This window comes from Pinus tabuliformis, chromosome 6, assembly GCF_031772625.1.
Source record: "Pinus tabuliformis cultivar Carrire ecotype Pingquan chromosome 6, CPIR1, whole genome shotgun sequence".
Taxonomy (NCBI): Eukaryota; Viridiplantae; Streptophyta; class Pinopsida; order Pinales; family Pinaceae; genus Pinus; species Pinus tabuliformis.
The window spans coordinates 817,316,706-817,605,063 of NC_142292.1; the positions used below are offsets into that span (position 1 = coordinate 817,316,706).

A 288,358-nucleotide genomic window follows, 5' to 3' on the forward strand; every position below is an offset into this window, starting at 1 on the left:
TTTTTCTCAATAATTGGAAGGCTTGTAGAGGTATGTCAATGGTCGGAATTTGGATTAGGGGCAAAATTTTTCTCAAAAATAAAAGTGTTCAAAATCCATCAAAACCTGAACAATTGCATCCATCTCAGTGATACAATCCCAACGCAACTCATTTCACTCAACATGGAGTTTGTATGAGGAAATTAGATCCCGCTAACCGTTTCACCAAAAAAAATGCAGGTACTACCCAGTCAGCAGTCTGTACTTCTGACGTGGCATGTGATTGGGTAGGTGACTGTACAACGGTCAACATCGGGCAATGCCCAATGAGGGATTGCCAAGTTTCATGATTTGATTGGCTAACGGGTTGGTCATGTAGCGCATTTTTAGTGGTTAATGGGGGACCAATGAGAGAATGCCACGTGGCAAGCCCGGAGGCCGCCACATGGCACCTCCCAAAGGTCAAATGTCTAATGTGTGTTTGATCAAAATTTTGTGGAGGCACTGGGGTTCAACCCTGCGACCTCCCCTCCACTAACCACATGCATTACCAACTGCATTATCCATTAATTCTTATCATATGGTGGAATGCGCATGTTTTAAAGGTTAAGTGTCGAAGGTTTAGGGGTTAACCACTAGCGGTTGCCACTAACAATTTAATACACATGTGACCACTACAGCACTTAACCACTAGCGTTTTACCATAAAGGTGATTAGCACTAATTAACTGCACTTAAGCACTAATTAAACATGCTTTATAGTTGGCGGAGATTTTGGTGGATACCGACAAATCTAGAACCGCCCCCAATTTTAGCGGGATTAACTGAAGTTTTCCAGATTTGGACAAGATTCCTAGGGAAAAATCTAAAAGACCATAACTTGATGGTATTTCGACTAATTTTGAAAAAGGAATAGTAAATTTTTGATGATTTGCAGGTTATGAAGATAATAGAATAGGTTTCAAACGCATTAGAAGACTTTTACAGGTGATTTTGCCACAGAGAAGTTCAGGGGAAGCCTAGGGCCACCGAAGAAAGAGGTCATGCCCAGATCAGCCAGAGTCAGTTTTCAGAGATCTAATAGTCATTTTTGGGGTTTTTGGGTCCTTTGAACCCAATGGTATAGTTTTCAAATCCATTGGAGTTGAGAAGAAGCTTGTAATCAGTAATTTGACCAAATAATTCCAAGAGGGCTTAGCCATTGAAGGAGGTCCTAAGAGATGTAGCCCAGTACTAGAGGGTGAAATCCTTGATCAGATTTGTCTTATGGTTGTGTATATTTCCCTGCATTTCATTTGTTTTCCATGTTATTTAAGCAGCTAATTAACTCATAATTTTCTCACACATGACACATAAAAGACATATAACTTGACACATAAACCTCTTACATAACTGGGTAAATGAGATGATCCTAAACATAATTTTAACTGATGAGGGAGCTTGCATAGCATTAACAATTTTTCCCATGATTTCAGATTAGGTTGGTATCAGAGCACTTGTTAGCTCATTTGAACCCTGAGATGGTTTGCTAAGGTTAGCTATAGAAATAGCTATTGGTTTTGAAATTGTGCAAGAATCATTTAACTGTGTGCAAGTTTGTGTGTACAAGCTGAAGCAAGGAGAAGCTCAAGATTGAGAGTTTGGTTCTCAAATCATAGTAAAGAAGTTGGTCAATATTTGTGAATTGTTGTGAAGCTCTTTAATTCATTACACTTGTGATGGAAGCTTCAACAAGTGATGTTTCTAATCCATCTTCCTTAGCAAGACTCTTTGATGAAGAGATGTTGTAGGAGTTTATCATCATGAGAGATATGGTGCAAGAGATGTATGAAGATATGAAGGAGAACATTATACTTCAAGAGAATTTCATGGCCATGAAGGAGGAGAAGCAAGAGCTTCTTGAAAAGATGCATGAGATGGAGATTTTACTCCATAATGCCAAGGACACCCTAACCAAGTATATGCATGAACATGAGGTATGTAATTCAAGTCTATCTTCAATTTCCTCTCAAAATGAATGTTTTGGTCATTTTGAAAGGCACACTAGAGGAATAGGGTCCAAATTAATAATTAAAATGGGCTATGAAGGTAAAGGGTTAGGCAAACATGCACAAGGCATAATTGAGCCAATTGTTGTTGGGGAAAGGCCTAGGTATTTGGGTCTTGGTTATGGACAACATGATGGATAATGATCCAAAGCCAAGGAGGCACATGAAGGTGTTCCAAGAGGGAATTTTATTACATGTTCATACCCTCAAGCTTGTGAAGTTTGTGTTCATGAGGAATGCAAAATTTTTATACCCACTTTGCAAGAAGATGCTCATAAGCATACAACTAGTGGAAATGGAAACCAAGAGGATGATGAAAGCTCTAAGGTCATTGAAACCATTGTTGGTATTCCAAAGAGAACTACTACCTCTTCAAATTCACCTCCTCAAGAAGGCGACAAAGGTGAATTTTCAAGGTATAAATCTTCCTTTAATCAAGTTTCTTTTGATTATGTTAAACAAGGTAAATATTCATGTAAGAATTGGAGAAAAATTTCATGTTCCTTTTGTGGTTTGAATAACCATAATGTTTCAAGATATTGGAATAAAATGGCCACATACAAGAAAATTTCAAAGCAAAAGAGAGAGAAAACCATAGGTCCATTGAACAATGGAAACCATGTTACAAAGAAGATGCAATTATTTTGCACTCATTTCCAAAAGCAAGGTCATCTCATAGAAAAATGTTGGACTTTGTATCCAACAACTCATCCATGACATTTGAAGAATATGGAGAGAGACTTTGGCCAGAATGGAAAAGAAGATTCCATAATTGATGTGGATAAGGATGATACACATGATGAAGTGCAATTGCAAGAATTTCCATTGAAATGGTTTGGTAAGAGGTGGATTGATTTCTTATCCAAATAAGGATTGCATTTATTTCGTTGATAGATGCAATTCTTTGCCTTAGAAATGCATTTATTTGCCTTATGAATGCATTACTTTTCTATTGAAAATATGCTACAACTTGTATGATGCAAGATGTTGAAAGTGGAGTTTTGTTAGACTCACTTCAATGCATAAAAGATGGCAACTTGTGGTTACAAGTTTGTATGTGAATGCATTTATTTTGAAAGCATTGTTGTTGTTGCATAATTTCACCATGAAGGTGTGTGAAAGTTGGGTATGTTACTCACTTCATTTTCAGCAAATTTGTCCATTCTTGATGTTGCATAATTTTACCAAGAAGGTGTGTGAAAGTTGGGTATGTTACTCACTTCATTTGCAGAAAATTTGTCAATTCAACTCTTATGTACCAATATATGTTTTTGGGCTTATTGTACTTGTGTTTGTACTTGTGAGAGAGTTGAAGAATTGTACACATACATGAGAGTTTGTGTGTGTGTGAACAATGAAACTAGAAACATGCATGAGTGATTGACTTGTATTGGTCAATTGCTTTGTTAACATGTATGATTGACAACTTGAGAATTTTCATTGTGCTTGAACATGCATGAGTGATTGACATGTGTTGGTCGATTGATTTATTACATGTATGTTGTCAACTTGAGAATTTTGATCATTTTCACATGCATGAGTGTCAACTTGTGTCGATTGTTGTCACGTGTATGTCATATCGACTTGGAAGAGTTGATTTTGTCTTCAAAGGTGAAAGGGAGATGTGCAAATTGTTTCATGAAAATATGGAATTCTTGTTGTTTATGCAAAGAATCATCAAGTTGTTGTACATGCATTTGCTCGACTTGAAAGTCAGTTGTTTGAAGAAGCATGTCGTGTCGACTTATGTTTGGTCGATGATGTTTTGTTGACTTATGTTTGGTCGATGATGTTTTGTCGACTTGTGTTAGTCGATGGTTTGTACACCAATATGCAAGAGTACATGGTGATGGTACATGATGTGACAATTGTTGCTTTGAAGGAGCAAAAGAAGAGGTCATCGATTTTCATTTCTTGCATAATGTGTTTTTCCATTTAATGGTTGTATTTGTGACAAGATGTCGTGGGATTTTGGAAGGTCTATTCTTGAGCAAGATGCTCATGATTATTCTTCATTCTCAACTCATGACATGAGTAGCATGTTGAAATGGAGGATGATAGAGGCAAAAAGTGAAAGTGGACGAGATGCCAAAAATTTGTAGCCATTGTAGACCATTTGTATGCGTTGACGCCAAGTTTCTCAGTGGGAAGGCTATCATATTGTATCAGTTTTCCAAGCATTGAGGGATCGATGTGGTACCGCAAAGGTATTTTGTAGCCAGAAAGTGTCCAGCAAGTATTGGATTGGGTCAGCAGCAGGGACATAGCCATTTGCAATGTAAGGCATGTCAGTGTACCCAAGTGGTTTTCATGTAGAATTTTCAAGTATAATCAGATGATAGGACTTGGGAAGGAGAAGAGTATTCAACTTTCATCAGATAACTAGCTTTTGTGGGTCCAAAATCCTGTCAATGGGAAGGAGTGATCGAAATCTAGATTAGGGGCAAAAATTTGCTCTAAACTCAAAGTGTTCAAAATCGATCAAAACCTTAAAAATCGTGTCCATCTCGGTGATACGATCCCAACGCAACTCATTTCACTCAAAACAGAGTTCATATGAGGAAGTTAGAGCCCACTGACCGTTTCACTAAACAATAAAAAAAAATTGCAGGTATTGCCCAGTTAGTAGTTCGTACTGCTAACGTGGCAGGGGACTGGGCAGGTGACTGTGCAAGGATCAACATTGGTCAACACCCAACGAGGTCTTTCCAAGTGTCAAGATTTGATTGGCTAACAGGTTGGTGACATGGCACGTTTTTCGTGGTTAATGGGGGACCAATGAGAGAATGTCGTGTGGCAAGCCCAGAGGTTTCCACATGGCACCTCCCAAAGGTCAAATTTCCAATGTGTGTTTGATTAAAATTTTGTGGAGGCATTAGGGTTCAACCCCGCGACCTCCCCTACACTAACCATATGCATTACCAACTGTGTTATCCATTAGTTCTTGTCATATGGTGGAATGTGCATATTGTTAAAGGTTAAGCGCCGAAGGTTTAGGGGTTAACCACTAGCAGTTACCACTAACAGTTTAATGCGCATGTGACCACTACAACACCTAACCACTAGTGGTTTACCATAAATGGTGATTAGTGCTAATTAACTGCACTTAAGCACTAATTAAACGTGCTTTACAGTTGGCATATATTTTGGCAGATTCCGCCAAATCCGGAATCGCCCCCAATTTTAGCGAGATTAATTGAAGTTTTCTAGATTTGGAGGAGATTCTTAGGGAAAATTTGAAAATACCATAACTTGATGGGATTTCGACCAATTTTGAAAACTAAATAGTCAATTTTGGATGATTTCTAGATTCTGAAGCTAATATAACAGGTTGCAAAGGCATTAGAAGACTTCTACAGGTGATTTTTCCACAGGGAAGTTCAGGGAAGCCTAGGGCCACCAGGGAAGGAGGTCATGCCCAGATCTACTAGAGTCAGTTTTTAGAGATCTAATAGTCATTTTTGGGGTTTTTGGCTACTCTGAACCCAATGGTATAGTTTTAAAAGCCATTGGAGTTGAGAAAAATCTTGTAATCAGACATTTGAATAAATAATTCGAAGAGGACCTAGCCATTAAAGGAGGAGCGTGAAATCCTTGATCAGATTAGTCTTATGATTTTGTTGTGTATATTTCTCTGCATTTCATTTGTTGTCCATGTTATTTAAGTAGCTAATTAACTCATAATTTTCTCACACATGACACATAGAAGACATATAACTTGACATATAAACCTCTTGCATAACTGGGTAAATGAGACAATCCTAAACATAATTTTAACTAATGAGGGAGCTTGCATAACATTAACAAGTTTTCCCAAGATTTCAGATCAGTCAAAGTGTTGGGTCTCCTTTTTAATACCTATAATGCCCTTAATTTTCCACTATTTTTTACCTATTTTTCCTCGAATCCAGTTACTATTTTCCTATCTTCTTTAAGCATATACCTTTTAGCCTTCTTATGTCTATATGAGGTAAACTATATTTCAAAACACAATTTCTATGTTTTCTTGTAGTATAAATATAACATTATTTGATCTTTTGTACTCTTTAATTCCTCCGATTGGCTCACATATATGTTTAAACTTGCACTCCTACTTATCTGGTACCAGCTCAACAATCTAATACTCGTGTAGCTCAAAAATTTGGTACTCGTATTCACTGCTTATTTGGAACCAGTGCAGTATTCTAGTACTCATGTTCCTATTTATCCGGCCCCAATACTCATCATCTGGTATTCGGGTCCTCATATGACACTCGTGCACCCATCCACACCAATAGCGGCATTATGTGATTCTAGTACCCGCCCTCCAACACTATGTGATTCTAGTAATAGTATTCCACTGTGTGATTCCGGTACCAGATTTCATTTCCAGAATTGGTGATTCAACGAACGGTCTTCGATGAGACCGAGGTAATTGTTGAAGGCATCTTCTTTACATAGAAAACCGAGAATTTTCTTCCTCCTCATGCACTTCGTGTCATGAGGATGAAGCTGAATATGAAGTTTAAGTTCCACTGTAAAGATTTGGTGTTATCTCATGCTACTTTGATTATAACGACCATTTTCTATATAAGAGAAAGACTTGTAGATGAAAATTAGTTAGATTAGAGTTGGAGAGAGTCATAGAAAGAAAAAAAACAGAGCAATAGAGACATAGAAATCTGAGATCTACATAGTATTGTGATGTTGTTGGACCTTTAAGTTTGTAATATTCCTTTTTAATTAATGATATGAGTAGTGAGTGTTAATTTTAGTGCGTTAATTCATTTCTTAGTTATGTGAGTTTTCAAGCTTTCCTTGGTAACTCGGAAAGGGCCCACCGAAGCCATCAAGGCAAGTTCTTCTTTTAAGTTATTATATAGTTTCAGTATTTTTAGTTTTATTTTATGAGTGACCATTTCTTAGTTTATGTGGATGCAAATTGTATTTCATAAGTTACAGATTCAATTATTGATTTCTATCTTGAAGCACAGGAAGGCCAAGATATGAGATCTCACCATTCACCTACATGCACTAATAGTGAAGACTTTTATCACATATTTCTTTTACTGATTTTGGTTGCCTTGGTTAACAATTGAATGCAGTGAAGTGGTTTGGTTAAGATTAGTAGTTACAGGAAACAGAGTTGAATTCATCTTTCCATTTCATGAGCCTATAAATGAAGAAACTCGTTACCTGATTAAAATATTAAGTTCATAGTATTTGAAGTCTTCTCTTTTAGTTGTGTGATGAAATGAAATTAAAATTTGTAGAATGAAGTGTTAGTTTAAATACTCCATATCTAGACTCTAATCAACAGACATAAGAAATTATCTATTGTCATCAAGTATAGTGCATCAACTCTACTGATTACGATTCCCTGATTGATAATTAAGTATTGTGGCAAAATCTATATATATTATTCATATAATTTCCCCAACATTTTTGGCGCCGTTGTTGGGGAGCTATAAACGGTAATAGATTTGTTTGATGGTTTGTGAGTAATATTTAGGATGACCTATTGGCAGGGAGAATATGGTAAGATGAGAGATAAGAACCTGCACATCCACTTTGGTGGGGTCGCTCCAAAGTTAAGTTGTCCTCTCTTTTGGTAAGTAGTTAAAGTTTGATGTTTTGTTTTTATGAAAATAATTAGAGATAGGAAGGGTAGGTTTATTTCATCTAAAATCTCAGAAAATATATATGGTCCTAAAATTGTGACCCCGACTAATTCTACTAATTGCTATGCAAGGAAAACACTAAAGGAGGAAATTCTGGTGACAATAGCAAAGGAAAAATCAATAGAAATCAAGACAGTGGTAGAGGAAGTGTAGACTATAGTGAGGATAGTACCTTGGAATATTACAGATAACCCAGTGTCTGAACCATCATCTTCTACAAGTGAGACATCTCCAGCTACCACAAACTTTAAAGTGTGGGAAGGAACAATGGAAGGAGAAGGTGGAAGAGTTGACAACCCAGAAAACAATGAACCAGAAACATCTGGATTTCCAATCCTTGACATTACCAAGAATTTCACTATGAAGAACATTCCTTTCTCATCACTACCTCATTTCAACGATATGACGTCTGAAAATCTTGATTCATTTTTATTTGAATTTGATATATTTTGTAGAAGTTATAATTATACGGATAATACTCAAAAATTGAAACTTTTCCCATCTACCTTGAAAAACTCTACATTAAGATGGTTCATGAGTCTATGGGAACACACTATTACATCTTGGGATGATATGAAATCAACCTTTCTACAGAAATACCAAGACTACTATAGACCTGAGGGTGCCTAGAATGGCATCTTTAGAATGCAGCAAGTTGAAGATGAAAGCCTAGAAGACTACTTAGAGAGGTTCCTTTACAATTACCATAAATCCAAACAAGTTTCTCTCGACCTAGCCACAGTTAAGACCATTTTTCTAAAAGGAGTACGGGATGGCTACATAAAAGTACTTAACCTTATGAGTTCAGGTGGTGTTTATCAAAAATCATTTGTTGATATTGCCGAATACTGCAAAATGTACTCCCGCAATCAAGCCAAAGCTGGAAAAAGTCCTAGAGAGCTTACAAGCTGAGTTGTAAAACCTACCACAAGTGGGGTAAATAGGATAGAATTGAGGAATATGTTGGACATTTTAAAATTGATATCCTTAGTACCATTAGTAACTATATAGATACCCTCAATAGTAAGAGAAAGCAAGAACAGGAAAACATTGCTTTAGCTATCTTCTGCCCTCGTTGTAGGAAGAAACATATTGAAAAGGAATGTCCTTCATTACCAAGACTGCAAGCTATATACAAAGGGGTAATAGAACCACAAGATTCATCTTATCCCCCTAGGAGACTATGGAGGCAACAAAACCCTTCCATGTCCCAAGATCCTTATGCGCAGTTCACTCAACAGTAATGGGCTCCTCAAATTCCTTACTCTCAATGGGGGGCCCAACCAGCACAAGGAAATTCTTGGAAACAAGGTTGGAGGGGGACTATCGATGGAAACATACAACCTTACCTAACACCTTCTTATCCAACCTACACACAATATCCTTCAAATATCTCTCACTTATTTCCAGGGTTTAATCCACCCCTCCTACCTTCCTTCCCACAACAACAACTACCCATGAATCCAATTACACGACAACCTTCTCTGCCCATGAATCCATTTCCTCAACAACAACTTCCTATGAACCTAAACCCACAACAACTTGCTCTTCCCATGAATCTGGTTCAATAGCAAGTACCATTGAATCCAAACCCCCTCGACCTACTCAATTTCCTACACAACCCATACCAAACACTAATAAAAAACCATCTCAACCTATGCAGAATGTGGAGTTGCAAATCTTCCCTACTTATACCATCAATTCAGTTCCAATTAATGAGATTCGATTAAGGTCCGAGAAGGTCTTAAATAAAACAGGACATGTAGTTATCATTCAAGAAGAATAGCTAACAAACCCACCTCTTGAAATGAAGAGGAAGATTTTCCTCTTGGTAAAGAAGAAAACCCTCCCAAAGTATTAATCAATTATACTACACAATCTGAGCCATCTCAGAGTGTTACTCAGCCACCTTATCCAGAAAGATTACTTGTCAAAAATCCTGAGGTCCCACCAAAATATGACTTAGAGGCCGAACTATGAAATATTTTTGTAAGGATACCCTTGTTGCAAGCCATCAAAGACATTCCCATTTATGCCAAGATTGTAAGGGACCTTTGCATTAAAAATCTAGGAAGAAAAAGGAAGAATCCCCCTATTATCAAAGTAGTTGGCCAATTATCAGAAACCATGTTAGGGATGCCTTCTAAGTACACTGATCTTGGGAATCCAGTAGTGACCATACAGATCAATGGTATCTCTTTACCAAACACTCTTGTTGATATAGGTGCAGCAATAAATGTCATGACTTTGGATATTATGCAAAAGCTACAGCTAGAAGGCTTAAGGCCAACTCAAACTCTATTGGAATTAGCATACAAATCTATCCTTAAACCTGCAGGAAGCCTGGATGACATAATAGTTGTACTAGCTTCCTGGGAATATCCTGTAGATTTCTTTGTAATCCATCCAAAGTCCTCCAAACCTAGACATCCAGTGGTACTAGGCCGACCTTGGCTAGCCACTATTGATGCCTTCATTGGATGCAAGTCTGGAGAGATGACAATTTCCAATGGATGTCAAAGCCAAAATATTGTTTTATTTCCTCCTGCCCAACCTGCTACAGAAGTTCCTTTATCGATAGACAACACATATGGAGAGGATGAATGTACTCAACCATTGTTGACAATTGAACAGTCTAAGGGTCTTCAAGAACAAACCAAAGATCAAGTTTTGAACTTGTTCTTAGCCACAATGAGATGTATTGATTTCCCACAATCATTTCAAGAATATGAGCATATTTTCAGTTTTGAATTTCAGGAAACATGTCATCCTTCTACCTCCACATTTTTTTCTACAACATTAACAAATAAAAGAAAGGAGTCATTTGCCCATGTTGTTGAAATTTACCCTGCGAAGTCTCTATATATTAATTATGGTCTAGGGTTAGAACAATTGGTCCAAATGATTAAAAGGTAATGTGGTGATTTTGGATGGTACTACTCTTACATAGAAGGGATTCACCCAGACACCTGCATGCATCATATCTATACAAATGATGAAATTATACCCGTAAGGCAACCTCAAAGGAGGATGAACCCAGCCCTAAAAGATATAGTAAAAGAAGAGCTTCAAAAGCTCTTAAATTCTAACTTCATTTATCCTATTTCTAATAATAAGTAGGTGTTGCCACTAGTCACCATACCTAATAAAAATGGTAAGTGGAGGATTTGTGTGGATTTTAGGGAACTAAATAAGGCCACCTTTAGAAATTATTTCCCATTGCCTTTCATTGATTAGGTATTGGATACCTTGACTAGGAAGAAATATTTTTCCTTTTTGGATGGATTTAGTGGTTATAACCAAATCCAAATTGCACTTGAAGACCAAGAAAAGACTACCTTCACTTGTCCATGGGGTACTTATGCCTATAGGGTTCTTCCTTTCGGGTATGTAATGCCCTTGCCACCTTTCAAAGGGTTGCCCTTGCTATTTTCTCAGATAAAACCCAAGACTGTGTCGAAGTCTATATGGATGACTTCACAGTATATGGGAAAGATTTCCAAAAAGCTTTAGACAACCTAGAGAAAGTTTTAATCAGATTTCAAGAGACTAACCTTTCCCTTAGCAATGAAAAATCTAGAATGATGCTTAATGAGGTTATTGTGCTAGGCCATCATATTTTAGAAACCGGGTTAAGAGTGGATGCTGCTAATATTGAAATAATTGCTCAAATCAAAACTCTCAGCTCTCAAAAATAAGTTAGAAGCTTTCTAAGGCATGTCGGATACTATAAAATATTTATTCAAAATTTTACCACAATAGCTTCTCCTATGTTCAAACTTTTAACTAAAGATGCAGATTTTCAGTGGGATTCTTAGTGCCAAATTGCCTTTGAAACTCTTAAACAAAAATTGTCAACTACTCCAGTTCTCAGAGGACCAAATTGGAGCCTCCCTTTTTACATTTGTACCAATGCCTCAAACACATATTTGGGGTTTTTTTGGGCCAAAGAGAGAATAAAATCCCCTATGCTATTTACTTTGTCAACAAAAATATCTCCCCTACAGAACTAAACTACAAAGTCACAGAAAAGGAATTCTTATCAGTAGTTCATGCCATTAATAAGTTTAGACATTATATAATCGGGTATGAAGTTTTTGTACATATAGATCATTTAGCTATTAGATTCTTAATGAATAAAACTATCACTAACGTCCGAGTTACTAGATGGTTGTTACTACTACAAGAATTTAATATTACTATTGTTGATAGACCGGGAAGAGATAATCTTGTTGTTGATTTCTTATCTATACTTGTTCATACAGGTGATAGTGCACCAGTTGCTGATGATTTCCCCGATGAAAACTTATTTTCCATTTCCACTTATACTCCTTGGTATGCAGATGTAGCTAACTACTTAGTTACAGGGAAGTTGCCACAGAATTAATCCTCAAGAGAAAAAACAAAGAATCATACAACTCAGTACTAACTATATGTGGCATGATGATTGTTTATATTGTACTGGATCAAATCTGGTAATTAGAGGATGTGTACGAGAGGATGAAATGGAGGAATTATAAAATCTTTCCATAATGAGCCATGTGGTGGACATTGCACCGACAAAAGAAATGCATATAAAGTGTTTAGTCCAGATATTATTGGCCCACCATTTTTAAAGATGCAAAGAAGTATGTGGCTAGTTGTGATGGTTATCAAAGGATGGGGAAACCTACCCCAGCAAATGAAATTCCTCTTCAAGCACAGGTAGTTATTGAACCTTTTGATAAATGGGCATTAGACTTGGCCTAATTTCTCCTATGTCTAAAAAAGAAAAAATATATGTTGGTATGTATGGATTATGTAACCAAATGGGTGGAAGTGAAATTATTATACTATTTTAATGAACAATTTGTTGTGGATTTCTTATTTGAAGATATATTTACTCATTTTGGTGTACCAAGGGAAATAGTAACTGATCAAGGCACCCAATTTACCTCTAAACTGGTCAAAACCATTACTGAGAAATATCAACTCAGGCACTAGAAATCTACACCTTACGATCCACAAGGAAAATGAGCAGGTGGAATCCACTAATAAAGTTATTGAAGTTATTCTCACCAAGACAATACAATTGCATCATAAAGACTAGGGCGATAGGTTACATGAAGCTTTGTGGGCCTATAGGAAAACCTGGAGAACCACAATGGGACACTCACCTTATGAGTTGGTTTACGTAAAACAAGTACTCCTTCCTATAGAGTTCCAGGTTAAAACCTTCAGAACAGCCATGCAACTAGGAATGGATTTGGACGAGGCACAAAAGTAAAGATTGATGGATCTAAATGCATTGGATGAAATTAGACAAGATGCACTTCAAAGAACAATGCTTGTCCAAGATCAAAGAACCAAATGGCATGACAAGTTCCTCAAAAAGAAACTCTTTCACCCAGGTGACTGGACGTTTTTATACGTCATCAGGTTTAAGAATTTCAAGGGGTAGTTGTCGACAAGATGGTTGGGACCTTATGAGGTGGTGACAGTGTATGACAATGGCTCGGTCAAGATCATGACTATTGATGTGGAGCAAACTTATTTTGTTGTAACTGGACATCTACTGAAATTTTATCATATTCCACTGTCAAAATAAGCTTTTACGAAACATTTTCTTCAGAATTGTGAAATGCAATTGGTCAGAAAGGGGGACTCTCCTCTTGCTGATCCACCATTGTAAGTTTTGTTGCATAGTTAATTTCATTTTTGTACATATATGTATATAGGTTTGTTGATGTATATACTTATTTTCGAGTTACTAACAAAAGAAAAAGTTGAATGTGTTCTCATGTAGATAAGTAATAACGATGACATCTGCCAGGTGTAAGTTTATTCCTTTATCCAGCCCTGGTTAGATTATTTATGGAAAAGGGGTCTCATGGAGTTTTCTTTATGTTTTTCAAACTCCTAAAAATTGAAAACACTAATGAGCATGTACTATCTCAGGTTCGAGAAAAATCCAACAGGAGAGTGAATGGAGTTTTCTTTAAGTTTTTCAAACTCCTAAAAATTGAAAACATCGGCGAGCATTTACTACATCGGGCTAGAGAAAAATACACGGGAGAGTGAATGGAGTTTTTTTTAAGTTTTTCAGACTCCTAAAAATTTAAAACACCAGTGAGCATATACTAGCTCAAGCTCGAGAAAAATCCACAAGAGAGTAATTGGAGTTTTCTTTAAGTTTTTTAGACTCCTAAAAATTGAAAACACTGGTGAGCATTAACTGATCTGGGCTCGAGAAAAATCCACAGAAAAATAGTAGTTAGGTCATTTCCCCATAAAATGGAAGTGGCAACAGAAACAAAGTTTAGCATGATTCCAAGAAAGAGGAGGATATCCAACTACAAAATGCCTTTTGGTTGTAGAACCTTGGTACCTTATCAATGAGTTATTTTGCCTCAGTTTCTAACATTTCCACTATAATTTCTTAATTCTTGTACCAGTGTGTGTTGTTTATTATTTTTATTAAAATAATTCCACATTCAACATCAGTAATCATTATCATCTACTCTAGCTAGGCCTTTAGAATATGTTAAGTTACAAGAGGAAGCCTACAAAATCTCAATTGAAGACTTTTCACTTGGGTACTTTACTAAAGCATCATCCAGTACCAAAGAAAATTTCGTTTTGTTCATCCTGTAATGAAGAAGTTCTTTGTGTTCATCCAATAATGAAGGAAATATTTTTATGTGAGACCCGGTAATGGAGGTATGAGATCAATATTTTACTTTCTAATATCAAGATTCATATTAATTATGTGATGACATATAATTATCCTCATAGATTTTTAGTACCATCAATTGCTATCCCTATCCTAATCCTAAATCACTTACCTTCATTTTCAAGAAAAAATACTTTGTATGATTGAGTGAGATGGCTCTGGGCATGATTGGACGAATCTTGATCCTAATATAAGCAACCATACTATATGATTGAATATCTTACGATAGAATCTCCACCTCCATGGGTTGTTTAACAATGATGATGCTACCATTTCATCACCATAAAGATGAATGATGGAGATGAGTGATTACCGGAACTTTGATGTGAATTGTCATGTACTCTTGTACCCAACCACATTCTATGTATCATGTTTAATATTCATTTCCTTAGATTCGATGTCAGTGATGGGAATGACTCTTGATATGATGTATCGCGATCATTCTACACAACTCACTTCTCAATTATGCAAGCAATGTAACTGTTATCGTTCCCTTCCGAATTATAAATGTTCCTTTGGATGGCTTCGCCATCCAGATGAGAATTATTTCTCTCTTGTTTTGCCTTCAACACTCCATTAGTTGTTTCCAATACTCTGTGTCGACCAATTCCAGTACCCTGTATGATCCAGATCTTGGGGGAGACCCCCAAGATCTAAAAGATTGAAATGGATTTTGGGGGAGAGGCCCCCAAGATCTAAAAATCGAAATTTCAGAAGAAAAAGAGGAGAATGCCATTAAACAAAACCACAAAGAATTTTTTTCTTAAAACGAAGAATAATTGTAAAAGCTACATTGTGGCGAACAAACTGTCCTTTTACAAAATGTGACTTGTTACTTATAGCCTTTTTCGGTTACAATACCACTGGTAAATTCCATGGGTGAATGAATACCATGGGTGGATGTCACAATACCATGGGTGGATGCCACTTACAATACCAAGGGTAAATTCCATGGGTGGATGAATACAATGGGTTGATGCCATTTTCTATTCGAATCATTCCTCCCTCCTTAAGAAGCAATGGTCCCCATTGCGTGAAGTTCCCTCTTGCGAAGCCTTTTTTGAATATGAAAAGCTACTGAAGAGAAGGGTTTTATGTGGTTAACCCATAACCATGATGAACGAAGATCTGAGGATAGAGATACCTTGTAATTCTTGTGACTAATTGTTATACTTCTATTTTGTGGCCTAGCAAATGGACTTTGATGAAGTGTGGGTTTGTGGATGGCCCATAACCATGACGAACGAATATATGAGGATAGAGATACCCTGTAATGCTTATGTCTAACTGTGATACTAACAGTGTGCAGCCTAGAAAATGGACTTCGATGAGGTGTGGGTTTGTGGATGACCCATAACCATGACAAACGAAGATCCGAAGATAGAGATACCCTGTAATGCTTGTGACCAACTGTGATACTAACAATGTGCGACCTAGCAAATGGACTTCGATGACAAGGATTTTGTCCGGTTGACACATAACCGTGATGTTGGTTGTTGATGAACTACCAGGTGCCTACATAGTCTTGGGTGGGAGGGCACGTCTCCAAAAAAACCAAGCCAAATGTTGCTATGCTAAAACTGATGAATGGGAAGCAAGTGCCTACTAAAGTGGGGTGGGAAGGCACGTCTCCAAAAGGAAACTGCTCCAAATGCTGCTCCAGAATTAAAATGGACACAACTCTGTCAATATAACTTAGAATATTTATTATAACCTATTTTTGGAAACAGAAAGACCATTTTTCATCTTCCCATGTGTTGGAAATACTTATCTAGACACTCTAGAATGTCAGATTCACGCTGCAACTTTTCGTCATCACAAAAGTTTTGAAAAAAATAGTTGATTTTAAATCAGCGATATCTCCGACATCTGAACTCCGATTAGACCCATTTTTTTTAAATTGAGTGATATTTAGAGAGAATCTCATATCTACAATCACTTTTCTAAAATTCTGCACCAAAATGGCAAAAAAATATAGGAGAGATGTCATCCATGAATTGTCGTTAGAAACATTTCTCCAACATAGTTGATTTTAAATCGGCGATATCTCCCTCATCCGGACTCCGATTCGGCTGATTTTTTTTTAATTTGGGTATTTTTTCGCAAGGAATCGATATTTGTTATTTTTTTTTATAAATTTTTCACAAAAAAATTCAGATCTGATCTACAAACTCACCGCCCAAAAACATTCCTGCAAAAAAATGAAAAAATAAAAAGTATTCCCACTTTGCCTAAGAAAATGCTCTATGGAGGACATATCACATGCTTGAAGTTTTTTGAATATGGCTGAAAATTTTGAAACTGAAATATGCATCAAACCCTCATTCCCATGGAATCATAACCCGCTCTGAACCACTGATCTAGATCTTAGGGGAAGGCCCCCAAGATCTGAAAAATTGAAATGGATCTTGGGGGGGAGGCCCCCAAGATCTGAAATATTGCAATGCCAGGAAGAAAATGAGAGAACACACAATAAATAAAACCACAAAGAATTTTTTTATTAAAACAACGAATAATTGTAAAAGCTATATTGTGGTGGACAAACTGCCCTTTTACAAAATGCGACTTCTTACTTATATCCTTTTTTGGTTACAATACCACGGGTAAATTCCATGGGTGAATGAATACCATGGGTGGATAAATACCATGGGTATATGCCACTTACAATACCATGGGTGGATGAATAACATGGCTTGATGAATACCATGGGTTGATGACATTTTTTATTCAGATCATTGTATCCCTATTTCTAGAACTTGTGTCAATCATTTCCAATACTTTGTGTCGAATTCATCTGGTACTCCGCAAAACACTTCCGATACCCTGTGTTAACCATTTCTGGTACTAAACACTTCTCAAGCCTAAGATCTGCTCTTACATCCAGCATGGGGGTATATAGGCATGAGCCATAATTTCAGTCCTACATAGTAACCGAGGAATATCTGTCATGTAAGGATAAGTTCAAGCAAGTCTGTTGGATTTCATTCCTTAAAAGTTTCAAAGGGTACCTGTTGTAGAGGCTACAACCACCCTCCAAAATTTTTCCTTAGCCTCGTTTTGGAGCCTCCCTTCCAACCTTCACAACAACTTTCCTTGTTTTGTAAAGTTCACAAGATTTAGTGTCTTTCTTGCACAAAGGCAGCCTGTCGGTCACAGCTTGATTCATTTCCCTCACAAGCTGCTCACCCGAACTTGGACCAGCTGCAGGTTGAGCAACTCCCCCTTGAAAATTATGCATTTCTTGGGGGCAACCAGTCTTCCCTCCAGAAATTGTGCAATCCTCTCTGGCAGCCTGCTAGGCTCCAGGATTGCGCAATCCTACCTGCCAATACTCCTAGCAGGATTTACCCAAATTTCCCTAGCAAGGTTGCTCAGCCCAAAATTTTCACAAATCTGGGCAGCAGTTAGCTACTCTACCCAGAAATTGCGCAAATCTCCTGGCCAGCCAACCCAAACCCCATCTAGAAATGCGGATTTTTTTCTCCAACAGTCGAGCAATCTCTTGCATGTGCAGCTGAGTTGACCGGTTCCCTCCGAGACTGAGAAACACAGCCTTTCATGCATGGGTTGCTTCTCCCAAGGCACCATGCAAAGGAATCCCTTGTTTCATGGATCTATGTTTAGCAGTTTGAGGTTACATGTAAGGAGAAATTATGAAACCTTCCACTAAGTGTCGCTTCCCCTAGATTCATGGCATGCACATCACAACCTCGATGTTATCAAAACTCATAAACTGGATGTTGCAGAGCTCATTCCTTACATCAACCTTGAAGCTCTAACATTCCACATCACATCTAGAAGCAATCAACACATTCAGCTCAGTTGTTTTTGGGTAAGCTCGTTGCCCATGCCTTGTGTTGCATTTCTATTTTTTTTGTGTTTTCACATGTGGGAGTATTGTTTGCTTGATTTATTTGAACTCTTATTGTCATTTACATATATACTAGCTCTTCCTAGCTTTGTTTCAGTTTTCGTTGCTATCTCATTGTTGTTGCATGCATGAAACTATTTTGCACGGACATTCGCTCAACCGGCAAACTGTCTCACCCACATGCATGTTGATCTATTTGTTGAATCTTTTGTTCATCTTTTGCATGCATTGCTAATCGCTTCTGCTATCACTTAGTGTTGCCATGCATTTACCGTCTTAGTTGCCTTCAGTTGTCCGTCGGCAAGTCGGGCCAACCTTGGCCCAAGCTCTGCCTTCACCAAGGCTGCATAGCATAATCCGGGGAAGGAAGGATCACCTTCCTCTCCATATTTGTGCATTCCTACCCATCACTAGCCTCCAGGACTATTTTGCACATTTCTGGAGGACAGTGGCTATTTGGCCCAAGAAATTGCGCAAATATGTCCCTAGGACAACAGTCCTTCCCAGCTGGAATTGCGCACTGCACAATCCTAGTAGTCAGCAGCCAGACTGGATTGTGCATTGCATAGTTTGAGCAGTCAGCCAGTCTCCCAACAGCCCAGATTGTGCCTTGTGTAGTCTTGGCAGTCGATCTCCCCATCTCCCGGACAAAATTGCGCAACCTTCATGATCATACACCCAGGTATGTTACAAGTCAGTTCTCATGTTTATTTTGGTGTTCGACTGACAGATTTCTTGCCATGAGTGTTGCCATGTCTTAAGGTATCCCAGGTGTTCATCTGCCTCTCAGCATTACAGGTACAATGGTTTCCAGGAGAGCAGAGACGAAGACATCATTCAGAGCACACTTGGGGATGCAATCAATCAAGTGTCCATGGACTTGCCAACCCACAAAGACATCAATTTGTTCGTAGATAAGTACATCAAAATATGATAGCAGTAGAATCATGAACAGCAGTTGAAGACAACATACCAAATGAAACGAATGAAAGAGAAGGGTTGTTGACAACACGGAGGTGGAACAAGGTTGTAAGCTTAAGTAGGTCTGTTGATGATGAAAGCAACTTTGGAGACTCTGGCTATGAAGTGACAACACGACATGAAGATCGCGCGAACGCAGAAGATGGAACAAAGAAGGAGTTGCATGTGCTGAAGCAGCAACTCATGAAGAACATGAAGTTGCACAGACAGACGAATGATTTGCAACAGGAACATGAATAGCAGTGGGTGCAACATGCATTCACGAATGAAACTGCACCCGTACAAGTTAAGGATCCATCCTAGCAGCTGACACAGAGCAGACATGATGATCATTGTTGTTGATCGCATGCAAGGGATTCAACATCATGCATGTCGTTGAGCACACGCATGCAATCCAACCCATTCAACGCACTCACCAAGGCAAAGACAAGAAGAAAGTCGAACTGGGGTTAAACATGTACTTCGGCAAATTGATGTGCATGACCACTAGCACAAACTTGAAGATCAGCATAGACACTATGCATCAGTGTGTTGTCGGTTCAATCGTTCCCCACAAGACCATGCGCGTGTTAGCAGATGAGTTGGATGAAGGGGTCGAACCATTGCACCTGTTGTAACAGAGGCAAGAGTTCGCTTTAGCAAGATTTCACCATGAGGCGCATGTACACCATCATGGATGACAAAGCTTGGCATCATCTCACCACCTTCAATATCATAAGAATGTCAAAGAGTTGGTCTCATCACAGCAAACCGAGTGTCAGTGATGTCTTGTAAGGCTTGCTCAATCCATGTTGTCTCATATGAGTACATGTGCATTGTAATGTTGGGTCATGGCAAGTGTAACTCAAGTGTCAATAGTTGGATGTAACAGTCATAGAGTAGGCAAAGAGTCATGAGGGTAGTTGAACACTCACAAAGGGGAATGTCAAGGGTCACCCCACCCTTTGCTATAAATAATCCCTCATAATTCATTGTAGAGGCTTTTGGTCAACCAAGCTTCTACTAAGACTATCTTAAAGAAGGCTTGGACAGTATTGTAACGTGCCTTGGCTTATCTGCTACACAGAGCTAGTTCATCTCTTTGGAGGAGCAGGCGGATGTGGCTGTAACATTCCACTATTGGGGCTAGCAGGTTTACGTGGTGTATTGTATGATTGTGACTTACACTTCTTTATATAATAAGATCCAACACATTTTCATGCATATGTTGTTATTGTAGTTGGACTGCTTTAGTTTCCTTAATGATATATGTTATTTAACTTATTTATTTGTGTATGAATTGATTTGTATGCAATTATATGAATCTTGTTGTTAATGTGTTGCATATGTTGTTAATGTTGTCACCGTTTGTGTCGACTACTCTGTCGGACATCAGATAGACCTTTCACATGAACCTTGTTGTAACAACCGTTTCACTCATCTCGGATTGATCCATGAGTGTTGTACGTGTTATCTTACCTTGTATGATGTGATTGTCGCATCTGAGTGGACTACTCTGCCAGAGGTTGTGCATGTCCTTTTGTGTTGTGTGTTCCTAGCCGAGTTGGGACTGATCCCTTTCAACCTAGAACTCACCTTCACCTTATTCTCCCATCGAAGGGTTAGAATCTCTCATACACCTTCCTTGACTCACTACATCAATCACACCCTTGCTACTGACAGAGTTATCTTACTTCCCTCTATGCGACATCATGGTCAAGGCATTACCTTATGACCCACTACTGGGACTCCTACACCAAACGGTCTACGGGTCTAATTGGGACTTCTTACCAAGGAGATCCCCTTGACATGTTGGCGGGTCCAACACTGTCAACAGTACCATGAGGGTGTCTCACGCACCTTCACTCAAAATTCTGGTGTCGAGAATGTACAGTTAGGGGGTCTGTAGTTTAGAGTCACAGAGGCCACCATAGCTAAAGCCACGGGATTACCGGTCACACGGGAAAAATACTTCAAAGTTGCAAGCATCAAAAAATAACTTTGTCAAAAATTCTTGACTCCTAAACATCTAAATCTAGATTAGACTAAAGGTATTCCAATAAATTTGGTCAAATAAGAATACATATTGATGCTCAACGGTTTGCAAAGGCTCGTGACTTGTGAAGGAAGGTATGCAGTCACCTTTCTTTACCATTTGAGACTCTTGTTACATTTTGAGGGAGGACCTGAAATGAAATTTCCATATTTCCTTTGGATGAGTCTAAATAAGATGGAAAGAGGGATTAAATCATCCTCTAAAAAGGTCGAAACTAGAATCTACCATCATGGGTTGATAAAATTGTTAGTTGTTCATGAAATAAAGAAGCAGGGTAGTAATTGGAAGACATTCCTGTCACAACATTTTTCTCAAGAAGAAGATTCCCAACACATGGAAGAAAGCTTGCCAGAGGAGAGCACTAAGGACCTCAATAGCAAACAAGAAAGTAGTAAGAAGCAACAAAAGAAATCAACTTTTGAGGGTATTCATAGCCCTACTCCATCAAGGTTTGTTAATAAGTCAGATAAGGGTGAAACAGTAGAGGAGAAGGAAACTCCTGCACCAACAGTTAAGCCATCAAAGGGTAAGAGACCCCCTCTCGATTCACCCACTCCAAGTAAAATTTTGACAAGTGAGAAGAAGAAGAAAAATCTAGCTGACAGTGACAAAGGAGAATTCACAGGTGCTACTTTAGAGGTAGTTGTTGAGCTATCTTAGGAAGGGACTCTTACACCAAGTGTTAAAAAAGAAAAGAAGCCTAAAACTAGTGGAAAGAGTGACAAGGCTAGGGCTTCTGAGAAGAAGGAGCGACATGCAAAGAAATAGGAAGTCAAAGGGTCCCTGATGTCAACAAAAGGGAAGAAGAGAAGATTGTTTCATGATAGTGAGCCATTGGTACCTTTGCGTCGAACAACTAGAAGCATGGAAAAGTGGGTAATGACAACTTGTACTGTTATGAAACCAGCTCAAGAAAAGATAGAAAAGATAGATCAACGCCTTAGAATTCAGCCTCTTCGAGGGGGCAACCTCCTTTACATTACATAAATGAACAATTATTGGATGATTCAAATGACAAAACCTCCTTTCTATATATAAGAGTCTAAGGCGTCACAATATAATCTAGCCGACCTAACAATAATAATATAAAGCCACAAAAATAACAATAGAGGGATTCCATGGGGCACAGAAATAACAACATGGGGGTAATAGGGGCACAACAATATAAATAAGGGGTATAACTACAATAGTAATGGGGTAATCATTAGTATTATAGGGACCAACATGCCCCTCTCCTTCAAAAAAGTGTTGTCCTCAACGCTTGAGTAGTTCTAGATACTTCTGCATAAAATTCTCATCCTCCCATGTGGAATCTTCAGCGGATAAGTTCTTCCACTTGATAAGATACTCTGAAATTGATCGATTTCGTAGTTATCGAGTTCTTGTTTCTGTGACTGCTTCCAGTTCCAATATAATTTTTCCTTCCTCGTCAAGTTCTGGCAATATTGTTTGAACTGGGAGCTTGTTGCCTATAACCTTCTTTAAACACGAAACATGGAAAACTGGGTGCAATCGAGAAGCTGCAGGAAGCTCCAATTTGTATGCCATAGTACCAATAATACTTTGGTGATAATTTATTATCCTTCTTAGCTTGCTTTAGGGACATTTGCTTGTATGGTTGTAGCCGTAGGAATACCCAATCACCTAAATCAAAACTTCTTTCACTGCGATGTTGATCTGCCTGTTGTTTCATTCTATTTTGTGCCAACACGAGGTTATCCTTTAAGAGTTGGAGGACTTGTTGTTGATGTTCGATGTGATGTTCCACTGCCTGAACCTTAGAATTTTCTCTTAAATATGATGTGATGGATGGTGGTTGATACCCATAAAGTGCCATAAATGGGGTCATTTTTGTTGCTGTATGGAAGGAAGTGTTATACCACCATTCAGCCAGAGGAAACCATTTGACCCATTGTGTCTGTTTATCAGATACAAAGCAACGAAGATATCCTTCCAAACATTTGTTTACTATCTCAATTTGCCCATCAGATTGAGGACGATAAGATGAGCTATGAGCTAACTGAGTACCAAGACAAGAAAATAATTATGTCCAAAAATTTCCAGTGAAAATGGGATCTCTGTCACTTACAATAATCTTTGGGTTTCCATGTAGCTTTTGAATTGTTTCCATAAATGCAGTAGAAACTGTACTGGCTTTAAATGGATGTGATAATGCACAAAAGTGTGCATACTTGGTAAGTCTGTCAACTACCACCATGATTACACTCTTTCCCTCAGACTTGGGTAAACCTGTGATAAAATCCATTGAAACCTCCTCCCAACACTGGCTTGGAATGGATAAAGGTTGTAATAGACCCGGTGTCTTAATTGTTTCGACTTTATTTTGTTGGCAAACCAAACATTCCGCCACAAACTTTTGAATATCTGATTTAAGGCCATCCCAAAAAAATTCCTTCTTAACGCTGTGGTAAGTTTTTAAAAATCCTGAGTGCCCTCCTAAGGGAGAAGTGTGCAATTCCATAAGAATCTTTTGTTTTAGCTCGGAATTCTTACAGAGGTATAAGCGATCTTTGTACCATAATGAATCATTTTTCTAGCCAAATGTATCAGACGTACTGGAATCATGTTGTAGCTTTCGATAAGTGCCCACACTTCTTCATCATTCTTCCATTCCTCCCTTGCTTCGTTTATCCAATCTGGTTGGATAATAGAAATGGCGCACAACAATGCTTCCACATCCTCATCCTTCCTTGAGAGTGCATTTGCCACCACATTTTGCTTCCCTTTTTTGTAGATGATATCAAAGTCATAAACCAACATCTTTGTGACCCACTTTTGTTGCTCTTCAGAGGATAATCTTCGTTCTAAAAAGTATTTAAGGCTATCATGATCCATTTTTACCTTGAAGTGTCTTCCCATTAGGTAGGGTCACCATTTCTTAAGTGCATGGAGTATTGCCAACATTTCCTTCTCATAAATAGCTTTGCTTAAAAACTTTCCCTTGATTGGACGACTTTCAAAAGCAATGGGTCTTTCATCTTGCATTAGAACAGCACCAATTCCATTTCTTGAAGCATCGCATTCCACAATAAAGGTTTTGTGAAGTCCGGTGTAGCTAAGACTGGTGCTTGGCACATTGCCTCTTTAAGATGTTCAAAGGCCTTTGTTGCTTCCGGAGTCCATGAAAATGCATCTTTCTTCAATAATGTTGTTAGAGGTGCTGCTATTCTCCCATAATTCTTAACAAATTTACGATAATACCCTGTCAACCCAATAAATCCTCATAGATGCTTTATGGATGTGGGGATTTTCCATTCCTTAATGGCTTTAATTTTGCTAGGGTCTACCTTAACTCCTTCATGAGATACAATATGACCCAAATATTCCACCTCTTGTACTCCAAAGAAACATTTGGATCTTTTTGCATATAATTGTTTCTCCTCCAATAGTTGTAGCACCTTGTCAACATGTTCAACATGATCCTTCGAAGACTTGTTGTAGATTAGTATATCATCAAAAAATCCTAACACAAATTTTCTAAGGAATGGTTTGAAAATTGAATTCATCAAACCTTGAAATGTTGAAGGTGCATTGGTAAGGCCAAAAGGCATGACCAAAAATTCATAATGACCCTCATGAGTTCTAAATGCCGTTTTCGGAATGTCTTCAATCTTCATTCTGATTTGATGATATCCCGAACGAAGATCCAACTTGGTGAAGTAAATTGATCCATGCAATTCATCCAGTAATTCATCAATGACAGGAATGGGGAACTTATCTTAAATAGTGAGCTTGTTGAGCTCCCTATAATCCGGACACATGCGCCATGATCCATCCTTCTTGTGCACCAATACTACTGAAGCAGAGAAAGAACTTTGACTTGGTTGAATTATACCAGCCTCTAACATTTTTGCAACCATACGTTCAATTTCACTTTTTTGGACATAGGGATATCTGTACGGCCTAATGTTTGGAGGAACACTTCCTGGAATCAGATGGATAGCATGATCATGATCATGCATAGGTGGGAGACCTTTGGGAGTTTCAAATACCTTGGAATGATTGTCTAGGACTTTTTGGAGATCTGGAGAAATAGATGATTTCGATGTGGAAACATCTAGCGAACATAATTGTGCAATTACACCTCTTTGCTCCTTTTTAGAAGCTTTGTCATACCATTAGAGCTAATTATCTTTCCTGGTTTCCCTGCAATACCCCTTAATTCAACTTCCTTTCCTTCCGTAGAAAATTTGATGAAAAGTTCTTGAAAATTAAAAGCTATTGTACCCAAGGATTGTAGCCATTGGACTCCTAGTACAACATCAGCACCTCCATATAGGAAGCAATTCAATTCTTTTGCTACCCTACAATGAATAAAATTGTGGGTGCTTCCTGAATCAATCAACACTATTACATTTTTCTTCTTGACTTGTCCTTCTATCTTGATGGTTTGAGGAGTGGTAATTCCCTCCAATGCATTACAAGATATGGTCGGATTTATTTGTTCTTCATCTAGGCTTTGTTCCTGGAGTATATCTTCTTCTTTTGACCTTTCTTGCTCCTTTTCTTCTTGCTCTTCACAATCTATGTAGAATAATTTCTTCTCAGCACACTTATGACCTTTAGTGTATTTGCTATCACAACTGTAACAAAGCCATTTTGCTCTTTTTTCTTCCAATTGTTGTGGTGTCAACCTTATAGGTTGTGGAAGACTAGGGGCAAAAACACTTCTGTCTTTATAGTTGTGAGTGGTATGCTTCCTCCGTTTGCAATCATCACTTGACACTCTGGTGCTGGATATAGGAAGTAATTCAATTCTTTTGCTACCTTACAATGAATAAAATTGTGGGTGCTTCCTGAATCAATCAACACTATTACATTTTTCTTCTTGATTTGTCCTTCTATATTGATGGTTTGAGGAGTGGTAATTCCCGCCAATGCATTACAAGATATGGTTGGATTTATTTTTTCTTCATCTAGGCTTTGTTCCTGGACTATATCCTCTTCTTTTGACCTTTCTTGCTCATTTTCTTCTTCCTCTTCACAATCTATGTAGAATAATTTCTTCTCAGCACACTTATGACCTTTAGTGTATTTTCTATCACAACTGTAACAAAGCCCTTTTGCTCTTTTTTCTTCCAATTTTTGTGGTGTCAACCTTATAGGTTGTGGAAGACTAGGGGAAAAAACACTTCTGTCTTTATAGTTGTGAGTGGTATGCTTCCTGGTTGCCATAATTTTGCTTTCCATTTTTCTTGCTAACCTGAATGCCTTCTCTAATGAATCAGGTTCCCAAAGGCGAACATCATATTGGATATTATCCTTTAAAGACCCTATGAACACATCAATCCTATGCTCCTCTTGAATATCTTTTACCCTTATGTTCAATTTTTGGAACTCCTCAATGTGCTCCATTACTGAACCCTTTTGTTTGAGACTTATCAATTAGCTAAAAAAAGTGTTGCTTTTTGTATCTTCATAATGTGCTATCAATTCTTCTGTAAAAATTGCCCAAGTGATAAACTGTTTACGAGAGAAAAGCCATTGATACCATACAAACTGATTTGGTTCCAAATATACAGTTTCCATACGTACCTTTTGTGTGTTTTGCACATTATTGAGATCGAAGAACTGCTCCATCTGTAATATCCATGTGGCGGGATCCTTGCCATCAAACTTCCTCATATCGATTTTTGGAATATGGTGAGTCTTCAATCCAACATTAGCGTCTATGGAATCATGATTAACATTTCTTTTGTTCTCATCATGAGTTTCCTTTAGTACCCTTTCACCCTTAGGGACCATTTCTTGTAGCAACCTATTCATATTTATCTTCAATTCGTCCATGTCTGTCTTCAAATCTATCTTCAAATCATCCATCTTAGCTTCCATGTCAATCATCTTAGCTTCTACGCCTTTCTTTAAACAGTCCATCTTAGCTTCTACACCTTTCTTTAAACCATCCATCTTAGCTTCTACATCTTTCTTTAAACCATCCATCTTATATTCTATTCCTTTTTGTGCAAAGGACAGTTGTTGCACTTGGTCTTGTAATTTTGATATATCATGTTGCATTTCTTCCTCTTCTTCATGAGTCATGCTAGAGCTTTCAGGTTCCTTACTAGTTGTTTTCATTTTCTTTCCTCGGGGCATCAGTTATCGATAATAATTCTCTACTATGCCCTTTGAATTCCCTCAAAATAAATTTTCAAACCAAGCGTAAGCAAAAATTTAATAAAATCTACACACCTTCTTTCACTTTGTAGGAGCTCGATATTTCCTCTGATGTATCTCCGTACTTTCCAATCATATACTTCTAAATTTGTGAGGTATAGTATCCCTTTGTGTCCTCTTTCCAATGCCACAAGTCTGACCCAAATTGGATTCTCCAAGGAAGAGTTATGTGAAATCTCCCACAGTGACTTTCTTATAGACTAGTTCAGTAGAGCGAACTTGTACGATGTGCCACGAGTCACTGTTGCAACCTTTGGATCTAAAACATGCATACAAGAAACTAAAGTCTGTCCTCTTTCTGTACCTTCTTACGAAATTTCAATCCGATCTCTAGAGAGAAAGTTATGATGATTTTCCCCAGGTCACCTGTTTTGAATGTAATTCAGGAGTCTGCAAAAAGACCAACTTCCTCAGATCATATCTCCGCAACTATCACGCGAAAAGCTCTGAAATTCGCACCCAAGGTTCAGCGTGATTTTGTCTCAAATGGGATTTTCTTGAGACTTCTGAAACGTCATAGAAAAAAAGTTATAGCGAAAATGCCACGATGACCTGTTTGGAGCAGCGAAACCCTAGAATCCAAAGCTCTGATACCAAATGTTATAAAACCAGCTCAAGAAAAGATAGAAAAGATAGATCAACGCCTTAGAATTCAGCCTCTTCGAGGGGGCAACCTCCTTTACATTACATAAATGAACAATTCTTGGATGATTCAAATGACAAAACCTCCTTTCTATATATAGGAGTCTAAGGAGTCACAATATAATCCAGCCGACCTAACAATAATAATATAAAGCCACAAAAATAACAATAGAGGGATTCCATGGGGCACAGAAATAACAACATGGGGGTATGTTATAGACATTTTTGGGCCCTACAACCCCAAGCATGAAATGTCCATAAATCAAGGGCTCGTAAGTCCCTAAAAGTGTTGTTCTATCCCCTAAAGGAACAAGGTCAACAGATTACAACTTCTCCCAGAAGTTCTCCATGAGAAACTGCTCAGAATTGGTCAAAACAGGATCATTTCAGCTGCTCCACTGGCTAGGTGTGTTGCATTGCACATAAATACACTGTGAGGGTGCGTTGCATTTCAAAAGTCCCTTCTGTGGGGTGCGATGGGCGAGAAATGACAAATGGCAGTGTCATTCTGCGAGGTGGAGAGACAATGGAAGCTTCCAGAATCTTCTCCTGTGACACTTGCCTCACTGAATTCGACCAAGGATGAGTAAGAGGCCTTCAGTCTCCAAGTGGAAGCAAGAACTGACAGAGAGAAGACACTAATCAAATCACAAGCTGACTCATCCTCCTTACAGATATCTATATATGGATCCCTCATCCCATAGATCCAGAGGCTGGAATTTTGCATATTGTAAGGAATTGTTGTTGGTTTCTAGAGACAAACATCAGATTGTTGGGTGATTTATGCTTTGTTTGAGGTGAAGAGGGGCTTCTTTGCTGGGAGGTTGATGCTAGGTCAGAACCACTGGTTGTAACTCCTCCTGGATCTTTTCTTGTTTATCAATAAAAACTATTTGAGTTTTCCTCCATGCTTTTGTATCATTGATGCTTGTTACATTTTGTATGGTTAACTTAAATCTGATCCTAAGTTGTTTATGAATATAGATCCATGTCTTTGTATAGTGCTCTTCTTCTGTAATCTTACAAGTACTTTGTGAAGCTTGGCAAGCAAGGGAGCAGGTAGCTGGAGACTATCAAAGAAGAGAGGGATTGGATTAAAGGATTAGCGCAAGACACAGGTTGGTTCTTTCTATTCCTCTCTATCTATAATTCATAAAGGAAATACAAAAGTAGTTTTTCTCTATTTGTTTCTAAGGCAGCTATCACACCTTAGTGGGATAGAGCAGTTCTAAATAGACACTTTTCCCTGTAACAAAATGGCGACTCCACTGGGGAATGTCTAATTAGTTTGTTTGTGTATCTCTTTGTTGTTTGTTTCATAAACTTATAAGTAGCTTTCGAACTGCATTTGCCATAACAAATGCAAAATAGATAATTACTGCTTCAATCCATTCACTGGATCTGTTTATGATTTAAACAGCTGATTCGCAAACTATCTGATTGCCCTTGTGATAGCTCTTAGATCCTCCTTAGATCTACCCCTGATTGTTGCATTACTGATTGCTTTTTACTTGGCCAAAAACCAAGGACTGAACTGCAAACTGTGACGCAGAACCCGGACAGCGTCTCGTTTCTGGCCCAACGCAGGTACTGTTCAGAGATCCTGAATTTCAGCGCACTTCCCGAAAGGGCAACTTGCGCTGCATTTCAGATTCTCTGTGTTACAGGTGCACTGATCAGACTGACTTTGTGCAGTTGTGGTTCTTGTGCTTCATTCTTTCCAGTTCTATCCCTGAATTTTGCTGCCTGTGATCAGTATATGTCTGTTTGAAACCTCTTTTCCTTGCTGTTATTCCGCCTCCTTTGTACAAAAGAACTGTAGATGTTTTTGTGTGTTTGTTGAGTCATTTACAATTCTCCTTAGCAAAAGTAGCATAATCGTACTGTCGTCCTTTGATTTGAATCTGTCGTAAGTGTCGATTTCAATCTTAGGAAAGAGTTTGATTGTTGTTGATGGTTGATTATCCTGTTACTATTGCTTTTGGTCTGAATTTGTGATTTTCTAGTGTCAAAAACGAGTATTCATTTCAAAATCGTAAGGTGTCGTAATCATCTCTAGTTTTGATTTCAAAAAGAAGCTTGTTTATGTTTGTCGCTTGAAAAGAAATTCAAATTTGTGCATCAACTTTACTTTTAGCATCCATATACTACGAAAGTCGAAAACAAATACATGCATGTGCATTTTCATATAGACAGTCTGTTTGGCTTGATTTAGGAAAGTGCATTTACAGTGTGCTCTTTGCTCTTTGTGAAAAGATTTTGTCTTTCTTTTCCCCTAGTAGCTAAGATTTTCATTGCACAAAAGAGATAAAAGTTTGCTTATCATCTTTAGATTGCATTTTAGGAATTACATCTACATCTCGTGGTGAACCCAAAAGGAAAACTTCATAAGCAAGATCAACTTAAAATAAATTCAATGAATCTAACAACGCTTTGGAACTTAACGCACAACATTTAGAGGTCTAGGATAGAGACGTATTTCGGCGTCGTAAAGCCTGGTAACTGTTGTCCTCACTGATGGTTGGGTGATTCCTCCACTTTGAGACGATAAGTGCCAGTACGGACTTGTGCTCCCACGTACCGTCGAGTATATTTTGGGATACCCCTATAGGCTTAAATCCTTTATCCATAGGAAGTCGTGTCTGCCGCCCTATCGATCGCAATGCACTGAACACAGCATTCGGGAAGATTTATTGTCGTACCGTAAAAAGCATTCTGCAATTTTGCGATTGGTTTGGTACTCCCTCTACCTAGATCTCCATAGTAGTCCCTTTCGTTCCTTTTCAGACTCCTTAACGGAAAAGGTCCATCTAAGCACGTGTCACTTCAGGCTCATTAAAAATCGAAGGAGACTAGAGTCATCTTTTGTTTTTTCTCGACTCTTAAAAACTGAAAAAACAAGTTGTGTCAAAGCGTCTAAAATTCATTTATTTCAGAAACATACTTCCCCCTTTATTTTAGTTGATCGAGTAATCCGCAATCGTGGAAGAAAGTCAATTGAAACCCCGTCGTTCGCGGAGGCTTACGAGTCAACCGACTTTGTCTCCGGAATCGAAGCCAGTACGGACAAAGCAAACTCGTTTAACCGGTTCCAAATCTCCTATTAAAGTTAGAAAAAGTGTTCCAGCGACATAAGAGACTCCGATTACTCCAAACATTTCTGGAATCCCTGCCTCTACAGAAGAAGTTCAACAGCCACAGAGGGACAGTGATACTGATCCTAGTCTGAGAGTAAACACTTGTGTTACCGAACCAGTTCCATCTACAACCGGTTCGGAGAGTCTTACTCTTCAAACATCTGTCGCTGCCGATTCCATACCTTCTTCGGCACCAGAAATATTCTACAGACCTGACGGTCTTCCCCTTCCACCTGGTCTGATTGCCATAGAAGAAATTGTAGAAGATCCTCCAACAACTACTCCAACGCAATTTGGAGTCGGGATCACTCTATATCCTTCTTCATCAGAAGTTAGTCTACCACCAGCGGAAGCTCCTGTAGAATCGCTAGGTAATCTTTTGGATAGACTACAAATGTCTGAACAATCGTCAACATCTAGGACTGTGTCGTCTGACACAGCGACGGCAGAACTCCCTGCTATCACTCCGACAATGTTCGCCGGTATACCATCTGTCCCGACTAGCTCTCAACCGCTAGAAGGAGCCCACTCAGGGGCTACTTCGACAGTATGGTCTGTTCCTGTTTGTTCATCCGGAATAATATCCGGAAACTCTTATGTTGAGTCTCAACAAATTGATCCATTTGGAGGTCAATTTGGGCAGTCCGGCCCCCAAGGGAAAACCATTCCCTTGAGTTCTGGATTACCACCGTATGGGGGGCAGTATACCCTTTCATTATCCCCTCCGGGAGGATATCCATACGGGAGTTCACAACAACATTTAGGTTATACTAGAATTACCTCAAGCGGTTGGGTACCAATACTACCTCAACAACCAAGAGTTGTATACTCGATGCAACAATGCTTACCTATGTCAAACATACCGACTACGCCAGCTATTGTGACGGTGTCGCAAGTTCAAGCGCTACCTGTTGTATGCCAACCTCAGGTTTCTCAGGTTGTAATGCAACAGCCCCTTGACCCTGCGACTCAACCACAATCGCCGACTGGTGGAATGACACAGGTTCAGACGGGTACAATTACCCCTCATCTTGGTCAAACTATTAGTATCGGTCAACAGCACATGGCTTCACAACCATGGCTAGTACAATACCAACAACCGCAATTCCAACAAGTATACCAAGGTTCTGAGCAACAAATCTTTGCTAATAGTGGGCAGCCGTACATTCAAAACGATCAAAATCAACCATTTTACAATGGTCATGTCCACCAACCTTACCAAACATACCAGCATCAGATGCATTATGTCGGTATGCAAAGACCAACTGCTCAGGCAATCCCATCTTATCCTAGGTATGCTTCACCTAACCTGAATCAGCAGTTACCCTTTGTGGCAACTTTAGAGTTACCTGATTTAAATCGGTTAACAAACGATCCAATCGCTTACGCCCCTTGGTGGCCAGCGATTCCGCATAAACTTCCATCAGATATTCCTAAATTTAATGGAAATCCGGGTGAAGATCCATCGAATCACGTGATGACCTTTCATCTATGGTGTTCATCAAACACCTTAAATGATGATTCGATAAGACTTCGCCTCTTTCAGAGGACGTTAATGGGTCCGGCGGCAAAATGGTACATCGAATTGCCTAGAGCTTCGTTCGACAACTTCAGTACCTTAGCCACAACCTTTTTAACCCATTTTCAGTTACCAATAAGGTATGAAACGGGAACAGAACTTCTTACCAACTTCAAACAGACAACGGCCACTCACATATCTGATCATATACATGAGTGGCGACGTCGTCGTAGGATGGTAAAAACGTACGTCCCCGATCAGCTCTTAGCTGAATGGTTTATCAAGTCATTACTGACTTCCATCACAGAAGATGTGGCAAAGGGGGGAGTCGTAACAGAAGAGCAAGTTATCGCTCGTGCGCAATATCTGGACTTGATTTACACTCAGTCTGGCACGCTCTACGATAAAATACCTGATGCCCCTAGACCGGAATTCTCAATTCCTCCTCCTCCTAAATCGAACAATGACTCTCATGTCGGCGATGGCGTGATTGGCACAACAAACACGAAATCGACAAAGGCTACATCCAAAAAGGCCCGTAAGATTTCAAGTCAAAATGCAAAGGATGAGCTTCTTGCTTCGAAAGTAAATGTCGTATCGACAGATAAAGGCAAAGAAACCAAACAACCAGGGAGCAAGAAGAAAGGCAAAGGGAAGAAGGAGAAACAGGAGGAATCATCACCTGAAAAATCTTCTTCAAACCCTCCTAGAGATAGGAAACCAAAAAATCCATGTCTCATATGCGATGAGGATCATTGGACCGCAAGTTGTCCACACAGAGTTGAGGTTAAAAAATTCTTCAAGAATTCGAAAACCTCCGCAGTGTTAACCGATCCGTTTCCAAATCCAGGAACAAATCTAGTTGAAAGTGAAAATGCTTCCCTGTCTCAAGTGCTAATGTTGTCGGTTTCAAAACAGCAAAACGATGCTTTGATATCGACAAGGAACAAAGATTATGGGAATCCACAGCTGTCGAACAACAAGGATAAAGATCAACCTAGTAGTTCGACAACAACTTCCACGGAAGTTACGCCACCCATCATTCTTGAATTGACAATAAAACCGCCAAAGGGAGTAGTACACAAGTCGACATTTAATCCCCGCGCTAGAGCGGCACAACATTATAATATAGTGGAAGATTTGGCACAATCACCATCCGCTATGTCGACTCTTGAAGTACTACAGAATTGCCCATCCCAAAGGCAGGCTTTATTATCAGCCATTGGTGGGATAGACCCAAAGGATTCCAATCTTGTATCCTTCGATCATAAAGGATACGATCCTCAATCACCAGCTCAACTTGCTTTCCTTGTTCAAGTGAAAGCCCTCAACAAAACTGTTCATCGAACAATTATTGATGAGGGAGCATCTACATGCATTATGTCGATGAGTTGCTGGAAAACTTTAGGATCTCCAACCTTGTCGCGATCTTCGACAACATTAAAAGCATTCGACAGAAGGACATATACCCCATATGGTATTCTAAGTAACTTGAAAGTTGAACTAGGAGGGAAAACGGTAGAAATAGATGTTGAAGTAATCGATGGCAATCTTGATTACAACATCCTACTAGGAAGGCCACGGATATATGCTATGGCGACTGTTGTGTCGACCTATTTCAGGAAGATTGCATTTCCCTTTCAAGGAGGGATTACAATCGTCGATCAACAAAACTTCCTCCCCAATGGTTCTCAAGTTACAGGAAGCATTCCCATGATCCATGGAAGCCCTCATTCACTTCAAAATATCGGAGTAGGCCTATTAAAAGATCCTATACTAATGGGAACTTTCACCCTTCCACCTCTAATCAATGTGGCGGAAGTAGCATCGATAGGAACCTGCAACATGATATCTTCTACAAAGATCTCAGAAAACGATATCGACATGGATCATGCATTGGTTTTGCCCCCAAGCCCAACGGAAATATTGTAGCAATCAATGTTCCTAGCATGGGAGGCTAACCCAAATCAACGCTCATCAAGCGTTTGGATAGATAGGTCTAGAGAATATGGTACCCCTTCAGATCCTTGGTCGCAAGTGCATGTCACCAACGAAGGAATTGTCCAATCAATGGTAATTGAAGGAGCACCATGGAATGATTCCCACCATCGTTCCCTTCAACCGGATTGTGGAGAAGATACTCAAGATGACCTTTACCATCCTTCAGTCTTTGATTTCCTATCAAATACTGTAAACACGGTGGATTCCGAGCGAAACTTGTCCAACATTAAAGAGGCTATAGCCATAAATATATCGACCAAAACAGATGTTGTAGAGAATATTTATGTTGGCAAATGTTGTTCTCCTTCAGAACTGGAAATATATAACGCTCTTTTTCGCGAATTCAGAGATGTCTTTGCTTGGTCATATAGTGAAATGTCGGGCATTGACTCGAGTATCATTGAACACGAAATTAAGATGTATCCAGATGTCAAACTAGTACGACAACGGCTAAGGCAGGTGCACCCCAAGAAAGTCGCTGCCATTAAGGCAGAAGTTGAAAAACTTCTCCATGCTGGTTTCATCTACCCGGTTCCTCTAACCGATTGGGTATCAAATATCGTCCCTGTTATGAAAAAAACAAGGAACAATTAGAGTGTGCGTCGATTATAGGGATGTAAATCAAGCTTGTCCAAAAGACAACTACCCTACACCCTTCATTGACCAGATAATTGATGAATGTGCCGGATGCGAAATCTTTTCATTCATGGATGGATTCTCCGGGTATAATCAAATAAATATCCGCCCACAGGACCAGTCAAAGACTGCATTTATTTGTCCGTGGGGCACATTCGCATATTGAAAACTACCCTTTGGTTTAAAGAACGCAGGGGCGACGTTTCAGAGGGCAATGAATTATGCCTTCCATGACATCAAAAACATCGTTCAACCGTACCTCGACGACCTTCCGGCTCATTCGCGAAAGTGGACTGATCATCCGCAGCATTTAAGAGCGATATTTCTACGTTGCCGACACTACAAGATACGACTCAATCCACACAAATGTGTATTTTGCGTCAGTTCTGGTCGTTTACTTGGCTTTGTAGTCTCCAAGGATGGGATTTGTCTCGACCCATGTAAGGTCCAGGCAATCATAAATTTGCCTCCACCTTCGAATTTGCTTCAGATTCAGAAACTCCAAGGGAAAGCAAACTTTCTGAGGAAGTTCATTCCAAATTACGCTGAACTTGCTAAAGGTTATACACGTCTTTTGAAAAAGGAAGTATCCTTTGTCTAGGATCAGGTTGCACAAGCTTCCTTTGATGCTTTAAAAGAATCTCTAATGAAAGCATCATTAATGTACACTCCTGATTATCAAAAAGACTTTAACCTGTATCTGGCTGCAGCAGATACGACCATCGCAATGGTTTTAGTTCAAGAATTCGATGGAAGTGAACATCCTATATATTATTTGAGTAAAAACTTAAATGATACAGAAAGCAAATATTCTTACGTTGAAAAGCTAGCACTTGTAGCTGTTCAAGCGATACAGAGATTTCGACACTATGTCCTCTTTCGGAAAACTACCATTCTGTCAGACTGCAACCCCATGACTTATATATTGTCGCGACAGTTGCTGGGGGGCAAATACTCAAAATGGATAGAAATCCTACAAGAGTTTGATCTGGAATTTGTAAAATCCAAATCAAAGAAAGCTCTAGTTTTCGCAGAATTATTGTGCGATCTCCCATCGTCGTCCAACTATGACACATCCGAAGAAACAATCGTGGACGAAAATTTGTTTCTGATATCTACAAGCAATGAGTGGTATGGGGATATAATCATTTATCTCCAAACCCAGAAATATAGGCCAAACACCTCCCACTCTGAACAAAAACGTATTCGATACCAAGCAAAAGACTACATGATCGTCGGTGATACACTTTACCGTCGTGGTATCGATACAGTTCTGAGAAGGTGCCTCACCCATGAGGAGGCCGAAAAAGTCCTGAATGATTGTCGTTCAGGCGCGTGTGGGCGGCATCAATCTGGATATGCTACAGCGCAAAAAATCTTACGAGCATGATACTTATGGCCAACAATGTTCAAAGATTGCATAACCGCAGTCAGAAGTTTCCATGCTTGTCAAATTTTTGATAGCAAAACCAGAAGACCACCCGCACCTTTACAGCCAATAATTGTTGTCGGGCCATTCGCCAAATGGGGCATCGATTTCATGACATGTAACCACACCTCGACCGGGGGGCATGGGTATATCATAGTTGCAGTTGACTATTTTACCAAATGGGCCGAGGCGATGCCTACATTAGATAATACTGGTGAAACAGCTGCCCTCTTCTTTTTCAATCATGTAGTTGCCAGATTCGGCGTACCACAGGCTATAGTCACAGATCATGGATCGCATTTTCACAATCACATGATGGTCGAATTAGCTGCCAAACTAGGGTTGTCTCACGACAGCTCTACTCCATATTATCCGCAAGCCAATGGACAAGTTGAAGCAATCAACAAGGTCCTGAAACGCATGCTGCAAAGGATGATTGGAGTTCACAAAAGAAGATGGCACCTAATCCTGTACTCATCTTTGTGGGCTTACCGAACATCGGTAAGGAATGCAACCGGGTTCACACCTTTCCAACTGGTATATGGCCTGGAAGCAGTCTTACCAATCCAGTGTGAAATCTCATCCCTCAAACTCGCAATTGATCTCCTCCCCGGAACTTCAGAAGAAGAGGCTCGTTTCTTGGAATTAATCCAATTGGATGAAACCCATTGTGATGCCGCTTTGGCTAATGAAGCCCATAAGAAACGAGTCAAGGCGCAGTTCGACAAAAATGTCAAACCCCGTGTCTTCTCAGAAGGTGACTTAGTCTTGCTTTATGACCAAGAATCCGATAAATTGGGAGCAGGTAAATTTAAGTCTCTATGGATGGGCCCCTATATTGTTAAACGAGTGTTAGCAAAAGGAGCCTACGAGTTAATGGACTATGACGGAATTCCGCTGGCACAACCTCGTAATGGGTTGTACCTCAAGCGTTACTATGCGTAATGGTAACCTGTGTGCTTTTGTTATATTTTTGTTTTCGCTAAAGTGTTTATTTTGGTCAAGTAATCCACTTTTTACATTTGTTGTAGATGTCAAACCTATTGGAGTCATGTGTTGGATATGCCGACGAAGCGAGCCGTAGTTCGCGGAACCTATCCTCCGCAGCCTGGGCCATTTTTTATCCAAGCGGCGAGTTAGTAAGTTTCAGAGGTGTATGTATTGGTCGATCAACGAATAACATCGTTGAATATATCGCGTTGATAGAACTTCTCTCTGATGCCATCACACATGGTATACGCCGACTAATTGTCAGGCTAGACTCACAACTCGTAATACTACAACTCAATGGTATATATTCCGTCCGAAACCCAGCTATTTATCGCATGTTCCTAAGGGTTAAGATTTTGGAAAGACAATTTGATCTTATTCAATATCAACATATTTCCAGAAACTTAAACACATTAACTAACTCATTAGCAAACTATGTGTTAGATAGACATTTGCAACATTTATAAAAAGAAACACATCATCGATGTTTTGCATGTGGATCATGTAGCTCAACCAAAATAAAACTCCGAAAATCAAAAATATATATAACTGTTTATGGTTTACACATAATGTTCTGTAACCAAGACAAAAACGGTCAAATGACCCAAAAACTCAAAATGTAGGGGGCACCCTAGTCTAATGATGCTCGTGATAGCAAGTCACAGCCTGTGCGATCATGCGTAAGAGACGAGTCCATCGTCTGGGCACACCAGTAGTATGTCGTTGTAACCGCAAAGGTAGCTCGTCGGTCCTCACATCTGGAATACCGAGAGTGAGGCCCTCAACCTGCTCCTGTAATGCTGTGAGAGTCTCGGCCACATCGAGGTCACGAAGAATAGCCCTTCCGGCGGCCTCTCCTGCTGGGGCAGCAGCTGGCACTCTCAGGCGAACTACTGGATGAACAGGACCAACATCTGCATGTACACATGAGTTTGATTAAAGTCTTGATAGAATAAAGCACAAGGACATTATAAACAAAAAATGATAAACAGGATAATGGTCAAAGATTTTACCAATGGCGCCCCACTGCTTGAGATCCGGCAATACTAAATCGGGATCACCCCGGAAGTCCATGCCAGCGTATGGATACTCAGAATAAACCATCTCCTGACGATCAAACCACCTGAAGAAGGTATCAAAAAATGAAATCTGAGACTAGCCAGCATGCCTAGACATATGGTCAACCCATCTCTGCATACGTGGTTCAGTAGGAGAAGGTAAATCGAGTGCAATGTACTGCGGCTGCATCAGTGGTATCTTCTCCAAGGCAAAGGCGGTCAAAATAGAACCATACCCAAAGTTCTTCAACCTCCCGCTCTTTATCTTGGTCAACTATTCTTTCATCACAGGAAGTACTGCGTCGCACCAGTTGAACACCTTCGGTTGGAGGCATTCCAAGGCATGCTGCATGTAAGATCGGTTGGCTACATGAAGAGCCGCACCACCGGCCATCCTACCAAAAGTAAACAGAATAGTCCTGAGGGACCTGTCAGTGACATCGCGGATAATGATCTTGCCGTCTTTACTCGGCTAAGATCCTTCTCTGCAGTACCGACGGACATAATCTCTCACAGAATCGCCTCCTCAAGTCGAACCTGACAAAGAGATGGGGGCACCCCGCCTCGACAAGCCAGTCAAGAAATAGATGTCTACTACAGTCAAGGGGATAGATTTTCCCCTGATCTGGAAAACCTGATTGGTAGGATCCCAAGCATTGAGCAAATACTGCAGTAAGTTGATCTGCTGTCTCATGCTAGAAATGCGGAAGAACTTCAGCAAGCCACAGTTCCGCAGCGCGTTCACTGTAACTGGATCATGTAGGGCAAGCATGTCCTCTTCTTCATGCTCACGTTCTCACCATGTAATGGTCATCTTACTCCAAAGATCTCTGAAAAACAAACAAGAGAAGAGTTAGATCCTGATTTTGGCAAGAAACAGGCAAAATTTCCATCAAAAATTGTGCACAGAATTCCTTCTCTGTGCCCATCGCACCTGCAGCAGTACTCTGGGTGCATGGCATGTCAAATGGCCTTCACAATGGCCAACATTCAATGCACCTTTCGATACACAGAGGGTGCGCTGAAGGCAGAACAAGTTTTTCAAACCCCAGGGGCTCAGAAAAACTAGGAATCAAGCTCAGAATGCAAAATGGAAACCACGAAATGAAAGAGCTCAGGTTTATCTCCTACCTGGTCCAGATTTCACCAATAATCGTCCACAGAATCTCCCGAAATCAGCCGATGAAAATCAAGGGGGAAAAGCACCTCCGAAGCTCCAACAAACCAAAGTTCAAATGAAATGGTAAAATGAGAGGTAAAAACACTTTTTCATTACTTTTTACGTAGTTCAAAGTAAAATATTAGTGTTCTAACTCGTTTTCAAGCATATATTGTTCATTTCTGACTAGTTTGATAAAGCAGTTGAAAATACAGTACAATCTTTGAAAGAACTAAGCTATTTATGGTAAAATCAAAAAGGGACCATTCAATCGAGCAGTTTTAGCACATAGTTCAAGCTCGTTAAAAAATAAACATAAGACATGAGCGAACGTTTCCACCCACGTTTAAGCTCGTTAAAAAATGAACTATTCCCCGGTAAATAACCATCGTGAATGTAGTACTTCAGCCATTAAAGCCTTGGTCGTGTTTGCACCGTCACCTCCACTTTTTCATTGGCCGATCATTCACCTCCATTTGATTGTTTACCCATTTTGAGGAACAGCTGCGAAGAGTGATTTCACTAGCCATCCTTGTGACACTGCCGTGATTGGAAAATTCCAAACCTTACCTGGAATCAGCTGCTACCCGTTTTATCACTCGTTCCTCAAAAGACGAGTCTCCTTTAAGCTCTTTTCAACTGACTCGTAAAATATGAAAATATTGCCGAGTCCTTGGCCTTTCCAGCTCGTTAAAGGGACAGGAAGTGCTATCCCTCCTCTAGATTTTAATCTTTTTTGGACCTGAGGGATTATTACACAAAAAGATCGAGCGCTTGTTTTATTTGGCTCGTTAAAAGTATCGAAAATTCATCCCTTCCGTATTGTTTTATACTTTTTCGGACTTAAGGGATTAGATGACGAAAAAGGAATTTTGGAGTTTCCTTTACGTTCCTTTTCAGACTCTCTAAAATTGAAAAGGACCGAGTTATCCTTGTCGTTAAACTCGTTAAAAAGATTAATAGCGACAAACTTGTCTATAGACGAGAACGAGTTTCACTATCGCTAGGCTCGTTAAAACATAGTGATGGGTTTGCCCGAAGGGCAAATTATAGAACAAGCATATGTTATCCTCCTCAAGCTTGACAAAACTAAAGAGGTATTGGTCAGCAATGTCTGGGGAAAATTGGGAAGAAAACTCAAAGAAACTTTGTTGGTAGCAAGTCGCTCTTGAACATGACACTTCCACTCCGTTTCCGAGTTGGGTTGGGTTGTTTCATTCACCGGTCACATCACCATGGTCACGCCATACCATCCACATTTGGGGTTAATGCTACCAATCCATCACATCAGTGTCACCGATATGTTCAAGAGAATTCATCCAGAGAAGTCACCTATGTCTCACCCACTACCATACATTATACTCCATTCTTTCATGGCCGCCACCCTGAACCTTATATCACCAGATCGTTTTCACCTCCATTAAAATCATTTGCTCCGTTCCGTGTCATTGATGTGGGATTCATTAAGGCCCTCCTGTGACGGATCACTTCTTGTCGACATCAGCTCATTGTCCAAGAAGTTGATCTAGGAACACCCCATTCAATACTTTGAAGCTTGCATGCCTCAATCGCAAGTTTCTCACTTCCGGTGACAGGTTTACATAAATGGCCTTCGACCGAAAGATTTTGCATGGTGTTCGACGCCAAGTCCTTTATTCACACCACGTGAATTGTACTGCAGTACCTTGAGGATCATTATCATTATCGGTGATTCCTCTTGCGCTTGTTAACATTTACATCATTGACTGGTAATCAAGCGATGTCTTTCCATGTTCAACTTCAGAACATTTCTCACATGGATCGACTTGTACTTCGAGTGAAGATCGGACGAGATTGAAGACCCCAGATCTAGTTTCATCCATCCAGGTTGCGATATATATTCAGGGAAATAAAGACATTAAATGTACATCGTTGTTGCACAGATAATCATCCACTCAAAAGGATGATGGCTCTACCAGAATCATCAGTCTACACTCAGACGATTGTCTGTCCTATGTACATGAAAATGAATTTATAAAGCTGAGCATGGGAATGCCCGCCTCAGCTAGATCATGAAAATAGTATGAAGATAATGTATTGTATTGTATCTTATTACAGGTCTCCTCCCAGCATTGAAAGAACTTCGGATCCTCATAATAAAGCATTTCACCCGACACCAAAAGGTTAACGGCCTCATACTTTAGGGGGCAACTGTTATAGACATTTTTTGGCCCTACAACCCCAAGCATGAAATGTCCATAAATCAAGGGCTCCTAAGTTCCTAAAAGTGTTGTTCTAGCCCCTAAAGGAACAAGGTCAACAGATTACAGCTTCTCCCAGAAGTTCTCCATGAGAAATTGCTCAGAATTGGTCAAAACAGGATCGTTTCAGCTGCTCCACTGGCTAGGTGCGTTGCATTTCACCTAAATACATTGTGAGCGTGCGTTGCATTTCAAAAGTCCCTTCTGTGGGGTGCGATGGGCGAGAAATGACAAATGGCAGTGTCATTCCGCGAGGTGGAGAGACAATGGAAGCTTCCAGAATCTTCTCCTGTGACACTTGCCTCACTGAATTCGACCAAGGATGAGTAAGAGGCCTTCAGTCTCCAAGTGGAAGCAAGAACTGACAGAGAGAAGACACTAATCAAATCACAAGCTGACTCATCCTCCTTACAGATATCTATATATGGATCCCTCATCCCAGAGATCCAGAGGTTGGAATTTTTCATATTGTAAGGAATTGTTGTTGGTTTCTAGAGACAAACATCAGATTGTTGGGTGATTTATGCTTTGTTTGAGGTGAAGAGGGGCTTCTTTGCTGGGAGGTTGATGCTGGGTCGGAACCACTGGTTGTAACTCCTCCTGGATCTTTTCTTGTTTATCAATAAAAACTATTTGAGTTTTCCTCCATGCTTTTGTATCATTGATGCTTGTTACATTTTGTATGGTTAACTTAAATCTGATCCTAAGTTGTTTATGAATATAGATCCATGTCTTTGTATAGTGCTCTTCTTTTGTAATCTTACAGGTACTTTGTGAAGCTGGGCAAGCAAGGGAGCAGGTAGCTAGAGACTATCAAAGAAGAGAGGGATTGGATAAAAGGATTAGCGCAAGACACAGGTTGGTTCTTTCTATTCCTCTCTATCTATAATTCATAAAGGAAATACAAAAGTAGTTTTTCTCTGTTTGTTTCTAAGGCAGGTGTCACACCTTAGTGGGATAAAGCAGTTCTAAATAGACACTTTTCCCTGTAACAGGGTAATAGGGGCACAACAATATAAATAAGGGGTATAACTACAGTAGTAATGGGGTAATCACTAGTATTATAGGGACCCAACATGTACTCCTTCTCTTCTATAAGATTTGATTGATGTTTCTGCCTCCCCTGAAAAAGAACATGTAAAAGAAGAGACACTTAATGACACAAAGGAGCTTGCCATAGAAACCTTGCAAGAATTGAGAAGAGAAGTTGAAGTCAAGAGGAAATTGGCCAAATAGGAAATAGTTGAACTTGCTAGTTTCTTAACTAGGCAACAAATGATGGCCAAAGTTGAGAAACTTTAGAAGAAAAATGAGAAATTAAAGGCATAGGTGGAAGAATATAAGATGTTGGATGAGTATCTCAAAAAAGAAAACGTGCATCTAAAGGAGAACGGCCAGAGGTTGCAAGAGGAGCGTGATGAAGCCTCCACTACATTGAAGAAGGTTCTTCGTCTCGTACACTATACCAAGATCATTAGGAAGGAACTCAAAGAAGAGACCTCATGATCGAATGTCTTAGAGCCAAGAATTTGATATCCAGGTAGGGAAGGCTTCTTTTTTGGAAATTTTGAGGAATGATCCAACACTTTTTGCATGAGGACAAGTAACAAATTGAGCATGGGGGAATGTTGGGTCTCCATTTTGATACCTATAATGCCCTTATATGTCCACTATTTTTGCCTATTTTTCCTCAAATCCATTTACTATTTTCCTATCTTCTTTAAGAATATGCCTTTTAGCCTTCTTATGGTTATATGAGGTAAACTGTACTTCAAAACACAATTTCTATGTTTTCTTGTAGTATAAATAACATTATTTGATCTTTTGTACTCTCTAATTCCTCAAATTGGCTCACATAGATGTTTAGACTTGCACTCCTACTTATCTGGTACCATCTCAACAATCTAGTACTCGTGCAACTTGTTAGTGTTAGTCTTTGAAACCTTCCTCCAGTGATTAAACATGCTCTTACAAAGTGATTTTAAGGTGTCAAGGTCAAATTTCATCATTTCAGTGAGTCTTCAAGTAAAATTTGGTCACTAGATATTAGGTCTAGGGTTTGTTTTCACTCCTTTCAAAGTTGTCCAAATGTCGGTCCATGTCACCATTTTTGAGTGTACCATCATTCAGAGAGTTTTCATCATCATGTCAGGTTCCAATGGGACATTTTACTCCTTATTCATGCTTCAGTTGTGCCTAGGTAAGGTTCATTTCCCTCTCCTAGGGTTTTGAAGGTAATTTCTCTTGGATGGTCAAATCATCAGAAAAACTTGTATCCTGATGTTCATACACCTTCCCCTATCCTTAATGTACCTTATTAAACACTTCCTATCATTTATATCCCTCAAATTCCTCAGTTTCGCGCAAACCCTAGTTTTTTGCTACAATTTGACAATTTTCTAGGCTAGGCATGTGTTTTGCCCTTTTGGACCCCTTCCCCTTACTCAATCTTTGAAATTCCACTTTCCGCTACTTCCTAACATCCCTCCCTACTTCCCAAAATTTTCTCAAGAATTTAGAAGCCCCTTATCCCCTTCATTTCACTTCATTTCAACAAATCCCCTGTTCCACACATCGGGATAGGGTTTACTCCAATGATGTTTTTGAGCACGAAAATATGAATTTGGGAAAATTGAGAGAGGTTTTTGTCCAAAATAGGCCAATGAAGAAAAACCTCATTCATTTTTTACACAAGTTTCATGGATTTAGAGAAATGTCAAAAATACAGTTTCCTCAGGAGAATTGATGCACCTCTGAAGTGACCTTGGGAATATCAATATTTCTCCTAGCTTGGTTGGCCAAATGACTTGCTTGATGAGTCAAATGATAACTAGACACAAAGATCTTTCCACTTAGCTATCATGAGCTCAATTTGGGGTTGATGAAGACCTTAAAAAGTTGACTGCAACAGCACTCTGCCTTTAGGCAGCCTCATTTTGCACATTTTGACCAGTCTTGGGAGATTTGACTTTTGACAGGGCAAATGAACTCCAAATTGAAAAATTCCAGTTGTTTTGGAAAGTAGACTCAATAATATTTCCAAAAATCTATCCCAAGCCCAATTTGGAAACCGGGAAGGCCTCCAAAAGTATCCTACAAAAATCACTACGCACCTGTCAGTTGGCGCGACGCACTTGTTGAGCGCGGCGCACCTGGTGCAGGTTTTACACTGCAATTTGAACAGGTGCGGTGCACCTGTCCTCCAAGCCTAAATTTCACCAAATCGATCCTCCCAAGCTCTAAATTCTTGCAAGCTTCATTCCTCAAGTAAGTTAAGCATCCTAAAGTGCTTTTGCATGAGATTTGATCAGCTTTAATGGTGTTCTAATAGGCGAAAATACAAACCCTAGTTTGTTGCACAGTCACATTCAAAAAACTATCTAGGTTTTAAAAAAATTCATTGTTGTTGTTTGCTTCCCTTGCATCAGTTACATTCCCCTTCACTACACTCCCCTCACTTCATTTCCCTTACACCTCTCTCACCTATAATCATCCTACCTCCCTATCCCCAAAACTAAAAACCCTAATACCTAATCCCACTACTCCCAAACCCTAATTGGCATCTCTAAACCCTAATACCTAATTCCTACTATCGCCAAACCCTACAAGCCCTACTCACATCACCAAACCCTACACACTTATCCTACTCACTCCCTAAACCCTACACACTTATCCTACTCACTCCCTAAACCCTACTCACATCCCTAAACCTTGTTCATACATATATTTCCACACTCCCGTCCCCATATACTCTGCCCATTCCATTCCTCCATCCTATTCCATACTATTATCCATAAACCATTCATATATAATCACATTTTTCAAAAGCAAGGGAAAACAATGGAAAGAGACAATGGATATGACTATGATAAGCAGCAAAGCAAAGGAAAAGAGAAGATGCACGAGGATAATATAGATGATGAACAAGAAAGAGAACAAACAGTTGGAGGATAATAAAAGCCTAATGGAGCTAGAAATGTTGAAACTGAAGAAGCAAAATAACGAAGAGGACCATGTCACTTTGACTTCCATTGAACAAGAGATAGAGAATGAAAAGGAGCCTTGGTTGGAGAAGATGAACATGCACTTGGAGAGGCTGTTGGACAAGGCTAACAAAGAGAAAAATATGTTGAGGCACATGGCCTATCACTATTTGGCAAGAAACAAAGCTTGCAAAGCGAGAATTAGGACTTTGAAGGCCAAGTTGAGGAAAGCTTTGAGGAAGAGGAAAGAGCAAGACAAGCTCAATATTTTGGTTGAGGCTTCCTTAGCCCAACACAGCACTTGATGCAAGACACTCAGCCCAAATTTCAAGAAATTTGGAATACTTTTTGTCAATTTTGAATTTTTGGAGCAAAACACAGGTTTTTCTGCCTGGTGCGTCGCGCCACCTGGCGCGTGCTTTTGCTAGGGACCTCCTTTGGAGGAAAACTCAACATTTTTGGATTCCTCATGCAAAAATATGAATGCCCACAAATGGCCAAGAAATTTTGTCAAGTTTTGAGCTTCCAAAAGGGTCAAAAACACCTCAAAAATGCCCTTTCTGCCCCTTTTTGGCCACACAGGAAGCAGTGTTGGGAGAACTCACTTTTGGAGGGGCAAATGGACACCAAATTCAGAAATTCCACCTGTTTTGGAAAGTAGATAGACAGACCTTTCCAACAAGCCCACTTGGAGAAAATTTGGTGCACGGGAAGGCCTCCAAAATCAGCTGCAAAAAGGCATGGTGCATAAGGACAGAGGCACAGCACAGGATGGAAAATTGACTTTTTTGCCAAAAAACTCTGTTTTTTCGCCTAGTTTTTTCTCAGTTTGACTTTTCTCTCTCTCATAGTCAAACTCATGATGTAATTTGATGTAACTTGATGGAATTTGATGTAAATATGCTAAAATTTCACTCATGGAGGTAGATACATCATGAAAAGGTAGTTTGAAACTGAATGAATCAATTTCCTAGGTTTTAGAGGCAAGTTGTTCCACTGCCTACTTTTCAGTTCTTAGTTTAGATCTTGTTGAAACAGCTCCTAAACTCATGAATTCGACCCCTAAAGCTTAGCATGAGTTGTTTTTTGCATATATCTAGTAGTTTTTCAGTCATTAGTAAATATTGGACTCTTGTAAATTCTTTGAGCATCATTGTACATTCATCTCTACAGTTTGGCAAAGGAATAGACTAGGGTTTGCAGCACTTTGTGGGATTGTTGTGGCAACTTTATTTGGTATTGTTTTTCCTTTTGTAATGCAAGTTTACATGTGTTTATGTATGCCATAATATCTTTCTATTCAGCTTAACTAAATGAATCAAGGATAAAGGTAGAATTCATTGATGTTGCAATGCTCTACCTAGGGTTTGTTTAGTTATTTATGTTTTCAACTATTTGAAGAGGATCCCTGAGACTTTCATGCCCTCTCCAACTCCTCATCAATCTTAAGACTCTCCATCTCACTTATTTCAAAGTACTAAACAATTTTCCTACCTCGCCCCATAGAACTCTCTGCAACACTGTGTCCATTCCCCGGACCCAAATCTGCCTTTCACATTTGAGCCAGCAAACCAAAATTAAATTCAATCAAATTCCTCTGAGCATATACCTAGCCTAAAATTAGTCTTTAAATTAGTCATCTCAAGCCTCATTGAGCATATTTTCCTGAGATTGACAAGGAGAGAGCCCTCTCCCGACCTGGTAGGGCTAGCTACCAGGGTAAGCATGGTTTGATGTTACCCTAGATCCTGCCTTTCTCAACCTGAGATAGATTTAGGCCATAACACAACTCATCAATATGATACTTGTGTATCTCATCAATCTGGTACTCATACTTCCTGCTTATTTGGAACCAATGCAGCGTTCTGGTACTCATGTTCCTATTTGTCTGGCTCCAATACTCGTAATTGAGTACTCAAGTCAACCTCCGAAACTTGTGCACCCATCCAACACCTGATCAGTGGCCCGTGTTTTTGGCTACCGCGTTCACCACACTCGTGCACCCATCCAACACCAACAACGGCACTGTGTGATTCAGGTACCCGCCCTCCAACACTGTGTGATTCCGGTAACAATGTTCCACTATATGATTCCGGTACCAAATTTAATTTCGAGAATTGGTGATTCAACAAACAATCTTCAATGAGACCAAGATAATTGTTGAAGGCATCTTATTTACATAGAAAATCGAGAATTTTCTTCCTCCTCATGCACTTCGTGTCATGAGAATGAAGCCGAATATGTAATTTAAGTTCAACTGTAAATATTTGGTGTTATCTCATGTAACTTTGATTGTAACGACCATTTTCTCGATAAGAGAAAGACCTATAAATGAAAATTAGTTAGATTTGATGCAGGAGCATCTAGCTCAACATTATCATTGTATTCTAGTAGACATGGGGGGTCTTTTGTTTCAAGGAAGTTGGCTTCCTAAGTATTGAATTTATGTAATTATTTAATGTTTTGAGTGATTTTAATGAGAATAGGAATTAATTGAATATTGTGAGGCTTTATTATAAATGTTCTTGAATGTAGGAGAACATGAGAGATTAGGATAGTTGAGTGATGAGAGGATTGAGAATTGATTGTAAATCCTAGATTAGGAGTCAGCATGATTTTGTGGGTTTGAGAGAATCCTTAGGGATGAGAAAGATATTTTAAGAATGAGGTTGAGGAGATCATGGATCTAAACTAGAAATTGATTTAGAATCCCTTTGTATAAATGTAAGCCTAAAAGGCATGAAAAGAGGCTAGATATTTTAGAGAGGTTGAATACGAAATAGATAGCATATTAGAGTGTTGTAAGCCTATGGGCACACTAGGAAAGAGAGGCCACTGATGATAGAAGATTAGGCGTGTTTGAGAGACTGAGAGGCTCAAATGTAATAAATTGTTCATATCAAATTACAGATATTCATATTGGAATTGTATAGATGTGTGAATGGATAATGAGTGATTGAATTAAGTTATGAATTCATAGATTCAGTAACAGATTGTAGGCAGAGTTATGAAGGGACACGCAGAGGCATAAAATGATTCAGAGGAATCATAAAAGGGGTCTTTGAATCCAATTGAGGAAGTGAAGAGAAGCTCAGCAGCCATTAGATCTCATAGATCAACGGCTAAGATCTAATTGCATTGGTGGGAGTCCTTTTAAGTCATCGGAACGAGCATTGAGTTATAGCGATTACAATTATGCGATGGATCCTAGACCGTCGAATCGAGAGTTAAGATCGACGGTCAAGATCTAAAGCGCTAATCACATATCAGAGTAGTCGCAGAGGCCAAGTGCAGAGGCAATGGAACGCCAATAGGCCGATCAACGATGTGCCAATAGTCATTGGATCGGCGATTGAAATGGACAGCGGAGATTAAATATCGGCAATCGGAGGTGTTAGTAGTTACAGGTCAGGGAAGCAGAGATCGGAGAAGTAGTGTAAAGGGAAGGCGGACCCAATGATATTCGTGAACACAAATATATAAAAATTGAGATCCGGCTATGTGTGTCGGAGCAGATTTTTCCTGTTATCCCTTTGTAGTTATGTTAAAGTGATGCGGGTCAATCCTAAAGGGAAATTACATATCAGAAAGTGATGAGTTATATATGTATGACCGGTGAATAAGCCGATAGCCAATTATGATTGAGGTATAGCCTCGAGAAACGTGACCAGGTTGTACGGAAGGCGGAAAAAGGGTATGTTGGCATACATTTCCCTTTGTAAAAGGTTTTGTAAGGAATAGCGCCTGCGAAGGGTTTTATGTATAAATATATATATTAACCAAGGTTTAAGAGGGGGGTTGATATATATATATATATATATATATATATATATATATATATAGGCTTATGGGTTCAATACGTTATATGAAGGGTCTGAAGAATAAATGAATCCCGATGAAAAGGAGGAAGGACTATAAAGAGTATAAAACTTTGATAGAGGGTTTTAAAGCGGGGTGATTGAATTCCAATCCAAAGGAATTGTAGGTAAGAGGGCCTTAACCATTCATGTTTATAGATTTGACTCTATAGAGAGTTAAATTCCTGGGACAAGGTAATTATGCAAATTTATGCATACTGTGGGTATGCGCAAGGGAAACCCTGCATCAACTTTGGTATCGGAGCTGAATTATAAATGAACCATTTGGTATAAGGCAGAACAAAGTAATTATGTATGAAAGTTTCTTTGAAAGAGTTCATAACAGAGATATTTGTAAAGATCTGTATGCAGGAAAGGGAGATCAGATTATAATCTGACAGCAAAGCAACCAGAGTACCGTTGGGAGAATGGAGAAGAACAGTTAAGTTCTTAGAGACAGGGGAGCAAGAATTAAAAAGTGATTGTAGAGACAGAAATAATCCACAGCGATGTTTGGAGAATGGAGATTCACTCGGATGTGAAGAGTGAATGGAGAAATCAGGTAGGTATTGTGTTTATTTAATTCTGATTTGAGTTTTGCTGACAAAGAAATAGATTGAGGATTGATGGTTGCAGAAATAAAGTATCTCAGCAAAGAAGATCAAACCTTAAGGGACAGTAATGAAAGAAATTGTTAATGATTTCTGAGTGGAAGAAAACTCGGCAAAGGAGAAATTGTTTCTGATAGTTAAGCTTTTCCAAGATAAAGGTGGAGGATTGGAAGAGAGAATTAGATCCTAAATCTAATTGACAAAAGCATAATATCGAAGATTTGTACAGTGGAAGCATAAAGATCCGCTAAAACAAATTTGCAGGAGTGGTGAGATTCTAAAGGTAGTTGAAGGTATGCAATTTTGTCTAATGAGTAGCAGATATGAATGAATGAAATTTTAAGAGCAGGATTACAGTAGTTAAATTGTAAGAGGGATGTTTGTAAGTTTTGAAGTAACAGATTTTGAAGATACAGCTGAAATCTAGTGAAAAGGACAGTCCATTCAAAAGTGCAGATGAATGGGAGAACAAGATCAGGCAAAGATCTTGAAGGTAAGATGATATGGTTTTATTTGGATTGAAGATTGAAAGTTGTAGTCTTTGTATTGATGCAGAAGTATTGTGACAACTCCCAAAAGCAATTCCACAGAGGATGTAGTAGAATTGCTAAGAGATAAAGGAAGTTGGTGAAAGTTTCTAAGTGAAAGCAGAAAGGTGGCAGAACCTTGAGGAATTCCAACAGAGATTGGATAAATAGGACAATTGTATTCTTGGAAAATGCAGATGAGTTGAAGCCCAAAAGGAGCAAAGAGAAGTGCTTAAGAGAGGTTCCAAAGATAGAGAACCAATTGCTTACCAAAAGACTGAGTGAGGAGAGCTTGGTGAGGTAAGTGGCAGTAGGGCAGACTTGCTAGTGTAGAGGCTTTCGTGCAACTCATATTGAAGTGAGTAAGGAACACATAGAGATGAAGAGGATGATGACTAGTGATAGTCATAGTATAGTATCTGAAAGAGATCACAGCAAAGGACAAAAGGAGAAGGATGCCAAGGCAAATGGCATACAAAGATGGTTAAGCAAAGAAGAATATGAGAGGGAGAAGGTTGAGATAGCAATTCAGCTTGAAGTGTTAATGGAGATGTTGCAAAGAAATGAAGCAGACCAGAAACATGGTTATGTCATGAGAAAGAAAGTGAAGTGGCAGAGGCTACAAGAGAAGAGGAATCAGCAAGTGAATATGCAGTTAATAAAGGAGATAGGGGAACTTGAACATATTGTAGAGAAGCTCGAAAGAGTTGAGCTACAGCAAAAGGGAGATGTTGAAGAAGATGTTGAAGTTTCGATATGTGAACCAGAAAGTGGACCATTACTTTTTGAAAGTGATGAAGAGCTAGAGGAGTTGAATCATATGATTGATTCGAAGCAGCCAGAATACTTGATGACTGAAGCATCAAGTGAGACCAGAAGGTCTTGTATTTTTAAAACTAATGATTTGTGTATGATTGTAGGTTTGGACGAATATAGACAGTCTTTTGAAACTGTCAAAAACATGAAAGGATACCAACAAGAGGAGGAAAGTTTTGAAGTAGAATATGACAAGGAGACTGGAAAAGAATCAGTTCATTACCATGGACAAGTACAGAGAAACATCATTGAGATAGATGATGAGGAGGAGAGACTAGCTAACAGTCTCAAGAGTTCTTTGAGTTTGAATCAGCATACTGATATGCTGACAGAAGAAGAAAGAGCAGAGAAATGTCCTAAAAGGTTACCAGAAGAAAAGGTACAGAGACCTTATATTTTTTATTATAATGATTTTCTTATAATTGAAGGCGTTGTTGGAGAGACTAGAAAATATTTAGCAGAGGTGGACAGCCAAATGGAAGAAGAAGAGGAAGAAAATCTACTGAAGGATGTCCAGAAAGTCTTAGCAGAGGAAGAAGGACCATGTGATGATGGATCAATAGCAAATGAAGAAATGGGAGATTGTGTAAAATTTCCAAAGTTCACTCCAAGTAAAATCATTGAGATATATAGGGAATTAGACTTTCAAAGAAGAAATTTGGAAGAGCAAAGGATGAATGTCTAGGATAGATTGCTGAAGAAGGATGACAAAGAAGTTGTCATCAATAATAATCAAGAAGAAGTTGACAGATGCAGAAACCAGAAGTAGGAAATTGTTCTAAAAGACAATGTGGCAGCAGCAGGAAAGGTGCAAAACAGCAGTAAAGAAGAGAGTAAGGGTGAAAAGGAAGCGATCAGGATGAGTGAAGAACAAGCAAGAATAAGAGTTCAACAATCAAGAGATGAAAATAGTCAGCAGACAGAGGATATACTGGACAAGGAGATTGAACTAATAAGAAGATTAATGATGAAAGTGTCTCAGAGAAAGGCAGCAGCAAGAAAGGAGAGGAGTGACAATAAGAGGAAAACAATAGTAGACTACGAAATCAAGGCAAGTGGAGCATTACAGCATAAGGTATGGAGACCTGGAGAACAGCAGCAGACAACAACAGCAATAGAATGGTTGACAAGCAAGGACAGATTACAAAATAAAGTCTGGGATCCAGGACGAAACAATTATCCAGACTTATAACCAGGTGGTCATAAATTTTCTTACATGGGGAGTCTGATGTAGGAGCATCTAACTCAACATTATCATTGTATTCTAGTATACATAGGGGGTCTTGTGTGTCAAGGAAGTCAGTTTCCTAAGTATTGGATTTATGTAATTATTTAATGTTTTGAGTGATTTTAATGAGAATAGTAATTAATTGAATATTGTGAGGCTTTATTGTAAATGTTCTTGAATGTAGGAGAACATGAGAGATTTAGGATAGTTGAGTGATGGGAGGATTGAGAATTGATTGTAAATCCTAGATTAAGAGTCAGTTCATGATTTTGTGGATTTGAGAGAATCCTTAGGGATGAGAAAGAGATTTTAGGAATGAAGATGAGGAGTTCATGGATCTAAACCAGAAATTGGTTTAGAATCCCTTTGTATAAATGTAAGCCTAAAATGCATGAACAGAGGTTAGATATTTTAGAGAGGTTGAATAGGAAATAGATAGCAGATTGGAGTGTTGTAAGCCTACGGGTAGACTAGGAAATAGAGGCCACTGATGATTGAATATTAGGCCTGTTGAATATTAGGCCTGTGTGAGAGACCGAGAGTCTCAAATGTAATAAATTGTTCATATCAAATTATAGAGATTCATATTGGCACTGTATAGATGTGTGAATGGATAATGAGTGATTGAATTAAGTTATGAATTCGTAGATTCAATGACGGATTGTAAGCAGAGTTCTGAAGGGACACACAAAGGCGTAAAATGATTAAGAGGAACCATAAAAGGGGTCTTTGAATCCAATTGAGGAAGTGAAGTGAAGCTCAGCAGCCGTTAGATTTCATAGATCAACGACTGAGATCTAATCGCATCGGCGGAAGTCCTTTTAAGTCATCAGAACGGGCATTGATTTATAGCGATTGCGATTATGTGATGGATCCTGGACCGTCAGATCGAGAGTTAAGATCGACGGTCCAGATCTAAAGCGCTAATCGCATATCGGACTAGTCACAGAGGCCAAGCGCAGAGGCAGTGTAACGCCAATAGGTCGATCAACGATGCGCCGATAGTCGTTGGATCAGTGATTGAAATAGGCGGCGGAAGCAAAGATTGGAGGAGTAGTGTAAAGGGAAGGTGGACCCAGCGATATTCGTGAACGCGAATATATAAAAATTGAGATCTGGCTATGTGTGTTGGAGCATATTTTTCCCGTTATCACTTTGTAGTTATGTTAAAGTGATGCGGTGTGATCCTAAAGGGAAATCGCATATCGGAAAGCGATGAGTTATATATGTATGACCGGCGAATAAGTCGATAGTCGATTGCAATTAAGGTATAGCCTTGGGAAACATGACCAAGCTGTACGGAAGGCGAAAAAATGGTATGTTGGCATACATTGCCCTTTATAAAAGGTTTTGTAAGGAATAGCACCTGCGAAGGGTTTTATGTATAAATATTTATATTAACCAAGGTTTAAGAGGGGGGTTGATATATATACGGGCTTATGGGTTCAATACGTTATATAAAGGGTCTGAAGAATAAATGAATCCCGATAAAAAGGAGGAAGGACTATAAAGAGTATAAAACTCCGATAGAGGGTTTTAAAGCAGGGTGATTGAGTTCTGATCCAAAGGAACTATAGGTAAGAGGGCCTTAACCAATCATGTTTATAGATTTGACTCTATAGAGAGTTAAATTCCTGGGACAAGGTAATTATGCAAATTTATGCATATTGTGGGTATGCGCAGGGGCAACCTTGCGTCAAGATTAGAGTTGGAGAGAGTCAAAGAGTTAGAGAAAGCAAGTTAATAGAAACAGAACAATAGAGACATGGCAATTTGATATCTACACAGTATTGTGTTGTTGTTGGACTTTTAAGTTTGTAATATTCCTTTTTAATTAATGATATGAGCAACGAGTGTTAAGTTCAGTGTGTTAATTCATTTCTTAGTTCTGTGAGTTTTCAATCTTTCCTTGGTAGCTCGGCAAGGGCCCGCTGAAGCCATCAAGACAAGTTCTTATTTTAAGTTATTATATAGTTTTAGTATTTTCAGTTTTATTTTATGAGTGACAATTGTGGATGCAAATTGTATTTCTTAAGTTATAGATTCAATTATTGATTTATATCTTGAAGCACAGGAAGTCCAAAATCTAAGATCTCATCATTCACCTACATGCACCAATAGTGAAGACTCTTATCACATATTTCATGTACTAATTCTGGTTGCCTTGGTTAACAATTGAATGCAGCGAATTGGTTTGGTTAAGATTAGTAGTTACAGGAAACAGAGTTGAATTCATCTTTCCATTTCATGAGCATGTAAATGAAGAAACATGTTACCTGATTAAAATATTAATTTCATATTATTTGAAGTCTTCTCTTTTAGTTGTGTGATGAAATGAACTTAAAATTTGTAGAATGAAGTGTTAGTTTAAATACTTCCTATCTAGACTATACTCAACAGACATAGGAACTTGTCTATTGTCGGCACATATAGTGCATCAGCTCTACTGATTACGATTCCCTGGTTGATAATTAAGTATTGTGGCAAAATCTATATATATTATTCATATAATTGCCCCAATACAAAGGTTCTCTTATTCTTCTCATTTTCTCTTTAAAATCATTGTTTTTTCCTAGCAATTAAGAATTCCTAGAATTTTATTTGTATATTTGTATTTATTGGTGTAAAATTATCATAGCCACTAAAAACAAGAGGGGTCTAGCATGGACTCAATTCCATTTGGATGAATAGGGGGAAAATATATACAACTATGGTGGAAAGAGGGTTAATTATAGGGGTATCCATAGGATTAAAGAACACTTAGCACATGAAAGAAAACAAGTAAAACCTTGTTCCAAAGTCTCTTATGATCTAGAAAAAAAAAGATGAAAATTTTGCTTGAAGCCTATCAAGAAAACAAGGGAAAAACCAAGAAGATTAAAATAAACATAGAAAAAATCAAGACAATGATACTCTATAATGACAACAAACTTAAAAAGCATATACCCAATTTTGAATAATCCTTCGGTTTCCCTATTAAGACTTAAACATAGACATGAACATATTTTTGACCCTAGTTCATCTAATTTGAAGAGGACATGTGGAGGACTCGATTATTTCTTTATACGCCACACCACACCCTAATGCTCAACCCACCCTTGATGTGAAATGGAAGAAAATAGAGAAAGAAGTAGCTTCATAATCCATTGTTAGCGTTGTGCCAGCTTAATCATTGTTTAATTTGACTCAACCTCAAGCATTTAATTGTCAACCAGGGTAAGTCTGTTTATTTCAGGTGTTTGCACTATCTATGTCGATACATAACAGTGAGGGAAAGAAATGAAAGAAAATGTCGTTGAACCCAATTGCAGAACTTAAAGCACTCATGTAGAAATGAAAAATACATTCTATAGGAACGAAATTCACTCATCACACTTCATGTTTTTCTCAAGAACAGATGCACCACACATCATTAATAAAACTGCATCAGCTGATTAAATATTATAGTTCTAACCAATCATGTGTAACAACATGTAATGAATTTGAAAACAAAAGTGCAGCAGTACTACAATTCATACAACAATATTAATGAATCCACACTTAAAAGAAAGACAAACCAAGCATCTAATCTACTACTACTGCAATTCCTACTAAAGAGGAGGTCCCTTCCTCCCTAGCAAAGCACAGGGATGAAATGGAAACTAGTTAAAAACTCAACATAATATCTGTATGAACATCACCATAAGTGTTTTGTATTCAAAATGACTAGAAATTACAAGATCAAAATGTCGATGTTGTTCCTGTGTTGTCGTTCCCTTTTCATGGAACCAAACCTTTTTATAAAGTTTACAAGCCCCAAAAATTAGGGAACATATCAGTCATGAGAATCTCACAACTCTCATGTTGATCAATATTAAGAGAAAAATATAAAGTGTTACAAACAGTTTCCCAATAAAAGACCAATTCAAGTTACACCATCTCCACAATCATAACCGCTGAGATCCTTTGACCATCCATAGATAATTCATGATTCTTGACAACTATCTTTGAAGACAGCAACCATGGTCTTTGGCAGTTGCAGTGTAACAACGGCTCGAGGTGTAATGGAAAAACTTCGAACTATAACAACAAAACTTCATACTATAACAACAAATCCTCGAAGTGTAATAGCAAGAAACAGCATCAATTTCTCATCCTTAATCCTTAGTTGTAGGCAACACCTGAAAGAAAAAATAACCAAAAACCTTCTTCCACAATTACCTTGGTTAGCCATCTCAAAAAGACATCACTTCATTCGATATTTAACGAAAGATAGAAAAATAATATGTTGAGAAAGGGTTGCTCTTATAGCCAAGGAAAATGGTAATTGGGACATAAATTTCATAGGTTTAGAGAGAGATAATGATCAAAAATGGGGAAAGAGGTGTCTAAGATATGCTTGAAAATTGCACCCAACATCACTCCCCAACTGAAGCAACTGCATGTCCTCGTGCAAAATCTTTAGGTACCGTTGTTGTATCATTGTTGTAAATCTGTCAAGTTATAAGCACCAGCAGTATCTTCGTCAACTGGTATGTAGCCCTAAGTAGCCATCAGCTGATGTGGCCATGATTCCTCTTCATAATCACACAATTGGTAATGGGGCTGATATTCTTTAACCAAAATCCAAATCAAGGGATAATTAAATCTAAGCCCTATCCAGAAGGCTCCCATTGAATTCACAATCCAGGCATATTCTGAAACTCGTGTAACAGCAACCACAAAATTAGGAAACCCAAAAGGATCGCACTCTTGCAGACTTGCACTACCAGCCTCTATACGTTTAAGGCATCCAGTCAATGCTTAGCTCTTTAGTTGTGCAAAGAGGTTGAGGCAAAATCCGACAATCCTCCTCCTGTAGATGGTTGATTGTTCCCTTATATCAGGGGTACTCAAAAACTTCCTAAATTCATGCCTCAATTCAATAGCCATGCCTAGTTCTTCTCTTATCCACAAGGTTTCCTTCTCTTCGTTGGTGTCAGATGACTTCATGGTCAGATGCCATTCTACTTGATTTCTCATTAAGGAGATTAAGGTGCACAACTACAAGTCCCCCATGTAGGAGAAAATGCATACAATCGTATGCAAGCTAGCGTATTCAAAAATCATATTATGGAGAAAAAACTCACAAATTAAGCTTTGCTCATCAAAATAACATGCACGAAAAACATCTAAAGAATTCCAGGTAGAATTACCCAGATAAGGTTTAATCTCATAGACATATTTTAACTGAAACAAATAATATATTTCCCAAAGAAAGATTGGATAGGATGGGGAAGGCCTTCTACACCCCAACAGGTTCAGGGCGAGGTCGTACAGCTTATTTTTATCATCTGTTAACTTCCTGAACTTTCTGTTGTAATGGTTGCACTCGTTCCTCCTTTTCGTTCTCAGTTTTCTTCATTTCCCATCTTGTCCACTCTTCTGTCAACTTCCTCTAAGCCCACGAGAGTATTTACAACTTTTTGATGCTCCTCCAGCAAGATCACTCCCTTTTGCAAAGAGAGTGTCAGTTGCTTCCATTTCTGTAATTCTGATATCAACAAAAGTTTTTCTGAACACCATCTTGCTTCAATATGTCGTGTTTTCTCACATGCAACATCAATAGGGGTGTAACAGCATCTTGAGATTTGATTTGTTCTACTTTGGTTGCTGGTTTTTGTGTAACAGTAGCTTCATCAGCAAGTTCTTGTGAATCATCTCTTACCTCTTCTTCCCAAGGGACCTCTACCTCAAATGTTGGTTCTTGTATAACAGCAATATCGTCGACAGGTTCTTGTGTTTCAGCTTCTAGGACGATCACCGTGAGATGCTCTGTTTCAGCTGTTGGTTTTTGTTTAACAATAGTGTCGTTAATGGGTTCTTGTGTAACAGCTTCTCGGGGTTCATTTTGGGTTTCTATCGAGATGGTACTTGTAGCACAAACTTTATACCCAGTTGTTGTTAAATTCTTAGCACATGTTGTACATACAGAAATTGGTGTAGTTTTTGTTCTCATATTATCAACAGCCTCTACCAAAGTATCCAAACCCAGGACCCTTGTTTTTGATTTACTATCCTCTAATTGTTGCCTTAATTCTTTATTTTATTTTTCTAATTCTTCAATTTACGCAGCAGAGTTTAGTTCTCGTCCTTACCTGGTAAAGGAACCTCTTTAGGATGGGTCTGTTCTTCTTCTTTTTTCTCCCCTACGTCCTTATGCTTTCTTGACATATTTCTAGATGGAGGCGGGGGCTCTGGTTGGGTGTTGACTCTGACCCTCCTTTTTGGTGTCCTGCCACCTATTGGTTTTTCCAGTGATCTTTTCTTGGTTCTTCTTCCATAGGATTTCACTTGCTCTTCAATCACCCTAGCTTCCTTTGGGGCGTTAGTGGGGGTTTCAGCTTCCTTCTGGTGTAAGTCCTCGTCTCTCTTCTCATAAACTCTTCCCAGCTCTAGCCTTGGCATTCCAAGGTGTCCATTACGATTAATTTTTTAAGGTTGTGATTGGTGACACAAGTTTCCGAATGTGAAGCAACCTTCACCGCAACGGACATATGCTTCAGGTTCTCCAACAGGAAATATGGAAGGTTAGCCAATTTTTTGTGTCGAAGATGGTTTAACAACGGGAAATGATAATTAGACACTATTGTCGCTCATCCTTCACAAGAAATTTATTTGATAATGTATAAGGAAACATCTCCCCATGGCTGAGGAAGCGACAATCGGTCAATTCCCCTGCCCTTCTTCTCCAATTGTTCCTCCCCTTGCAGAAATTCCGCCTTGAGGGAAGGATCGTTGATTTTCCAGCTAAACCATCTTTTCCTTCATATTGTAATGTTGATACTCTAGAAATTACTTGTTCAATGACTTCTAACTTCAACCCCTTGACCTCCGTTTGATTCTTGTTCAAATTCTTGGCAAACTCCAGGGCAACAGTTTCTTCCGACCCTTTGAGTCGTTCGAAGAATTCGAACCATCTTGCCTCTTTAAAAATTTGGCATGCCTCCGAGCAATTCTCCAATGCTTCTGTGGAATTGAGCTTGTGCCTGGAAGATGCTCCTCCAATCTTTGCTTCAGACAATACCCTCTGTGCTCTGTCTACTTTCTCTTTTGAGAATTTTGTGAAATGAAGATGCAGTGCTTCGTTGGGATAAATATTGGGGCAGTAAAAGTAGTGATGTTGGATCAGGGAATCGTATGATATGTGTTATGGTCTCATTATTGATCTAGGGTCGTGGATATCTGTCTTAAATGTAATTTAAACCTATAGCACGTTTGACATAAAAATATGATAATGATTGCAGGATTTGCGAATGATTACTAAGTCTATCACTTTAAGTCTCATTTAAATTACAGATTACGAAATGATTCACCCTCACCCCACGTTTTAATGTGACGGTCCTTCTCGGCCGTCAGATGGAACATCATATTAATTTCCATAATTGTTAAATAAAGAAAAGAAATATACCTTTCGAATGACTCACTGGCGGTGATGTGGCAGAAAATCACAGGTGACATCACTAATTCTGGCATCAACATGTTGATTAGGTCATTTATTCCAGTGACAATATCCTGGTGATATCATTTATTAAGGCATATGATTGTGCCTAATTCGTTGATGTAGATTGTTAGTTGTTACAGGGGTAACAGCAGATGTAATCGCTAATGCTACTCTTTATAATTAAACTCTTATTTACAATACCTTGGAAAATTCTTAAAGAAATAAGGAAAAGACTTAAGCATGTAATAGTATAAGATAACATGTATGAAATAGATGATGTTGTTACAGGGGAAAAACGTGTAACAACCGCCACATAGTGGTTTTCAATTGTTACCATTATCTGTCTGTGCCCCTATATGAAGTTTTCACAGACAGACTTTTATTTATATATTACTATTTTATTTTTCTTTTTATTAATTTTTCTCTCTTTTTTTTTATTTTTATTTTCTTCTTTTCTATTTTAAATTTTGGTGTATCAGGCACCAACAGAGTGTGTTTTCAGTTGTTACACTGATTGAGGATTAAAAATTTGGCAACGTAGGAGAACTTTCCCCTACTCCTATAATTTGAAGATCAAATTCCAAGACAATGTTGACAAACGAATTCTTTGAAGTTGGTTTGTGATATAACCGAAGATAATGCCCATTAGCAACTAATGGTGTCCTAGCATTGTCGATAGTGACTAAACTCACAGTCCCATTGTCAAAACCATATCAACTTCATAAGGACCTAGTCGTTTGGTGCAGAGCTTCCCCTTGATATCCTTGAATCGTGAATCATATAGTAGAGCCCAGTCTCCTTTCTGAAACACCTTATTTTTGATGAATTAGTCATGCCACTTAGCCTCTGTTGTTGGATGATATCTGTTTGTTGAATGGAAGCCAGCCTCTTCTCATCAAGTTCAATTAGTTTATTTAACTGTTGTTTATATGTTGTAGCAAAATCTAGATTCACTTGTAGTGTTGTTCTTAGTGTCTTTATTTCGAACTCTATGGGAAATAAAGGATTTTTACCATACACTAATTCATATGGTGAGAATCTTGTAGTGTTCCTCCACGTAATCATGTATGCCCACATTGCTTTTGGTAGTTTATCAGCCCAATTCCTCCGGTAGTTGGCCACGATCTTGGTAAGAATTCCCTCAATAACATTATTGGTGCTTTCCACTTGGCCATTTGCATGTGGATGATTAAGTGAAGTAATCCTATGAAAAGGAAATCTCAACTAGCTTTTGGATCAAATGAGATGTGAATTGCGGCCCTCCGTCTGTCACTATTTCCCAAGGAACCCCAAAGAGAACAAAAATGTCTTCAAAGAAGAAGTTTGAAACAACCTATTATGTGGCTCTGGTGAGTGCCTTTGCTTCAACCCACTTTGTGACATAATCTGTGCAGACAGGGATGTAGGACTTTTGTTGAGATGGAGGATTAACTGGCCCTACAAAATCCAAGTCCCACTTCTCAAATGGCTCTAAAATTATCTGAGGGTGTAATGACATCTCATCTTATTGGAGCAGTTCACCCATTCTCTCACAGCTGTCACATCCTTTCACAAATTTATTTTCGCCCTGAAATATAGTAGGCCAATAGTACCCTGTTGAAAGCACCTTATATCCTGTCTTTTTATCTGCAAAGTGCCCCCCACAAGGTTCTTCATGACAAGCTTTAAGGATATCAAAGATTTCATCCTCCCTCACACAATGCCTGATCTGATGATCTGACCTAGTGTGATAGAGGTTTCCTTCGATCCAAGAGTATCTTTCACTTTGTTGAACAACTATTTTCTTCTCATGTGAGGATAGGTGTTGTGGGAGTCTTCCTACAATAAGATAATTAGCTATGTCTGTGTTGATTTTAGGTAGCATAGGATGTGATCTAGCCATGAAATTTGGTGTAGAGGCTAAGGTACATGAGATCTCCAAGACCCAGAAATCGTTTGGAGAAATTCCACACAGAACAAGAGATATTAAAATAATTAATATTTTTAATGGGTCCCTAAATCTAAACTTGGGAAAATAAAAATATTGATGTGTATTAATATAAAATGGGTAAGAAAGTTCTAAGGGACGAGAATCAAGCCAGATCTAATCTTAGTCATTGATTAGGGACTTAATCCTGGTTGTTGAATCGTCAATAGGAAAGTATAAGAGGAGGCTTGAGGGTCAGTTGGAAATACACCCAGAGAGATCAAGAATTCAATTTTTTGGGGTTGGGTTTGCAGAGGAAATCAAGTTAGAGATCAGTTGCAGTGAGGGGCAGTTTAGCAAGGGATTTTAATCCAAGGCTGAAGAATACATAGTAGAGAGGCAGTGAAGTACCGAAAGAGTCAGCTTAGGCCCAAGAAGGGCTTACATAGAGGCTGAAAGAGCCAATGTAGAGGACATAGAGGGCCATAGATGCTAATGCAGAGGCCATATAGACTGACACAAAGGACGCAGAGGGCTTCAGAGGCAGCGCTGGGAGATTCTATGGGGCACACTAGGAGCTGATCTGCACATCCTGAGCCGGGAGAGGGTGACGCAGTTCCAGAGTAGTGTTTGGAGCAGCTTTCGCTGTCTAGCACAAGGAATAGTCAAAGTCACTATGGGGTTGATCATCCGGTTGTTGATTTGCCGGAATATCTGTCTCTGGAGAGAGGTACTACTACTAAGGATATTCTTTGAAGGGTGAGCCATTTATGGAACCCTAGTTGTATTCACGAATCTGCTTAATAATACAAACCCTCTATATGTTGCATCGGTTTTCTCGCATTGGGTTTTTTCTAGGAGGATTGTCCAAAAATAATGGTGTCCCTTGTGTGATTGTCTCAGTTTATTTCAGTGCATGATCTGTATATTTGTGAAGGTTGCATTTGTGTTTACTTTGATGTTTATGCAATTAAATAACTTGTTAATGTAAAGAACAAGTAGGAGATAGTAAACCAGAAATTGCAGTAGGGGTTTCTGATGTGTTAGATTCATGAATTTTCACATGGTATCAGAGCAATTCCAGATCATAGGCGACTGAAGGCACCAACCAAGAAATCTGAGAGTTTGCAGCAGAGAAGCAGTTGTCTTGAGAGACAGCATTGTTCCAGAGCCAGAGACTCAGAAGGAGGAGTGATGCAGTGTAGAGAAGGTGACACAGAGGCCCACACAGTGCCTACGTCAGCATTCTAAGCCAGGGGAGGAAGACCCAGTAGCTTGGAGGAGCCCACGCAATAGTTGTGTCAGCTGTCCAGGCCAACGCGGAGGTAGAGGGAGGGTAGATCAAGCCTATGTAGTTCCAAGTCATCTTTCTCATCCAGGAAGGATTGACGTTGTGGCCAGGAGGTGTTGATCCAGCTCTCATTGTGATTGGCACAGAAGGGCTCAGATGCTTCGAGTTGTTGGGGCTAAGGGAGTTGTGTAAATTGTTATTGGAGGTGCTGGTGGGACATTATTTATGTCAGTGCAGAACAATGTCTAAGGAGACTGAAACAATGTAGAAGGAAGCACTACCTCGACATATTTCTAGCCAAGAAACCTAGATCCGGGTTGCAACAACAAAGGAGGATTGGAGAGGATTGATTCGACAATTTGATGGAGGATTTCCGAGAGGGAAATCAGGACTCCGAGGGAGTCTAGAGAAGAGGAGGAGAGATGGATGTAAACGGATTGAGGGATCAGGACAGATTAGATGGGGCTTCCAATTTTGTCATCTAGAAGGCCAAGATCCTAGCAATCCTGGATAAACATTGCATCAAGGACTATGCCTTGAGAACCATAGTTGTCCCAATTCACCATGATGCAAATGAGAAGTATGAGGAGGCTCAGGCGAAGGAAAAATCCATTATCATAGACGAGGTCAAGGATCATGTAATACCACATATTGCTAAGAAGAACATAGCAAGGGAGATGTGGCAGACCCTAACCCACCTTATACCAGGGCTCTTCTGTGCAACGAAAGATGTTATTAAAGAATCAGTTGAGGTCATATCAAATGCAGAAAGGAGAGGAGATAGATCCATTCATTCTCGGGTTATAAGGAATTCGAGACCATATTACTTCTATGGGGTCTACACTGGCTCCAGTGTTCATGGTCACGACTGCCCTGAATGCAGTCTCCGAGGAATCGGAGACATTTGTCCAAAGCATTTTGGGCAGAGCGACTCTCCCCAGTTGGGAGGAGATGTGGGCAGCTCTTCGACAAGAAGATCATAGGAGAATGACCAAGGTGGGGAGTAGCGGTAAGGGAGTTCGAATCAAGAAGAAGGAGGAGGAGGATGCAGCGCTCACATCAGCAGGATAGCAGGGGGTTCAGAATAAGAAGAAGAAAGATATCTCCAAGGTCAATTGCTTCAACTGTGGGGATCTGGGACGTATGCCTCTCAGTGCCCTAAGAAGAAAGGCAAGGGAGAAGCTTCCGACTCAAAGGTTTCTCCAGCAAATGCGGAGAAGGATGTTGAGCCTGATGACGATTGTGTCATGAGTGCTCATGCGCCTCTAGAGAAGAGGTGGGGAGACATAGAGTTGTAGTTGAGAAGACTACATGCAGGGGCAGGGTCCTTGAGGTACCCAAACTCTTGGATCACATCCGGCTAAGGGAGCCCTTAACGATAGTAGCATGATGATAGGTGTCGGGTGGAGCAAGGTGTGATGGAGCAGTAAGGCAGTGCTAGAGTGCAGAAATCTAAGGCATCGCAGTGGAGGTAGCAGCAGTGCGAGAGGCACAGAGGTGTTTGTAGCAGCGCAGTGGCAGCAGAGGTAGCACAGGATCGCAGAAGAGGTAGCTTCAGCATCATGAGGCTTCTAGACTGACCAAGATGTCAGTATTTGGGTGAATTCAGTTACTTACTTCTCGGTAACTAAGTTGTAGTGCAGCAGTTAGTAGTGGCAATGCTATGAGAAGCATGAGGCGACATTTTGAGAGGGAGCTACAGTACAGATGTAGTAGTGGCAGTGACAATGTAATGGGTAGCAGTACAGGAACCAGCAGTGCAGCGGATGTGGGGCAGTAGGCCAAGCATCAGCACAGACGACCGATGCAGAGGATCAATGTGATGCTTCTATGGTGAGGCATTACTAGAACACATTCCTCGCTAAGAGGGAGTGTTGATTTTGGGTAGCATCGGATGTGCCCTAGCCATGAAATTTGGTGGAGAGGCTAAGGCACATGAGATCTCCAAGACCCATAAATCATTTGGAGAAATTCCACCTGAATGAAGAGATATTAAAATACTTAATATTTTTTATGGGTCCCTAAGTCTAAACTTAGGAAAATAAAAATATTAATTTGTATTAATAGAAAATGAGTGAGAAATTTCTAAGTGATGAGGATCAAGTCAGATCTAATATTAGCCGTTGATTAGGGACTTAATATCGACCGTTGAATCATCAACAAGAAAAGTATAAGAGGAGGTTTGGGAGTCAGTTGGAGATACACTAAAAGAGATCAAGAATTCGATTTTCTAGCGCTGGGTTTGCTGAGGAAATCGAGTTAGAGATCAGTTGCAGAGAGGGGAAGTTCAGCAAGGGATTTCGATCTAAGGCTGAAGAATACATAGCAAAGAGGCAGTGAAGTACCGGAAGTGTCAGCGCAGGCCCAAGAAAGGCTAACGGAGAGGCCAAATGAGCCAACGCAGAGGACACAAAGGGCCATAGAGGCTGACGCAGAAGCTGTAGAGACTGACGCAAAGGATGCAAAGGGCTTCAAAGGCAGTGCTGGGAGATTCTGTGGGCAGACTGGGATCTGATCAACAGATCCTGAGCCGAGAGAGGGTGGCGTAGTTTCAGAGAGGGTGACGCAGTTCTACAGCAGCGTTTGGAGCATATTTTGCTATCGAGCACAAGGAACAGTCAGTCATTATGGGGTTGATCATTTGGTTGTTGATTTGCCAAAATATCTGTCTCTGGAGGGAGGTACTACTGCCAAGGATATTCTCTAAAGGGTGATCCATTCCTGGAACCCTAGTTGTATTCACGAATCTGCTTAATAATACAACCCTCTATATGCTGCATCAATTTTCCTGCATTGGGTTTTTCCGGGGACGATTGTCCAAAAATAATAGTGTCCCTTGTGTGATTGTCTCAGTTTATTTCAGTGCATGATTTCTGGTATAAAACCTTCACAGATATATTCCATGCAAATGCCTTTTTATACTTCTATAACAACTAGAACATCATTTTGTTTTGTTTGGGAGTCAAGTTCGGGTTAACATTGAGATGTTTACCTGGTTATATTTCAACTGGGTTGCTCTTGATGTTCGGAGTGGTCTTCATATGTTCAAAGCTCAAATCCTCCACAGTATCTTCCTCCCCCGAGTCCTTAATAGAAGTAACAGAAATAGTGTTACTAATAAAACCATTTATAGTATCATCTTCTATCTCATCCTTAAAGTACTGGGCTTTACCGAGGGTAAGAAGTGGTTGAGAGTTATCTGGTTCGGGTTTGAACTCATCCCACGAGGGGTTTACCAACTCCCTACTTGGCTTCACAGGGGGATAAAGGCTAAGGTTTTTCGTAGCCTGACCATCTGAAATTGTCATATATCCTGACCTACAACCTATAAATGCATCCACAGTGGCCAACTAGGGTCTTCCCAAGATCAAGGGATGCCCCCCTAAATTTGATTTGGGTTTTAAGATAAGAAAATTTGTTGGATATCTCTAGGAATCCGTAATAACTACATTTTCTAATACCCCTTCTGGTTTAACATGGGGCTTGTCTGCTAATTCAAGTAGGTTAGGTGTTTGTCTCAGCCCGTGCAAGCCTAGGATGGTAAAGACTTCTTTAGTCATTACATTAAATGATGCCCCTAAATCAATGTGTATTTGGGATGGGCGTCTCGTCAATGTAAACGGTAACTGTAGGATTCACTGGATCATTATATTTAGTCAATGGAGACTGACTAGTCATTAACTCTGATAATTTTCCCATCACATGGATAGTGGCATGGTATTTAGGCGTTCTTCCAGGTTTTTTAACACAGTTCCCTTACTTTTTTCGCATAGATGGGAACGTCCTTGATAGCTTGCAACAGGGGAATCTTGATGTGTAGATTTTTTAACTCTCTGAGAAAATCGAAGTCAGACTATGAATTCATCCTAGTTTTTAATAATTTTTGCAGATCTGGAGGGTCCTTAGTTACTGTAACAGTTGGGTCAGCGGATATAGATGTACCAACATTATTTGGGTTAGTTTTTATAGGTGTAACAGCATCACCTTGACCTGTTGTAGTAGTCTCGTGAGAGTCCGCAGGACCATCCTTAGGAGATTCACATTCTTCCTCAGTGATGACAGGAGAGGTTTTTACTACTTTTCCTGATCGTAGATGGATTTCATTACATTCAACGGGAGTGATGTAGTAAGTTTGGAAGGAAGTGGGAGCTTCTAAAGCTTAGGTTGCCTTATTATTTGGGTTAGGATTAGGTTGTACAGGTAATTGGGGTCGTATGGGAGGTGTAGCAGCAGGTGTTGAGAGAGGTGGCAACTGCAATTGTTGTTGTATTGGTAATGTAGAAGGGGTTGGACCTAAAGAATTTCCTCTCTAATTTTGGGGCCAAGAATATGGCTGAGATGGAGGGTATTGAAAAGGTGGAGAGGGAGACCATTGGTTCCATGGTGAGGAAAACTAAGTTGGAGGAGGAGAGGAATATTTCCATGGAAATTGTTGTGCATTATATACATTATTCCATGGATTAAAAGAAAAATCTTGAGACATACTTGGCAATCATGGTTCCAAGGCTTCCTGGACCCAATGAAGTAGGAGGATTGGACTTCCTCACTTGATTCCTTGAGCATTGCTTTCAGTCTAGGAAGCTCTGGACAATAGCCTGTAGAATGCTCCAAATCACAAATGTTGCACAAGTTGATGTTGTCGACTTTACAATCCCTCAAGGAATGTTTATCCTTACATTTCGGGCAGAATATAGCCAAATCTTTCTCGACTTCATCCTGTGCTTTTTTTACTTGTGCATTTGTCAGTTGGGCAGATAAAGTACTGAGGAGGTCAGTCTTAATATTCTCAAACAGGTTCCCGATGTCGACTTTTGTCACACCTCCATTTGCAGATTTTTGTATTCGAACGAAGGCATCCCATGTCATGCTTCTTCCTCATGATGATCCTCTCGAGCATCTTAAGTAGAGTTTTATTATCTCCTCAAATGATTCTTGAGATATATCTCCCTTCCCCAGTAGATTCAATGTATCCAGGCAGTCATCTCTCATTCCCCGTATGAATATAGTTTTCAGGATCTCCGGATCCAAATCACTATGTTTAGATCTCTGTAGATTATAGTGGAATCACTCCACATAATCCTCCAAGCTTTCTTCTTCCTTTTGTGTCATCCTAAATATTTCTTCCCTCAAGTCCTTGGTCCGACAATAGTCCTGATATTTTGACAGAAAGGTAGTTTTCATATCTCCCCATGTCTGAATAGTAGCAGAGCCCAGTCCCATGAACCATCTTAATGTTGCTCCCTTTAGAGTAGCAGGGAACAATTTCATATTTTAAGCATCCGAAGTATAATCATAGCTCCTACACAGGACATCAAATTCAAACAAGAATGTATCAGGATCTTCTACAGTCATTCCTTGAAAAGATGGAAGAGTTGATAAGGGAATGTTTTTCATGGGAGCTTCGCCCCTTATATCACCTATTGGGAATTCAAAGGTGGTAACAGTGGCATCAGTCCTAGTATTGTTATTGTTATTGTTGTTATTGTCTTCCATTGTAGATTCCCATGTTTCTTGTTTTGATGAGTCCTCTCCCAAAGATCGTTTAGGTGAGTGTCCTGTGGATGAAGATTCTTGTGATGATTGTACAGGTTGCTCTGGGGCTGGTTGTTTCACGACACTGCCTGAATCTGGGTATTGATAAGTAAAAGAATGTTTTTCCAATTCTGGCTCTTGGTGCCCCCGACTGGTTTCCCTTGGCCTTCAAATCCAAAGTTCCTACCAGTGGTTTCTCCCTGCGGTTCTCCAATTGAATCTATAGTTTCGAGAGTATGTATACTAGTTTGAGGGTAATGAGGTCCTAAGATGGAGGAACCAGATGCTTCTAACCTTAATATGGGAGTAACAGCTTTATGTGGTCCTATTTTTCTTGTATCCCTCTGCGAATTTGATTGTTCTCTCTCTGCTTTTGAAATTAATTCCTGAATGAGTTTTTCCTCCCTAAATATGTGCTTTTCTTGTTCCTTTTATGACCCATTTTTCCTGTAGGTTTATTAGAGTTATTATGTTTCGTGTCTCTTCTATTCATACACTCTACACATGGACCCTATGTGTAATTATTTCACACTCCAAGTGCCTCAGTTGTTACAGTGGTGAGCCCACTCAAGTATGTTAGAGCGATGCACAAGTTCTTACCTCTCATCTTAATGCCCAGCGTCTATAAAACTGGGGACACTTCTAAAAGAAGAAATTCAAGAGTTAACACACCCTAAGTGTTCTAGTGATCACAGTGGTGAAGCCGCTTAGGTATGTTAGAGCGATGCGCAGGTTATTACCTCTCGTATTACCACCCAGCACCTGTGCACTAGAAACACTATACTAACAAAACACATTAGTTGATTGTATCGTCAACTGCCTTCCTCGGCAATGGCGCCAAAATGTTGTGCCAGTTTAATCACTATTTAATTTGACAGAACTGCAAGCATTTAATTGTCATCCAGGGTAAGTTTGTTTATTTCAATAGTGTCTGCACTATTTGTGCTGATACATAACATCCAGAGAAAGAAATGAAAGAAAATGTCGTTGAACCCAATTGCATAACTTAAAGCACTCATGTAGAAATTAAAAATACATTCTACAGGAATGAAATTCACTCATCACACTTCATGTTTTTCTCAAGAACAGGTGCACCACACATCATTAATAAAAATGCATCAATTGATTAAATATTATAGTTCTAACCAATGTTGCGTAACATCGTATACTGAATCTGAAAACAGAAGTGCATCAGTACTAAAATTCATACAACAACATTAACGAATCCACACTTAAAAGAAAGACAAACCAAGCATCTAATCTACTACTACTGCAATCCCTACTAAAGAGGAGGGCCCTTCCTCCCTAGCAGGGCGCGGGGATGAAATGGAAACTAGTTAAAAACTCAACACGAGATCTATATGAACATCATTAGAAGTGTTTTGTATTCAAAATGACTGGAAATTACAAGATCAAAATGTTAATGATGTTCCTGTGTTGTCGTTCCCTTTTCATGGAACCAAACCTTTTTATAAAGTTTACAAGCCTCAAAAATTAGGGAACAGATCAGTCATGAGAATCTCATGATTCTCATGTTGATCAATATTAAGAGAAAAATAGAAAGTGTTACAAACAATTTCCCAATAAAAGACCAATTCAAGTTACACCATCTCCACAATCATAACCGCTAAGATCCTTTGACTGTCTATAGATAATTCACGATTCTTGACAATTGTCTTTGAAGACAGCAACCACAGTCTTTGGCAGTTGAAGTGTAGCAGTAACTCGAGGTGTAACAGCAAAACTTCATATTGTAACAGCAAAAATTCACACTATAATAGCAAATCCTTAAAGTGCAACAACGAGGAACAACAACAGCTTCTCATCCTTAGTCCTTAGTTCTAGGCAACACCTGAAAGAAAAATAACCAGAAAACTTCTTCCACAATTACCTTGGTTAGCCATCTCAAAAAGAAATCACTTCATTTGATATTTAATGAAAGATGGAAAAATAATATGTTGAAAAATGATTGCTCTTATAACCAGGGAAAATGGTAATTGGAACATAAAGTTCATAGGTTTAGAAAGAGAGAATGATAAAAAATGGGGAAAGAGGTGTCTAAGATATGCTTAAAAAATGCACCCAATAATTAGATGGTAGTACAACATAGATATATATTTGAATTCCACTAATTATGCATACTATCAACATACGATAAATGTTATAGCTTATGCGGTCTAAACTTCAAAGGCCCTAGTTTTCTTGATATCATGGGGCCACTTTTACAATGAGGTCCAAAGAAGAGATGAAGAGCTCATAAAGTTTAAGGGACTAAAACAAGGTGCACAATTGTCTCTGATGGATGGATTGATAGAGGATTCCACACCATTCTCAATTTATTAATTACTTGCCCAAAAGGAACCATGTTTAGTAAATTTGTGGATACGTCTGATCAAGGGAAGGGTGCACATTTATTATTTTATATTTTGGGTGACATGGTTCAGGAAGTGGCAGTAAAAAATGTTGTACAGGTGATCACAGACAATCCCTCCAATTATGTTGCAACTAGAAGGATGTTAGAGGGAAAATTGTTAATTTATGGTATGTTCTACGCTTAGCGCAGTTTACTTCAATTTCGTCTTATTAGCCATTGATTAGCAATCACATAAACATAAACTAAAATGTTGATAGAACATTAATAGATCAACAGAAAACAAGCCAAGACAAGAGACACCGGATGTGGCAGCTAGCCAGGGACAAACCCTAATTCGGGGAAACCCTTTGATCAATTCTTCTTTAGTCTTCAATAATTCAACAGAGAGAAATAGTACAAATACATAAATCTGTAATTTTATGAGAGCAGCAACAAACCCTAACCAGCGAAGTCAAATATGGTCAAACAAGATGAAATTGACCTTCAATATGCTTGGTCAATTTCCCGGTCATCTAGTCCTCCAACAGCAAGAAGAAGCAACTCACAAATAGCCCCAAAAACACAGTCAAACTGCAATCAACTAAAGTCAACATGTTGCCCCAAACTAGGGCAGTCAACGCTAGTCAAACCAGAGGTCAGATTACCTCAATTTGCATGCCAAAAATTGTGGCCTGCCTAGGAGAGGCTGCCACACCAAAACCGCACTCCTGAAAAGTCAATGCTTGGTCAACGCTATCTAAAACGTCTTGGTGCAGCTTCTGCGTCCTCCTTCCTTGCCCTTCTGTGTCCTCCTTCTTCCCACGTGTGAGCTTCTCTTCCTTGTGTGTAAACCCAATCAGCGAAGGAGAGAAGAATGTGTGAGAGATGAGATGAGTGAATAATGAATCAATCTCACTTGTATTTATACGATGTGTTGGGCATGTGTGCCACACATTTAGCTGTTGGCTGACCTTAACAATTTGTCGAGTAAATACAAATAAATTCATATCTCCATAAATACTTGTCGAAATCGGGTGATCGTTAGATCAATCTTACGCCTCTAAATGAGAGGAATCAAGGAAAAATATCAGCTGCCATAAATAAGATGACCCACATGGAGTTTGGCCCTAGTTGCCAATTTTAACACTCTCTCTCAACTAGGGAGAACTCCATCTGCTAATTCGTCTAACTGTCGGTCTATCTCTGCCATCAAATGCACTGCCCCGCACTGCTCGGCTCAGCTCTACTCTGATGAACTGTGAAGAAGAAGAAATGATCGAGGATGTATCATACCATCCTCCACTGACCTAAAGTCAATCCCAGAGAGTGTGTCATACCACTCTCACTGATCCCAAATCAATGGAGGTCATCCTAGCATAGGCAGTACGGTAGATACAACGATGTGTCTATCGATAGTACTACTATGGTCCCTAACCCCATTTCCCTACTCATTGATCAGATGAGAGGTACTTCCCATGAGTCCAAGACTGCATGGGTAGGATGCCTCAACGGGAGAACTAATCATCCTGTCCCTAAGTTGCCACGGGGTATCACAAGGGAAGGTTGAACCTTTCACCCTGTACATAGCGCACCACTAAGGGAGGGTGAGTCGCCCTATGGTTGCATGTCGCTCCAAGAAGTACCCCAAGCCCCTCGGAGCTCCCAGAGCTCAATGTATGCATCATACACGACCCTCATAAGAGGGTCTCTCAACGACACCAAGTCATTCTCAACAAGTCAAGAATTTGACCTTTCCCAGGGGCTTCGTCAAAATGTCGGCGACCTGCTCATCTGTATCGATATGTTGGAGCCTTATTGCTCCCCGCTGCACCATATCCCGGATATAGTGATACCTGATATCAATATGTTTGGAGCGATCATGAAATACAGGATTCTTTGATAAACGAATCCCGCTCTGGTTGTCACACAGGGTCACGTTAGTATCTAATGTAAATCCAAACAGCTCGCTGAAGAGCTTCCGCAACCAAACCACCTCACAAGAGGTCATACTCGCAGCAATGTACTCTGCCTCAATAATGCTCAAAGCCACCAACTTCTGCTTCTTGCTCATCCAAGATATTGAGGCAGATCCCAAAGAGAAATAGCACCCAGAAGTGCTCTTTCAGTCCACCACACCGCCTGCCCAATCAACATCGGTATATCCATGTAGTCTCACATCTCCGACTGTGTATCTCAACCCATGAGTGATTGTGCCATGAAGGTATCTCAACAGATTCTTGGCACCAATCCAATGTGTGTGGTGAGGCTCAACCATATGTTGACTCAACGTGTTGACTGCAAAACATATATCCAGATGGGAGTTCACCAAGAACATCAATGCTCTGATGAGTTGATGATACTCAGTAGCATTTTTCAAAACAGGTTTGCAGCACTACCGCTTAACTTCTTGAAGTCAAGCTCCATCGAGGTAGTCACGAGCTTGCAGTTCACCATATTGAATCTCTCCAATATCTTCACCACATATTTTCCTTAAGATAGGAAAATCTCCCCTAGCTTCTGCCAGACTTCTAGTCTTAGGAAATAGTGCATCAGTCCCAGGTCCTTCATCTCAAACTCAGAAACCAACTCCCTCTTACATTTGTGAATGAGAGGGTCTGCACCTGTCAGAAAGAGGTCATCAATGTACAGCACCAATATGAGAGATTTGTCATCTTCAACCTTAAAGTAAAGGTTAGGGTCGGCTTCACACCTAGTGAATCCCAGCTTCATCAAGTAGCTATCGATCCTCTCATACCACGCTTAGGGTGCTTGCTTCAGCCCATAGAGAGCTTTCTTCAACCTGCACACATGAGATTCTCGATCATGAATGTCAAATCCTTCAGGTTTTTCCACATAGACTTCCTCTTTGATCGAACCATGCAAGAATGTGGTCTTGACACCCATATGATGTACGTTCCATCCTTGCGAAGCAGTAAGGGCTATGATCGAGCGGATGGTGGTATATCAGGCAACGGGTGCAAATATCTCGTCATAGTCTATACCTTCCTTATAATAGAAGCCACAAGCGACAAAACGAGCCTTATATTTTTCAGCACTTCCATCAGCTCCTTGTAAAGCCATTTCGAAGTGACAATTGTTTTGTCCTAAGGTTTGGGGACCACATCCCAGACATCATTCTTCATGATGGACCCATATTCCTCAGTCATAGCATCCTTCCATACTTGATGCTTGACAGCTTCGATGAATGATGAAGGCTCATTTTGAATGATCGTGCTCATGAGAGTCAAGTATCCCTGATACCTGGTCGGCTTCTTACTTTCTCAAAAGGTCCCTCTGGGTGCAATGTGTCCTTCAGCATCATCAAGTGTCCCCCTAAGCCATGAAGGCCTCTTCCTAGAAGAGGAAGGCTCTTGCAGAGGGGGGATCAATACGATCCATAGGTTCTTCTACATCAACCATCGTCTCATCTTCCTTTTCCTCTGGTTTCCTAGTGTCAGCTTCTCCCAATTTCCTTAGTATAGGAAGATTGTCAACTTTGCTCAGAGCCATATCTTCGTCAAAGGTGACATCATGGCTAATCTCGACATCCCTTTGACGAATCACATAGATTCTATAGCCCTTAATATTTTCGCTATAGCCCACAAAGATTCCTTTCTTTCCAGATGCACCCAATTTATTCATTTTCTCTTTTGGCACATGAAAATATACAGGACTTCCAAAATTTCTAAAATGAGATACGCCAAGTTTCTTACCAATGAACATTTCTTCGGGAGCCTTGGAACCCAATGCTTGATGAGAGCATTGGTTTTGAAGGTATACGACGGTATTCGCAACTTCGACCCATAGAAACATCGAAAGCCTTTGATCATGGAGCATAGCACGAACAGCGTCCACAATTGTATGATTCTTCTTTTCCACCACACCATTCTGTTCATGAGTATATGGTGTTGTAGTCTCCCTCTTAATGCCAGCCTCTTTGCAAAAGTCATGGAACTCATTGGATTCATACACAATCCTATTATCAGTCCTTAAGATCTTGATCTTCTTTTCGATTTGATTCTCGATCAAGGCTTTGAAGTGACGAAACCAGGAGAACACTTCATTTTTTCTTTTTCAAGAAGTATATCCAAGTTTTGCGAGAATAATCATCTGTAAAAGTGAAGTAATATAAATATCCTCCCAAGGAATTCACAAGCATCATACCAGATATGTCGGAGTGAACCAACTACAATATATCAGAGGTCTTGCTATGGCTTGAGGGGAATGGTCCCCTTTTGAGCTTTCCTTCGGCACATCCAGGACATACAACTTCTTGCTCTAATTTGAACTCGGACATCCTAGTCACCATTTGTCTCACATCGGGTAGAGCTTTTTAATGAAGGTGGGCAAACCTCCGGTGCCATAGTTCAGACTAAAGAGATGTGTCACAAGTCATGACACCCAACGGACTTCCTCTGACGTGATATAAACAGTCAACCCGAAACCCAAGGGTGAAAGCATCTTTGAAATTCTTTTTCCATACATGTACCTTGCCATCAATGAAGGCTACCTTGTAGCCTTTGTCTTCCATTGTTGAAAGGGACACCAGGTTCTTTTTTAGATCAAGTACATATAGGACTTCTTACAAATGAATTATATTACCCTGATTCAATTGTAGAGAGACATTCCCTACGCCTTTCACGGGATATTTGGAGTTGTCCCCAAGAACAATGTCCAGGTTGGTTTCCTCCTCTATCAAATTAAAGAGAGCTTCTTTGTAACCAGTGAAGTGCCTTGAGGCACCACTATCAATAAGCCAATTTCCCAGCGAGTCTGAGGGAGCAGTAGTAGAGAGGGCCGTTGGTAGATAATATTCATCTTGCTTATTGTTAACAACATTAGATTCATACCTAAAGTTTCTTGCCTTCTTGGAAGGTTGACCATTTCCTTAATTTTCGTCATTCCTCTTTCCATTTCCATTGAACCTGCCCTTCCTTTCATTGTTGTTGGAATTGCCTCGGGAGTGATTTTGATCATCATCATGAGATGTGTCCTTTCTATCAGGGCACTCCCTTGCATAGTGGCAAATTTTGTTACAAATATAACATCTACCTTTCCTTCCACCTTTCGGTCTGGCCTTTCCCTTAGATTTTGCCCCAAAATTATTGCTCCTTCTAGCATGAGAGGAGAATGCAGCGGAATTGCCTCTAAGTGCAAGCAAATCCTGCTCTTCCATCCTTGTTTCTTCGTGAATGCATCTCGCCATCAGTTCCTCAAATCCTAGGATTACATTATTGTTGAGAAGAGTGGTTCTGAATATATATCATTCAGATGGGAGCCCCCCGAAAGTTGTGATGGTCAGTTCCCTATCAGGAACGACTTCCCAATCGATAGGAGATCATTCTTGATCTCGGTGATCCTTAAGAAGTAGGATTGCATACTCTCATATTTGCCCTTTTTAATTTCCTCCAGCTTATTTCTAAGGAACAAAACTTGATTTGCATCACTAACTTTAAATAGGCTTACCAGTGACCAGTCTATCATAGATTTCCTTGGAGGTGGTCAGTTTGGAAATGTAGGCCACCAGGCGCTTATCGATAGAGTCTCGATGATCTTCTTTGCTTTGACTTCTCCCCTGGTCCACTTGTTCCTAGCAGCAACGGATGCATTTGATGGAGGCTCAACGATTATGCCTCTCACATGATCCAACACTTCCTGCTCTTCCAATGTTAGATCGAGAGACATCTTCCATCCGTGATAGTCATACTTCTCACAGAGCTTGTCTTCAGCGGGGAAGTGTGATAAGGACCCCATGAAGTCTTTAAGATTGCTTCAACAGCCTTCAGTGATTGCCCTTGCTCTTGCTCGAGCATTGTCTTCACCTCAGCGCTGATACCATGTTAATTTATGGTATGTTCTATGCTTAGTGCAGTTTACTTCAATTTCGTCTTATTAGCCATTGATTAGCAATCACATAAACATAAAGTAAAATACTGATAGAACATTAATAGATCGACAAAAAACAAGCCAAGACAAGAGACACCAGATGTGGCGGCTAGCCAGGGACAAACCCCAATGTGGGGAAACCCTTTGATCAATTCTTCTTTAATCTTCAATAGTTCAGCAGAGAGAAATAGTACAAATACATAAATCTGTAATTTTATGACAGCAACAGCAACAACAAACCCTAACCAGCAAAGTCAAATATGGTCAAACAAGATGAAATTGACCTTCAATATGCTTGGCCAATTTCCCAATGATCTAGTCCTCCAACAGCAAGAAGAAGCAACCCATAAACAGCCCCAAAAACACAATCAAATTGCAGTCAACTAAAGTCAACATACTTCCCAAACTAGGGCAGTGAACATTGATCAAACCAGAGGTCAGATTGCCTTGGTTTGCATGCCAAAAATTGCAGCCTACCTAGGAGAGGCTGCCACACCAAAACCGTACTCCTGAAAAGTCAACGCTATCCGAAACATCTTGTTGCAACTTTTGCGTCCTCCTTCTTCCCACGTGTGAGCTTCTCTTCCTTATGTGTATACCCAATCAACAAAGGAGAGAAGAATGTGTGAGAGATGAGATGAGTGAATAATGACTCAACCTCACTTGTATTTATATAATGTGTTGGGCATGTGTGCCACACATTTAGTCGCTGGCCGACCTTGACAATTTGTCAAGTAAATACAAATAAATTCATATCTCCATAAACACTTGTTGGAATCAGATGATCGTTAGATCAATCCTACAACTCTCGACGAGAAGAATCGAAAAATATCAACTGTCATAAATAAGATGACCCACATGGAGTTTGGCACTAGTTGCAAATTTTAACAAAAACACTCCACCATTTGGTGGACACCATTGCAACCCATTGTATGGACCTCATGCTTGAGGATATTAGAAAAATTGAGTGGTTATATCTACAGCCACATATAGGTTTTGAACCTTATCAAGGAAAACATTGGGAGTAGAGAGTTTGTTTTGTTATCCATTACAAGATTTACAACAAACTTTTATTTCGTTGTGATAACTTGTTCAACAAAAATCAAACTTGTCGAACTTATTTTTTGTGATGAATGGAAGCATCTTAGTAGAGAAAAAAGGCTAAAGATAAAGAGGTGGTTGACAAAGTGTTTGGAAAAAGATAATTGGGAAAAGATAGAAGAGAGCATATTATTGATTGAGTCTCTTGTGAGAGTGTTGCTAATGGCGAATGATGTTAAACCCGCCACGAGTTTTATTTATAAAGGTCGTGGATCAAGGAAAAGAGGCAATGAAGGCAACATATGGGGATAACAGATAGAAATATCTTCTTCTATGAAGAATCATTGATGAAAGATTGAACAAATCATTCCAAAAACTTTTACATGCAGTTGGATATTACTTAAAACCAAGGTATGTAATTTCAAAGTTTCTAATTTTTGCTATACATTACAAAAGATTAGTCAAACATTCAATTTCAATTAATGAGGTTTTTGGCCTTATGAAATTTGAAGGTACCATTACACAAAAGATAAAGCAGAGGGGATGGTTAAAAAGGGATTGTATAGATGCATTGAGCACATGGTTCCCGATCCCAAGACTCAAGATGATATACATGGCAAGTTTTTGCATTTCAATGATTATTGGTACCTTTGGCATGTTTATGGCTATAAGAAACAAAAGAAAATAGCCATCTATTAAGAAATTTCAAAGTTTTCAAATTATATTATTCATTGCAAGAGTTGGAGTCTAAGTTTCAAAGTCATTAGATAAAAAATATTTGCCTTCAACTCTTAATGCAACCAATTAGTGGCAACAATTTGATGGCGAAAAAAAATTGCAAAACATTGCAAATCAAATATTAAGCAAAACATGCAATGCTTTAGGGTGTGAATAGATTTTAAGTGTTTTTTAGCATATACACACCAAGAAGCTAAACCCATTTGAAGCAAAAACAATTCAATAGCATGGTTTATGTTCAATACAGCTTTAGGTTGAATCATAACCAAATGTTTAACAAATCTCCTAAATCAAATAACACATCTTGGGTGACATTAATCCCTCATCAAATTTGATAGAGACCACCTTTCCTGGATGGACTTGGACCCTTTTCCACAATCAGAGATACCACTTCCTTAAGGACTAGGGGAATCAAGCCAAAATTCCACTATAGAGTCTATTCATTCTAAGCAGTGTTGTGAAAATCGCAATAAGAATAAAAAAATCATGAGTTTTTCAAAATGACGATATTATCGTCTGATTGCTACGAAGTTTTTTTTCCAAAAAATTAGTGAAAAAATCGTGCTAACTTCAAAAAATCCTGCTAATTTCAAAGTTATCGCGATTCGATGGGAAGTTATCGTGGGGGTGGCAGACAATGCGTTTTTAGAAGGGAAAGAGAAAGGGAAGGGGTTACCCCTAATTATACTTAAAAAAATAATTTGTAGATTGCATATGGGTTAGTTCCCACTAAGTCATTTGGGTAGGCAATCATGACTCTTGATGGTTATTTAGAAGAGTAACCTCTATACAAGTCATAATCAGATTTTTGGTACAATAACAATGTTTTGTCTGATGCCTTTTAAGCGTTTCCTGTTGCAACCCAAGTGTTTTGCCTCATCTCTGTTAAACCAATGCCATTGTTGTGCAACAACACAAAACAGAGAGGACAACACAAAAGGGAGGACAACCCAACAAATAAATTTCATATTTACCGTGGGTCCTATGCCCACAATTAGGTTAGGCCACATGGATCAACAAATGCCGAGTCATCACATTTCTCCATAAACATCTTTCACTTGTTTGTTGCACGTAGGTGGCTTATAAAGAATCATGTAATCACATCTTTCTCTTATGGGGAAACAATAAAAAAAATTGTGACCTCTTTTATGAAGGTATATGGAGTGTCTAACATGATTATGCAAGTTAAAAAGTAAAACATTGTTGGCCTTATGCTGGAATGGCTAGTTCACTGTTAAAAAATTAATACACAAAAACATGTGAGATGTGGAATGGGGTTGTTGCATACAATTTGCATTTTCTACATCTAGAGGGAAAGGGAAAGCTATTGCATTTTCTCACAAGAGGGGCAGAGGAAATCAGTGGTATTAGACTTTAGTTATTTGGTTCATTTCATTATATATGACATTATGACTCATGATATGAGATACAATATTATATTTTTTGTTGATATTTTGAGGCTGCGCTGGGACTCGAGAGTCAAAACTTACTATTCAGGACATGATTCATTGTTATGTGTGATGTAGCACTAGAAATGATAATACACATCTTATATATTAGTTCTTTTAACATATTTATGTGTCAATGTATTTATTTTATGTTGTAGATACTTTAGATATTAAAAAATTTGAAAAAAAAGAAAGAAAATTTTTGTATTTTACGATTAGTTCCCAATTTTTAGGATTTTTCCCAATTATTTTCCTCGCCGATATTATCCCGATAACGATTTTCACAATATTGATTCTAAGCCCTAAGCCTAAGTATGAAAAAGACGAATATTCTTGATAATTCTACCTAGTAGTAGTTATTAGTCATCAGTAGTACCATGCTTAAATTTGGACTCTAGAGGCCATTTAGAGATTATTTTTTGATGTATTTTGATTTAGAGATGCATTGCACTAAGTGTTATTTTGGTTATATGCGCTCTTACTATATAAATGAAAAACTTTGCATATTTGCAAATAAATTGTTTGAATTCATATGGATGCACATGAATATATATATATATTGTTTTTTTTTTTGTCTACTGGTTTTTTGTTCCAATTTTGTCGGTTCTAATTTGGTTCACATTTTTTAGATTAGCTATTTCGATGATGGGTCTAGTTTTGATAACATTGACTGTGACTCACTTCTGAACATTGGTGGATGCCTCATGGTATTGTGCTCCAAGAGGGCAGCTCCAAAATGTTGGAGCTAATGGAGATCATAGTCAACACGTTAATAGATTCTGAGCATCATTTCTCTCTAGGACTCCTTGCCACAATCATATATTTCACCTGACCTTTTCCACATCAATTGCGTGTGATATAGATTAAAACAACTTTAATGAGCTTCTCTAGACAATCCACGTACTCATTCCCCTCGATATGAGCTTTTTGGACTTGTTGGACACTTGTACCCTGTTATAATTAGATGGTCATATTTGAGGTCTAATGGCCTGTCTCTCTTTTGTACATAATCTATCATTGCTTTTTCATCCTTACGGTAGTAAAATGCTAAATCTTCTTGTTTTTTCCTTGGGGAGTATTTCTTAAAGAATCCCTCTATCAAATCTTCCTGTCCTTGTTCCTCAAAGAATCAAAATGGTTTTGTAATTATAATTGTAATGGTTTCGTCTGTCTAAATGTTATATCAGATTCTAACCTGTCACATGAATGTGGACACAAAGAAAATGAGCTTGATGGTACAGAGTATCAAGGAAAATATATAAATCATGTAATACCTTGTATCAGACCTAGATTTAGTATGCACTCGTGAATCAACTGATGCTCAATCTGAATAAGGAAAGGATGTATCATTTTGTATGTCTGTTGCCTATTTTGAATCAACACATTTTTTCATTATAACAGGAAAATGTGCAACCAACAGCCTTTGCCTAGAACTTAGTAGTTCTAAAATCCTGCTGAATGTGCATTTTCATAAACAATACAAATACAAGTGCTAAAAATATCAGTACGACACTTTTTGTGCTTAGCATAATTATCTGGAAGCAGTGCATTTTAATATTGTTAGACCTCTTGATTTTGTCTACAATGCAATCACATCTGAAAACTGGGTTTAAGTGGTGACTGAACATTTCCTTGGTGATATGGTGCAAAACTGTTTTAAAACCAAATTATTTTGTTCAAGGAGTTGAATTATAAAACAGAATAATCCTAGAGTTGCAGTACAGAACCAAAGTGAGTTCACGATGTGATGAGGATGTGTATCAGTTCTAATTCTGACAATAAGAATAAACCATAGGACATTGCCTAGAAATCTATAATTTTATGATCATGTGGTATATACGGTGATGTACATTAAACTAGTCTTTGTAGCTTTTGAAACCATGCTACTATTTGTGTATAGATGCTAACATACATGGGGAAATTGTCTGGGAGAGAGAGAGAGAACTAATCAGTTATATGGGATAATAAACCTAAAACATAAGCATAAGATATGCTTAACAATTTCACCTCCCTTAATATGCCGTTTGTTGTTCCTTGCTGGATGCATGTATCTGTTGTACCCATCTTGTAGTATTTCATGCATAACAGTTGTCCTTTTTTCAAATGTGTCATAATCTTTTTACTCTTGCTTTCCAAAGAGCTGACATCACTTTAAGGCATTACTGAATTTAATTCACTTATTGGAACAAGAGCAAAAAAGCAAAAAAAACAAAAAAAAAAAAACAAAACAAGATTAAGAGAAAGAAGATAAAAAAATAAAAAGGCTTTGTTAAGTCAAGTTGTCATGCTGTTTATTACTACCCAAGCCATCAGAAGTTCAGTAATTGCAGGAAGTTTACCAGGTTCACGGATGCTGGACAAAATTGATCATAATATGCACTGTAAACATGATTAGACAGGAAAATATCATGTATAAAAGTAAGTTATACTTTGAACCAAATCAAAATGACAAAGTCTCAATGCCTCAGGATAGTGTCTTCCAAGCACACCATAAATTGTTTCTATCACTGCGAACAACTGTGTAGGGTTGACCTCCTGGAGCTCCTTGTTGAGTACATTTTCTACAAACTGTGCCGCATAGCCCCATTATGCTGATATTTTGTTATTTTCCAAATTTCAACCAGAAATATTCGTGGCTGCAATGTGACTCTCTGTTTATTAGACACCCAGGTTTTCACCTTGGCTCAGGAGATCTGCATAGAGAAAGAATCCCTTCAAGTGCCATCCTATATATTACGAATCAATCAATCCTCAAGCCAATCCAGATGGAAGTGTTCTTCTGCAACTTCCACGCGGAGGCTAGGAATGGTAGAGACCTTGATCGATGACCACTGATGCCGAATCTTCTCATCACAGATGACATGAACCAGAGACCTTAAGTCACTAGCTGATTTAGGAAGTTGCTTCACACGAGAGCACTCCCTCATATCAAGTTCTTTTAAACTAGATAATTGGCCCAATTGATCTGGGAGTTGTTTTAGGTGTCCACAAAGTGAAATATCAAGGAATTGTAGTTGTCTTAGCTTGCAAACTGAATATGGTAGTTCTTTTAAACTTGGGCATGCATACAATTTGAGCATCTGCAGTGAGCTGAGATTACCTATATCTTCTGATAACTTCTGAAGATCGTGGCAATTTGTGACAGACAACCGTTTAAGGGTAGTCAAACTACAAATACTCGTAGGAAGTTCCCTTAGATCACTACAGTGATCGATAGCTAACTCAAGAAGACGGGGGAAATTTAAATAAGCCCCCATATGTAATCCTGTTGTATTCCCACAACCCTCACATAGAACCAAGGATAACTTCTCTAGTTTTTGCCAGGACTGGCAGTATTCTTGGAGGGGAGGAACAATTACTCTCTCTAACCGAATAACTTTCAGCCGAGTTAATGAAGAGAGGACTGATATACCTTTGAGAGTAGCCCGCTTAGAATTGTGATTTACAATTATGAGAACCTTTAATTTATCCATTGATTGCATGAAAGGTGGAAGAAAGTATTCACTTGCAGAAAAGTTTAAGATAAGAGCCTTGGCATTAGGAAAGTTCATCTGACACCAATCCTTCTCCTCCATCGAACCTTGACATACAAGTATGCAACAGCAATACGTTTAGAAACAAATTATGTGCACGTTGAATGGGAGTCGGTATGCTTTTGAGACAGTTCAACATCTAAAAATAATCAAACAAAGGAGAGTAGAGAAAAAAGAATGCACAAAACCTGTGTGGAAGGAAACAATCTCAGCATTGAAATCACGCCCTGCATGCTTCTTCCACATTTTGCGAATACAATCAGCTTTCTGAGGCATGATAAACCTCTTGCGGCTTTCGATTATAGGCTCCTGCTCGGTCCAATAGATAGACAAGTCTCGCAATACATCATGCTGAATTAAGGAAAGCTCACCGCTACAGCCATAAGGATTCCCCAGAGTACCTCTGAACCAATGTCATAACGTCAGCTGAAAAATTAATTTATTCAATTCTCAACAAAAGATCCACTTTTGTCTCATATGACAGGCAGGCAGTGACCAGATTTGTGATATATCTATTTCATATTCTGCTTGAAACCAATTTTGTCAGGATATGTAGCAATCTCAATCTTACTGTGCAGGTAACGGCTTCCCAAGTGATGTTGCTATAATTAATACATGCTTGCCATTTAAAAGTGAGAAATCTTATTCCTAAATATAGTGCATGGACTGCGACAAGTTAGAAGCAATGTTACATTTATCGTTATCAGCAATTTATCAGTGAGGGTCCAAAAATTAAATTATCAGCAATATCAAGGAGGGTATTGGAAATTATTGAATTCAAAAAAAAATCGTTTTTTTTTGGTTTTAAACTTCTAAAGCAACATCAACATCAAACAAGCACATTGTCACATAAATATGAAAATAAAACTGCAATACAAAATGCATAAGATGTCAGGTGATACATCAATAATTGGTAATGAAATAGGATGTCACAAGTCCTGACAAGATAATACAAAATCACATCAAAACAAAAATAAATGTATCTATGATAATCATGAGGTAAATCTAGATACTATAAGTATAATCTGATAACCATAATGCACTAAGAAGTTGTGGCCGAGGATTAGGTTTCCCTCACCCTTGAGAAGCTTGGGTTCCCATGTAGTTCCCAATTCTTCCCTTTGATCTCTCTTCCTAGCAATATCAAGAATTGAGTTCTTTGCAATAAGGACAACATATAGGCTAGCTATAGGGCAAATATCCACTTCATGCCTTGGGATTTTGGCAAAGTGGCATTTCAAGCGAGTGATCCCACCAAACATTTCCATTCCACATTGCTTGTAACTTAGTTTTGTTATATTATCACCGTCACATGGTTCACCATACTCCTACATTAGGTCCAATGGCTCTGTCATTTTGTAGAGCACTGATTAAATTTTTAAACTTAAACCTACGACACAAAACAACTGGGGAAATTCAGAATCCAAATCCACAAAAAGCACACAGGATGTTGCAACTAAAATACATAGCTACATCAGGATTAAATATCCCATTAAAAAAGGGCATGAAGAGGAATATCCAATTGAAATTGCAAAACCTATGCTAAATCTTGAAAAACAAAGAATATAATGGCATTTTTTTTTACATACTTGGAAATATGGATATGGTAGATTGGAGTAGATCCCCACTCTACAAATGCTTAGTTGATGGCAACGAAATCTATAGATTTCCCCTTCTTTGCTTGATGGGAAATGGTCAGCCTTAGAACTCAGTCCCCCTTAGGAAAATTTGCAAAATGAGGTAGAAAACCCTGAGCCGATGTCTTAAACCATAACTTTAAGCAGCAGGGCAATAATTTGGTTCGTATTGTGATAATTACAGAATTTATCACCAATAATTTAAATTACCATGATAATTTATGACGATACTATCACTGAGTTTGGATTTGTCAATATTAGCATGATAATTATTAATTACAATATATCGGCAATAAGTGCCACACTAGTCAAAAGTCATTTCAAGATTTTATTGGACATGTATTCCCTCATTTGGAAGGTATTGTATAAAAATGAATCAGTGTCATTCCTTAAAATGGTGGAAATACTAAAATCTATGGACAGTTAATATGCTCTATTTCCTACAGCATATTTTAATTTTCTTATATCCTTCTGTTGACAAGTAGAAATGTGCTACTGCAACAAGGGATAGTCACCCGATCAAGGCCCCAATTAGGCTTTTATTCATTTGGTATGGTGATGTCCACCGGTATGTGGGCCCAGTTTCCACTGAGTGGATTGTTCCTCAAAATGAGACTTTCATTGAAGGCCTAATTAGGGCCTTGATTGAGTGTCAATCCCCTGTTGCAGGTAGGACATTGTTGCCTGTCAATACCTTCCCATGCATTCAATGAAATAGTGATTAATCTATTTCTACAAGTTCACACCCTCACTATCTCTTTATATTTCTTAACATTGGTATGTGCTTTGAAATTAACATTTGGTATTAGAGACAGGTTAAGCAACCATGAAGGTTGATTCAATTTTTCTATTGGATTGGAGTGAGAGAGATATCTTCATCCTTGAGAACAAAGATCAAAAAATCAATCACCAAAACTTCAACTTGCATAAGTTGAAGACGGAGGATGCATTGGTGGAAAAAACTCAATCGGTTTGCAATGGAAGGTGTAAAGACCTCAAGGGATGTGTTACAACAAATCTAGCGGCCCCATATCACAGAAACTCTCAAGCATCAAGGGGCTAGTCTAGTGCAGCTCGAGAAGGCTACCCACTATCACCACAATAGCACTTCCTCTCACTTTTGGTTGGCTCTTCTCCAACTCAAGTGGGCCTTCCCTAAAAGGTAGGATCGCTACAAGGTGATTTATTGGAGGGTTGGCCTAAGCAAAACAAGTGGTGGTAGTATAATGGACAAATGAATGGTGTGAGAAGATAAAGATAAAGATAAAGATAATTATATTTATGTCCAACTAATTACCACAAAGTAGGTCAAAGGGATTGTTGAGTACAATGATGTCCATAAAATGCGGGAGAACCAAACGGTCTCCTATAAAAAATACAATGCATGAATATAAAAGGTACAATGCAGGAACATAAAAGATACAATGTATGGAATGCCTTGACGAAGAGGATCAGACCCATCTCTCCTAACATCTGAGACTGACTGAAGAGCACTGAAAAAAAATTCCACAAAGTTTGCTAGCCTAATGAAGGGTTAGTGCGAGGTACGAACTGTCCACTAACTCGTTTTCTGGGGGAGTTTGTGCATTGCTGAGGTCTGAAGGACCTAGTCCGTCTCCCAGGGACGGATCTGAGACGGTTTAGTTGCTGGGGTCTCGTGTGGCGGGGTGAGGTCCCACAGATCCTCACTGGTCTAGAGTCTGGATATGAAATGGTATCAATCATTCTCTTTGTGCCCCTGTCTGAAGGTAGTACCCTAAAAAATGTCATGATCCTCTGTGTGGGATCTGGTATGATGAGAGGCTGAAGAATATGCACTCGGAACCTAAGAGCCTCCTGCATATATAGGGCCAAACATCTCTGATTGGGGTACCGAAAAACTCTGTGAGGGTCTGAGAGTCTCTGAACAAGCAATGGAACCTTCCTTTGATCTCGTAGTAGATAGGGCATCCAAAAATGAAGTGCACCTCAGTCTCTACTTCCTGTAAATGACATACCTGACAGATTCTGTCTGGCCTATCAATCTGGTGGTCTGTCTCTACCCGAAGTCTATGAGAACCTACTCTAAACTGGCCTAGAGGAATGCGAAGAGCATGCATCTAGTGGTGAAACGTATACTGGGGTCGAATAATGAGCCCGTCTCTCAACTCCAAGAAGTGCTCAGCATAGAAGGCCATCTTTGGGCACAACCCTCCCAAAGGATTGACCCAGGTGACCTGGACGAACTGCCTATAGATGTCCTCCCTGATGATCTTGTTCAACTCTTGTCTAGTAGGTAGAAGGTGACCAGGAGCATCCAAGGAATATCGGAAAGGAGGGAGATGATCCAACTGAATGCCCACCAACTCTAAGAGATCTGAAACTCCTGTAAATCAACATCTAGCCCGGTCTGAGGGAGTAGAACGAGCAATATTCTCAGAAGAGCAATATGCCAAGTAAGGGTAACGGTCCCTACTCTTTATCGAGTCTGCAAATCCCTGGACATGATGCAAGAATGAGACCAAACTAAAGACTGTCTCAAGCCAAAAGGGTTGAGCTCCAAACTCTGCAAGGATGATGTGCTGAGGTATTGTCTGTTTGCATCTAATGATGCGGCGGAGAAGAAGAGTCTGGACTCTCTCAACTGAAGCCCAATCCGACTCAAGTAAAGATGGTCCCCAAATCTCTGAGCCATATAGAACAGTGGGACGAATCAAGGTGTCCATGAGGCTCATCTTGGACGAGATGTCTTGGAAGTGATGTCGAAAGCACTGTCTCTCGAGAAGGGCTAAGGATCCATATCCTTTGTTGATCCGAGGCTGAAGAGTTGGTCGCAAACTGAAGCGGGGACCTGAGAATTGCACCCCCAAGTACGTATATGTGTTGGTGATCTCAACCTCCTCCCCTCTGAATAGGAAGTGAAGGTCTGAAGTTTTCTTCACCCCATTGAAGATCATAACCTTGGTTTTACCCAAGTTGACCGTCAACTATCGAAGATCGCAAAACAAAGCTAAGGCATCCAACTGCCTCTGTAATCCTTCTGGAGATGAGGAGAGGAGGACAACGTCGTCAGCAAAGAGTACAATAGATATCATGACCTGCAAACGAGACAACCTCCAATGAACGAAACCCTCCTACGCCATGAAAACCAAACTTGCAGGTTGCAGAGCACTTGAGGAAAGATGAAGGAAAACCCCAAGATCAAGTGCATAATCACATCTTGGGAAAACGAGTCAAGGAAGCATGGATGAAATAGGGAAATTCCATGACAATGTCAGGCAATAGGGGTTGTTATGCATGCGACAAATCAGCATTGGTTTGCTGAGTTTTATAGCAGAAAATTACCTTGGAAGGCTAGAGGTTCCATACTCAAGTTTTGTTATGAAAGTGTGCTTATGCCAATCTAGCGCAAATTGGGTTTATCAAATGGTAGGCTAACATAACAACAATAGAAAAAAAGGGATAACATTCTCAAATTACTCTATCCAAATGCAGCATAGTTCATTACAAGGCAATCATTATATGATACAAGGGTTTCATGATGCAAAAATAAGCATGTGGAAATAAGAGCAAAAAGAAAGCCTCACATAAAAATGGTATTATACCTCCAACCCTCCATTCAAATTCCAAGAACATGAAATACAAATGAAGTCCAAGGGGAGAGCTCCTCAATCCCCAAAGTTTCTACAACCATTACAATGGAGAGGGAGCTCCTCTTTATAGATAGTCTCTTCTCTCACGCAATAAACAAGTATCTTTCACTAATTCCAATTCAATTCAAATAAATATTATAAAATATTAGTTAGATCCTTCCTCTATCCATGGTTGACCATGTCACAACATGCAGTGACAATCCTCTCAATGAAAACTCACCTTCCTCCAAAAATAGAAAAGGGACAACCTTAAAAAGTCTCCTAAAGTGGGCATATAGCTTTAAAAAAGGCATGATAACTAGGTCAACATGCAAGATGTCCACATAAATTCGCCCTCCAAGAATGAAAGCATGAAAGATATTAAGAAATAATGTTAACCTCAAGGGTCCACCTCGAAAAGCTCATAAATTGCACCTTCCAAGGCACATGAGAGATATAACAATAAAAAATTCCTCCATTGTGTAATGTCTAGCCTCCAAAAGCTTCCCACTAGTATGCCTTCAACCAAATCCTCAAATCATGCAATGGAAGACCCATAAAGCTCCTTAAATGTGGACGTTCATAACAACTAGGTAAAAAAGTCCTCAAAATCATGAATAAATCTCCTCCAAAAGGGGGCAATCATTACAAATTAGTATCATAAGTCGTGTGAAACTTCAAGGTGTACCAATCCTCGTTAAATCCTCAATACAAGGATCCTAGGCTCGTTCCAATGTGGACACACAACTTTCAAAGTTTAAAAAGACTCCACAAGTAATTAATGTAGCCCTCTAGAGGGAATAGCCCCTCAAAAACAGTCATAGGATGCCAAATATGAAATCAACAAGGGGCAACCTTAGTTCTCAAAACATTCCAATCAATTTCTTAAGTCATGGGAAATGTATCCGCAAGTCAAAATGTACACACATATAACAAATGAAACCCCCATGTGGTCTCCAAGGTGGACATCAAGATGGTGGTCACAGGGCAATGACTCCTATATAGGCTAGCATATGTGACATGCTTCAAAATAAGCACACAAGATGAGAATTCCAAATTCTTGAATGTAGCATGGCATGAGAAGCCATGGCACGAGAAAAAAACTCAAAACTGATTTTACCACTACCTTGGGAAATGTGAATTGCCTCGAGACATGTGAAGACATGTGAATTGCCAAAAACTACAAAGATGCCCAAAAATCAAAATGAAGCAAAATTCTCAAGAAGTACCATGCCACATCATTTGTTCCATCCACATGTTATCAAACCCTCTAACTAAGCAGTGTCCATGAAAACAAGTGCATAAGCTATCCAAAGCTCAAAAATACAAGGGGAAATTAAAACATTCACTAGGGTTTCCATCTGACAAAACGAGGAGTAAAAGGGGGTCATATGACCAAGAACCTCACCTTGTGGATCACCAATTATCATAATGCCAAAAAGAAACATTACTTGGAGAATGTACATTAACTAGATTCTCTTAAAAAGATGATGCTTATAAATCAATACCCATTGCCTAGGCTCGATAACTTGTTGGACCAACTTCAGCATGCCAAATACTTTACCAAATTAAATCTCAAAGAAAGATACCACTAGGTGCAAGTCAAAGAAGAAGAAACCGGGAATACTACCTTCAAAAAAAGCAAGGTTTGTATAAGTGGTCGGTGATGCCATTTATTTTATGTAATACACCAATTATTTTTATGCATTTGATGAATGATGTGTTGCATCCTTACCTAGATTAATTTGTAAACATGTACTTGGACAATAATTTAATCTTTAGCTCTACTTAGGAAAAGCATGTCTCACACCTAACAATGGTTAAAGATATTAAGGGAACACAAGTCGTTGGTGACCATCTGGAAATGATGGTTTTCATGGAAATCTCAGCATACTTGGGATATAGGATTGTGGAGTAGAACCCAAGGTTGATCCTACAAAAATGGAAGCTATCATGAAATGGCTAACTCCTACCAATGTTACTAAAATGTGGAGCCTTGTGGGAATACCCCAATACCTATTGAAGTTTATAGCTTCCTTCTACATTGTTGTTGTACCACTTAATGCTATAATGGCCAATGGAAAGAGTTTCTAGTGAGGAAAGACTCAACAAAGGCCTTTTGAAGAACTCAAAAATAAAATCAATGTTGGGTGTGGAGCCTGATTATCCTGATTGTTCAGATGATTTTTGTTTCAGTCACGTTGGATCCCTGTTCCTAACGAGGTGGCAACACCACCCATTTAATCATTGTTAGGGGGTCCAAGGGGGGGTGAAATTGACTTTTATGAGCCCCCCCTTGGTGGGGGTTTGGGGGCAGCGCCCCCGAAGCTAAAAATAGATGAAATTTTTCCATGTAAAATATTGTAATTTCATAGTCAATCTAGGCCATTCACTAGGCGGATGATCTGACGATAGAAGTTATGTTAATTTAGGGTTTTTTCCCTAAAAGGAAACCCTTGTTTTATATGAGGGAATTGTATTGCAGTTGTGTATTATTATTCTGAGCGTGAGAGAGAGAGGAGGTTGTGTGAGAGCGAAGAGGAAATTACAATGACTCTGTTGTAGATTGTATCTCTTCATTTTGTTGGATAATATAAAAGGAAGCATTGGTTGTCTCCCGTCACCGTGGAAGTAGCCCAAATTGGGTGAACCACATATATGTGTGGCTCTCTTTTTTTATGTGTTTTTGTCTTTGTGTTTCCGCAATATTTTATGTATTTCATTACTTCGTTAATTAATTTCTAACAATCAGTCCACATCCAAGTTTGGCATTGCATAATTTAAAGAAGCCTTTCAAAATATATACCAATGCTAGTGATTATGCAATAGGATTAATGTTGATGCAAGGAGATAAGCCAAGTTGTTATTATAGCATGTTGTTTCGTGGCACAACCCTCAATTATCCCACCTATGATAAGGAGTTCAAGCCTTGGTGCAAATAATTTAGAAGAGGAAGCACTATTTGATGGACAAGGAGACCATCATCCACATTGACCACCACTCCTTCCAACGCATTCAAGCCCATAGTAAGTTACAATGAGCAAGACACTAAAAATGGATGGGATATTTGCAGCAATTTCAACTAATCATCAAGTTTAAGAAGAGCAATACTAACAAGTTGGTAGATATGTTATGGTGATTAAACCCCAAATACCTAATATTTCAACTTGTTGGAATATTCAACAATACTAAGAAGAGGTGGGGGGATGAATCAGTATTAATAATTTTTAACTTCAAAAATTTGTAACTACATACACGAATATAAAGCAAAGCACATAAATATACAGAACATGAAGATTTTTACGTGGAATCCAAAGCAGGAGAAAGCCACTTAATGCTTTTCTTAATATATAAAAAAAGTACATTCAAATTCATCAGCACCAAATGAAAGAAAGCACCAACTTCCTGGTTTATCAGCACCAACTGAAAGGAAGCACCAACTCCCTAGTTTATCAGCACCAACTCCCTAATTTATCAACATCAATTGAAAGGAAGCACCAACTCCCTTATTCATCAACACCAACTCCCTTGTTCATCAACAACAACTCCCTGATTTATCAGCACCAAAGCTTGTACAAGAGTCAATATTAGTCAAAGAAAGTCTGACTTCCTCGATGTTGCTCCTTTGTCCTTCACACAAGCACTTGGTTTCCCAAACATGACCTTCTTAGCAACAGAACTTCCCTCAACAAATGATCCTTGAAATCAACCTCCTTATCAACAAAACTCGACCTCAACAAGCCCCAAACCAAGACTGAAACCTTCAAAAAGTGTGCCAAAAATCCTTCCAAAATAAGCCAAAAACCCTTTAAAAATGTGCCAAAAATCTTCCCCACAAAGTCTCTCCAAATCAACTCCTCTTCACTTTTGGTTCATGAGGTATGAACCTTAGAATTCCTTCTTTTCTTCGCTTGTTTGAACAAATCCGAATTTGCTTGAGCGAATGACTTGAAATGCTCCTTCTTGCGCCTATTAATAGCGCATTCGAGGTCTCAAATGGGCTGACTTGTCCACTAGCTGGGTCGATTTATCCACTGGCTAGACTGGCTTGTGCAATTGGCAGAACGTATAGTGAATATTCGAAAAATCATTTCTCCTCAACTGTGAGGAGTTAGACAGAGTGGCATATACCATTGGAAAGGTATTGGAATCAGGGTTGCAGGAATCACGCCCCCCCCCCGGATCCTAACCCGGAACCGCGACCCGTGCGGAATCGTTCCGGAATCTCCAAAAGAAGCGCGATTCCGAATTTTAGGTGGCGCGATTCCTAGTTTTAAAAACGATTCTTGTCATATAGGTTGCGTTGCCCCCGGAATCGCGCTTCGGAAGGCGATTCGGGCAAGAGGTGGCGCCACGCAACCTGCCCGGAAGCGCACGCCACCCGCACGCCACCCGGGCGCAACCCGCGGGGCAGCAAAATAAACATAATTTTTTTTTAATTTCTTTTAAAATTTAACTTAACTAAGCATGAGGGGGTGGGTTAGGGTCAGTTTAGGGTGAGTTTAGAAAAGAATAAAGCCCCCATTCTCTTCTCATTTTCTCACTTTGAGTTTATGAGAGTTGGAGAAGAGAAGAGAGGAGAGGAGAAGAGAAGAGAGGAAAGGAGAGGAGAAGAGAGGAGAGCTTGGAGGAGTGAAGAAGGAGGAGCTAGGAGAAGGAGGAGGAGCTTGGAGCAAGAGCTTGGAGGACTTCATCTACAAGAGCTAAAGAGGTAAGTTCAAACCCCAAACTCCCTTGTTTTTTTGAAAAAAAAATTGTATTTTTCTCCTCCCTCTCCTACTCTTTCCCATTGTTTCTACTTGCTCCTTTATTTACAGGTTGTCCACCACCTATATCCATATTCCAAGATGGTGTTCTTTTGGCTTCTATGTATCATTCCACTCTTGGTTTTAATGATGGCAAGGGTGAAGAATAGAAGGGAAGAAACAGAAGAGGACATTGGTGATGGTCCTAATAGTAGTGACCCAATGTATGATGAGGAGGAAGGGTTTGAAGAGGAAGGGGATGAACTTGAAGGGGACACTGAAGCACAAGATGGGAAAGGTACATCAAATCCCTTGTGGAACTATGTGACCAAACTTGAAGGGGGAAAGGGTGGTGGATCTTACAAATTTTTGTGCCCTCATGGTTGTCATGGAGGAAAACCATATACGGGTTCATATACCCGTCTGAGGAGGCATCTTTGTGGGGTGCTGGACAGTGATGAAAAAAAGGGTTCTGTGGGGGTAACCATTTGCCCAAACATTTCAAGTGAACAAAGACAAAAATACATCCAAATAGAGATGGCTGCACAACAAAAAAACAAGAAACAAAAAACTCATTCTGAATCAAGTGCAACCTCTAAATTTGGTAGTTGCCCATCTCCTCATGGTACTTCTGCAACCTCTGGAGGTAGAAAAACAATAGGGGATTTCCTTAATGTTGCTGGGAGGGATGATGTGGATGGAAAGATAGTCCGTTTTCTTTGTGCTTGCGGTGTACCATTCAATGTGCTTCGCTCTCCCTATTGGCATGACATGGTAAAGGCCATCAATGAAGCCCCAAAAGGATACAAGGCCCCCAACTATGAGAAAGCTAGAACAGTGTTATTAGAAAGAGAAAAAGCTAAGGTTCAAAGAGCTTTGACACGTTTTACACATGAGTGGGTGGATTATGGGGTATCCATTGTATCATATGGGTGGACAAATATTAGAAACCAACATTTGATAAATGTTCTTGGTGTTTCTTCTAGTGGTGCAGTATTTATTGCATGTCATGACTCCTCCTCCATCAGTGCAACTGCACAAAACATTGCAGATCTCCTATTGAAATCAATCAAAGATGTTGGTCCGAATAATGTGGTTCAAGTGATCACAGATAATGCAGCAAATTGTAAGGCAGCAGGAAAAATTATTGAGCGTACTCATCCACACATCTTTTGGTCTGGGTGCCTGGTTCACACATTGAACCTTTTGATGCATGATATTGTGAAACACAAAGATTGTGGGTGGATTGCTGAGGTTTACAGGAAAGGGAAGCAGCTCATTAAATTCATCACAGGGCATACAAGGGTAAACTACTTCTATGGCACTTACTCCAAGTTGCAATTGCTTAAAATTGCAAAGACAAGATTTGCTAGTTATTACCTCACCTTTAGGCGGCTAGTGAGGGTGAGACAAGCTTTAACTAATCTGGTGTGTGCTGAAACATGGGATGAAATTAACACTGACACAGATGGTGCTAATGTAGTCAAGGACACTGTTCTTGACAATTACTTTTGGTCACAGGTTAAATATGTTTTGCAATTCACCAAACCAATTTATTACATGATCAAGTTTGCAGATTCAGATCGACCAGTAATTGGGGAGGTGTATGAGCAAATGGATAACATGTTGGGGCAGATTAAAGACATTGTTGAGCCTAGAGATACCACCTTGTACAATTATATTCGTGAAGAGGTGCAAAACCGATGGGAAATGCTAAATATTCCATTGCATGCATTAGCATATGTTTTGACACCTAAATACTATCATCCATCATGGCTTTCAACACCAGCACCTGGGGGGGAAGCAGGAAAAAACCACACCAAGATAAAGAGGTTCACGAAAAATATATGGCTGCATTGAGTAGATTAATCCCTGATGATGAGGAGGCTGCATTGGTACGGAGACAGGTGAGCAACTATACGCTCAACACTGGTCCATTTGGGAGCATGCATGCAATTCAAGATCGAGAGACTTTTTCTGCTCTTGAGTGGTGGAACATGCATGGAGGGGCTACTCCACTTCTACAGAGTTTGGCATTGCGGGTGCTATCACAGGTGGTAAACACTTCTTCTGCAGAGAGGTGTTGGAGCTCTTATTCTTTCATCCACAGTGTTAAAAGGAACAGGTTGAGTTTAGACCGGGCAGAGAGCTTGGTTTATGTTCATTACAACTTGCGATTGTTGTCCCATTACTGTGAAGATGCAAAGTCTAATAAAGAATTGTTGACTTGGGACAAGAATCCAGAGGAGCCCAATTTGGAGGATGGAGTGTTGCGACTAGAGCAATTAGAGGATGCTCTTATCCAGGTATGTCCATTGTGGTATGAATTTTCCAATTTTCCCTTATAAAGCATTTCTCTAATTCATGTTTTTAATTTTTTTGTTAACTAGTGTTTTTTTTTTTTTTGCATGAATTTTTTGAGCGATTCTAGGATGATGATGACCGTGTTGATATGCCACCACCCCCACCCCCATCTGGTCCCTTGGTTCCTAGGTTCCATGGTTCAACACCAACAGCAGGGGGTTCTTCTTCATCAGTTCCAGTGCCACGACTTACACAGGGACCATCTTCTTCATTGCCACCACGTGGAGGCCCGCCATCACGTTCTATTCGTGGTGGAAGGAGGAGAGATTAGTAGATATATTCACAATCTACTTCTTTTTGTCATAGATTACTCATTAGACTTGTAGACTTGTGAATTTGAATTTTGAACCTTTTTGGCTTAGCGGTGACCAAGTGACATATTTTGTAAACATTATTATTTGAATTTTGGACATGACAAATGTTGACAGTTGCTCACTTGCTAGATAAATCATAATATGCTCTATGTTTTATGTTTTATAATATGCTTAAATGTTTTATGTTTTATAATATGCTTAAAAATTTGATGTATGTTTGTAATAGCTAGAATATAGATGATTGTTGTACATACTAGTAACTACAATGGAATCATGGATGCCATATCTATCTTGATTTATGCAAAAATATGCATGTTTTCATGTCTTCTACAATTAATTTGGTATTTGGGATGTTTGTTTTGAGTATAAATGCAAAAAAATATAAAAAAATATATATATATAGCAGACGCTTCCGCGGACGCTTCGCTTCCTAGATTTTTGGAAAATGACGCTTCCGCGCTCCGCGCTTCCGCTTCGCTCCCGCTTCGTGCAACATTGATTGGAATACACTTTCTAACCATATATGTTATGCTTCCATTTGAACTAGGTAAATGGAGTAAAAATGCATTCAAAGATAGGGTATCTAAATGGGGCATCAAAAATCCAAAAACAATATTTCGAAATGTGTTATTTGAATATGTAACTTTCTCTTTCATTTGGATAGCCTTTGACATAAATAACAACTTCTTTCAACAATCCCCCCTTGTCATTGATGGAAACCATCATGCTCCCCCTGTCTTTGTGCTTCTTAATCTTTCTCTCACCCATTGACATCAGTGGAAAAGGGTAACTCCCCCTAACAATGTCTCTCCCCTAATCCTTCTTTGTTGAAGATTGTGCAAATCAATTTGGAGCAAAAATTACTCCCAAATTTTGTCTAAGATACTCAAATGTCTATCTGGGAAGTGGTTTGGTGAAGATGTCTACAATCTATTCCTTCATCCCAACATACTCTAGCTTGATATTCTTTTATGTGACTTGATGCCTTAGAAAGTGAGACTTTATAGGAATACGTTTTGCCTTGGAATGCACCACTGGATTCTTGGAAATGTTTATCACATTGGTGTTGTCACAAAGTATGGCTCATCATATGTTACTTGTATGTCTTGCAAGGTTTGCTTCATCCATAGGACCTGAGTACAACATGATGTTCTTGCAATATATTTTGCTTTTGTTGTAGACAAGGATACTGAAGATTGCTTCTTGCTCAACCAGGGTATTAAACAGTCTCCTAAGTGGAAGGTTGCTCCACTTGTACTTCTTTTGTCATCTATACTTCCTTCCCAATTTTCATTTGTGTAAGCTACCAGTGTCAATTCCTTTCCTTTTGAATATCATCGCCTAAAGTTTGTTGTTCCTTTGAGATATTTGAAAATCCTTTTCACTACTAGAACATGAGATTCCTTCGGTGCTACTAGAAATCTTACAACCTGTCCAACTGCTTGCATTACATAGGTTCTTGAAGCTACCACATAAAGTAGGCTAGCAATCATTGATCTATAGTCTTTGATCCACTTCTTCGGATTCATCTTCTTTGCTCAACTTGCATCCGGTAACCATAGGAGTGCTCATAGGTTTGTAGTCATTCATTTTGAACTTCTTCAACATTTCTTTGATGTACTTGGTTTGAGAGATGAAAATGTCTCCTGTTGACCACTGGAATGGCACCTAATGATTATATGAAGACTCCATGTCCAAGGATGATCCAAAGCACACTTGTACCATCAGATATCATCAGTCAACAAGAGTTTTTAAACTCTACTTCTATTTCTCATCATCTTTCTTGTACCCAGGTTCCACACCCTGCAGGGAATTGTAATAAGTGATACTAGTAATGATTAGTTTTGAGTCTGTAACAAGCCTAGGATGTTGGGACTTGATCAACAAATAAGAACACCTTGGAATGTTTTTTTTTATCTGGTTAATTATTCCTTCTTTTTTAGAAACGGATAATTTTCTAGGTTTTTTCACTCACTTTTTACCCCAAAGTCGGGGTAACGGTTTGAACGCTGAGCCCCTAACATATCTTAGTGTCTACAGTCGATATATATTACCATACTAGATCACACAAAAAAAATCATGGAATTTAGTTAGGTCTAGATAGTCATTTTTTTATTTTTTTTATTTTTCACGCTGCGGAAATTGCTAATAAAATTGTATTTGTAATGTAATAAATGATGTCTAGAGAAGTTGTATGGGGTATGAGTAATAAAATTTACACCTCTCACCTTCATCTTTCTACTATGACACACTTTGAAGGGTTAAAAGTGTGCTTTGAACCCTAAAAATCCACTTTTCCTAAGTTTAGTGGAAAATCTGACAATTAATTAAGCCAAAAATTAAATAAATGGAGAAAAATAAATATCCACACATGCTAAATGTTGTGGAAATGAGGTAGAAAATTATGGAAGAGTTAAAGCTAACTTGCAGGAAACGTTGGAGAAGGGTCCATTTCTAGCCGGAAACGAAATGGAAACGAGGAAACTCATACCGTACGGCTTGGAAACGCATTTCCGGCCGTACTGGTCCATTTCTCAAGGAGGAAATGTGGCCAGTACGGCCGGAAACGAGTTTCTAGGCCGTACGGCGGAGTTTCCTCTTCTAATTTGACTTTTTCATGTATTTTTTTTTATTTTTTCGCTTCTAATTTTTTATTGGGCAACTAAAATATCTTCAGGATGCTTCTAGATGCCTCTCATGTTATAAAAAAAAAATGATTTTTTTGAGTGGGGCAGCCTAATGTTCAAGCCTATGGCCCTAGTGCTGATATGTAGTTCATGGTAATGTTAAATTCTTAACATTACCATGAAATTTTTAACATTACCATGAAATGACTCAGGATGTTTGTGAGTGGTTTCGCCCTCATTGGATTTCATATGGAGAAAGTAGAATTTTAGATCTCACTCAAAATCCAGGAGACTTGTCTATTTTTCAGGATTTCAGGATTGGGGGGATTTCAATGTTTCCATTGGATTTTGTCATGTACTAGTGTATGGAACTTGTATTTAATCAAGAGAACCAAGCCCTCTATGTAGGGGAGACTCCAAATAATCAAGAGCACGTAAGGTACTATGGTATGGAACTTGTATTTAATCAAGAGCACTAAGGTTGTTCGACTATGTAGGAGGAGACTCCCAATCAAGCACGAGACAAGAAATTAGAAATTTCTCGTGGCTGATTTTGGATATTGCTATTTTCATTATGTGATTATTCATGAGTAAATGTGATGTAAATTTAAAGACTTATAGTTTATGCATTGACAATTGACAATTTAATCATAATGTAATAAATTATAATGTATCATATATGCGTTATGATTGCGCATATTTCTTAAACGTCCGAATATATATATATATATATATATGTGTTTCCCCATTTCCAAAATTTGGGGGGGTCATGTTTCGTACTCGTACCCGTTTCCCCATTTCATGCAACTTAGAGTTAAAGTGAAGTCCCAAGGTGATGTGGACTCTTAAAATCAAGGAAAGGGCATGTGCTCAAATAAAATCAAATTTCTGCATTAAATGAGAAAGTTGTTTACTTGTAAATTCGAATTTGTGAAGTTAATGACAATTTGGGAGGATTTGGAAGAATATTTAGTGGAGATTTTTGTGGAAAATCGTCTCCACATAGGTTACCACCCATCTACACTAGTCATTCCATCATAAAATTCGAATTTGGCACATAAGGGAAGAAGAAAATGATGTCCACTTGCCAGAATTCGATTTTTAATCACTTGTTTAATCACTCTACATTGGGATTTTCTCCCAACTCTCTATATAATAGAGCCATGGGCTCTCATATTGTATATTGTTATTAGCTATTGTGCTTGCAAAAGCGTTGCTGCCTTATACACTTTCAGAAATGTCAATAAAGACTTTGGAGTTTCATTCATGAGGTGTTCTTCCTTTTCGAGTGTGATGAATTGTTGATCATTGGTATAATTTATTTTACTCATACTTTGATCTAATTTGTTTTCATATGCTCTTGTAGATTTGTTAATGTAAAGTTATCTTGCATTGACATTTGATTTAGAAGTATGCCCTAGATATAAAATGCTCTAATTAGTTTCAAATAAATCTCTAGAGTTTCTTATTATTGTTTATTGTTAAACCTATATGGAACTAATTATTGATTGAAGTTTTGTAGAGGGAACATCTTGTTGGGATCAAAGAAGCAAATGTTGGGGGAAGTCTTTGGAGAGACCAACCCACTCATGATACATTTTCAAAAGAGCTCTCATTTGTTCTTTGAGCCTTCATAGTCTTATCTTACAAAGTGGTTTCGCAAGGGTTTTGAAACATAACTTGTAAGTTGTACACAAGCCGAGTACTTCTAAATTTAAATCTCTTTTAAAAAAACATTGTACTTCATTGCTTTCATTCGCTATCTAAGAGCTTGAATATGGCTAAACAAAGACAAGAGTTTACTCAAACTCTTTAGCTTAGCCCTTTGTAAATTATAATTGTACGTATATATTTTATCTTATTGATTTTTCCACTAATACTTAACTTATTTTGCATTCATTGTTTGGATTGTTTGTTAACTCTTGTTTGGCAGATTTTGAAGAGCAACCTCCCGCAACATCTAATAAGTGTTTGTAGGACCTTTGGCAAGTGTTGGGGGTTAGATTTCCAAGGATGTCATGAGCCCTTTTGAGGCTTATTTTGGCCAAGTCGAGTTCACTAGAGGGCTGCCCATTTTCCTCTCTAAGCCATGGGCCTTAAGAGAGACTTCTTTTCTCTTTCTCATGTTAATTCCTCTCCTTCTAAGTTGTTGAAACTTACATGTAAATTCAGATTTAAATCTGAGATTTGTTAGTTTTTCAAAAAAATGTTTTTTTAGGCCTCATTACTTGTGAGTTTTGATCAAGGTTCATAGTTGAAGCATCATATTGTAAAGTTTTCCTTGAGTCTTTTTCGAGGCCTAAAGAGAGGTTCTCATCTCTTATTTGTAACACCTAATAAAATTCCATTTTTCTTGTGGGAGCTTGGGGTTCTACCCATGGCATCCCTTCTCCTCATTTAGAGGAAGGACCTTTGCTGGGTGGATTTACTCTCTTTTGCTAGTTTTCTTTTAACTTGCATGCTTTTATTGGGAATTAACACAACCTCACTATCACATTTCATATTTTAAGTTAAAGTTTGTTACAATTTCATTTGAGCTTTGCATTCTCTATCTCATTGTTGTTTGGAGAGCTTACACTTTACTTTTGGCAAGTTATCATTTACATGCAAGCATTTTATATTCTTAACAAACTTTGATTCATTTTCATTTACCTTGGTATATTGTTTCATGAGCACTTGAATACATGCTTCATTTTTATGCTACATCGTTATCTTGAATATTGGAGCAATTTATTGTCATTGTCTATTTGAAACAAATTTTACTTTCAAGCAAATTACTTGTATCATTTAATTCATTTCCAATCAATTGATGAAACACATGCAACAACACTTGTAACATAATTTTATTCCTCCAATTGAAGTTATAATTGCAACTTATGTTGAACACTATTTCATTTCCATTACTTTGAAGCATTGCAAATCAATCTCTTTTGGGGAAAAACTTACATGCATTTCATCTAGGCATTTTAGTATAGGAAGGCCCCAAGCCTCATTAAAATTTTACCTCCAACATAAATTGGTTGAAATAGACATCAAGGGACCCTCTACTCCTCTATTGACTCCTCACTGTGAGATCCATATCTTTGGGTGAGGGTGAAGCCTAAGGATTGAAGAGTCAAATTGTAATCTTGTTGTAAAGATAATTAATGAAATTAACCAAGAGCATTTTCCATTACATTTACTTTACTTATCTCTTAATGGTTTGAGTTTTCATATGCAAAGTCTATTTCAAAAGCAAGTATTGTAATCTTTTCAAACAAGTGCTTTCTTTTCATGCTTCAAGTCTAATTGCGTATTGATGAGATCCATATCTTTGGGTGAAGGTGAGGTCTAAGGATTGAAGAGTCAAATTGTAATCTTGTTGTAGAGATAATTAATAAAATTAACCAAGAGTATTTTCCATTACATTTACTTTACTTGTCTCATAATGGTTTGCGTTTTCATATGCAAAGTCTATTTCAAAAGCAAGTATTATAATCTTTTCAAACAAGTGTTTTCTTTCATGCTTCAAGTCTAATTGCATATTGATGTCCCTATTTAGCACTTCCTTTCTTTTACATTTCCAAGTTAGTTACTAATTTTTGGGTTTTGGAAAAATATGTTTCACATGTTTTGATTCATTAAATTGATTATCACAAAAGCAATTTATATCTTGTGCTAACAATTTTTGTTTGCATTTCAGGGTTATTTTGCTTTCTCTTTTAATAGCATTGCATTTTACTTTGCGCAAATATATCTTTATAAGACACTGGTTTTATGGTTTTTCTCATGTTAATGATTGACATTGTTATCTCAAGTTGCTCACATCATATTTGCTCATAAATCCTTAAAAGTAATCCACTTTCACTTTAACATCTCTCCTAGAACCTCACATTTATTTTATCTTAGTTTTCCATATTAGGGACCATCCCCCCAACTAACCTAGGAGATAGCTTAAACGGAGAGAGGGGATTTAGTGTGACATCCCCTTCTCTTAGTTCCCTGCCACCAACCACACCTTGTGGGGTTGAAGGCTTTTCTCACTGACTTGTAGGTAGGTGTCGGCAACAGGGTCAACTAACTTGTAGGTAGGTGTAGGCAACAGGTTCAACACCTCCATCTAGCTGAGATATATGAAGTCCCAAAAAGAAAGTCAACTCTCCAAGCAAAAACATTTCAAATTCATTTTACATATATTTTGCAAAATTCAAACTTAATCTATCATCATCACTTCCAAAATGATGTCATCGACGTATACTTCAATGATGATCATATTGTCTTGACCTTCCTTTCTGTAGAGATTACAGTCTACATTTCCCTTTTTGAATCCTTGTTGATGCAAATACCTATCCAATCTTGTGTACCAAGCTCTAGGGGCTTACTTAAGTCCATACAGAGCTTTCTTCAATCTACAAACGTAGTCTTCATCTTTAGATAATATCAATCCTTCTAGTTGTTCTATGTAGAGTCTAGACTTCTTCTTCTAGCTCCCCATTAAGAAAGGTTTATTCTACATCCATTTGATACAAAATGTTTCTTTTGGAGCATGCATAGGCCAAGAGCATTACGATTGCTTCCATTCTAGCTACTAGAGCAAAAGTATCTTCTAAGTCTATCCCTTCAACTTGGGCATATCCTCTAGAGTCTACACACTAGCCTTGCTTTGTTTCCAGTCACCTTTCCATATTCATTTAGTTTGTTTCTGAAGACCCATTTTGTATTAATCACATTTTTGTCCTTAGGTCTTGGAACAAGTTCTCATGTCTCATTCTTCTCAATTTGATTTAGTTCTTCTTCCATGGCCTTGATCCAATGTTCATCATTCATAGCTTCCTCAAAGTTACTTGGTTCAATTGTGGACAATAGTGATAGATGCCCTTTCTCTGGTGTTTGTGCTTGTTTTCTTTTTCAAATTCCTACTCCCGCACTCTTCTCCCCAATGATTTGTTCCAGTGGATGATTCTTCTGATACCAGCGTTTGGGTGTCTTGAAAGCTGTTTGAAAATCTTGTTGATTATCTGCTTCTTCTTTTTTCGCCTCTAGCTAATTCTTTTCTTAGTGTTCCCTTCTTCCTTTTATTCCTCATGCTTTTGTTCTTCCTCTTCATGTTCTTCAAAGATGTGTAGATTTTTTCTTTCCTTCTTGGTCTTTAGCAAGTTTGTTTCATAAATTTTTACATTGATGCTTTCTACTATCTTGTTGAGTCTAAGATCGTAACACTTATATGATTTGTTTTTACATGAGTACCCAACAAGTATGCCTTCATCTATCCTGGAGTTAAACTTTCCTAACTTTTGGTCATCCCTCTTCATGTAATATTTGCCTCCAAATACCCTAAAATGCTCGACACTAGCTAGTCTTCCCTTCCACAATTCATAAGGAGTTTTGTCATTGTTGCTTCTAAGAAATACTCTATTCAAAATGTGAAAAAATTGTATGTAAGTTGTACCCAAAAGATATTACTTAGTTTGTGTTGACCACTACGTGTCAACGACCCATAGCAGTACACCCCCTTTTTTCACAAAAGGGATAGCACTTGATCGATATATCCGTGCCATCCATCTATCATCATCAGCCTGACTTCCAAGATGTTATGTAAACCCTTTCTGCATGTGTATAATGTAAATAATCTCAATAGATTCGTGTCATGTATGTAACGACCCAGGTAAACCTACTTTTCTAGTGACGATCTCCATTCTCGAAGGTTTTTTGTCTCACCGAGCCATTCTCAAATGGTCGGCAGAGTTTTCCTCCAGTGTTACCCCAAAGCTGGAATGGATTTTGTAGCTAGGATCTTAGGCGAATCCTAATGTTCTAGATCAAGTCTATGTAAAAGTAATTTGGTAATAGTCATAACTATTTGGTTAGGTTATTTTATTACAAATTGTTTGGTCTGTTGGATTATGTTTGTGTCGCAGAAATGGGTAGTCTGCGAGGGTCTATTACCAATGGGTTTTCCCCCTTATGATGTAAAAAACATGAAAATCATGATGTAAAGTGTTTTGAGGGTTGAAAAAATAATTCATCGCCTCATAGGTTAATTACTTAAATTTTCTGGCCAAAAAATAATTAAAATCCTAAGCCAAAAATTTAATTAATTCTAGGTTCTAGGTAATTTTAAATTCTCCAAACAAAAAATTTGTCGGTCCTTAAAAATTAAATTTTAAAATATCCCAGAACTAAGGTAAATTAATTATTTTGTCAAATTCTAAACCTTTGATCCCTAGGGGCTAAGTCAAAGTCAAATTTTTGTAGAAATTAACTCAAAAAAAATATTTTTGAGTTAATTAAAATGGATTTAATGAAAAATTTCGAATTTTCCCAAATATTTAAATATTTTGACAGATGAGATTAAAAGAAATGTTAATCTTCATCAACGGTTGAGATTGTTTTGCCGAGGATCACTCGAACTAGCCGTTGGAGGATTTATCTTTAAATAAGAAGTCATTTGTTAGTCGAGTCATCCGACCTTTCAATCATGTGCTTAGCGAAAAGCTTTGGTGTAATCTTTTTTTGGATTAATAAAGAAAGACTTTGGGGTTAATTTCTGCTGGAGTTACTCTTCATGAGAACGTTGTAAGATTTTTTTATTTTTTTTTCATGCTAACTTTTTTTCTAAAGCCATTGATGATAGCTTCTAAAGAGTGATTTGAGTACAAGTATCTTGTTCAGTTGTTGGGGTTTGAATAATAATTTAAATTTTGAACATAATAGCAAGTATCTCTATTTGTCGAAGTTTTATTATTATTTTCTCGCTCTATTTTTAATGGTTGGATCGAGTTTCGCAGGGAAATCTTGAGTTAGATCTTCAGGTGTTAGGGGAGGTTTTCAGTTGGACCAGCCAACTCCCGATCTGTGTTTTCTAAAGAGCCCAGCGAAATTAATCTCAGGCTTATCATAATATTTTTTTCTTTATTGATGCATGAGGGTTTCGAGTTAGCACCTTTAAAATTTAAAAATCTTTTAATTTATGTGTAGCATAATGATAGATCTCGCTGATTAGAGCATGCAGTTTGTAAATTTTGTAATTATTTTTTCTAACGTGGGTTTTTCTGGGTTTTAGTTTTTATCATTGTATATATCGTTTGGGTGTTTTTTTGTTGTCATGCAGCTACAGATCTGAGGGAAAAATTTGTGTAGAGTCCAGATTTAGGCCCTGGAGGGTAAGATTTGGATCTCTCGGGTTTATCAACATAATTTTCCAAGGATGTTATTCAAATTTTTTGCAGTCCAAGGGTTTAAAATTTCTTGGATCTGGAAATTTTCACAAAGGGTTTTGAGTTAGCACCTCCTTTCAAAATTTAAAAATTTAATTTTTTGTGTGGAAAATTGATAGATCTAATTATTGAGAGCCTTATATTATCAGAACTGGAAGCGGAGTTGGACTCATACTTCTCAAATCTAATATATCTACCATTTTTGTGCATAGATCTGTAATTTTTTTGGTTTTCTGACTTGGGTTTCTGGAGTTTTGTTTATTTTTGTATATCTGGGTAACTTGTTTTTATCTAGTTTATGGTTAATTGAATATAAGGCACTGGTCTAAAATCATTTTTATCTTGTGGTTGTGTCTTATTTTATCAGATCTATCCATCTCAGTTAACCAGGATTCATTTACATTCGTCAAGTTGTCCATCTTTAAGTCTCCTAGAGCCTGTGTTTCACAAGTTATCCTCATTCATTCACCCCAGGGACTACCCCCCTTGACTTGTCTAGGAGAGAATCTAAACGGAGTGAGTAAGGAATAGAGTAATAGCCCTTACTATGAGCATTGTCGCGGTGCCTAAACACTTTGTGCGACAACATTTTTTGTCATCGTTGTCTGGGATAGAGTTTTTTTGTCCTTGGTCCTCACGACATTTTTCTAATCATCTCATCTTTTTTGTCATTCATTAGCCTGTCAAGCGGCACGACATTTTTTGGCGCCCTTGTCGGGGATAGAGTTTTTATGTCCTTGGTCCTCATGACATTTTTCTAATCATCTCATATTTTCCACCATTCATTAGCCCGTCAAGCGGCATAACATTTTTGGCGTCGTTGCCAGGGATATTTTATTCTCGGCCTTTCAACAAAATTTCCTCGTCATTCTTCTCATTTCTCATCTCTCGTTGGAGCTGGCAAAGAGAACACTTCTTGGCATTGCCTCCAAGGACCAATTAATTGGACCTTGGCTTTACGGCATTTCATCTCATTTTTCTGGCGTAATTTCCTTTCATCATTTCTCACCATCCTAACTCTCGTCATCTCTCATCTAATCCTCTCATCTTCACTTTCTGCACCTGGACATTCCGGTTGGTTTCCTGTTTGGGTGGCAACTCCACTTATTCATTCATTTAATCCCAAACAAGGAGCCCTCCCTGAATATCCATCTACCTCCATCCACTAACTTTTCGATTTCGCCTTTGGAAACTTTGTGAGAGATTCATGCTCAAGTGGCGACTCCACTTCTTCCATTTCTTACAAGAATTTCTGCTAGAAGCTTGCTTCTTGTAGATGTTTTGATTTTCTTGAGCAGGGATCTCTCTCTCTGATATCCATTTGGCCCATCTTTTTCCCGTTAAACAAGTCATCATGGATTATGACTTGTTTGCTCCTTGTGATTTTACTAATATTCAGGGAGCTCTGCATGGTTATCCTTCTTTTTTTGGTGACGCCATCGATGAATTTCCTCATTTTCAAGGTAACAATGTTTTTACTACCGAAACTCACCTTTAGAATGTCAGCCTTTGTATAAGCAAGTGTCTCCCATATTCTAAATATGAAGATGTGAAGATGAAGATTTTCATTCTTACCTTATCTGGAGATGCTTTAGATTGGTTTGTTAATTTCCCTAATAACACTTTTGATTCTCTGCAATCAATCATTGATGCCTTTGAAGATAGATATGGAGATAAAGACAAAGTCAAAGCGAAAGTTGAAGTAAAGGAAACTATAGAAGTTGAAAATGAAATAAAGGAGTTAATTCAAATGGTTAAAGACATACAGTTAAATCGGGCTCAAGTAAGCAAAAATGCAGAAGTTAATCAAGCTCAACTTATTAAAGATATGGAACTTAATCAAGCAACATTAACAGTTGATCATGCCAGGGAAATTAATTCTATGCAAAGCAAGTTATTAGCCCTAGAGGAAAAGATGACGATCATGGAATTCAATCATTCAAATCAAGTCACTGCCATGGAAGCAAGTTATCAAGAAGAAATAAGTTCGATTCAAAACAAATTTTCAACTATGGATGAAGAAATGACCATCATGAAATTCGATTATAATAATCAGTTAGCTACCATGCAAGCAAATCGTAAGAAAGAGATAAACTATATGCAAAACTGCTTCATGGGCATGAAAGCAAAAGAATGATAAAATTATAGAGGACATGGAAGTTGATCAGATATCTCTTCAAAACAAATTGTTGGCCATAGAGAAAACGCAGGTACCATGTGTCATAAATACAAATGGAATACATATCATCGAAAATAGATTAAAAATAATGGAAGTTAATCATTATAATCAGATGTCCATTATTCAGAATCAAATAAAGGCTATGCAAGCTAATCATGTCACTCTGCAAGAAAGATTCGTGAAAACTAAACTCAATCAAGCGAAGTTAATAGTAAGACATGCCAGAGAAATGAGTTCATTACATAAAAGCCTGGAAGAGAGGAAATCACAGGTCTCGTCTTGTTGTGAATATCCCAAGAAAGAGGCTAACTCCATTAACGAAGATTTAACTAAGAATGACATGATCAAAGAAAAAATTAAAAAAGATCAAGTTATAACTCATGACAGTTGTGAAATTCATCCATCATTCTTGACAAAGCAGATGTAGAATGAAGAAAGACATGTCATGCATATCTTACATACTTCATCTGAGAATTTTCAAGCAGAATGTTCCACATCATCAGTGATGCAACCTGCCACAGAAAAAACGCAAGAAAAAGAGAATGAGAAAGCGGTTTGATGCATCTAATGGCTGCGAGCAGCTTGATTTTCGGATAGGAAAAAGTCCTACCGTGTGCAGGATTGGACATGGCACATCCGAGAAACAGCCAACAGATTTGCCTAAAAGCAAGGAAATGCTCAGTATGCAATATATTGAATACATCTGATGCCATGGGGCATCTTTGTATTATATTTCTAACCTTATACCTTGTTATTTCAGTATTTCATTTTGTAGTTAGATTTGTGTTTTCCATGTTATTAAGATGGTTAATAAATGAAGAGCTTATATCTTTTCTGTGCTTAATGCTATATGATGATTTTTGGATGGACGTTACTTATGTTATATAGTGTATTGCATGGATGCAGATTATGGATTCTCACATTCCTCCGGTGCAGCAACGTGTCTCCAAGTAGAGCCAGATGTTGACCACTACGTGTCAACGACCCATAGCAGTACACCCCCTTTTTTCGCAAAAGGGATAGCACTTGATCGATGTGTCTGTGCCATCTAGCTATCATCATCAGCCTGACTTCCAAGATGTTATGTAAACCCTTTCTGCATGTGTATAATGTAAATAATCTCAGCAAGTGTCATGTATGTAATGACCTAGGTAAACCTACTTTTCTAGTGACGATCTCCATTTTGGGAGGTTTTTTGTCTCACCAATCCATTCTCGGATGTTCGGCAGAGCTTTCCTCCAATCTTACCCCAAAGCTAGAATGGATTTTGTCACTAGGATCTTAGGCGAATCCTAGTATTCTAGATCGATTCTATGTAAAAGTAATTTGGGAATAGTCCTAACTATTTGGTTAGGTTATTTTATTACAAATTGTTTGGTCTACTGGATTATATTTGTGTCGCAGAAATGGGTAGTATGTGAGGGTCTATTACTAATGGGTTTTCCCCCTTATGATGTAAATAATCTCAGCCGATCTGTGTCATGTATGTAACAACCTAGGTAAACCTATTTTTCTAGTGACGATCTTCATTCTGGGAGGTTTTTTGTCTCACCAATCTATTCTCGAATGTTTGGCAGTTCGACAGAGCTTTCCTCCAATGTTACCCCAAAAGCTGGAATGGATTTTGTCGCTAGGATCTTAGGCGAATCCTAGTGTTCTAGATCGAATTTATATAAAGGTAATTTGGGAATAGTCCTAACTATTTGGTTAAGTTATTTTATTACAAATTGTTTGGTCTATTGGATTATGTTTGTGTCGCAGAAATGGGTAGTCTGTGAGGGTCTATTACCAATGGGTTTTCCCCCTTATGACAAGATGTAAAGTGTCTTGAGGGTTGGAAAAATAATTTATCTCTTAATAGGTAATTAATTAAGTTTTCTGGCCAAAAAATAATTAAAATCTTAAGCCAGAAATTTAATTAATTCTAGGTCCTATGTAAATTTAAATTCCCCAAAGAAAAAATTTGTCGGTCCTTAAAAATTAAATTTTACAAGATCTCGGGACTAAGGTAAATTAATTATTTTGCCAAATTTTAAAATGCATTTAATGAAAATTTTCGAATTTTCCCAAATATTTAAATATTTCGACGGATGAGATCAAAAAAAAAATTAATCTTCATCAACAGTCAAGATTACTTTGATGAAGATCACTCGAACTAGTCATTAGAGGATTTATCTTTAAATAGGAATTCATTTGTCAGTCGAATCATCCGACTTTTGAGTCGTGTGCTTACCGAAAATCTCTGGTGTAATCTTTTTCTAGATAAATAAAGAAAGACTTTGAGGTTAATTTCTGTCGGTGTTACTCCTCATGGGAATGATTTAAGATGAATTTTTTTTTTTTTTTTTGCTAAACATTTTTCTAAAGCCATTGATGATAGCTTCTAAAGAATGATTTGAGTACAGGTATCTTGCTCAGTTGTTGGGGTTTGAATAATAATTTAAATTTTGAATGTAATAGCAGGTATCTTAAGATTTATTATTACTTTCTCGCTCTATTTTTAGGGTTTGAATAATAGTTTAAATTTTGAACGCAATAGCAGGTATCTCTATTTGTCTAAGATTTACTATTATTTTCTCGCTCTATTTTTAATCGCTAGATCGACTTTTGCAAAGAAATCTTGAGTTAGATCCTTGGGCGTTAGGGGAAGTTTTTAGTTGGACTAGCCAACTCCCGATCCGTGTTTTCTAAAGAGCCCAACGAAATTAATCCCGAGCTTATCATAAGATTTTTTGCTTTATTGATGCATGAGGGTTTCGAGTTAGCACCTTTAAAATTTAAAAATCTTTTAATTTATGTGTAGCATAATGATAGATCTGGCTGATTAGAGCCTGCAATTTATAAATTTTGTAATTATTTTTTCTAATGTGGGTTTTTCTGGGTTTTAGTTTTTATCATTGTATATATCGTTTGGGTGTTTTCTTGTTATCATGCAGCTACAGATCTGAGAATGAAATTTGTGTAAAGTCCAAATGTAGGTCCTGGAGGGTAAGATCAGGATCTCTGGGGTTTATCAACATAATTTTCCAGGGATATTATTCAAATTTTTTGCAATCCAAGGGTTTAAAATTTCTTGGATCTGGAAATTTTCACAAAGGGTTTTGAGTTAGCACCTCCTTTCAAAATTTAAAAATCTAATTTTTTGTAAGGAAAATTAATAGATCTAGCTATTGAGAGCCTTAGATTATCAAATCTGGGAGTGGAGTTGGACTCATACTCCTCAGATCTGATAGATCTACCATTTTTGTGCATAGATCTGTAGTTTTTTTTTTGGTTTTCTGACTTGGGTTTCTGGAGTTTTATTTATTTTTGTATATATGGGTAACTTGTTTTTATCTAGTTTATGGTTAATTGAATATAAGGCACCGGTCAAGTTGTCCATCTTTAAGTCTTCTAGAGCTTGTGTTTCACAGGCTATCCTCATTCATTCACCCCAGGGACTACCCCCCATGACTTGTCTAGGAGAGAGTCTAAACAGAGTGAGTAAGGATTAGAGTGACAGCCCTTACTCTAAGCATTGTCGCGGTGCCTAGACACTTTGTGCAACAACAGCGTGGATTCGTGCAACGAAGTTCTAGCCATCTCTTCCACAATTATGGTATTTCTTTCAACCACTCCATTTTGTTGAAGAGTTCTAACTGTTGAGAAGTGTCTTCTTATTCCATGTTCTTCACAGTAGTCATTGAATTCATTTGAAGTAAATTCTCCTCCATTATTTGATCTCAAGCATTTGATTTTCAAATCGATTTCATTTTCAACAAGTTCCTTAAATATTATGAAATTTTCAAATGCTTTCGAGTTCTTTTTAAGAAAACAAACCTAGGTCATCCTTGTGTAGTCATCAACAAGCAACATGAAGTATTGTTCATCATTTACTCTTTTTGTTCTTATTGGCCCACATAAATTAGTATGTACATATTCCAATGGTTTTTTCGTAGAATGTTCCTTAGTTTTGAACTCAAATCTTGTTTGTTTTCCATGCTGACAATACTTGCACATAGTATTTGAAGGTTTTGTAATTTTAGACATATCCCTTACAGCGTCCGTCTTATTGATCTTGACAAGACTGTCAGAGTGTATATTCCCCAACCTCCTATGCCAAAGCCAACTTTCATCTTCCTTTCTCAAGCAGCATCTTTCATTTCCAATCCTATTTAGGATGCCTATGTTGTTTGGAGTTCTTATTGCTATTGCAATCAATTTCCCTGATCCTTCTTTTCCTTGTTTCAGATTCTTTTGAGTTGAATAGAAGTGTGTATCCTTGATCACACGTTTAGCCAACACTTAGCAAATTATGATTCATATCTTCAACAACTAAAACATTTTTTGCCACTACATCTTTGCTTACAAGGCTAATTGTGTCTTTACCTATAATTTTGGTAGAGTTATCATTCCCCAAACTGACAAATCCTTCTTTTTCTTTCTTCAATGTTACAAATTGTTTTTTGTCTCCAATCATATGCTCTGAGCATCAGTTATCAATATACCATTGAATTCTTCTACTTTGGACTTGTAGAGAAAGCTCACGTTCCTCAACCTTCAAATCATCCTGCTTCTTTTTCCAAGTTCTTGGTTGTTCCCCCATATGATGGATAGAAAATTGCCTTGTTTCCCCTTGAATGAACTATCAAATTGCATCTACAATTTCTAGCTATGTGTGCAAAATTGTTGCATTTGTAACTATCACTTTCATAACTAAGAACGCCAAAACTATTATAATTTTTGTTGAAAACCTCATGAGGTTTTTTACCATAACTGCCTTCATAGTAGTTCTTTGTTATTTCTTGTATTTCTACCCCTTGGATAGGCTCTATAGTTTATAGCCTTATGCCCAAAATTATTACAAGAATAACACATTCCAAGAAAAATATTTTGGTACCTAAGTGTAGGTGGTCTTCTTGATGGTGTTGTTCTTCTGAAGCGATGATCTTCTTCTTGAATCTTCTTCATTGTCGATTGTTGTATGTTCTCCTTTAGCAGCTTGTATTATTCCTTCTTGATAGGACCCTTGAGTGCATTTATGTAGCTTCCTTGCTTTTCTTCATTTCTTGTTGTCATAGAACTTGAACCTTTATCAATATTTTTTTGTTTATATCCTAGTACAAACCTATCATTGAATGGTTTATGGTTGTTGATGATTTCTATTGAAATTTCCGAGTCTAACACGTTAGAAATTCTTCTAGCATTATCTAGTTGATTTCACCACCTTGTTTATTCCTTAACAAGTTATTTAACGATATAAATACTGAAAATAAAGACAAATGCAGTCTCAACTCATATACAGAGCATCAACTGAAATAATAGACAAACACACAAGGGATGCCTTTATTTTTAGACAATCATCCCCGAAAAAACCCAACTTGGGAGAGGGTTTTATTATTAAGCAGCTTTCTTGAGTACAACTAGGGTGCCAAACTGGTTCACCCAACAGAGATTTCTATCTGGCAGTAATACCTCTCTTCGGAAGCAGATATTCAGCAAGTCTGCCCCACGAAAATCCTTCCAGCACTTCTCCAAGGCTCTGCGTCAGCCCTGCTAGCCTCTGCATAGCTCTGGAACCCCCTGTGTCAGCCCTCTGCCTCTCTGCATCAGCTCTCTAGCCCTCTGCATCACCCATATAGGCCCTGCTAGCCTCTGCGCAGTCTCTCTGGCCTTCTGTGTGGCTCTTGTTGGCTCTGCGTAGCCTCCTCAATCACTGCGCTGGCCCTCTGACACTATCTTTGCCTCTCTGTTATGCACTCACTGCCCCTCGCTGCAACTCAGATCACTTGTTCGAATTTTCTCAGCAAACCCCGCTCCAGAAAATCGAACTAACTGATCAATATTGGTGTATCTCCAACTGACCCTCAAGCCTCCTCTTATACTTTTCCTGTTGAGTCTTCAACGGCCAAGATTAAGTCTCTAATCAACGGCTAAGATTAGATTTGGCTTGATCCATGTCATTTAGAACCTTCTCACCCAATTTTATATTAATATCCATTAATATTTTAATTTTCCTAAGTTTAGACTTAGGAGCTCCATTAAAAATATTAATTATTTTAATATCTCTTTAACCAGGTGGAATTTCCCCAAACCATTTCTGGGCCTTGGAGATCTCATGTGTTTTAGCCTCTCCACCAATTTTCATGGCTAGAGCACATTCGATGCTACCCAAAATCAACAATTTCATCTAGTATTATGGTACTATTGTCAAAGTTCTGTCGGATATCCTTCTTTCATAGTTCCTCCCTCAAGGAGAATATCTTAGCTTCTAGATTCTCGATTATTATTTCCTTCTCTTCTAGTCGTCTCTTCACTGTTTCTTCAATCACTCTAGCTTCTTCTAATTGTATTTTTTGATTTATGATAGTCTGCTTGGTCTCTTTAGAGATCCTACAAGGACTTTGTAAACATCCTTTTAGTTTCTTTACCTCTTCCTTCAATATGAGATTTTTCTTCCTTGTTCTCCTAAGATCACTTAAGTCACTGATCAATTCTGCCTCAAGATCTACTTCTCCTTCCTCATGTTTGCCTTCAGAGTTTTCAGGAGTTTCATTCTGAATATCTAACACCATGAAGAGCATTCTATCAGATTCATGGTCACTAGCATCAGATGAACTACTATCTTCTCTTGAATAGAGACTTTTCTTGAAGAATTTTTCCTTGTTCTTTCCTTTGTTTCTTTTTTGATATTTCTTTTCTTTCTTATAACTTTGTTCTTCATTATTATCGAACCCCTTTGCCAAAGGACATTTAGAAGCATGATGACCAATTCTACCACATTCAAAACATTTTGAAGGAAGCTTACTTTTTTATCTGCCAATTCCTCTTTTCAACTTTCTCACAAAGTTGGCTTCTTCTTCATTGTCAAAATCATCACTACAGTTAGAGTTTGTTTTTGACCTTTGCTTATTCTTCCTTGTCTTCTTGGAGACCTTGAAAGTTTCTTCCCTTTTAGTTAGATTTTCCTGTTCTATCCTCATTCCATATGTTGTAAGAATTCCATGTAACTCATCCATACTCAATGTAGCTACATCTTGTCTTTCTTCTAAAGCTGAGATTTTATAATCAAATTTAAATGGGAGATATCTAAGTATTTTTTAAACAATGAATGTATATGTGATCTTCTTTCCCCGTCCTCTCATAGTATTCATACTATCATCAGCTCGAAGAAAGCAAGCTGCAATGTCTTCATCTTTCTTCATCTTCAGGTGTTCAAACTGTCCTCTATAAGTTTGAAGCTTGGCCCCTTTGACATTTTCATCTCCTTCATACACATTCTTGAGTTTGTCCCAGATTTCCTTTGCTGATTCACAATGCATAACCTTGACAAATTATGATCCTGTCAGCCCTCCTAGAATGACATACATAGCCTTTGAATTACTTTCATATAGTCTTCTTCCAACCGGATCTATTGGAGTAGAGGTTGGTACCTTGTATTCATTTAGAACAGCTTGTCAAACATCAACTCCTTGTGCTTGTAAGAATAATCTCATCCTTATGCTCCAAAAGGCATAATTTTTTCCATCAAACAATGGAAAACCATGTTTGGTGTATTCTGCTTGCTTGTCCATGAGTCTTACTGAGATCTACCTTCCAGTGGTCAAACTGTTTTTGAAGGAACCTGCTTTGATACCAATTCTTGGAATATTCAACAATCCTGAGAGGGGGAGTTAATCAGTAATAAAAAAATATAGCTTCAAAAACTTGTAAATGCATCCATAGATATAAGGCAAAGTACATAAATATACAGATCAAAGGAACTTAGCTCAAGTGGTATGGTTCACGATTTGTGTCCCAAGTAGCGTGGGTTCAAGTCTCCAAAGACATATTGGCCCTTATGGCATTTATGAAATATTGATTCTACCTGGTGGAATAGTGGCAGTCGTTTCCACGAAGTTACTAATTGTTCCTAGTGGAATCTATTCATTACTGTTAAAAAAAAGTACATAAATATATAGATCACAGAGATTTTTATATGGAAGGCCAAAGCGTGAGAAAACCACATAATACTTTTCTTAATATATATAAAGAGTACATTCAAATTTATCAACACCAAATGAAAGGAAACACCAACTGAAAAGAAGCACCAAATCCCTAGTTTATCAACACCAACTCCCTAATTTATCAGCTCCAACTCCCTAGTTTATCAACACCAAAGTTTGTACAAGAATCAATATTAATCAAAGAAAGTTTGCCCTCCTAGCAGCTACTCTTTTGTCCCCCACACAAGCAATTAGTTTCCCAAACATGATCTTCCTAGCAACAAAACTTCCCTCAACAAAATGATCCTTGAACTTGACCTCCTTATCAGCAGAACTCGACCTCAACAATACCCAAACTAGAACTGAAACCTTCAAAAAGTGTGCCAAAAAATCCTTCTAAAATAAGCCAAAGAACCTTCCCAAAATAAGCCAAAAATCCTTCAAAAATATGCCAAAAATTCTTCCCCGTAAATTCTCTCCAAATCGGCTCCTCTTCACTTTTGGTTCATGAGATATGAACCTTAGAATTTCTTCCTTTCTTCGCTTGTTTGAACAGATCCAAATTTGTTTGAGCGAATAACTTGAAATGTTCCTTCTCGCGCCTATTTATATTGTGCATTCAAGATGTAGAATGGGCCGTTGTCCATTGGTTGGACCGGCTTGTGCAACTGGCAGAATGTATAGTGAATATTCAAAAAATCATTTATCCTCAACTGTGAGGAGTTAGAGGGAGTACCATATACCACTAAGGCGGTCTCGGAATAAGCTTTCCAACCATATATGTTATGCTTCCATTTGAGCTAGGTAAATGGAGTAAAAATGCATTCAAAGATAGGGTGTCCAAATGGGGCATCAAATATCCAAAAAAATATTTCGAAATATGTTATTTGAATATGTAACTTTGACTTTCATTTGGACAGCCTTTGACATCAATGACAACTTCTCTCAACACAATTTTGGATATTCTTACGCACATGGAAGTTTGGAACCTTTCACCAATGATGAATACAAAGACAAATACACAAAAAAAGAAGACTTTATAAAGATACTTTAGCAACTAGAAGGCTAAATTCGTGAAGAAGAAGATGACAGCAATGTTAACTACCATCTCCAAAATGGATTGCTATACTCGATGGATAAGCTTTGTATGCCTAAAGGTGAAAGACCACAACTTATAAAAGAGATTTGCACCTCCAAAGTTGCAAGTTATTTTGGTGTTGGAAAAACAATGGCCAACTTGTGAAGGAATATGTATTAACCCAAAATGCAAGAAGATGCAACTCAATTCATTAGAGGATGTATACTTTGTTATCCCAGTGCACCTAACAATAGAAAGAAAGGTCTATCCCACCACTTGTACCTACTAGGCCACGTGAGAGCAACACCATGGACTTTGTGTGTAGTTTACCAAGAGCTAGGTAATGACATCACTATCTTTGTGGTAGTGGGCAAATTTAGTAAGAAATCCATCTTGATCCATTGTAAAAGGAACATTAGGGGTCAAGGTGCAGCAATCATGTTCTTTGAGAGGGTGTAAGTGGACTTTGGGATAGAAAAAAGCTTCAGTGTTCATAGAAACACAAGATTTCTTAGTGCCTTTTGCACCACACTTTGGGAGAAGATGGATACCAAGCTAAAGAGACCAACAAATTTCCATTTGCAAATGAATGTATAATCATAAGTGGTGAACAGAACATTGGTTTAACTTTTGAGGGCCTACAATCAGAGGCATCCAAGGATCTGGGATAAGAAATTGATCTACATTTGCCCCTCATAACAAAGGAGTCTATCCCTCCACGAGTAAGTCCCCTTTTGAAACTTATTTCTAATGTTTTCCAACTTCACCTCTAGATGTTATGTATGGACAACATGGAGGAGAGAAGGGAGACCCCATAGAAGAAGCAATGGATGCAAAAGGATTAATAGATGAGACTCCCAAATCCATTTGCAAATACTAGAGACACTAAAGAAATCCCAAAAAAAGGACAAGGCTAGACATGATCAACATAGGATTGAATAGACAATCAAGATAGAAGACCCATGAGTCTAGTTGCACTTGAACATGAAAACGTTGCAAGGGCTTGATAAGAAAATCAAGTCCTCGAGATATGGGCCTTTTGAAGTATTGAAACAAGCAAACCACAATGCTTACACATTCAATCTACCTCCACACGCGAGAATTTACTCCATAAGGAATGTGGAGAATTTCATAATATATGATCCATCAATGCTTGAAGAGGAATGAGGGCCACATCTTACCTTCCATAAAAGACGCCATCAAATACCCAACTAGAGTTGGCAAAAGATATGGTTTTGCTAAAAGAAGGAAGAAAAGAAATTGTATTGATATCCATTAATGGCCAAAGTAGGTAAATGGGCCTTGAGTATATATTGAGCAAAATAGACCAAATCTAAGGTAGGAAAAAAGCCCAAGGAATGAAAAGTAACTAAATGCTAAGATGCTAAAATATGTGAGAAAAGTAGATAATGTAAATATTATGAGAAAGGTGTTGAGTATGTTGGCAATTGTTGTCATTGATGTCAAGTTTAGGGGGGAACCTATTGATGTCTTGGCTGCTTATTGAGTATTGGAAGTCTAGTGTGATGTGTGTTGACTACCGGATGTGTAGCCTTGTAGCCTATTTTTCAAGGCATTTTGTCTATAGGAAATGTGTTCAAAAGTACATGAAAATGCTTACTTGGATAGCCCTCTCAAAGAGCTTTCTAGTGATATATGACACTTAGCCAAGAATGAAGAGAAACCTGAGTTGAAGTGATGGAGTCATGGTTTTGAATGGTCGTTAGTCGGATACCAGATTTACCGGCACCAAATTGGAGCTGGACTCCCGATGACATGGCAAGGTGACTTAGTAGACACAGGTGACAGATGATGACATGGCCCCCTGTGGTCATGGCAAGTGGTAGGTGGATTTGGTCATTTTAGGTGGCCAAGTGTCCCATTTCCAAATGACATGTGGCAATGACATGGCATAAGTGGTAGGTTGTGATGTGGCAATAACGTGGACATGACATGGTCTATCGTCCATAAGCCACCAATGCACAGCAGCAACAAGCAATGGACCCAATTAACTTTTGTGGCCCCATGTTGCACGACGCATATAACAAAAAAACTTTGAACCCTGACAGGTGGCAAATGATGACATCGTGCCTTGTGGTCATGACAAGTTGCAAGTGAATTTGCCCTTTTTAGGAGGCCAAGTGACCTGATTCCGAGTGACACATGGCAATGACATGGTGATGACGTGGCATGACAAGTGGTAGGATGTGATGTGGTAGTGACGTGGACATGGCATGGTCCATCATCCATAAACCATTGATGCATAGCGGCAGCAGCAAGCAGTGGACCCAATTAACCTCTATGGTGCCACATTGCATGGGCACACACGAGAAAAAAACTTTGGACACCCCTCTCCCGGTTAAAGTTCGGATATACGAGGGGGGCTCCAAAATGACATCTCCATCAGATTTGATCAGTGCACGAGATCACCCGACGTGCACCAAAAAGGTGGTGGGTATTTAAACTACATATACAACAAATTGTGGTCCCTCGTTTGTTAAAGTTTGGATAATCAAGGGGGGCCCGAAGTGACAGCTTTGTCGTCGATCTAATTGGGTCACTGGGCGTGCATTAGAAATTGGTGGACATTTAACAAATTTGGTGTTTGGTGTTTCAGACCCCAAATTCAGTTGGAGGCATTAAAGCCATGCTTCCTATCATTAGTCATGAGGAAATAAGGACATAGCATCTTTTACTGAGGGAAAAGGTATCCAAGCATCCGGGGGTTCACCAGTTAAACTCCCGATCATAGCATATGATCATGTGAAAGGCGACTGAAAGGCAAAGGAGCTGAAATGGATATCGCATCATTTATGAATATGAATGCCCTGTAAAACACAGAAATCAAAATAGCGGAAATCAATGCAGTCACAAGGCACGATCTTGTAGCATTGGAGGAGGAGGGGCTCAGAAAAGGTCAAAATGGTTGGATTGAAGGCAACAAAAGTTCAACAAATATGTATAGAACAAAAAGCATTGTATAACATTTGAACAAAATATGGGATGGTAAACTAGTCAAAAGGGTTGTGAGACCAAATCAAGTTGCAATACCATGGGTAAAACCATGTACCTATACCCATGGTAAAGGAAGGACCTAAACCATAAATACAGAAAAGAAATAACATTAGAGGTTGTTAAGGGTGTGTAGGGAGAAAAAGCTTTAATAGGAAAATTATCAGTTGGTGAGTGAGAGGCACAGTGTGAGTAATATAGACAATGCATTTTCAAAAATGGTTGTTGTTGGTATGAGTATAGAGAGAAGAAAAGAAAGAGTTGACCAATTGAACAACACTAATAAAGCATCAACATTCCCAGTAGGTGGGTGTCTACTAAACTTTGGGGGTAGGTGTCTCTAGTGGGTAGGAGCTTGCAAAATTAGAGAGGGGATAGTATCTCCTGCAAATGGGTGCTTGCAAACTTTGTAACTGTAGTATTCAACAATTGGTATCAGAGCCAAGTTCCTTCAGTAACATCCTAACCGTTGGAAGGTCTTGATTTTGGGTAGCATCAGATGTGCTCTAGCCATGAAAATTGGTGGAGAGGCTAAAGCACATGAAATCTCCAAGACCCAGAAATCGTTTTGGAAAATTCCATTCAGATGAGGAGTTATTAAAATAATTAATATTTTTAATGAGTTACTAAGTCTAAACTTAGGAAAATAAAAATATTAATGGGTATTAATAAAGATAAGGATGAGAAGCTTCTAAGAGATGAAGATCAAGTCTATTTTAATCTTAGCTGTTGATTAGGGACTTAATCTCGATCGTTGATTCATCAACAGGAAAAGTATAAGAGGAGGCTTGAGGATCAGTTGGAGACACACCAAGGGAGACCAGTCAGTTTGATTTATGGAGCAGGGTTTGCTAAGAAATTCAAACTAGTGGTCTAGATTGCAGTGAGAGGCAACGAGTACATAGCAGAGAGGCAGGGATAGTGCCTGAGGACCAGCACAGAGATCAGAAAGGTGGGCATAGAGCCAATTAGAAAGACACAGAGGCAGCTGGATTGCGCAATGACTAGAGGGTCTGCGTGGATGATGCAGAGAGGCCAAGCGCTGATGCAGTAAGGCAAAGTGCCGATGCAGAAGGTCTGGGAGCTGCGCAGAGGCTAGCTGGACTGGCGTTGAGCCTAGGGGAAGCGCAGAAGGACTTTTGTGGTATTATTGTCGTGTGGTTATCTCTGTTGGGTAAGCCAATTTGGCACCCTAGTTGTACTCAAGAAAGCTAATTAATAAAACCCTCCTCTGCTGCACCGGTTTTCACGCATTGGGTTTTTCCAGGGACAATTGTCCAAAAATAATTGTGTTGATGTGTTTGATTCTTGTGCATGTATTTGTTTCTGTATAATGGTGTGATATCTGCAGTAGAATTTATTTTAATATTTACTTAAGGGATTTCGTAAATAACTTATTGGAAAATAAGTAGGTAAAATAAATCAGTTGTTGCAGTAATAGAATTTTTGTTTAGAAATTTTCACATGGTATCAGAGAAAAGATTCAGAGACAGGAAGGGAATGGATCAAGATCATGATGCAGAGGCATCCACGTCATGAGACTCGTGCAGATTTTCAAAAAATTGCACAAGAGATAGAAATTTTGATTTCTCTATGTTGGCTTCCAGATTAGAAGAAGAAGTTGCTTGCGTAACAAGCTCTACATCATCAGATGTATGGTATATAGACAGTGGAGCCTCCTAGCATATGACAGGAATTTGGGAATGTTTCTCAGATTATTAGGAGGAAAGAATGAATTTTCAATCACCATGTGGAATAACTAATAAGGCAAGGTGTACTCCAATAGGGAAGGGTACCATAGTTTTTCAAACAGAAACAGGAGAGCGGTTCCAAGCTACCCATGTGTTGTTGCATGTGCTAGGAGTGGGGATGAACTTACTTTCCGTATCACAACTTCAAAGCAAGGGCTATGATGTTTTCTTCATTAAGGAGAAAGTATATGTCAAACACCCAAGTTGGAAAAAGAAAGTACAGATCGGAATCAGAAGTAACAGGTTGTACAGGTTGCAGCTAGAATCACCAATGGCACTGATAGGCAGTAATGGAGACAAGGATTTGAATGAACTATGGCACAGAAGGATGGGACATTTGCACCATGGGGCTCTGAGAATTCTCAGGAAAACTGTAACAGGAGTTCCAAATCTTAGTACAGAATGAGATGATGTATGCAGAGGATGTGCTCTGTGCAAGTATGTCAAAGCAGTGTTTCCTAGAAGTAAAAATAGGGCTAAGACTGTACTAGAATTGATACACTCAGATATCTGCAGACCGATGTCCACAAAAACTCTTAGTATTGTCGAATACTTCATCACCTTCATCGATGACCATTCCAAGAAAACTTGGATTTATTTTCTGAAAACCAAGGACGAGGTTTTCTGTCGATTCAAAGAGTTCAAGGCTCTAGTGGAGAATCTGACAAGAAAGAAAATAAAAGTATTGCGCTCAGACAATGGTGGAGAATATGTCGACAAGGACTTCACTGATTTTTGCGCTAGGGAGGGCATCAGAAGAGAGTGGACAGCTCCTTACAATCCAGAGCAGAATGGAGTAGTAGAAAGGAAGAACAAGACTATCGTGGAAGCAGCTAGGGCCATGATGTATGATCAGGATATGCCAAAATTCCTGTGGGCAGAAGCATGCAGCACGACAGTCTATGTCCAGAATAGAACTCCTCATAGGGCATTGGGCAAGATTACTCCAGAGAAAGTCTTCACCGGGAAGACACCTGAAGTTAGTCATTTCAGGATATTTGGGAGTTTAGCATATTGTCGTATACCCGAGGAGAAGAGGAAGAAGTTAGATCAAATTGCAAAGAAAGGATATCTAGTGGGATATAGCGAGAATGCTAAGGCATATAGAATCTATCTTCCAGGGAGCAGGAAGGTAGTAGTTCAACAAGATGTGAAGTTCATGGAAGATAGGGGCTTCAGAAAATCTCAAGAAATGCCTTTCAAGGAGCAGTCAAAAGATGAGTCGTTGGTCAAACCACTTCAACCAGTGGAAGCCAGTGCCAGGAATTCTCCTTCAGAACAGGAGGAATCACAGGAAGAGGAGGAGCTAACAGATGCACCTACTACCAAGGGAAGAACGATCCGGGAACTCTGACAGATTTTGCGAGATGCAAAAGATTTCATCGGTGCAACCAGGAATAATAAATGGGAGCGAAGACAGCCAGATAGATATCAGGCCTTAATAGCTCAGGATGGGGAACCTTCCAGTTTTCAGGAGGCTGCTCAACATCAAGTTTGGATGGATGCGATGGTAGAGGAATACAGCTCTATAATGGTGAATGATGTCTAGGTAGTGTCTAGGCCTCAGGACAGATCAGTGGTAGGTTCGAGATGGATCTACAAGATTAAATACACTGCAGACAACAGTGTGGAAAAATACAAAGCCAGGATTGTGGCTAAGGTGTATGCTCAGAAGGAAGGGATAGACTACGAAGAAACCTTCGCCCCCATAGCCAGGTATACATCTATTAGAACTGTGATATCTCTTGCAGCATAGATGGGATGGGAGATTCATCAAATGGATGTCAAAACGACATTCTTGAACGGGGTGATAGAAGAGGAAGTATACATCGAATAGCCAGAAGGCTTTGAGACACATGAGAAGAAGTCTCATGTATGCAGATCGAAGAAAGCCTTGTATGGGCTCAAATAGGCACCTAGAGCATGGTATGGTCGAATTGATGGCTACTTGCAGAAGATGGGGTTCGCCAAGAGTGATGCAGATCCCAATCTCTACTATTTGGTTGTAGAGAATGAGCCTCTAGTCCTAATATTACATGTTGATGATCTCTCCCTGACAGAATCATTCAGGCTCATCGAGGACTGCAAGAAGAATCTAGCCACAGAGTTTGACATGAAGGATTTGGGACAACTGTATTATTTCCTGGGGTTGGAAGTTTGGCAGCAAAAGGGTAGAATCTACCTTGGACAAGGGAGATATGCTACAGAGATCCTGAAGAGATTCAGGATGGAGGACTGTAGGCCAATGGCTACTCCAATGATCACCAACTGGAAGAAAATTGATGCATCAGAAGACAAAGATGTTATCCCACCTTATACAGGCAGCTCATAGGGTCCTTGATGTATCTGGTCAATACCAGACCAGACATTTCTTACGCTGTCAACTGATGCAAGAGCATGAGACTAGAGGCAAAATCTTCAAACTTATTCCAAAAATCCAAAAAAATCTACAGGCAAAGGAGTGGGGTCCTTTAGCCAACAATTTCCATGCTTTTCTAGTTTAAGATAAGGATAGAATTAAGAATAAATCATGCTGTAATAATCGCTTATGGATAAGTTGTAACAAGCTTTATGCATAATTGCTTTAAATCGATGTAAAAGGCATGCTTTTGTATAGATAAGGACCGAGAGGGCTTATCTATTATTTATAAAATGAAATAACGGGACGCTCTGAGTTAGAGAGTGCCCAGAAGCATTATCATCTGAAAAAAAACCTCTCTATGTGCATCTAATTGAATGGTTCTCTGTTGACTCGTAATTATATGTGTGTATCAGTTTGATGGCTTTCTTCTGAATCTAAATATCAATGAATTAACCTGATTTCCAATAAATATTTTGGTTGAAGCCTTTAGGTTGTGTTTTCCATTCATATCAGTGATCCTGGCTCTTTAATTGCTTTAGTTGAGTTCTGCGGGTAAAACTTTGTTTTACACAGAGAAATCGAGAAATACTTAGCCGGAACAGAGTTCTGGACTTGAAGTTTTATTGCACAGAGACTATACTCTCATCAGGTTTGAACCCTTTATCACATCACTGAGTGGGAGTGAGACAGAACGAACCATTGGAACGTTGAACTCTGATAGCACAACACTACCAGAGCCGAAACATTATAGAGAGGCGTTAATAACATATAGGTCCGCGATTATTATCGCATCGCAAGATCGGAGCGGAGGAGCCTTGTATTAGGAGCACTGAAATCGTCGATTGCGACCTCCGATAACACTACGTGTTATCGCGTCGATAGTAGGAGCTTGAAAGGGCCAATATAAAGTGTCGATAGTGTTATATGTGTTCAAACGCATAGTTTGAAATATAAAGAACCGATAGTTAATTCTTTAGAATTAACAATATAGTGATAATAAGGCCCGATAGTGTATTTCCGTTCCTTTGGAACGAAAGCCCTCCATGTAATAAACATTCACGCACAGTAACTAAAATCTGAAATACAGAAGCCTGAACATTAAATTGGTACTTACCTTAACTGCTGCTGATCCTGCTTCTGACTGGTGAATCTGCTGCTGGTGGTGCTGATCTTGCTTCTGACTGGTGAATCTGCTGCTGGTGATGTTGTGGTTAATTTGATCCAATCTCCGGGAGACCAATTCCTCCCAGCCAGACTGAGCAGATGGCTGCTCAACCCAGTAAGCTACTCGCAGAAGCTTACTGCCCCCGTGCCCAGAACCTCAGGCCGGTTAATGCTCTTCCACTGGTAATCCTTAGTCCTCTGGTCTGAACTCCTAATTTCAGTCCTGCCCTCCATTCTCCGTCTCTCCCCTGATCAGTTCAGATTCGTGATTTATAATGGAAGGCTTGGCGGTGGCCACCCTCCTGCTTACGGCCACCGCTCTTCTCCCTCTTGACACGCCTCTGCATGCAATTATCTCTCCGATATTTCCCGGCAAGGTGTGCTCTGTTATGAATTTTTAGCAGGTTGGACGCGCCCCTTTAATGAACTGTGGTATATATGTATTCTTTAGCACAGTTTAGGTTTACGTTTATAGAGTCCATTTATGTTTTTATAACATTTCCATTATATATGTTATATAGTTAAATGATATCTTTTATAACATTTCATTGTATATGTTATAAAGTTAAATGATATATATTTATAACATTCATATTATATATGTTATAAACTTTAATGATATATATTTATAACATTTCATTATATATGTTATAAAGTTCAACGTATATTTTATAAATTCATATTATATATGTTATAAAGTTCAGTTATGATATATTTATAAATTTATATTATAAAGTCTAATTATATATTTTATAAAATTTAATATATATATATATATATTATAAAGTTTAAAATTTTATTAATGGGTCAATTTAGATGGGTCGTTACATACATCCCCCCTTCTGAAAACTTCGTCCCGAAGTTAGAGCTTTAGGTTCAAGGTTTTAATGGACATGACCTTTTCTATCCAGGTCCCCAAGCTATTCAAACTCATCCTATCCTCCCTAATCTCTTCTGCTCCCATCCTATCCGTCCTCTACTAGAGTATGCCATGGCGTCAATTTTACTGACCTAACCATTCATAACACGAAGGTGACAGCGTCGGCTATACCGACCTGATTCCCAGTAGGCATCCGGCAGTCATCATCACACGTCTAGGGGAGCGTGACTCGCACAGTCCTCCCATGACTCCAGGGTTCGGAGGATAAACGGTGGGTAACACCTCCACCCCTCCCAGTAAAATTTGGGCTAATACTTTATCATAGAATCACTTTGAGCTTTAACTGATCTGAGGTTCTGTCATCACGTGGTCATCCCGGAAATTGGATCATTTATCTGCAATCATAGTTTACCTGCAAGTTTATCTGCAATCATACACTTACCCATGCATTTGTAAAATGTGCATCAAAATATTCAAAATAACTCATGTATTATTTACATATGATACTACAGCATAACATAATTTGTCATATTCTATGCATGTAGTTTGACTTTTATTTAGGATGTATTCACTTCCTGTCTTCCATTTCAGTTGCTCATCCTTAACATGCATAAATAAAACAGATTTATATTGTTTCAATTTCTGCTGGTACATGGATACCAAAATGATATATGTGGTTCGTTTTACTAAAATCTGAAATACAGAAGCCTAAAATCTGAAATACAGAAGCCTGAACATTAAATTGGTACTTACCTTAACTGCTGCTGATCCTGCTTCTGACTGGTGAATCTGCTGCTGGTGATGCTGGCTGACTGGTGAATCTGCTGCTGGTGATGCTGATCCTGCTTCTGACTAGTGAATCTGCTGCTGGTGATGCTGTGGTTAATTTGATCCAATCTCCGGGAGACCAATTCCTCCCAGCCAGACTGAGCAGATGGCTGCTCAACCCAGTAAGCTACTTGCAGAAGCTTACTGGCCCCGTGCCCAGAACCTCAGGCCGGTTAATGCTCTTCCACTGGTAATCCTTAGTCCTCTGGTCTGAACTCCTAATTTCAGCTCCTGCCCTCCATTCTCCGTCTCCCCCCCTGATCGGTTCAGATTCGTGATTTATAATGAAAGGCTTGGCGGTGGCCACCCTCCTGCTTACGGCCACCGCTCTTCTCCCTCTTGACACGCCTCTGCATGCAATTATCTCTCCGATATTTCCCGGCAAGGTGTGCTCTGTTATGAATTTTTAGCAGGTTGGACGCGCCCCTTTAATGAACTGTGGTATATATGTATTCTTTAGCACAGTTTAGGTTTACGTTTATAGAGTCCATTTATGTTTTTATAACATTTCCATTATATATGTTATATAGTTAAATGATATCTTTTATAACATTTCATTGTATATGTTATAAAGTTAAATGATATATATTTATAACATTCATATTATATATGTTATAAACTTTAATGATATATATTTATAACATTTTATTATATATGTTATAAAGTTCAACGATATATTTTATAAATTCATATTATAGATGTTATAAAGTTCAGTTATGATATATTTTATAAATTTATATTATAAAGTCTAATTATATATTTTATAATATATATATATATTATAAAGTTTAAAATTTTATTAATGGGTCAATTTAGATGGGTCGTTACACTCCACCTGTGTATATTGCATTTTAAACGCACTTTCACTTGTTTAAAAGCAACAATAGTTTATCTTTATAATTTCTATGGTATTATAATCCCGATAGAAGAAAATAGGCCTATGAGGTGATTTGTGCTCGATAACAAAGGTTGGGGTGATCAGAGAGAAATTTCATGAACCAGTCAATCTAACATTAGATGACTGATACACCTGTTGAAGCAGAAAGAGGAGTTCAGCCAGAAATTTAAGAAATTATATCAGGCTTTGGTTGTTTGTCCATATAGCCTGCACCCAGGCCACCATTAGTGGTATCAGAGCAACCAGCTGACATTGAATTGAATCTCAGAAGCAGGAGAAAGAAAGTTACTATGGCTTTCAGAGTTGGAAGAGGACAAGGATGTGGTGGAAGAGGATGGCCTGTTGCGAACGCTGAAGTAATGGAAGCTGTGCAACAGATGCAAGCTAGATTGGATGCAATAACAACAGGCAGAAATATAGATGATGGACATGTTAGTGAACCTGAGGTTGAAGCTGCAGAGGAAGAAGCTGTAGTAGTTACCCTTGAGATGAGATTCTTCCAGTAAGTGTTGAGATCCACAGCTAGGCCAAAGACCAAGGTTCCAATACATTAAGGAGGACTGAATCTAGTGGAATTGATAGACTAGATTAATGGCATGGAGAAATTCTTCGATTATGAAGAAACAGAAGATGAGAAGAAAGTAAAGTTTGTTGTTACCAAGCTAAAAGGCCATGCAACGCTTTGGCGGGATGGTGTGCAGGCAGAAAGAAAGAGACTTGGCAAGCAACCTATCAAGAATTGGAGCAGGATGGTAACAATGCTAAGAGGTAAGTTTCTACCAAGTAATTATCAGCAAACCTTGTTCAGACAGATGCAAAATCTTAGACAGAGGTCTTTGACAGTGAAAGAATACACAGAGGAATTCTAAAAGGTCAACATAAGAGCTGGAGAAGCCCAGGATAAAGATGAGAAGGTGGCTAAATATGTGAATGGCCTTAGGATGGACATTCAAGATGAGATAAGTCTACTGTCTCCTTAAACAATAGAGGAAGCTTATCAGATATCACTGGAAGCTGAAGAAAAACTCATGAGGAAGCAATGTGCCAGAGGGAGAGATACTTTCCAAGGAAGGGGAAGTCAAGGTGGTAGAAGGAGATCTACAGCACCTAAAGATGGAGCTAGCAGCAACTCAACCCAGCATGCAACCACAGGAGGTGATGTAAGAGGCAGAGGGAGTTTTTCTAGAGGAAGAGGAGGCAGAGGAAGAGGAAGAGAAATAAGATGTTACAGATGTAACAAGCTGGGACACAAAGCTTTTGAGTGCCCAGAGAATGCAGGAACAAGCCAGAGGAATGCAATTGTTGCTCCAGTTGAGGGAGAAGCACCAGCAACAGCAGTGACAGAAGAAGAAAATATACCAGAGAGAGGAGAATCTTTGGTAGTTAATAAAGTTTTGCTCAAGCCAGCAAAGGAGATAGTTGAACCATCACAAAGAAAGACTTTATTCAGAACAGTGTGTAAAGTTCAAGGGAAATGTTGTCAAATGATCATTGATAGTGGCAGCACTGATAATTTGGTCTCTACAGAAGTGGTGGAGAAATTGAAGTTGAAGACAATGAAACATCCAACACCTTACAAGGTGTCATGGTTGCAAAAGGGACATCAACTGTTAGTGAATGAACAGTGTGAAGTGGAATTTCAGGTGGGCAAGTATAAAGATAAAATTGTATGTGATGTGATGCCAATGGATGTGTGTCACATATTGCTTGGAAGACCTTGGCAATATGACAGAGGAGCCATGCATGATGGAAAAAGAAACACCTACAAGTTTGGAAAGGATGGTGTCAATCATACGTTGCTGCCTCTGCAAGAAGAAGATGTACCAGGAAAGAAGACTGATCCAAAAACTATGTTATTAGGAGGAAAGGAATACTTGAAGCAGATTGAAGAGAATGAGGTAAATTTTGCTGTAATTTTCAAGCCCAAGGTAATAATGACTTCTACTAAAGTTTCTGATTTACCCATTGAAATTCAAGAAATGTTGGAGAAATATTGTGATATTATTGTTGATTATTTGCCAAATGAGTTGCCAACCATTAGAAGAATTAGACATCATATAGATTTGATTCCTGGAGCAAGTCTACCTAACAAAGCAGCTTACAGAATGACTCCTACAGAAAATGAAGAGGTTAGAAAGCAGGTGCAAGAATTGCTTGACAAAGGGTTGATCAAAGAAAGCTTGAGTCCTTGTGCAGTGCCAACAGTGTTGAGTCCAAAGAAAGATGGAGGTTGGAGAATGTGTACAGATTCAAGAGCCATCAATAAAATCACAATCAGGTACAGATTTCCTTTACCTAGAATTGAAGATTTAATGGATTGCTTGAGTGGAGCAAAGTATTTTTCAAAACTAGATCTTAAAAGTGGGTATCATCAGATAAGGATAAGAGAAGGGGATGAGTGGAAAACCGCTTTTAAGACAAATGAGGGATTGTATGAGTGGAGAGTAATGCCTTTTGGGTTGTCAAATGCACCAAGTACGTTTATGAGACTCATGAATGAAGTTTTTAACGATTTTATTGGTAAATTTGTAATAGTATATATGTACGATATATTAGTTTACAGCAGGTCTAAGGAAGGGCATATGAGGCATTTGAATTATGTCTTACAAAGGCTGCAGCAAGAGAAATTATTGTTGAATTTGAAGAAGTGTTCATTCATGAAAGAAGAGCTAGTATACTTGGGTTTTGTTATTTCTGTTGAAGGGCTGAAGATGGATCCAAAGAAGATCAAGGCAATCATGGAGTGGCCTTCACCCAAGAGTGTTTTTGAGGTAAGAAGTTTTCATGGTCTTGCTAGCTTTTATAGAAAATTCATTAAGAATTTTAGTAAGATTAATGCACCTATTATTGAGACCATAAAGAAGGACAAACAGCCATTTAGATGGACTGCTGAAGCAGAAAAAAATTTCAGCTGTTAAAGAAGAAAATCATTGAAAAGCCTATTTTGGTTTTACCTAATTTTAGTAAGCCTTTCCAAGTGAAGTGTGATGCCAGCAAAGAAGCAATTGGAGGTGTTTTAAGCCAGGAAGATAGACCTATAGCCTACTTTAGTGAAAAGCTAAATGATTCCAAAAAGAAGTATTCTTCTTATGATAAGGAATTCTACGCAGTGATACAGTCATTAAAAAAATGGAGGCATTATCTACTGTCAAAAGAATTTATCCTTTACTCAGATAACCATGCACTACAGTATATTATGCAACAGCGAAACCTTAGCCAGAAACATGCTAAATGGGTAGAGTATCTTCAAGGTTTCCATTTTGTTTTGAAGCATATAAATGGCCAATCAAACAAAGTTGCAGATGCCTTAAGTAGGAGAAATGTATTATTTCAAGAGAGTCAAATCCAAGTGTTGGGTTTTGATTTTCTTAAAGAATTGTATGAAACAGATCCAGATTTTAAAGAGGCATTTGAAGCTTGTAAAAACCTTGTTTTGATGGATAGGAGTAAATGGTTGGATTACTTCTTACAAGATGGACTGTTATTTAAGAAAAATCAGCTGTGGATACCAAATTGTTCAATGAGAGAGAATTTAATCAAAGAAAAACATAGCGGAGGACTTGCAGGACATTTTGGCACAGAGAAGACTTTTGAACAGTTGAACAGATTTTATTTCTGGCCGAAAATGAAATCTGAAGTGGAGAAGTATGTGAAAACTTGCAAAGTCTGTCAACATGCAAAGAGAAGGAGCCAAAACACAGGTTTGTATATTCCATTACCAATTCCAAATAGGCCTTGGGATATGGTAAGTATGGATTTTGTTTTGGGCTTCCCAAAGACTCAAAGAGGTAATGATTCAATTTTTGTTGTAGTGGATGGATTTTCAAAAATGGCACACTTTATTTCATGTTATAAGACTAGTGATGCTTCTCACATTGATAATTTGTTTTTTAAGGAGGTTGTACGATTGCATGGGTTGCCTAAGAGTATTGTCTCGAACAGGGATTCCAAATGTGTTGGACATTTCTGGAGGACATTATGGAAGAAACTGGGAACTAAATTAAGTTTCAGTTCTGCCTATCATCCACAAACTGATGGACAGACTGAAGTTGTGAACAGGAGTTTAGGCAATCTTTTAAAGAGACTTACTGCAGAACATCCAAAGCAATGGGATCAAGTGTTAGCACAAGCTGAATATGCATATAATGACTCACCTAACAGGAGTACAGGACAGAGTCCATTCCATATTGTTTATGGAATGCATCCAAGAGGAGTATCTGAGTTAAGAAACTTGGGAAAAGAAGAGATGAGAAGTGCAGAGGGTGAAGATTTTGCTTCAGAAATGCAAGCAATACATGAACAAGTGAAACAGCAGCTGCAAGATAGCAACATCAAATACAAAACCAGAGCAGACATGAGAAGAAGAGAGGTGAACTTTGAAGTTGGAGATCTGGTTTTAGCACATCTCAGAAAGGAGAGGTTTCCAAAGAGGGAGTATAACAAATTGAAGTTCAAAAAAATTGGACCGTGCAGAGTATTGAGGAAATTTTCTGCAAATGCCTATGAAATTGAATTACCCCCTGATGTTGAAATATCACCAATTTCTAATGTTGCAGACCTGTACAAGTATGAAGGTGAAACTGCAGATGATACAGCACAAGATCAAGAGACCCAACAGATTGACTACGTAAAACAGTTACCCACAACAAAGAATTTGCAGCCAGAAAGAATTCTGGACAAGAAGGTGTTTAAGAAAAAAGGGGACAAGAATACTTCCAGTATTTGGTAAAATGGAAGGATCAGCCAACTGCTGAAGCTACTTGAGTTATAGAAGACATGTTACAAAAACTAGACAGTTCTGTAGATGAACTCATGGATAGGAGCCCATGAAGAACTTTGTCCTCAGGAGTCTGATGCAAGAGCATGAGACTTAGAGGGAAAATCTTCAAACTTATTCCAAAAATCCAAAAAAGTCTACAGGCAAAGGAGTGGGGTCCTTTAGCCAGCAATTTCCATGCATTTCTAGTTTAAGATATGGATAGAATTAAAAATAAATCATGTTGTAATAATCGCTTATGGATAAGCTGTAACAAGCTTTATGCATAATTGTTTTAAATCGATGTAAAAGGCATGCTTTTGTATAGATAAGGACCGAGAGGGATTATCTATTATTTATAAAATGAAATAATGGGACGCTCTGAGTTAGAGAGTGCCTGGAAGCATTATCATCTGAAAAAAACCTATCTCTGTGCATCTGATTGAATGGTCTCTGTTGACTCATAATTATATGTGTGTATCAGTTTTATGGCTTTCTTCTGAGTCTGAATATCAATCAATTAACTTGATTTCCAAAAAATATTTTGGCTGAAGCCTTTAGTTTGTGTTTTCCATTCATATCAGTGATCCTGGCTCTTTAATTGCTTTAGTTGAGTTATGCGGGTAAAACTCTGTTTTACACAGAGAAATCGAGAAATACTTATCCGGAACAGAGTTCCGGACTTGAAGTTTTATTGCATAGAGACTATACTCTTGTCGAGTCTGAACCCTTTATCGCATCGCTAAGTGGGAGCGGGACAGAACGAACCGTTGGAACGTCGAACTCCGATAGCGCAACACTACCGGAGCTAAAACATTATAGAGAGGCTTTAATAACATATCGGTCCGCGATCATTATCACATCGCAAGATCGGAGCAGAGGAGCCTTGTATTAGGAGCGTTGAAATCGCCGATTGCGACCTCCGATAACACTACGCGTCAGAAGTAGGAGCTTGAAAGGGCCAATATAAAGTGTTGATAGTGTTATATGCGTTCAAATGCATAGTTTGAAATATAAAGCGCCAATAGTTAATTCGTTAGAATTAACAATATAGTGATAATAAGGCCCAATAGTGTATTTCCGTTCCTTTGGAACGAAAGCCCTCCGCCTGTGTATATTGCGTTTTAAACGCATTTTCACTTGTTTTAAAGCAACGATAGTTTATCTTTATAATTTCTATGGGATTATAATCCCGATAGAAGAAAACAGGCCTATGAGGTGATTTGTGCCCGATAACAAGGGTTGGGGTGATCAGAGGGAAAATTCATGAAGCAGTCAATCTAACATTAGATGACTGATACACCTTTTGAAGCAGAAAGAGGAATTCAGCCAGAAATTGAAGAAATTATATCAGGCTTCGGCCGTTTGTCCATATCGCCTACACCCAGGCCACCATCAACACCCTCAGTTAGTTCATGGTGGAAACGAAGAGGGCTCATTGGGCAGCAGCCAAACATGTTCTCAAATATATACAAGGAACAGTCGATTATGGACTCTTGTACACCAGAAGTAATGATATCAGATTGAGTGGGTTTACTGATGCAGATTGGGCTGGAAGTTCAGTAGATCGGAAAAGTACCTCTGGGTACTGTTTCAACATTGGATCGAGGATGACCTCCTAGTGCAGTAGGAAACGGAAATCCGTAGCTTTGAGCTCAGCTGAAGCAGAATATATGGTCACTAGCACAGCTTCCTGCAAAGCCATATGGCTTAGAAAATTGCTTGTGAACCTATTCAGAAGAAGGATGGAAGCAACCAGGATCATGTGTGATAATCAGAGTTGCATCAAGCTCTCTGAGAATCCAGTGTTTCATGATCAGTCAAAGCACATTGATATTCAGTGTCACTTTGTCAGAGACTATGTACAATGAGGAGTTGTACAGTTGAGCTACACTCCTACAGGAGAATAGGTGACAGACATCCTTACCAAGGCTCTTGGAAGAACAAAGTTCATTTATTTTAGGGAGAAGATGGGGATGATAAAGAATCCATTTCAGTAGCAAAAATGGATATGTGTTCGGTGTTGCAGTGCAGCAGTTAGTAGTGCTATGGGCAACATTTGAGAGAGAGTTACAGTGTAGATGCAGTGTTGGAACTTGGGAGGAAGGACCAGCAGCAGCACGGATGCAGAGGGAGTTGTAGTACAGATGTAGTAGTGGAAGTGGTGGAAGCCATGGGCAGCAATACTGGAGGCAGCAGTGCGAGGATGTTGGCCAGCAAGCCAAGCATCAACACAGGTACCGATGTCGGATGATCAGGGTAATGTTCAGTGGTGGAGCATTACTAGAGCACGTTCCTTGCTAAGAGGGAGTGTTGATTTGTGTTAAAATTGGCAACTAGGGCCAAACTCCATGTGGGTCAGCGTATTTATGGCAGCTAATATTTTTATTGGATCCCTCTCATCGAGAGGTGTAGGATTGATCTAAAGATATCCGATTCCGAAAAGTATTTATGGAGATATGAATTTATTTTGATTATGGATTTATTATCATGCCGACCAGCAACTTATGTAGGCTCAAGAAGTCCAAACGTCATGTCTATTCAACCTATACGTTTTTGGTATAAATTGAAGAAGATTTGATGTCATTTGCAACACATCCCTAGTGATCTCTCTCCACCTGTTTGGGTTTTGTGGACAGAAAGATCTAGAGGAGATTACGCTATTCCAGGGGCTGATCTAGCCACACCTTAACTGCAGTCAAAGAAGGTATAGCCACAGTCTGAATGGAGTCCAAGTGCGCTAACCACAGGTCAATCAGCAACCATCATCTACATAAGTCAAGGAGGCTTCCTGAACGCATCTACAGCACAATCCTGTTCACACAAAGGAGATAGGGAGCCATCCGAACACGCATTGTGCAACCTGTTACACGCAGTCATGAAGAAGCTCATATACGCTCAAAGATGGAGGCCCAAACGCTGTCAAACCCTAGCCGCAGTAAGGAAAGGAATTCAAAAAGCAGTCATGAAAGGTGACTACACGCAGATCAAGGAAACTTATACGCAATCTAAGAGACATGTAACTTACAGCCAAAAGAAGAACTGTTCACGCTGTAAAAGGAGATAAGAACTTCACAAATTTCAGGTGTGGTAGCCGCAGTCAAAGTTCCATATATAAACTCAGGTACAAGGTCCCTAATTAATGGCACGTAGCTGTAGATGATAGCATGGTAAATCCAAGGTTGTCTATAACAGTCTTGACACCTGATCTCGGTGGTTCCTCTGTAGCAATTTAAGCATGTTGGACAGCATAATATAACAGTGGTAAGAAGATGAAAATCTCGGACGAAGGGACTGTGTTATACACAGCAGTCCTGAGATATCTAGGTAAAATCTCAGTGGCAGTACAAACATCTTGTACAAAAGTGACATGGAACTATAGCCTAGCTGCTTTGCTAGGCTGCAAGCCATAGCAAGCAGCTAAGGCTGATATGTATATGAACTAAAGAATGAAGCACAATAGTAAGGGCAACAGCATGATGCAGATGCACATTAGCAAGGGCAGCAGCATGATGATGATGCACATCTGCAAGGGCAGCATAATGATGATGCACATTAGCAAGGGCAGCAGCGTGATGATGGATGAGATCATGGACATGAAGGGCAGCATGATGATGGATAAGATCATGGACATGGGCAGCATGATTAGTGCAGCATGGTGTAGTATGCAGTGGTGCAGCAAGAGGACCAGATGCAACACGATGATAGGTGAATGAGTCATCTTGGAGACTCAGTTGAAGCAGAATGTCTTCAACTGATCTCATCGCCGTAGGAGATGATCTATGCTCAGATCTAGATAAGTCAAAGTGTTGACTTCTGTTGTAAATGTACTATCTCTCTCTCTCTCTCTCTCTCTCTCTTTCTCTGCTGAACTTTGAAGAACATAAAAGAAGAATTGATCAAGGGTTCCCCACATTGGGGTTTGTCCCTGGCTAGCGCCACATCTTGTGTCCTCTTGTCATGGCTTCTCTTCTACAATTTATATTTATGTTCTATCTGCAGTTTATCTTAATGTTGATGTGATTTCTAGCTGTGAAAATTTAAATAAATTGCTCTAGCATAGAACATACCTAAAATTAACATGCTATCAGAACTGAGGTTAAGACAATGCCCAAGCAAGAATGAAAGAGCAATCACCAAAGACAATAGGGACAAGACAAAAGGATGAATGGGTTCCACATCTCTCTTCTAAGTTCACAAAGGGTGAAGTTGAAGCAGAGCATATTATCAGAATGGCGTAGCGGAAGTTTCTGATGGCCCATCTAAAGATCGCTTTAGTGGGAAGTTCAGATCTAAGGGTGGAAGGAAAGGCAAATACCTTGGTTGCAATAAGTGCGGCCATTATGCGAAGGAGTGTCTGAATGGCAGAGACACATCTCTTGATGAACATAACAATCATTCCAAGGATCAAAGGAATGACTGGTAATGCAGGTCACCAAGGAAATGGTCGACTCTTCAAAGAAAGCAAGGAACCCCAGAATCACTTTTATGTACATGATCGCAAGAAGAACCTGGTGTCCATCTTGGAAATGGAAGTCAAAGGTTTCAAGGTGGCACTCATCGATGGAAAGGTACGTGTTTGGAAATAGAATTTTCAAAGATGCTTTTGAGTTCAGGGTTGTATCAAATTGCAGGAAGTCCACTGGGGACCATGTCCATGACAGGGATGCCTGAATTCAAAAGGAGCATGAAAGTACATGTCTGAGATGTACCAAAGGAAAATCTTACAAGGGGACCATTCCCCTCATGTAGCAGGTCCACAGGTGTGGAACAACCCGAGGAGTTTGAGATTGATAATCAGGAACCTCACATATGCAAGTGGAAGAAAGCCCTCTATGGCTTGAAGCTAAACACCCCGGGCATAGTATGAGAGGATCAATAGTTGTCTGATAAAGCTGAGATTCACTAGGAGTGAAACGGATCCAAACCATCCGGAGGTTGTGGATGATAGAACTCTCATACGAGCACCTTATGAGGACGACCTATGCAGACCCTCTCACTTGCAGAAGTAAGAGGGAGTTGTATTCCAGATGTGAAATGATAAACTACAAGCCTGTGACTACCTTGAGGAAGTTATACAGTAGTGATGCCGGACCAAACTTGGGAAAGTTCTTGGTGAACTTTCGTCCGGACATATGTTTTTCAGTTAGCACAGGGAGCTCATATTTGGTTGAGCCTCACTGGATTGGTGCCAAGAATCTTCTAAGATGTCTTCAGGGCACAATCTCTCATGGATTGAGATACACTGCCAGAAATATGAAACTGCATGATTATTCGAATGTTGATTGGGCAGGCAGTGTGGAGGATCACTGGAGCACTTCTTAGTGTTGTTTCTCTTTGGATTCTGCTTCGATATCATGGATGGGAAAGAAGCAGAAGTTGGTTGTTATAAGCACTGCCGAAACCGGATACATATCTACGAGTATGATCTCGTATGAAGCTGCCTGGTTGGGGAAGCTCTTCAGTGAGTTGTTAGTACACATGATGAATACCACTGTGATTCTCTGTAACAACCAGAGGTGGGATTCGACTATTGAGGAATCCCGTATTCGACAACTGCTTCAGCAGAGAGACATCAGATACTACCTTATCTGGGATATGGTAAGTCTATGAGCAAGGAAGCTCCATCGCTATGAGATGATGTACAGGTCGCTACACTTTATCTAAAGCCCAGGGGGAAGATCAAATCTATGATTTTCCCGAACGACTTGGAGTCGTCAAGAGACCCTTGTACAAGGGTCCTGCATGTTGCATAGATGGAGCTCTGGGGGCTTGTGATTCTTACTGGAGCAACATACAAGCACAAGGTGACTCACCCTCCCCTGGTGGTGCGCACTAGGACAAGATGATTCGCTCTCTTGTGGGACAGGATGATTCGCTCTCCTATGGATAGGATGATTCGCTCTCCTATGGACAAGATGATTCGCTCTCTTGTGGGACAAGATGATTCGCTCTCTTGTCAGACAGGATGATTCGCTCTCCTGTGGACAGGATGATTCACTCTCCTGTGGGACAAGATGATTCGCCCTCTTGTGGGACAGGATGATTCGCTCTCATGTGTAGCAGGATGATTAGTTCTCCTGTGAGGTCTGGATGATGTGTTCTCCATGATAAATGTAGCAGGATGATTAGTTCTCCTATGAGGTCTGGATGATGTGTTCTCCATGACAATTGTAGCAAGATGATTAGTTCTCCTGTGAGGACGGGATTGATTGAGTTCTCCTGTCGAGGCATCCTACCCATGCAGTCAGGCACTCATGGGAAGTACCTCTCATCTGATCAATGAGCAAGGAAATGAAGATAGGGACCATAGTAGTATCGATGGATGCATCACTGTATCTACCGTACTCCCTACGCTAGGGTGACCTTCATTGATCTGGGATCAATGACATTGGTCTAGGACCAGTGGTAGGAGTTGTACCTACTATGACGCTGACTTCGAGTCGGTTGCGACTGGTCTGGGACCAGTGGTACATACTCTAAGACTAACTTCGGGTCAGTATAGGACTAGTCTGGGACCAGTGAGAGTGGTACATACTATGACACTGACTTCGAGTCAGTTGAGACTGGTCTGGGACCAGTGGTACACACTCTGACACTGATGATGATACTGGTCTGGGACCAATGGTACGCACTCTGAGACTGACTTCAGGTCAGTGGAGAATGGTATGAGACATTCTCGATCAATTCTTCTTCTTCATAGTTCAGCAGAGTAGAGCTGAGCTGAGCAAAGTAGAGCAGAGCCAGTAGAATTGAGCAGAGCTGAGCAGAGCCAGCAGAGCTAAGCTGAGCAAAGCTGAGCCAGCAGAACTGAGCAGAGCCAGCAGAACTGAGCAGAGCAAAGCAGAGCTGAGTAGAGCAGAGCAGAACAGAGCCAGCAAAGCCAGCAAAGCTGAGCAGAGTAGAGCAGAGCCAGCAGAACTGAGCAAAGTTGAGTAGAGCCAGCAAAGCCAGCAGAACGAAGCAAAGCTAAGCAGAGCAGGAAAGCTGAGCAAAGCTGGGCAGAACAATGCAGGGCACTGATGGCTGAGATAGTACAGTTGGTCATATGGATCAGCGGATGAAGTTCTCCCTAGTTGAGAGGGAGTGTTGAAATTGACAACTAGGGCCAAACTCCATGTGGGTCAACTTATTTACGGCAGCTGATATTTTTATTGGATCCCTCTCATCGAGAGGTGTAGGATTGATCTAAAGATCATCCAATTCCGATAAGTATTTATGGAGATCTCAATTTATTTTGATTATGGATTTATTATCAAGCCAACCAGCAACTTATGTAGGCTCAAGAAGTCCAAACGTCATGTCTATTCAACCTATACGATTTTGGTATAGATTGAAGAAGATTTGATGTCGTTTGCAACACACATCTCTACTGATTTCTCTCCACCTGTTTGGGTTTTGTGGACAAAAATATCTAAAGGAGATTACGTTGTTCCAGCGGCTGATCTAGCCACACCCTAACTGCAGTCAAAGAAGGCATAGCCGCAGTCTAATTGGAGTCCAAGTGCCCTAACCGCAGGTCAATCAGCAACCCTCATCTACGCAAGTCAAGGAGGCTTCCTGAACACATCTACAGCACAATCCTGTTCACACAAAGGAGATAGGGAGCCATCCTAACATGCATTGTGCAACCTCTTACACGCAGTCATGAAGAAGCTCATATACGCTCAAAGATGGAGGCCCAAACGCTGCTGTCATCCTAACGTTGTCAAACCCTAGCCGCAATAAGGAAAGGAATTCAAAACGCGGTCATGAAAGGTGACTACACGCAGATCAGGGAAACTTATACGCAGTCTAAGAGACATGTAACTTACAGCCAAAAGAATTGTTCACGCTGTAAAAGGAGATAAGAAGTTCGCAAATTTAAAGTGTGGTAGCCGCAGTCAAAGTCCCATATATAAACTCAGGTACAAGGTCCCACATTAATGGCACATAGCTGTAGATGAGAGTGTGGTAAATCCAAGGCTGTCTATAACAGTGGTGACACCTGATCTCAGTGGTTCCTCTGTAGCAATTTAAGCATGTTGGACAGCATAATATAAAAGTGATAAGAAGATGAAAATCTCGGACGAAGGCACTGTGTTATATACAGCAGTCCTGAGATATCTCGGTAAAATCTCAGTGGCAGTACAAACATCTTGTACGAAAGTGACATGGAACTATAGCCTAGCTGCTTTGCTAGGCTGCAAGCCATAGCAAGCAGTTAAGGCTGATATGTATATGAACTAAAGAATGATGCACATTAGTAAGGGCAGCAGCATGATGCGGATGCACATTAGCAAGGGCAGCAGCATGATGATGGATGAGATCATGGACATGAAGAGCAGCATGATGATGGATAAGATCATGGACATGGGCAGCATGATTAGTGCAGCATGGTGCAGTATGCAGTGGTGCAGCAAGAGGACCAGATGCAGCACGATGATAGGTGAAGGAGTCATCTTGGAGAATCAATTGAAGCAGAATGTCTTCAACTGATCTCATCGTCATAGGAGATGATCTATGCTCAGATCTAGATAAGTCGAAGAGTTGACTTCTGTTGTAAATGTACTATCTCTCTCTCTCTCTCTCTCTCTTTCTCTGCTGAACTTTGAAGAACATAAAGGAAGAATTGATCAAGGGTTTCCCCACATTGGGGTTTGTCCCTGGCTAGCACCACATCTTGTGTCCTGTTGTCTTGGCTTGTCTTTTGCGATTCATATTTATGTTCTATATGTAGTTTATCTTAATGCTGATGTGATTGCAAACTGTGAAAATTTAAATAAATTGCTCTAGCATAGAACATACCTAAAATTAACAATTTGGGGTATCATCGGATGTGCCCTAGCCATGAAAATTGGTGGAGAGGCTAAAGCACATGAGATCTCCAAGACCCAAAAATCGTTTTGGAAAATTCCATCCAGATGAGGAGTTATTAAAATAAGTAATATTTTTAATGATATTAATGGGTATTAATAAAGATAAGGATGAGAAGCTTCTAAGAGACGAAGATCAAGTCTATTATAATCTTAGCCATTGATTAGGGACTTAAACTCGGCCGTTGATTCATCAACAGGAAAAGTATAAGCGGAGGCTTGAGGATCAGTTGGAGACACACCAAGGGAGACCAATCAGTTCGATTTCTGGAGCGGAGTTTGCTGAGAAATTCGAACTAGTGGTTTGGATTGCAGTGAGAGGTAGCGAGTACATAGCAGAGAGGCAGGGTAGTGCCTAAGGACCAGCGCAGAGATCAGAGAGGCAGACGCAGAGACAATTAGAAAGACACTGAGGCAGCTGGATTGCACAGTGATTGGAGGGCCTACGTGGGTGACGAGAGGCCAAGTGCTGACGCAGTAAGGCAAAGTGCTGACGCAGAGGGTCTGGGAGCTGCACAGAGGCTAGCTGGACTGACGTTGAGCCTAGGGGAAGCGCCGAAGGATTTTTGTGGTATTACTGCCGTGTGGTTATCTCTGTTGGGTAAGCCAGTTTGGCACCCTAGTTGTACTCAAGAAAGCTGATTAATAAAACCCTCCTCTATTGCACTGGTTTTCCCGCATTGGGTCTTTCCGGGGACAATTGGCCAAAAATAATTGTGTTGATGTGTTTGATTCTTGTGCATGTATGGGTATTAACAAAGATAAGTGATTGGCGGGCCTGCGTGGGTGACGCAAAGAGGCCAAGTGCTGACACAGTAAGGCAGAGTGCTGACGCAGAGGGTCTGGGAGCTGCGTAGAGGCTAGTTGGACTGACGTTGAGCCTAGGGGAAGCGTCGAAGGATTTTTGTGGTATTACTGTCATGTGGTTATCTCTGTTGGGTAAGCCAGTTTGGCACCCTAGTTGTACTCAAGAAAGCTGATTAATAAAACCCTCCTCTGTTGCACCGGTTTTCCCGCATTGGGTTTTTCCGGGGACAATTGTCCAAAAATAATTGTGTTGATGTGTTTGATTCTTGTGCATGTATGGGTATTAATAAAGATAAGGATGAGAAGCTTCTAAGAGACGAAGATCAAGTCTATTTTAATCTTAATCGTTGATTCATCAACAAGAAAAGTATAAGAGGAGGCTTGAGGATCAGTTGGAGACACACCAAGGGAGACCAGTTAGTTTGATTTCTGGAACGGGGTTTGTTGAGAAATTCGAACTAGTGGTCTGGATTGCAATGAGAAGCAGTGAGTACATAGCAAAGAGGCAGGGATAGTGCTTGAGGACCATCGCAGAGATCAGAGAGGTAGACACAGAGGCAACTGGATCGCGCAATGACTGGAGGGCCTGCGTGGGTGACGCAGAGAGGCCAAGTGCTGACGCAGTAAAGCAAAGTGCTGAAGCAGAGGGTTTGGGAGCTACGCAGAGGCTAGCTAGACTAACATTGAGCCTAGGGGAAGCGCCAAAGGATTTTTGTGGTATTACTTCCATGTGGTTATCACTGTTGGATAAGCCAGTTTGACACCCTAGTTGTACTCAAGAAAGTTGATTAATAAAACCGTCCTCTGCAGCACCGGTTTTCCCGCATTGGGTTTTTCCAGGGACAATTGTCCAAAAATAACTGTGTTGATGTGTTTGATTCTTGTGCATGTATTTGTTTCTGTATAATGGTGTGATATCTGCACTAGAATTTATTTTAATATTTATTGAAGGGATTTCGTAAATAACTTGTTGGAAAATAAGTAGGTAAAATAAATCAGTTGCTGCAATAATAGAATTTCTGTTTAGAAATTTTCACAAAAGGAAGATCTTACACAAAACGGCAAGTCGGGATGATGTTTTTTCAAGCAGAACTGTACTATTCAATGGGACAAACTTTATCTTTTGGAAAATCAGAATGAAAACTTATTTGATGTCACTTGGCATGGACATTTGGCAAATTGTAGTGAGGGCAAATTGTAGTGAGTAGTATCAGAACCAAGCAACTCCTCCAACCGATGAATTTGGTAAGAAAAGGTATGAAAGCAATGCTAAGGCTATGAATGCAATTTTGGGTGGACTTGCACCATCAAAATTTGTCAAAGTAATGCAGTATGAGATAGCCAAGTAAACATGGGATAAACTTGTAAAAGTTATGAGGTGGACACCAAAGTCAAAAATGGAAAACTGTAGACCTACAGGATACCATATGAAAACCTGAAAATGAATGAGGATCAAAACATAGGCAGTTTCTTCCTCAAAATGGTTGAGATCGTAAACACAATTAAAGGACTAGGTGATAAAATTGATGATGCTACTGTAGTCCAAAAGGTGTTGAGATCACTTACTCCTAGATTTGATTCTAAAGTCTCGGCAATAGAAGAAATGCATGAATTAGATCAGCTAACCATGGAGAAGCTTCATGGAATACTTATAGCCTATGAGATGAGGATGAAGAAGGATCAACAAGAACTCAGAGAAGTTGCTTTTAAAGTATCAAGCAAGTCAAAACAATATCAAGACCAAGATTGCTCCAGCAACATTTCAGATGAAATGAAAGCAAATTTTGTCAGAAGACTTTAAAGGGCACTGGAAAATATAAAGGTATGTTACCATTCAAATGTTTTCAATGTGGTAGAATAGGGCACTTTGCTTCCAAATGTCCTTACAGAGAAAATAATAATGCTAAAAAGGAAGAAAAAGGAAACAAAACATCTAAGAAAAATATCAAGAAGAAGTTTGCTAAAAGGAAAACTTTCTATTCACAAGAAGACAATTACAGTTCATCAGAAGATGAATTAGATTATGAATTTGACAAAAACCTTGATGAAAAACTCCTTATAGCAGTTGAAAGTCAAATGTCTAGTTTGGAGAAAACAGAGACAAAAGAATGTGAAGCAATTGTTGACATGGAAAGTGAACTTCTAAGTGCATTGGAGGAAATAGATAGGCTTAGAAGAATAAACAAAAACCAGAAAGAAGAGATCCAAGCTTACAAGGAGGAAGAGAATAATGCAAGTGAAGAAATGGTTCTTTTAAGAGTCCAATTAGAAGCAGCCAAATGAGTGCAGGAAGTTTTAATGAAGCAGTTACAAGAAAAGGAGAGATATTGTGATAAATTGGAATCAGAAATTGTGTATTCGAGAAAAGACCCCAAGAAGACTAAGAAACAGTTGGATCTGAACTTAAAATTTGTAAACAGGTCAGAAACTTTAGATAAGATTATCAACACTCATCGACCTCCATCAATTAAAACAGGACTCGAGTACAAGGAAACACCAGAACAAGTCAAAGGAGATTCAAGCCCCAAAGCATCAAAATCTGAGGATTCAAAAAGCTATGTTAATGCTCTTAAGGGAATAAGTAGCCAGCCCAACAAATCCAACAAAGGAAGCAATGATCAATAGAAACGAAATACGTCAAGTCACACAAGTAACAAAGGAGTAAGAAAACAACAAAGAACATCGTTTCCTCTAATCAGCAACCAAAGAGCAATTGTGTCCAGAAGATTTTTTACTCCCATGTACTCAGATATTTTCCATGGTCATTGTTTCACTTGTCCTAATTTTGGCCATAAAGCAGTACATTGCACAACATACAAAGTTATCAGGACTAAAAATGCAAGGGTTAAGCCAAATTTGCACAAAATGACAAGAACTAGAAAATCATTCAACAATGCATTTTCTCCAATTATGGATGAAATTGAGTGTTCCATTTGCAACAACTTTGGGGATAAGGCCGAAGAATGCAGAAGTAGGTTGATGCCTTCCTATCAGCAAGACAGAAAGGAAGAATTTACCAAAATCTGGAAAAAGAAGAAGTTTATACAACCAAAAGAGTGTGGGTCTATTGTCCGTAAGCCACCAGTGTTGCGCTCAATTAACCTCTATGGCACCACATTACACAAGCACATACAACAAAAAAACTTCGGACCCCCTTGTCAAAGTCTGGATAGGCAGAGGCGGGGAATTTATCAACCATTCCTTTATCCATTCCGCCTTCCCACTGGAAAGGGATTAGAATTCATCATTTTTTATAAGTATCCCAAATGATCTTCAGCATTAGCATTATGCTACCAGAAATGTAGCACAGTATTATCAAAATCCTAATCCATCCATTCCAATCCGAGACTAGGATCGAAACAATTTCTTATTTTCTATAAATAATGGCACAAAAATTAAGAAATCATGCATGGGGATGATATTATTTTATTATGGAATTGCTCATGCATTTCGTAATAAATGTGGGTTTTTGCTCTATGGCAAATAATTACTATGTGACTCTTCGTCGTCAGATTTGATTAGTGCATGGGATCACCTAGCACGCTCCAAAAAGGTGGTGGCTATTTAAATTGCATATATGACATATCGTGCCCCCCTCCCCCTTAGTTAAAGTTTGGATAGTTGAGGGGGCCCGAAAGTAGCGTCTCCACCATCAATCTAATCGGCTCACTAGGCGCGCGTTGGAAATTGGTGGACATTTCACAAATTTGATGTTTGGTGCTTCATACGCCAAATTCAGTTGGAGGCGTTAAAGTCATGGTTCTCACAGTCAGACATGAGGAAACAAGAGCTTAGCATTTGTTACTAAGGGAAAAGGCATATGAGCATCCGAGGGTTTACCATTTAAGCTCCCAATCATAGCACATGGGCATGTGAAAGGTGAAAAAAAGGCAGAGGAGCTTAAATGGATCTCGCACCATTTATGAATATGAATGCCCTATATAACGCATAAATCAGAGCAATGGAAATCAGCGTAGTCACAAGGCATGATCTTGTAGCATTAAAGGAGGGGCTCAGAAAAAGGTCAAAATGGTTGGATTGAAGGCAACAAAAGTTAAACAAATATATATAGAACAAAAAGTAGTGTACAACATGTGAATAGAATATGGGATGATGAACTGATCAAAAGTGTTGTGAGACCAAGTCAAGCTGCAATAGCATGGGTAAGACCATGGACCTATACCCATGCTAAAGATCTAAACCATAAATACAAAAGAGAAATAACCTTAGAGGTTGGTGAGGATGTGAAGTAGGGAGAAAAGGTTTAACAGGAAAATTATCAGTTGGTGAGTAAGAGGAGCAATGTGGGTAATATAGACAATGCATTTTCAGAAATGATTGTTGTTGGTACAAGTATAGAGGGAAGAAAAGAAGGATTTGAGCAATTGACGAACACTAATCAGGAATTGGTGTTCCCAGTAGGTGGGTGCCTACTAAACTTTGGGGATAGGTGTCTCCAGTGGGTTAGAGCCTGCAAAATTAGAAAGGGGATAGTATCTCCTGCAAGTGGGTGCTTGCAAACTCTATAAATGTAGAATGCAACAAGAGGGTAAACCCAAACTACGTATAATTGTCTTCAAGGACGGATGAAGATCAAAGCTAGGGATCAATGCTATCACATATTTGTATCAATGTTTGAAGTGGCAGCAAAACAACTAATGGCATCATCATCCACCACCCTAATATGACCAATATAGGATTTGACAATATCCATAGGAGTGTCTAGGGCTAGATGGGCTAGACTAGACAATCCTTTGACAAAGTAGGGTGCCTCCACTAGAATATTCCCTAACATCCAAGGTTGATAGATCAATGAAAATTTGTAATGTGTGTCTATCCCCTTGTGCCAGAAGGCAAGAAAATATAATTAGATTGTTGTCAAAGTTGAATAGAAGTAGATCCATGATCCCCGAAATGAAGGTAAGATACTAGGGTACTCTAGCAATAGAACACTAAAGATGACATCATCTCACTAACCTACATTTGTCTGTGTGGATTGACAACATCTAAAGGACGCTTAGTACCCTAAACATCCAAGATGAGCTAACAAAAGGAGATTATAATCATGCTAGCCCTAGGATTGGCCCAAGGGGTTTTCTACAAGATTTTGCATCTTAAGGTAATAACCGCTTAGAGGAAATGGGCCAAGCATCTCTAATCAAGGTAGTAGACAAGGCAAATAAGCAACCTCTTGAGTCTCTATACAAAAGTGATGTCACCATTTGATATCATAATAGAAAGGACACTAGAAAGTTGTAGTTTTCCTCATTTTCCACTTCCTAAAGAAAACAAAACTATCAAACCTAGTTTCACGCAAATCTACACCAATAAACCAACCTAATAATTATAGACAACCAACACTGACACTTTTGGAAGACTCTTTGTTCAAATTGGTGCTTCTTCGATCTTAGGGGGTGTTACTAGGGATTGTATGCTATCATCAAACTAATATTTTTGTTAAGGAATTTAGACTTCTGTGATCCATAACATTGTTTAGAAAATCTTCGGCAAAATCACATAATCAATCTTTTGTCGACGCGTTTCGAACCAACCAGTGTGGTTCATCGTCAGGACAAGTTGAAGGACTGATCTGGCTAAGCTTGATTAAATAGAGTGTGCAGAGATCCCAACGGTTATATTGCAACGGCTAATTTTGACTTAGTCAAACTAATAATTTTATTATTAACAGAAACCTACTATTATTAGTTAATTGAATATAATAAATATAATGTTTAAATATAATGGTCATTATATTTATTAAAAATCTATATTTAATATTATTCTTAAATTAATTAATTCCAAATAAATAGTATTAAAATACTATTAATCTTTAGAATTTAGTTATAATGGTAATTGTGTATTTAAAAATTGTTTATACCTAAGGATCCAATGGTAAAGATATAATAGTTAATAAATTATGGTAAATTCATAATGGTAAACTACCTATAATGGTCATTAATAAATTATATTAATATTCACAAATTATTTAACTCTAAATAAATGGTAATAAATTACTATTGTTTTTAGAATCAAGTTATAATTGGTAAAAGTTTAAACCAAAAAATCATTTTAATTTAAAAAATTTTATTAATTGTAAAGGCCCATTCGAAATTAAATTAATAAGTACTAACCACTAATCTATATTTTCTTAATAATTTATAGTTCTAATAATATTAAAAAACAATAAATAGTATTTTAGTTAAATTAATATTCCTAGAATGTAGTTTACCTAAGGTAAATGCCATAATTAACATACATGTTTATTAATAATAGTATAATCATTAACCTAATATTATTGGTATACCATATACTTTTCTAATAACTTTTTGTTTATCATTTAACCTTAAGGGTCATTAGGTAAAATTGGATTACCTCTTATCATTAATTATATTCAATAATTTATCAATAATAATTTACTAAAATTCTTATTAGAATTAATTATGTTATTAGTTATTAATCTTATCACTTATAAGGTTTAGAAAAGGAAGGCCTTTATTAATTCAATATAAGGAAATCAGTTAAAAGTAAAAATCAATGAAACAATCTAATCTAATTTAAAAATACCCCTTGGAATAAGGTTAATACTAACAAACTAAAACCTCAAGCACTCCAGATTAATAAGGCAACCCGCCAAAACCAGAACTTGAGGAGAGAGAAGACAGAAACCCTAAGAAGGAACAAAGAGGGAAGGGTGGAGGCTAGGAAGACAACGCTGGGACCCAACAACTGCTAATCTTCCAGCCATCATCCCTATTAAGATTGTTCGGCCTTTTCTCAATCTCCAGGGCCTCTCTAAATTTACGATGGTGAAACTGCGCAACTTTGGCAATGACTTGAGCATCTTCTATACAAACATGATGCATAGTCTTCCCCGCATGCTCAGCCAGGGCTGAGGACTTGGTCCTACCATGTCTTAAGTCAGTCGAATGCTCACTGATCCAAAATAAAAGCTTGCTCTTGAGCTACCAATAAGCAATTAAAAAAGCACGTTAAACTTGAGAAAAAAATAAGAGTTGTTGAGATTCAAACCAGAAGATAGTTGTAACTACAAATTCAATGAACATGAGTAAAGTGAATGTGTGTCTTCAGTAAAGAAGATTCAAAATAAGTGTGTTATAAACTACCATAACATTGTGCGCCTTTGGTGAAGATGATTCAAAATAGCTACAATAACACTCCAAAAAACCTAATCAATGACATCCAATAGGTTCACAGAGCTAGAACAAAACATAACTTTACCAAATCACATTTTACCCAAGACATTGATTCCATCAGAGTCATAAGTGATATGCTTCCATGGATCTCCTTGCTTGCAATGGAGATAGTGGTCTAATTTTGGGAGGATGGAACAAGTTGTCCATTGCTACAAACTACTATGAAAGAATACTATCTAATCCTTGCTTTGTTTGCTCACTCTAAGAGAATCAATTTTCCCCTGCTACTAGTGGATAAAAGCAAGTAAACACGTCAATTCTATCATTCTTTGCATGGTTGCGAACTAGGTTTGCTGCTATTTTTGCAAGGTTTTCTCTGTTATTTTAATCATTTTTCTAGCCTTGATTCTTTTCCAGGCAAATAGAATTGGCAAAAGCCTTCTACTTTAATTTTATTAGTTTTTTGTAGTTGATTTTTGTTCTCATGCTAAAAATTTGGATGAATCTAAGCTTTAAGATTTTCTTGACAAAACAACACGGTAACTTGGCATTTTTGCCAGTAAAAAATGACAAGGGCAAGGTAGGGTATAAAACACTTTATTTAAGACTTAAAGCTAGGCCAAATAAATTTAGTGCATGCCAAATATACCCAAGAAATAAAACATGGATGTCAACTTATTAAATTTAGCATATGGAATGAAGGTTTGGAAAGTCAAACTTGGCAAGAATGACTATAAACCTAGCCACTTGAATTAGGGTTTTGATATGAGTCGAAATTAGTCTTCTCATGCAAAATGAACACCCTCCACCAAGCTACCACATGTAACCCTAGGAGAAAATATACTTGGACAGCAATTATTTTGATTAATCACTTTTCACCCACATAAATCCTTGAACCACTCCACCATGCTCAAAACCAAAATATTCAACCTGTACTTGTCGTACATAGAAAGTACTAATTATAGATGTGTCCAAAATACAGTCTTCCTCCAAAAATGAAAAAGGAAAAAAGAAAGAAAGACTAATCTTAACGAGTTGAAGCAGTCAACTATCTTCTTAAAAAAGCAAAAAAAGCGGGCAAGATTAATCATCTCACATACAACGAAGAGTGGTCTCATTGGACTCAATTTTTTACAAGGATCAAGAACATATATAATCGTCTCAAGCATGCAACTCCCTAATCTAGGTATTGGGAAAAAACAAATTTTCAAAAATAGCAATTTTCAGGAATCTAACTCTGGAAGGAGCCCTACTCCATGTCTATGTCTGGATGCCTCTGAAATGAGACCAATATGATGGAATCTCGTTGGATCTTAACCCTCTAGTTGCACAAATACTACAAGGGCTTAACAGTGGTGACTCAAAGGGATGACGACCTCTTATGAGGTGTTGGGAACCACTGAATCTTTGTATCATGAAACTCTGCAATTGATTGAGAGAAACTAGCCTATAGCAAAGTGCATGTCCACTAGGCTATGAAGCCAATTGCTTGGCACCTCGACTACTTAACTGGAATGAGGAAAATCAAACATGACATGTTGTCTACAACTACAACCTGCAGTCCATCCAACTAGCGCACTTCTCCCATCGGAAAATGAGCTAAAGTTGACAACTGATAGAAAGCCACTTGGTCAGATGACTATCACGAAGACACGTGCAAGTACAAAAACACCCACCAATAAGGCTAATGGGATCTTTGAAATAAAACATAGATGAAGCTCATCCAACGAGGGACTAATGATACTCAACTGTGTTAGATGCAAAATGGTCATGAATGAGACTAACAACCATCAAGGCACTCTAACTTCTGAATCAAAATTTTGAACGATGTGCTAAATTCGATGAGGAATGATCTCCTAGGAGAGAGGCAATGATGAAAACCTCTCCCCTCAGCACAAAGCATAAATCATGCTTAAAAATAAGTGTTGCCATGTCCCTAGGGTTGGATGAGACAAGTGACCAACAAGAACTGACTTGAAGGCAAGACACGAGACGACATAATAAAATGACACAAAAAACCTTCGATCATCTCTTTGGCACTACCCACACCTAGCTAGCTCAATATTGGATTGGAACAATTCAATTCAATGAATAAGGGCTTCATCCTAGCTTGACCATAGACTTGTCTCAGACTAATTAAGCAACTGCTATATGATATCAAACTCAATTATATTGACATAAGGCAACAATATTGACTAAAAAAGCAAGGAAAAATGAAAATAAAGGACACAAGACTACTCACACATATGCAAGGCTTATTATTATGCTTATGGGAAAATGGAAACAAGTCCAAGGCTAAATAAATCAGAAAAACATTCCAAACAACAATCAGAAAATGCAACCAGTAGGTTGGAAATGACATATCAATGAAAGGAAAACTACAAATAGATGACTACTACCCTATAGGAACCCTAAAAAATTTCCCTGTTTTTTATTTCTTTTGCATTTGCTTTCTTTGTTGCTCTTCTTTGGTTTAAAAACATAAAAATATCTTATTTGAAAGTTTGTCAAATCTTCCATAATCTATCAGTATACTCGAATGACCTATGCAATCATGCAAATAAATAATTGATTCTGATGGAAAAATCGACATAGTCAACCCTCCAATGCAACCAATCCCAAAGTCTCCTAAGATGAAAACATGTATTCATATACTTGCTAGCCAAGCAATCAAATAAGCCTGTTGGAAAAGAAACTCAAAACATGGTCCTCATTGCTAATCAAAAATAAACTAGGAGACCCACAACTTTTCATATATGCCTCCTAAAACACCTCCATCATCCTCAATTGGCCCATGACTATCATGATATCCAAGCAATGATCAGTTGGAGGATCTATCTTAAGAACAAAATCTAAAAGTAAGATCATGGTCAAACTGCGAGGAAGATTATCTTCTAGTTGAACCAAAAGTTGTTCACCTTGTTGCAATGGTATCTCATCTAACTATTCTTGAACCACCACCAAGATATGCAAGGATAAAGTCTCCCCTTGATTCAATTATGCCTATAGCTGATATGTTGTTCTTCACTTTGAACTTTATAATCATTAATGGAAGAAATCAACAAACCCACTTGTAAATTTGACTCTTCATATTCACCTTCATGGAACTCTAGATATGGCTCAAGTGATGCAATTAATGGTTCTTGATCATCCAAGCAAAAAGCCATCATCATCCCCTTCGTCACTGAGAATTTCATCACAAGCAAGATTTCCACCAAGCCCCTGTTTGGGAGCGGTTTTTGGGCGAGCGCTCCCACAACCCAAAAAACGCTCCCTAGAGGTTCCAGGAGCGCTCAAGGAGTGTCACTCTCAAGAGCGCTCCAGAAGGGTGCTCCCCAACCAAAAAAATCACTCCTAGTCCATTACTGCATGTGTGGCCCATATTGGAATTTTTTTTGTTTTGGAGGGAAATGGGACGACCAAGGGGAATAAAAGGCCTCCTCCCCTCCCACTTGATATCATTTTATGAGTTTGTGAGAGAGATTGAGAGGGTTTGAGCCTTGAGGAGAAGATTTGAGAGGATTAAGAAGATAAGACTGTGGGAGCTTGCATGGGAGATTGAAGGCTGCCATTTGTTAGAGCTTGGGAGATTGAAGGCTGCCACCACCACTGGATAGTCAAAGAGGTAGGGTGTAATCCTATTCTTTTTTTTTCCATGTAACATTAGTGTTTTTAATATGTTGAATTAATCTATCAAATCTAGAATAGAAGCTAGTACTAGAATCTAGATGTTCTCTTCTCCTACTCTTTCCCATTCCTCCCTCATTTAATTGTAGGCAAGAATCTCAAGCTTTAACAGACATGATGGGTATATGGCTTAGCCTTATCTTGTTGGTTCCATTTTTTGCTATGATGATGGTGTTGGGAAACAGAAGGAGTGATGAAGATGATAAGGAAGTGTGTAGTGGTGGATTAGGATAACATGGAGAAGAGGAAGAGGAAGAGGAGGATAATAGCAGATACAATGATGATGGAAAGAAAACAAAAATAGACCAAACACCTTTGTGGAGATATGTTACAAGGCTTGGAGGAGGGAAAGAGGGTGGAACCACTAAATTCATATGCCCCCATTGCAAATTTGCTTACAAAGGTTCAAAAGTTGTGCAAGAAAGCATCTATGTGGGAAAAGGCCATGGGATGGAAATAAGCCAATAGAAATCAAAACCTGTGCAAATGTGCCAACACAACAAAGAGCCAAATATATAAGGAAAGAGGACGAAGCGCAATACAAACCAAAAAGATCAAAGGCTAAACATGAGGCCACTAGCACACATAGAGAATTTAGTGGACAAATAAGAATTCCATTGGCATCCACCCATGGTAGTGGATTCACAGCCATAGGCACAGACACCCCTTTAAGGCATAGAACAATATCATAACTCCTTGATCAAAGTTATACGGATGACGAGAATGCAAAAGTTTATCAGTTTCTCTTTGCATGTGGCACACCATTCAATGTTTTTCGCTCACCTTATTGGCATGAAATGGTTACCACCATCAATGATAGCCCTAAAGGATACAAGATCCCTGGGTATGACAAAGCTAGAACCGTGGGACTTGATTGGGAAAAAGCCAAATAAAAAATGCTTTGGGTAAATTCACAAATGCTTGGAATGAATATGGGGTTATCTATTGTATCTGATGGTTGGAAAAATGCAAAAGGCAAGCCATTGATAAGTGTTCTTGGTGTGTCTACTACTGGTGCAATCTTCCTTTCATCTCATGAATCCTTAGATAAGTTCAAGACCAGCATCAACATTGTAGAACCATTAATTCAAACAATTGAAACCATTGGGCCATAAAATGTCATCCAAGTCATTACTGATAATGCTTCTAATTGTAAGGCAGCAGGAGCAATCGTTAAGGATAGATACCCCAACATATTTTGGTCTAGGCGTTTAGTTCACACAATGAACCTTTTGATGCATGACATTATTAAGATAAAGGAACCTGTATACAAATGGATTGGCTCATTGTACGAGAGAGGCAAGTTTAAATTTGCACAGAAATTTGCAACTACTTAGTGAATAACTGAAAACAAAGTAACTTTCGCAAAGATACAAAGTTTTTTAACTGATAAGCAATAGCATATGAATGCAAAGATCAAAAAAAATAGTCACACAAAGGACACAATCATTTTTCTTGGCAAAACCAACTGGGAAAACCCTCTCCTTGCTATAGAATTTATTGATAGAGTTTGAGCAATTAGATCTCTTACAAGGCAATATGTTTCACTTTGAAAACTCACTCGTTCTCATATCTAAACTAGCTTGAAACACCCTAGAAAACCTTGACCCAACTTCTACTTCCTTGCGGCCTGCCTAGCCCTATTTCCTTGCATTGATCTCCTCCTATTTCCTAGCACAATTTGGCCCCTATTCTTTAGGACAAACCTCTTAAATCCTAGCGTAGAAATCTCACATGGAAGTCTCTCTACAAATTGCGTATTGTATCCTCCAAGGTACGCACTCTCAACAAGAAGCTCTCACACACAAACTCATGCATCAACTATGAATTACAATTGTGCCTTCATCCGCCTTTTAGCAATTCAATCCATGCCAAAATTAGACAAATAACAAATTTAGAACACAAGTTGTGATTGAAAAAGTTAACTAAGTCGAATTGCTTGTATAACTTGTCCCTTGCTTCAATCAAGACTGAAGCTCGCAACTCGTCCTCTTCCAAACTCGAATTGCCACTTAGAGATCTCGTTAACTGACCCTCCAACTCTACGCATGAATTTACAATCTCCACGAACTCATCCATGGTCAAAGGAAGAAAAATCGTGGTCTCTCAAGCTAATGCACAAGCCAAAGAAGACCTTCCGTCGCTACCATTTTCAACACTCCCTCTTAGCGAGGAAAGGATTTTGTAAAACTCCCAACTTGTCTCTGAAATAGACAAAACTACATCTTGCCAATGCCTTGGTCAAGATATGTGTTGCCTGCTCCTTTGTTGGAATGTACGATAGCTTCACTATCCCTTTCTGCACACAATCTCTATGATGATGATACCTAACCTCGATATGCTTAGAGTGATCATGAAACATTGGGTTCTCAAAGAGATTTTTGCAACTTTGATTATCACAATGTAACATAGTACGCCCCATCCCCTGTTTAAAATTCCCACAAGCAACCTCCTAATCCAAATAGCCTCGCATGTTTCCAAACTAGCGGCCATGTACATGGTCTCCGTTGAACTGAGTGCAATTGATCTCTGCTTCCTGTTGTACCAAAAAACGGTGGTTGACCCTGTTACCGCTCAAGTTAGCAGGGGACCTAAAGGGAAAATGTTAAACCAAGGGCAACAAATGGAATCTTAGCCCACTGTCACCTCAGCTAAGGCTCCCTACTATTTATGGATTTTCACCGATGGGAGGAGACCTGGTATATTATGGAGTCACCAATGAAGGATAAATCAATGAGTGGAAGTGAAGTGACCCAAATGATCCCTTTCCAGAAGAGGTTGAAGGATAGAGCTTGCTTGCTTTCTAAGAACAGTACAATGTCTTCTAGGAGAGGAATGGGAGGATTTAAGGGTTAGGTTTATGGGATATGACTTGTGAAAGGGTTTCCCAATCCCTAAAATCCTTGTTGCAATTGGTATCCTGGATGGTTTTTGAAGAATTGTATTTTCAAAGGAACAAGACCACATAGGACCAAGTGGACTCAGTATAGGGGAAGGAACATAGCAACCGATGATATTCTTACCCTAGACATGGTGGGGGAAAGGATCAAATAAAGAATTTTCAATTGAAGGTGTTTGGCAAAGTTTGATCCTGGAGCTAGGACTTGGTTTTTCTTCCAACTCCACCGTCGAAATGGCTTCAAAATTGAAGGAGAGCTTGAGGAAACACCCACGCAAGAGACCCTAGGAGATCAAACTTTTTGGAGGGCTATCTTGTTAGAAAATCGATGCCCTAGGTACCCCAACTTGGCTAGACCTGGAAGGAGGTGAAAGGATGTGATTTTGAGTGACCACCCTTAGTAAATCAGTGCCATAATCCTTGGGAGAATGGAGCCTATGATGAATATGAGTAGGATTTCTTGATTCTCAGTCAAGGAGGCCTCAAGGTCACTTCGCTAGCCTTCTACATTAAGGAGAAGCAACCTTACAGTTTTTAAACTTCGATGTGCAAAGGAAATGGCTTATCAAGGTCAAATTCTTTGATAGAATTACCCCTAGGAGATTTCGCTCATATTACATGGCCAATACATTGAGAGATGCTATAATAGAAACAAATTCAACAATTTTAAGCAGTAAATGCATGCAACAAGTAGCCCTAGAATAGCGAAAATCCTAGCCCAACGTATATGACAAAAGTAAACAAGAATAGCATTAAAAAATATATACTTACATGTAATAGAGTACATCCCACCATTCACAATTGACAAGAGAGAAGCTCCAAGAGAAGATAGACCAATATCAACACATCAAAATTCATCCATAAAGCTCCAATTCATCCTCTAGAAAAAGTGTGAAAATCTCAAGAAAGACAAGTGATCCAAACCAAAGTGATGATGAGCAAATGATCTCATCTCACTTGTATTTATACACAACTTAGGAGTTCGAATTAGCCTCCTTGGCCTACATAAGCCCCAAAAATAAAATAATGTTCTAATGATTCAACTTTTGGTGACAAGCCCACCAAACTAGCTCATAAATGAAAAGTAAGCCTCTCAAGAGGTCAAACAATAATCTATGAATGTCGCAGGGCCCTCTAAAAGGCCTAATGAGGTCCATGGGTGCCACAATGAAGAATAGGACCCTCAAAAGCAGTGAACAACGGTTTGGCCCCTTGTAATAACCCATGGTGCTCCAAATGACATGTGGGGGCACAAAAGTATCTTCATGGGTCTCCAAACAAATTGAAGATGCATGTAGATTGCCTGCAAGGGCAAGGATGATGGTGTAGGTGATGCAACATCATAGTGCAAGTCCTGGATCATCTGCCAAGTGTATGGTGTAAGTTTGGGGCCAGTTGGGCATGACGGATCAGGTGCATCCTCCTCGTCCAATAAGTGAACCATGAGCAATCTCTTTTGAATGGTTGTGGGGATCCATGGAGTCCAATCTGCTGTTGTGGAGGCCCATGGCTCTCAACGCTCACCCTACATGTGCCAATGTAGCCATTTGGAGGATTAGGACCCCGTGTAAGGAGACCAAACCCAAGATGGAAACCATCTGCAATCCTGCATAAGATCCAACGCGTCCCCTAGCCTTCTAGTACAACAAGTCATTAGAGAAATCTAGTAAATGATCTTACCTAATCATGGACCACATGTGGGGATTTTATAATGGTCTTCCCTTCCATAATGAGCTTCGAGATGTGCCAATGTCTACTAAACTCCAAATGGGGTTAACCAATAATCCTATTAGGTGGTTCCTACCTCTAAAGGGATAATATGGTCAAGGTACATCCGTTAAAAGGTGGTGGCATGTGGCAAATAGGTGAATGAAGTAGGGAATAAGAAGGGGCAACCCTGGGTCACATGTTGGGGTACAAGGGTAGCTAATAAAAGGGAAGCCCACACTTGAGTTTATAATGTATAGGAGGGAACAATTGTGGTACATGAGGTGCCCTTGCCTTGATTTTTTCACCCTTCTTTATATGCTTTTTGCATTTTATGATTTTCTTTGATTAACTGCTCGGGGCTCAAGGGGTAAGAGCATGATGTATAAGATATAATAGCGAATACCCCCTTTTAAGGTGGGGCGGTTCATAGCACACCAAGGGTTGGGATAATCATGGGTTCCTATATAATGAAGGAGGTTCATAGAACTTGTAAGAACCAAGGTAATGGTCATGATGATGGGGTAGAGCTCATGTATTGGCTTTTTCCCAGGTGCTAAATGTATTTGTCCCGGCCATCTTTTGCATTTTGTGGTACATTTTCCTGTTGAATGTGGCCATATATGCCTTTTATCCTTCTTTTCAGCTACATCAACCTCCGAGCTTCATTCCAAGCCATGGCCCAAGTTGTGGGCAAGGGGAAGGGGCAAGCTAACTCTATGTGGACCCAGGCGGGAGAAATGATGAATGGGGTAATTATGAGTGAAAATGGGGTAATATAAGCGGATAAGGGAGCGAGACCGCACAACCAAAATCGGGGTTTCCCATGAAATACCATCCCTAAAGCCAAATGGTCAGTAAAAGAGATCCCACAGGCCTAGGATCTGAGGTTAATATCCAAAAGGGGTCTAGGGGACAGGAGCACAGACCTAGCCCATTCTGTCCGCCGAATCCTCCCATTAATCCATGCCCATAAGTGTCCATGATAAGCAAACTATAATACTCAATTACCAAATGACAAGACATACCTTTACGTTTGGGAGGCCCACCTTCAAACATACGATCATGGCAAATGGGTGAGGGACCACATGGTTGGCTCAAGTGGCGGAGATATGGCACAATGAGCTAGCTGGTAGCTGCAAGGGACTGCTAGCTGCCGGTTAAGGACCATCTTGGAGAAAGAAAAAATATTCTGAGGGATATCACCCACAAAATGGTGGGTAACATCTGGCTCCAACAAGGACGTGATCTCTCGAAGAAGTTAGCGAAGCTACTCGAACCGGAGGTCACGAGAACTCCAGCAATCTCTTGGTTACCGTAGACCTATCACCTGCACATATGAAAAGCATAGGGCAACATGCCTTTGCGGCGTCTCATGATCGCACATGCTATATGTTAGGCCATAAAATCAACAGAAAATAAAATATGCAAATATGCATCTAATCTACCATGAGAAAATATCATATGATGTTATAGTTCTAATGAGAAAATGAGCATGCAATGCATCCTATCCTAACATGTATGTGGTAAGGCTAATACTAAGTGTAATCATAAAGCCAGTGCAACCAACATATCATCAAGTCAATATAAATATGTCTGCCTATATGATTACTCATGTAGCAAATCCCAAAGTAAATGCAAACCCAAACACATGGAGGATGTTGTGGGCGGGAGGTGGGAAAATATGATGCCCACACATGGATGATTATGTGAGAAGAGGTAAGAAAAGGATGTAATCTAGTCCATGAGATCTTCTCTTGTAACCAAAATATAGAGATGTCAACAACCAAGCTCATAAACTTTTGATGGATGGCAACCTTTAGCATATCACTTCCACCATTGTCCTTATTATTTACGTCATGGCTTATGGCCTTCATTGGGTTATGATTAGTAGGAAAGGGAGGCCGACGAGATGGAGAAACACAAGTAGGTTGCACATGATGATTACACTGGAGAGGGGAGACTATGGAGTGATCAAAACCCTAAGGGTGCGTCCAAGGAGGAAAAGTATAATCAATGAAGGGCTTCTCCTTGACACTATACTCGGGAGGGGGGAAGGGTTCACAGTTACTTGAGATCATATGACCAGGGGTGAGGGAATCACTTGATGAAGACTAAAGATGATGAACAATAGGAAAAAGGGAGAAAAAAATATTGTATTCAATGGATTGTGCTTTCCCAAAATCGTAATCTAAAGGCTCAAGTTATTTGAACATAGAATCATACTAAGGAGAAGTGGGAGCCCTATCAATTTTTTTAGTATCAAAGATTGGGTCTCTCCTAAAAGGAACACTGATCACTTCCAACTACCCCTCTTTATGCAAAGGCAAATGAAGATTCTCCTTCCCAAGGGTATCAATGGTATGTCATCATAAATGGTACCTGAAGCGAAGGGAAGAGCAATCTCATCCTCACCCTCCTTGTCGGTGTTGTAAATGGGAGCACAATCAAATTGAGGACCAACAATTTCCCATTTCTCCTTTTCAATGTGGAAATAATCTTCAATGTCATCTTCCAAGGGGCTAATGGGATCATCTTTCTCAGGGTTTTCAAAATAGGATTCATCGGGAGTAATATCCTTGAGAAAGGTAAGGTTGGTCTCAATTTCACTTTCCATAAACTCATCCTTCCCAGCACATGTGTCCTCAAAATCATCATTTTCATCATGTGGACCCAAGGAGGACTCGTCTTCTTGCTCATTACCTGGATTCTTAATGTCTTGATGATGCTCGATTAAGGCTTTGCCTTGGATGCTTAATGCAGGGTGTATTTGAAAATGTTTACAAAAGCCATCAACAAACTCTTCACTAGATGAGATGCTCCTAGGTTCGTGATCATGCAGCCATGAGTTATGACCACCGAGAGATTCCATGAACAATAACATAAGGACATATTGGTGAACAACCTTCTCTCTTGAGGCATGTGCATTAATCTTTCCACATGGTCAATTGCGGAGAGTGGACCACCAACAAACACGAGCACCCCACGTACCATCCTTCCCACAACATGATTAGGATGCCCAGGGATGCTAGAAATGTCCAAAGCGGGAAATTTATTGAAGGATGGCAACCTATTTGAGGTATACATGAAAAATATGTAGGAGTCGCCAGGGTGAAATTAAAAATGCCTAGAGAAATGCTTGCTTCACTCTACAAGCGTCGACCTTAAAGTTCAATGAAGAACTAGGGCTTCATTCTTCCAGTGGAGTTGCCAATAATGATATGTCAATGTGTCGTATGGGTAACAAAACACACATTTCGTGTTACCCGGCAACGGCTCCAAAATCTTACCGCTCAGGTTAGCATGGGACATAAAGGGAAAATGCTAGACCAAGGGCAACAAATGGAAACTTAGCCCACTGTCACCTCGGTCAAGGACCCCTACTATTTACAGACTTTCACTGATGGGAGGAGACCCGGTATATTATGGAGTCACCAATGAAGGATAAATCAATGAGTGGATGTGAAGTGACCCAAATGATCCCTTTCTAGAAGAGATTGAAGGATAGAGCTTGCTTGCTTTCTAAGCATGGTACAATGTCTTCTAGAAGAATGGGAGGATTTAATGGTTAGGTTTATGGGATATGACTTGTGAAGGAGTTTCCCAATCCCTAAAGTCCTTGTTGCAATTGATATCCCAAATGGTTCTTGAAGAATTGTCTTTCCAAAGGAACGAGACCACAAGGACCAAGTGGATCCAGTCTAGGGTATGAGGAAGGAATATAGCAACCGATGATATTCTCACCCTAGAGAAGGTGGGGGAAAGGATCAAATAAAGAATTTTCACTTGAAGGTGTTGGCTTGACTCTATGAAGTACTAGCCTGGGGATGCCAAGGCAAAGTTTGATCCCGGACCTAAGGCTTGGTTTTTCTCCCAACCCCACTGTCTGAATGGCTTCAAAATTGGAGGAGAGCTTGAGGAAACACCAACGCAGGAGAACAAAACGCACATTTCGTGTTACCCGACAACGACGCCAAAATCTTACCGCTCAGGTTAGTATGGGACCTAAAGGGAAAATGTTATACCAAGGGCAACAAATGGCGACTTAGCCCACTATCACCTCGGTCAAGGACCCCTACTATTTATGGACTTTCACCGATGGGAGGAGACCTGGTATATTATGGAGTCACCAATGAAAGATAAATCAATGCGTGATGTGAAGTGGCCGAAATGATACCTTTCCAGAAAAGGTTGAAGGATAGAGCTTGCTTTCTTTCTAAGCATGGTACAATGTCTTCTAGGAGAGGAGTGGGAGGATTTAATGGTTAGGTTTATGGGATATGACTTGTGTAGGAGTTTCCCAATCCCTAAAATCCTTGTTGCAATTGGTATCCCAGATGGTTCTTGAAGAATTGTCTTTTCAAAGGAACGAGACCACACGAGACCAAGTGGACCCAGTCTAGGGTATGAGGAAGGAATATAGCAACCAATGATATTCTTACCCTAGACAAGGTGGGGGAAAGGATCAAATAAAGAATTTTCACTTGAAGGTGTTGGTTTGACCCTATGAGGTACTAGCCTGGGGATGCCAAGGCAAAGTTTGATCCCAGACCTAGGGCTTGGTTTTTCTCCCAACCCCACTGTCCGAATGGCTTCAAAATTGGAGGACAACTTGAGGAAACACCAACGCAAGAGACCCTAGGAGATCTAACTTTTTGGAGGGCTAGCTTGTCGAGAAATTGATGCCCTAGGTACCTCAACTTGGCTAGACTTGGAATAAGGTGAAAGAATGTGATTTTTAGTGACCACCCTTGGTAGATCAGTGCCATAAACCTTGGGAGAATGGAGCCTATGATGAATATGAGCAGGATGTCTTGATTCCCAGTCAAGAAGGCCTCAAGATCACTTCGCTAACCTTCTAGGTCAAGGAGAAGCAACCTTACAGCTTTTATACTTCGATGTACGAAGGAAATGGCTTATCAAGGTCAAATTCTTTGACAAAACTACCCCTAGGAGATTTCGCTCATTACATGGCCAATACATTGAGAGATGCTATAATAGAGACAAAATCCACATTTTTAAGCAGTAAATGTGTGCAACAATTAGCCCTAGAACAGTGAAAATCCCAGTCAACGTATATGACAAAAATAAATAAGAATAACATTAAAAGCATGTACTTACATGTAATAGAGTATATCCAACCATTCACAATTGACAAGAGATAAGCTCCAAGAGAAGATAGGCCAATATCCACACATCAAAATCCATCCATAAAGCTCCAATTCATCCTCTAGAAAAAGTGTGAAAATCAATTGATCCAAACCAAAGTGATGATGAGCAAATGAGCTTATCTCACTTGTATTTATACACAACTTAGGAGTTCGAATTAGCCTCCATGGCCTACTTAAGCCCCAAAATAAAATAATGTTCTAATAATTCAACTTTTGGTGACAAGCCCACCAAAATAGCTCATAAATGAAAAGTAAGCGTCTCAAGAGGTCAAACAATAATCTATGCATTTCGTAGGGCCCTCTAAAAGGCCTAATGAGGTCCACGAGTGCCACAATGAAGAATAGTACCCTCAAACACAGTGGACAAGGGGTTGGTCCCTTGTAATAACCTGTGGTGCTCCAAATGACATATGTGGGCACACAAGTATCTTCATGGGTCTCCAAACAAATCGAAGATGCATGTAGATTGCTACAAGGGCTAGGATGATGATGTAGGCAATGTCACATCATTGTGCAAGTCCTAGATCATCTGCCAAGTGTATGGTGTAAGTTTGGGGCCAGCTGAGCATGATGGATCAGGTGCATCTTCCTCGTCCAATAAGTAAACCACGAGCAATCTCTGAATGGTTGTGGGGATCCATGGAGGGCAATCTGTTGTTGTGGAGGCCCATGGCTTTCAACGCTCATCTACATGTGCTAATGTAGCCCTCTGGAGGATTAGGACCACGTATAGGGAGACCAAACCCAAGATGGAAACCATCTGCAATCCTGCATAAGATCCAATGTGTCCCCTAGCCTTCATGTACAACAAATCATTAGATAAATCAAGTAAATGAGCTTACGTAATCATGGACCACAGGTGGGGACTTCATAATGGCTTGCCCTCCTATAATGGGTTTTGGGATGTGCCAATGTCTCCTAAACTCCAAATGGGGTTAACCAATAATCCTATTAGGTGGTTTCCACCTCTAAAGGGGATAATATAGTCAAGGTACATCCGTCAAAAGGTGGTGGCATGTGGAAAATAGGTGAATGAAGTAGGGAATGAGAAGGGGCAACCCTCAGTCACATGTTGGGTAAAAGGGTAGCTAATAAGAGGGAAGCTCACACTTGGGTTTATAATGTATAGGAGGGAACAATCGTGGTACATGTGTTGCCCTGGCCTTGATTTTTCCACCCTTATTTATATGCCTTTTGCCTTTTTATGATTTTCTTTGATTAACTGCTCAAGGCTCAAGGGGTAAGAGCATGATGTATAACATATAGCAGTGAATACCCCCTTTTAAGGTGGGGCGGTTCATAGCCCACCAATGGTTGTGACAATCATGGGTTCCTATATAATGAATGAGGTTCATAGAACCTATAAGAACCAGGATGATGGCCATGATGATGGGGTAGAGCTCATGTATTAACTTTTGCCCATGTGCTAAATGTATTTTTCCCAACCATCTTTTGCATTTTGTGGTACATTTTCCTGTTGAATGTGGCCATATATGCTTTTATCCTTCTTTTCAGCTACATCAACCTCTGGGCTTCATTCCAGGCCATGGCCCAAGTTGTGGGCAAGGGGGAGGGGCAAGCTAACTCTATGTGGACCCATGTGAGAGAAATGATGAATGGGTAAATATGAGTGGAAAGGGAGTAATATAAGCAGATAAGGGAGCGGGGCCACGCAACAAAAATCGGGGTTTCCCATGAAATACCATCCCTAAAGCCAAATGGTCAGTTAAAGTGATCCTATGGGACTACAATCCAAGGTTAATATCCAAAAGGGGTCTAGGGGATAGGAGCATAGACCTAGCCCATTCTTTTCGTCGAATTCCCCCATTAATCCATGCCCATAAGTGTCCATGATAAGCAAACTACAATACCCAATTACCAAATGACAAGACATACCTTTAGGTTCGGGAGGTCCACCTTCAAAGATACAATCATGGCAAATGGGCGAGGGACCACATGGTTGGCTCAGGTGGCAGAGAAATGGCACAATGAGCTAGCTAGTTGTTGCAAGGGGTCGTTGGCTATTGGTTGAGGACCATCTTGGAGAAAGAAAAAAATTCTTCCTAGGGATATCACCGACAAAATGGTGGGTAACAAACCCAATGTTGAAGATGCTACCTAAAATAATCTTTCAATCTGTGGAGCTACCTACTCATGCTGCATCTGTGAAGCCCTCAACCATCTCTCCATCAACTTATCTGTACCATAATCCATAATCTGTTGTACCTCTGAGATACCTCAAAACATGTTTTGTAGCAACCCAGTGACTCTGGTCGATTCCATCATGAACTAACTCAGTGGGTTCACAGCGAAACAAATATCAGAGCGTGTATTGACCAAATACATCAACGACCCAATGAGTTGCCTGTATACTATAGCATCTACTCGCTCTACTCTGCTAGCATCCACTTTCCTCTAGTTTGTGACAAGAGGTGTGGCCATAGGCCTACAATCTTGCATATGAAATAACCAGAGAATCTTTGTAGTGTACTTACACTGTCCCATGAAGATCTCACCATCACCCTGCCATGGGCCTGTAATCTTGCGTATGAAATCTCTGGAGAATCTTTGTAGTGTACTTCCACTATACCACAAAGATCTCACCATCACCTTGCTAAACCTCCAATCCAAGGAAATAATGCATAAGCCATGTATCCTTCATCTCAAACTCCCTTGCAAGGTCCTCCTTGCAATCCTAGATCAAGTTGTCTGCTCCATTCAATATAAGGTCATCAACATAGAGCACTAGAATGAGCATAGGCCCTACAACCATGATGTAGTACCAGTTGGCATCTGCCTCATTCTCAGTGAAGCTTGAAGGTAGTTAGAAATATGTGTGCCATTCTCTCGGAGCCTGCCTGAGCCCATAAAGAGCTCTCTTCAGCATGCACACATGTGTCTCTACTGAACGTCTCAAACCCCTCTGGCTACTCCATATAAATCTCCTCCTCAAATACTTCATTGAGGAATGTTGTCTTCATGTCAATCTAGTGGATCTTCTGCCCCATATGTGCTACAAGTGCCAGAATCGTCTTGATGGATGAATACCATGCTACTGGGGCAAAGGTCTCATCATAGTCTATGCCCTCAATTTGTGAGAAGCCCTTGGCCACAAACCTGGCCTTGTACTTCTCCACACTCCCATTTGCTCCATGCTTCACCTTGTACACCCAACGTGAGCCTACCACTGATTTTCCCTCTAGTCATGGCACAATCTCCCAAACATCGTTCTTCATGATGGAGGAATATCCGTCCACCATGGCATCCTACCAAACCTTCTAAGAAGTTGCCTCCTTATAATAATAAGGCTCAGTGTCCACCAATCTTGTCATCAAAGCCATATATCCTTTGTACCTCTGTGGCTGCTTCCTTTGCCTAAACATGATGCTAGGAGTCTCAACCTACTCATGGGCCTCTCGAATCAATTTCTTGGCCCACTTGGCCCCCTTCCTCCCAGTGTTGGGAGTCTCTCACTGAGTACCTTCATGCTCTCATCCTAGTCTCTTCTCCTCATCATCCTATAGATCATCTTGTTGTGCGGCACTCTTGCCACCTGGTTGAGACTCAATTTGTGATCCTAGCTAAGTTTACTCTTGCTTCGGAGCGAGTAACTCCTCCTCAAGTTCTACAATCGGCTCTCGCTCCAAGGATTCCCTAGAGCTCTATCCTCCAGGAACTCATATCTCGCCTAATAATTGTCTTCTTGAGTCCTGGAAGATACACCGTGCATCCCTGAGTTGTCTCACTGTACCCCACAAAAATTCTCTTTTCAGTTGTGGGCTCTAGTTTCTTCCGGCTATCTTTGGACACATGGCAATAAAATTTTGTCCTAAAGATACAGAAGTGTGAAACATCAAGGTTCTTACCTATGAAAGCCTCTTCCGGTGTAACGCATCCAAGCATCTTGTGTGGACCCTTGTCCTACAGAAATAATGCAGTGTTGCATGCCTTTGCCCACAAGAACATAGGCAGTCCCTGATTATGCAACATGGCTTTGGTCACTCCAACAATGTTGTGGTTCTTCCTCTCAAACTCTCCATTCTGCTAAGGGTTATGTGGTGCTATCAGCGCTCTCCTAATGCCCTCCTTTGCACACAAATTCTTGAAGGCATTGGAGATATATTCTCCTACATTGTCACTCCTCAATGCTTTGATATTCTTCCCTGTCTAGTTTTCTACCATGGCATTACACTCCATGAACTTGGAGAAGACCTCATCCTTCTTCATAAAGAGTATCTTGTTGATTTCCTAGTGCACATTAGGGCTAGCACAATATTTCTAAAATTTTGATAATTACTTTCGTTGTGAATTTTATTTTAACTTATTCCAATATATCATTCAACAATTACACTTCGGAAATTTAACAATAAAGAATAGTAGAATAGTAGAGATCACAACGCACAAAAGAGAGGCAAGATTTAGCCTGGGAAAATCCACTACATGGAAAAACCCAGCAACCTTTTCAATAGAGAAATTCTTCCTGTTCCTGTCCACGGCATCCCGAGGTTCCTCCTTTGGAGCTAGAAGCTCCTCAACCACATGTAGTTGAAGCTCCCTCTCAAGGGAACATCTCATGGCCTTCTCTTGATCAAATTTTACATCTGTGTGAACCACTGTCATCCTGTTGGTTGGAAGGTACACCCAATAGTTGTGAGGTGTATCAATATACCCCACAAATATCCCCAACTCAGTTATTGGCTCAAGCTTTTTCCGTGCATCTTTGGTTACATGGCAGTAGAGTGTCCCACATCTGGTTTCTTCCCTCAAAAAGCCTCTTCCGGTGTACTCATCCCGAGAATTCAATGAGGGCTTCTATTCTGCAAATAAACAGTTTTGTTGCATGCTTCAGCCCACAAGTGTAGTGGTAGGCCCTGATCATGCAACATCGCCCATGTCGCTCCTATAATGCTTATGTTCTTCCTTTCAGCCACCCCATTCTGTTGTGGGTTATGAGGTGCTATCAACTCCCGTCGAATGCCTTCTGATGCACAAAAGTTTTTGAACTCATTCAACACATACTCTCCACCGTTATCACTCCTGAGAGCTTTAACTTTCCTGCCAGTATCTTTCTCAACTAGTGCTTTAAATTCACAAAACTTTGCAAAGTATGATCTTTCTTTTGCATGAAGAAGATCCAACACTTACGAGAAAAATCATCAACAAATATAACATAATACATGTGCTTGGTCGTGGATGCTGTCGAGAACGGTCCACACACATCTGAGTGAACTCGATCGAGGATCGCCTGTGCTCGACTGTCTTTGTCATGAAAGGAAGCTTTGGTGTATTTTCCCAATGTACACCCTTTGCATGTGTCTACCTGCTCTAGTGTACCCTTGGGAAGACCGGTAGAAATTTGTTGCATGATCTTCAAAGCGCCATGGTGCAAGTGACCCAACCTCCTGTGCCACAACTCACCGATGTCTCAGCTCTACACCTTCTCTGCTTTCGTGCTCAAGGCAACACAATCTTCTACCTCCAACTTGTAGAGATTCTTCACTCGAACCCCTATCCTCTTCACTTGTCCTATGGCTATGTGACGAAGGAATGCCTTTCCCTTACTAAATATCACATCATAGCCTCTATCCTCCAACATGGCAACAAATACCAAGTTCTTCTTCAAACCAGGAACATACATAACATCTCGCAAAGTGAGGGGAGAACCCGACTCCCTCTGAAAGGTAACTATATCGATCCCGGTAGCGCTATACCTCCCATCATCACCCATCTCGATATGCATCTGGAGATCCTTCTCCTCCAAGTTACTGAAGATCTCTTTGTTACCGGTCATGTGGAAAGAAGCTCCATTGTCCAGGTACCACACACTACCCATCATCGATGACACCATACAAGCGATGAGGGTAAAGTCCAGTTCAAATTGTGAAGCAAGAGCCTCACCTGTCGCTCCTCCTGAGGGCTTCTTACCGGCCTTCTTGAGCGGGACACTTTGTGGCAAAATGTCCCAACTCATGACAGTGAAAGCACTTGACTTCGACATGTCCTTCTTCTTGTTGCCCTGACAAGAATCTGATTTGGAATGGGATGACTTCCCCTTCCCTTTCTTTGCCTTACCCGCTAAGGCACAATTCTCCTCATCATCATGCTTTGATGAGGATCCGTCTCTAGTGTTCCGCCGAATCTCTTCCTGTACCAAGTTGGACCACAACCGCTCCCACTCTGGTAGCTTCTCCCTCCCATTAATAGAGTCCTAGTAACTGTGCCAATTCTTGGGAAGTCCTAGAAGTGCGAAGTTCACCAGATTGTCTTCGGCAACATTAATCTTGACACTTCCAAGCTCATCCCGACATTGGGTGAACTTGGTCAAGTACTTTGGAATTGAGTCGCCCTTCTCCATCTTGATCTTTTTGAATTTGTCCTTCAGTGCCAACTTCCTATAGTCACTACTATTTTGAAACAGGTCTGTCAATGCCTTCCACATTCCTTCTACGATAATCCTTCTCGCTTTTTCCACACACTTTCTCCATTCAGCCAAATCCTTAGCATTAGACATTGGAGGCTTCGAAATATCATGATCTATGAATTCATTGAGACCATTGTCTTCCAACACTGCCTCCATCCTGTCCTTCCAAGCTATGTAATTCGAGTTGCCCTCCAAGGCATACTCAAGTCTCAAACTGTAGAAAGACATAGCACTGACTCTGAAGTATGAACTTGCAAATTCGATTTCACCTACACAACAAACTCAAATTCTCCTCTTCTATATTGTCTTCAGCTCCGATACCATGTAGATTTTTACTATAGATTCAACAGCTTATGTGATATGCTAAAACACAAGACAAGAATCTACTCTACTCTTCAGCGGAAACCAAAATTGATTAATGAAAACAATAAGCAGAAAAGGAAGAATATCAATCGCACATAACACAATATTTCTCTGGGGAAAGCAACTGCTAAAAACCCCGACTATCTATATTGCATTAACTAGAAGATCTGAGAAGAAAATACAATGCTTGTTCAACCTGAACAATTCCTACACTAGTACAATCTAACTCTCTACCTCACAAGCCAACGCAAGCCAAAACTTAGCCAATTTAGCTACCTGTCAAGCCTCTACTTCCTTGTGCAATTCCTGAGAGAATTAGCCCATATTTAATTGGGAAATTATCCACCCATGACTACGCAATCCATCCATAGGCCCTCAACTGATTGCATGCACCATTTGTACAATTTGGAAAATTATACAACTAATAGTACACTGTTCCTGAACTTTAATCGCAGCTGGGTCTTCCTCTGAACTGACATGCATGAGTTATTTATGAGTGAATCTTCAGTTAACTGGTGTGGCACTGAGGATGCATTGGTACCCGTCCCCACTACTAGACCTCCTACTAGTTCCTCCAACAGTTAGAACTAGTTTAATTGACTATAACTTAGTCTAAGTTAATTGATTACAACTCAAAAGAACTCAACCTGGACCCCTAAAATTTAGGAATCACTCTACATGACTCTAGATAGACTTCCAACTCGAATTTCCTAAGCCAACTATGACAATTTAACTTAGTTAACTATTCCAAGTTGCTATGAGAACAAAATTTCGATTGAATTCTCAATTTAATTCAAGGACAAATTAAATTGGAATTTCTTGTTGCTATTTTTAACACACACATCAATTGGACATCCTCTCTTAGGTGTTTAAGAAGAAAACTATGATCCCTCAAGGGATGGCAAATGAAACCTGAAGCAATCACCTAACACATCTCATGGGAATCAAGTGAGATCAACATCAAAGGTACATCAAACCATAAGAGTATCAATGTGGACCCAACTTGATGAAATAAGGCACTAGAGTACATCACACAAGTAATCATCATCCACAAGGCAATGTCCATTAAGTAGGGTATAAAGCCAACCTAGAGGCGTATTGCAGGATCCTGGGGAACATCATCAATGGAGGCAACATCCCAACTTTGTAGCCCAATGTCCAAGGCTCAAGAGGGAGAGGATGGTATGCTCTCTGCTATAAAATCATCAAATGCCTCAATATCCCTCAAGGCGTGCAATGACCTTTTGGAAGATCTTTGGTGAAGTCACATATGGGTTGGACATCCTCTCTGAGATGTTGAAGAAGCAATCTTTTATCCCTCAAGGGATGGCCAATCAAACTTGGAGAAATCACCTAACATAGCTCATGAAATCAAGTGAGATCAGCATCAAAGGTACATCAAACCATAAGTGTATTAATGTGAGTCCAACTTGATAAAACAATGCATTAAAGTACTACTACCCTCCAAAAGTGGGTAACCCATAAGAGAAAAAATATTCTCCTCATTTGACAAGCCAGCCAAGTAGCAGCCCTATGATGGTCGATAGATAGCATTATGCTAGAGATCCCATCTATTGCTCTGGTCAATGCTCTCTCCCATCTAACATTGTTTCTCAAAGGAAGGTCGGTTATCTACCAATAGGTACTCTAACCATTCTAGCAATCATGTGCTTGCATTTAATGTTATGGGAATACTAATATGGATCATAGGGAAAAGTGCATGATTGATCAAACTCAATTGTATCCTTGTTTCCCCACTTCACCTAGGAGGTTAGTCTTTGACTTTAGTATAGAGGGATCTCCGCTAAGGCCTTAGAGCTTAGGAAGGATACTACTAGGTAAACACTCATTGATATAGCGTGTCTAGGGTAATCCATACTTATCACTTCCCATATATCCCAATTATCCATCTCCATCCTTTGGGTTCATAGTCATTGGTCTTTGGGATTGGCACCCTATCTCCACCTATTTGAGTTAGGGCCCGAAAACTTGACCTCGAAGGTTTATGCAACTGAAAGAACAATACAAGCATATAAAGCCACAATGGAAAGAAAAGGTAAAATGCAAAAGATGGTTGGGGCATATTTAGCACGTGGACAAAAGCCTAGCATGAGCTCTACCCACTCATTAGCCATCACCTAGTTCGTCAAGCATTTAATGCTTCACTTAAACTAAAGGAACTCTTGAATATCCCAACCCTAATGAGTGAGAAACGACCACATCTTAAAGGGGTATTGGAAAAGCACTAAGTGAGCTTGGGCTCCTAAGCTATGCACTAAATAAAGATAAACCATTAAGGTAAAAGATGCACTAGAGGGGTTGAAAAAGCAATCTGAGGAAAGGGGTAACTCATGCCCCCATGATTGCTCCCTCCTTGCATCATTACACTTTGGATGTCATACCCCCGTTAGTTGGTCTCATGGTTGTGGCATCTTTCTTGAAGTCTCTCCCACTCCATGACCACCATATCACACATACCTATGGATTGATGTGTCAAACCTAGGACATGTCACTCCCCTTAGGAGATGGAAACACCTAGCAGGGTTATTTACCTAATCATCCCTGACATAACTCAGGTAACTTGTTTACAAGTCCTAATCTAGTTAAACATTTGAAGGTGAGTTTTGTGTTAAGTATTTCTATGCCCCTAGCATTAGATATGGCCCATTGTGATGCTTTAACGGTTTTATGTCCCTAGTGAGGTTGATCTCACTTGATCTTGGGAGGTTTTGTTCAGGTGGTATCACACATGTAACAGAGATCCATTGAGGGATAGCTTGACACCTCTTGAGCACCTTCCAGGAGCTTCTTTGCCCTATTCTGAGAGTATATATGACTTTGTGGCTCCAACATTGCCCCTATAGAGATGAATATTGGGCTTTAAGCAGCTTCCAAATACTTCTCCACCTTCTAATGTGCCTCCTAATGCTGAAACATTGAGCTTGAAAGCTTGGGCATTGGATTATTTGATGATGTGCCTAGATGGACTTCCACATGCTTCTACACATTTTGATCTGCCTGCAGATGTTGGAACAATGAGCTTGAAAGCTTAAGCATTGGACTATTTAATGATGTGCCTAGATGGACCTAGGACACCCCCACGCTGGCCTTGACCCTGTTTGATGGAGGACGATGCCTTGATCCAAATCCCAAATGAGGATTGTTTTCACTGAGATGACATGGGAGGGCTATCACATCCCTTTATGATGCCAACACTTGCCCTAGATAGTGCCATGTCACTCCTACATGCATGGGAAGGGCAACATCCTGTGGATGAAGTTATGGTGAAGGAGGTGCCTTTTGGATATGTACACATGCACTTTCAGTTTTCTTTGAATGAGGAGCACTCTTGGACCATTGCCTCACTTGATGCATTATTATCTATTTTGGAGGATGATGTCATGGTGGATCATTTTCCCCCACGCATGGGGGCTATTTTTGGCATTTTGTTATGTTTTAAAGCTATCTCAAGATCAACTTGTGACCTTTGACCTAGTTGAATGCCCAAGTAAGCTTGTTTTAGGGCTTAACTCATAAAATTATGAAAAAATAACTAGGTTATCCTCATATCAATAGAGGGGAGTCACTTTTCATTTTCATCATCATCATTCATCAAACCTCTCCTTCTTTACAAGTGCGCACTAGCTATAATCTTCTTCTCTACTTGGCCTCGATGTAATGTCACGGAGCGAATTGCCTTTTGACAAAGATTTTTGTGTGAAGAGATTTCTTTGGGATAGATTGAAGAGATTCTTGTGGAATTTTGTAAGTTTATTGTTTATCTTCTTCCATTTGTGCATGATGTAATATGTGAATTAGGGTTCCTATGTGAGCCATGTTAAACTTGCAAAATTTATATTGAAATCTTGATTCTTTATACCATGCGAAATTTTTTTCCTTGAATCCTTCAAGAGAACTTTGACATGTGCATCTCTTGAACTTAAAATCTCCCCTTTAAGGAAGTTGTTAGAGTTTGTAAGAAGAGACTCTGGCTCTCTTACCCCTCTTCATCAAGGCCATCTTCATTGAATTTGGCCTAAAAGACTCCATTGCCAAATTGGATCAAGGCACTAATCTAGTAGGTGTCAATCAATCTTCTCTTGATAACTATTCTCTCTCTCTTCTCTCTAAATCTAGGAATCTAGGGTTAGGATTAAGGTTTTTCTTGAAATTGTGCTAAATAGTAATGTAATTGATGTGATATTGGCCTCTTAATAGGAATTGCATTATAAGTTGAAAAACACAAAATCTAGCATTACTTGCATAATAAAACCCTATAATTAGGGATGACATCATCTTTTTTAATGTTATTTTATTCATGTTTCAACTATGAAAACTCACTTGCATACCCTAAACCTTGCACGCCTAATTGATATCCTTACTCCTTTATTGATCTATCCTTGGAAGGCTATTTCTTCTAGTTGTTATATGACATTGTATGCCATATCACTAAATATCTATTAAACTCTAACTTATAACACCTCACTAATCTATCTAAGAGGTCTAAGCATAGAGTACTTGAACCCTAGTAAAGAGTATCTTCGCCTTCTAGGCTTTATCAATGCCTTATCCCAATCATAGATCTTGATTCACCTTAAACTCTTCTTATTAAATATCATTTAGGTGATTTATATAAGGAAGCCTTCCTTGTGGGATTTAATTCACCACTAAATAGTTGGAGAAAGGGCGTTGAGGTGACAATGGTGGCCAATCTCTTGTTGCCATAAGGTCTAGATTTGACTAGTGGGGCTTTGTACTAGGCCTGCTAGGCTTTGCGGTAGAGTACATCATAGAAGCCTCATCTTCAAACATCTTTCTAGCTTAAGACTTGTAAGCAAGTTACCCCACTTAAATATGGGAGAGTTATCAATGAGCCCTATTTTTTTCTTCCAACCTCAAGGAGAGGAACAATTCCTAGGTTGACACATCAATCAGAAGGTGCAAGTAAAAGAGTGAAATGGGTTGGGGTTTGACTTCATAAAAGATCCCGCTATGGTGTACCATCTATGCACCAATGTCCTTCAGTAGTATAATGTGAAGAGAGAGAAATCATGGGACACAAATTACCCTTTTCTCGACCTGCTTCCACCACCCCTTGAGTGCCCCTTTTTCTTCAATAATAATCATTTCTTTGCATGGATATCTTGGGTTATAAGCTTCAATAGTGCATCAAATACACCCTTAAGATGTAGTGATTCATTGCTCATCAAGGTTGGGACATTCAAAAGTTCCTTTTATTTAGATAGATCATGATATGCCAAGAACTAGGTGAGGGCTAATGAGGGGGTTAGAACTCAGGCTAGGCTTTTGTCCACACACTTTCAATTTGTCCCATCAATCTTTTTCCTTCTAATATTTGTCTTTCCATGCGGCTACATAGGCTTTTAAGTTTCTTTGAGTTGCATGTAGCACTTAAGTCCAAGTTTTTAGGTCCTTACTCAAAGACATGGCACACAGAGGTAGCAAGTTCAAGCACTTAAGTCTAAGTTTCTAGGTCCTTACTCAAAGATGCTCAAATAGATTTTTAACACATGCTACCATTAATTAAACAATTATTGTTATAAATTAGGTTTTGAAATAAAGACACTTTACAACATGCAAAATTTATAATAGTGATAATAAAAACAGCGTATAAATGATGATAAAGAATAAAATAGCAAAGGTTATTAAATAGGTAAACAATAGACAGGCAAAGGAAAAAATTTCAACAACAAAAATGCACAAAACAACTAAGAAACCCTAGACGTCAGCTGAAGAATTATGGTTGAAAATGCATAAAAGATTATATTTTTCCTTTTCAACTTTAATAGATGCAAATCGTAACCCCAAATGTATGACATTTAAGGTGTTGTATACTATTTAATGCATATTTTGCAAAACCCTAACTCAAGTTTACCATGAAAAATAAAAAATAAAAAGATAAAATTTGAAGAAGATTGGCCTGTTACCCACCACAAGTGGGTGACCCCTATAGGAGAATTTTTCTCCTAGATTTGTCTTCAGCTAGCAGCCAAGACCAAATAGCTCGATGTGCCACTTTTCTTCACCACCTAAGCCAACGATTATGTGCCCTCGCCAATTTGTTGATCGTATGTTTGAAGGTGGAACTTCCAACCCCGTAGGTATGGCTTTTCATTATGTGATTGAGTATTTTTACTTACTTATTAAAGACACATATAGACATGGATTAGTGGGGAGATTCAGCAGAAAGAATGGGTTTGGTTTATAATCTTGTCCCGTTGTCCAATTTGGGGCATAGTCTTGTATCTTAATCCCATGGGATCCCCTTTATTGGCTAGTAGCTTTGGGAGTGGCACTACAAGGGAAACCTTGATTTTGGTTGTGTGGTCTCTGTTACCACTCAAACTAGCAGGTGTCCTAAAGGGAATCCCTAAGAGTCAAATGCAAGACCAAGGGCAACAAATGGAGACTTAGCCCACTGTCACCTCAACTAAGGCTCCCTACTATTTACAGACTTTTACCGACGAGAGGAGACCTAGTATATGTGGAGTCATAAATGAAGTATAAATCAACAAGTGGATATAAAGTGACCCAAATAATCCTTTTCCATAAGAGGTTGAAGAATGGAGATTGCTTGCTTCCTAAGCAAGGTGCAATGTCTTCTAGGAGAAGGATATGGGGATTTGAGGGCTAGGTTTATGGGATATGACTTATGAAAGAGTTTCCCATTCCCTAAAATCCTTATTGAAATTGGTGTCTCAGATGGTTCTTGAATAATTATCTTTCCACAGGAATGTGACCACAACAGACCAAGCAGACCCAACCTAGGTTAGGACGTAAGAATTTAGCAACCAATGATATTCTTAACCCAGACATGAAGGGGAAAAGGATAAAATAAAGGATTTTCTCTTAAAGGTGTTGAATTGATCCTATGAGGCACTAGCCTTGGGGATACTAGAGCAAAGTTTGATCTCGGAGCTAGAGCTTGGCTTTTCTCACAACTCCACTATCGGAATGGCTTCAAAATTGGAGGAGGCCTTGACGACACACCAGCGCAGGAGGGGCTAGGACATTGAACTTTTCGAAGGGCTGTATTGTTGGGAAAATGATACCCTAGGTGGCCCAACTTGGCTAGACCTAGGAAAAGGTGAAAAAGATTTGATTTTGGGTGACCACCTCTTGGTAGACTAGTGCCTTAGTCTTGGCATAATGGAGTCTATTGAAATATGAATGAGGACCTTGTTTCTTAGTCAAGGAGGCCTTACGACTACCTCACTAGCCTTCTAGGGCAAAGAGAAGCAACCTTACAACTCTTATACTTCGACTTGCAAAAGGTGATGGCTTATCAAGATGAATTCGTTGATAGAATTATCCCTAGGAAATTTCATTCAAATTACATGGCCCATACATTGAGAGATATTATATAGAGACAAAATTCCACAATTTAAGCAGTAAATGCATGTAGCAATTAGCCCTAAAAGTAGCGGAAATCCCAATCCAAAGTATATGACAAAGTAAAACAAGAATAGCATTAAAAGCATGTACTTATATCTAATAGAACATATCCAAACATCCACACTTTGACAATAGAGAAGCTGCAAGATAAGATAAACCAAATCCAAACATTAAAATTCATCCATAAAGCTCCAATTCATCCTCCAAGAAAAAGTGTGAAATTCTCAAGAGAGAGAAGAGATCCAATCCAAAGTGATGATGAGCAAATCAACTCATCTTACTTGTATTTATACACTAATGAGGAGTTTGAATTAGTCTCCTTGGCCTACATAAGTCCCAAAAATAAATAATGTGCTAATAATCTAACTTTTGGTGACAAGCCTACCAAACTAGCTCACAAATGAAATAATAAGCCTCTTAAAAGATCGGGTGATGAATAATACACGTCGTAGGGCCCTCAAAGAAGCCTGATGAGGTCCATAGGTGCCATAACGAAGAAGAGGACCCTCAAAAATGATGGACAAGGGGTTGGCCCCTTGTTGTCCAAACAATAAACTTGTGGTGCTCCCAATGGGTGTGGGGGCACTTGTTGAAATATGTTGTCATTGAGGGAAACAAGGTGATGGAAACAAAGTGGTCATTGATGTAAATAGGTGGCACAAGTGTCAAATAAGGTATTAGAAAGCAAACTTAAGGAGCAGCATGGCAACATGGTAGAAAAATGGTGTAAGCTGCAGGAGCTAGTTTTGGACCAACATGTCATCTTAGAAGTAGGTGACACTCACTTAGATGGAAAGAACTTTGAAAAATATTTCTAGTGATATGCGGAAGATTGAAAATGGCCTCCCGTATCAAAAGATAGAGCCAGTAAAAATTTGGTGACCCAAGTCAAAGATAGAAGAGTTAAAAGGTGATTGGGTGAGCCTTTAGCACCTAGGCAAAGTTGGCATAAGTGCAAAACCTGGAAGCATGGGTTGGCGGAGCGGACAAACAGAGGACCAAGTAGACATGGCTGACAACACAACACTGGGAAGCATTTCCATTGGTTCAGGAGGAACCCAATTGAATAATAACCTCATGGGTCTCCCAATGAGTCGAAGATGCCTGGAAATCATCTACAAGGGCTCTAATGATGGTCTAGGGGATGCCACATCATCCTACAAGTCCTGGGTCAGCTACCAAGTGCATGGTACATCTGTGTGGCCAACAGGACAAAGGTGAACCAAGTGCATCTTCCTAATCCAATAGGTGAATCTCGAGCATCTCTAAACATCCTCGGGGATCCATGGAGTGTTGTCTACTGTTGTGGAGGCCCATGGCTCTCAACAAACCCTATATGTGCCAATGTAGCCCTCTAGAGGATTAAGACCCCGTATAAGGAGACCAAACCCAAGATGAAGACCATCTACAATCCTACATAAGATCCAATGCGTCTCGTAGCCTTCCAATACAACAAGTCATTAGAGAAATCAAGTAAATGATCTTACTAACTATGGACCACAGATGGGGACTTCATAATGGTCTGCCCTTCCATAATGGGCTTCGAGATGTGCCAATGTCTCTTAAACTCCAAATGGGATTAACCAAGTATCCTATTAGGTGGTTTCTACTTTTAAATGGAATAATATGTTCAAGGTACATCCTTTAAAAGGTGGTGGCATGTGATAGATAGGTGATTGAAGTAGACAATGAGAAGGGGCAGCGCTGGGCCACAAGCTGGGGTGCAAGGGTACCTAATAAAAGGGGAGCCCACACTTGAGTTTATAATGTGTAGGAGGGAGCAAATCGTGGTACATGAGGTGCCCCGACCTTGATTTTTCCACCCTTCTTTATATGCCTTTTGCCTTTTTATGATTTTTCTTTGATTAACTGCTCAAGACTTAAGGTGTAGGAGCATGATGTACAAGATATAGCAGTGAATACCCCTTTTTAGGGTAGGGTGGTTCATTGCCCACTAAGGGTTGGGACAATCATGGGTTCCTATATGATGAAGGAGGCTCATAAAACCTGTAGAAACTAGGGTGATGGCCATGATGATGGGGTAGAGCTCATGTATTAGCTTTTTCCCACGTGCTAAATGTGTTTATCCCAACCATCCTTTGCATTTTGTGGTACATTTTCCTGTTGAATGTGGCCAAATATGCTTCTATCTTTTCTTTTTAGCTGCATCAACCTCCGGGGCATAATTCCATGCCTGACCCAAGGTGTGGGCAAGGGGAATGGGTGAGCTAACCCTATGTGGACCCAGTGGAGGAATGTGGACCCAGGTGGGAGAAATGATCAATAGGGTAATAATGAGTGGAAAGGGGGTAATATATGCGGATAAGGGAGCGAGACCAAGCAAACAAAATCAGGTTTTCCCGTGAAATAACATCCCTAAAGCCAAATGGTCAGTAAAACAGATCCCATGGAACTAGAATCCAAGGTTAATATCCAAAAGCAGTCTAGAGGACAAGAGCACTGACCTAGCTCATTCTTTCCGCCGAATCCCCCCACTAATCCATGCCCAGAAGTGTCCATGATAAGCAAACTACAATACTCAATTACCAATGACAAGTCATACCTTTAGGTTCGAGAGGTCCACCTTCCAACATATAATCATGGCAGATGGGTGAGGGACCACATGGTTGGCTCAGGTGGTGGAGAAATGGCACAATGAGCTAGCTGGTGGCTTCAAGGGGTTGTTGGCTGCCGGTTGGGGACCATCCCTGAGAAAAAAAAAAATCTCCTAGGGAGATCACCCACAAAATGGTGGGTAACATCTAGCTCCAATTGGGACGTGATCTCTCGCAAAGGTGGATGAAAAACGCATGGTAGCATGCTTTCACGGTGCCTGATGATTGCACATGCTAAATGTTAAGACATAAAACTAACAAAAAAATAAAATATGCAAAGATGCATCTATCTACCGTGAGAAATATCATATGACGTTAATTCTAATGCGAAAATCATCATGCAATGCATCCTACTCTACCATGCATATGATATAATGTCAACTCTCAAGGAAGGAGATGATACGACTTAATTTGACCAACTCGGGCCAAAGTTCGTCGTTAAGTTTCGCAATGTAGTAATAATCCTCCCCAACCTTTCCATGAATCCTGACAAGTATGGGATCTCTATCAACCAAGACTAAATCCCCAGCCTTATATTCTTTCTTAGGCTTCCACTTTTTACTCGTTTTAGAGATTGGTCGCTTGAGGATACAGACTTCTTGAGTCGGGAGAATAGGAGAAGGCTTCTCGATCTCACATGTTTCATAGTAAGGTCCAAGCTTGATCACATGAGGTAAGTAGGTAGGTTCCCTATAAAAGATAAAAGGAGTGCCATCGAATTGCGGAATGGTAGCATATGATAAGTCCATTTGAAGATGCCCCCCAACGATAGCCCCCCATTTCCTAGATAATAGCATCCTCCACACATCAGGAATATCAATGACAATGACATCCATGAAGAGGGATATATCAAGATTCCTAACCAAAGAAACCTTAAGGTCCTTGATGATACCTTCCACTTTCACGGGTTTGGAATTAAAACCACACACCTTCTTGTATGGTCTAGTGATGTTGAGATCCATTTGCTTCATAATTGTTAGAGGCATGATATTTGTGGAAGCCCCTGAGTCTAACATACAATTGTGTAAGAAGAGGTCATTGATATCCAAAGTAAGAAAGGTTCATGCCCAAGGTTTCGGCAACAAATATGAATGCTTTGCAATTCTTAAGGTAGTTCTTCTTCCTGAATTCTCAAGGACTTCTTAATTTGTTGTTGTTGCTCGTGAAGCTTACCAATCTCCTTCGAAGGAACGGGTATAGTCATCCTTTCTACAGCAGCCCCTATGTCGATGTCAAGTTTAACTTCTTTCCCCTTTTCCTTCTTGGTGTATTTTTCCTTGGAGTATCCTTTTTTGGATTGGCTTTTATTGGGAGATCCTACTTTGTTAAATTATGGTATGTTCTATGCTTAGAGAAGTTTACTTCTTTTCTTCTTATTAGCTAGCAATCACATAAACATAAAGTAAAGTGCAGATAGAACATTAAAAGATCGACAGAAAACAAACCAAGACAAGAGACACAAGATGTGGCAGCTAGCTAGAGACAAACCCCAATGCGGGGAAACCCTTTGATCAAATCTTCTTTTATCTTCAATAGTTCAACAGAGAGAGAAATAGTACAATATATCAAATCCGTAATTTTTATGACAGCAGTAAGAGATGCCCTAACCAGCGCTTGCAAAGTGAATCAAATGATTCACAAATAGTTTAGGATCAACCTTAGACAACCCAGCCTTCAATGGATATGAAGGACAGCTTGAAACAGCTCAAGAAACATGGTCAAATCTGGTCAATGTTCAGGCAGCCCTGCGGTCAGCCCTAACCAGATTTGCGTTGGTCACTTTGTGGTCAAATCAGCCCTCCAAACAGCAGATCTGATTTGCGGCTTGCTTGAGGGAGACTCCCCACACAAGGCCGCAGTCAAAGGAGGCTCTTTGCTGGTCAACGTTGTCCCTGTTTGCTGGCTGCACCCTAGGTCAACGCAGAACAGACCTGCGTCCCTTCCTTGCTGCGTCCTTCTCCTTGCTGCGTCCTCCTCCTTGTCGTTGTGTCCTTCTCCCACTTGGTTGCTCCTTTGTTAACCCAAACAAGAAAGGAGAGTGAGAGAGAAGAAGAGATGATGAGATGAAATAATCACTCAACCTCTCCTCTATTTACATGCAACGCTGAGCATGTGTGCCACACACTTAACTGCTGACCGACCTTGACAATTTGTCAAGTAATTACAAATAAATTCATATCTCCATAAATATTTGTCAGAATCGGATGATTTTTATCGATCAATCCTACACCTCTCGACAAGAGGAATCTAGGAAAAATATCATCTGCCATAAATGAGGTGACCCTCATGGAGTTTGGCCCTAGTTTCCAATTTTAACATTCTTGGGAGGGAATTTCAGGGAGAGATTCTTTGGAAAGGGCTTGCTTAGGTGATGGATCTTCTTTAGATGGTTCCTTAGGAGTTGAGGGGTCTTTCCTCTTTTCTTTTCGTGAATATTGGAACCCCTTGGAATCTTCCCTTACTATTAGAGTTAACAATGGATTCTTCATTTTCCTCTTTAAGTGTGACCTCATTAATGGGATGATGTGTATACGACCACCCTAGCAAAATGTTGGAGATGTCAGATTCCACAAGATTAGCCTGCTCATCAGCGTGTTCATCCTCACTCTCTTCCCCCTCTCTCCTCATCCTCAGATGAAGAGTTTGGCTCAACGACATTAGTTGGAGCCAAAGTGTTTGGGAATTTAGAAGAGCTTAGCCTAATTTCTTCACTTTGCTTTTTGGGAAAAGGGTTTCCTTTCGGGATATAACTAGATTTTTGGGTCCTTTCTAACGCAGTGATTTTGTTCATGATAACCCTGTCACATGCATTGACTTCTTCAGTGAACTTTTCCACCCTTTTGAGGATGGCGAGGAGAGTTTCCTCATGTTGATCTTTGTGCTTCTCCTTCTTGGCCTCAATTCTAGCTTTAGGGTGGTGATTGATATCAACCTTCAAGATTCGTATGTTTTCTTCAACTTCCATTGCTATCTCTTTAGCTTCAGCCAAAGTGGAAGGTTTCTTATCCCTTAACACATAGGTGAAGTGGCCACCCACCACTTTTATGAACTTATCAAGAATATTGGCTTCGGATGGCTTCAAATGATCAGGTATATCTTTGACTACCCTATCAAATTTTTGAATGAATTCTCGCACATCCTCCCTTCCCTTGGTTATTTGGTAGAATTTTTCGATATTGAAGGTCCCTTGGGCATTGCATGACCACCTTTTCATGAATAGGTCTTCAAATTCATTAGAGTCTTGTATGCATGCAGGGGGAAGGCTAAGGTACCAATCTCTTACTTGTCCCTCAAGTGATAAGGCAAAAAGCATCATGAGTCTATCTTCATCAAAGATCATTCTAGGGGACATTTGCCAATAGAATTCTTCAATAAAGCCATGGGCAGTCCAAGTAGCATCCCCTTTGAATTTGGGTAACCATCGGTTATATTTTTCAAGTAAGGGTTTAGGATCATCACTCAATTTCAAAGGGGCAAAGACACTAACCAAGTGTCTTTCACTCTTGGTCGTCTTAGTTTGATCTTGTTTTGGGTCAGTGTTAGAACTAGATGGCATTTTTGGAGATGTATCACTGAGCTTCTCAAATTCAGGGAAAAGAGTGGTTCCAACAGGTGACGGAGTTCACTCTCCCCTTTTTGTAGTAGCCCTATTTAAAGGAGGAATGTTGTCGCCTTCAAGTAAACTAGGGTTTGGACAATGATCGGAGTTGCCAGAGGAATGCGTTATAGATGTCACCAATGAATCAATTCCCCAACGATTCACTAGGGAGGTAGACCTGCTTCCTCCCCGGCAACAGCGCCAAAATGTTACCGCTCAAACTAGCAGGGGACCTAAAGGGGATCCCTAAGGGTCAAATGCAAGACCAAGGGCAACAAGTGGAGACTTAGCCCACTTTCACCTCAGCTAAGGCTCCCTATTATTTACAGACTTTCATCGATGGGAGGAGACCTCGGTATATGTGGAGTCACAAACGGAGAATAAATCAACAAGTAGATATAAATTAACCCAAATATACCATTTCCAAAAGAGGTTGAAGAATGGAGCTTTCTTGCTTCCTAAGCAAGGTACAATGTCTTCTAGGAGAACGATATGGGGATTTGAGGGCTAGGTTTATGGGATAAGACTTATAAAAGAGTTTACCAATCCCTAAAATCCTTATTGAAATTGGTATCCCAGATGGTTCTTGAAGAATTATCTTTCCACAGAAATGGGACCACACGGGACCAAGTGGACCCAGCCTAGGTTAGGATGTAAGCATTTAGCAATCAATGATATTCTTAACCTAGACAAGAAGGGGAAAAGGATCAAAGAAAGTATTTTCACTTAAAGGTGTTGAATTGATCCTATGAGGCACTAGCCTTGGGGATACTAGGGCAAAGTTTGATCTCGGAGCTAGGGCTTGGATTTTCTCACAACTCCACTGTCGGAATGGCTTCAAAATTGGAGGAAGCCTTGAGGACACACCAACACAGGAGGGGCTAGGAGATTGAACTTTTGGAGGGCTATATTGTAGGGAAAATGATACCCTGGGTGACCCAACTTTGTTAGACCTAGGAAAAGGTGAAAAAGATTTGATTTTGGGTGACCACCTCTTGGTAGACCAGTGCCTTAGTCTTGGGAGAATGGAGTCTATGATAAATATGAATGTGGACCTTGTTTCTTAGCCAAGGAGGCCTTAAGACTACCTTGCTATCCTTCTAGGGAAAAGAGAAGCAACCTTACAGCTCTTATACTTCGACTTGCAAAAGGTGATGGCTTATCAAGATTAATTCGTTGATAGAATTATCCCTAGGAAATTTCATTCAAATTACATGGCCCATACATTGAGAGATGCTATATAGAGACAAAATTCCACAATTTAAGCAGTAAATGCATGAAGCAATTAGCCCTAAAAATAGCGAAAATCCCAATCCAATGTATATGACAAAGTAAAACAAGAATAGCATAAAATCATGTACTTACATGTAATAGAACATATCCAACCATCCACACTTTCACTGTAGAGAAGCTCCAAGATAAGATAAACCAAATCCAAACATCAAAATTCATCCATAAAGCTCCAATTCATCCTCCAAGAAAAAGTGTGAAATTCTCAAGAGAGAGAAGAGATCCAATCCAAAGTGATGATGAGCAAATGAACTCATCTCACTTGTATTTATATACTAATCAGGAGTTCAAATTAGTCTCCTTGGCCTACATTAGCCCCAAAAACAAAATAATGTGTTAATAATCTAACTTTTGGTGACAAGCCCACCAAACTAGCTCACAAATGAAATAATAAGTCTCTTAAGGGGTCAGATGATGAATAATACATGTCGTAGGGCCCTCCAAGAGGCCTGATGAGGTCTATTGCTGCCATAATAAAGAATAGGACCCTCAAAAATGATGGACAAGGGGTTGGCCCCTTGTTCTCCAAATAATAAACCTATAGTGCTCCCAGTGGGTGTGTGGGGGCACATAATAACCTCATGGGTCTCCAAATGAATTGAAGATGCTTGTAGATCATCTGCAAGGGCGTTGATTATGGTGTAGGGGATGCCAAATCATCCTACAAGCCCTGGGTCAACTGCCAAGTACATGGTATATCTGTGGGGTCAGCTAGGCAAAGGTGAACCATGTGCATCTTCCTCATCTAATAGGTGAATCTCGAGCACCTCTGAACATCCTTGGGGATCCATGGAGTGTTGTCTACTGCTGTGGAGGCCCATGGCTCTCAACACACACCCTACATGTGCAAATGTAGCCCTCTAGAGGATTAGGACCCTGTATACAGAGACCAAACCCAAGATGGAGACCATCTACAATCCTGCATAAGACCCAATGCGTCCCCTAGCCTTCCAATACAAGAAGTCATTAGAGAAATCGAATAAATGATCTTACCGACCATGGACTACAAATGGGGACTTCATAATGGCCTGCCCTTCCATAATGGGCTTCAAGATGTGCCAATGTCTCTTAAGCTCCAAATGGGGTTAACCAAGTATCCTATTAGGTGGCTTCTACTTTTAAAGGAGATAATATGTTCAAGGTACATCCTTTAAAAGGTGGTGGCATGTGACAGATAGGTGAGTGAAGTAGGGGATGAGAAGGGGCAACCCTGGGCCACATGTTGGGGTGCAAGGGTAGTTAATAAAAGGGAAGCCCACACTTGGGTTTATAATGTATAGGAGGGAGCAAATCGTGGCACATGAGGCGCCCCAACCTTGATTTTTCCACCCTTCTTTATATGTCTTTTGCCTTTTTATGATTTTTCTTTGATTAACTGCTCAGCGCTCAAGGGGTAGGAGCATGATGTACGGGATATAGCAGTGAATACCACTTTTTAGGATAGGGCGATTCATTGCCCACTAAGGGTTGGGACGATCATGGGTTCCTATATGATGAAGGAGGCTCATAGAACCTATAGGAACCAAGGTGATGGCCATGATGATAGGGTAGAGCTCATGTATTGGCTTTTGCCCACGTTCTAAATGTGTTTGTCCCGGCCATCCTTTGCATTTTGTGGTACATTTTCCTGTTGAATGTGGCCAAATATGCTTTTATCTTTTCTTTTTAGCTGCATCAACCTTCGAGGCATCATTCCATTCCTGACCCAAGGTGTTTGCAAGGGGGTAGGGGAGAGCTAACCCTATGTGGACCCAGTGGAGGAATGTAAACCCAAGTGGGAGAAATGATGAATAGGGTGATAATGAGTGGAAAGGGAGTAATATGTGCAGATAAGGGAGCGAGACCACGAAACCAAAATCAGGGTTTCTTGTAAAATACCATCCCAAAAGCCAAATGGTTAGTAAAAGAGATCCCACGGGACTAGAATCCAAGGCTAAAATCCAAAAGGAGTCTAGGGGACAAGGGCATAGACCTAGCTCATTCTTTCTACCGAATCGCCCCGCTAATCCATGCCTAGAAGTGTCCATGATAAGAAAACTACAATAATCAATTACCAAATGACAAGTAATACCTTTAGGTTCGGGAGGCCCACCTTCAAACATACGATCATGGCAGGCGGGTGAGGGACCACATGGTTGGCTCAGGTGGCGGAGAAATAGCACAATGGCTAGTTGGTGGTTGCAAGGGGTTGTTGGCTGCCGGCTAAGGACCATCTTGGAGAAAAAAATAAAAATCTCCTAGGGATATCACCCACAAAATGTGGGTAATAATCCCACTTCCTGATACCACATACATCACTCCCCTCTACTCATTATAGCCCCTTTTTCACATCTTTCCCATCAGGTTCCACATTTGTCCGTCCACAAGGAGTTAGCCTCCCCTCCCCTTGTCCACAATTTCAGTCGGGCCTAGAACGATGCCCCGAAGGTTGATGCAGCGAAAAAGAAAATTAAAAGCATAATTTGGCCACTTACAACAAGAAATGTACCATAGTATTCAAAAGACGGTCAAGACATGCAAATTTAGCACGTGGGAAAAAGCCAAACATGAGCTCTACCTCTATCATTATGGCCATCACCCTAGTTCCTAGGTCCCCTTATGTGAGCCCCCTGCATCACTAAGGAACCCATGATTATCCCAACCCCTAGTGGGCGATGCACTGCCCAACCTCAAGGGCGTATTCACTATTATATCATACACATCATGCTATCAGACTCTGGAGCCCCAAGTAGTTAAAAGAAAGAAAACTCAATAAAAGGCCAAAGACATATGAGGAAGGGTGGAAAAACACAAAGGTTGGGGTAACTCATGTACCACGATTGCTCCTTCCTACATCTATACACCCAAGTGTGGGCCTCCCTCATTATAGCCACCCTTGTACCATGGCATCTAGTTTGGAGCCTTCCCTATTGCTCCACTCTGTTCCATCATTGTTTCATATGACACCTGCCATCTAACGGATGTACCGTGGACCTGTCACTCCCTTAGAGGTTGAAACCACCTCATAAGGTCCTTGATTGAACTCCTTATTGAACCTGGAGACACTTGTACGTTCTAAAGCCCATTATGGGAGAGCATGCCACTATGAAGTGTCCACTTGGTTCCATCTGATTTGTAAGCCCATTTACTCAATTGCATTGATGAAATGTTGTATTGGAAGGTGAGGAGACGCATTGGATCTTATACAAGATTGTAGGTGAGTCTTTTCTTGGGGTTTTGTCTCCCTATACAAGATCCAAGCCCTCTAGAGGGTCATGATGGCACTTGTAGGGTGAGCGTTGAGAGCCATGGGCCTCCACCATAACAGAGGGCAAATAGCCCCACCATGGGATCTTTTAGTGCCACATATTGCTTACTCGTGTCCTAGTTACTAGATGATGATGATGCACTTGGACAACATTGCCCAGCTAACTATACACTTGCACCACACACTCAGCACTTGATCCTTGGCCCAAATGGGGTTTTGTCTCATCTAGGGAAACAAGGGAGGGCTTGCATTATCATTCCAACCCTATAGATGGAGCACGAGCTTGCTTGATTCAATTGGTGACCCATGAGGCCATTCTTTATGCCCCCATAGCCACTTGGGAGCACCACAAGTTCTTTGCTTGGAGATTAAGGGGCCAACCCCTTAATCATTGTTATTGAAGCCCCCCTAATCATCATGTCATATGAGGGACTTGATTTGGCCTTCCAATGGCCCTATTAGCTATTGTTCTATCATTTCAGCCCTCTTGAGAGGCTTATTATTCATCCTTTGGAACTATTTGGTGGGCTTGTCACTAAAGTAGTGTTATTTTGCACATTATTTTATTCTAGGGGCATTATTAGGCTAATTTAGGCTATTCAAATACCCTAAAGGCTCGTATAAATACATGAGAGCCTCATTGTATCATTCATCGTCTCTTGAATTTGAACTTGTCTCTCCTAAAGAACTTAGACCTACAATTTGGACGAATTTTGGAGCTTTTCAATGAATTTTGATGTTTGGATTAACTTCACACTTCTTCTTGGAGCTTCTACTTGCATGTTGGGTGGGTGGATATACTCTTTCTTTGCTTTGTAAGTGCTTCATGATGCTTATTTCTGCCATAATAAATGTCTAATGCATGGAATTTTTTCTTGTTGTAATCGGATATGCCCTAATTAATGCAAAGTGCTTGGAGCATTGAAAATTGTTGGGATTTTTGCATGTGTTACTCATTTGACAAAGATTGATTGAATGTTCCTAGGGGAATAATTGTATGATTAAGTCCTTGAAACTCCATCTTACCATTGCGTTGGAAGTTTTGAATTCATGAGGGTTTTTGTTTTAACGCAAAGTGCTTGGAGCATTGAAAATTGTTGGAATTTTTTGCATGTGCTACTCATTTGACAAAGATTGAGTGAATGTTCCTAGGGGAATAATTGTATGATTAAGTCCTTGAAACTTCATCTTGACAATGTGTTGGAAGTATAAAATTCATGAGGGTTTTCATTTGCCATCTTCTATTTGGATAGCAAGGTCTCCTTGAAGCATCGAAGTTGCCTTAGTCAAGGTCATTTGACTCCATAATCCATTTCTCCCAAAGGGCAAGGCACTGATCCATAATCCATTGTTGATCACCCCTAAAACCTTTATTATCTTTTTTTTTGCCCTAACCCTAGATGGCCTAACTAGAGTATCAAACAATTTGAGGTGCAAGTTGGTGGAGGAATGTGCTAGTGTCTCCTCTTCTATCCCTCCAAGTTTCAAGGTAATCCATCAATTGGTTTTGGAGAAACATCAAGCCCTAGCCCCAAAATTGTTTTGGCCTAGGTCTCCTTAGGTTAACGACATTTCAAGGGGTCTATTGTGCCTGAAAACTCAATGAAAGTTCATCTATTATTGATCCCTCTTTCACCCCTACTTGACTTAGACATTTGGTTGAAGATTACCTCAAAACCCTAGGTCTTGTTTGGGTTCCCTTGGGCTTCTTTGTGGTCCCATATCTCCATCATTCCTTATCTCACAAGGCCACTTAGAAACCTTGTTTCTAAAGGAGTCTTAGGTCTAGGACATTCTTCATTAAGGAATACCTCTAATCCCTAGGTCTAAGCCTCCCTTGAGCCTTTCTTAGAGAGCCCCTTACCTTGCCCCTAAAGCAAGCAAGCCTATTATTTGAGTCTCTCTTGTGAATGGGCCTTAGGAATCACTATATATCCTATCATTGACTTATTTCTCCTTGTGATTTCCTTTATACCGGGACTCCTCCCATCGGTGAAAGTTCGTAAAGAGCAGGGGACATCGACTGAGGTGACAATGGGTCCTTGTCCCATTGTTGTCACTTGGTCTAGTAGTTGCCCCTTTGGAACCCCTCCTTGTACCCCTACTAGATTTAGCGGTAACATTTTTAGCGCCATTGTCGGGGACCCGAGATGTGTGTCTTGTTCACTTACAATAATATTGACATATCATTCTTGGCAACTCCATTGGAAGAACGAAGCCCTAGTTCTTCATTGAACTTTAAGGACAATGTTTGTAGGGTGGAGCAAGCATTTTTCTAGTCATCTCTAAATTCACCTTGGCGACTCCTACATAATTTACATGTATATCTTACTAGGATGTCTTTCTTTGATGATTTTCTCACTTTGGACATAGCTAGCATCCCTGCACACCGTAATCATGTCACAGGGAGGATGTTTCGTGGGGTAAAAATGTTTGATTGTGATCCTTTCTCTGCAATTGATCATGTAGAAAGATTTATTGTGCATATTTCAAAGATGGAAGTGGTCCACCAAGATGTCCTTATAATGTTGTTCATGAGATCCCTTAATGGTCATAATTCATGGATATGCAATCACGAACCTAGGAGTATTTCATCTATTAAGGAGTTCTTTGATGGATTTCTTAGACACTTTCAAGTATGCCCTGCATTAAACATTCAAGGAGAAGCTTTCATTGAGCACCATGAAGAAGATCTTGGGAATCTAGACGATAAGCAGGAAGGAGGGTCCTCACTAGGTCCACATGATGAAAAAAGTGAGGAAAAAAATTTTCAGAACATGTGTGATAGGGAGGATGAGTCTATGGAAAGTGAAGTTGAGGCTAACCCTACCTTTTCCAAGGATACTATTTCTAATAATACACTCTTTGAAGACCTTGGAGAAGGTGGTCCCATTAATCCCTTAAACATTGACATTGAGAAATATTTGTGTATTGAAGAAGGGAAATGGGAATTCATTGGTCCTCAATTTGACCATGACCCTATGTATGATATCGACGAGGAAGATGAGGTCGAGGATAGTCTTCCCTTTCTCCAAGACGCAACTTATGATGATGTATCTATCAATAACCTTGAAAGGTACGAACATTGTCTTCTCTATTAAAAGAAGGACAATGGGGAGTGATTTGTTCTCATGTTAGCAAAGGTCCCATCTATGATGGTGATGATGACATCAATGGGGACCTTCCTTTTCCTTGCCTTCTTTCTAATCCTGGGAGTATAGTTGGATCATTTGTGAGCCCTTGCCTCATCCCTTCTCATGAAACCATTAATAATGAAGAGTCGTCTCTCTCTCCTAAGTGTGATCAGCAACCTGCTTGTTGTGTCTCTCCATATAATTAGTCCCCTTTTCCTTCCAATCATGACCTTATGGTAACCATGAAGCATGACATCATTGGGAAGGGCTATGATGAGGATGATAGGCCTGAGGCTGCCCTCCATCGGAGATGTATCAGCTTAATTGTCGATATCTTTGTCTTTTGGCTAAAAGAGAGGATCCAATGGAATAAGTCGCATCCCTTTCTTCCTCTCCATCCACGATCTTCCATAGATGGTCACCTTATTTTCCCACCTCCTGCCTTGGTGACATTGTTCTTGTCCTTGATCTTGAATTTATTGCATAAGTAATCATTGGGGGGGGAATATTTGTATATTGATCTAATGATGTCTTGGTCGCATTGGCTATATGATTACATTTAGCATGTCCATAATGTAGCCATGCATGTTAGAGTAGGGTGCATTGCATGTTGATTTTCGCATTAGAACTAATGTCATATTCTTTTATCATGCTAGATTAGATGCATTTAGAATTAAATTTTATTTCTTGTTGATTTTATGGCCTAACAAAAGCATGGGCGATCAATAGACCTATGTGCTTAGTCTTTGATGTGTAGGTAATAGGTCTACGGTCCCAAGAGATTGTTAGTGTTCTCACGACCTCCTCGTTCGAGAACATTTATGCACTCAACTAAGAGCTCATGCCCTAGTTGGGGCCACATGTTACCCACCACCAATGGATGACCCCTTTAGGAGAATTTTTCTCCTAGATTTGTCTTCAGTAGGAAGTCAGTAGCCCCTTGCAGCCACCAAATAGCTCGATGTGCCACTTTTCTCTGCCACCTAAACTAGCCATTATGTGCCCTTGCCCATCTGTTATGATCGTATGTCTAAAGGTGGGTCATCCAAACCCAAAGGTATGGCTTTTCATTATATGATTGAGTATTTTTGCTTACTTATCATGGACACATCTAGACATGGATTAGGGGGGGATTCGACGCAAAGAATGGGTTGGGTTTGTGCTCTTGTCCCCTTGTCCAATTTGGTGGTTAGTCTTGCATCCTACTCTTGTGGGATCTCCTTTATTAGCTACTAGCTTTAGGAGTGGCACTACATGGGAAACCCCGATTTTGGTTGTGTTTTCCCACTTCCTGATACCACATACATCACTCCCCTCCACTCATTATAGCTCATTTTCACATCTTTCCCATCAGGCTCCACATTTGTCCATTAGGTCCACAAGGAGTTAGCCTCCCCCTCCCCCTCCCCCTGTCCACACTTTCGATTGGGCCTTGAATGATGCCCTAAAGGTTGATGCAGCTAAAAAGAAAAATAAAAGCATAATTTGACAACAGGAAATGTACCATAGTATGCAAAAGACGGTCGGGGCATACAAATTTAGCACATGGGCAAAAGACAAACATGAGCTCTACCCCTATCATTATGGTCATCACCCTGGTTCCTAGGGCCCCTTATGTGAGCCCCTTGCATCACTAAGGAACCCATGATTGTCCCAACCCCTAGTGGGCGATGAACTACATAACCTTAAGGGGGTATTCACTATTATATCATACACATCATGCTATCATCCCCTGGAGCCCCAAGCAATTAAAAGAAAGAAAACTCAATAAAAGACAAAAGACATATGAAGAAGTGTGGAAAAACACAAAGTTTGGGGTAACTCGTGTACCACGATTGCCCCCTCCTACATCTATACACCCAAGTGTGGGCCTCCCTCATTATAGCTACCCTTGTACCATGGCATCTGGGTTGGAGCCTTCCCTATTGCACCACTCTGTTCCATCATTGTTTCATATGACATCTGCCATCTAACGGATGTACCGTGGACCTATCACTCCCTTAGAGGTTGAAACCACCTAATAGGGTCCTTGATTGAACTCCTTCTTGAACCTAAAGACACTTGTATGCTCTAAAGCCCATTATGGAAGGGCATGCCACTATGAAGTGTCCACTTGGTTCCATGATTTGTAAGCTCATTTACTCAATTTCATTGATGAAATGTTGTATTGGAAGCTGAAGAGACGCATTAGATCTTATACAAGATTGCAGGTGGGTCTTCATCTTGGGGTTTGGTCTCCCTATATGGGATCCAAGCCCTCCTGAGGGTCATGATGACACTTGTAGGGTAAGTGTTGAGAGCCATGGGCCTCCACCATAGCAGAGGACAAATAGCCCCACCATGGGATCCTTCAGCACCACCTATTTGTTGTTCATGTCCCAGTTATTGGATGATATGATGCGCTTGGACCACATTGCCCAGTCGACTACACACTTGCACCACACACTCGACAGTTGATCCTGGGCCTAGATGGGGTTTTATCTCACCTAGGGAGACAAGGGAGGGCTTGCATCATCATTCCAGCCCTATAGATGGAGCACAAGCTTGCTTGATTCAATTGGAGACCCATGAGGCCATTCTTAATGCCCCCACAGACACTTAGGAGCACCACAAGTTATTTGCTTGAATATTAAAGGGGCCACCCCCTTCATCCATGATATTAGAGCCCTCCTATTCATCATGGCACATGAGGGACTTGATTTGGCATTCCAATGGCCCTATTAGCTATTGTTCTATCATTTCGACCCTCTTGAGAGGCTTCTTATTCATATTTTGGAGCTATTTGGTGGGCTTGTTAGCCAAGTAGTGTTATTTGCACATTATTTTATTCTAGGGGATTATAAGGCTAATTTAGGCTATTCGAATACCCTAAAGGCTCATATAAATACATGAGAGCCTCATGTATCATTCATCATTGCTTGGATTTGGACTTGTCTCTCCTAAAGAGCTCGGACCTGCAATTTGGAAGAATTTTGGAGCTTTTAAATGAATTTTGATGTTTGGATTAACTTCACACTTCTTCCTGGAGCTTCTACTTGCATGTTGGGAGGATGGATATACTCTTTATTTGCTTTGTAAGTGCTTCATGATGCTTATTTCTGCCATAATAAATGTCTAATGCATGGAATTTTCTTTTGTTGTGATTGGATATGCCCTAATTAATGCAAAGTGCTTGGAGCATTGAAAATTGTTGGGATCTTTGCATGTGTTACTCATTTGACAAAAATTGAGTGAATGTTCCTAGGGGAATAATTGTATGATTAAGTCCTTGAAACTCCATCTTGACATTCTGTTGAAAGTATAAAATTCATGAGGGTTTTCGTTTGCCATCTTCTATTTGGATAGTAAGGTCCCTCAAGGTCTCCTTGAAGCATTGAAGTTGCCATAGTCAAGGTCATTTGACTCCATTTCTCCCAAAGGGCAAGGCACTGATCCATAATACATTGTTGATTACCCCTAAAACCTTTATTATCTCTTTTTCCCCTAACCCTAGATGGTCTGACTAGGGCAACAAAGGATTTTCTTTAGAGCCATCCATTTGAAGTGCAAGTTGGTGGAGAACTGCATTGGTGTCTCCTCTTCTAGCCCTCCAAGTTTGAAGGCAATCCCACAATTGGTTTTGGAGAAACATCAAGCCCTAGCCCCAAAACTGTTTTGGCCTAAGTCTCCTTAGGTTAGCGGCATTTCAAGGGGACTATTGTGCTTGAAAACTCAATGGAAGTTCATCTATTATTGATCCCTCTTTCACCCCTTCTTGACATGGCATTTGGTTGAAGATTATTCTGAAACCCTAGGTCTTGTTTGGGTGCCCTTGTGCTTCTTTGTGGTCCCATATCTCCATCATTCCTTATCTCACAAGGCACTTAGAAACCTTGTTCCTAAAGGACATTCTTCATAAAAGAATACCCCTAATCCTAGGTCTAAGCCTCCCTTGAGCCTTTCTTAGAGAGCCCCTTACCTCGCCCCTAAAGAAAGTAAGCCTATTATTTGAGTCTCTCTTGTGAATGGGCCTTAGGAATCAATGAATCATTGTATATCCTATCATTTACTTATTCCTCCTTGTGATTTTCTTCATACTGGGACTCCTCCCATCGGTTAAAGTTTGTAAAGGGCAAGGGACATCAATTGAGGTGACAGTGGGTCCTTGTCCCATTGTTGCCACTTGGTCTAGCAGTTGCCCCTTTGGAACCCCTCCTAGGACCCCTGCTAGATTGAGCAGTAACATGGCCCACAGTGAGTGGTTCCTTTAATCAATTGGGTATATGGAGTCAAAAGGATGAGGTCAAACGTGGAAGACCTTGGACGGAGAAAGAAAGGGAGGAGAACCTCTCGATCTAACTCTAGTGACATTCACAAAGAGGAGATTTAAGGTCAAGGAATGCTAATCTAAACTTCCTTGATGTGTACTTGGCCACCAATCTTGCATATGGAAATTTTAAAGCCATATAATATACAACATATCATGAAGACTTCATAAAACTCTAATTCTACAACATTAGTAAAATGGAAGAAAAATACTCACAATAAATTAACACCATTCACCAAAGCATCACTTCATAAATCCAAAGAAAGTCACTCCATGCAATTTTTTCTTCCCCAAGACAATTAACTTCCTAGTGATCCATTGCGTCTACGAAAGAGAAAATAACTAGAGCACACTTATTTTACAAGAGATAAATGAGTGTGTGTGACAACGTTGAAAGACAATTCGACTTCCCTCTATTTATATAAGGGCAACCAAGTCGAATTTGTCTTAATTTATACTCAAAAGCCTTAAACACATAACTTCAAGAGTTTATAAGTTCAATAGGGCACAAGCTGACCTAAAGCATAGCTATCTAGTATCTCAATGTAAAAACATAACAAAAAGCTTCCTTTTAACCCACACATGTGAGTAAAAGGTCCTCCAAGCATGGTGTCATCCTCGGGTGAAGAACTCCTTCAAGCAAGGTGCTAGAAATGGATCAAAGAGTGCTCCTCACTCCAAACCATCTTCTCAATGTCAAAGGTGCATCCTCAAGCCATATCTCTCCTCAACCACGCATCATCACCTATAATCCCCGCATCATCACTCTTAGGCTATACCAAGGTAATGTCCTAGCCCTAGATCCTGATGTCATCATCAAGGAGGAGAGTACCATCCCTCCAAATGGATCACAGGGTATCCTCATCATCAACAAGGTCCAGGGACAAGGCAACATCCATCAAGTAGGTACAAGGGCAGCCTGGGGGCATCTTGGGCTTGTTGGGATACATCATCAATCATGGCAACATCTTGGGTTCTTGGTTCCTTTTGAGGTGTGCAAAGCATCTAATTTTATGATCAATTATGTGACATGTTACCTAAGTTTGATGGATGAGTTGATAGACCTTGAAAAAGACATAGCTATATTGTAAAGAAGTGATATCATTAAAAATTACCTTGGGAGTGACACAAAGATTGCCATGCTCTTCAATGTTCTATGCAAAGGAGTCGATGTGTTGGTTCATCTCCCTAGCACCGTATTGGTTCATCTCTCCATTCTCCTTTCTCCATCAATTAACTCAGCATTATCTGTCTTCTCCAATGATTATTGTGTTGGTTCGTCTCCATGTTCTGCCTTCCTCAACAATTAACTCACCACATCTATCTTCTCCAACAGTTGTCCTCCTTTTGTTCTCAGCACTTTGATATTAATTGCATTTAAACAATCACATTTATTTTCAGGTGGCACGATTTCAGTGATGGAATCATTTCATGAAGGTGATCAATGAAACACAGACCCCATTTGCATGAAATTTTAACCAGTATTCCAATATGATATTAAAGAAAGCTAGATAGCCAAACGAATGGCACTTTAATATTAATTAAGACCACATTCACATTGTGCCAATTGTCATGATTCCTGTGTTTCTTATCAGATTACCACTGCAACTCCTGTTCTCACAGGATAGATGGAAATGCAGAGAAGTATTTTATAGTAATCGCAGAGTCCCAACTTGTCAGATTCAAGGAAATGATTAGTGATTTTTTTACACAGACCCTGGGGAAGCTGCATTTATTTCTTAATGCATTTTATGGTATTCAAATTTCAAGACTGAACCAAACAAACAGTTGAAAAAAGGAAGTAACAAGCAAGCAAGATCATATAGAGTTATCTAAAAACACAAAGGCTGTACTACCACTAGCAAGCCTTGAATAACTCCATGCAATAATAATTTTATTAATGTGAGCCACATATAAATAAATTGAAATTTGATCTCCGGTTTCATTTTCCCAAAAAACTAACAACCATTCGTATTGATCTATGACTCTTCATATTTCCCTACACCGTAATATTTACAATATACCATAATTCCTAGAATCGGTTATGTAACAAGACAAAGGTATCAAAAATTTGATATTTACTTGTTGGGAAAGGATTTATGCCTAGTGAAGCAAATCATTGTATATATTTCAAAACAGTAGTTAATCATTTTGTTGTGTTGATATTATATGCAGATGACATGTTAATAGTTAAGTGATTAGGTTGATAAAGTCTCAAATATTGTCAAAATACAACATGAAGGATCTTGGTGAAGTGTATTACTATGTGGGCATTGAGGTGAGACAAAACTGTAAAAAACAAAGAATTTGGTTATGTCAAAGTAAGTATATTGAATACATACTTGATCATGTCTGGAACTTTGGATGCAAGATTGCAAGCTGGTTTAGACACGTTTTTTCGGTTGGAATAAAGTTTACAAACATGTGTCCACTGTCTAGAGAATGATGATGAACAGCAAGAGGTGCTCTATGTGCCTTAACTTAGTGTAGTTGAGAGAGTCTTGTGTACACAATGGTCTGCACGAAATCAGATATTGCCACTGCAGTGGGAGTTGTTAGCAGGTTTACGTTAAATCTAGGTAAGGAGCATTGGATTGCAGTTAAGAGGATGCATGGCACAACAGAATTGATAGCAAGCAGCATTTCTAGATGGTAAATACAGGGAAAGCAATTGATCTGCATCGGTTTTTTGATACAAATTGGGTTGGAGATATTGATAGTCGTTGACCCACAACTGGCTACCTGTTAAGCCTATTTGGAGGGTTAATAAGTTGGATGAGCAAGGGACAGCCATTGGTGGCCTATCCCAAGGCTGCTTGGAACCAGGAGCGAGAGCGGAAGCATTTGTGAATTGACCCAAAGCATTTTTTATATTGCCTTTTTCCTGATAAAGTCCCATGGTTCTAGCTTTGTCATACGCAGGGCTCTTGTATCTTTAGGGGCATCATTGATGGCAGTAACATTTCATGCCAATAAGGTGAGCAAAGAACATTGAATGGTATGCCACATGCAAAGAGAAACAGGAAAACATTTACATCCATGTCATCCCTACAACCTTGATCAAGGAGTTTTGATATTGTTCTACGCCTTAAAGGGACGTCTATACCTGTGGCTGTGAATCCACTACCATGGGTGGATGCCGACGGAGTTCTTATTTGGCCATTGAATGTTCTATGTGTGCTAGTGGCCTCATGTTCATCCTTTGATCTTTTGATTTGTATTGTGCATCCTCCTCTTCCCTTATATATTTGGCTCCCTGTTGTGTTGGCAAATTTGCACAGGTTTTGATTCCTCTTCGCTTATTTCCATTCCATGGCCTTTTGCCACATAGATGCTTTCTCGCAGGAGTATATGAACTTGTGTTAGTAGATTTGCAATGGGGGCATATAAATTTAGTGGTTCCACCCCCTTTCCCTCCTCCAAGCCTTGTAACATATTTCCACTCCCATTTCCTCCTCTTCCTCTTCATACTTCTCCTCTTCTCCAAGGTATCCTAATCCACCACTACCGACTTCTTCAACATTTTCATCACTTCTTCTTCTTTTGTTTCCCAACAACATCATCATAGCCAAAAATGGAACCAACAAGATAAGGCTAAGCCATATACCCATCATGTTTGTTGAAGCTTGAGATTCTTGCCTGCAATAAAATGAGGGAGGAATGGGAAAGAGTAGGAGAAGAGAACATCTAGACTCTAGTAACTACTTTCTATTTCTAGATTTGATAGATTCATTCAACATATAAAAAACACAAATGTTGCATGGAAGAAAAATGAGAATAGGATTAAACCCTACCTCTTTGGCTCTCCAATGGTGGTGGTAGCCTTCAATCTCCCAAGCTCTCACAAAGGGCAACTTTCAATCTCCCTTGCAAACTCCCACAATCTTATCTTCGCAATCCTCTCGAATCTTCTCCTCAAGGCTCAAACCGTCTCAAGCTCTCTCACAAACTCATAAAATGATGTTAAGTGGGATGGGAAGAGGACTTCTATTCCCCTTGGCCCTCCCATTTCCCTCCAAAACCATTTTTGCCCATATTGGGTCACGCGCGGGAGAAAGGGGGCGGGGGAAGATTTTTTGTTTGGGTTAGCAATGAGGAGCGATCCCTCCCCAAGCATTAAAGATGCTCCGGGAGCAATCAAAGAGCACTCCGGGAGCGACGCTCCCCAATCACTCCCGAAAAACCAAGGAACAATCCTTTGGTCTCCGTGAGCGTGCTCCCTAAGGTGCTCACTGAATGCTCCCGTTTGGGGAGGGGAATGCGCCCCGGCAGCCCTGGCTTATCCAACACCGAAGCTGAGTAAATGGACACTACTCAATCTTGTAAAGAGGCAATTTAACTGCAAAGGCGTTGGTCTAAATGAAGGATGAGCTACTATTGAATGTGACAATCAGAGCACCATTGCTTTGTCAAACAATCCCTCAATCCCTTGTATCACACACTGTCCAAGAACTTAGATTTCAATACCATATCATCCAAGAGCTTGTAGAATATGGTAACGTGTTGTTGATCAAGTGCAACACTAAGGTCAATGTTGTTGATCTATTGAGAATTTCTCAGTATAGAGAAGTTCAATTATTGTAAGAACTCAATGGGAATTCAAAAAGTATTTGATTTTCTAATCCATGGTAAGCATAATTTGCCCTAAAAGAATTCTTAAACTACTATATAGCTGAACCCTAAAAGCCAGTCAAAACTGTTGTCTTAATAATACTGAAGTCTACAAACGCATACTGCAGAGAAATTATAACGGAAACTCACAGGTCTATCCTATCTCACATCACTGTTTTTAAGAATAAAATAAAAGAAATAAAAATAAATAAATAAATGCAATTACAGTTTACTTTCTACTTCAGTATTAAAAATAGAAACTCAGTAGATGGACTGTCAAAACTTGCTACTGTTTTCTCATTAATTCTGAACTGAAATCTGCTACAGAAAAAAATAGCAAACTAATTCACTGCTTGCCACCGAACTGAATGAATTAACCTATAGCCCTGCATTCTCCTTTGTAAACTAGGAAGGAATTTGGATACATGCACAACAGTGTCTCAACTAGACATGATATGAGGCATGCAAACATGCATCCTCCTAGAGATCTGAGCCCTTCACTCAACTGCATTCGCCTAACTGAGTCTTACACTTCAGCTAAACTTAGAAAAAAATTCATAAACCTGAAGCTAACACATGCAAATGCATGCACCTCTTTTACTTCACTTAGAAGCAACATGTAAGCCGTATGCAAACTGCTGAGGATAACACTATCCCTTCCTGGTCCATGACTAACCCGTGCATGCAATTGCACCTACAATGCTAGAAGCCTTGGAAACTGTTTAATAAACCTGAAGCTAACACATGCAATGGTATGTACCCTCTTTTCTTCACTTGGAAACAGCATGCAAACTGTCACATGTAAACTGTATACAAACTGCTGAGGATAACATTACCCCTTGCCATCTATGGCTAGCCCACGCACGCACCCTCAATGCTGAAAGCTTACAAAAGGAGTGGTGCAACCTCTAGTTTACTCTGATGTTGTGCACTCATCTACAGACCATCATACTACACACGTTTCAATGCAGTACGGATCTGCTGAGTGTGTAGTGCCACTGTAACTAAAGCACTCAGATCTGGAACATGTGTGCCCATCCCTGTAGAAGACTATCCAAGGTGCACTAATTAAAAACAAGTCTATGAATGTGATCTCTGGGGAGATTATTAGGATATGTGCCGATCCCATTGTTTACTCTATGGATAACACTTCCCAACTGTTTAGTTCATGCTTGAGTTTCCCATGGCACAGTCGGATAACAATTTCCCAACTGTTTAGTTCATGCTTGAGTTTCCAATGGCAGAGTCGGATAACAATTTCCCAACTGTTTAGTTCATGCTTGAGTTTCCAATGGCATAGTCTAACTATTTTATGCGTTAGTTTTTTAATTGCAATCTGGTAACATAATTTTCTTTTTGAATACATAGATGGATTAAGCGTCATTAAAAATCTCTGGAACATTCAGATTATGCATATTTCACATGTCTCTACCAGATTTAGAATAAAATTTACTCAAAAAAATACCAAAAATAAATTAAAACAAAGAAGATTTAGACCAATGTTACGAAAATCGGCAAGGGTTCGAAAAACCAAAAAATCTTAAAAATGAATAGGCCAAAAAAATGGTGATTTCAAGATAAAATCGAAATGTTATCAAGATGTTCGCAACACTGATTTAGACTATAGCCTTTCCAATTATTGAAAACGAATCCCCCCTTTTCGTAGAAGATTTAGACTACAGCATTTCCAATTATTGGAAATGAATCCCTCCTTCGTAAAGAATGACATTAAAAATTATCTCCATGTGGTTGATTAAATGTTTGGAAATAACAAAATCCACGGACACTCTGAGTCCAATTTAGCGCTTTATTTCCTGCAGTATATTTTAATTTCCCTATTTCATTTCCTGTGCATTCAATGAGATAACAGGCGCTCTATTTCTGCAAATTTATACTCTCACTCTTCCTTTTGTATTTTTAACATTGATATACGCTGTGAATTTAATAAATTTATCCAACTAGGTTTTAAATTTACTATTTTGGAAAGAAGCTTTGAATAAGCCGTCTCTGTCACAAACCAGTCCAAATGCCCAATACAAGTTAATCAAGGACAAGCAAATAGACAACAAATGCCTGAGTGACTTACTTTTGATTGTTCACCAAGGTCACAAGATTTCGACTCGCAAGTTCTATTAAGATTGTGTAAGCAGCTGTCCATTTCAACTTATGAACGTAAACCCCCAAGTCTAACAATGGATCAGCAGACATTTTTCTAGCCTCTGGAAATATTCCCATGTCCAGAAAGCATTCTCGGACATCTTCTTCCAAGATATCTATACTTGTTGACATTCGTTTCAGAACTTCTGTTTTGTGATATTCAGATATTGTTTGTCCTTGAGAAAGTTTGTCCTTGGCAGTTATCCATGCTGCATGTGGCTGACCATGGAGAGACCTTCCAATCACCTTAAGAGCAAGCGGTAATCCTTTGCATTCTGCTATTACCTGGAATAGAAATGTTGCCAAATGATTAGCTTCTCACGCCTTAATTTCGACAGAGCCTAATCCTCAATTCCAAACATGGTGCATTGTCATTCTACTATCCTAAGATCAAGGTTCACGTTGCATTGCATTTAAAATGGTAGGAAGAAATACCTCTTTGACTAGGTTGCAATCTGCTGTATCTGGAATGGACTTTCGATCAAATGCCGAAAAGCAGAAAAGGGACACGGCATCTTGCTCTCTCAAACACGGCAAATCATACCGGTAATCAGATTTAACAACATTGTTGTTTCTAGTTGTAACAAGCGTTTTATACCCTTTTCCTTCAAACAAAAGCTTTTCAAGGTGATCAATTTCCCAGACATCATCCAGCACCACCAAAGTTGGCTGAGGTTCCATTTGGCGAAGCCTTTGTCGCAGCTGTTGATGTGCATCTTCGACGTCATGAAATTCAGGTCTTTTTTCGCCAACAATCTTGTCCCACATTCTCTCAAGAAGTCCCTTGAGATTTGGTGATTGTGAAACTCTTTCAAAAACTATCCTCTCCTTAAAATGACCTAGAAGCCCAGAAGAGAAACATATAAGATCAATCACTCAAAAGAATCCAATGCCTTTCGAGGAGACAATGCATGTAATAGAACAAAACGGCCGTAGCATATGGCATACTGGACTTGATATTAGAGTTTGGGAAGCTTTACAGAAATATTTGTTGGTTGCAGATTTTATAGCAGAGTAATTAATGTTATACAAATTCGAATGCATTTCATTTAATTAAAATATTAAATATGGTATTAGAAAAGAAATATTGTTGACTGTAAAATAAATTTATATATAATTACAAAAAGCAAGTGATTATTCTATTAAAAATATTTTAATAATACATTTTCGTTTTATATTTCATAACTATGATTATAAGGATAAAAAATTTTAGTCAACTGAATGTATGCAAAGTGAGAACCTCCTATCCAGATTCAAATTCAAGATTGAAGTCGTTATCTTGATTTTGTAACTTTTCTTTGATTTTTTCAAATAATCAGAAGAATAATATCTATATTATAGATTAAAAATAATAATAAATATATTTTAAATAATTAAAATTTAAAAAATATCTACATTATATATTTGAAAATATAAAACTAAACTAAATTGGAATTGTCTATTAAGGTTGACGAATTGCTTGGACGGTTAAAAATAGTCAGAATTTTGACAAAAATATTTCAAAAAATCTTGTAGATGCAGCGTTTGAATCATGTTTTTAATGGTGGAAATAAATTCAGCACTATCAAAAACTTCGATGACATCTAAAATTATGAATTTTAACAACTTTTACTTAAATTTACAAAAATCCCTACTATTTTTTTAAAATATAACAAGAATTTCCATAACTTTCCAACCATTCAAAACATATTTTAAATAACTAAAATTCATTCTAGAAAGCAAAAAAACACCCTTGAACAACTATTTGTAACAGATGCCTACATTGATTTAGCACGTAGATTATAGTTTTCCTAACAGGTGAGTTCATGGACTTATAATGGAGAACGCTAATCTTCTAGCAACAACGTCACACGACATTATCATACCCTCCCTTTAACTGGGATACTGCCGAAGAAACTTTAAGATCAAAGTCAATATAACTCACCTTTGACTTCATTATTATTGCAGAGGGCTATTGCCACAGTAGTCTTTCCACTTCCCCCCATGCCTATTACTCCGAGCAGTGGAGCATCATTGCGCAAGAGGCGTTTTTTCAGGTCATACACCAAACCCTTCAAACCAACTCTAAAGTCTGGCAATTCTGGGACGCTCGATTGGGAAGCCCTTTTACCAATTTCCAATTGATCCATCTGATCCGCGATAAATTTAAGGTCAGATTCTTCCCTTACTGCGTCAATTTTGTGCCCAATCTCTTCAAGTTTATCCTCCACTTTGTGCTCAATATTCTCAAGTTTAACCTCCATTCTGTGCCCCATAGTCACAAGTTGATCCTGCTGTACTCTCAGGCTATGCAATTCAGAACAGATATGCGCCCAACCTTTCTTCTGAGTGAAATCGACAATATACAAATCCAAACCTTCAATTTTATTTGCATACTTATAGCTGCTGTAGATATTCAAGCGACTTACCTTGGAACAGGCCTTAACCAACTTTTTACCCTCCAGCAGCCGGTGATGGAGTTCGCTGAGCAGCTTCTGGCTTGGTTGAGACAACTCTACACTACTTGTAAAGGCCTCATCTAATACTGGTATGATTCCTTCCAGGGTTTTTTGGAGGCGTTTGCAATTCTCCTTGCAGGCAAAACTCTTCTTTAACACATCTTTAATAATCGCCAGCAGCTCATTTGGTACAACGCCCGCAAGTGATTGGATCACCAAACCCGTTGCCATTTCGATCAATAGATTGTTTTCAAAGACTCTCACAACTCAATATAGAAACCAAATGACCAAAATCTTCATTTGGGTTTTCCACTGATATGCAATACAACTATAAGAAGATGAATATTAGAGAAACCAGGAAAGGAATCTTCATGTGGACCGGGCAGGAGCGACATTTCAACCTTGCTTCCTGGAAGGATATTAGTAAAAGAATCCAGATACTTGCTGCTGCAAACACCAATTCCGCGTAATAGTATGCATAATTATATAGCCCCGGCGGAGGCTCATTTGGCGTCTTTCGTGGTTATATATGCACGCACACCTTTCGCCTCGTGGGTTTGACCATGGAGCCTGACAGGAGCCAAACTTCACCGGTAGTCGGTATCACTTTAACCACGGCACAAACCGGCAATATAACCCATTCATTTGCATCAGTGTGAACTGAACACTTCCATCTGAATTGTTTCGAGCTGTTATTTATTTACCCTGGTCAAAATCTTTCAAGATTGGACAGGGAATAATATTTTTATGATAGCCATTAAAGAGGATGTTCGCGAAAGTTCAAAGAAAGGGAGAAAAATATTCTACCCAGTTTCAAAATTTCCACTGCCACACCACTCATTTCACTTGGCCCTGGTGTATGGAGTATTTCCTAATACTTTCAAAATTTCCACTGCCACACCGCTCATTGAGTATGGAGTATTTCTTAATACTGTCTATGTGGTTTCTCCGACTTAAGAAAAAGGTTAATAGGTTATGAAATTGTCATTTAAGTTGTTTTATTTTAGGTGGAGGAGGTATATTATTAGTTGATAATTTTAAGTGATAAAGGCGAAACTAATTTAAATATCAAATACAATCAAAATCATAATTTCAAAATAATTAAATATCTATCACAAATCTTTATTTTATTAGTAATAATTCAAAATACTATAAATTATATTTTTTAAATCTTAATAAAAAATATATTAAAACTCTCTTTAAACTATACCAAAACTCTCAAACAATTTTCAAAAGTGTCAAAGTTAATTTTAATACTCTATTAAATTCCAATCATTTTTTTGGGACAATTATACTTAATTTTCAATTCCAATAAAAAATAATAATAAAACAATATTTCGAAAATGATAAAGTCAATATAAATACTATATTAAATTTCCAATCATTTTTTACAACTTAATTTAATTCTCTTATATTCAATTTTCTAACACCCGTGCGAAAAAAATAGTAATAATCATAAACCACAGATTTTAAACTAAAAAATCTCAACCATCATACTCATAATAAGATATAAAATTTTGATTTTATAAAAAAAATAATAAACCAATATTTTATTACAAAATACATTTTATTTTATAAAAATAATCAAAATGTTTTATGGTTTTTTAAGTGGTAGTTTAATGAGATTTTTTTGCTTTTTGGTTATATTTTGATAAAAGTTATGGAAATTTTGGTTATATTTTGATAAAATTTAGTTGGGATTTTTGTAAATTCAAGTTATATTTGGTGAATTTCAAGATTTTTTTTTTGCTTTTTGGTTATATTTTGATAGAAGTTATGGAATTTTTGGTTATATTTTGATAAAATTTAGTTGGGATTTTTGTAAATTCAAGTTATATTTGGCAAATTTCAAGATTTTAGGTGCCCTAAAAGTTTTTGATGGTGCTGAATCCATTCTCACCATTAAAAACATAATTCAAACACTGTCTCTACAACAATAATAACAAAATTGGTCCTCTGGACAATTCCTCCACCTCTATAGACAACTATGTTTTTTAATAACAGCAAATTAATAACAATTTATCTTCTATTTTAATAATATTATAATGTTTTGTTTATGTAGAATGTTTTAATAATATTATAATGTTTTTGTTTACATAGAGTGGAGTAAATTGATGGGTTATATGCAGTTCGGTTTCATTTTCTCATACATTTAAATTTAATTATCACGAAAATATTTTTACACCAGCTTTAATCCTTATAATTTCAATAATATCGTATTAAATACACCATATCCCAGAGAACGCGAGGGCGCGTTAACCAGAGAGGCAGAGGGGGGACTGGAGGACGTGGCGGACGAGGGAGTAGGGGCGAAAGATCGGAACACGAGGAGGGAATAGCTAGTGAGGTCAGAGGCAGAAAAAGAGGTAAGAAAGACATGAGGAAAAAACTACAGGAAGCAGAAGAAGCGTATTACCACGATACAAATCCGAATATCAGAAGGATCATTGACCACTTAGAGGAAGAAACCATGCAGAAGTTTTCAGATCCCGAAATGGAAGATTGGGAGCGGTTCCTCCCTGACCCGGGGCATACGAGAGGAAGAATGTCATTGTATAAACAATCGTTACATGTTTATTGGGGAATGAAGCGGTTACTGGCCAAAGCAATGGAGCAGGTGGCCATGGAAATGGTTGAATTGGCCCAAGGAATCCCCACCCTGAAAAAGGAATTGAAGAATATCCAGGTCACTCTACTTATGCAAGACAAAAAGATGGATGAGATTCTGCAGATGCTTAAAGCGAGCGGAATGGGAGTCAAGGCAGAGAGAGAGCCCAAGCTAGATACAATGAATCAGTAGAAGATGGAGCTGCTGCAAGGAGGTTTTTATATATTTCTATTTTGTTTTTTGGAATATTAGATGTTAATGACTCAGAGAAAAAACAGTTTGACTATAGTAAGAATAGACGGGTATTTAGCGTGGATAGATAGACTGGTAATATACTTTTTTTGGATGGCTTTTAAAAACTTCAGATGGTCAAGAAACCCGGTTTCCCTTAAGGGCGGGTTGAGACCTGCCTATATCTGTAATGTCTTTTATTTTCAGTAATGGAAAAATAGAATATCGCCTCAGCTTACAAAAAAAAAATACACCATATCCCAAAATATCTAATTAAATGAAGCAAAACATGAGTGCATTATGCTACTTGATTTCGATTTGAATATGGACCACTGCACCTTTTTTAATTATTTGGCTTTCTCATTGTCGCTTTCACGTTAACTACAAGGCAAAAAAAATTGATACAGAAACTTATTGTTTTAATTTTCTTTCGTCGTCATTTTTATTTTTATTTATTTCAGATTTTGGGTTTTTTTTGCTGGCATATAAGTTAAAGGTTAATTTTCTATTCATAGTAAAAATGTTAAAAAGTTAATTACAATATTTTGGATTTCTAAATTATTTTATACAAATAAGAAAAAATATATATATATATCATGTATAAATTATAAATTTTAATTTTTTATTTATATAAATTTCAAAAAATTTATTCATAAAAATATTAAATTTCTAAGTATGTTGATTTTTTTTTAAATTTTAAAAATGAATGAATGATATTTTAACATTTATGAGATTAAAAATAGTCTATGGGATTTTAGTTTCTTTGTTTTTTGTGTTTTGCAATTCAGTTTAAATTAATCTGGCCCGACCTTCTAAGAGTGCCCTTTCTAAAAAGACAATGTAAGGGGCCAATGCTAACATATTTTCATAATTGTCTCTCATGTCTTTGAAAGCATCACATTCCAAAATGAAATGTTTTTCCTATTCCACTGTCCTAGAAGTGCAAAAAGTACACACACATTCTTACCAAGCTTCTTTGGGTCTTTTCCACTGGCTCGTTTCACACCAAATTTTATGCGAGTTAGTTCTTAATTGAGCAATAAGAATCTTTGCTCTCCACAAAATAATAGCTCCAATGTACTCTTTTTGTTGGATATCACAAGTGGGGTTGAGTTCCTCAACATAGTACTTCTTCTTTCTACCCAACTCTTTTCCCCATATATGCTTACGGAACTTCTCCATAACAAAATTCTTTAACTTCTTGTTATTTGAGGGACAAACATTGAGGTAGATATCTTATTTTTGCATCCATTTGTTGTTTTGTCTCGTCCGTGTTTTCTTTCTTTCATTCATGACTTCATTGAAGATAACTTTAGGTCATCTACCTACTCCTAGTTGCTCAAATATTTTTAGATACCTTATAGGACGCACCATATCAACTGTTTCGATGTGAGTTGCTCATGTTTAACTCAACATTATCTCATTAAGAACCGAAACTTTTATTTTGAACTTGCTTATGATCAAGCGTTTTTTTATTTTCTCAATTTGTTTCCATTTTGAGACGAGGGTACTACTAGCCCATAATTCACACCCATATAGTATCACTGGACAAATTAGGAATCCAAAAAGTACTTTAGTCGTTTTCCAATCCCATAACTCTGCATCTCTACATCCATTTTGAAGAGCATATAATGTTTTCCACCCTCCTACAATTATGTTCTTTCTGTAGTCCTCCCAATTAAGCTTGTTGAAATCAATCCTGAAGTACTTGTACTCATTTACTTCTTCAAGAATATTATACTCAAAGAAGAGTGTGCATTGAATTTGCTTCCTTTTATTAGAGAAAATCATTATTTTGGTCTTGTTGGTATTGACTTGTGTAACGACCCATCTATAAAAGTTAAGAAATAATAAAAATAATTAACTAATATAAAGTTCTAAACTTTATATTAAAATAAATACGAATAAATTTCATATTTAAAACATTAATATAAATCAAACCTTATATTAAAATACAAAGCAAACTTTATAAATTTAAAAGTATACTTTATACCAAAATAAATGAAACCAAACTTTATAAACTTATATAAACAATTTAATGCGTTTTAAAAGGGAAAACAATATAGTAATAATAACAGATTGATAAACCCCGAATGCGGGTGATAGTGAGGATGGGACGGGAGTTTAATGTTGCCCACATGTCAGCCATGTGCCATCACGTGGCAGACGACGGGGCTCAAGCCTGTATATGCGTGAGAGGAAGCTGGTTTAAGGTCATTCACCAGAGCAGCGTTAATGCCCTGCACGGCTATTCGGCTCGCTGGGAGGTTGCAGTTATGGCGGACGCATTCCAAGGTGAGGTCGCTGCGATTAAAAACCATGTCACTGTGTTGGGTCAGGGTATGTTTCTGGTTTTTCCTTCAGGCAGGTATATGCTACCTCAGATGCTCTGGGTCATTACGCTGTCTGTCTGGGTTATTCCGCTGTCTGTTCGCATTCCGCACAGGAAGGAGTTGTATCACACTCGGGAGCTGGGTCTCATCCCTTCGGTCCCTGCAAGGATGGTAAGGCCTCGACAGCGCATGCTCAGCCGTCGAGGCACCTCCAGGGGAGGAACTTCACGCACTCCCGTTGCTGATACGTCTGCCCACTGCTGTCATTGCCATGGCATTCGCTCTACTGGAGCTAACCCCCTTCAATCTAGTCAGTTCATGGATGCCGGTGCTTCGAACTCAGCTTCCTTGCCCGCCTTTGGCTCTGCTATTTTTAACTTCAGCAGTTCTATGAACAGCCCCCAGATCAGTGCGCATGTATCAGTTCTGTTCATTGAAACTTCCCAGGAAGACAATGACTCTCTGGACAATCGTGGGCAGGTGCAAGCTGATAGCCCGGAGAAAGAAACAAAGGATCCTGCTACAGACATGGAGAAAGAAACAAAGGATCCTTCTACAGACCTGGAGAATGTCTCGAAAAGCCTTCTGGATCAGAAGACGAGGACCAGTGGAACAAAAGACATCCATATGGACACTGCCCCCACTACTGCGGAGAGGGAGGCTTATGGATGGTGCTGGGTAGTGGAGGAGCAACTGGAGGATTAGAGACGCTCTTGCTCAAGGTCTACATGGCTCTTCTGTCTGGTCTTTTTGGTTTCTATTGTTGTCTGTGTTAGCTTAGTTTCATCATGTATGCATTTTGTATGTGTTCAAGAACCTTTGTTGATGGTCTGGGTTATGTCTGTCTCCCCTGCGCGGGATCATTTTGATTTAGGTTGGGGCCCCTGCGTGGGCTAGCTCTTTTGAATGGTCTAGTCCTTTGGACCTTGCAGTCTCAGCTGTTCCAGGTTGACACCTCTGGTGCTTAGTTCTTTCTGTTTTGATCTGATGTAAATTTTTGACTTCTGTATATAATATATTAGTATAGTTTTACCGAGAAAAAAAAATAACAGATTGATAAAGCGTGAATGGTCATTACAAATATCTGATGATCTAAAATGCATGCAACGGCGTGGCGGGAGGAAGGAAAGCGGTGGCTGCAAGTGGGAGGCGGCCACCGCCAAGCCCGCAACTATAAAACCCCGGAACTGAGCTGAGAGGGGGTTGAACAACGGAGGTAAAAACCATGGGGAGGAATTTAGAAAGGAAGAAGTTCTGCCATTGGAAGAGCTTTAATCAGTTTGAGGTTCTGGGCACGGGGGACAGTGAGCTTCTGCGAGGAGCTTACTGGATTGAGTAGCCAAGCTCTGCTCAGTCTGGCTGGGTGGAATTGGTCTCCCAGGTAATTGGAGTAGCGCAGTCACAGGCAACATCATCGGCAGCAGTTCAGGTAGGTACCTGCTTTAAAATTCTTATTGTATCTGTATTTCAGTTTTTCGGTTCTTACAACTTGCATCCCCACTGCTCTGCAAAAATGCTCAAGGGCAAATAGGTGCATCTGCAATCCATGGGTTGATTTTGTAATCAATACAAGGTCATCAGCGTACAAAATAAGCTTTATCACAACCTTCCCCAACCGAACACCATCTCAACCTTGCAAATTTAATCACTCTTCCAGTTTATCAATATATACACCAAAAAGGGTGGGGGACAAAGGGCAACCTTGCTTGACTCTAATGTCACTTCTAAAGCTTTGGGAAATTCCTAGTGAAGTTCTAATTTTGACTTTCAACTCTTCATAAAGCCTATGGACAACAACTATATAATGTAAAAGAATTTAAACTTCTTCTATTCTACGCCACAACTTATCTCTAGGGACCGTGTCAAATGCCTTTTTGAAGTCAACAAAGCAGCAAAATACTTGTTCTTTGTCCCCCAAGCCTTTTCAGTAATGTGTCTTAACGTGATACCATGATCCACTGTAGAATGTTTTGGTGTAAAACCTACTTGCCCTTTTGCCCTCTTTTCTTTTACTTCTACCCACATACTAATTTTATTTTTTTACCATGCTACTGAAGAGCTTTGCAAACAAAGGATTGATCATAATGGTTCTATAGTTGGAAGGATTATTAATGTCTTCACTTTTAGAAATAGGTATTGCTAGGCTAGTTGTCAAGCCTTTTGGGAATCCTTCTCGAATGATGTGCTTGAATATTTCCATGATTGATGTATTTTTTATTATATGTTTTTTACAAAACTAATTTTATTTAAAAAAATCTTGTTTTTCTTTTGTGAAAAAAAAAAAACAAAAAAAATCTTTAAATTTTATTTTTCTAAATCTTCAATAATTATGTTGATAAATCTATTTATTTTGGAATAAGATTTCCAAAATTTTAATCTAATTTTCAATAAGTATTGGGTGGATGGTAGGGATTTAACCTCCATGAAAGATTTTTAATAGTACTCACACATGAAATTTATCTTAAAAGTAAATTTGTTATGTCATCTCAGTCTTTATAATTAAATTGGTTAATTAAAAAAAATATCATATAAACATTAATAAGAAGATGAGTAATATCTTTTTTGTATATGTGGTATTACTGAACCAAAGCATTTAACGAAATCTATTTACAACTTAAAAATCTCTATAGTAAAGTGGGGGTGAATCTCCATAGTTAAGCATCTTGTTACATACTTTTTAAAATGATTATATATTTAACTAGTATATCAATTCTTTTTATAATTAATAATTTTAATAATAATTTAAAATGAAATTATAATTTAATTCATTTTCATGATTTTTTGTATTTTTGATAATGTAAGATGTATCATAAAGTGGGTTTTTTATTTAAAATAGAATTATAATTTAGTTAATTTTCATGATTTTTTGTATTTGATAATGTGAGATGTATCATAAAGTGGGTTTTTTTATGTCTATGGATGTTTAGCGACCATTTATTTTATATAACTACGCTAATTAACTTATTTCTTTCATCATATTTCTTTTCTTGAAAACTAATAACATTAAAAATTTTGCTTACCATTTTATAAATATTTTGATTATATAAATTAATATATTATAAAATGAATAAATAAAGAGAACCAAAAATTTATATTATTCACGTATAAAAAGAGATAGATATTAGGGCAATCATGAATGAAGTCACAAAAGATGAACTAAAAATTGTTTTACACAACTTTCAGAAAAAGCCCAGGTCCAGATGGATGGATTGTCGAATTCTTCCTTGAGCTCTATGACACTATTGGAAATGATCTCCTGAGGGCGATTGAAGAATCCATAAAAGAAAGGCATATGCTTCCAACTTCAATGCTCTTATACATAAGGCATACCATCCATCTTCTTTGGATGACTTTTGACCTATATCCGTATGCAATGCCATTTACAAGGTTGTGGCAAAAATTATTGCCTTAAGAATCAAACCCATTCTTTCAAGATCTATCTCCAAAGAACAATTTGTGTTTCTAGAGGGGAGACAGATTCATGAAGCAATTGGAGTAGCTCAGGAGGGTATACATAGTCTGAAATTTATAAATTTAAAAGGAGTTGTCATTAAGATTGACTTCTCTAAAGCTTACGATAGAGTCAACTGGATCTACCTAAGGCTTTTATTGACCAACGTTCATTTCAACCTAGATTTTATTGCATGGGTGATGAGTTGTATTCAAGCTGTCTCATTTGTTATGTTAATCAATGGCTTGGCATCCCCTTTATTTCATGCACAAATAGATCTTCATCAGGGATGCCCCTTCTCCCCTCCCATGTTCATGTTAGTAGCGGAAGGACTCATTTTCCTTCTAACAAAGTCAAAAAGGCGAGGAGAATTCCATCATACTCTCATTGCTCATACCCTGACCTTAACTCACCTCCTCTTTGTCAATGATATTCTCATTTTCTACCCCTCCCATGTTCATGTTAGTAGCGGAAGGACTCATTTTCCTTCTAACAAAGTCAAAAAGGCGAGGAGAAATCCATCATACTCTCATTGCTCATACCCTGACCTTAACTCACCTCCTCTTTGTCAATGATATTCTCATTTTCTACCCCTCCCATGTTCATGTTAGTAGCGGAAGGACTCATTTTCCTTCTAACAAAGTCAAAAAGGCGAGGAGAATTCCATCATACTCTCATTGCTCATACCCTGACCTTAACTCACCTCCTCTTTGTCAATGATATTCTCATTTTCTACAATGGTTCCCCTAAAGAGGTGAGCTTGTTGTCGAACATTCTCTCTTTATATGGGAAATCCATCATCTTACTCAAACTCTATCCTTTGCATTCAAACCACTAGAAGAGGGCCTGAAATATTTGGGCTTCAACCTCAAACCAAAATGCTACTATAAGGAGGATTGGTTATGGCCCATTGCCAAGATTAAGAAAATATTGAAGATTTGGTTATTTCTATGGTTATCTCATGTAGGTCGGCTAGTGTTAATTAAATCAATATTATAAGCTATCCTTGTTTATTGGTTATCCCTTACATGGATTCTGAAAGATGTCTTGGAAAAAATTCGAAGAATGCTTCAATTTCCTCTAGTCAGGGAAGTAGGATCATGGAATTCTTTGTTAGGTCCCTATAATACTAATGAATTCCCCTTATTGTTATTGTTAGTATAGCCTCCTATTGTTATTGTTGTGTTCTTACATTATTATTGTTATGTAGGCTCTGATTATATTGTAACCCCTTAGACTCCTATATATACCAAGGAGGTCTTATCAATTGAATCATTCAAGAATTGTTCATTTATGTGATGTAAAAGAGTTTTACCTGTCAAAGAGACTATTTCTCAATTTGTTGATCTATATTTTCTTCTATTTTGTGAGATGGTTGCATAACATTTGGTATCAGAGCTTTGGATTCTAAGGTTTCGCTACTTCAAACAGAACATCTTGGAATTTTCGCTATAACTCTTTTTCTACAAAGTTTCGAAAGTTGAAATTTCAACCATGTAGAGCCAAAATTTTGAGGAAATTCCTATAAAAAATTCATATCTTGGTTCACTATATATATGGTCCAAAGAAGTTAGGGTTTTGCAAGCTTCAAAATTCAATCTCAAACAGGCAACCTAGGGAAAATCGCCATAACTTTCTCTCCGAGCATTAGATTTGAATTTCATAAAAAGTGACTAAAAGTGCACGAATTGTAGTCTTTTAGATATCATTTTCAGGGCTGAAGGTCGAAACAATGACACATGGAACTCCGTTCAAGTTCGCTCTACTAAACCAATCTATAATCAGGTCATCGTGGTATACTGGGCATAAATTTTTCCTGAAGAATCCAATATTAGTCAGAATTGTGGTGTTGCAAAGAAGACTCATAGGGATACCACAGGATGAAATTTCAAACCTTGGAGATCTGAAATTACAGAGATGCAACAATTTCAATATCGAGCTCCTAAAAAACAAGAAAAAGGTGTGTATTTTTTTTTTTTTTTAATTTGCATAACTTTGTTTGAAAAATCAGTTTGAAGTGATTCAATGGGCACAATGAAGCATATATATCATTGTTTGATTTCAAAATTCTTCGAAACAAAAAAATTAACACACCTAGTAAGAAACTGGAAAGCTCTACTATGACGCATGAAGAAGAGGAAGAAATGCAACATGATATATCAAAATTATGAGACCAATTGCAACAAATTTCGCTCTCGCAAAGAGTAACCAAAAATGAACTGGAAGCTAAGATGGATGGTATAGAAAAAAATGAAAGGAAACCTGGAAGGCTTGAAGAATGGTTTAAAAGTAGACATGGGAGATTTGAAGGATGGCATGAATGTTAATATGGAAGGTTTGAAGGCAGATATGGAAGGTTTGACAAATTTGCTACAAGAAATGCTTCCTAATGGCGACAATGTATTCCATGAAACTCATTATGAGAATAAAAGGAATGTTAATCATGAATTTAGAGACTCTAACTTTCGGTTGAAGACCAACCACATTCCAAAGATCGATATGAGGAAGTTTGATGGCAATGATTTGGTAACACGAATACTACAAATGAAGCAATATTTTGATCTACATGATGTATAACACATACAAAAGGTATGCATTGCATATTTATATTTAGAACCCAATCAAATTGTATGGTACCAATGGCTTTGTTCTCGTAAACCACTTTTCACTTCGTCAATTTTTATGGAGGAAATGATAAGACATTATGAAGATACAAAGAGAAACTCCTTCTTTAACCAATTGATAAATCTCAAACAAAAGGGTTCAACGGCAGAGCACATTGAGGACTTCCAAAAATTGAATATGAGGGCAATTGACATTCCATAGGAGCATAGGATTTATGTCTTCATAGGGACTTTAAAGGATAACATCCAACATGAGGTTCGCCTTTGGGAACCTGATTCATTGGAGAAGGCATTCAGGGTGACAAGAAAAGTTGAAAGCAAAATTATTGCAACAAGGAAGTCTACCACTCACAACTATAAATATGGAAGTGTTGTTGTTCCTAGACTTCAAAAACTTACAAGGTTGACAACACAACAATTGGAGGAAAAAAAGAGAAAAAGGGCTTTGTTATAGTTGTGATATCAAATACACAAAAGGTCGTAAGTGTGCTGAGAAGAAATTATTTTACATAGATTGTGAAGAGGAGGAAGAAAAGGAACAAGAAACATCAAAAGATGAGGATGTTGAATTGTGTAGCTTAGGAGGTACTCCAAGCCCTAGGGTTTAGGGTTTGGAGGACAAAGCGCCACAAGGGCAGCTTGTGGGCTTGGAACCTAAGTGTGGGGTTTTGGCACCCATCGTTTTTTTGGGGCAAAGCCATGATGGATTCACGACATGTGATGGATGAGGATGATATTGCTCAGAAAGACGATTCTAATGCATCAAAAATCGTCCGAACCCGAGTTGTCATTACAGAGATATGAATTTTTGAAGTTAACATAATTATTATTGGGTGTCAAGTAGGCTGACCTGAAGAACCCAATGGACGTGTTGCTTCAAACATGATGTTTTGGAAGCCATCCTTATGCATATGAATAAGAGGTGATTGGAGTGTCATTTCACTCATCCAAGAAGCATTTTTCATAGTCTACACATCAAGAAATTCAGCTCGAATGTGGGCAGCGCAAGTGCAGGAACGCACGAGTATAGGAATGTGAGTGCAGGAAAGCGTGGGTGCAGGAATGTGCGAATGAAGGAATGCATGAGTGCAGAAATGTGAGTACAAGAACACATGAGTGCAGGAATGCAAGTACATGAACACGCGAGTGCAAGAATGGGCTAGGTATGTATTGTATTGATGTGTTAAGGTTGAATTGATGCTAGTGGATGATGTCCCAGGAGAGGACAATTTAGAAGCTTGTGGGCTCCATTTGGAGGATTTTTTGTGATGGTCAAAAGTCTATCTTAAGAGTAGATCTTGCAGTGAAGAATTGGGCATCATTGATTTTTTAGAGGGCAACGTGTTGATAGCCCAAAGTAGCCCTACAACAACATACAAGAAGGATGTTGGATGTTGCATGATTGGGTTAAATTTGGAGCCTAATGTGCAGAACTTGGATGGACAAAAGTGACTGCTAGATTGGTAGATTAGAGCTCAAGGATTGGCCAGCCTAGAGAGTAGATTGGATGAGCCCGTGTTCATTATAGCAGACGTGACTTGCAGCAGTGATAGGAGGCAACCCTCCTGGAGTCTCAATGTGTAGTGGCCTTGATGGACTAAGGAACTAATAGTGAGCAGTACGGGTGTGACAAACCGACATGACAAGATACGACATAGAAGTGTTGTAGCCAAGTTTGTCATTGTATCTTGTAACCATAGACTATTGTATTTATCATATTTGGATTAACATAACGAGATTGGTGATTGTACATTATTGTACAATTTTGTTTAAAATTGTGTATGATTGTGCGTATTGATTTGCTGCTTTATATTTCCACTGTGCAAAGTAGTTTATGGTTGAGCTTCTTGGTTTGGTAGCGTCAGTGATTTTAAGACTCTAACCTAGACCCAAGGTCGTGGAAATTCAACAGAGGATATACATTAAGAACCAACCATAGAGAAATAAGAAATAAATATGACCATATCATGTAATGCATTGGTGGGAATTACCACTCCTCAAACTCTCAAGATAGAAGGATATCTCAAGAAGAAAAAGGTAATAGTGTTGATTGATTTGGGTAGTACCCATAATTTAATCATTGTAAGATAGCCAAGGAATTGAATTGCTTCCTATATCTAGCACCAAAGTGTCAAGTGATGGTTGCAAATGGAGGAACTATAAATTCCTCTGGAAAGTGCCATACTATAAAGCTAACCATGGGGGAATATGTATTGAATAGTCCAATGCTTTCCATTCCAATGGGTGGTGTTTATGTTGTACTAGGAGTCCAATGGTTACAATATTTAGGGACGATAACCTTTACTTTCAAGAACTTTTTTTGAAGTTTTTTTTGGGAAGGAAAGAAGTTGAATTAAGGGGTATTGTATGGAAACCAAGAAAGATAATAAACTCTAATGGCATGACAAAGCTTCTAAAGAAAGAACAATGAGACGTAATTGCACAGTTATGCTCATTAGAGCTTCAAACATTTGAGACTCCCAAAGGCCTCCCACCTATTCATGATCATGATCATGCTATTCATTTGATTCCAGGAAGTGTTCCTCCAAACATCAGGACTTACAAATATCCCTATGCCCAAAAGAGTCAAATTAAAAGTATGCTTGCAGAAATGCTAGAAGTCGGTATAATTCAACCTAGTCAAAGTTCTTTCTTTGATCCAGTAGTATTGGTGCACAATAAGGATGGATCATGACATATGTGTCTAGATTATAGGGAGTTCGACAAGCTCACTATTAACGACAAATTTGCCATTCCTGTCATTGATGAATTGTTGGATGAATTACATGGAGCAATTTACTTCACCAAGTTGGATCTTCGTTCAAGATATCATAAAATTAGAATGAAGACTAAAGACATTTTGAAGACAACATTCACAACTCATGAGGGTCATTATGAATTTTGGGTCATGCCTTTTGACCTTACTAATGCACCTTCCACATTTCAAGGTTGATGAATTCCATTTTCAAACCCTTAGAAAAATTGTGCTAATGTTTTTTGATGATATACTAATCTACAACAAGTCTTGGAAGGATCATGTTCAACAAGTTGATAGGGTGTTCAAACTATTGGAGGATAAACAATTATATTCAAAAACCTTGAAATGTTTCTTTGGAGTACAAGAGGTGGAATATTTGGGTCATATTGTATCTCATAAGGGTGTTAAGGTGGACCCTAAAAAAATTAAAACCATTAAGGAATGGAAAATCCCCACAACCATAAAGCATCTTCAAGGATTTCTCGGGCTGAGGGTATTATTGCAAGTTTGTTAAGAATTATGGGAGAATAGCAGCACCTCTAACAACATTACTAAAGAAAGATACATTTTCTTGGACTCCAGAAGCAACTAAGGCCTTTGAATATCTTAAGGAGGCAATGTGTCAAGCATCGATCTTAGCTACACCAGACTTCACAAAAACCTTTATTGTGGAATGTGATGCCTTAGGAAATGGAATTGGTGTTGTTTTAAAGCAATAAGGAAGACCTATTACTTTTGAAAGTCGTCCAATCAAAGGAAAATATTTACACAAACCTATTTATGAGAAGGAAATGTTGGCAATAATACATGCATTAATGCAATGGCGACCTTACCTAATGGAAAGACACTTCAAGGTAAAAACAAATCATGATAGTCTTAAATATTTTTTGGAACAAAGGTTATCTTCAAAAGAGTAACAAAAATGGGTCACAAAGATGTTGGGTTATGACTTTGAAATCATCTATAAAAAAGGGAAGCAAAATGTTGTTGCAGATGCACTCTCAAGAAAGGATGAGGATGTGGAAGCATTGCTTTGTGCCATTTCTATTATCCATCTGATTGGATAGCTGAAGCAAGGGATGAATGGAAGAATGATGAAGATGTGTTGACACTCATTCAAAAGTTGTAGTAAGATCCTAGTACATTTGATACATTTAGCTAGAAAAATGATCCATTATGGTACAAAGATCGCTTATATATTTGTAAGAATTCACAACTCAAAGAAAAGATTCTTTTGGAATTGCACACCTCCCCCTTAGGAGGGCACTTAGGATTTTTAAAAACTTACCATAGGGTCAAGAAGTAATTTTTTGTGATGACCTTAAATCTGATATTCAGAAGTTTGTGGCAGAATGTTTGGTTTGCCAACAAAATAAAGTTGAGAGAACGAAGACTGGGGTTTATTACAACCTTTATCCATTCGAATTCAATGTTAGGAGGATGTCTCAATGGATTTTATCATAGGATTACCCAAGTATGAAGGAAAGAGTGTCATCATGGTGTTAGTTGATAAACTTACCAAGTATGCACACTTTTGTGCATTGTCTCATCCTTTTAAAGCCAATATAGTTGCTACTGCATTTATGGAAACAATTCAAAAGCTACATGGAAACCCAAAGATTATTGTAAGTACCAAAGATGCCATTTTCACTGCAAATTTTTGGATGGAATTATTTTCTTGTCTTGGTACTTAATTAGCTCATATCTTATCTTATCATCCTCAATCGGACGGGCAAACTGAGATAGTGAACACATGTTTGGAATAATGTCTTCGTTGCATAAATGTTAGGAGATAGTGAATAAATGTACATGATAATCCAAGCACTAATAATATTTTCCACATTGGAATAAAACCAAATTATAACTACTATGAAAGGTTAATATCTTCTATAGTAAGTATAACAAAGAGACTAACCTTCACTTCATGTGTGGTGAACCATGACCAAAGTGAGCAAATATTTGTTTCTCAAAGAATTCCTCATCAATATATAACCTCATCACACGCCATTATTTCACCATAATTGTCCACAGTAAATTTCACAATGGAGCCTGAGTATCTCCTAAGCTCCGTTGTTGTGGCGAGAAATTGCTCATAAAGGAAAAATATTAAATCATAGATGGTTGGTTTGGACGACTAAGTATAAACATGTGTATTGGCTTGGGCCTTGTAGCTATGAATGATATGAAGTTATGGACTACAAAAGCAATGGATTTGGGTTTAGTTTATTCTATATGTCGTACCTATCTCTAAGATTAATAACTATGAAATTTAATTTCCAACTATTAAATTCTCTCACATATGACCAATTTCCTTGATACACCTTATAACTAGAATGCTTTAAAGTATGGAGTATGGGAAAAGTGGATTTTCTATTACCTACATCATCAACGAGTGTCTAAAGGTCAGTTTATGTTATACGTCGCACTAGGATCTAAGCTAGATATCCATGAAATGTAACTCCCAAGTGTTGAATGATCTCACATGGCCTATTTCCTTGTTGCGCCTTGTAACTACAAATGCTATGAAGTTATGGCGGATGAGAGCAAGAGATATGGAGATATGAAGTAATTTTGCAACCTTGCACCATGAATCTTGAAACTGTCAACACTACCACCTCTGACCATGTTTGTGAATAATGTCAACATCATAGGGTTATGGATGAGGTTGTTTACATATTTCATTTTATCTTAGCGAGTGTAATAAGGCACTAATTTTTTTATTTTGTTTGTCAAGTTGTCTGTGATCTTCCAAGCTTCATTTGTGGCTTGAGAAACCATGACCCAAGGGCATCTAATCCGTCAAAGTTGCCCGAAGATCACACCTGGCTTGGGCCACAACATCCTTAAGATGACTAGATTTTTTTGCATGTCTCCTCCCCTAGCACATGCACAAACACCTCGTGAGGTTTGATTCTGGATCACCTTGCTAATGAGACCCATCCTCAACCGGTTGTGGTAGTAAGATTTGACAAATAAATCACTAATTTTATTATCTAATAAAATATTACTTTTTTGTTTTTTAAATTATATTTGAAATTATATTATTTCTTTTTAAAAATTTAACATTATATTTAAATTTAAGTTTAAATGAATAACCATCAAAAGCCAAATTAATTACAACTTACAAAAGGAGTGTATGTATTACTAACTAGTTGGAATTAGAGTAATTTCAAAATAATATAATTTATGTATGGACAAGTAACATTTATTAGAATTATAGTAATTTCAAAATAATATAATTATGTATCAACAAGTAACATTTATTATGTAAACATGGAAGGACCATTCTCATCTTTCTTCATGTTCTTTGTCTTTATTTCTCAATTTGTAATGGGCCTATAGGCCCAGTGTTTAGTTTTTATATCAACAAGAAAAAATATGTCATGTTTTTTTTGAAAAGATTGAGATTATGGGTCTAATTTGGTTTTTTTTATATAAGAGACCCATTTAAAACTCTATAACTTAATATGTACTTTATTTATTTAATTTAAAATATATAGTTTTTTTAATAAAAATAAAAATAAAAAATTAATTGAAATATAATTTTTTTTTATAAAGCAAATAAGTCAAAGGATTTATTTTTAAATTCAAGAACATATAATATAAAATTAGTAATTATTTTGAAAGTAAAAAAATATTTTTCTTTTATGTAAATAAATAAATTAAAAGGATTCAATCAATTGGGTCCAGTTTATATCGTTGGGAGAAATTTTTTTGTTTATGTACACTCTTTTCACAAACACAAGAAAATTGGGGGGATTTGAACCTCAAATATTTTGTCACATAACACTTCTGTAAACATGGGTAAATCGAGGGATTTGAACCTTGAACCTCTTGTTACATAACACTTCATTTTCATGCGTTGTGTTTGGGAGATTTTTTTTTTTTTTTTTTTTTTCAACAAAATGGTTATCATCTATATAATCAAAGGTTGGTTGCATGACCATAACCATTTACATTCTAATGTGATTTGAGAGGCTCGAATATTCTAGTATATCTATAGCATAATTGTCTTGCCTCTTCAGGCTCTTTGGACTACAATTTTGCATTGATATCTTCTGTAAATTCTACAAAAAAAACCGCAAAAAAAGTGCATACTTGTAATACATATATTAAACATTGGAAATTTAAAAAGCCCCGGAGGGCTCGACTTCTGCAACTACCAGGTTCTCTTTTGTCCCATGAGATGTTACTTCTCCAAGTGCCTTTGCAACTAGAAACTTAGACAATTATGCACTAGTTCATGCTTCCAAACTTTCAAATTGACATCAGGCTCACCAAGTCAAGGGTCGCTCATTTCGTTGACTTAAACCTTCAACATTAATAACTCGACTTCTAGAATTGCCATTTTCTTGTCTAGTTTGGATTGCAACCAATCATATCGTTTTTCAAGCAACTGAAACCTCTTATCATTTTCCTTCTCCGCTAGTTCCAGTCTTCTGTTAGAGATTTCCATCATCCCCATAACTGCCTTAGACAAGCTATCCATAGACTGCTGCAAACACTCCTAGTATTTCTCCTCTACTTGCTCCTTGAAGGTTGTCATTCTTTCCTCTTAATACTCATATTTCCTTCCCACGGGAACAACCTCAAAGCAACTAATTTTGGTGAGACACTCTTGGGAGTCCCCTCCATAAATAATGGCAAGACATGGATCCGTAAATTTCAATACCCGAGAGGAGAATTAATGTCCAATTTTTTCCATATTTAAAGCCCTGTAGAACAGATAGGATCTACCATGGAATTTAAGCCTCGACCTAAAATGTAGTGTTTTGCATTTAAGACCCAAATGCTTAACTATATAGATCAGGTCGTCGACTAGATAAACCATCTCACATCCTATTTATTTCATGTATTTTCCCCCTTCCAACTATCTGCTTGGTACGATCTTATGTACATGGAGTGATGGTTGTTCTACACATCACCTCCATGCACTGATAAATATCTACGACTATCTCCATATGTGAACTCCTCGGGGCCAACATCACCACCGTTGGCGAGACCTTCAACAACAATAATTCACTCATATTTCAACGAATTATGGCCAAATTCAACTGAGAACAGATGTGGGAACCTCATGGAATGGGAGAGAGGCTCCTAAGGTTTTGATTTAGTTCCAATATTCCTTGCCACTGCCTTACCCCTTGATTATAAAGTTTATTTGCTTCCATATTCAGATGCCTATATATGTGAATGAAGGCAATCTCCTCGAATTTCTCCAACTGCAAAGCAATCCTATTCAAAATTCCAAAATTAGAAGTTCCTCGCTCATATATTAATTTGAAAACTTGCCTTATGACTATCATTGAATCTCTTAAAACCGTCAATTTCTTTATGCCTTTCTTGATGGCAAGATACATTTCTTTCCAAAGTGACAAATATTCAACCTCAATATTAGTTGAAGTGCCCAATCCCCAAGCATAATTAACCTGAATTTGTTCTTTGGGGCAAAAGATCACCCCTCTTGCTCATGCCTCCCCAGTGATTGGGAAAAATTGTTACTCCCCATCCAAATTCAATTTGTGCACATAACATGTTAATGAGTTAATAATAAATATTTCTTATAAATAAATTTAAACCTTATTAACTGAGTAATTCCTACTCAATCAAAATACATATAATATTTATATGAAATATACAAATAATAATAATAATAATAATAATAATATAATCTTAAATTTTTGTTGAGATTAATTTAAAAAAAATAATAATAATAAAATCTTAAATTTTTGTTGACATTAATTTAAAAAAAAAATACAATCCTTCGCCATTTTTAACCATTACCTTTCCAACATAGATTCAACTAACATTTAATATATCAACTTGCTTAGAACAACAATGCTTGGTAACATATTCACATACTTATCAGAAAACATTAAAAATTGGTTGAGGGTAGGAGAAAATAGTAAAGAAAATAATTTTAATGTTTTCTCTATGAAGAGACAGGGAGAAACAATAAATAAAACATTAAAAATATAAGTTAATTTGCAAACTAAATTATTTATTCATGGTTATGGTTATGGTGATGAACAAATAGATTTGTAAATCAAATAATAATTCACATTATTTACATTATTATTAATTTTTTTAATGGGAAAGAGAAATTTTAGAAAATCGGTAACTTCGATTTCTACTATTAGTATCTAATACAACTATTTCATAAAGGTTGAACCATTCTCTCTTAATTTTTTTCCAACGTGATGAATGTTAGTCAATTGTATCGTTTGTTACATTATTCAAATTTTCATTTTCTATCCAATTTGTTCTAATTTGATCCTTTAAATTGTGAATGAACCTATTTATAAAATAGAAACTATTTAATAAATTTTCCGAATGGCAATGTTATACTCACAAACAAGCTTGTTACACCATGTCTTTGGAGACTCGAACCCATGTCGCTGGGGAAACGAATTGTTCACCCAACAACTTGAGCTAAAATATTTTAACCACATTATTCAATTTATTTTATTTTATTTTATTTTTATTTTTTTAGAGATAGGTAGAGATTTTGTATTAATGTAGTTTGGTTTAAAGGCCACAGCCTTGTACATAATAGACATTATTTTCAACATCTATATACAAAGTTAAGCAAAAAAAATATGTTCCTCATTCTCCTTTGTCTGTGTTCCACTATTCTAAACACGCTATCCTTGTAAATTCTCCTAAAAAGTCCTAATAATATTAGGAAATTACAAAACATAGATTAGAAAGAAAAACCACTTGTCAAGGTCTATCTCGAGGTCAGGGATTTCATTAGTTCCATGAGTTGCAAGCCCAACTTGATAAGACACAGACTCTGCTCTAGACATGCCATGTTGCAACTCTGAGGGTGATTCCTACTAAACACTAAAGTCATTGGCTTCCTCACTAGTCTCCTTAGCTGAGTCAAATTCAGACCCAATGGCCAAATTTCCTATCTTGGCGTTCAACAAATCCATTGCTAACTAAAACCTAACCATTTTGGCTTCCAACAAATTAAGCTTGTCATTTAGTAGAGAAAAATGCACTCTTGTTTAAGTGAATTGCACTTCCCCCTAACCAGATCTTAGACTTATGACATGCTCCATGGAGGTTGAGAGTTGTGCTAAGAAAACATTATCATTCTCGCTCTCTATATTGTGTGAATTCTCCATTAAAAATGCTGCAACACTATCAACCAAATCACCCAAATGATATGAGAACTAGTTGAGCCACTATGTTGCATCAGGATTATGTCGTCTCCTCTTATACCCAAGATTTGTTGTCTTTTCCAATTCAAATTTCATTCCATTTCCTTCAATATCATCGTGCTTTTAAGGCAAGTGTCGGATATTGAAATCTAACCATCCCTCCAAATGGATCACAGGTTATCATCATCATCAATAAGGTCCAGGGACAAGGCAACGTCCATCAAGTAGGTACAAGGGCAGCTGTTAGCCCCCTAATTTGCTTTATTTTTGCCATTTTTCCCTTCCTAAATCATAACCACTTACCTCTGTTTTACCTCTCTTATACACCCTCATCTTGCACCAGTCCAAGAACGGTGACATATTTCGTATAAACTTTATTTTTCATATTTTTAACTTAACTTAGCATTAATTAATCATTTATTACATGATTTCTTACTTTTAATCACTCTTTGTAACTTATCGATATCTCCAATGTTTATTTGGTAGTTATAGTACTTACTGTGACCGTTGATCCTAGTGTAGGATCGGATCTTGCACCGTTACCAGCACAACAAATCCTTGCAGCAGATCCGAACCTCCTTGATCATCGCCCCATTTTGAGCAACTTCAACCATGACAGCAAGATCGATCCAAAGGCAGCCGAGATCAAAACTGTGAAGAACGAAAGCTAGAGATTGGCTACGGCCAGTTTTGTTAACTGTCTAAGTTTAAAGGCCGAGAAGCTAAATTCTATGGTTGGTTATGTAATCGGTTGAATGATCTATTTTGGCCCTTGGCCAAAGATCTATATAATGTAGAATGTAAATAGGACTAAGGGAGTTTTGTTTGGATAGAACAGAGACACAGCCAGAGAGGCGGTAACAGGTTGCTATATTTTGTTATCACCCGAATCTGGGTTGGACGATGTATTAACGCATGTACTTGCCTCAGTGAATTAATAAAAGGGAGCTTTGCCTCATGTTTTATAAATCACATTTCTGTATTTGAGCTGATGAATTGATTGAAGTATTGAGCAACATTTTTATTTAAAAGGGAAACGTGCTCGTTGGCTAGGGCCCAGCCAACCCAACACGTTTACCCTATTTCCTGTTTCCTGTAATTTGTGTTTATATTGTCAAGTGTGATTTAATTTCAAGCACATGCATTCCTTTCTGAGTGAAACCAAATCCATTGTGTGAAGTAACTAAATTTCCTTTTCTTGTACTTGATTTCAAATTGGTTTTCCCTGCCTGGTCCAAGCAGGAGAAATGAACCTGCACCAGTGCACATTGGTGTGATATTTCCTTTTCTGCAATACTATTTGGTTGGTTTTCCCCGCCTGGTCCAAGCAGGAGAAATGAACCTACACCAGTGCACATTGGTGTGATGCAACAAGCCTTCCTAGTCTACTTCCCGCAATTTTCTTTCTTTCATTAAATGCTTATGACATGATAAACATATATGGATTGTTTCTTTATTCCTAGACTCTGTCAAGATCAGAAACATTCATTTTTATGTGTGCAATTTGATTTAACAATATAATAGCACTTGCAATAACTAAGCACTCATTTTAAGAATTAAATGCTAAGTGCAAGAAGCTCTGATCCGGTGCAAGAACTAGTTTCTTGCCACGGGATTTGAGTGCTTAGAACCTAGAAAATTTCAAGCCCTTGCAGGAAGTAAAACGCCTTTAGTAAAGAACCCATTTATACCTTCTGCATAAATCTCTGTTCCTGCACTAGTGCAAGCAGACTGCGATAGTACAGGACAGATTAGTGCACGAAGGAAATCTCTAAAGGAGCAGATTTAAGGGCCCATCTGATGAGACTACTAAGTGTCTTTGCTAAATAAAAACACACACTCAATAGTTAAACAATAATTAGCTAGACTGGTTGCCCTTTATTTTTAATTCCCTCTTGCAAATGCATTCTTCCTTGTTCCAGTCTTAGATTATTTTGATGGTTCAAGTTGCCTTTTTCTCTTTTTAGTTTGATTCTGCAATCTTTCCTTTAAAGAAAGTAGGGATTTATATTAGAAAGATTCATACCATCTTTGGCATTTCCTGTGCTTCGTGTCTAAGTTTATGGATCCCCCAGGTTCACAAATTAAGTGTTGAGGAGTTTTCTTAAGTATAATTCTGGCACCCAACATTTTGGCGCCGTTGTCGGGGAGGCGATTTGATTTGGTAAGAATTTCCTGATTATACAATAGAGGTTATTTTTCCTTTATTTTTGCAGTATTGTTTGGAAAATCTTCTTTGAAGGAATTTTACTGGTGTTGATTGATTTCTGACAGCATTTTTATTAGAAATTGTTTGTTATTTTTCTTTCTTTTTTGAAATGAATGCCTAGAAAAGGTAAGGGTTCGAAGCCCACTAAGGGCTGAAAGAATTCTGAAAACAAGTTTCATATTGGATATCCTTCTGTGAGCAGGAAGCCCAATCCAATTCAAACCCATCACGCAGGAAAAGTCCACCTGGATTCTGGTGACAACAGCTCAGGTGTGGTTTAGCCTGTTGGGAGCAAAAGGAAAACAATGGTAGACCATGAAGATCATGTGGAAGGGCCTGGTGAAAATTAGGTAAGTGGAGAACAATCCACTTTTGTGTTTCCAATTGTGGATCCTGATACTGTGGCGCAACTAAAGAATATTCCACCATCAGCTCTCCCTCATTTCCATGGTAAAGTTCATGAAGATCCTGACTCTTTTTTATTCGAGTTTGATATTCTGTGTAGCAGTTATGATTATTTAACTGATGCTCTGAAGTTAAGATTATTTCATGTTACTCTCAAGGACTCAGCTCAACGCTGGTTTATGGGGTTAGGAGGAAACACTATAGCCTCTTGGGATCAGATGAAGAGAGTGTTTTTGTCTAAATATCAAGAATATTGCAAAACTCGGGACATGCAGGATGAGATTTTTACAATCATACAGGATGATGATGAAACTCTTGAAGATTACCTAGAAAGATTTCTGTATATTTTACAAAGGTCAAAACTTAAGCTTGATTCCAATACTATTAGAACCTTGTTCTTAAGAGGACTTACTGATAATGCTAGAAATAATTTAAATCTATTAGGAAAAGGTGATATTTCTCAGCAAACTTTTGAACAAATTTGTGAATTATGCAGGAAATTTTCCATAAATCAGTATAGATCCGGTAGAGGAACTCGAAACGGAAATAGAAAAACCGAATTTACTGATGCTATGATTATTGGACTAGAAAATAAAATGGAAAACATGAAAATTGATATAATGAATATTGTTACCAAACAGTTGGACTCTTTAAAATTTCAGCAAAAACTCATGAAGGAACAAGAGTCATTATGTATTTGTTGTCCTAAATGTAGAGACAAACATCCTCCTAAAGAGTGTCCTCTTAATTTGAAAGAAACTAATGAGTGTGCTATTTGTGCATAAGACCATATCACAGAAAAATGTCCCTCTATACCAGGACTTAATGTTGTTTTTACAGGGGGACAGACTGAAGTTGAATACTTGTATTCTATGGGAGCAAGAAGGAATTGGCCTCAGGTAGGTGCAGGTATGGCTCCTAAATTTTCTCCACACTATTTTTGTTATAATTCACATGCATATTCTTATCCTAACACTAATCAGCAGTGGCAGTATGGGAATTAATATCAGCATGGGAAACCTTCTCAACCATGGCAACAAGGTTGGAGAGGGCCAACTCCATATTCCTACCAGCCACCTATGCAGTCATATCCATCTACGCATACACCTTATTCAATGCCTCAACTTTCGAGTCAGTCTACTCCATCGTTGCCTTTACCTCCACCATTTCGACCTCCTTAGTTGCCTGCTCAACCTATGCCCAATCCTAACAATAATAAAGTAGTGCAAATGATCTATGTAACAAACCCACCTTTACCATTCGAGTACCAGTCTATTCCAGTTGGGGTTCATGATATTCAATTAAGATCGGGAATGACTGTCACATCAGAAAATCAGAAGCAACCTAGAGTGATTGTTGAAGAAAAAGGAGAAGAGGAAACTTTTAACCATTCTCTGAACACTATCACTAAGCATCCCTTACCCTTTGAATCCTTGCCATCTTCTTCCAACCAGCCTGTTGAAAATAATACTGAGAGGGGGGGTGAATCAGTATTATCAAATTCTTTTCAATATGCCTTCCAGAATTATACTTGAATTTATTCTTCAGATATTGATCATTAATTTGTATGTCAGTGCCATATAATAATGAACAAGAGCAAGAAAAATAGATAAGCACACCAAAGAACACCAGATATAAGGTGGAAACCCAATGTGGGTGAAAACCACCTGCTGCAATATGTCTCTATCTTCTTTTCAATTAGAAACTTCTTTTACAAGGATTTTGTATTGGTGCAGTCCTTTACCAGTACGCAGGCTACAACCTGCAGAGAGCTACAACTCTCTCTCATTTTCCAGTCTCTCCTGGAAGGGAGCTACAACCCCCTTTGCTCTTCTACTTCTTTAAGGACCACGTTTTATTAATTTTTAGACTGGATCCAAGAAGATCAAATAATCATCAAGTACATGCAAATCACCCAATCTCCTTATACAATCAACCAATGAATCACCCAACTTCTCAGAATGTTGTAAACATAAAAGTAATACCAGAAATCTAAACCCAGAACTCTGCAACAATAGATAAAAGATAGTCAACAAATGTTTTAAGACAGGTCCGCAACTTCACTGATATAAACCTGCGGATATCCGCAGCCTTTCTGTGCCTGAACTGCGCAGATCCGCACCGTATCCTTCTGCTGCTCTGCGTACCACCGCACTTTCTCCTTCTACTGAACTGCGTACCTCAACTCAGATACACATTGTACTCTCTGTCTGACCACGTACCTCCGCACTGTTCCTTCTGTGCCTCTGCGTATCTCCGCACCTTGTTTTCTTCTGCGCTGCGTACCTCGCACTGCGCCTTCTGTTGCGCTGCGTACCCCCGCACTGCGTCTTCTCCTGCACTGTGTACCCCCGAAATTACACCGTGGATCGCCTGCAAACCTCTGATTAGGGCCAAATTAACAGTCCTCCAATGTGCCACAGTCAGTCAGATCCACAGATCTGATCATGCGCCTGAGAGATCACGACTTATCAATAGATTCGCCTTAAATTTTCTCCTTGATTTAGATCTAGCTTTTAAAACCAATCACCCAAACATTCAGATCTTAAGATATTCAAATTTCACCAGTGTGTATCTAGGGGATCTCCTTCCCCTTTTTATAGTCAAACCCTTATCCACACCATGGGACAAAACCATCAAAAATCAATACAAGGGATCCAAACCGGGGTTCAATAAATTAGATCCTATACCACGAGCCAAAACCATAGGGTAAAAGATGGGCTAAATACCAAGGGCCAAACATAGGATACCCCATGTGAGCGCACTTCCCTGCATTGGAGTGAGTGAACTGGGGGACCACACCTTATGAACAGTGAACCTGCGGGTATGTCCGCACTCCCTGGATGGCGAACCTGCGGGTCCGCACCTTTTGAACAATGCACCTGCGAGCCTCTTATTTTCCATCATTTTAAGAGCCTGAAAAGAGTTTTGCCACTTGAGTGAGTTGCCATCAAGTACAACACCTGTACCATAGAGCCAAACCAGAATCATAATGCCAACAATCTCCCCCTTTGGACTTGATGGCAACAACAACCAATCACTCTCCCCCTTTGACATCAAGGGCAAAGGGTTATGCTCCCCCTGAGACCATGCTTAAATCTTTGATCATGCTCCCCCTGACGGTAAACCAGATCTACAAACCATAATCCTCCATATACCATAAGAGAAAGAGATAGAGACATATCGCAGCAATATTTAGATCAACATCCATGTTCTCCTTCTGTGCTACCATAATGCCAATAATGCATTATATGTGCTCCCCCTGAACCTATGCCATTCGATCTTTGACCAATCCATAAGCCAGAAAATGTACGCGTATACCCCAAATGAACCTCATGTACAACCAACAATAGATGAGATTCAACAACAAGATGATGCATCAACTACCCCCAGCTTTTGCCTGAGGTATTCAAAGGTCCCCCTGGGCAATGGTTTGGTGAGTATATCAGCAACTTGTTCCGTAGAAGGAACATACTCCAACTTGACCTTTTGTTCAAGCACTTGTTCCCTGAGAAAGTGATACTTGTTCCCTGAGAAAGTGATACTTGATCGGTATGTGCTTGGTCTTTGAATGCATAACTGGGTTCTTTGAAATGCTGATTGCACTTGTATTATCACATAAGATGGAAATAGGTGGATACAAGTGATTTGAAAATCCTGCAAGGTCTGCATTATCCAAAGGAGTTGAGTGCAACAAGATGCAACAGCCACATATTCCGCTTCAGCTATAGATAAAGCAATCAAACTCTGTTTCTTGCTGAACCAAGATACTAATCTGGAACCCATAAAGAATGCGCCACCACTTGTGCTCTTCCTGTCATCCACGCTTTCGGCCCAATCTACATCTGTATAAGCATGAAGTGTGAGATCTATATCTCTAGGATACCATAAGCCATAGTTTTGAGTTCCTTGAAGGTACTTGAAAATTCTCTTCACTGCCTGAAGATGAGTTTCCTTTGGATTTGCTTGAAATCTTCCAACTATTCCCACTGCATGCATGATGTCTGGTCGGGTACCTGTTAAATAAAGTAGACTTCCAATCATAGATCTGTAGGTTGGTTGATGCACTACTGCTGATTCATCATTTGAACTGAGGCTACATCCTGTGACCATGGGGGTACATACTGGTTTTGCATCTTCCATGCCATATTTCTTCAAAATCTGCTTGAGATACTTGGTTTGAGACAAGAAGATCCCGCCTTCATTTTGTTGGATTTGCAATCCAAGAAAATATGTCAGTTCTCCAAGCAAAGACATTTCGAATTATTTCTTCATCACCAAGGCAAAGCTTTGACTCATAGCTTCTTCATTGTTACCAAAGATAATATCATCTACATACACAACAAGTATTAGTATTTTGTCATTTTCAATTTTTATGTAAAGATTGCTATCTGCTGATCCCTTTGAAAAACCTTGTTGATGAAGATATTTGTCCAAATGGTACTACCAAGCCCTTGGAGCCTGTTTAAGACCATAGAGAGCCTTCTTTAGTCTGCATACGAGATTTGGATCATTCCCAAGGATGAACCCATCTGGTTGCTCAATGTACACTTCTTCTTCTAATTCCCCATTCAGAAAGGTTGATTTCACGTCCATTTGAAAAACTTTGAACTTCTGAAAGCTTGAGAGAGCAAGGAACATTCGGATGGCCTCAAGTCTAGCAACGGGAGCAAAAGTTTCTTCGAAGTCTATTCCTTCTTATTGAGCATACCCTTTACACACAAGTCTGGCCTTGTTTCTAATTACTTCTCCATTTTCATTCAACTTATTTTTGAAGATCCATTTTGTCCCTATGACATTCTTATCTTTTGATCTAGGAACCAATTCCCAAGTGTTGTTCTTTTCGATCTACTCAAGTTCTTCATCCATCGCCTTGACCCAACATTCATCTTTGCATGCCTCTCTTACATTTTGTTGTTCAGTGGCGGAGAGCAATGCCAAATAGCTTGAGGCTTATGCAATTGTTCTTCTTGTTTGTACACCTGCTTCTTTCTGCCCCAAAATCTGAGATTCCGGATGATTCTTTTGAACGTACCTGGATGGAGTCTTCTCTTCTATCCTTATTTGCTCCTCAAGTGTCTCTTGAGGTTCTTCTTCATCATTTGTCTGATTTGGAGAGTAGTCTTCATCCTCTTCGATATTTTCATGATTTACTTGCCCAGGGATGTATCCTTTTTCATCAACCACTACATCAATGCTGTCAACAATTCTTCCAAGCTTTTATTGTAACACTTATATGCTTTGCTGTGGGGAGAATAACCAAGGAGAATGCCTTCATTTGCTCTAGGTTCAAGTTTTCCAAGCTGTTCATCAGTGTTCTTGATATAGCATTTGCTCCCAAAAATTTTGAAATGCTTTACCGAAGGAGTCTCACCATACCAGAGCTCATGAGGAGTTTGAGTGTTGTTCACTCGGACATTTGTTTTGTTGAGGATAACAACCGCAACAAATGCCGCTTCACCCCAGAAGGTTGCGGGAGTCCCAGACTCATCAAGCATAGCACGAGCCATTTGTTGGACCGTTCTGTTCATCCTTTCTACCACTCCATTTTGCTGAGGAGTCCTAGCTGTAGAGAATTCCCTTCTTATTCCATGTTCTTCACAGAAATCGAAAAATTCATTTGAGGTAAACTCCCCACCTCTGTCGGACCTGAGGCACTTAATTTTGTGATCTGATTCGTTTTCAACCAATGCTTTGAAAGATTTGAATTTTTCGAATGCTTCGTCCTTGTGTTTCATAAGTCCCAACCAAACCATCCTGGAGAAGTCGTCAATGAATAATATAAAGTATTCTTCTCCTCGAGGTGACCTTGTCCTAAATGGACCACATACATCTGTATGGACTAGTTCAAGAGGCCTGCTGGTTGATCCTTCCTTCTCATGAAAGTTAGTTCTGGTTTGCTTACCAAACTGACATGATTTACATATGGTGTTGTCTGGAATTTTGATATCTGGAAGACCACGAACAACCTGGTATTTACATGCTTTCCTTATTTGTGAAAAGCTTAGATGCCCCAACCTCCAATGCCATAACCAATGTTCATCATCCTTACTCAAATAGCATTGTTGTTGTCCTTCTTCAAATATGTATAGATTATTTGGAGTTCTTCTGCCTTTGATCACTGTTTTTCTTGTATCAAGATCACGAACGCTACATCCATTTGATCGAAATATTACCTCGGTTCCTTGATCTCACATCTGACTGAAACTCAATAGATTATGCTTCAAGCCATCAACATACAAAACATTTCCAGCTTTGACCTTTTCTTTCAAATGAGCAGTGCCTTTTCCTTTTATGGTTGCAGGGGTATCATTTCCAAAAGAAACTTTCTTACCCTTTTCTAAAGCAGTATATGATTCAAGTTTTTCTTTATCACCTGTCATATGCTTCAAACATCCGCTGTCGATGTACCATAGATTTTCCGGTCCTTCTGCATAAAAGGCTATCCCACATCTTTCTGGTTGCGGTTCCTTTATTCTCCATGTTCGGGTGCTTGAGGCTTGTTCCTTTGTCTGCCGAAACCTTCTCCTGCATTTAGAATCTTCATGACCGAAGTTATTACAAATAGAACATTCAATTTCATTTTCAAGGGCCGAAAAGTTATTATAGGTCCTTTTCGTAATCCCGGTCATACTTCTTTGTTTTTGAGCTTCTCTAGTCATGATTGTCTTATAGGCAACACATTGAGCTGCTTTGTGACCAAATTTATGGCAAGAGAAACATTGACCATTGAAGAAAATTCTGCGATTATCAAATTTACCAGCCAAATGATTGTAATTTCTATTGTCATCCATTCTTGAAGCAAATTGAGAAGTTTTTACCTGTGGCTGGTTGTAGCTTTTGTTCACCCTTAAGATGGATTGCCTCTGGTTACCTGGTAGTCTCTGTTTGTTCTTGATGTAATTCGTCCCTGCTTTACCTGATGATCTCCATTGGGCTTTTGCTCATTCCTCCTTGCTGCATCAAGATAACTCTTTGAGGTGGATGCTTGAGATGTTTCTCCATTATAACCCAGACCTGTCTTAATTAGTGGAGAACGTTGTACATTGATAATCTCATCCAGAGTTTCAGATCCTTTAACAAACTTAAGATTAAGAACCTTTGTTTTCTCAATTTCTTTTCTAAGGCCAACAATTTCACATTCTAACTTCTCAAGAGATTTTTCTTTTTCATCAAGTTGAAATTGCAGAGTATCAATGATCACATTCTTTTCTTCTAAACATGTCTTGAGTCTAGAAATCTCTTCATAAAAGTCATCCACATCTATAGCATCCATGTAATCATCATCTTCAAAAGCCATTAAAAGTTTATAATCATTACCTCGTTCATCTTCGTCACTATTTGATAGGCCATCACTGTCTTCATGAGTGTAGTAACTTTTCTTAGTTGCATTCTGTTTCTTGTTCCATCTAACAGGTTCCTTCCCTTTGTCAATCTTATCCTTGTGAGGACATTTGGTAGCATAGTGACCGACTCTTCCACAAGCAAAGCATTTGAAAGGCAACTTTCCTCGGAACCGTCCAGTACCCCATTGAAGATTTCTAAAAAAATTTGATTCTTCTTCTTCTTCTGACACGTGTCTTGACTCGTAGTACTCGCCTTTGCCTGAAGCCTTGAAGGCAACTTCTCTCCTGTCTGATGGACCTCCTTTCCTCATTTCATAAGCAGTTAGAATTTCGTGCAACTGTGACATTTTAAGGCTTTGTAGATTCTCCTTTTCTTCTATAGCAAAAACTTTAGATTCAAACCTAGGGGACAAAGATCTTAGAACTTTTTCAACCACAACAGCCTCTTTTATTTCTTCACCCAAAATTTTCATATAATTAACAATCTCATCTACACGAAGAAAATAGTTAGCCACACTTTCATCATTATACATCCTGAGATTTTCATACTGAATCTTGAGGGTTTGAAGTTTTGCTCATTTTACCTGATCATCCCCTTCATAGCTCAGAACAATCTTGTCCCATATCTCTTTTGCAGATTTAAACTGCATTACCTTGACAAATTCTGATTGAGATAGACATCCTAATAGAGTATTGACTGCCTTTGCATTTGTTTCATATTTCTTCTTCTCAGCCGGATCTGTAGGAGTTGCTGATGGAAAAGTATACCCGGTATCTATGATATCCCAGACTTCTGTACCAAGAGATTGAAGATAGGCAGTAACTCTTACCTTCCAATAAACGAAGTTTGTCCCATCAAAAATCGATGGCCTGATTGATCCTTTCCTCTCGTAGTTGCTCATGATGCAAGATATTTCTTCAAGCGATCAAGCTTCTTCTGAAGAACCTGCTCTGATACCAATTGTTGAAAATAATACTGAGAGGGGGGGTGAATCAGTATTATCAAATTCTTTTCAATATGCCTTCCAGATTTATACTTGAATTTATTCTTCAGATATTGGTCATTAATTTGTATGTCAGTGCCATATAATAATGAACAAGAGCAAGAAAAATAGATAAGCACACCAAAGAACACCAGATATAAGGTGGAAACCCAATGTGGGTGAAAACCACCTGCTGCAATATGTCTCTATCTTCTTTTCAATTAAAAACTTCTTTTACAAGGATTTTGTACTGGTGCAGTCCTTTACCAGTACGCAGGCTACAACCTGCAGAGAGCTACAACTCTCTCTCGTTTTCCAGTCTCTCCTGGAAGGGAGCTACAACCCCCTTTGCTCTTCTAGTTCTTTAAGGACCACGTTTCATTAATTTCAGACTGGATCCAAGAAGATCAAATAATCATCAAGTACATGCAAATCACCCAATCTCCTTATACAATCAACCAATGAATCACCCAACTTCTCAGAATGTTGTAAACAGAAAAGTAATACCAGAAATCTAAACCCAGAACTCTGCAGCAATAGATAAAAGATAGTCAACAAATGTTTTAAGACAGGTCCGCAACTTCATCGATATAAACTTGCGGATATCCGCAGCCTTTTTGTGCCTGAACTGCGCAGATCCGCACCGTATCCTTCTGCTGCTCTACGTACCACCGCACTTTCTCCTTCTATTGAACTGCGTACCTCAACTCAGATACGCACTGTACTCTCTATCTGACCGCGTACCTCCGCATTGTTCCTTTTGTGCCTCTGCGTATCTCCGCACCTTGTTTTCTTCTGCGCTGCGTACCCCGCACTGCGCCTTTTGTTGCGCTGCGTACCCCCGCACTGCGTCTTCTCCTGCACTGCGTACCCCCGCAATTACACCATGGATCACCTGCAAACCTCTGATTAGGGCCAAATTAACAGTCCTCCAATGTGCCACAGTCAGTCAGATCCACACATCTGATCATGCGCCTGAGAGATCATGAGTTATCAATAGATTCGCCTTAAATTTTCTCCTTGATTTAGATCTAGCTTTTAAAACCAATCACCCAAACATTCAGATCTTAAGATATTCAAATTTCACCAGTGTGTAGCTAAGGGATCTCCTTCCCCTTTATATAGTCAAACCCTTATCCACACCATGGGACAAAACCATCAAAAGTCAATACAATGGATCCAAACCGGGGTTCAATAAATTAGATCCTATAACACGGGCCAAAACCATAGGATCGTAAAAGACGGGCTAAATACCAAGAGCCAAACATAGGATACCCCATGTGAGCTCGCTTCTTTGCATTGGAGTGAGTGAACTAGGGGACCGCACCTTATGAACAGTGAACCTGCGGGTATGTCCGCACTCCCTGGATGGCGAACCTGCGAGTCCACACCTTTTGAACGATGCACCTGCGAGCCTCTTATTTTCCATCATTTTAAGAGCCTGAAAAGAGTTTTGCCACTTGAGTGAGTTGCCATCAAGTACAACACCTGTACCATAGAGCCAAACCAGAATCATAATGCCAACACAGCCTCCCTTCCCAGAGAGGCTAGTAATGGAAAGAAGTGAGCCTATTTCTGAGACTAGCTTGGCATCAGAGCTTCAGAATCTTTTCATTAAGATACCTTTGCTTCAAGCCATCAAAGAGATCCCCATTTGTACCAAGATTATTAAGGAACTCTGTCTCAAGAAACCCGGGAGGAAGAGATTGGAACCCCAAACCATTCAATTTGTTGGTAGGGCAGCAGAGTTGATGACGGGATGTGTGTCTATGGAAAAATATACTGATCCCAGAAACCCTGTTGTCTCAGTTTAGATTGGTAATGTCCTTGTCTCTAATGTTCTTATAGACCTGGGGGCAACCATTAATGTCATGACTAAGCAAACCATGGATCAACTTCGGTTATCTCATCTTCGCCCTACTCCCACTGTGCTTGAATTAGCGGATATATCTAAAATTAAGCCAGAAGGAGTATTGGATGATGTGATCATTTCATTATATTCTTGGGAATATCCTGCTGATTTCATTGTGCTTTAGCCAAAGAACCCAGTAGGAGGACACCCCTTGATCTTGGGTTAACCATGGCTTGCTACAGCCGATGCATATATTGGATGTCATTATGGTGATATGTATATTTCGCATGGAGATTCTAGGAAGAAAGTTACCTTATACCCCCTGCCAGATCCATTCAGGACCTTCAAGATACTTTATGGTTGGATCAAAGCAGTGATGAGGAGACTCAACCCATTTCCCTTATACTGGATCTTCACAAGAAGATGAGATTCAAGATTCCCTGAATAATCTAGACACTATGCCAAATTTTTAGCTATTGAGCTAGATTTTTAGCCTATATTTTCAAGATAATCATGATTCTCATTCTTCTGTACCACTACATTTGACCACTCCCTTGAGGACTCCTGAGCCTGATACTACTCTTGTTGAGATTAGCCCCAATAAATCCTTGCATATTAGTTTAGATTTGGACTCATCTCAACAGGAGCAGCTTGTGAATTTGTTGCAAAACCATCTTAGTGCCTTTGCATGGGGCTATGAAGATATGAAGGGTATTCCTCCTGAAACTTGTACACATCATATCTATATTCAGGAAGGAACCCGACCTATCCGACAACCCCAAAGGTGAATGAATCCAGCTCTAAGAGATATTGTGAAGGAAGAAGTATAGAAACTCTTGGATGTCAGTTTTATCTATCCTATTTCCGACAGTCAGTGGGTCTCTCCATTAGTGCTAGTACCTAAGAAAGATGGAAGATGGTGCGTTTGTATTGATTATCAAGAATTAAACAAAGCCACTCTCAAAGATTATTTCCCACTCCCTTTTATTGACCAGGTGCTTGATACCCTTGCAGGAAAGAAATATTTTTCCTTTTTGGATGGCCTCAGTGGTTATAACCAGATACATATTGCACCCAAAGATTAGGATAAAACTACTTTTACATGTCCATGGGGTACATTTGCTTATAGAGTACTTCCCTTTGGTTTACGTAATGCCCCAACTACCTTTTAAAGGGCAGTCCTAGCCATTTTTGCTGATCTAGAATTTGTAGAAATTTATATGGATGATTTTTCTGTGTTTGGTGATTATTTTCAGGAAGCTCTCGAAAATCTAGAGAAAGTACTTCTTTGTCGTTAGGAAGCCCGTCTTGCCTTGAGTGACAAGAAATGTAGATTAATGTGCAAAGCGGGAGTGGTACTTAGCCATTTGATTTCTGGTAAAGGTATCCAGGTTGATCTAGCAAAGATTGAAATCATTCTGCATCTTCCTGCACCCAAAACTCAAAGGGAAGTAAGAGGTTTTTTAGGACATGCTTATAGGAGATTCATTGAAAAATTTTCTAAGATAGCTGCCTCTCTTTTCCGACTTTTAGCTAAGGATAGTGAATTTTCTTGGACCACAGCTTGCCAACAGTCTTTTGAAACATTGAAGGAAAAGTTAGTACATGCACTCGTTTTGAGAGGTCCTAACTGGTCCCTGCCTTTTCACATTTCCTCTGATGCTTCAGATTTGGCTATTGGCGTAGCTTTAGGACAAGAGGAAAATAAACAATCCTATGGTATTTATTATATTAGTGAGAATTTGTCTTCTGCTGAATTAAATTATACAGTAACAGAGAAAGAGTTTTTAGCTGTAATTTTTGCAATTAATAAGTTTAGGCACTATATTACATGATATGAAGTATTTGTACATACTGATCATTCCGCGATTAAATATTTGATGAAGAAGCCATTGACTAGTGGTAGAGTGACTAGATGGTTACTATTGTTGCAGGAATTCAATATTACTATTGTTGATAGACCAAGAAAATCTAATGTTGTAGCAGATTTTCTTTCTAGATTAGATAATCCTGGTGAAGCAATTCCTGTTAATGATGATTTTCTGGATGAACATCTTTTTGCTATGTCAACAGATTCTCCGTGGTTTGTTGACATTTCTAATTACTTGGTTACTGGGAAAACACCACCCCACTTGTTTGCTCGTGAAAAGCGGAATATTATTCAGAAAAGTGCTGCATATTCCTGGATTCAAGGAGATCTCTTTTACACTGGTCTAGATCTGATTATCCGTAGGTGTGTAAGAGAGGAGGAAGTGTTTGACATATTGAAATCTACTCATGATGAACCTTGTGGAGGCCACTTCGCTGATAAGTGGACTGCATATAAAGTATTGTGTGCTGGTTACTTTTGGCCTTCCTTGTTTAAGGATGCCAAACAGTATGTTAAGCGATGTGATAGCTGTCAGCAAATGGGCCAGCCTAATCAAACCAATGAAATGCCTTTGTGCCCCCAAGTTATGATTGAGCCATTTGAAAAATGGGCTATTGATTTTATAGGGCCAATAAATCCAATGTCATTAAGTAAAAAGCATATCTTGGTTTGTACAGATTTTGTTACGAAATGGGTAGAAGCTAAAGCTGTTTCCTTTGCTACAGAAAAAGTTGTTGTTGATTTTCTTTTTACTGAAATCTTTACTAGATTTGGTGTGCCTAGAGAAATTGTTTCTGACAATGGTCCGCAGTTTATTTCTAATCCGGTACAGGGCATGATGGAGCAATACAAGATCCGGCACAGGAAATCCACGTTGTATCACCCGCAAGCAAATGGCTAGGTGGAATCCACAAACAAAGTGATCGAGTCGATTCTTACAAAGATAGTAAATATGCATCAGAAAGACTGGGCTGAAAGATTACCAGAGGCTTTGTGAGCATAAAGAACCACTTGGAGAAATAGCACGGGACATACACCATATGAGCTAGTATATGGCAAACAGGTTCTGTTACCAATTGAATTCTAGATCAAAACTTTCAATACTACAGTTCAGTTAGGACTAAATCTCTCTGAGGCACAACAACATCGTTTTCTCCAATTAAATGAGTTAGATGAATTTCGTAGGGATGTTGTTCAGCAGAACATACTAATTCAGCAGCAACGCAAAAGGTGGCATGACAAGTCTATTCAGAAAAAGCAATTCCAACCAGGTGATTGGGTGCTCCTTTATGATTCTAGATTTAAAATTTTTAAAGGGAAATTCCATACACGTTGGATGGGACCTTATGAAGTGATCCAAGTATTCGAGAATGGAGCAGTAGAAGTTAAAACTATTGATGGAAAAAATTCAGTATTCTTGGTAAATGGACACAGGTTAAAGAAGTATTTTCAGCCACTTACCAGGAAAGATTTTACACAACAAGTCCAATAGCAATTCGGGACGGTAGTGGTGAATGGTAATACCAACCTTTTGAAAACATGAATTCTTCTTCTTCTTAAAATAATAATAATAATAATAATAAAGTAAAAAAAAAAAGAAAAAAAAAAAAGAAAAAAAAACATTTTCCTGTAATTATGAAAATCAGTTCGCTGACATGATTGCAGAAGGATCAACCTAAAAACCAACTTGCTGGCAGGAAGATCAAAAATTTCTAATAAAAAGAAAATGTTGCTTGATCTTTAGAGATGCTAGCAATCGCCAAGTAAAAGCAGATTCAACAGAACCAACCTTTATACAATTGGGGTAATTAGCATGGATATTTTTATTCAAGTAACGCTTAGTTTTCGCTGCAGTTATTTTTTCTTGCAACAGTGCAGGCAGACCTTTCAGAAAATTTTATGCCTTTATTCATATTCCACTTTCGTAATATTCCCTCAGTTTTCTTCTTCAATCCCAGAATGATTAACCTTCCCATATTCTTCTGAATTTACCCTGTTCGTTTCGAAAAAACCCCACTTTACCCTTGAATTTTTTTCCCTATCCCACTTCTGTTTATCCCCTCTTGTGGTACTATTTTTGGAATCCTTGTAATAGAATTCTTTCCGATTCTGAAAATTCCCTTTTCCCACTTCTTTGTTCCCTCATGAATTCATTGCAGGATCTCGCGCACAAAGAGCAAAAGGATATGCTCTGAAGCATCAAGAAAGGGCGAAGCAAATTTCTAGTATAAGTTGAGGAAGCCATGTTGGAAGTCTAGCCTATATTTTATTTAAATTCCCTGTTCTTTTTAGATATTATGCTTGCACTAGTGCAAGCATGTTGTCCTATATAATAATGTAAGCAGAATGGTACCAGCAGAATAGCATAATTTAAGTGGTGCAAGCAGACCAGTGCAAGCATGCACCCTGTCAGAAACATAGTACAATTTGTTCTTTTCATAGTATACGTCATAGGAAAGTGGTCATCATGAAAATTTATAAGAAGTCCTTTCACTTAGTCGATGAGTACTTGTGCTATCATATTAACTAGGAGAAAATTATTTAAAGTACAAGGTGTTTTAAGTTAAGAATCATGATCATTTTTTAATGAATGCTAAGTTATTTTTTTGAATTATGAAGGAATGCGGAAGTGTTTAACCGTTGCTTGGACATAATTTCCCCTTTCCGCCATAATCCTAGATGTCCTTCACTCATAATGATTACCTCACCTAGCCGTTAAAATGCCACTGCAAGTACCAATCTGGCCTGATCTCAAAGATGTCGTGCATCCACAGCTATTTCAGTGGAATGAATGGGTGATAAGATGGAAAGGATGGTGGACAGTTGGATCCCTATCTATAAGAACCAATTTTCCCGGTGTTGCATGTAAAATTCTTGACGGTTCATAGCCGTTAATCAGCGATGCCGCCTGTTCGATGCGAACCCTCGACTTTCAGTAGGGTAGAAAAGACTGTCGAGTATTGCAATAATCTTGCACTATTATGAGACTCGGGTTTTCTTCAGTTCTTGCAAAAGTTTGACGGGCACGATAGAGAAGTGGCCTTACAGTTTGCCAGAAGTTTAAAAAATGGCCGAGTAAAAATTGGGCCTTTAAAATTTGAAGTTACAGAAGAGTTTGTAGCAGCAACGACAAGCTTGGAAAATATTAGTGAGCAGTGGTTTAAAAATCAGAAACTAGAAAGCAAGTGATGGCAACCATTTGTCGTCAACAAGAAGATGAAGGTAGATTGGAAGGAAGGAGTTCCGCATAATGCCTTGCTGGGACAATGGCAAGACCTCCTTTTCATCCTACAGAAATTTGTAACCTGTGAGGGAAGGTACTCTCGCACTTTTGTATATCATTTTAGGATGTTGCAACATTTCAAAGCCACTCGGCACATTCGATGGAGGATGAATTTTCCCTATTTTTTGCTTAAGAGCTTGGAAAAAATGGCCAAAGTTGTGTGGGATGGACGGGCAGACCAGGCCGACACGAAGTTATATCACCACGACCTGATAAATATTTTGGTCCAAAAACAACTAGAAGTTAAAGGCACGACCTGGGAGGTGCTGTTAAAACATCTAGATAAAAAGACAACTACTGGAAAGGAGACAGAGAACCCCGCCAGCACAAGCAAGTGCCCGAGTAAGAATGAAAAGGGGAGTCCTTTTTGCACTAGTGAAAAAAGGAAATGAACTAAAAAATCAAAAGAAGGAAGGGCCCCATCTCCAAATAAGAAGACAGCCAGTGCACCTGTTGAAGAGACTCCATCTATGCCACCAATACAGGCACAAACCCTCGAAGAAGACAACCTGTTAGTCCTTGCAAACGCAACAAAATTTGTAGAGGTCGAAGATGACACTCTATTGGCATATTTCATTAAAAAGCCCCGGATAAAGAATAAAGAATCTAATGTAGGAAAAGAACCACAGTCACCATAGGATGTTGAATCCCCTCTTGCACCAGTACAAGAAGAAGAACCAATGCAAGAAGAAGAAGAAGAAGTAGAAGAAGAAGAAGCAGAAGAAGAAGAATTTCCTGATGTAACCATGAGGGATACTGAGGTCCCTGAGGAAGACACAACCCCTGTTGAGATAGAAAAAGAAAAAGATTTGGTAACTCCTGCTGCTCAGGTAGTTGAACTAGAGCTTCAAGTGCAAAACTTAGAACAGCTCATAGCTAAAGCGCAGGAGGATAAAGAATAGAGTAAAGAAGAATTAACTACGAAGATCCAGAAAAAGAAAAGAGAAGTTAAAGTCTGGAAGTACCGAGCTGCACAATGTTTCAAGTGACTTAAAAAGGTGACAAAGAAACTAAAGAACATTAGAAAGAAGAAGTCTGAAACATTGCAGGTTGATGTCAGTATGCCAGAGCAGGATTGAGCTGGAATGCTCAAAGTTTTGAAGGTTTTTTGCAAAGGTAAAGAGTTGTGTGAGGACACACAATAGTTTAGGGATGGGAGGATGTTAGCCCCCTAATTTTCTCTCTTTTTGCCATTTTTCCCTTCCTAAATCATAACCATTTACCGTTGTTTTACCTCTCTTATACACCCTCATCTTGCACCGGTCCAAGAACGGTGACATCTTTCGTATAAAATTTATTTTTCATATTTTTAACTTAACTTAGCATTAATTAATCATTTATTACATGATTTCTTACTTTTAATCACTCTTTGTAACTTATCGATATCTCCAATGTTTATTTGGTAGTTATAGTACTTACCGTGACCGTTGATCCTAGTGCAAGATCGGATCTTGCACCGTTGACAGCACAACAAATCCTTGCAACAGATCTAAACCTCCTTGATCATCGCCCCATTTTGAGCAACTTCAACCACGACAGCAAGATCGATCCAAAGGTAGCCGAGATCAAAACTATGAAGAACGAAAGCTGGAGATTGGCTACAGCCAGTTTTTTTAACTGTCTAAGTTTAAAGGCCGAGAAGCTAAATTTTGTGGTTGGTTATGTAATCAGTTGAATGATCTATTTTGGCCCTTGGCCAAAGATCTATATAATGTAGAATGTAAATAGGACTAAGGGAGTTTTGTTTGGATAGAACAGAGACATAGCCAGAGAGGCAGTAACAGGTTGTTGTATTTTGTTATCGCCCGAATCTGGGTTGGACGATGTATTAATGCATGTACTTGCCTTAGTGAATTAATAAAAGGGAGCTCCGCCTCATGTTTTATAAATCACATTTCTGTATTTGAGCTGATGAATTGATTGAAGTATTGAGCAGCGTTTTTATTTAAAAGGGAAACGTGCTGGTTGGCTAGGGCCCAGCCAACCCAACACGTTTACCCTATTTCCTGTTTCTTGTAATTTGTGTTTATATTGTCAAGTGTGATTTAATTTCAAGCACATGCATTCCTGTCTGAGTGAAAGCAGATCCGTTGTGTGAAGTAGCTAAATTTCCTTTTCTTGCACTTGATTTCAGATTGGTTTTCCCCGCCTCGTCCAAGCATGAGAAATGAACCTGCACCAGTGCACGTTGGTGTGATGCAGCAAGCCTTCCTAGTCTACTTCCCACAATTTTCTTTCTTTCATTAAATGCTTATGATAGGATAAACGTATATGGATTGTTTCTTTATTCCTGCACTTTGTCAAGATCAGAAACATTCATTTTTATGTGTGCAATTTGATTTAACAGTATAATAGCACTTGCAATAACTAAGCCCTCATTTTAAGAATTAAATGCTAAGTGAAAGAAGCTCTGATCCGGTGTAAGAATTAGTTTCTTGCCACGGGATTTGAGTGCTTTGAACCTAGAAAAGTTCAAGCCCTTGCAGGAAGTAAAACGCCTTTAGTAAAGACACCATTTATACCTTTTGCATAAATCTCTGTTCCTGCACTAGTGTAAGAAGAATGCGATAGTACAGGACAGATTAGTGTAAGAAGGAAATATCTAAAGGAGCAGGTTTAAGGGCCCATCTGATGAGACTGCTAAGTGTCTCTGCTAAATAAAAACACACACTCAGTAGTTAAACAATAATTAGCTAGAGTGATTTCCCTTTATTTTTAATTCCCTCTTGCAAATGCATTCTTCCTTGTTCCAGTCTTAGATTATTTTGATGGTTCAAGTTGCCTTTTTCTCTTTTTAGTTTGATTCTGCAATATTTCCTTTAAAAAAAGTAGGGATTTATATTAGAAATATTCATACCATCTCTGGCATTGCCTGTGCTTCATCTCTAAGTTTACAGATTCCCCGGGTTGATAAATTAAGTGTCGAGGAGTTTTCTTAAGTATAGTTCCGGCACCCAACATCAACCTAGGGGCATCTTGGGCTTGTTGGATACATCATCAATCACGACAACATCTTGGCTTCTTAGTCCCTTTTGATGTGTGCAAGGCATCTATTTTTAAGATCAATTATTTGACATGTTACCTAAGTTTGATGGATGAGTTGATCGACCTTGAAAAAGACGTAGCTATGTTGTAAAGAAGTGATATCATTACAAATTACCTTGGGAGTGACACACATATTGCCATGCTCTTCAATGTTCTATGCAAAGGAGTCGATGTGTTGGTTCATATCCCTAACATCGCATTGGTTCATCTCTCTATTCTCCTTTCTCCATCAATTAACTCATCATTATCTGTCTTCTCCAATGGTTATTGTGTTTGTTCGTCTCCCTGTTCTATCTTCCTCAACAATTAAATCATCACATCTATCTTCTCCAACAAGTATCCTCCTTTTGTTCTTAGCATTTTGATATTAACTGCATTTAAACAATCACATTTATTTTCAGGTGGCATAATTTCAATAATGGCATCATTTCATGAAGGTGATCAATGAAACATAGACCCCATTTGCATGAAATTTTAACAAGTATTCCAATATGATATTAAACAAAGCTAGATAGCCAAACGAATGGAACTTTAATATTAATTAAGACCACGTTGAGATTGTACCAATTGTCATGATTCCTGTGTTTCTTATTAGATTACCACTACAACTCTCATTCTCACATAATAGATGGAAATGCAGAGAAGTATTTCATAATACTCGCAAAGTCCCAACTTGACAGACTCATGGAAATGATTAGTGATTTTTTTACACAAACCCTGTGGAAGTGTTGAAGCCCCGAAAATCAGGTCGACAACAAGGGGGATGCCCGCCCGGTCCGGACCTTGGTTGGCAGCTCCTTATCCGTTTGGTATAGCGGGTCCGACTGGGGATAATGGGACCAGTTTCCCAATCTATGGGTGTATGTGTGTAGAATTGGATGTTGCTGATCTAACAGTTCCTATCTAAGCTATTCTAATTCAAACTTTAATCTAATTCTATGCTATTGTAATCTAATAAACAACACATCTAAATCTATGCTAACCCGGGATGTAATTCTTCTATTATGCGATCTAAAGAGATTTCAAATAACAACTGGTAATAAATATCATTCAGCGATTATAAGAAAGGAAATCAATTAAGATGAACCACTTCGCATAAAAATTTAGGCGAAACAGTTGTGAACAACATATCGCATAATGAGCTATTCATACATTAAACATAAATAAATAGCTACCACCGTACAAAAGTGCCAAATGATAACTCAAGCATTCATGCAATAACATATAAACAACTAAAAACTGTATATCACTTTAACATATAAGCAGAAATGGTCAAGAGATAAAAGTACCATTTATGACTGGTCCTACTCATAAGCTTCAAGCAACAATGATTTATTTCTCCTTGCTCTAACATCTACTAAGAGTACAAAAGTGCAACATCAGTAGCAGATATCAAATGCAAACATCAACAAATCTTGATCCATTCATTCACCAAAACCTCCTCTGAGGGTGCAAAAGTGCATGTTCTGAGGACAAGTTTTTGATAAATTTCTGGACCTTTCTCTAAATGCATGAGAAGGGTTTAAATATTACTAACTAAATAACTTAATTACACAGATTCAGGATATGGTTTAAATGACCGCCCTTTTTCTAAGCAAAACTATTTCTAAAAATTAAATCTAATATCTAACTACTTCTGCATTTGCTCCTTAATGTTGCGAGCGTTCAATATTTGCCTGGGTAGAGTCGGCTGACTGTCTTCCGCTTTTGGTTGAGCTAAGCAAACAGAAATGGTAAGAGTTGGCACCATCTTTTCAGCAAAATTGATGATATACTTGAGAATCATCCTCTGGCTATGTGGATTTACTGTGTATGCCCAGTAATAATCCAAATTCCACTTGGTTAATCCTCGAATTGCTTCTGCCTTTGCTTTCTTGCATTTTCCGGGCTTATGAGTGACTGAGCAGTTAGGGACTTTGCTTTTTGAGCAATTTTCTCAACGATGCGCGATTAGTGCTGCCTCCGTTCTTTGATCCGGGCCTTTCTGGTGCGTTTTTCGCCTTTAGCGCCTTTTCCTTCACCGGGTATAAGCTTCAAAATTTTGTAAACATACTGCTTTCGAGAGCTTCTGACCTTGAGCGTTAAATCGCCTGTTGATATCAGCATTGTTCAGCTACTCATTCAACCATGGCTGTGATTGAAAGATCTGTAATGGATAGCTCAGCAGCGCTCTGTGAATTTGCGGCTCTGTTGCATGCGATATCCGTTTATGAGGGCATCTCTTCTCTGTTTCCGAGCATTGGAGCTTTACCCTTTTTCTTTATTGCTTCCTGCACATTACTTCATGTTGTTTCTGTTTTTCATTCTTGAAGTTCACACATGAGGAGAGAGTAATGATAATAAAAATCGACAAGAAGGTTTTACACTCTACAGATGTACAAAAACATGCCACCTGACGTGAACTGACTCTTCGAAAAACACAAAATTGTCTTTCATTAACACTTGGCATATCATTCATTAATTTTCATTAAAGCGCATATCCAATTTTTGGTTTATCGATAGCTTTTCTTGAATGTTGAGCCGGGGAAAATCTGCGATGGATAGTTTCTGCGATTCGCATCGCAGCATCGCATCATCGCAGTATCGACAACTTTTCTTGAATGTTGAGCCGGGGAAAATCTGCGATGGACAGTTTCTGCGATTCGCATCGCAGCATCGCAACATCGCAATATCACATTATCGCATTTTTCATTAAGATGTGTTATCACAGGGTTGCCTGATCGCGCTTATCGCAGAATCGCAGATCGCAATATCATGCGATCGCAAAATCGCGGATCGCACTGTCGCGCTATCGCAAGATTGTTATAATCGTTTATGTGTTTTTATGCGATATTGCGATATGCGATATCGCATATCGGCCATCGGTGATTTTTTAAGGTTATTCCAATATGAGTGTTTCTTAATACATGCGATGCGATGAAATTCGCGTCGCACTTTCGTAGTTTATCATTTTTACTCATAAGGAAGTGCCCTATCAGTCTTTGCGCAATGCGATGTTTTCTTAAGGAGTAGAATACATAAGCCTTAATTGAATTTTTTGAATTTTTCACTAAGGGTCCCCACTTACTTAGTGTTATTTCTAATACTAAATAAGGAGGGGGGTTGTTGGTGGCCACAACAGGAAGCTAGGTTTATTTCTTAATTCATTTTATGGTAGTCAAATTTCAAGATTGAACCAAACAAACAGTTGAAAAAATGAAGTAACAAGCAAGCAAGATCATAAATTATCTAAAAACACAAAGGTTGTAATACCACTAGCAAGCCTTGAATAATTCCACACAATAATGATTTTATTAATGTGAGTCACATATAAATAAATTGAAATATGATATTTGATTTCATTTTCCAAAAAAACTAACCACCATTCGTATCGATCTATGACTCTTCATATTTTCCCTACACCATAATATTTACAATATACCATAATTCCTAGAATCAGTTATGTAACAAGACAAAGGTATCAAAAAATTGATACTTAGTTGTTGGGAAAGGAATTATGCATGTGAAACAAATCATTCTATATATTTCAAATCAATAGTTAGCCATTTTGTTGTGTTGATATTATATGCAGATGACATGTTAATAGTTAATAGTTAAGTGATAAGGTTGATAAGGTTTCAACTATTGTCAAAATACAACATGAATGATCTTGGTGAAGTGTATTACTATTTGGGCATTGAGGTGAGACAAAACCTTAAAAATTGAAGAATTTGGTTATGTCAAAGTAAGTATATTGAATACATACATAATCATGTCCGGAACTTTGGATGCAAGATTGTAAGCTAGTTGAGACACATTTTTTCAGTTGGAATAAAGTTTACAAACATGTGTCTAGAGAATGATAGTGAAGAGCAAGACATGTGATATGTGCCTAAACTTAGTGTAGTTGAGAGTCTTGCATACACAATTGTCCGCACAAAACCACATATTTCCTCTGCAGTGAGAGTTGTTAGCAGGTTTATGTTAAATCTAGGTAAGGAGTATTGGATTGTAGTTAAGAGGATGCATGGCACAACATAATTAATAGCAAGAAACATTTGTAGATGGTAACTACATGAAAATCAATTTATCTTCATCATTTTTTTTTATACAAAATGGGTTGGAGATATTGATAGTCGTTGACCCACAACTCGCTACCTGTTTAGCCTATTTGGAGGGGTAGTAAGTTGGATGAGCAAGGGATAGCCATTGGTGGCCTATCCCAAGCCTGCTTGGAACCAGGAGTGAGAGCGGAAGCATTTGTGAATTTACCCAAAGCATTTTTATTTTGGCTTTTTCCTGATCAAGTCCCACGATTCTAGCTTTTTCATACCCGAGGCTCTTGTATCCTTTAGGGGCATCATTGATGGTGGTAACCATTTCATGTCAATAAGGTGAGTGAAGAACATTGAATGGCATGCCACATGCAAAGAGAAACCAAATTTTTTTTGCATCTACGTCATTCCTACAACCTTGATCAAGGAATTATGATATTGTTATATGCCTCAAAAGGATGTTTATGCTTGTGGTTGTGAATCTACTACCATGGGTGGATGCCTATCACGGGGATTCACTCAGTGAACCTATGACATATCACGTGCGTTCGTGGCATATTAAATATTACCCTTAATTTGACTACATATTGGGAAATACCTCTAAAAATCACATTATTTAACCCCCTACCAATATGAACCCAATACAACTTTCCAATTTAAAAAGCCCCTACTTTCACTAGATATTACAGGTATCCATTTTTTCATTAACATTTTTTATACCCCTTTATATTTTTTCATTGACTTTAAGCCCCAATTTTTATATTTGTCAATATGAAAACCCTTTACCCCCTATATATCACCCAATAAGTCATTTCATTTCTTCCTCAATATATATCCCCTAATATGAACCCATGTGGTATGATATTGCTCCCCCAATGAAGCCCTCGTGATGCCTAAGGAACTCTTGTTTGGCCATTGAATGCTCTATGTGTGCTAGTGGCCTCACTTTCATCCTTTGATCTTTTTGATTTGTATTTTGATTCCTCCTCCTCCCTTATATATTTGGCTCTCTGTTGTGTGGGCACATTTGCATAGGTTTCAATTCATATTTGCTTATTTCCATCCCATGGCCTTTTCCCACATAGATGCTTTCTCGCACGAGTATATGAACTCGTATAAGTATATTTGCAATGGGGGCATACAAATTTAGTGGTTCCACCCCCTTTCCCTCCACCAAGCCTTGTAACATATTTCCACAAGGGTGTTTGGTCTATTTTGGTTTTATTTCCAAAATCATCTTCACTCCCATTATCATCCTCCTCTTCCTCTTCGTACTCCTCCTCTTCTCCAAGGTATCCTAATCCACCACTACCCACTTCTTCTGTTTCCCAAAACCACCATCATAGCCAAAAATGGAATTGTTGTAATGGCTACAAACACCCTCCAAAAATTCGCCTTAGCTTCATTTTGGAGCCTCCCTACCAACCTTTCATTGTAGCATGTCTTGCTTCATCAAATACATCAGCTTCATTGATTTTCTTGCAAAAAGACAACCTGTCCATCAAAGCTTGTTGCATTCCCCTCATAGGTTGTTTCCCCAGACTTGGTCTAGCTGCAGGCTGAGCAAATTCCTCAACAAATTACGCAATTTTGGAGGGCAACCAGCCTTCCCTCAAGAAATTGCGCAATTCTGTCTGACAGCCTGCTGGGCTCCAGAATTGCGCAAATCTGCAATCAAGCTTCATCCAGAAAATTGCGCAATTCTTCCCAGCAAGGCTGCTCAGCCCAGGAATTGCGCAATCTTGGGTAGCAATCAGCTAGTCTGCCCAGAAATTGCGCAAATCTCCTGGGCAGCCAACCCAACTCCCTCCTAGAAATGCACATTTTTTCCCAGCAGTTGAGTAGGCTCTTGCACGTGCAGTGGATTTGACTGGTTCCACCCAGGACCAAGGAAACTTGACTTGCATGCATGGATTGCTTTTTCCCGGAATAGAAAAAGCAACATGCAAAAGGCATCCCTAAATTGTAGGGAGCTATTTTTAGCAGCTAGAGGTTACATGCAAAGATCGTTTTAGAATCTTTCCTTCAAGTGTCGCTTTTTCCTAGATTTGTGGCATGCGCATCATGAGCTTCAAACTTATTTATTCAACACTTCAGAGCTCATTTCTTCACATCCACCTTGGAGCTCTGACATCCCACAACACATCCAGGACTCTTCGACACATCCAACTAAGATATTCACGGGTAAGTGGTCTCAACTTGTCTCTTGCACCATTTATGTCACTTTTTGTGTTTTCGCTTGTGTGAGTGTTATTTGCTTGATTTCTTTGAATGCTTGTTGTCATTTACAAGAGCTCTGACATCCCACAACACATCCAGGACTCTTCGACACATCCAACTAAGATATTCATGGGTAAGTGGTCTCAACTTGTCTCTTGCACCATTTATGTACATCCCACAACACATCCAGGACTCTTCGACACATCCAACTAAGATATTCACGGGTAAGTGGTCTCAACTTGTCTCTTGCACCATTTATGTCACTTTTTGTGTTTTCGCTTGTGTGAGTGTTATTTGCTTGATTTCTTTGAATGCTTGTTGTCATTTACAAGCATACTAGCTTGTACTAGCACTGTTTCAATTTTCGATAGCATCTCACTGTTGTCACATGCATGAAACTGCTTTGCACGAACGGTCGCTGATTCGGCGACCTGCTTCACCCACATGCATGTTGTTCTGCTTTCTAAATTGTTCATTCCCTATTTTCATGCACGATCATTTGTTTATGCTTACACTTAGTATCACCATGCATTCACTTTCACATTTGCTTTCAGTTTCTCGTTGGCGGATCTGAGCAGCCTTGGCCCGGACTCTGCCTCACTAAGACAACATTGCACAATCCTGAGAAGGAAGGCTTTGTCTTCCTCCCAAGAAATGCACATTTCTTCCCAAGAGCTATCCTCTAGGCTTGCTTTGCGCAATCCTGAGGGACAGTGACTGCTGGCCAAGAAAATTGCGCAATGCAGTCACTGAGCCTACAACCATTGCCAGCTGAAATTGCACATTACGCAATTCCAGTAGCTAGTCAGCCAACTTGGATTGCGCATTACGCAATTCCAACAGTCAATCAACCTCCCCAGATAACCTAGACTGCCTTTTTCACAGTTCTGGAAGCCAATCAGCCAACCTCCCAGAAGAAATTGTGTAATCCTTGCTTATCAATCCCCAGGTATGTTGCATGTCTTTCCTCAAGTTTTCTTTGGTTTTTGCTGACAGATTTCTTGCCATGCATGTCGCTTTGTCTCCAGATCTAGCAGGTGTTCGTTTGCCTCTTTGTAGTTTAGGATCAATGGCCTCCAAGAGAGCAGGATCAAAGGACACTAACGAAAGTGCAACTGGAGTAGTAGTTGAGTGAGTGTCCGCAAGTCTACCAATCTATGAAGATACCAATTTGTTTCTAAACAAGGACATCAATGTGAAATGGCAAGAGGTCAACGATGCATTTGCAGGGACAGTTGGGGAAGAACTCGAAGCTCACAAGGTATATGTGAACATCCACAAGTATGTCTTATACTGGATTGCATGCAGATACCCCTCATTCCCATGCACGGACATGATACATTGGATCATCTCGAACATTGATCCTGAGATGATGACATTGAACAGTGTCAGTGGGATAGAGATTGCTACCTTCAGGTTACATGATTATGATGAGATGTATCAGATGTCGAAGCCCGTGACCATCATGGAGATTCCCTTCAGCTTACCCAGCAACAATGCCAACTCTAGAGACATTTTGAAGAACTGGGTGAAGGAGTCAGCTAAATTTAGGATGACACCCAACCAGGTCTACAAGACGAAGATATTGTGGAAGGCATATCAATACTTGGTCATTTTTTCATGTCGATTGTATGGCTAAGAAAGCATGGAAACCTTCCCACAGAGTTGGGTGATCACGTTGGACCAACTGGTTAGAGAGGACAAAGCATGTAACTGGTCTGGCATGTTGGTTCATTAACTGAAGGAACAGGTAACAAGGGCTCAACATTTGCCCAAACATATGCAAGCAGAGATCTGCATGTTCGCCTACATCTTGGATGCAATCTATGCCCCACAAGAGTTCCAAAGATTGAAGTGGGCATGCACACCGGCATAGACTGTTGTGAACACTTATTGTAAGATGTTGTCTGAATGCAACTTCAGAGGAGTTATCACATGGCTATACGATCATTTTTTCACCCCCGTTTACAAGATGATATTTGAACAGGATCCACCCTACATGTCAAAGGCAACAATAGAGGCAGTGATAGACATCGCTGATTGGTATGCTTCACCATCCGACACCTTCATACGCATGTACAATGTGGAGAAGCCTCCACATGTTCTACCGAAGTTTGCCTTGGACATACTCGTCATGCAGGAAGTAGCATATCACATCTTAGCAGGATTGATAGCTAGGCTGCACCAGAAGAAGAAGGCACCTTGGCCCGCTCTTCTGCTACACATTAGGTTATAAGAGATTCATAGTTTCAAGCGGATGTCGAAGTAGAGAAGATGAAGAAGTATCCATTCAACCTCCGAAGTTTGAATCCGTATGACCCACATTGTCTTGTGAAAGATCATTGCATGTGAGTACAATTCAACTAGATCCACGGGGCATGTCATTGGGTAGAGGAGGACCCATGGAGATATTGTTACAACTCCTCTAGGCTCAATGAATTGGTCGAATTCATTGTGGAATGGCTAGCGAAGCAACATGAAGCAGCATCCTGTAGAGCACCAGAAGCAGCAACAATAACATAGGTGAACATACTAGTGTGCGACAAGGGCAAGAGGAAGATTGTCGTTCGCATGGAGAAAGAGAAAAGTTGCAAGTTCCGGGCAGATCCACTTTTGGAGAAAGAAGTTATGGCTATAAAGGTGAAGAGGCAACAATGCTACAAGCAAAATGCGTAAAGGCAGAGAGAGAAACAGAGAATGGATGAAACAAAGAAGCAGTTGCATGAGTTGAAGTAGCAACTCTAAAAGGAACAAAAGCTACGCAGATAGGAGAAGGAAGTGTAGCAAGAACAGGTACAACAGGGGGCACAACCTGTGAAGATGGATGAAATGATGCCTGTACGGGTAGTGGATTCATCAAAATAGTTGGCATTAGGCAAACAGGGTGAGCCATCGCAGGAGCATGACTTCGCTCAGGAGATAGAGCGAGCACTTGAACAAATGGATACAGATATGGAGCGACAGGAATTAGAGCAAGACACCGACCTCATGCCTCACCACCAAGAGGTCGACCCACTAGCTTCACTGCATCTAGAATATGAGCAAGTCCTAAGCGACCAAGGAGACACTGAGATCCTTGGAGATCAGCCAGAAGGAGAGATGCACAACATCTCATTCGACGAGTCTCAACATAGAGTTGTGCAATCTTGCAGAGTGTCGACTCTGGAAGATCACACATCTCCTACGCAGTATGAGGAACAAGTGATCATGTCTGATGTGCACAAACATCCAGCAACATTGGCTGATGCTACCAGAGCTTATGCCGAAGCCACTAGCTCGAGTGTTTACTTTCTGATAGCTAAGAACGAGTGAATGGCGAAGGAACTACAGACGACCAAGCAGGGAGGAGAATTGGTTACAACATCTGCCCGAGCAGAATTGAAGAAGGAAATACTAGATGAAGTGTTGTCCCTTGACACAGTCATGCGGGCGTTGTATTCCAAGTTTGGTACCATGCATAAGGCAGTCATCCATCTCAACAGATGGAAACAACGATGTGCTAGAAGAGCACGTATCTTGTCGAACGTGCATGTTGTTGTTGATTACATGCAAACATGGACGATGAGATATAAGGGAGCCCCGCTTCACTTGCCTAAGATGATGAACCCTAGAGCAGTCGAACTGAAGGCACACATCCAGAGTTAGATCCATAACTATGAAGAGCTCCCGCAGCTCATCACTAGTATATAGGCTTCCCATTCAAGTGTATTCAACAGTATGGATGTTGTGCGCGCACATGCGATCCCATCTATTGGGAATCTCACCCAGGCAAAGGCAAAGGTATAGGTCCGATTAGAGCTTGACTTGTACTTTGACGAGTTGATGCGCATAGCCACCAGCCCAGACTTTCCAATCAGTGCAGACATCATGCACAAGTATGTTGCTGGTCCGGTTGCGGTGAAGACAATGATGTGCATGCTTTCGGCCGAGTTGGACAGAGGAGCTCGAGAAGTGTACCTGGATGCTATGGAGGCAAGAGTCAGGTTCCAGAAATATGTCACCTTGGAGTACCCAAACACAATTGCAGACTACGGATCTTGGCATTAGTTCGCTAATGTCGATCATCGCGAGGATGTTGAAGAGTTGGAATTCCCACAGTTATCCAAGTCATAGTGATGTCTTACATGGCTTGCTCAAGCCATTTTGTCTCACATGGGTACATGTGCATTGTAATGTAACATCTTGTCAAGTGTAAGTTCAAGTGTCGATAGTTGGATGTAACAATCATAGAGTAGATGAAGAGTCATGAAGGTAGATGAACTGTCACAAAGGGGAATGTCAAGGGTCACCCCACCCTTTGCTATAAATAGTCCCTCATAACTCATTGTAAAGGCTTTTGGTCAACCAAGCTTTGATAGGAGTATCTTAGAGAAAGCTTGGAAAATATTGTAATGCACCTTGGATTCTCCACTGCGCAGAGCTAGTATATCTCTTTGGAGGAGCAGGCGGTTGTGGCTATAACGTTCCACTATTGGGACTAGTGGTTGGACATGGATGTATTGTATGAATGTAACTTACACTTCTTAATATAACATAGGCAACATGTTTTCATGCATATGTTGTTATTGTAGTTGGACTATTCTGGTTGTTGTAGCAATATATGTTATTTAACTTACGCATTTGTGTATGAACTATTTTGTATGCAATTGTATGAATCTTGTTGTAGATGTGTTGTTGGTTTAAACATCACTTTGGATTGCTTGCTATCTTGCTTTACAGTCGGTGATGCATCCTTTCTCATGTGCTCCCTTCCAAGCCAAGTACTATTACAGGTTTCCAAGGGGCGCACTCAACTCACCCTCCATGTGTTAGAACCTCTCATGCACCTTCCTTGACTCGATGTAGCCATCACACCCTTGCTACCAACAGGGACATCTTACTTGCCTCTATGTGAAATCACAGTCAAGGCATTACCATACGACCCACTACTTGGACTCCTATACCAAACGGTCTGAGGTCTAATTGGGACTTCTTACTAGGGAGATCCCTTGACATGTTGGTGGATCCAGCACCATCAACATTTCTGGCACTAGAAGGAGGGCCAGATGACAAGATGTGTCCTAGCATCCTGTTTGAACCTTTGCATATCTATCATGGAGTCTTGCACTCTCCTCCCTCCGCGATTTTTTTTGCATGCCGAATATGTTACCATCACGAGGGAGGTTTTAAATCTCTTGTCCACATACACGTATGATGGTGAAGGTGAAGTGGCCTAACATGAGTTCTTACATGACTTTATTTCCATGCTTCATGAGGAAGATGGATGTTATAACGAACATGCCAGTATGCTGCTTGCATACACACTTCGCGAATCTCCACATTGATGGCTGTGTAGCTTGCTGGCTGACAGCGTGCACTCACTTGAGCACTTCTCTGATCTAATTGAAGACACTTTCTATCATTTTGATCCAGAACATCTTTACCAAAAACTATTACAACAATAGAAGGCTCCGCATGAATCACCTATGGATTTTTTGCAGCGCTTCCATGATTTCCATTTTCAAGCTCCGAAGAGCCAGATGAAATTTTTCTATCTTTGGGACCGTTTTGAGTATTGCCTTAAGAAATCTGCTCATCATAAGAAGAAGTTTGAACTAAAGCCTCGGTCAACATTCTTCAGTGATGGAGTTGCGCAATCACAAATGGACACAGTCACTGTCACAAGTGATTGTCCGCTGTCCACTCATCAAACAACTCCACCACTTCAAAGTGATGTGGGAGATCATGCTCACACATCTGTTCAGCTATCACATCCTCCCAACATCACTTCGCTTAATTTTCGCATAGATTTGGTTGTGAGTCCATTGAGTTTTCATATGCATTTCGTACCATAACCTCCGTCGTCGTACTCGATTGTTCCTCCGTATGATACTGCCTTGTTTCCTTCCATTATGGACTCTACACTTGTTGTGAAGGATGAACAAACCATAGACAGGGTTGGTGTTGCACAACCAACATGCGCTATCATTCATGAAGAGTATGAATGGAAGCTTGAGGATCAACACTCGGTGAAGGATGTCTCCCTTCTGTCCGAGCCTCCTTCGTTCTTTCCTGACATCTTTGGTGAACCTGCCATCCATGATTTCACATGTGTATCTTCATCTATGGATGCACCCATTGTTGATCACTCGCAGGACACACCAGATGTCAGTCCATCATCTAACAACAGAGAGGATAAGTTATTCATTGAAAATCCACTTGACCTTTCATCTGCCTTTTTCGGAAACACAGAGGATGAATTTGTTCGCTTCTCATCTACCCCTCTATTTGATTCATCAGATCATGAGGATGCCGATGAAATCATTTATTTTCTGATCGTGGTTGTCGTGATCCATTTACTCCCATATTCGATCACGATCATGATTCTATCGTAGTTGATTTTTTGAAGCCACCTGTTTATGATGATCTATCTGACGATGAAGTCGAAACACCCTAGACTATCGAGGCACTTCAGCTCGAGCTGATGGTTATGTCAGGCCCTCGTTGTCCTGAGGTTGGTTTCACTTCCGATCAGGAAATTGTTCAATCACCCAAGGCTCCTCATCACTCATCTGTATGCATTGAAGATCAATCTCACACATAGATCATGCTTCCTCCACTCGAACTGCACGATCCCATCACTCATGCATTGGAGGAATCTTACATTTCAAGCACACGTGTGCGACACAAGTTGTCTTTGTTTCTTTCGTTTGCTTGCATGTCACAGTCAAGAGTATGTGTATGCTTCAAAGCTACACGCAGTGTCGCACAACACCATGACAAGTCCATGGACCACATGTCATGTACTTGCACTCACTTATGTCATGTGGACACTTTCAAACATGAAGTGTGTTTGTATTCATTGTTATATCTTTCTTGTTTGCTGGTTCGCACAACCGGGTTGCTCACGGACCAAGCCTTCACCAACATGGGTCAACCAATGCGCTGGTGGCTGCATTGGAAATATGACTTCACGTGATGAGGCACATGCACCGTTTGCTTAGGAGTAGGAGTAATGTTTACTTTTAGTTGGTTTGCTTGCATGTTTGTTTGCTTACTTGCTTTGCTTGTTTGTTTGCCTCCTTGTTTGTTTACTCACTTTGCATTTGCTTTTGCTTCTACTTTGCTTTGTTGTTGTTTGCTTGTTTTGTTCGTAGGTTAGTTTCGCATGAAACCACGTCTGACTCTTGAAACAAGTAGGGTAAAGTAGAAGAGGCCTTGTGCAACTATCACTACTTAGTTATCTGTCATCCTGCCTCTGTATGAAGAACTTGTTACTTTTAGTCCATGATACGTCGATGGAAAATACGTACTGTTCGAAATGAACCTTGGTGAAAACACAACGCTTGCGCACTAACTAGTGTCACCTACTCTAGTCGGTTGTTTTTAGGTTAACCCTTGTCAGCTAAGTCAAGTAGAGTAAGGTGAGGGGGAAAACCTTAACAGGCACGTCACATGTATACAATAAACTACTTCTCTGAAGGAACAACCTATTTTGATCTCAATAAGTCTAGATCCCTCTTCCACCTCTGAAATGAATAAGTGCTATTCATAGTTATGAAAAAATGAAAAAAAAATGAAAAGTGAAAATGAAAATATATGAAAAATGAATAAGGTGAAAGAAGAGAAAGGCTTCCTGCGTAGAGAGGTGATACAAGTAACTCCGCCGGGGTACTGACCAGGCTTGTTGGCAGTGGAGAGATGCTTGTGTTCCTACGTGACTTCGCTGGGGTAGTGTCCAATACTATTGGCAATGGAGCAACACTAGAGATGAAACTAAGACTCTGACGACTATACTTCTTGTGCACCAATATACCCCTCAACCCCAATGAAAACAATTGTGTTGCCTTGGCTTGGAATGTGTGTCAATCGACCAAGAACTTGGCAGATTCTACATATGACAATCAAGCTAGTGTGAAACCAAGACGAACTGTGAACTGAACAATACTTCCTAAGGTGTTAGACTTGTTTTCACGAACAAGGTCCATTCAGAGAGCTGGAGTTATACCAGTGTGTCACCAAGTGTTGTAGCGGCTACAACCACCCTCCAAAATGTTACCTTAGCTTCGTTTTGGAGCCTCCCTACCAACCTTTCATGGCAGCATGTCTTGCTTTGTCAAATACACAAGCTTCAGTGATTTTCTTGCAGAAAGATAGCTTGTCCATCAAAGCTTGTTGCATTCCCCTCACAGGCTGTTTCCTCGGACTTCGTCTAGTTGCAGGCTGAGTAACTCCATCAAGAAATTGCACAATTCTGGAGGGAAACCAACCTTCCCTCCAAAAATTGCGCATTCTGTTTGGCAGCCTACTGGGCTCCAGAATTGCGCAAATCTGCCAGTCAAGCTTCATCCAGAAAATTGTGCAATTCCTCCCAACAGGGCTGCTCAGCCCAGGAATTGCACAATCATGGGTAGTAGTCAGCTGCTCTACCCAGAAATTTCACAAATCTCCTAGGAAACTAGCCCAAATCCCTCCCAAAAATGTGCATTTTTCACCAGCAGTTTAGCAGGCTCTTGCATGTGCAGTTGGTTTGACCGATTCCACCCGGGACCAAGGAAACTTGACTTGCATGCATGGGATGTTTTTTCTTGGAATAGAAAAAGAAACATGCAAAAGGCATCCCTAGATTTTAGGGAGCTATTTTTAGCAGCTGGAGGTTACATGCAAAGATCGTTTTAGAATCTTTCCTCCAAGTGTCGCTTTTTCCTAGATTTGTGGCATGCACATCATGAGCTTCAAACTTATTTATTCGACGCTTCAGAGCTCATTTCTTCACATCGATCTTGGAGCTATGACATCCCACAACACATCCAGGACTCTTTGACACATCCAGCTAAGTTATTCACGGGTAAGTGGTCTCAACTTGTCTCGTGTAACATTTTTGTCGCTTTTTGTGTTTTCGCTTGTGTGAGTGTTATTTGCTTGATTTCTTTGAATGCTTGCTGTCGTTTACATGCATACTAGCTTGTACTAGCACCATTTTATTTTTTGTTAGCATCTCACTATCATCACATGCATGAAATTGTTTTGCACAAACGATCATCGATTCGACGACCCGCTTCACCCACATGCATGTTGTTCCATTTTCTGAATTGTTCATTCACTATTTGCATGCACAACCATTTGTTTCTGCTTACACCCAGTATCACCATGCATTCACTTTCACATTTGCTTTTAGTTTCCCTTGTTTATGATGATCTATCTGATGATGAAGTCGAAACACCCTAGACTGTGGAGGCACTTCAGCCTGAGCTGATGGTTATGTCAGGCCCTCGCTATCCTGAGGTTGGTTTCACTTCTGATCAGGAAATTGTTCAATCACTCGAGGCTCCTCATCACTCATCTGTATGCATTGAAGATCAATCTTGCACACAAATCATGCTTCCTCCATTTGAACTGCATGATCCCATTTCTCATGCATTGGAGGAATCTTACATTGCAAGCACACGTGCGCGACACATGTTGTCTTTGTTTCTTTCGTTTGCTTGCATGTCACAGTCAAGAGTATGCGTATGCTTCAAAGCTGCATGTAGTGTCGCACAACACCGTGAGAAGTCCACATACCACATGTCATGTACTTGCACTCATTTATGTCCTGTGGATGCTTTCAAACATGAACTGTGTTTGTCTTCATTGTTATATCTTTTTTGTTTGCTGGATCGCACAACCAGATTGCTCACGCACCAAGCCTTCACCAACATGGGTCAACCAATGCGTCGATGGCTACATTGGAAATATGACTTCACGTGATCAGCCCCATGCACCATTAGCGTAGGAGTAGGAGTAGTGTTTAATTTCAGTTGGTTTGCTTGCATGTTTGTTTACTTGCTTTGCTTGTTTGTTTGCCTCCTTGTTTGTTTACTCACTTTGCATCTTTTTCTTCTGCTTTGCTTTGTCGTTTGTTTGCTTGTTTTTTTCGTAGGTTAGTTTCGCATGAAACCATGTGTAACTCTTGAAACAAGCTGGGTAAAGTAGAAGAGGCCTTGTGCAACTATCACTACTTGGTTATCTATCATCCTACTTCTGTATGAAGAACTTGTTACTTTTAGTCCATGATACGTCAATGGAAAATACGTACCATTCGAGGTGAAACTTGGTGAAAACACAACGCTTGCATGCTAACTAGTGTCACCTACTCTAGTCGGTTGTTTTTGGGTTAACCCTTGTCACCTCAGTGAAGTAGGGTAAGGTGAGGGGGAAAACTTTAACATGCATGTCACAGGTATACAATAAACTACTTCTCTGAAGGAACAACCTCTTTTGCTCTCAATAAGTTGGGATCCCTCTTCCGCCTCTGAAATGAATAAGTGTTATGCACAGTTATGAAAAAATGTAAAAAATGAAAAGTGAAAATGAAAATATATGAAAAATGAATAAGGTGAAAGAAGAGAAAGGCTTCCTGCGTAGAGAGGTGATACAAGTAACTCCGCAGGGGTACTGACCAGGCTCGCTGGCAGTGGAATGATGCTTGTGTTCCTACGTGACTCCACCAGGGTAGTGTCCAATCCTATTGGCAGCGGAGCAACACCAGAGATGAAACTAAGACTCTGACGACTATACTGCTTGTGCACCAATATACCCCTCAACCCCAATCAAAACAACTGTGTTTACTTGGCTTGGAATGTATGTCAATCGACCAAGATCTTGGTAGATACTACATCTTACAATCAAGCTAGTGTGAAACCAAGATGAACTGAGCACTGAACAATACTTTGTGAGGTGTTAGACTTTCTTTTCACGAAAAAGGTCCATTCAGAGAGCTGAAATTATACCAGTGTGTCACCAAGTGTTGTAGTGGTTACAACCATCCTCCAAAATTTTACCTTAGCTTCATTTCAGAGCCTCCCTACCAACCTTTCACAGCAGCATGTCTTGCTTTGTCAAATACACAAGATTCAATGATTTTCTTGCAGAAAGACAGCTTGTCCATCAAAGATTGTTGCATTCCCCTCACAGGCTATTTCCTCGGATTTGGTCCAACTGCAGGCTAAGTAGCTCCCTCAAGAAATTGTGAAATTATGGAGGGAAACTAGCCTTCCTTCCAGAAATTTTGCAATTCTGTCTGGCAGCCTGCTGGGCTCTAGAATTGTGCAAATCTGCCAGTCAAGCTTCATCCAGAAAATTGTGCAATTCCTCCCAACAGGGCTGCTTAGCCCAAGAATTGCACAATCCTGGGCAGCAGTCAGCTGCTCTGCCCAGAAATTGTGCAAATCTCCTGGGTAGCTAGCCCAACTCCCTCCCAGAAATGCACAATTTTCACCAACAGTTGAGTAGGCTCTTGCATGTGCAGTTGGTTTGACCGGTTCCACCTGGGACCAAGGAAACTTGACTTGCATGCATGGGATGCTTTTTCCTGGAATAGAAAAAGCAACATGCAAAAGGAATCCCTAGATTTTAGGGAGATATTTTTAGCAACTGGAGGTTACATGCAAAGACCGTTTTAGAATCTTTCCTCCAAGTGTCACTTTTTCCTAGATTTGCGGCATGTGCGTCATGAGCTTCAACCTTATTTATTTGACGCTTCAGAGGTCATTTCTTCACATCGATCTTGGAGCTTTGACATCCCATAACACATCCAGGACCCTTCAACACATCCAGCTAAGCTATTCACGGTTAAGTGGTCTCAACTTGTCTCTTGCAACATTTTTGTCGCTTTTTGTGTTTTTGCTTGTGTGAGTGTTATTTGCTTGATTTTTTTGAATGCTTGTTGTCGTTTACATGCATACTAGCTTGTACAAGCACCATTTTAGTTTTCGTTAGCATCTCACTATTGTCGCATGCATGAAATTGTTTTGCATGAACGGTCGCTGATTCGGTGACCCGTTTCACCCACATGCATGTCGTTCCATTTTCTGAATCGTTCATTCACTTGCATGCACGATCATTTGTTTCTGCTTACACTCAGTACCACCATGCATTCACTTTCACTCGTGTGGATTTTATGAAATGTGAACAAGATACAAAAATATATCTACCAAGAAATACCAATCAACTTCATCATCAGGAAATTCAAAGCAATAATGAATGAAATGATCGTGAAAATCCTAAACGTATTCATCAGGTGTGTAGTAGTGTTTTTGTGTCAGTGGTGTACCAAAATACACCTCCTTAATAGTTGATTATTCCCTACAAAGAATCATAGGCAAAATTGGTGTTGTTAGTGGATAGACTTAGATAAACACAATATTGTAAATAGTGGAAACAATGCATACATAAACATAAACTAAAACAAAGAGGTAAATACACAAACAATGTTCAATGGAGAAAACAAGTCAATAAAATAATGGACAAATCTCCCTTTATTGATTGTTGGTAGTAGAGGTTGAATACAATAGATGAATCTTAGAAACTTGAAGATAATTCTTTGAGCTATGGTGCTCAAAAATCCTCAACAAGGGGGGTTATTGTCCTCAATCGCTTTGCAAGTTTCTCCTCTCTCTCAAACAAGTATAAAGGCTCTCCAATGGTGGATTCATCTTTTCTCACTAAGATGATGGATTTCTTAGAAGTAGTATGACCAACATGCTAGTGCTCTTCCCTTATTTGGCTTCAATAATGGAATGGTGGTTTGCTTAAATAGTTGGAGTTCTACCAGTGTGTCACCAAGTGTTGTAGCGACTACAACCACCCTCCAAAATTTTACCTTAGCTTCGTTTTGGAGCCTCCCTACCAACGTTTCATAGCAACATGTCTTTCTTTGTCAAATACACAAGCTTTAGTGATTTTCTTGCAGAAAGACAGCCTGTCCATCAAAGCTTGTTGCATTCCTCTCATAGGTTGTTTCCCTGGACATGGTCTAGCTGTAGGCTGAGCATCTCCCTCAAGAAATTGTGCAATTCTGGAGGGAAACTAGCCTTCCCTCCAAAAATTGCACAATTCTATCTAGCAGCCTGCTGGGCTCCAGAATTGCGCAAATCTGCTAGTCAAGCTTCATCCAGAAAATTGCGCAATTCCTCCCAACAGGGCTGCTCAGCCCAGGAATTGTGCAATCCTGGGTAGCAGTCAGCTGCTCTACCCAGAAATTGTACAAATCTCCTGGGCAGCCAACCCAACTCCCTCCCAGAAATGTTCATTTTTCACCAGCAATTGAGTAGGCTCTTGCATGTGCAGTTGGTTTGACCGTTCCACCCGGGACCAAGGAAACTTGACTTGCATGCATGGGATGCGCTTTCCTGGAAAAGAAAAAGCAACATGCAAAAGGCATCCCTAGATTTTAGGGAGCTATTTTTAGCAACTGGAGGTTACATGCAAAGATCGTTTTAGAATATTTCCTCCAAGTGTCACTTGTTCCTAGATTTGTGGCATGCGCGTCATGAGCTTCAAACTTATTTCTTCAATGCTTTAGAGGTCATTTCTTCACATCGATCTTGGAGCTCTGACATCCCACAACACATCCAGGACTCTTCGACACATCCAGCTAAGCTATTCACGGGTAAGTGGTCTCAACTTGTCTCTTGCAACATTTATGTCGCTTTTTGTGTTTTCGCTTATGTGAGTTTTGTTTGCTTGATTTATTTGAACGCTTGTTGTTGTTTACATGCATACTAGCTTGTACTGGCACTGTTTTGCATGAAACTATTTTGCACGAACGGTCGCCGATTCGGCGACCCGCTTCACCCACATGCATGTTGCTCCATTTTCTGAATCATTCATTCACTATTTGCATGCACAATCATTTGTTTCTGCTTACACTCAATATCACCATACATTCACTTTCACATTTTCTTTCAGTTGGCCCGAACTCTGTCTCACTAAGACAACATTGTGCAACCCTAAGAAGTAAGGCTCTTTCTTCCTCTCAAGAAATGTGCATTTCTGCCTAGGTGTTGTCCTCCAGGCTTGCTTTGCGCAATCCTGAGGGACAGTGATAGCTGGCCCATAAAAGTGCGCAATGCAGTCACTGAGCCTACAACCATTGCCAGCTGAAATTCTATATTGCGCAATTCCAGCAGCCAATCAGCCAGCCTGGATTGCACATTGTGCAATTCCAGCAGTTAGTCAGCCTCCCGAGACAACCCATACTGCGTTTTTCACAGTTCTGGCATCTAGTTAGCCAACCTCCCGAAAATTGCAATGCTTGCCTATCAATCCCCATGTATGTTGCATGTCTTTCCTCAAGTTTTCTTTGGTTTTCACTGACATATTGCTTGCCATTCATGTCGCTTTGCCTCCAGATCTAGCAGGTGTTTGTCCACCTCTTTGTAGTTCAGGATCAATGGCCTCCAAGAGAGTAGGATCAAAGGACACTGACAGAAGTGCAGCTGGAGCAGTAGTTGAGCGAGTGTCCACAAGTCTACTGATCTATGAAGATACCAATTTGTTTCTAGACAAGGACATCAAGCTAAAATGGCAAGAGTGTAACGATGCATTTGCAGGAACATTTGGGGAAGACCACGAAGACCTCCAGGTATATGTGAACATCCACAAGTTTAGCTTGTACCGGATTGCATGCAGATACCCACGTTCCCATGTGCGGATATGATACATTAGATCGTCTCTCACATTGATCCTGAGATGATGACATTGAACAATGTCAGCAGGATGAAGATTGCTACCATCAGGGCACAAGATATGATGAGATGTATCAGATGTCGGAGCTCATGACCATCATGGAGACTCCCTTCAGTTTACCCAGCAACAATGCCAACTCTAGAGACATTTTGAAGAACTGGGTGAAAGAGCGAGCTAAATTCAGGATGACACCCAACAAGGTCTACAAGACGAATATATTGTGGAAGGCATATCAATACTTGGTCATTTTTGCATGTCGACTGTATGATCAAGAAAGCACAGAAACCTTCCCACAGAGTTGGGTGATCACATTGGACCAACTGGCTAGAGAGGGAAAAGCATGTAACTGGTCCGGCATGTTGGCTCATTAGCTGAAGGAATAGGTAACAAGGGCTTGATAGCCACCCAAAGGTATGCAAGCAGAGATCTACATGTTCGCCTACATCTTGTATGCAATCTGTGCTCAACAGGAGTTCCCGGGCTTGAAGTGGGCATGGACATCGATGGAGATTACTATGAACACTTATTGAAATATGTTGTTCGAATGCAGCTTCAGAGGAGTTATCACATGACTATCCGACCATTTTATCTCCCCAATTTACAAGATGATATTCGAATAAGATCCACCCTACATGTCGAAGGCAACAATGGAGGCATTGATAGACATAGCTGATTAGTATGCCTCACCGTCTGGCACCTTCATACGGATGTACAGTGTGGAGAAGCCTCCACATGTTCTACCGAAGTTTGCCTTGGACATACTCGTCATGCAGGAAGTAGCATATCACATCTCGGCAGGATTGACAACTAGGCTGCACCAAAAGAAGAAGGCACCTTGGCCCGCTCTTCCATTGCGCATTGGGTTATACGAGATCTGAAGTTTCAAGCATGCGGATGTCGAAGCAGAGTAGATGAAGAAGTATCCATTCGACCTCCAAAGTTACAATCCGTATGACCCGCATTTTCTTGTGAAAGATCACTGCGCGAGAGTACAGTTCAACTGGATCCATAGGGCATGTCATTGGGCAGAGGAGGACCCATGGAGATATTGTTACAACTCCTCCGAGCTCAATGAACTGATCGACTTTGTTGTGGAATGGCTAACAAAGCAACGTGAAGCAACATCCCAGAGAGCACCAGAAGCAACAACAACAACATAGGTGAACATATCAGTGTGCGACAAGGGCAAGAGGAAGATTATCGATCACATGGAGGAAGAGAAAAGCTGCAAGTTTTGAGTAGATCTACTTGTGGAGAAAGCAGCTATGGCTATAGAGGCAAAGAGGCAACAACGCGACAAGCGAAATGCACAAAGGTAGAGATAAAAACAGAGAAGGAGTTGCATGAGTTGAAGGAGAAACTTTGGAAGGAACAAGAGCTGCATAGACATGAGAAGGAAACACATCAAGAAAAGGTACAACAAGGGGCGCAACTTGTGCAGATGGATGAAACAACGCCCGTATAGTTTGTGTATTCATCAGACAGTTAGCATCAGGCAAACAGGGCGAGCCATCGCAGGAGCAGGACTTCACCAAGGAGATAGAGCGAGCACTGGAACAAATCGATACGAATATGGAGTGACAGGAATTAGAGCAAGAAACCGACCTCATGCCTCGCCACCAAGAGGTCGACCCACCAGCTTCATCGCATCCAGAAGACGAGCAAGTCATAAGTGACCAAGGAGACATTGAGATCCTTGGAGATCAGCTGAAAGGAGAGATGCACAACATCTCATTTGACAAGTCTCAACATAGAGTTGTGCAATCTTGTAGAGTGTCAACTTCGGAAGATCACATATCTCCTGCGCAGTATGAGGAATGAGTGATTGTGTCTGACATGCACAAACATCCAACAACATTGGTTGATGCTACCAGAGCTTATGCCGAAGCCACTAGCTCGAGTGTTTGCTTTCTGATAGCTGAGAACGAGCGAATGGTGAAGGAACTACAAATAGCCAAGCAGGGAGGAGAATTGGTTACAGTATCCACCCAAGCAGAATTGAAGAAAGGAATACTAGATGAAGTGTTGTTCCTTGACACAGTGATGTGGGCATTATATTCCAAGTTTGGTACCGTGCATAAGGCAGTCATCCATCTCAACGGATGGCAGCAACGATGTGCTAGAAGAGCATGTATCTTGTTGAATGTGCATAGTGCTATTGATTACATGCAAACATGGACGATGAGATACAAGGGAGCCCTGCTTCACTTGCCTAAGATGATGAACCCTAGAGCAGTTGAGCTAAAGGAACGCGTCCAGAGTCAAATCCAGAACTATGAAGAGCTCCTGCAGCTCATCACTAGTCTACAGGCTTCCCATGCATGTGTATTCAAGAGTATGGATGTCGTGGTGCACGCAAATGTGATCCCATCTATTAGGACTCCCACCCACGCAAAGATAAAGGCACAAGTTTGATTAGATCTTGACTCATACTTTGACGAGTTGGTGCGCATAGCCACTAGCCCAGAGTTCCCAATCAGTGCAAATATCATGCACAAGTATGTTGCTGTTCCGGCCACACGAAAGACAATGATGCACATGCTTTCAGATGAGTTGGACAGAGGAGCCCAAGCAGTGTACCCAGATGTTATGGAGGAAAGAGTTAGGTTCCAGAAAGATGTCACCTTGGAGTACATGGACACCATCGCAGACTACCGATCTTGGCATCAGTTCGCTACTGTCGATCATCGCGAGGATGTCGAAGAGTTGGACTTCCCACGGTTGTTTGAGTCATAGTGATGTCTTGCATGGCTTGCTCAAGCCATTTTGTCTCACATGGGTACATGTGCATTGTAATGTATCCGCCTTGTCAAGTGTAAGTTCAAGTGTCAATAGTTGGATGTAACAATCATAGAGTAGATGAAGAGTCATGAGGGTAGATGAACTGTCACAAAGGGGAATGTCAAGGGTCACCCCACCCTTTGCTATAAATAGTCCCTCATAACTCATTGTAAAGGATTTTGGTTAGCCAAGCTTCGATAGGAGTATCTTAGAGAAAGCTTGGACAATATTGTAACGCACCTTGACTTCTCCACTGCACAGAGATAATATATCTCTTTGGAGGAGCAGGCGGTTGTGGCTGTAACGTTCCACAATTAGGACTAGTGGTTGGACATGGATGTATTGTATGACTGTAACTTACACTTCTTAATATAATAGAGCCAACACGTTTTCATGCATATGTTGTTATTGTAGTTGGACTATTCTGGTTGTTGTAGCAATATATGTTATTTAACTTACGCATTTCTGTATGAACTATTTTGTATGCAATTGTATGAATCTTTTTGCAGATGTGTTCTTGGTTTAAAATCACTTTCGATTGCTCGTTATCTTCCTTTCCAGCCGCTGATGCATCTTTGCTTGTGTTTTCCCTTCCAAGTCGAGTACTATTACAGGTTTCCAAGGGGTGCACTCACCTCACCCCCCGTGTGTTAGAACCTCTCGTGCACCTTCCTTGAATCACCGCAGCCGTCACACCTTTGCTACCAACAGGGACATCTTACTTGCTTTTGTGCAAAATAGGCATTACCGTACGACCCACTGTTGGGACTCCTACACCAACCGTTCTGAGGTCTAATTGGGACTTCTTACCGGGGAGATCCCTTGACATGTTGGCGAGTCCAGCACCGTCAACAGGAACCAACAAGATAAGGCTAAGACATATACTCATCATGTTTGTTGAAGCTTGAGATTCTTGCCTATAATAAAATGAGGGAGGAATGAGAAAGAGTAGGAGAGGAGAACATCTAGATTCTAATAACTAGTTTCTACATCTAGATTTGATAGATTCATTCAACATATAAAAGCGCAAATGTTATGTGGAAATAAAACGGATTAGACCCTACTCATTAGCTCTCCAATGGTGGTGGTCGCGTTCAATTTCCCAAGCTCTCACAAATGGAAATACAATTTTTCGTGAGATCGTGTTTTTTGTTGTTGTTTAGAATATGTTTTTGAATGTATAGATAGATTAAGCTTCATTAAAAAATTATTATAAGGATAAATTATTTTAGGCAACTGAATATACTTAAGGTAGTTGGGAGCGTTTAATGAGAATCTTTCTATCCAAATTTAAGATTCAAGTTTCATGTGGTTATCTTGACTTTGTAACTTTTCCTTGATTTTTGCAAATAAAAAAAAACGAATATCCATATTATGATAAATTAAAAAACAACTAAAATAAATCTATTTATACATTAAAATATATATTTTAAATAATTAAAATTCACAAAATAATAATAATAATATCAAATTCATTTTCTTGCATTCAAAAACATATTTTAAATAACTAAAATTCACAATCCCTCGTAAAAATAAAATAAAAAATTCTATCACCAAATTCTGCTTTAGAAAAACAAAAAAGCCTGGCATAACTACCCTTGAACCACTATGTGTAACAGATACTTTCATTGATTTAGCACCTATATTATAGTTTTTGTAACATATAATTTCATTGACTTACAAAATCTAATAATGGAGAACGCTGATATTCTAGCAATAACGTCACAAGACATTATCATACTGCCGAAGAAACTTTACGACCAAAGTCAACATAACTCACCTTTGACTTCATCATCATTGCAGAGGGCTATTGCCACAGTAGTCTTTCCACTGCCCCCATGCCTATTACTCCTAGAAGTGGAGCATCATTGCGCAAGAGGCGTTTTTTCAGTTCATACACCAAATCCTTCAAACCAACTCTAAAGTCTGGCGACTCTGGGACACTTGATTGGGAAGCCCTTTGACAAATTTCCAATTGATCCATCTGATCTGGGATAAATTTAATGTCAGATTCTTCTCTTACTGCATCAATTTTGTGCCCAATCTCTTCAAGTTTATCCTCCATTTTGTGCTCAATATTCTCAAGTTTAACGTCCATTCTATGCCCAATAGTCACAAGTTGTTCCTGCTGTACTCTTAGGCTATGCAATTCAGAACAGATATGTGCCCAATCTTTCGTCTGAGTGAAATTAATGATATACAAATCCAAGCCTTCAATTTTAATTGCATACTTATAGCTCCTGCAGATATTCAAGCGACTTACCATGGAATAGGCCTTAACCAACTTGATACCCTCTTGCAGCTGCTCATAGAGTTCGCCTAGCAGCCTCTGGCTAGGTTCATACAACTCTACACTACTTTTAATGTCGTCAGTTAATACAGGTATAATTCCTTCCAGGGTATTTTGGAGGCGTCTGCAATTCTCCTTGCAGGGAAAACTCTTCTTTAACACATCTTTAATTATCACCAGCAACTCATTTGGTACAGCACCCGCAAGTGATTGGATCACCAAATCCGTTTCCATTCCGATCAATAGATTGTTTTCAAATACTCTCAGAACTTAATATAATACTCACAGAACCAAAATATTCATTTGTGTTTTCCACTGATATGCAATGCAACTATAAGAAGATGAATATTAGAGAAACCCGGAAAGGAATCTTTATGTGGATCGGGCAGGAGTGACAACACAATCTTGCTTCCTGGAAGGAGGTTAGCAAAAGAATCAAGAAGTTTGCTGTTGGAAGCACCCATTCTGCGTACGGGCATCTTTATTTGGATTGTCTTGGCATTGTTGTTTTTTCAGGGACGGAATTGTTGGAAAGTTGGGCCACCCATTCTGCGTACCGACATCTTTATTTGGATTGTCTTGGCATTGTTGTCTTTTGAGGGAGGAAATTGTTGGAAAGTTGGGCCAGCTCATTATCAACTTGAATCCGAAAAAGATTGACTTGCAAAAAGTGAAAAACAGAAAACTAATGATCTCATATCATGACACTATCGCCCTTCAATACACTTCTTTCATTCATCCACTCAAAAGTCCTCCACATTGTTGTGCTCCTCTATATCACTTCATACCTTCTTATTTGCATTTTTCGTTCACATATACTTCCTCCCCACATGTGTCCATATGCCCCACTGGGCTGATTTCCTCAAACTCTTTTGCCCACAGTTTTTACTAGGGGAGGGAACTTGTTTTCATATCACAAATTATAATATTCTCTGTTATCGGTAGTATAGTTCTTTTATCATCTCATGTCCCTGTAATGATTTCGGTATCTGGATTTGTAACCAATGGTGGACATGCCCTGGATGTTGTTGTTTTTGCTGTTGTGATGGCCTATAACCATCTTCCTATCTTCGTTGTCGTTGTTCTATAACTCTTTCCATGTTTCCTACTCGGCTCTGGTTCAACTTCGAACTAGTTTCGACTTTCCGGCACCGGTGTTTTTCATTTTCGGCATTGTTTAAATTTTTGGTTGGGGTCGATCGACGCATTCTGTCGTGGCATGACTTGGGTCTACATCCCACATACTTCTTTGTCATTCGCCCCCTGACTATCTGGATTGGGATTCCCACCCCACCGTCCTATTTCATATTCTATATACACTCTCTTCCTAACTCTCAGTACTTACCACATTTGGGTTTTATTTATGGTGGCGTCCCTATACATTTGGCTTTATGCGGGTGACTTACCCCGTGGCTTTTGTTCATAGAGTTTTGGACTCTGCTGATTCCAAGATACTCTCGTCAGTGATCCTTTGCTACTTCAATTAATTTACCGACCTACCAATTATTTCGTCATTTAAATACATTCCTTTTCCTCACATTCTCCCGGTTGTATTTGAGTCTATTCCTACACATGTGGCTATGAACATTCTTGAATCTGACACCTCAACACAGGAGGTGTTCATCCGTGCCACGATGGATGGAGAGACTAAATTTGGGAAGCAGGTCCCTTCCCAAGACACTTGGCACACGTCTTTTCCATCGATGCACCACCCAGATGGCCTTCATGCGAACTCATTTTTGCATGGGCATTCCCACGCGGTTCATGATCGTCGATCCCGCCAGCCCAACAAATCTATCAAAATCACTGAACTGGCTCTTGCTCTGGTTTTCGACCATGACGTGCTTATTGATCGAGTAACCAGTCTTCAAAAACGTGCTCTCGTGGGAAAGTGGCATTTTGCTGAATTGAGTGAAGCCGACATGCGGGTCTGGGTTGATACCAAATGGAAAACACTGTTAGGCTATATGCCTACGATGGTCCGTCTCCTTAACGGGTGGTATAACTTCCACTTCCTCTGCCAAGAAGATCTCATGAAAATCAAATCCATTCCTTGGATTATTGGGCGGAGTTTCCTGGCATTGCACTCATGGTACATTAGATTCAACCCTCTGAAGGAGACTCCCTAAAACAAGCTGATATGGGTTAAGCTGCCTAACTTACCCATTGAATTCTGGACGTGGCAAGTTTTCACGGATATAGGAAACGCTATTGGTACATTCATGTATGTAAATCCTCGGTGTTTGGGGGCTCCTGATAAGCAGGTGGCCTGGATCCTTATTGAGAAGGAATATAGGGGCAGGTTTCTGAATCATATTGAATTACGCTGGGGAGACACACATTTGTTCCAGAGGCTAGATATATGGGGAGTTCCGTTTTGATGCCTAAATTGTCATCACACTAGGCATCTGCTGGCACATTGTCCACGAAGATTGGGCACCAGACCCATGGCGACCAGTCAACATCCACATGGCGAATGGAAAAAATATAAGGATGCACCTACTGTTGTTTCTCCACATTGTGAGTTCGAAATCCCATCGCTCGGACATGGCTCTCCTTAGGTTGCAGGTAATTAGAAACAACCTGCAAGTAGACATCATTTTTCACAATTATTTGCTAATCCTTTTGATTCCGCTCCTATTCCTATTCTATCATCTCCTCCTAATTTTGTTGGGTCTGCTATTCTCACCACTGAAGCCACCTCACCACATCTGACTGAACATAACTTTTCTTCTCCTCGTGACCGCCTACCACCTCTGCCAAATGCTCCACGTCATACGACGTCACGAGATTCACTCTCTTCCAACCACATCATGTATGTCCCTGTGTCATCATCCTCTTGCGTCACTCCACATTCCCCGACATCAGGTTCTGGTCCTGCATCGCCACACTCTCCACTAAACTCCCCACAAATTTCATGGATAGTACCTAGATTTCCTTCTCCATAAGAAGACACTAGATCTCTGGTCACTCACTATTCACAAGCCTGCTGGACACTCATCCCCCCACATCTACTGGGAATATTACTCTTCACCGTAAAAAGAACCATGACCGCAGGTACTTTCGTGGATGTCCCTGGCCTCTCCCTTTTAGTCCTACTGATTCACATTATTTCATTGGTGTTCCCATTGTTGGTACTTCCCCCCTCGGGCCCTTGGAGCACAGATTCCCGCTAATGGTCAAACATGACCTTCATCCTCTCTCTTAATATACGGAGGCTGGGGAACGCCCCTAAATTCCTGGCTCTCAAAGAACTCTTCTCTTCTCTCCATCCCTATATTATTCTTCTTCAGGAAACGATGCATGTTGTTCCTCAGGTGATTGAGTACTTCCGGAAAATGTTTCTGGACTGGCATATGGCGGCCATTGATGCTCATGGCCTCTCGGGTGGGCTGATTGCTATCTGGGATCCTTGGTGGGTCAAGGTCAAAGATTTTTCTTGCTTTGTTGGTATTCTCTTTGCTAGTCACATTCGTGGGCTCATGGGAAGAATCCACATTCTAAATGTTTATGCCTCATACCATGATCGAGACATTTTGTGGGACCATCTGATTGAGTCAGAGTTATTGGATCTTACTTCACTCATCATTGCGGGGGATCTAAATTGCACTATTGGTTTGAATGAGATTTGGGGTTGCTCCAGAAAGGTCGATGTCATTGCTGATCGTATTAAGGATATCATCCTGAAGCACAATCTGGTGGACATTTTCCCCTCCATGCTTACCCCCACTTGGGACAAGGGGAGGTCGGGTGCATGATACATTGCAAAACGACTGGATCGCTTTCCCTTGCATGATCAGATCATTGAAAGGCTTGGGATGGTTTACTTTGAAGTGGTTAGCTGCCATATATCAAATCACAAACCCATTGCACTACATTGGCAACGGGATGAGTACCGAGGTGGCATGCCCTTTAAATTCAACAGGGTATGGCTAGAGGACCTAGATTATAACACCCTTGTAAGCGATGTATGGAACAAAGGCGGGGTTCGGCGTTGCTCTCCCATGTCGCACATACAAGATAAATTGGGGGTCCTGTGACGGGAGACTAATCTATGTGAGAAAAGGAAAAGAAGAAATATGAACAAAGAGCTTGCTGCTATTACAAAATAACTCTTGGATATCCGCCCCCATTTAACTAAGAATTTTCTTCCTGATGATATTCGATGCTGCATACATGCACTGGAAATCCAAATGAAAAAATTGCTTCATATAAAAGAGATACTTGGCATTTAAAGAGTAAAGCAATTTGGATTCGGGAAGGAGACCGTAATACCAAATTTTTTCATAGATATGCAAATTTCAGACGAAGGATAAATTCCATTTGGGAGATTTTTGACTCAAATGGTACCAAGTTCTAGTCACAAAAAGACATCAACCAAGCTACTGTCTCCCACTTTCAGCAAGCATACAGTCAAAGGATGTTGGTCTGCCTGGAGGACCAAATCTAGGGGGTCGAACATTTTCCCACCATGTTTGATGAGGATGCTAATCAGGCACTCTTTCATCCTGTTTCGGCTGAGGAAATCCTGGGGGTCCTCAAATATTTCAAGGGAGATAAGAGTCCCGGCCCAGACGGATGGAATGTGGAGCTCTTCACACATTTTTTTGATCTCTTTAAACAGGATCTTGTTGATATGGTCGAGGAATCACGGGTTCGGGGCTATATACATCCTCACTTAAATTCCACTTACATCGCGTTGATTCCGAAGAAGCCTCATTCCCACACTTTTTCAGATTTCCGTCTGATTTCTCTCTGTAATCTTGTTTACAAGATTATCTCTAAAACTATTGCAAATCGAATAAGGCACTCCCTCTCTAAGTTTATCTTCCCACAGTAGTTCGGTTTTCTACAAAATCGACAGATTCATGATGCCGTGGTGATCCCCCAGGGATGTTTGCACTCTACCCATACAAAACAATTAAATGTGGCTATCATGAAAGTGGACCTTAAAAAAACTTTTGACTGTTTGGATTAGGGCTATCTAAGATTGGTTCTCCAAAAAATTGGTAAACAAACCAATGCAACCGAGTGGATTATGGCTTGTGTCTCTAATGTTCAATATGTTGTGGTTATTAATGGATACCCTACGACTTTCTTCAAGGTTGGGAGGGGTCTTTGGTAGGGCTGCTCACTATCCCCACTATTATTCATACTGGCTATGGACAGGTTGAGTCTCCACATTAAAAATGTTGTGATCGAGGGCCATTTCCTTGCTCTTCACATCGGCAGGAACATACATATCTCACACAACTTCTTCATCGATGACGTGCTCATCATGGGGATCCTCAACAGGTTTGCTTGGTTACACCTCTTTCATATTTTCACTAAGTTTGGGAATGCATCTGGTTTAATTATGAATCAATTGAAATCTACTATTGTACATGACCAATGTGATATGGAGGTTATTGATTACATTTGAAGGTTGTTTGGAGTGGCCTCTGAGATATTGACTGGGGGTATGAAATACCTCGGTTTCCATATCAAACCATGTAGTTACAAGGTCCATGACTGGTTGTGACTTGTAGATAGATTCTATAAAAAAATATCGGGCTGGGAATACAGATGCCTTTCCATGGGGGTCGTATCACATTGACACAAGCTATGATCATGCAGATGGGAGTGTACTAGGCTCACTTATACCATTTGCCACTCACCATCATAAAAAACTCAATGGGATCATAGAAAAATTCATCTGGTCTGGTATGAAAAATAAGAATAAATTCCATCTTACCAAACTGGATCATATTACCATGCCGAAGCGCCTGGGAGGCTGGGGCATTTTGAATCTGAGGAGATTTGGCTATGCATTACTACTTAAATCATTATGGAGAGGGATATTTGGGGAAGGCACCTGGGGTATGATTATTAGACACAAATACTTGAAGGATCATGATTTTCCTGTTTGGCTGCGTAGGGGGAGTATTGGCAATAAATCGGGCTCTGCTATATGGATCAGTTTTACAAAAGTTTGACACTGCTTTCTTTTGCTTCTCGCCTGGAAAATGGGTATTGGTCACCACATTGTTATCAGACAGGACAGAATTCTGGGTCTTGAAGATGCTGACAGGCTTCCTGTTTGTCTCAAATATGGTTTAAACTGTCGAGGCATATTCTTCTGGCAACAAGTAATATCGGCATGGCATGACAGATGCCCCATCTAGAAATGGTCCGGGGAGTTGGGATTGAATGGACAGGAAGCACAGGAATGGGAAAGGCTTCGAACACACCTACAACTTGCTGGAATTTGCAGAGATGTAGAAAGAGATATGATCATCTGGAGGGGTAAAATGAAGGGCACAAATGTTATGGTGGCGGATACATATCATACTCTCTGTCGTCATGAGGCACAACAACCAGAGGTATGCTGGTTCTTTAAATTTTGGAAAACAAATATTCCTATTAAGATCACACTTTTCCTTTGGTTAGTCTGGAAAAATAAAAATTTAATGTGGGAAAACCTCCAAAAGAGAAATTGGTTTGGTCCGGGGATATGTGTGCTTTGCAGGAATGCAGAAGAAAACAACCTCCACCTATTCATAACATGCCTAGTTGCTTCTCAAATTTGGCATAAACTTGCTGATGTTTTTGGCTTTCAATACACTCAATTCACTTGTATTTTTGATTGCCTCAAATGGTGGAGCCAACATAATATTACCTGGCACTATATCCCTCCTATTCTCTTTTGGGAGATCTGGAGGTGGAGGAATAACATCATCTTTAAAAATTTTAGAGAAAGCATTGCACAGGTGTTGGAGCGCATCAGAGATACAAACTCTATTGGATTACAATTTGGTATGGATAAAAAAAAACTAAACAAAAACAATCATGTCCAAAGATTGAATATCCTACTGGTTTCTTTGATGGTGCATCTCAAAGAAGTAGATGCAGATGTGGTTTCTTGATCCTTCATTCACCAGATCAGGAATTTTGGGTTCATTGGGGTGCGGGCAATGGCACAAACACAAGGGCAGAAGCCATGGCATTATGGGGATTACTCTGGTTCACAAATTTTTTGAACATTCCTAAAATCCACATATACAAAGATTCCAAGATTATCATTGATTATGTCTATGGCCATGCAAATATATTCCAACCCACACTACAAGGTTGGTTGCAACAAATCACATACCTCTGGAATTCTCACAATCACTCTACGATACAACACATTGGTAGAGAATTCAATCAAGTTGCGGATGGACTTTCAAAGAAAGGACTACAGGACAAGCTGGATGGGATGCATATTGAGGTCAAGATGGGGGACCTCTGCATGGATGTCGGGTGCTGCCATTGCCAGGATAAAACCACTTTCTCCCTGATTTCAATTTTGCTTTTTCTGATGGATTATCACTAGATTTTTTGCTCTCTATCTATCGAAACCACTGTTCTGTCTTTCTCATAATATCTTGCTTATTACAGACATTGCATGATGTACATGGAAATGCTTGACATTTCTGCTTTTTGAATATTCTATAATTAGAATCTGTGCACATAGACAGGATAACTTAAAATGATGACAATATGTATGTTTGTCGAGTCTACGGGACTTATATCACTTTCTGATCCGCTGATATATGCAACTGTATATGATGATGTAATGTGAAGTATATGTACATTTTTGGAATGAATATATTGCTTTTTTCATACTAATAATAATAATAATAATAATAATAATAATATATAATAATATATATATATATATATATATATATATATATATGTAGACCTTAAAATATCATTTCATTTCATTTATAGCAACAACAAAAGCTCATTTTGTATAATTTCCCACTGTAGATCACCTGATAATGCAATATACTAAAGCAAAATACTTGATCTACTTCTACAAACAAATTTGTGGAAGCTCAATCGATTTTGAGCAAGATCAAATAGAACACATACACTAGAGAAGAAGAAATCATACACATGAAACATAGAAGAATACTCTGGGGAAAGCCTCAGTGAAAAACCCCGCTATCTGCATTATCATACAAGTGGAAATATCTCAGGGTTACACAAAGCTTTAGCTCACAAGCTATCTAGCTCTCAATACAATCCCTCTGCTACTCATAAACAGTCAAAGGCTTCTCACAAACCTTCTCCTCTACCCTCCAAGCCTCCTATTTCCTTGCACAGTTTCTCCTGGGGTCCAATGCTGCCACCTGTGTGAATTGGCCTCTCACACTGCTCACTAAAATCAGAAGTAACTGCGCAATCCTGAAGGAGATAATTCCTTCTGCATGGATGATTTTCCTATATAGGAAAATTCCTCCAACTGATAGTACACAGTCCCTTCCTATGATCTCAACTGAGTCTCTGACTGAACTGACATGCATGAGTTATTTATGAGAGAATATTTAGTTATCTGAAGTGCAGCAGTTACATGCATGCATGCATTAACTAATTGAACTCACAATTAGTTCAACAAAATATTTGAACTAATCTAACTGGACTTAACTCAGTTAACTGAGCTAACTAATTACAACTCAAAATACAACTCATCCTGATCTCCTTTAATCAAGGGATAACTTCCTCAATTAATGGAGAAACTGTTGCATGTCTTCACATAAACTTCATGTTTGATTTTCTACAACTAATTAATTCAAGATGAATTAATTAATTATTTTACAAATAGTTGCTAAGATCAAATTCGAATTTTACTTCTCAATTTTAGTTCAGGGACTAATTAAAATTGGAATCTATTCCGAAATGCTATTTATAACACTTCCATTTTTCATTCCTTGTTGCTATGTCCAACACTGATACCTGAAATGCTATTTATAGCAATGCTATTTTTAGCATTTCTTGTTTCTATTTCCAACACTCCCTCTCAACAAGAAAGGCATTCCACTTGAACCCGATCCTGAACCTTTGGAATGTTCTGCATGCAACACTTCTCCCAAGTGTTGTTGCTCCAACAACTCTAGAAACATAAAATATCTCAACTGACCTCCTTGTTTGGCTAGAAACACCCTCTAATTCTAAAGCTCCCTCTGCCGCTGGCAAGTGCTCCCTCTGTGACCTCTGAGCTGCTGCAACACTCCATGCATTTTGCATCGTTGCACATCTCTCTGTGTCATCCTGCACTGGTGAAACACTCTCGCATTGTTGCAGCCTGCTAGCTCTGCATTGTCCTGGGATTCTTGCACTATAGCCCTCTCTGCCGCTCCATCCGCATCTGCCTCTACCCACTTAGCCAGTCTTGCTACTCCTCGTTGGGGCTCCCGTAGCAAGGTCTAATCAAAGAGGTTGGGTACTTCAATGATCATGCCCCTATTCTAGCCCTCTTGGGACTGTCACTCCACATCGCCCCACCTCCTATCCGGAGGTATGGATGCATGTGCTCCCTCTGTCCACTTGGCTCGAAATTTCCCCCTACTGGAGGTATCTTCATGAGTGGATGCCTCCACTCGATCTCCTCTCAGCTTCTCTAATTATGGCTGCTCCACAACCTCCTGAAGCTGCTTCACCAATTGTGGCTCCTCCACAATTGTTTGAGACTTCTTCTGGTGCTGCATGTTGAGAGGTAATGTACTCTCCCTCTCAACCACCAAGTCTCCAACAGTTTCCTTGCTCCTCAAGGCTTTGCATGCATCTAGAACCTCAAGAGCATACAGGTTCTTGACTCATGAACTGATCTGCTTCACCTGTCTTGTGGTGACATGTCTAAGGAAAACCTTTCCCTTACTGAAGACTAAATCATAGCCTTGGTCTTCCAGCATTGCGATTGATACCAAGTTTTTCTTTAGTCCTGGCACATACTTCACACCTGTCAAGATAATGCGAGCTCCATGCTCCCTCTGAAAAACAGTTTTGCCTACTCTTGAGAAACTATACTTTTCATCATTACCCATCACTATGAGTATCTGGAGATCTTTCTCCTCCAAGGTATTGAACAAACTCTTATTGCCGGTCATGTGGAATGAAGCTCCACTGTTAAGAAACCAACCACATCGCACCATGGATGAAACCATGCATGCGAAGAGGGTGAAATCCAACTCGAACTGTGAGGCCAATGCCTCACCTTCAGATCCTTCCTTGGATCCCATCTTTGTTATAGCTCCAAATATCACCCTTTGTATTTGTGATGCTTGCTTTATGGCCTAGGGCAACCCCTCCTTCCAGACTTGGTCCAAATATTTTAAAAACAATGTTTTACTCCCTGTACGCTACTTTTCCCTGTGTTAAAAGCATGTACACTGGGTCAGTCTATACTCAACCCGCGTATATGTGTTAAAACCCTTAAAAAATTAAATTTCCTTAACTATGGGCGGAGATCACTAGTTTTACCTGTTGATTACCTATTAGTGCCCGTGGCCCAACTGTTCCCAACTGTTTCCCAACTAAAAAACTAATTTCGGAGAAGTATAAAAAGACTTCAATGGGAAGACCTTAAGGAGGAGAGAAAGGATAGAATTACTATACTGAGATTATCCCCTGATCAAGTCTGAAGAATCCTTGTGCTTCAAGCACTTCCCCAAGTTTAGGAAACCCTTGTTTCCTTGAGTTTTGATGTTCTCTCATATGCTTGGAGATATCATGGTATTGGTTATGGAAGGAGGCTATTGAAGACTGGGACTGGATAGACTTGGAGGACGGTTCCGCTTGGAGCCAGAAGAGGAAGACTCAGGTGAACTCTTTCCATGTTTTTATTATAGTTTTCTACAATAAAAAGAAACATTGTCTTGTTCCTGATATCAACTTTGTTTATGCATCTGATGTTATTGTTATGGTTTATATATGAATGACTATTTCAATGTATAACTAACCATTTACTTATATGATATAAAGTTGATTTCACTACAATACTTTATCTATATGCTGCTATGTGTATTCGAATTGGCTGATTTGCAGGTTTGAAGATCATTAGGAGTTGCAGAGGGTTTGAACCCTGGCTGGAACTACCCAAACGAAGGACATCCGGGTATGTTCATCCTCGCATAGTTAGTTTGTTTAAGCATGTTCCCTGAGTTGAATGCTTGTTTCTTGCTGTAGATACTCCTGCTCTGCTAGGGTTCTCACCCAAAGCCCTAGGGGACTTATTCCCTCAACAGTCTTGGATTTCTTCAATGGACAATTTGTTGCAAAATGGCCCACCTCATGACAATGAAAGCATTGCACTTTCCATTTGTCAAATTTCTTCCCACCATGGGAAGAACTCGATTTGGGATGAGAATCCTTCTCCTTCCCTTTCTTTTCCTTACTCGCTAAGGCACAGTTTTATTCATCCTCGTTGGATGAAGAACCATCTTTGGTGCTTCTTCTTATCTCCTCCTGCATTAGATCTGAACAAAGTCGTTCCCAATCTGGCAATTTCTCTCTTCCATTTACCGAGTCTTGGTAGCTATGCCAGTTCTTAGGAAGACCGAGGAGAGCAAGACTCACCATGTCATCATCGGCTGTCGTGATTCCTACACTTCCAAGCTCATCCCTGTAGGTGGTGAGGTTGTTAAGATAGGTAGAGATCGTGTCGCCCTTTTCACACTTGATTTTTCGAAGCTTGTCTTTCAGCGCCAGCTTCCTCTAATTGCTGTTGTTTTGATATAAATCTTTCAATGTTTTCCACATTGAAAACGGTGTCTCCTTCCCATGGAGACTCGAGACTATGTGGTCTCGAACTCCCTCTAGAAGGATTCTCCTCGCTCTAGCCACACATTTCTTCCATTCTGCCAATTCTGTAGCATTAGCCGTTGTTGGCTTGGGGACTTCTTGATCAATGAAGTCCTTTAGATCGTTTTCCTCTAATACTGCTTCCATGCGATCCTTCCAGGCTATATAATTCGAGCTGCCATCAAGGGCATACTCGAGTCTTAAACTGTTGAACGCCATTGGGGAAATTTGAGATGTGATAAGAATTCGAATTCTATAATCAGGAACTTGAAACTTTGAACTTCTCCCTTCTTTGTATACTGTTCTTCGCTTTGATCACCTTTGCTCCAATACCATGTAGAATTTCCCACTGTAGATCACCTGATAATGCAATATACTAAAGCAAAATACTTGATCTATTTCTACAAACAAACTTGCGGAAGCTTGATCGATTTTGAGCAAGATCAAATATAACACATATAACAGAGAAGAAGAAATCATACACATGAAACACAAAAGAATACTCAGGGGAAAGCCTTAGCTAAAAACCTCGCTATTTGTATTATCATACAAGTGGAAATATCTCAGGATTACACAAAGCTTTAGCTCACAAGCTATCCAACTCTCAGTACAATCCCTCTGCTGCTCATAGATAGTCAAAGGCTTCTCAGAAACCTTCTCCTTTGCCCTCCAAGCCTTTTATTTCCTTGCATAGTTTCTCCCGGGGTCTAATGTTGCCACCTGTGTGAATTGGCCTCTCACACTGCTCACTAAACTCAGAAGTAACTGCGCAATCCTGAAGGAGATAATTCCTTCTGCATGGATGGGTTTCCTATATAGGAAAATTCCTCCAACTAATAGTACACAGTCCCTTCCTCTGATCTCAACTGGGTCTCTGACTGAACTGACATGCATGAGTTATTTATGAGAGAATATTCAGTTATCTAAAGTGCAGCAGTTACATGCATGCATGCATTAACTAAATGAACTCACAATTAGTTCAACAAACTATTTGAACTAATCTAACTGGACTTAACTCAGTTAACTGAGCTAACTAATTACAACTCAAAATACAACTCATCTTGATTCCTTTAATCAAGGGATAACTTCCTCAATCAATGGAGAAACTGTTGCATGTCTTCACATAGACTTCATGTTTGATTTTCTACAACTAATTAACTCAAGATGAATTAATTAATTATTTTACAAACAGTTGCTAAGATCAAATTTGAATTTTACTTCTCAATTTTAGTTCAAGGACTAACTAAAATTGGAATCTGTCTCGAAATGCTATTTATAGCAATGCTATTTTTAGCATTTCTTGTTGTTATTTCCAACACATTTGGCGTTTATGGGGCCACGCACGCACCCCTTTCTCCTCGTGGGTTTGACCATGGAGCCTCACAGGAGCCAAACTTCACCGACAATCGGTATCACTTCAACCATGGCACAAAACTGGCAATATAACCCATTCATCTGCATTAGTGTGAACTGAACACTTCGATCTGAATTGTTTCGAATTGTTATTTATTTAACCTAGTCAAAATCTTTTAAGGTTGTACAGGTAATAATATATTTTTATGATAGCCATTAAAGAGGATGACTGAAAGTTGAAAGAAAGGGAGAAAAATATTCTACTCAATTTCAAAATTTCCACCACCACACCACTCATTTCACTTGGCCCTGGAGTATGGGGTATTTCCAAAATACTGTTTATATGTTTGGCTAAGAGTTTGTTATTATTCAAAGATTTCAGGAAATAAGGTAATGAATTAAGACCTAGAAGTATGTTGTCCCTTATGTATTACTAGCAGGTAATTCCAAGTGATATAGGTGACATTGTTTTCCTTGAATAAGGATGATGAGTCAGTCGGGCAATTCCAGGTGATATAAGTGACATGGTTTTCCTTGAATAAGGATGATGAGTGAGTGTGCATTAAGCAAATAACAATAATAATAATTGTCTTCGAATAATGATGATGATAAGTCAATATACATTAAGCAAATAACAAGAATGATAATTGTCTTCGAATTTGTCAAAATCTTTAAAAAAAAATCATTTCACTCTCATATATAAAATATGATGAGTAAATGATTTATTATCCATTAATTTAAATGTCAAATACAATGAAAGTCATAATTTCAAAATGATTAGATATTTATCATAAATCATTAGTAGTGACCCAAACTCCTATAAATCATCTTTTAAAATATTATAAAAAATATAAAAATTCCCTTTAAATTCTACAAAACTCTCAAACCATTTTTCAAAAATGTCAAAGTTAATTTCAATACGATATTGAATTCCAATTATTTTCTTGACAACTACATTTAATTTTTATTTTATTGGTAATGATCCAAACTACTATGAATTATATTTTTAAAATTTAAAACTTTCTAACTCTACAAAACTCTCAAACAATTTTTCAAAAGTGTCAAAGTTAATTTCAATACTATATTAAATTCCAATTATTTTCTTGACAACCATATTTAATTTTTAATACCAAAAAGAAATATTAAAACAACTTTTCAAAAATGTCAAAATTAATTTGAATACTATATTAAATTTCCAATCATTTCTGGAAAACTATATTTAATTCTCTTATATTCAATTTTCAACGCCATCGGGAAAAAACAGTAATGATCATCCACCACAGAGTTTAAGCATAAAAAAAACAAACAACCTCAATCATCACACTCATGATAATATATAGAATTTATATTTTATAATTTTTTTTATTACAAAATATATTTTATTTTAAAAAAATAATCAAAATAATTTATGGTTTTTTAATAGCAACAAATTAATAACATTTTATCTTCTATTTTAACAATATTATAATATTTTGTTTACGTGAAGTGTTTTTTATAAAATATATTTTATTTTATAAAAATAATCAAAATGTTTTACAAATTAATAACATTTTATCTTTTATTTTAATAATATTATAATGTTTTGTTTACGTGGAGTGTTTTAATAATATTATAATGTTTTGTTTACATGGAGTGGAGTAAATGGTTGGTTAGCATGTAGTTTTGTTTCAT

At 39.2% G+C, this 288,358-nt stretch overlaps 2 protein-coding genes across 2 annotated transcripts; both read right to left on the reverse strand.

Moving 5' to 3' along the window:
• Nucleotides 1-83,218: 83,218 nt before the first annotated feature.
• On the reverse strand, nt 83,219-206,319 carry LOC149261314 (putative disease resistance protein At5g47280). The gene is made up of 5 exons (XM_089422002.1): nt 205,232-206,319; nt 203,743-204,146; nt 203,237-203,592; nt 84,692-84,906; nt 83,219-84,550 (listed from the first exon to the last, which is right to left on the reverse strand). The coding sequence occupies exons 1-5, from the start codon at nt 205,974-205,976 to the stop codon at nt 83,715-83,717; spliced, it is 2,556 nt and encodes an 851-aa protein (XP_089278128.1). The 5' UTR covers nt 205,977-206,319; the 3' UTR covers nt 83,219-83,714.
• A 66,925-nt stretch (nt 206,320-273,244) lies between these two features.
• LOC149261315 (putative disease resistance protein At5g04720) lies at nt 273,245-274,003 on the reverse strand. The gene is made up of 2 exons (XM_089368494.1): nt 273,572-274,003; nt 273,245-273,517 (listed from the first exon to the last, which is right to left on the reverse strand). The coding sequence occupies exons 1-2, from the start codon at nt 273,959-273,961 to the stop codon at nt 273,245-273,247; spliced, it is 663 nt and encodes a 220-aa protein (XP_089224620.1). The 5' UTR covers nt 273,962-274,003.
• Nucleotides 274,004-288,358: the final 14,355 nt, after the last annotated feature.

What these genes read in the sequence shown, in the direction of transcription:
- LOC149261314 (XM_089422002.1), bottom strand. Translation starts at nt 205,976, where the DNA reads ATGGCAACGGGTTTGGTGATCCAATCACTTGCGGGCGTTGTACCAAAT. An exon ending in ACCTTGGTGAACAATCAAAA is followed by an intron (nt 84,907 to 203,236) that starts GTAAGTCACTCA and finishes ACATTGGTTCAG; the next exon opens with AGGTACTCTGGGGAATCCTT. An exon ending in GATTGTTTCCTTCCACACAG is followed by an intron (nt 84,551 to 84,691) that starts GTTTTGTGCATT and finishes TTGTATGTCAAG; the next exon opens with GTTCGATGGAGGAGAAGGAT.
- LOC149261315 (XM_089368494.1), bottom strand. Translation starts at nt 273,961, where the DNA reads ATGGAAACGGATTTGGTGATCCAATCACTTGCGGGTGCTGTACCAAAT. An exon ending in CTGAATTGCATAGCCTAAGA is followed by an intron (nt 273,518 to 273,571) that starts GTACAGCAGGAA and finishes GTTAAACTTGAG; the next exon opens with AATATTGAGCACAAAATGGA.